At 58.0% G+C, this 282,186-nt stretch overlaps 1 gene segment (V, D, J or C); it reads right to left on the bottom strand.

Moving 5' to 3' along the window:
• Nucleotides 1-38,951: 38,951 nt before the first annotated feature.
• Nucleotides 38,952-39,372, bottom strand: LOC308352132 (T cell receptor gamma variable 4-like). The segment is given in 2 exons: nucleotides 39,330-39,372; nucleotides 38,952-39,238 (listed from the first exon to the last, which is right to left on the bottom strand).
• Nucleotides 39,373-282,186: the final 242,814 nt, after the last annotated feature.

Here is a 282,186-nt window from a genome sequence, read left to right as displayed (position 1 = left end):
ATATGGACCACATCTTCCTTATCCATTCATCCGTTGAAGGGCATCTTGGTTCTTTCCACAGTTTGGCGACCGTGGCCATTGATGCTATAAACATTGGGGTACAGATGGCCCTTCTTTTCACTACATCTGTATCTTTGTGGTAAATACCCAATAGTGCAATTGCAGGGTTGTAGGGAATCTCTATTTTTAATTTCTTGAGGAATCTCCACACTGTTCTCCAAAGTGGCTGCACCAACTTGCATTCCCACCAACAGTGTAAGAGGGTTCCCCTTTCTCCACATCCTCTCCAACATACGTTGTTTCCTGTCTTGCTAATTTTGGCCATTCTAACTAACTGTAAGGTGGTATCTCAATGTGGTTTTAATTTGAATCTCCCTGATGGCTAGTGATGATGAACATTTTTCCATGTGTCTGATAGCCATTTGTATGTCTTCATTGGAGAAGTGTCTGTTCATATCTTCTGCCCATTTTTTGACATGATTATCTGTTTTGTGTGTGTTGAGTTTGAGGAGTTCTTTATAGATCCTGCATATCAACCTTTTGTCTGTACTGTCATTTGCAAATATCTTCTCCCATTCTGTGGGTTGCCTCTTTGCTTTGTTGACTGTTTCCTTTGCTGTGCAGAAGCTTTTGATCTTGATGAAGTCCCAAAAGTTCATTTTCACTTTTGTTTCCTTTGCCTTTGGAGACATATCTTGAAAGAAGTTGTTGTGGCTGATATCGAAGAGATTACTGCCTATGTTCTCCTCTAGGATTCTGATGGATTCCTGTCTCACGTTGAGGTCTTTTATCCATTTTGAGTTTATCTTTGTGTACGGTGTAAGAGAATGGTCGAGCTTCATTCTTCTACATATAGCTGTCCAATTTTCCCAACACCATTTATTGAAGAGACTGTCTTTTTTCCACTGGATAATTTTTCCACTGGATAATCCTGCTTTGTCGAAGATTATTTGACCGTAGAGTTGAGGGTCCATATCTGGGCTCTCTACTCTGTTCCACTGGTCTATGTGTCTGTTTTTATGCCAGTACCATGCTGTCTTGGTGATCACAGCTTTGTAGTAAAGCTTGAAATCAGGTAACGTGATGCCGCCAGTTTTATTTTTGTTTTTCAACATTTCCTTAGCAATTCGGGGTCTCACTTTTTATTATTTTTTTAAGTTATGTTCATTCTTGCTGATTTGTGGGAGTTCTTTATACATTTTAGATAAAAGTCTTTTATCAGATGCACAATTTTTTCTCTCAGGCAAGAGTCTTTTCATGTTCTTCATGGATACTTTTGAAACGCTTTTTGAGTTTTGATGACGTCCAGTTTGTCAAAATGTATTCTTTGGTGGATAATGTGTTTGCGGTCATATCGAAGAATTCTTTGCCTTGATCCTGTATCACAAAGATTCTCTCTATGTTTTCTTCTAGGAGATTTTATAGTGTTATCTCTACCACTGAGTTTACAGTCCAAGGTGAATAATTTTCATATATGGAGTAGGTAAGGAAATTAGCTCATTCTTCTGCCTTCAGTTATCTAGTTGTAGCTGAGCCATTTGTTGAAAAGACTATTTCATCTTGCACTGAATTAACTCAGCACAGTTATCACAGTTGACCATAAACACAAGAGATTGTTTCTGGGCTCTCAGTTCTCTTCCAGTGACCTCTATGTTTCTTTGCGCCAACAGAACACTGGCTAAATTTTGTAACTTAATCTTTCTGTAGCTTTGAAATCAGGTGCTATGAGGCCTTGCTTGAAAGGCCCGCCCTTCAGCCCCCAGGACCTCATGTGTCAGTGACCAAGCTTTCCACACCCTCTGTGTGTGCGGCATCAGCAGTCTTATCATCCAAATTAAACTTTGGGTACACCCCTCCCCCTACTGCATCAGTTCTCCAACTTTGTTCTTTTTCAAAATTATTTTGTCTATTCTAGGTGTTCAGGTTTTCATGTTAATTTTACTGCAAGCTTGTTAAATTATGCTTGAAAGGTTGCTGCATTGAATCTTTAGTGAATTTGATAAGAGTTGCCATCATGACAATATTGAATCTTCTAATCCAAAGGCTGAACTATCTCTGCATTTATTTATATATTCTTTAATTTTTCTCTGTGCTGTTTTGTAATTTTCAACTTAGAAGATTTCCTCTTCTTTTGTTTTGTTTTGTTTTTAAAGTTGGCTTTTTTTTGTTTTTGTTTTGTTTTGTTGATAGAGAAAGAGAGCACAGGCAAGGGGAGTGGAAGGCAGAGGGAGAAGGAGAAGAAGGCTCCCTGCTGAGGGGGGAGCCCAATGTGGGACTGGATCCTGGGACCCTGGGATCATGACCTGAGCAGACCAATGTAGACGCTAAACCAATTGAGCCATCCAGGAACCCCATTCTTCTTTTGTTAAATTAATTCCTAAATGTTTTATTCTTTTTGGTTCTGTTATAAATGGAATTGTTTCCTAAATTTTATTTTCAAGTTGTTCATGCTAGTATGTAAAAATACTACTCCTATTTTGTACTTCAAGTGTTTGCCTTGTGATGATACTGACCATGTTTATGAGTTCTTTTTTTGGTTTTGTGTACATGTAGATTCTATGGAATTATCTACATACAGGATGATGTCATCTGTGGGTGATGTCATCCTTTTCAATCTGCTAAAGATCTTTATATCTTTTCTGGTTGCACTGTCTAGAACATTTAATACCATGTTAAATAAAATTGTCAAGAGCAGATATCCCTGTCCTGTTTCTTGTCTTATGGAAAAAGCATTCAGTCTTTCAACACTAAGTATGATGTCAGCTATGGATATTCACAGATGCCCTTTATCAGTTTGAAGATGTTCCCTTTATTGAGATTATTTCCTCTGTCAATGGAAATATTTTCTTGAAGTCCTCTAGTGAATATTTCACTTCAGCTTAAATTTTTTTCTATTCCAGATTTTATTTTTTTAAATTGTGTTTTGTGATTTTGGTATCTTTCATTAGAATATCTATTTGCTGGGGTTTTGTTATATTTTCCTTTAGTATTTTAAACATGGTTTTCTATTTTTTTTTTTTTTTAAAGATTTTATTTATTTATTTGACAGACAGAGATCACAAGTAGGCAGAGAGGCAGGCAGAGAGAGAGGAGGAAGCAGGCTCCCTGCTGAGCAGAGAGCCCGATGCGGGGCTCGATCCCAGGACCCTGAGATCATGACCTGAGCCGAAGGCAGAGGCTTTAACCCACTGAGCCACCCAGGCGCCGGTTTTCTATATTTTTTAACACATTTGTTACAGCCACTTCAAAGTATATGTCTGCTAAAGAGAGTAACTGCACACCTCAAAGAAACAGTTTGTATTGAGTTGTAGGGATCCCCCCCTCCCGAACAATTGTCACACTTTTGTGATTCTTTGACAGTCTTTTTATTGTTTATTGAAAAATATTTTGTTGAAAATATATTGTGGCAACTTGAGATTGTGACTTTTCTACAAAAGGTTACTTTCATTGCTGTTTGTATGCTGAGAAAGTTGCTTGGACTTAATCCGTGATATTCTATCTCCTGTGGTATATGGCTGCTCATGACTCTCCTGTTCTCTTTTTTAGTTATTTTATTTTTCAGCCTAGCTTCCTGGGAATCACCCTGCATCTACATAGCTTTATGGTTGCCAAGATTACTTAGGGGTGTGTCCCACCATCTTAAGTCTTCGCTTCTGGCAAATGGTTTTGTTGTAGGTCTTGGGTAGCACATTCATATTTTATGCAATTAGCATATAGATTGTATGTGCTAAAGTGTAAATCTTCTCAGCTTATACTTTTTCTGAGTCTTTTCATGGATCCTCCACATATCCCAGTCACTTCAAGCTCAACCATCAGTGTGTGGCTGACTTGGGCTTCTTTGAGTCTCTCTAAGCATGCACACAGCTTCAGCCAAGCACATGCTTGCTGCAGGAATGACCACAATCATAGACCAGCAGAGCCCCTAGCCTTTCTGTTTGCACAGCACACAGCTTGTCTGCTCCCTTTCACATCACGTCTCAACCCAGATTAACTCAGGTTTTACATTGTGTACCTCTCCTGCCAGTTCTCATGGCCTGTCCTATCTTAGAAGAACCTTTTTGCCTATGATGTTGGGTGTTGGGAGGGGGAAGAATGGGAGCCACTGTAGGCAAGTACACTACTATTGTTCTGTGAATTCTGCAGCTTTTTAAGCATAAATAATTCTCAGTTTTTGTATGTATTTGGGCATTTCCAACCACTAAAATGGTTAGTTTTGTTGATTTAGTCCAGTTTTATAGTTGGTGTCTTTTAGAAGATTTGTTGACCATAGCCAGAGAGCCTTGCTAATATTCACTTTTAAATTATGCAAAGTATACATATTTCTATGTTTTATTTAAATGTTTGGCTTTATTGAGGACTCCTAAATAATCCAAAGACATGTCAGCTCCTTGTGGCTCAATGCCATTAGCTTGACAGGTGGAAAATAAGGCCAGAAATATGAAGATGTGGTATGATCATCTTCCTCAGACTCATTTCCAATTGAGAATATATTTAATCTCCCCCAGTCTCTCTACAGCAGTTTAATTAGCTGGAAAGTGAAGCCTCCCAACAGTGAGGGCTTTATCTATCTACGTTACCACAGACTTCATCTGAACTGTGCGTCATTTGTGAGGTTAAGATATGGGATGTAATCTTTTCTTAAGACTCTCTGCTGTTTATTCTCCCGCACCAGATAGGCTCTTGCCTTTAATGCTGGCAGATACTCTCAGGAGAAGAAAATGTCCTCTTTGAGGTGTATCACCTGACAAGAGGAAAGCAACTGTGAAGCAGGCTGCTGCTTTTGTGTGTGAGCAGACTCTATCCCTCACCTGCTACTTTGGTTGTCCCATGGCTACCCTTTTTATGTTCTTTGACTGTGAGAGTAACGCATGCTTTTTGTAAAAATGTGCATAGAACAATAATCAGAGAACCTGTCCTTCAAACTCTGTGACCAATCACTGTTAACAGTTTAATTTGTCTCGTCCTCATTTTGTTTCTATATGTTCACATAATTGTGGCCATATGGACAATATTTAAAAATTATAATGTAAAGGTAATAAAGTCAGTTTGCTGTAGAAATTCTAGAATATTCAGAAATGATTGAAATCATCTGCCAATTTTCTTCTTTTCTTTCTGATTTGCAAACATGTATTAGGTTTTTATTTTAATAAATATGGTCCCATGGGATATACAGTTTTTTTTTTGTTATGTATTTGCTTTTGCTTGATAGCATAAGTATTTACCAAGTTGTTGTATAAATATAATTTTAAATATATCTTTAATATATTTAAATATATTTTAAATAAATATAATTTTAAGTGGATGGAAAATATTAGATGGAAATATAATAAATATTCAAATTTTCTTCCACTCTCAGACATATAGATTTTTTCTGATTTTAGAGGAAAAAAATGTACCTAATGGAAAACAAGTATTTCCTCAGACATATTTCCTGAAGAGATAATCACAGAATTTAATGACAGGGTCAAATGTACATTTGTGCATTTCAGATCAGCTCCAACTGTGCTGTGCTGAGAATGGACTAAATACAGAAGTGACACCAGGAGGGGTGTGGGAAGCTGAGGCTTAACCAGGGGTTTCTTAAGGTGGAGAAAAGGACAAGGAGGGTCTGAAGTTTCTGGCCTTGGTGCCAAAATCCCAAGAACTCAGTGATATGGTCACAGTTAGAATATCCTGTGTCAGGAGAGGAGCCACATGTACACTGGGCCCGCAGATGATGCCTAAACTGGATGTGAATGTATAATTTACCTTGAGATAGGCCTCTCTCCCACACATACTGGGCTAAACCAGTAGCATGGGGCCCATGCTCATATAAGCTAAGGCTCACCCAGAAGTTGGCTCTCAGTACAGAACAAGAGACGTGAACTCTATGATAAAAACGTGCTGTGAAGTCAGACTGTGAAAACCTAGGGTGGTGATCTCAGCAATAGAGTTTTGTTTCCCCAAGGACTGGACAGATTGGGTACAGGACTGGATATCTTATCTCTGTAGTACTTGGGTGGAGTGACGGCAGTGACCCACGCCCTTTCTGCTCACATCACAAGTAGCCGTCCTCTGTTCTACCTCTAGCACACTTATCTAATGCGCATGTCTATAACTGAGGCTTGCTCAGCCTGACTCTACAGTCACTTCTCCCTGTAGATAGACTGAGATGACTCAGTCTATGATACTCAATGACACCACTGAACTCAGAGCTTCCATATGTCTGTGTTCTTGTGAGGAAAGAAGGACCTGCTGTTGTGATGTCAATAGTTGACCTGAGCTTGTAGCTTCAGGTATGCTTGGGCACGGGTCTGGTGTCACCCTGCCTACACTGACAAAATGAGACCATCAGAGTGGACTAAGTGTGCAGTGTCTCAGCAGTCCTGGGCATATGATCCTAACTCACATAGCAGCTATTGGAATGAACTTTGGTATAAAGTATGGGGACCTCTCACCCACAGCCTGAGAGTGTGTTTGACAGCAGGAGCATGCATGTGCAGATGGATATGTTCTTTAAACTTCCTGTGGCCTTTTGAAAGTGAACAAAGCTGGCTGTGGTTTAACTGTCTCTATTTTATCGTTCAATACATGAGCCACTGCTTACACAGCCCCACCCAGCAGAGGCCGGTTTTATTTCAAGCATTTCCCACAAATCAACCACAGTTGACAGAGCACGTCAACAAAAAAGCCTGTGAGAAAATAAAATGCCATCACCACACCACTGTCCTCCTGCCACCAACACAATCTCCTGCACCATCACCCTCCCCCTCTCTGTACCTCCCAGTCCAGGCAGCCCAGGTCCATTTGGGGAAAGAAGGGGCTAAGGAGTTGGAAACCACAGCAACACAGCTTATTGAGCCCCAACAGTGACATCAGCACACACAGTTTTCCATCATTTTCTAGTTTTCCCCTCTTTGCCTCCATGTTTCCCCACATGCAGAAATAGTTCCAGATCTCTAAGTAGAGACCCAGGCATTTGTCCAAAGAAGTCTGAACAGATTTTTGAGAAATCAAGAAGTAGATCAAAATTAAATTTCCTCTTCCTTTATTTGCTATGTCTTTGTTGTTTCCAAAGGGAACATCTACTTGGTTTCCAAAAGCACCTATTTCACAGGAGCTGAGATTGATTGTAAATAAACCAAAAATCCTTCCTATTTTTAATGAGATATTGTTTGTATTCTAATATATAAAATGTATATCTTTAAATGCAATCATTAGCAAAAGTAGAAAAATAAACAATCACTACTTTTTTCACCAACTTCCCACACACCAAACACTTTGTTTTATACCCATGCTGTAAGAAATACACATACATGTAAATAAGTGTCCAACTCGTAGTGTGTACACATGTATATTTCTATTAGTTCTAAAGTAGAGTTGCCAAGAGTAGATGCTAGTACCGTTGAGGACTGGCATGCACCCAACAAAATTACCTCATCTCATCCACACAACTCCAGAATATTAATCACTGTAACTCCATTTTACAGATGAGAAATTATGTCACAGAGAGTTCAGGCAGCTATAGAATCACGATTTAAGCTCAGGCACATGGGGTTTAGAGTCCAAGCACTTAACCCCTCCAACACCCTATCTTTCCTGTGTTAGTGCAGCTCTCATGGGATTCTTGTAATATCAGGAAACACGATGCCTCTGAAACATTGAGCTAGGTCGGAGCACAGCCACCACTCATAGGACATGTTATACTGTCACCACCAGAGCATCTTAACCAAATGAGTCTGAATCTCTTGACCTTTGAAGGAGAAATAACCTGGGCACCTTCACTGGCTGTGGCTTCCCTGGGGCCAATGCCTCAAAGGAGACATCATAAGGACTATCTCAGGGCAAGAATTAGAAAGGTAGAATTGACCATTCCTACAACCAATGCTGAGTTGGAAGCCTCAGTTGTCACGCTGTCCCTTACATTGGACTCTCAATTAGATTGCACCAAATGAAAGTACACAGAGACCAAAGTAGACTTTTGATTGCTTTTACTTTTCCCATTATGAAAAATACTACAAACTTCAGGTAACAAGTATGGTGGCTTCCAGGTATGTAAAATAAAAGACTTACAGGCAATCATGTGGTTAAAGGGCCCCTGGAGGACATGACAAGAAGATGCATGTTAGCTGTACTCAGAGGCATGGGGACAGGGTGGCTGAGGAACTAGTGGACATTAAGGAGAGAGAGCAGTGTTGAAGTCCCTGTGGATGCCCCCTGGTCCAAACTCTGAGTCACGGTGGAATTTGTTCTTGATGCAGACTGAAAGATTCTGTATGCTCAGTGGTTTGTAAACCAGTAATACAACAATGACACAGTAGAAAAAGACACAGGTGAACTAAAATACCCAGTCTCCAAAAGGAGTCCCACTGGATCCTCAGCAGACACTTTTAAGGACAATAGCCAATGGGAAGCATTGTGTTAGGAACTCTTCTCATTGGCATAGATTGCTGGTTTCCCAAGTAGATAGATGACCGTGATGGTGGAGTAGACCAGGCTCTTCAGGAAGAGGAGGAGGTACGTGCAGTAGGCAGATGTGTTCATGAGCTGCAGCTGCTCTAAAAGGAACATTTTATTAATTACATGTGTTGTTTAGTATACATTTCTGATGACTTAGATTGAAGTGACACTCTCACACAGCACAACTGGATAATAAACAACTATATCACCATTACCACCACCACCATCACCACCACCAAGACAACTCAGAACTCACTTTTCAGGTCAAGTCCATCAAACACCTGTGAAATTCACCTGGGATTTCCAAGTACTAAAAAGTTAAAAAAAAAAAAAAAAACAAGCTTTTTTGTATATAATGAATGAATCCATTGGGAAAAAGGCATTGGCAATAAATAGCTTTTAGTATTTCTTTGTCCCACCATGTCTCTAAATAAGAATAAGTACAAATTAAATGTCACTAATTTTGAGAACTTTTTTTTTAAGATTTTATTTATTTATTTGACAGAGATCACAAGTAGGCAGAGAGAGGCAGGCAGAGAGAGAGGGGGGCAAGCAGGTTCCCTGCTAAGCAGAGAGCCCATGTGGGGCTCGATCCCAGGACCCTGAGATCATGACCTGAGCCAAAAGCAAAGGCTTAACCCACTGAGCCACCCAGGCACCCCTAATTTTGAGAACTTTTAATGCAAAGCTTAAACCATATTTAATTTTTCAATAACCTATGAGATTATTATTTTCATTCCCATTTTACAATAAACTCAGGACCAGGAGAGAAACCATTTGCCTGATTTCATGTAACTAGTGAGTACTAGAATCCAGGTTTCAATCCCAGCAACACCATATTCAAGAGCACTTTCTCAACTGCACTTTAATTCTGCACCTCCATAGTGCAATAAATAACCAAGACATCAAAATCATTAAGCAAAACTATAAAGTTGGATGATGGTGATGATAAAGATCAGAGCCCAGAAGTTCCTTGATATTGAACAAGGAGAGTGGATCAGAAGAGCTAGAACCAAAGCTCTTCATCACTATCTTTGTTCCTATGTGGGGAGAAAGAGCCAGGAGCTAGTACTTAACGATGTAGCATCTAAGTGAGATACCTATGCTAGACATTTCACATATGTCACATTATATCTTCTATGACTGAGTTAGGTGTTATTTGTGTCATTTTTGGTGGGTTCAGAAATTGTAAATAGTTTACCCATATTCATGCAACTTATAATTAAAAGAGTGGAGTTTAAGTCCAATCTGTGGCACTTGAAACCCTAAACTCACATCCTGTCTTCATGTGTTCACATGTCTCAGGACCTTGGTTTTGGGATTTCAGGAAGAATAAAAACTAAGGTAGTATATGAACTCTAGATTTGGATGGTCTGGGATGAAGCCATAGATCTCACTGTGTGGTGTGGAGACTTAAATGATTTCAGTTCAGTGACCTCATGTGTAAAGTGGGAATAAAATCATTCATAGTGAGTATTAAGAGAACTAAACAAAATGCACTCACAGTTCAGCACAACTGCTTCTTTTGTACAAGAAGCTCTCTGTCAGTTCTTGTTATTAACTACCAGCAAGAACAAAATTTTTTTAAAAATCTAGAAGCAACTTGATAACGTGTTTTCCTCAGTCAATAGAAACAAAAGCTACAAAAATGAATGAAGTTCATTGCTGAAGGAATTCAGAACACATCCAAACCAACATTTGTAAAGGACACTCCTGAAAAATGATGGATTGACTTTAAATATCATTCAGGGTATTTTGCAAGATCCTGCCATTCTGAGTTTTCTCCCTGAAACCAGGGAAGTTCAACAGTTATGCTGATCAGATGGAAAAATGTTGTAGCATAACATAAAGGCAAACATAGATTAAAAACTCACCATTTTCATCATTCAGAGAAGCTTTTGTGGAGTTAATAGCAGCAAGCTCTAAAAGAAATGAGAACAAGTATTCCATTGTTTATATCTTTCTTTGACATTGTCTCTGTTGTGGCTATATGGGTAGATGGATGGTAGATGATAAATAGATAGATGATAGATAGATAGATAGATAGATAGATGATAGATGTTAGTTGTAGAAATAAAAAAAAAAAAATAGGGTTGCCGGGATCCTCTGCAGCCCAACATAGACAAGAGGCCAGGGAAGCAGATCCACCTCCTCTGATCATTCTTGGCAAGATCCCATCAAAGCAGTACCATAAGCCTGGCAACAGCCAAGCAGCCCAGACAAGGGCCAACAGCACTCCACAGAGTCCTGCTCCAGGGAGAGGGGAAGACAACCACAAACCACTCTGTGGCCCCAACAGTGGGCTGGAGACAGGCAGCTGGTCTAACTGCTGGCCCCACACATCAACAAAAGCTTCTCAGAGGACAACATAGGGAAAGTGCCCTGCAGTTTGGTGCTACTTCGTTTCTGGCAACACCTCAACCGATTCAAGCCCAAGGCAGCCCCAGACCAACTCACTAACACTACAGGCACTGGACTCTGCCTACAACAGGCAGAGAGTCATTGCAGGCTGGACTGAATGCAAACACTTCCCAGCCACAACAGGAGGGTGCACACGACACACAGAAGAGACACCCCCGAAGCACCATTTTCTGGTGAAAAGGAGACATTGCATTGCCAGGCACTACAGGACCTCTTCTTCCTAAAGTCACTCCTTCAGTGTGGGAGACATAGCTGACTTTCCTAACACATAGAAACATACACAGCACGAGGCAAAGTGGGGAGACAGAGGAATATGTCCCAAATGAAAGAGTAGAGCAAAATCATAACAATAGACCTAAAAAAAAAAAAAAACGGAAATAAGTAACATGTCTGATCGTGAGTTTAAAGCAGTTCTTATGAAGATACATGCCATGAGACCCTCCACAAAGAGATAGGAGACCTAAAAAAGAACCAGTTAGGGATAATGGAGACTCATTAAATGAAAATAAAAGTCCACTGAAATACATAGCAAATAAGTGGAAGTAGAAGAGATCAGCAACCTGGAGGACAGAGTAATCAAAGCTGAGCAGATGAGAGAAGAAAAGTATACAAATGAGAATAGATCCAAGGAACTCAGTGACACTGTCAAGCTAACAGTTGTATGATACAGATCCCAGAAGGAGAAGAGTGAGAAAAGGGGACCAAAGATTTATTTGAAGACATAATAGCTGAGAATGTCCTGAATCTGGAGAGGGAAAGAGAAATCCAGATCCAGAAGGTGCAAAGAGCCCCCAACAAAACCAACCCAAAGAGGTCTGTACCAAGACACAAAGTAAATAAGATGGCCAAAAGTAGTGATAAAGAGAGAATTTTAAAAGAAGCAAGAGATGAAAGCAGTTCCATACAAGGGAACCCCCTTAGGCTATTGTGGGTTTTTCAGCAGAAACTTTACAGAAGCAGGTGGCAAGATACATTCAAAGTGCTAAAAGGAAAATACCTATATCCAACAATACACTATCCAGAAAGGCTTTCATTCAGAATAGAAGGAGAGATAGAGTTTCCCAGAAAACATAAGTTAAATGCAAAACCAGCCACATCCCCATCACACATAATGCCATCAGCCTATGAGTTCCATCCACAATCCAGCCACCTTCCTGCCTCAGTCAGTAGGCATGGCCTGCCACCTGCTCGATGCCAAGTGAACATACCTTCACCTCAGATTGACAAGGGCCCAAAGTGACACTCTTCCACCTAAATTCCAGCCCCGTGCTCAAGTTTGGGCACAAAAGTGGGCATAATTATAACAGCAGAATGAAGAAACCCAAATAATGACATTAATTCTGTGTAATATATAGTAGATAAAAAGAGATTGCTAGGCTGAAAATATCTCCAACAGGCATATCAAAGAATAATACATACAGCATGATTCCGGTTAGTAAAAGAAACCGGGAAAAATAAGACTAGAAAAATAAAACAAGATGAAATCAGAGAGGGGACGAACCTTAGGAGACTCTTAATCATAGGAAACAAACTGAGGGTTGCTGGAGAGGAGGGGAGTGAGAGGATCAGGTAGCTGGGTGACGGGCAATAAGGAGAGCACTGGATGGAACGAGCATCGGGTGTTATATACAACTAATGAATCACTGAACTCTACCTCTAAAACCAATAATATACTATATGATAATTAATTGAATTTAAATTAAAAAAATGAACCCCCCACACAAAAAATTAGGACTGTCTGTATAATCTCACTCTGGTTAGTTTTAGGAAAGGCTATAAATAAATACAACAAATATAGGGATAAATTCACCCATGTTATGTTTTCAACAGCAAACATTTTCACTGAAATAATTTCATCTCCTCTTCATCACAGTTTGGGTGAAAGCAAAAGTAAACGTTTAACTCTACTTTGATCATTGGACTAACTAAGAATATGTGAAATAACAAAAATTCAACTGAGTAAATTTTAAAAATCTAATTGGCTGTATTTATCAAACTATGCACAAATTGAGCATCATCCTATCAGCAAGTAGAGGGAAACTCCATAAACCTACAGGAGAGGCTTTTTAAAATAGTAGTGAAAAAGAAATTATCAGCAAGGAATCCATTTCTTTAGGCAAGGCCATCCTCCTCAGGGGAAGAGATGGGGCCAATGCTTAAACATCCTCGTGCTGACCGAGAAATTCCCATGTCAACTGGTTAAAGGCTGCAATTCTAGGTGTTGAAACTGCAGCTGGGTAGGTATGAAGACTTTAATGACTTGTGGCATTAAGCTAAGTGAGTGTATTTTGAGCCTGTGGTTTTCTTTTTTAACAACCCTGCCTTCTGATCGACTCTCAGCTTAACTGAGAGGTGGGTACTAGGCTGAATGTATTAACACCACTCTCAGCCACTTCTCTGAAGTTCTCACAGTATTTGTTGTTCTCCTGGGTGATATTCACAGGTCTTGACATTTTGGCTTAATCCTTGTGATAGTCACAGGTTACCACTTCGGCTTTACCATTTTTAAGTTAGTCATTCTCTTCATTCTTCGTGATGTTCCAGTCTTAGAAAGATCATTTGCTTGGAGATTATTGGCTTTGAATTTGCATGTCAAGCTCTGAGAGAACATAAAGCACCAGGCAGATTATTTTGATGTCTGTAAACAGGATAATTCCCCATGTTTGAAGAGCTGTTTGATGCCATTGGCCCCAAGGTTCAAAGCAATTAAAATCAAATAAGCGAGAAAACTCCTGCTGAAGGAATTGTTAAGCCAAATGGCTGGCAACATGAACTGATGTTATTGGTCTTTAACTTCCCCAATAATGTTCACCCGAGTATAGAATGTAGTGTTGCCTATAGCACAGATCTAGCCTTGCTCAGCTAAGTCATAATCAAGGGCTATCTTGCTTTTAAGAACTGCTTTGTCCAGAGTCTACGGACTTTTTCTGGGTACCCATTGCTTCAGGAGGGAATCTGCAACAACTTTTAAAATGGAGGAGAAGATCTTAATCATACCTCATTTCCAATTATCCCTATCCATGGAAGTAGGTACCAGCCAAAGGAATGAATCATGATGGCTTCTTGGTAGTCACACTAACTCAGGCTATATCTTTAACAGAGTCAACCAATGAGATGTCTTATTTACCTTGAGAAAAATTAGAACCAGGGTTAGGTTTTCTGCTAGCCCAAAATAAAAATTTGCTCTAAATTCCAGAGTTTAACCCCCTTAGGAATGACCTGGGAGATACAGGCTATTGCCAGAGTAAAAGAAAAGAGGGAGAAAGGATTTCATATTTAGTTAAAATATGAAATCTTGAGCCCTTGTTTAGGTGAAAGCAATCTATTTAGATATCAGCTACTTCTCTTTCTCTCAATTTGATTCAGAAACTCCAGGGTCTAGGCAGAACCAGGTATCAGATGGAGACTTCTGTAGCTGTGTGATGTGCACCTGAGGCTTAATACCTTTTGTTTGACAGTAGGAGCACTAGGTAAGATCCCTCTTCTACTGGGACTCGAGGGGTGTCTTCCTCTGACAATGTATGTAAAATACCTAACCACCAGGCTCCAACCTGTGACTGAGAGAACACTTTTAATTGTTTTCTAAGAAGGTTTCTGTAACCTGGTGATGACAGGCTTGAACATCAAGCATTATATTAGCTGGTCAGACTAGCAGGTGACACAAAGGATCAGCACAAGGTTGTACAGAGACAATTCCAGAAAGTTTGCAAGGTTTTCCTAAAGATTCCTAAGACTTTCCCTGTGAAATAAGGGCCTTGATCACTGGAGATCACAGAAGGTGTGCCCCAAGGGGGAAACCCAATTTTAACCATGTCTTTGCCACAATGAGAGCATCAGCCCCTTGGAAAGGAAAGGCTTAAACCCATCCAGAAAATACACAAACAATGACAAGGGCATATTAGCAACACATACTGACAGTGGAATGAAGTCCAACTGCAGGTGTTCATTATCTTTAGCTGATTGCATTTCTGCCCTGCTCAAATCCCTGCAAGAATCTTCCCTACACAGAATTCAGTCCCAAACTTTCTTTTTTTTTTTTTTAAGATTTTATTTATTTATTTGACAGACAGAGATCACAAGTAAGTAGAGAGAAAGGAAGGGAAGCAGGCTCCCTGCTGAGCAGAGAGCCCGATGCTGGGCTTGAACCCAGGACGCTGGGATCATGACCTGAGCCAAAGGCAGAGGCTTTAACCCACTGAGCCACCCAGGCACCCAAACTGCAGGTGTTCAAAAGAGTCCAGAGGGAGGAGGCATGAACCCAAGAGTAAACTCTTGCTCCCAAGAGTAAACAGTTGTTCTGGGATTACAGACCTGATAAATTAGACATTGATGGTAAACTGTTTCATACTTTTGAGGTCTCCAGTTGGTTGTTACCACACCATTTCCCCAAGATTCAAAAAGAAGCTTTTAAGATTTTGCAATTTTGGACTCCCCTCCGTGGCTCAGTCAGTTAAGCAACTGCATTCAGCTAAGGTCCTGATCCCGAGGTGCTGGGATTGAGCCCTGCATCAGGCTCTCTGCTCAGCAGCAGCTCTCCCTCTCTGTCTCCCCCACTTGTTTTCTCTCTTTCTGTCAAATAAATAAAACTTTTAAAAATAAAGATTTTGTAATTTTGCTCTATATCTGTAATCTGGGACTATAGATCTTAGGTGGAAATAAACAGATGTGTCAGAAAAAAATAATAAATAAAAATTTAAAAAAGAAAAATAAACAGGTATATCAGAAAATGGTGAGCTACTCTCTGTAGAATTTAAGGAACCCATTAGCTAAGCCTTTTGTTTCTCAGAGCCAAACGAACACCTAACACTGTCTAGAATGGAGGATTTTCTGTTTTACAGGGTAGCTCCTTGTATGAAGTTTTCGTGAGGTTGATGGGTAACCTACTGCTGATCCAACCCATTTCCTGACCAACTTGTGCTATCAGGGGAGTGTTCTTGAGGTAGCAAATGCTCTTACAGCCTCTAAATGCTTGACTCATGCCCACCAATTTTTGTGGCTTTTTCCTCCTTCCTCTGGTAGCAGTAGCCTTTATCTACACTCAAGACTAACAATTATGTGCACGCTAGTGTATGGACAGTAAGAGATGTTACTGCGTTCTGGCCACAGGAAGACTCTGCACCACCAACAATTCTGGAAACTTGCTGAGGTTCCCACCTGGGGAACTTGGTCTGAAAGGCTAGGGGCTTGGCTGTGGACTGATTCTTTTGCCAGTTAAGTTGGATTCTGGGCAAATATACCAGCTCAATAGGGCTCCAGAGAAACATGCCAGCTTAACTTAACACTGGCATAGCACTCTGCCAGCCCAAACTGACCTGGCCTGTAAAGCAAAACCAATTAGATTAGAAGTTTGAACACCAAGAGAATGGAGATTACAACCAAAAAAATTTCACCCACTGCCCTTGGAACAAGTGAGGAAGATGCTGTAATCAACAGGCTCACAGTTACCACCTCTGTGTTTTGCTTTGTCTCTAAATGCCCCTGGGAGTCCACTTCGGATTCCATCACTGCCATCAAATCTGTTAAAGAGCAAATATTGGGGGCCCATGGGTGGCTCAGTAGGTTAAGTCTCTGCCTTCAGCTCAGGTCATGATCCCCGGGTCCTGAGATGCAGCCCCGCATTGGGCTTTCTGCTCAGCAGGGACCCTGTTCCCCCTTCCCTCTGTCTGCCTCTGCATATTTGTGATCTCTCTCTCTGTGTCAAATAAATAAATAAAATCTTTTTTTAAAAAAAGAACAAAAATTAACTACATAAATGTTAAAGATCTAATGGTGTTATTATTCAGTCAGTCAATGAATCACACAGCATCCCATCTAGGAAGGAGATGAGAACTCAGAGAGGGAGAAGAAAAAAGAAAATTCTTAACAAAGAATTCATTGCTTTAGGTAAGGTCAGCCTCCTGAGAGGAAGGGAAGGGGTCATCAGGAAAATTCTTGGTACTGACCAGGAAATTCCCATGTTGACTGGGTAAATGTTACTATTCTGGGGGGCTGAAATTGCACTTGGGTTAGGTATTAAGTCCTGGTTTAGTGACTTGCAACCTTAAACTAAGTGTTGTCATTTTGGGTATGTGAGGTTTTTTTTGTTTTTATTTTTGTTTTTGTTTTGTCAATGTTCCAAGAAGACAAAGTTTTCCTTCAGAAATTTCAGCTTGTATATAGAAAACTCTTCACAGTTGTTGTATGTGCTTGTTCCCCACTGCTTAAAAGGTGTTTGTGAATCACAGAGAAAAGCACAAACTGATTTCTTCTTTATGGGCCCTCTGTGGCCTTGTTCTGTACTGTTAATGCCAGCACTTGACTGAGTCTAGTGAATTACTGGGTCACAGTGGGGCCAGAGCACATTCTTCTGTCTGCTGACACTGTATGAATATGACCAGTGTCTACACCAATGGAGCTCCTTTGGGACACCATGCTCGAATCATGCCTAAGTCATAGGTAGCCAGAGTGATTAGGAAAAGTACATTTGCATTACTGCAGTGATCCTTCTTGGGAGAGTAGTTCATCCTGCAACACTTCCAGGCCTGGCATTCACTAGGACTGCAATAATGTTTGCTGAGCAGGTTTACCAATGGTAAGAAATACATTCATTGTGTAGAAGGTAAGAACTTTTAAACACGTAAGCCTCATCAAATCTTTATTGCAGGCTGTCAGCTTCTGCTATGTCCTCAGCTTGCCTTCTGTTCCCTCACCAATACTAAAACCTCAGTAGCCAAATTACTGTCTCTGGTTGAGCTGTGATTTGGCTCCATCAAATGAACATTTTGTCCCCTATAACTCATTGTTTATGGGTTACACTTTGAGTAGAGCAAGACTGAAGTGAGAAGGACTGTGATGCTGAGAAGTACATTCTTGAAAGATTCTTGTTATGCTCTTATTTCTTGATCAAGTAAAATCATCAAAAGCGGACACTGAACATTTCTTTTGTGTGAAGTTGCTAGGTGCTCTCATGTGTATTGTTTCATTTGATCCATGAAATGACTATAAAAAAAATCACCATGACATTAATATTTATGATGATCAAACTGACATGAGAAAAGCTAAGTGAATTTGTCTTTCTTTTTTTCTCTGTATGTTCCATAGGCCATGCTATTTTTTTTAAGATTTATTATTTATTTTGAGAGAGAGAGAGAGAAAGAGAGAGAACGAGCACAGGGGAAAGAGGCAGATCGAAGAAAACTCAAACAGACTCCATGCTGAGCATGGAGCCCGATACCACACCTTGATCTCAAGAGCCTGGTATCATGACCTTAAGCTGAATAAGGAGCCACCCAGGTGCCCCAAAGCCCATACTATTTGAATTCTATTGGGAAATAGCATGACATTTATTAACATAAATGGAACAATATTAGAGAAAAATTGCTATTTGCTTGTTTTCATTAATACTGACAGAAAATGGAGGGTCATTCCTTTGAAACAAAGAGTTCTGGGAGGTTATATTCATGTTCATATGCACATACCTTTGTATATAGAAGGAAAAAGAATCCCTTGATCAATTTTTCTTCTATCACTCTCATGGTTGACGATGCATTTGTGTTCTTCATCCCTTGATGTCAGCCAGCTGAATTTCATGTATGTGTCATTAGTCTTCACGGTGTCTCCCTGCTGGGATTTCAGAATTGTTTTGTCATCCTTTTCTTCCCAATCTATCTTGATAACATTAGGGGAAAAATCCTCAAGAAAGCAAAGATATGTTCCAGCCCTACGGACTTTTATTTCAGTAATTGAAGGAGGAAAAATTGCGGGGTGGGAGAAATATCTTCATCAGGACTTTTATATGTTGAAGAAAGTGGAATAACAATTAAAACATAATTATTGGGCACCTGAGTGGCTCAGTCAGCTAAGTGTCTGTCTTTGGATCCAGTCATGACCCCAGGGTCTTGGGATAGAGCTCTCCATCAGGCTTTCTGCTCAAGGGGGAGCCTGCCTCCCCCTCTCTCTCTGTCCCCTGCTCTGGCTACTGGTGCTTTCTCTCTCTTTGTCAAATAAATAAATTAGTAACACATTAAAAAATAATTAGAGAAACACAAACATGGTGTGGTTACACCCAGAAATAATTAAAGGAAGGAAAGTTGCTATAGGATTACTCCTTACTGTGACTTTTCATCCACAGAGGGTTATGGCATGGTTATTTTCTTAGTTTCCATGGGAAAAGAGATTCTAGAGGTGTGTAACTTGCCCAAAGTTACAGCTGTGAAGAGACTAGATCAAAATATGGAATATTTTAAAACAAAACACAGTCACTTCTTTGAATGGGAATCCATCAAGTTGATATTATAGTTATAAATATGGATCCCATGCCCATTTCTTTCTTTTTTTTTTTAAGACAAGTCTTTTATTTGGTAGAGTATTTAATTTTAAATTAGTGAAGTGTATCCACCTTTTTAAAAAAAGATTATTTATTTATTTATTTGACAGAGAGAGATCACAAGTAGGCAGAGAGAGAGGAGGAATCAGGCTCCCTGCCAAGCAGAGAGCCCAATGTGGGGCTCAATCCCAGGACCCCGGGATCATGACCTGAGCCAAAGGCAGAGGCTTTAACCCACTGGGCCACCCAGGCACCCCCCCATGCCCATTTCTAATATGGTAATTCTTCTCCTTGGTTTTTGATTTTATAGAACAACTCCTCACATCTGAACCACTTCAGGATTTTGAGTAGGGCAATGTTTAATATTGCACCTCCAAATTATTTACAATGCCTGAAATTTAGAAACAAAATGACTATATTTCCAAAACTTGTATTTAAAAAATTTATTGATTATTTTCAGAAATGTTCTTAGAGTAACCTAATCAAGTAATGCAGGTCTCAGAATTTTGTTCTTCCTTAGGAACTGTTCACTAAAAGTATGATCTATATTGGAATTTCATTTGAAGTTACCTTGGCTAAGAAGACACCATATTTTGACTCTTAGCGACTCTCTCCAAATATGAATCTGTCCTACAAGACTGCTGAACCTGTTGTAGTACTCCTCAGTTTTATTTCATTTTACCTGCTGAATAAAGTTATATCTAATGGTGTCATGTTAACAGTCATGATCAGAGTTTCTTGCAGATATAATGCCAAATTATAATGAAACATCATGGTTCTCAAGGGCATGTCCCTTGAAGCCTGGATTATTTCTTGGTTATACATGTATTATTAATTAATTATTCAAATTACAAACAGTAGAACTCTTTCCAATTTGAGTTCCAACTGGAACTCAAATGCTTTAGTAATTTTCTCTTTCCACTAGTTTGGAATTAGAATAATAATTTCATGGACCATTTCCTAAGACAAGAAGAGTTGGATTTCTCCTTTGAGAGGAAAGGAAAAAGAATTCTTCAGAATTTTTGCCTGTGCATAAAAGCTCCTTATTTTTATACTAAATGAGTAAGCAAACAATGAGGTTTTTTATTCATACTGTAAGTAGATATTAGGTCATAATGCACTTGTTTTAATCTTGTACATCTTCTTTATAGTACAAATAGTATTTTACTGATTATAATAGTAAGACATTGTATATTTCCTCAACCATATACTTTGCTTTTAATTTTAAAAGCTCATTATATAAAGCAAAATTTATTTTTCAAAGTACACGGTATTTACATCACTTTTGCCTCAAGTCAATATAGTAAAGAATCTAGTTTTCAGCTTAAAAAATTTGGTTTTTGATAGGAATACTTCTGATTCACTATAATAAAGCACTTGAAAATCAAATAATGAACTTGGAATAATCTGGATGATAAGACACTATGCTTACCTCCTGTCACTTTGCCTTAGTTAGATTCCTGAAGTTTCATTCTTGTCAGGATAGAAGGTATCTTGAACTTCCATAATTTTTTCAATGTGATAGCTAACTGAGCATTAAATAGTATTCTTGACTATATGTAGTCTGTGCTTATATTTTATGGAATTATGTTACATGTTTTTTCATTCAGTATTCCTTTTTTAAAAAATACCCTATTTATTTATTTTAGAGAGAGAGTAGGGGGATAGCGACAGAACAAGAAGGAGAGTAAGAATCCAGTGCAGACTCTATGCTCAGCCTGGAGCCCAACATTGAGCTCAGGGCTCAATCCCACTACCATGAGTTCATGACCAGATGCTTAATTGAAGAGCCACCCAGGTGCTCCTCAACATTCTTAACTAAACTTAAGAGTGTTTTTTTAATGGCCATAATCATTTTCATTCATTTATAAAATAGAAACTGGTTTATTTTTTTATTTTTATTTATTTTTTAAATTTCTTTTCAGTGTTCCAGAATTCATTGTTTATACACCACACCCAGTGCTCCATGCAGTATGTTTCCTCTATAATACCTACCACCAGGCTCACCCAACCTCCCATCCATCCCCCCCTCCAAAACCCTCAGTTTGTTTCTCAGAATCCACAGGCTCTCATGGTTCGTCTTCCCCTCCAGTTTCCCCCAACTCACTTCTCCTCTCCATCTCCCCATGTCCTCTGTGTTATTCCTTATGCTTCACAAATAAGTGAAACCATATGATAATTGACTCACTCTGCTTGATTTATTTCGCTAACGTAATCTCTTCCAGTCCTGTCCATGTTGATGCAAAAGTGGGTATCCTTTCTGATGGAGGCATGATATTCCATAGTATATAGAGATAGTATCTTCTTTATCCATCCATCCACTAAAGGGCATCTTGGTTCTTTTCACAGTTTGGCGACTGTGGTCATTGCTGCTGCTATGAACATTGGGGTACAGATGGCCCTTCTTTTCACTACATCTATATCTTTGGGGTAAATACCCAATAGTGCAATTGCAGGATCATAGAGTAACTCTATATTTAATTTCTTACGGAATCTCCACACTATTTTCCAAAGTGGTTGCACCAACTTGCATTCCCACCAACAGTGTAAGAGAAGAAACCGGTTTATAAAATAAATATTATTATAACATATTTATATTATAAGTATAATATAAATATTAAAATATATATTTATAAATATATAAGAATATAATATATTCATATTATAATATTCATAATCAGAAAAAATTTCAGGTAAACTGCCTGAGTTGTATATATTTGATGGATATAAAGCAGTATGAATTCTATATAAATTAACCAAGTACAATGACATTTTCAATTAAGTATGGTATTTTGTATCTGCATATTAATATTGATTCAAAATTCCTCTATTTTTATTCTCCTCATTTTTGTTACAAAAAAACTGAGGGTTTTGAAGGGGAAGGGGTGGGGAGTTAGGTGAACTGGTGATGGGTATTAATTTGGGCATGTATTGCATGGAGCACTGGATGTGGTGCATAAACAATGAATCTTGGAACACTGAAAAAATAAAATTAAATTTAAAAAATACTTAAAGCTATTTCTTATATAAATATGAATTTCGAAGTTATGACATTTTAGCTATATTGAAAAGTAGTAACTGTATCTCTAAATGAAATCCTAACTATTTTCTAAATAAAATTTAAAATTTTAATTTTTTTTCTACTAAATACCAGTATGAAGCCCAAAATTTTGGTGTTAGACATGGTATCATAAGATAAAGGACTAAGATTTAAGTAGATAAAACAACTTAAAAATACCAAAAAAATTAATTTATTATTTTGATTTCATTTTTGTGTCAAGTTAGGGAAAAGTCCATTAAACAAATACCTCTAAATTCAGGGTTTTTGTGTATTATTTTACAGTAAGGTAATTTTGCACTAGAGTGGTTAGAAGTAGAGCCAAGTCTTCAGGAGAATTTCTGAAAGTATGATTGGCTACAAACCACTCTCCATACTGGATACAATTATCCCTTTAGGTTTGAAATGGGGCAACATTTATGCAGCACTTGTTATGTGTTAGACAATGTGCCAAGTACCTGATTTACAGTCTCTCATCTGATTTTCATATGCCTCCCACTCATACATCCTATTATCCCATCTTTTGGATTAGGAAACTGAGGCCAGAGAATAATCACCCATGTTCACATAAGCAATAAGTGGTGGAGCCAGATCTCGAGGTCAGCCTGAGTCCAAAGTCCTTTCCAAAGTCCTGAGTGCCAACTTCCTTTCACCATCAAAAAAGGCAATGTGTCAACTCACACAAATTATCTGTCACAATCAACTTTGTTCTTGGGCCATATGTTTTCAAGACAATTACACATGTAGGTCATGAACACTTCATGCAAGTACACTAAGACACAAGGTCAGATGCTGTTTGCACAATGTTGTCTATGCTGACCTTTACTGGAGAAATTAGTATAGAAATCTTTCCTAAGATAACCACATCTAGACATGCTATGAAAATGAGAAATCATAATTATCATTACCATTATTATTAGCAATTTGTGATGACTGTGTTCTCCAACATGACACTTTAATCTCATGAGACCAAACCTTCCTTTACTAATGGGAATGCAGTATTTGGGGATAACAATTGGACCTATGTAAATTGAGCACCAAGATTTATTCCTATGTTTGCATCTCTCTTTACTCAACTAGGTCTGGAATTCTCCAAACCATGGTCACTGAAAATGTGTCTTTTACACACAATTACTAGGGAATCACTTGTCTTATCTTATCCAATGCCTTTCCAGTGATCAGAAAATCAAAGTTAGTAAAGTTAGTAAAGTAAAGTAAAGAAGTTAGTAAAGCCTAGTAATAAGGGGTCACTTCATGGAAGAGATTCACCTGTGCTGTCCAAAGCAAATGGCATGTTCTCCCACCAACAGCACAATCTATGAGCATTCCAAGCCCTCATCAGAAAATTCTACCTCAAACTGATTTTCTTCCAGTTCATGTCCAAAGTTTGACTTCAAACTCCTACAGTGGGCCTTCATGATGGAATATTTAAATCAGTGGCTGGTTGCCTTGACCTTCAAGCTCCTATTGTCACATTATATTCCTAGACTGTCACCTGCCTGACCAAGTCTGCTCAAGGTCACTATCTGTGAATAACATTAAATGTCATGGGGCCTATAGTAATGATGCAGTGGTAACATGAAGTGCATTTGTTAAAGACTATTTCTTCCATTTTATAAAATGTATATGGAAGGCAACGAGTACTCCTTCACTTCACATTGATCCTAAATGATTCAGGCATTGAAGTCCTTTTCACATTTTATGGTGGGAAAAACACAACATATTTCAAAATTTGGTGTGCTTCATTTTCTCAGTTAATAAAAAATTTGTACTCTAATACATTTTTTTCTTACCTTCAAACATAAAATTGTACCCTATGCTTCATGCTAGATAACCACAGGTCTTTCTTATTCTGTTTTCATTTCCTTAGTTCTTTGGTTCTATTTTTATTGCATTGTCTAACTCTATTTCATATTTTATCTTAGCGCTTTTCAAATAGATTTTGAAAATAGGGAGTATAAATAAATGATATTATGCTGAGGAAATAAGTGAAACAGAGAGATCAATTATCATATGGTGTCACTTACTTGTGGAGCATAAGGAATAACATGGAGGACATTGGGAGAAGGAGAGGAGAAGGGAATTGGGGGAAATTGGAGGGGGAGATGAACCATGAGAGAATGTAGACTCTGAGAAACAAACTGAGGGTTTGGGAAGGGAGGTGGTGGGGAGTTGGGTGAGCCTGGTGGTGGGTATTAAGGAGGGCACATATTGCATGGAGCACTGGGTCTGATGCATAAACAATGAATCTTGGAACACTGAAAAAATAAAATAAAGTTCAAAAAAAAAAACCCACAATAGCTTGGTCTACCTACTTTTAAAACTTCTAATAAAAAGTTAAATATATATAAATAAACTTTTTCAGGACATGAAAAATAAATAAATAAATACATAAATAAATAAGAAATAGTTTGTGCACTAGAGCTTTTTCTTTTCCAGCCCCAGAGCTTTATATTTAGGTAAGGTCTACATCCAAGGTGACATGAAAAATGGGAGAAGATATTTGCAAATCCTGCTCTGTGATAGAGATGCAAAAACATTTAGAATTCAAACAAACTGAAATGCCAGAGCATAAGAGGAAGCTTTCACTCCAAAATTAAGCCTCATAAAACAGAGGTTACCTTATGTTTTAGTTTGGGCAACCTCTCATTTTAAAAGATGATCTTCCGGTACTCTTCTTTGATTAAACAATGCACTTGGATATCAACCTGAAATAGACTCAATTAAAGCCAGTTTAGAGCTAGTATCAGTAAAAAATAAATACATAAATAAATAAGTTTAATATGGATTTGGTAAATACTACATGGCATTGAAGTCTCTATACTCTATACTTACATTGTACATACACATAATAACAAAATAAATGAAAAAAAAAACTTTTATTTTTAAAGTGGATAAATGTGTCTTCCAATAAAATATCCAAAGACATCATCATTAAGGTATCTCCAGAAACTCAGGCCCTAAGATGACTTTCGAAATTTGCTCCAATACATACATTTTAGATAGAGTTGAAGAATCTGAACAAAATTTTTAATGAAATGTGGGGTTAAAAAAAAGAGGTATTTCTCATGCTATATGTAATAATATAATTTGTAATTTGTAGATATAATCTAACAAAGATATAAATTATTAAAAGTGAATATGTGAGGGATGCCTGGGTGGCTCAGTCTTTTAAGTATCTGTCTTTGGCTCAGGTCATGATCCCAGGGTCCCAGGATGGAGCTCACCACACTGAGCTCCACGCTCAGTTGGGAGTCTGCTTCTCTGTTTCTGTCTGTCTCTCATCCCAACTCTTGTGTGCTCACTCTCTCTCTCTCCCTCTCTCTCTCTCTTGCATGCATGCTTTCTCAAATAAACAATAAATAAAAAGTTTTATTTAAAAAGTGAATTTTTGACTTTTTATTTATATTAGTATAATCTTATATATTCAATTATAAAACCTCTCCCTTGTTTACATCCAGATGTTTCCACTGAAAAGGGAGAGACCAGCTTAGGTTGAGGCTAACAATATGTGAGGTATTGCTTACTACATTCTACTCATTTTTAGAAACATCCAAAATGAGTCTTAGAAATTGAAAGTATTCTACAAATACTGACCAATTGTTCTAAAGTGACCTGTAGACTAGATCAAAACTAATACATTTTTCTATACTCCTGATTTTAAAAACTCCACTGGGTGATAATTGGAATTTGTAGAACTGACTTTTTTAATGATTGACCATGTACCAACCCATGCAGTAGATATTTTCATATTTAATTTCATTTAGTTCCACAGCATCCACTTGAGATGGTTGTTACATTGACAGAGTGAATGGGTGGAAATATAGCAAATGCTAACAGAATAAGTGTCATAATTCTTTAATTTTTATTTTTTTTCCAAATTTTTCCCTAATAGGCATATACACATTATTTTTATACTGCTAAGAAAGCAATCGTTGGTGAATGAAAATTTACTTGCTGAAGGACGAGTATACAGAAAGCGAAAGATCCAGAATCATAGTCCACATCTTTCTCTGCACCTCAGTCTCCAAAAAATAAAATTTTCAAGACCTCATGAATTACATCTATTTAATTAGGTTGCTAGAATTTATATTGCAGTCATTTGGGGAAAAAAATGGGACTAGAAGTTTGCTTTCAGTTTATCAATTCATGTTTGCCTATGATCACAACCAGAAAAGTACAACAATATTTCTTTTACTTTTCCAAAATTTCAACAGCCTTTTGAAAATTCTTTGAAAACATTTATTTGACTAGATTTTTTAGGGTAGAAACATCCCTGTAGATGTTCTCCCTCATCCAGCAAAATTTTATCTCTAAGTCTAGTGAAGAATGAAAAATTTACTGAACAGAGTTTAGAAAAAACAAACCCAGCTTAAGACATTCTTGGATATGTTTGTGCAGTTGAGTATGTTGATACCTGATACAAATAGCCTTCAGACAAAAAGTTTATCAATTTTTTGTTAATTATTTTCTTTTAGTTATTTTTGGAATCATATAAATAAAATACACAAATTTCTATACAATTTTTCAACACAGAAATATCTAAGGGACCTAACAGCTCCACTCTGTAGAGAATCCCAGATACTCTAGCTGGTTAGCTCCTTGTTACTGTCTTCCATGCTAGCTCAGGCAGCAACTACCCCCAGGACTAGGACAGAGTCAATTACCTCTCCAAGGATCCCACTGCTATTTATGACCAAACCGGGACCAATCCTAGAATTCTGAGCCAGCACCAGCGCATAGCCTGCCCCTACTCTACCCACACCCCAGCATCACTGCCTCCCCTCCCCAACTACAGGGAAGAATTAAAAAATATTTTACCTGTAACCCTGAGAATTGTGCCAGGACCAAGCACTTTGCTGCTCTTCCAGCTATCCCAGGTACACTGCCTGAAAATCTTTTATAGAAATTTCCCTGTGCACCTCTTTTAAAATGTGTTTGTATTTTTCAATATTTATATGTAAATAGACACTGCTAATATTAAACAAAGATGAATCTCAAGCAAAATCACTTTAGATATGAACATAGTCAAGAATGGATGACCCCCCCACCCCCCACCCCCCGCCTGGACAGATTGTGTCTGTCTTTCCCAACTTCCCAAAGAAGTTGAGCAAAAGAGAGACAAACAACTACTGGACCATGAGTGGGGAATTTGAGAGATACATGATACCATAAGACAAAACAATATTAGAATAATTGGGATTCCAGAAGAAGAAGAAAGGGAAAGGGGGGCAGAAGGTATATTGGAGCAAAATATTGTAGAGAATTTCCCTAATGTGGCAAAGGGAACAAACATAAAAATCCAGGAGGTGCAGAGTAACCCCCTTAAAATCAATAAGAATAGGTCCACACCTCATCATCTAATAGCAAAACTTACAAGTCTTAGTAACAAACAGAAAATCCTGAAAGCAGACCAGGACAAGAGGTCTGTAATATACAATGGTAAAAATATTAGATTGGCAGCAGACTTATCCAAAGAGACCTGGCAGGCCAGAAAGAACTGGCATGATATATTCAGAACACTAAATGAGAATAATATGCAACCAAGAATACTATATCCAGCTAGGCTATCAATGAAAATAGAAGGAGAGATAAAAAGCTTCCAGGACAAACAAAAACTAAAAGAATTTGTAAACACCAAAACAGCTCTACAGGAAATACTGAAAGGGGTCCTCTAAGCAAGGAGAGAGCCTAAAAGTAGTAGACCAGATAGGAACAGAGACAACATGCAGTAACCTTACAGGCAATACAATGGCACTAAATTCATAACTCTCAATAGTTACCCTGAATGCAAATGGGCTAAATGTCCCCAATCAAAAGACATCAGAATGGATTTAAAAAAATCAACATGCTGTCTACAAGAAACTCATTTTAGACCCAAAGACACCTCCAGATTTAAAGTGAGGGGGTGAAAAACAATTTACCATGCTAATGGACATCAAAAGAAATTGGGAGTGGCACTCCTTATATCAGATAAATTAGACTTTATAAGATATTAGACATATAGACTTTATTATTAGATATAATTCTTAGATATTATTAGATAATATTAGATATTAGATATATAGACTTTATTAGATAAATTAGACTTTAAGGCAAAGACTATAATTAGAGATGAGGAAGGACACTATATCATACTCAAAGGGTCTGTCCAACAAAAAGATCTAACAATTTTAAATATCCAAGCCACTAATATGGGAGCAGCCAACTATATAAAAAAATCAAAGAAACACATCAACAATAATACAATAATAGTAGGGGACTTGAACACCCCCCTCACTGAAATGGACAGATAATCCAGGCAAAAGATCAACAAGGAAATAAAGGCTTTAAATGACACACTGGACCAGATGGACGTCACAGATATATTCAGAACATTCCAGCCCAAAGCAATAGAATACATATCCTTCTCTAGTGCACAAGGAACATTCTCCAGAATAGATCACATCCTGGGTCACAAATCAGGTCTCAATTGGTAACAAAAGATTGGCATCATTCTCTGCATATTTTCAGACCACAATGCTCTGAAGCTAGACCTCAATCACAAGAGGAAAGTTGGAAAGAACCCAAATACATGGAGACCAAACAGCATCCTTCTAAAGAATGAATGGGTCAACCAGGAAATTAAAGAAGAATTGAAAAAATTCATGGAAACAAATGATAATGAAAACAAAACTGTTCAAAATCTGTGGGACGCAGCAAAGGCGGTCCTGAGAGGAAAGTATATAACAATATAAGCCTTTCTCAAGAAACAAGAGAAGTCTCAGGTACACAATTTAACCCTACACCTAAAGGAGTAGTATTAAACAGCAAAGAAAGCCTAAACCCAGCAGGAGAAGAGAAATAATAAAGATCAGAGCAGAAATCAATGACATAGAAACAAACAAACAAACAAACAAAAATAGAACAAATCAACGAAACTATGAGCTGGTTCTTTGAACAAATTAATAAGATTGATAGACCCCTGGCCAGACTGATCAAAAAGAAAAGAGAAAGGAGACAAATAAATAAAATTGTGAATGAAAAAGGAGAGATCACAACCAACATCAAAAAAATACAAAAAATGATAAGAACATATTATGAGCAAATATACGCCAGCAAATTTGACAATCTGGAAGAAATGGATGCATTCCTAGAGACATATAATCTACCATAACTGAACCAGGAAGAAATAGAAAACCTGAACAGACCCATAACCAGTAAGGAGATTGAAACAGTGATCAAAACTCTCCCAACAAACAAGAGCCCAGGGCCAGACAGCTTCCCAGGGGAATTCTACCAAGCATTTAAAGAAGAATTAATTCCTATTCTCCTGAAACTGTTCCAAAAATTAGGAATGGAAGGAAAACTTCCAAACTCATTTTATGAGGCCAGCATTATCTTGATCCCAAAACCAGACAAAGACCTCATCAAAAAAGAGAATTACAGATGCAAAAATTCTCACCAAAATAGTAGCCAGTAGGATCCAGCAGTACATTGAAAGGATTATTCACCATGAACAAGTGGGGTTTATTCCAGGGCTGCAAGGTTGGTTCAATATCCACAAATCAATCAATGTGATACAATACATTAATAAAAGAAAGAATAATAACAATATGATCTTCCCAATAAATGCCAAAACAAAGTACAGCATCCTTTCCTGATCAAAACTCTTCAAAGTGTAGGAGTAGAGGGTAGTTACCTCAATATCATCAAAGCCATCTATGAAAAACCCACAGTGAATATCATTCTCAATGGAGAAAAACTGAGCTTTTCTGTTAAGGTCAGGAACACGGCAGGGATGTCCATTATCACCACTACTATTCAACATAGTACTAGAAGTCCTAGCCTCAGCAATCAGACAATAAAAAGAAATTGAAGGCATTTGAATTGGCAAAGAAGAAGTCAAACTCCCAGTCTTTGAAGATGATATGATACTTTATGTGGAAAACCCAAAAGACTCCATTCCAAAACTGCTAGAACTTATACAGGAATTCAGTAAAGTGTCAGGATATAAAATCAATCCACAGAAATCAGTTGCATTTCTATACGCCAACAAGAAGACAGAAGAAAGAGAAATTAAGGAGTCAATGCCATTTACAATTGCACCCAAAACCATAAGATGCCTAGGAATAAACCGAACCAAAGAGGCAAAGAACCTATACTCATAAAACTATAAAGTACTCATGAAAGAAATTAGGAAGACACAAAGAAATGGAAAAATGTTCCATGCCCATGGATTGGAAGGAGAAATATTGTGAAAATGTCTATGCTACCTAAAGCAATCTACATGTTTAATGCAACCTCTATCAAAATCCCATCAATTGTTTTCAAAGAAATGGAACAAATAATCCTAAAATTTATATGGAACCAAAAAAGACTTTGAATAGCCAGAGGAATGTTGAAAAAGAAAGCCAAAGTTGGTGGCATCACAATTCCAGACTTCAAGCTCTGTTACAAAGCTGTCATCACCAAGACAGTATGGTACTGGCACAAAAACAGACACATAGATCAGCGGAACAGAAAAGAGAGCCCAGAAATAGACTTTCAATTCCATGGTCAACTAATCTTTGACAAAGCAGGAAAGAATGTCCAATTGAAAAAAGACAGTCTCTTCAACAAATGGTGTTGGGAAAATTGGACAACCATGTGCAGAAAAATAAAACTGGACATTTTCCTTCTACCAGACACAAAAATAGACTCAAAATGGATGAAGGACCTCAATGTGAGAAAGGAATCCATCAAAATCCTTGAGGAGAACACAGGCAGTAACCTCTTCGACCTCAGCCACAGCAACTTCTTCCTAGAAACATCGCCAAAAGCAAGGGAAGCAAGGACAAAAGTGAAATATTGGGACTTCATCAAGATCAAAAGCTTTCGCCCAGCAAAGGAAACTGTCAATAAAACCAAAAGACAACTGACAGAATGGGAGAAGATGTTTGCAAATGACATATCAGATAAAGGGCTAGTATCCAAAATCTATAAAGGATTGATCAAACTCAACACCCAAAGAACAAATAATCCAATCAAGAAATGGGCAGAGGACATGAACAGACAAATCTGTAAAGGAGACATCCAGATGGCCAACAGATACATGAAGAAGTACTCACCATCACTTGGCATCAGGGAAATACAAATCAAAACCACAATGAGATACCACCTCACACCAGTCAGAATGGCTAAAATTAACAAGTCAGGGAATGACAGATGCTGGTGAGGATGCAGAGAGAGGGGAAGCCTCCTACACTGTTGGTGGGAATGCAAGCTGGTGCAACCACTCTGGAAAACAGCATGGAGGTTCCTCAAAAAGCTGAAAAATAGAGCTACCCTATGACCCAGCAATTGTACTACTGGGTAATTACCGTAAAGATACAAATGTAGTAATCTGAAGGGGCAAGTGCATTCAAATGTTTATAGCAGCAATGTTCACAATAGCCAAACTATGGCAAGAGTCTAGATGTCCATGAATGGATGAATGGATAAAGAAGATGTGGCATATATATATGCAATGGAATACTATGCATCCATCAACAGAAATGAAATCTTGCCATTGACAATGACGTGGATGGAACTAGAGGGTATTATGCTGAGTCAAGTAAGTCAATCAGAGAAAGACAATTATCATATGATCTCCCTGATATGAAGAATTTGAGAGGCAACGTGGGGGATTTGGGGGATAGGGAAGGAAAAAATGAAACAAGATGGGATTGGGAGGGAGACAACCATAAGAGACTCTTACTCTCACAAAACAAACTGAGGGTTGCTGGTGGGAGGTGGGTAGGGAGAGGAGGGTGGTTGGGTTATGGACACTGGGGAGGGTATGTGCTATAGTGAGTGCTGTGAAGTGTATAAACCTGGAGATTCACAGACCTGTACCCCTGGGGCTAATAATACATTATATGTTAATTAAAAAATTTAAATATTTAAAAAAAATCCCCTGGGGAAGGAGGAAATGTGGTCCATATATACAATGAAATATTACTCAGCCATCAGAAAGGCTAAATACCCAACTTTTGTATCAACATGCACAGGACCAGAGGAGATTATGCTGAGTGAAATAAGTCAAGCAGAGAAAGTCAATTATCATTCAGTTTCACTTACTTGTGAAGCATAAGAAATAAAGGAGGACATTAGGAGAAGGGAAGGAAAACTGAAAGGGGGTAAATCGGAGAGGGAAATGAAACATGAGAGACTATTGACTCTGATAAACAAACAGAGTTTTGGAGGGGTGGGGGTGGGAGGATTGATGAGCCTGGTGGTGGGTATTAAGGAGGGTATATATTGCATGAAGCACTAGGTATGGTACATACACAATGAATCTTGGAACACTGAAAAAATAAAATAAAATTTAAAAAAAGAACGTCTCTCTTTTTTTTTTTTTTTCTTGAGAGTTAGGATTGTTTTACTACTGTACCTTGGCTTATTTTATTAAAGAATATGAAAAACACAGAACTGGATTAATCATAATACTGGTTCATAAAGTCCTATAAACATTTGTCAACAGAGATATCTTTATTTTATTCAACTTAGATGAAGATGACTTAACTTCACAAATACCTGAGATCCCTGATATACCAGAACAATAAAAACAGAAAAAATAATCTGCATGCTCCTCTCTGCTGGGTTAATTAACTAGAAAAGCACAAAATTTACTGACCATCTCTCAACACCTGTCCAGTTTCCTGTTTTGTACCTGAAGGAACAGAGCACATCCTGTTCTGTTAGAGTGGTCCTGTGGAAAGTGGAATGAAAGGAATTAGATAAAATTTCCCAGCTCTGAAACTTTTTAATTTTATTTTTGGGGGTAAATATAACTCACGTATATGAATTTCTGCTTGACTTCATTTTTTGCATCTCCACATGGACAACTACCTCTCTTTACTGTGCCTTGGCCATTACGAGGTGGACCCTCAGGGACTGCACAGATGGTTTTCCTTATTCTCTGGTTGCTGTTTGGGAGTACCAATGGAAGCATCAGCAAGAGACTGGGATGTGGGGGAGAGTGAGCTTAGGGTTTCCACCCTGAAGAGGGCCTGCATCCCTGTAGGTGTTAACTTAAAGTGCCAGCTCCCACGATACCCAGAGGTTCCTGCTCAAGAAACAAGAAGTACATGTAGGAGAAGGCATTCGCTTTTATACCAGTCAACCCACGGGAGATATTTATTTCTTTTTTTCCCAGGACCCTGGATCTCCAAGCTTGGAAATCTAGTGCCCGAGAAGAAATATTTTTTTCAGTTTACGTGGTGATGGTTCTTTGAGCTTCAGTTTCCGTTCGCCAAATTTCCATTAGAAACCAGAACAAAGATTCCCATGAGTGTGATCCACAGGGGTTTGGTTCGTGGGGTAAAGAGCAATGAGGAGAAAAGTGGAGCATTGATCCTGAGGAAGAAACAGAAGATTTCACAGATTCCACCCTTTGTGTCCCTCAGCATCTATGTTTGTTCTTTGCCTAGGGAAGAAATCTGTGTCCCTACAGGAGGGGGCACACTAAGTCCTTCTTCTGTGTCTCCAGATGAAAATATGAGGCTGATTTTCTAGCAACTTTCCGTGAGAGGTAGCAGATCACGTTTTCAGGTAATCAAAGTGCCAAACAACTTAGTCGAACAGAACTATGATACTGTGCAACTCTGTTTGAGATTATCTCATTCCCGTATCCGCATGTGGACACAAGAGATGTAAAGAAACCAAGGAAATCATATTATAGTGTAAATAGGAAGACTAAGTATTTATGGCCCTCTCTGTAGTACTTGGTATCTGTCCTTCACTGGGGAAAAGACACACTCAACCCAAGAAACTACTCTGAGCTCTCCAAGCATGAAACTTGTCTCTAACTTGGCAGATAGAGTCAGCAAGAATCAGCAGGGAAATCAAGGTTTTGTTCAGTAAATAAAACAAAGGCTGATGGAGAAGAGGGGAGAAAAAATGGTCAAGACAAACTATTACACAAATTTATAACAATCAGATTTCACAGGGTGTATCTACATGCTCAATAATATGCATGCTTTTTAATCTGAAGTAACATGTGAATTCTTTCAAACAATAAATTTTAAGATAAAAATCAAAAGCCATAAAGATTTTCTAAGAGACAATAAGGGTATGGAAGTGACATAGTAAAAACTCTCCTGTTCCCAATGTTTAGAAGTGACCTCTACAAGTTGTGCCTTTTCCTCTACCCAAGACCATGTTCCTGAACCCATTCTGGGGGTGGAACGTGAAGAACACACAACGTAAAACAGCATAGATTTTCAAGTGTGCCCAGAAATTTTCAGAATTGTGATTTTTAGAAGATGACTCTGATGTAACAGACATGATTTTTTCCACAGTACTAGTGTGTGTGATCAGTTGGGAATGGATAATAGAACTATGGAAACTAAAACATGATTTTATGAGATGTTCTTAGGCACTATTCAACATTAATTTCATAATATAATGTTGCTTCTATTTGTCAAAATCATTGTGTCTCACCCACCCCAGAAATGAAATAAATGAGTTGAGACCACATCATTAGGATACTTCAACAATCCACCTATGCAAAATCTCCAACCCATGAGTTAATATGAGCCCCCTCTCATAGTCAGGATGTCAGTCTCACTTCAACAGACATCAATGGAGTCAGAACTGTACTGGGTTCTGTTCATTCTAACAAGATGTTTTCAGTGTTGTTAGAATCACCCACTTAAATAACCATTTAATTAGCAATCATTTACTTAGGACAAGAGGGCTGGTTGGTGGCTGGCTGATTTGGCTTTACTGTGTGTGGCCAAAGTGTCCTTGGTGAAGCTCACCTTATCCACAAGGAGAAGGACTCCAAATATTACTTGTTCTCTCCACAGTAGGGTTGTTTTCTCCATGCACGAGACCACTGTCCTCTCGGTCTGTAACTCAGGACAGTGTCTTCATATTTAGCTAATTTCTCTATTAAATCAGATCTCAGAGTCACCCCTCTGTGGAATCAGGCACTGAGAGGAAAGGGTTCATTTGTATTAGGAAATGAGAAAGACAAATGAAGGAACATCCTCAAAACTGAGCAAAGGTAAGTTTCTGCCCTTCATCCTCCCCTCCTTCCTACACATGCTGGAGATTTTAGTCTTGACCCCGGTTTCAGTAGAAAGTAGGGGTGTTGGGCTTTTTCACAGTCAAGCATGTGTTAAATATAAACTCTCATACTACAAAAACAAAAATTCAGGGAGACAGAGGAGGAGTTAATGATCCTGAGGAATCAATTTCCTATAGATGATTTGGACTTTCCTTTCAATAATCATGTTTATGAATACTATAAAGTTGTACAAAAAATTTGAATTTTCATTTGAAAATGCATTTAATTCAGCTTAGACCTCTTCAGAGAGCTTTTTCTTCTTCCCAACATATGGCAGCAAGTGTTTTCCTATTTGGGGCTGGAGGATCAGTAATATAGCTTTGCTTTGCTTTGCTTTGCTTTGCTTTGCTTTTCCTTTCTTTTCTTTCTTTCTTGTCAAGAAGTTGACCAACTTTATAAGAAGTTAGTAAACATAGGGATATCTTATTGGGATTTTTTTCTTCATTACAGAAATCGGTTCCATGATTGTGGCAGTTGAATCAACTCATTTACAGAGGAGAGAACAGAGGTCCAGGGAACCTGGTCACAAAATCCCAGATGGAGTAGCATTCAAGAAAGGGAGGGCTGAGGGCCCCGGTCTCATCTAGGTTTGGTGCATCAACCTGCCTGAGGATCATGTCCCCCAACAGGCATTGAATGCCAGGCATATCAGTACACAGGGTGCTGAGAAGTTAGCCCTATATTTGTTGTATTTCTGCTCATTGACTCTCCACTGAAAAGTAACTAGCAGTGGGTGGGGCTCAACTTAGAAATTAGAATCAGGAGGTGACTTCCAATCTTCCCCAGCTTTTAATCATTTTATGGTAAATCTCTCTCTGGAATGATTTACACAATATTTTATTCCTACATTCTTCATTGGTTATGGCCAGAATCTTCAATCACCAGTGTCACAGCTTTACTCAGTAGAAATTAATATAAGTCACAATTGGAGACACATTTTCTAACTGTTCCACTTTTAAAAAAGTTAAACAAATAAAATTCTAAGATTATTTTTATTTACTGTGGATATCCAAAGTAGAGTTTCAATGGTAATTAATATAGAAATTACGTAGGAGATATTTCATCTTATTTTATAGTCTCCATAATATGAGTTGTATGTCACATAAGGAGCCTATCTCAGCTTGAATTAGTGCTTGCTAGCCGCATATGATGAAAGGCTCATGGCTACTGCGTTGGACAGCACAGATTCTCCTCCAAATGCTTCAGAAATGCTGTCCTGAACAATCTTTAGAAAAGTTCCTCCAAGGTAAATAGCTTTTGCACTGCAAAGGAAGTAGTCAACAAAACCAAAAGACAACCAATAGATTAAAAAAAATATTTGTAAATGGTATATCAGATAAAGCGCTAGTATCCAAAGTCTATGAAGAACTTATCAAACTCAACACCCAAACAACAAATAATCCATTCAAGAAATGGGCAGAAGACATGAACAGATATTTCTCCAAAAAAGACATCCAAATGACCAACAGACACATGAGAAAAGGCTCAACATCACTTGGCATCAGGGAAATATAAATCAAAATCATAGTGTGATACCACTTCACACAGTCAGAATGGCTAAAATCTACATGTCAGGAAATGACAGATGTTGGTGAGGATGGGGAGAAAGGGGAATCCTCCCTCATTGTTGGTGGGAATGCAAGCTGGTGCAAGCACTCTGGAAAACAGTATGGAGGTTTCTCAAGAAGTTGCAAATAGAGCTACCTTACAATCAAGCCTTCACGCTTCTGGATATTTATCCCAAAGATACAAATGTAATGACCAAAGGGCACCTGCACCCCAATATGAGATAATATGAGCAGCAGTGCCCACAGTAGCCAAAGTATGGAAAGAGTCCAGATGTCCATGGATAGATAAATGGATAAAGAAGATGTGGGGAAATAATATATGAATATTATACATGGCAAAAGATATGATATATATGATATATTTATATTACATATAAATATATGTAATGGAATATTACAAAGTCATCAAAAACAAAATCTTTCCATTTGAAATGACATGGGTGGAACTAGAGGATATTATGTATGCTAAGTGAAATAAATCAATCAGAGAAAGACAATTATTATATGATCTCACTGATATGTGAAATTTAGAAACAAAACTGAGGATCATAGAGGAAGAGAGAAAAAAAATAAAACAAGATGAAACCAGAGAGGGAGACAAATCATAAGAGACTCTTAATCAGAAAACAAATTGAGGATTGCTGGAGAGGAGGGAAGTAGAGAGATGAGGTAACTGAGTGATGGACATTAAGGAGGGCATGTGATGTAATGGGCATTATGTATTATATAAGACTGATGAATCACAGTCCTATACATCTGTAATCAATAATATGTTATATGTTATTGAATTGAATTTAAATAAAAAATGTCTTTAAAAAACTATGTCCATACAAAAATGTGCACATGAATGTTTACAGCAGCTTTATTAAAAATCAGCAGAAGCTGGCAGCAGTCAAGATGTCCTTCAGTAGGTGACAGATAAAGAAACTGTGGCACATCCATACCATTAAATACTATTCAGCAATAAGAAGTCAGCTATCAATCCATGAAAGGACACGGAGGAATCTTAAATTCATATCGCTAATTGAAAGAAGCCAGTCTAAAATGGATGCAGCCTGTATGATTCCATCTATATGAGGATTTACTGGAACTCTACGTACTTCCTGTGTAATTTTTTGGTAAACCTAGGAATTTTCTTGGAAAAGTTGTCCATAAAACAAACAAAAATAGTAGCATTGTAGAGATTTGACCACAAGTGATAAATTTTTGACTATTACTCAAATTTATTATCAGTTACTATGGGTGATTTACATATTTTTGAAAGTCCAAGTTAAAGAGTTACTATGGACTATGTTGTAATGGTAAGTAGGTTAAAAAAATTAAAAGAACAAGAATTGTAAGAATGAATTTTAAAGAAAGAAAGAAAGGAAGGAAGGAAGGAAGGAAGGAAGGAAGAAGAAAGAAAGAAAAGAAGAAGAAAGAAAGAAAGAAAGAAAAAGTTATATCTATGAAATATAGAGATTTGGGGGCAATACCAGGAGCTTAATATATTGTTTTCCCCTGGTGTTGGGGTTCTACAGTTTTATGGGGACCCTGTGGTGGTTGTCCTCTTGTTCTTTTGGCTTCTCTTCTGGGGGACGGGCCAACCGCATTGTTTTTCAGTCAATTTTGTTTGGATGAGTGAGCCTGTGGTGGGTATTAAGGAGGGCATGTATTGCATGAAGCACTGTGTGTGGTGCATAAACAATGAATCTTGGAACACTGAAAAAATAAAATAAAATTTTAAAAAGTCAATGTATTTTCCAAAGATAATAGTAATAAATATTAAATATCTTTGTTCTCAGGAAAAAAAAAAGAAAAAGAAAAAGAAAGAAAGTCTGTCCAGACTGGACAGCTTCCTGGGTATGCATCCGTCTGCACACCAGAGGCTCTTTAGCCTCCAGGGTTATATGCAGTGGGCCCATGCAGCGGACATCCTCCGGAATCCAGGGTGCTGAGGGCTGACCTCTGGGCAACCCAGGGACCCAGAGGCAGTGGAAGGTGCCAGGCATGGAGCGCCCTGGGAGACAGAGATCTTTTTGCTCAGGGACCTGGTCAGAGCACAGGGCTGTCGTATTCCCAGGCAGCGCAGTAGTACACACGCCATCACTCTTCTCTACTCCTCTCTAGCCTCAGCACCGCCAGAGTACAGCTGTAGCTATCCCTGCCCTTCTTGGCATCAACTTTGCCCACTTTCAGGACAAAATCCTGTTGCACATAGGACCTGGATATGTCTAGGTAGAGAAGCCTCTTGGACGCCGTGCCCTCCTGGTGGTGGTACCAGTGGATGTAGCTGACCGAGGTGTCCACTTGGCAAAGCAGGGAAGGTGAACTGCCCGAGTGTGCCACCAACAAAGCAGGCTGATCCTGCTTGAGCCCTGTTCTGCCACCTGCTAGGGGGAAAGGGGGACAGCTGTGAAAGTGATGGCCAGGAACCTCAGGGTGCCCCCTGTACTCTGAGCCGGGGAACAAGTCAGGACTTACCGGGAAACAGGAGAGCACACGGGATGGCAAGGGTACCCAGCATGGTTCTGCTTCCCACCTGGTGGAAAGAAACCCCAGGTGACCTCCTAGCTGCACCTGTTGGGAGGAGATCGCCTGGGTGGGTGGCAGAGGGCAGATTAGGATCTGAGCCTCTGCTTCCCTGAGGCACCTGCAGGTACTGGTGAGAGGCTGCAGGGAGGGAAAGGCCAGAGGGCGGGGACAGGTCTGACCAAAAGGCGGGGCAGTGAGGGACCATCAATAGTCAGGATGGTGAGAAACACTGAGGAATGTTAATGCAACAAGAGCACCGGGGATAACAGCAATCCTTGATTGGACATTGACTGCACCTGACACCACACTAATTGGTTTCTGCTCATTGTTTGATCACTACCTGAAAATCGCCCTTGGGATGAATGCGACCACCCTCAATTTAGAAATAGGGGAAGTTTGGTTGGTATTTTAAGTAACCATTCCAAGGCAGCACGCCTAAGGAGAAATAGGTGATGGGGATGTGAGCCAGGTCTGCCTGGAGACAGAGATCATGCTTCCGATGGCCACTCAGTACTGACAGAACAATGGGTGTGCAGGCTGCTCAAGAGGCAGGGACAAGCCCAGACCAGATCCCTGCTAATAAGACAACAGGCCCCCTGAGCTAGCATTAGAGAATTTCTCCCAGAGGTTCTCATCAGATGATGTAAATGCCCTAATGTGACATGATAGCTGTGTAATCTTGGGCAGGCTAGTTCTCCTCCTTTTCTTCTTATGTCAAAGGAACATTGACTTCCAACTGAAATGAAGGTTCCTTTCCAGTAAAGTCAAGTACACTGGGGTCTCCTGGGTCTAGTTACGGTAATTAGCTATGCTAATGATAGCCTGTTGGCCTGGAGGGGGAAGGCAGTGGGGATGGCCAGGAAGGGGACTTGGCTGGGGAGGTCTGAGTCCTTCCCACCCACTAGGAGACCCAGCACCTGACGTCCTCCTCTCGGTAAACACTGAAAGGCGCACATGCTGAGCTCTAACCAAGATTCAAGGGTCAAGTGTCCCAAAATGCAGGCTTTGAGGTTGTGCTGAGCTGGCGAGGTGTTGACTAGAATATTCTGCTAAAAGATTATTCCAGGGCCATCATTCAAACCCTCAGCATGTATCTAGGGCAGCTGTGCTGAAATGTCACGTGGAAAAGAGAGTCTTGCAGGCCCAGAAATCCTTGCTGGGGCAGAAGACTCATGGTTTTAAAATTAAGAAAAGACAAAATTGTCATCACTCTAAAGCACAAAGAGTATTCTTAAAACAAAAAGATAATAAGAGAAATCTATTTCAGAACCAACAGCAGGTTCAGACTGACTCCCGACATGCTGGCTCGGGAATGTCCAGTCATGGGGCCCAGCCTGGGAGCCCGGCTCTCTGTGCAGTCAACCATATTATCCGATCAATGGTGTGCTGAGGGGAGATGTCCTTCTCAGTTCAGAGCTGCCAAATGGGACACTTTGGGGAGACTGAATGTTACCTCCTAAATCTGGGAGGATTGCACTGACAAGGACAGAATGACATCTCCAGTCCAAGCCCTGCCACCTGGAGGATGTGTGTCCTTGGAAAAATCCCTATAAGTGGGAATAATTATGCTTACTGGGCAGACATCATCAACCATGGGCCTGGCATTGGGCCAAGTTGGTTGCTTTGTAAGTAAATACTATCAGTCAGTCTGAAGAGCGATGTGATTCTTATAACCATTTGTTCCTTATAATAACATGTCAAAGTAGTTATAACAACCACATTTGACAGAAGCTAATTGGAATCTTAAAATATTTCATCTGTGCATAGTCATGTAAGTAATGGAGCCTTGATTCAAATGGAAGACTAACAAACTCCAAAACCTGTCATACATAGAATTAAGCAGATATACAAAGAGAGTTACTTTTAAGCTCTAAAGAGTAAGGGGTCATGAGGAAAATTTCAGCAAGCTTGCAGAACTCAAGAATATTTCTCACATGCCAAGAGAGCAGAGAGCAGAAGCTGTTCTTGAAGAGCAGTCACTCAGATAACAGTGCTGGACCTCAGAACATAGCAGAGATTTTTCTAGACCTGGTGAAATAATAGTTGCTTGCCTTTTAGAAAGACTAACTTTTTTAAGATCATACCAGTAAACATTGATCCATTAAATAATGCCAAATATAATCTATCGAATGTGAAACGTTGTACATTTTGACGTACATAGCATAAAGCAGGTGTTCTTTGTCGTATTCCGCAGATGAGACAGAGGCTTAGGGAGGCTGAATAACTTATTTGAGATTGTCTGGCTGAGACAGAGCACACCAAGGATGTTAAGTCAGCCAGGGTCTCGAACCCTGCATCCTACATAACCTGCTTGGATGTTTTTGATTCAGGAACCAGTTCCTCTCCTCTCTGAGTTCTTGCTTTGAATTCGAATTGTGATCTTATTAGATTTCCCATTGGTTTCCAATAACGTGCTTCAAGCTTAAAAATGTTATTTTACTGGTGGAATTTTGATCGGAATGGCATTGAAAGTATAGATTGCTCTAGGCAGTATAGACATTTTGACAATGTTTATTCTTCCGATCCAAGAGCATGGAACGGTCTTCCATCTTTTTGTGTCTTCTTCAATTTCTTTCATGAGTGTTCTGTAGTTCCTCGAGTACAGATCCTTTACCTCTTTGGTTAGGTTTATTCCCAGGTATCTTATGGCTCTTGGTGCTATAGTAAATGGAATCGATTCTCTAATTTCCCTGTCTGTATTTTCATTGTTAGTGTATAAGAAAGCCACTGATTTCTGTACATTGACTTTGTATCCTGCCACATTACTGAATTGCTGTATGAGTTCTAGAAGTTTGGGGGTGGAGTCTTTCGGGTTTTCCATATAAAGAATCATGTCATCTGCGAAGAGAAAGAGTTTGACTTCTTCCTTGCCAATTTGGATACATTTTATTTCTCTTTGTTGTCTGATTGCTGTTGCTAGGACTTCTAATACTATGTTGATCATGAGTGGTGAGAGTGGGCATCCTTGTCGTGTTCCTGATCTCAACGGGAAGGCTGCAAGCTTTTTCCCATTGAGGATGATATTTGCTGTGGGTCTTTCATAGATAGATTTGATGAAGTTCAGGAATGTTCCCTCTATCCCTACACTTTGCAGCGTTTTAATCAGGAACGGATGCTGGATTTTGTCAAATGCTTTTTCTGCATCAATTGAGAGGACCATGTGGTTCTTCTCTCTTCTCTTATTGATTTGTTCTATCACATTGATTGATTTGCGAATGTTGAACCATCCTTGTAACCCAGGGATGAATCCCACCTGGTCATGGTGGATAATCTTTTTAATGTGCTCTTGGATCCTGTTTGCTAGGATCTTGTTGAGAATCTTAGCATCCATATTCATCAGTGATATTGGTCTGAAATTCTCCTTTTTGTAGGGCCTTTGCCTGGTTTGGGGATCAGGGTAATGCTGGCTTCATAAAAAGAGTCTGGAAGTTTTCCTTCTGCTTCAATTTTTTGAAACAGCTTCAGGAGAATAGGTGTTATTTCTTCTTTGAAAGTTTAATAGAATTCCCCAGGGAATCCGTCAGGTCGTGGGCTCTTGTTTTTGGGGAGGCTTTTGAAAAAAAAAAAAAAAAGTTATTTTACTTATTCTTTGCACTGACTTCTCACTCCCCCTGCTGTCCATTGCAGGTATGACATACACTTTATATTTCTCTGTATTGGAGCCCAGTTGAGTGAAAAGTCTATTACAGCTTAGTGATGGAAGAGCCCAGAAATACTAAGCAGGGAACCTGTTATTCCAACTGTCTACTCAGTGTGCTTGGTAGTTTTAGGTCAGTAGCTCCTTCTTGAAGGCCCCCATTTCCCAGCCTCAAATGAGAGTATAGACTGATATGTTTGGTGTCTTATGTATCCCTGTGAACACTAGATATTTTCTTGTGCCTATGCATATTTATGTCTATATAAATGGCACAGCATTCCTGTCAATCCATGTCTGTCCATCTGTCTGTCCCCCAGTTCACTGATCCTCAGTGCTGCTCCTGGTGCCACTGGCTGCCGCCACTGCATTAATTCATATACCAACGGTGACAGACACTTTTGCTGCTGCCCAAACTGGCTGTCACCAGCAAGGCTGTCCCTGATAGCTCAGGGGCTCTGCACGCTGGGAGTAAGCATTTCCCCAGGAATCTGATCCCAGGGTGGCTGGTCTCCGGGAAATACACAGACCCGTTCTCCATAAACACTGCCCGTGCTGTGTTATCTGACAGTGAAGTTTTTACCGACCTGCTGGCTCCCACAGAGCATCCCATTGTTTGACGAGGTTATGGGCTCCTGTCTGATGATGAGGAAGCTGAGGGTCTCTGTTCATACCTGGTGTCCATGAAGTGTCTCCCGCAGAGATGAGCTTCTCCATGTGCTTTAGGGGCAGCAAAGGGGAGGCTGGCTCGCAGAGGCTACAGCACACAGAAGAGCCAGGCTGCCTGCGCTGTGGCCGGCCCCCACGTCCTCCCTGTGAGCCCTGGAGTCAGTGGTCCTCCCGCTGTTTCTCAGCTCCTCATCTGCACACAGGAAAATCAGCAGCTACCTCATAGTTTCATGAAAATTAAATAATGTACTACATGCAGAACGGTAAAGAGCAGGTCTGGCTAATAAAGATTGTTAGTTATTATTATATTTACTATTAACTGTAATTTATATTATATATAAATACAAAGATACAATGACAAAAATGTACCTCTTTTTTTTCTCAGTTTTATCCTGCTCCTGAATCTGAAGCAGATAAAATATGTGAAAATCATTTGTGCTTTCATCCGTCATGCAAAGTCTCAGCCCACCCTCAGTCTCCTTCCCTCCCTCCACTCTCAGATCACACAGTAGACCTCAAAGAAACGAATGTAACTGAGAAAGGGTCTTGCTGTGGGGCCCATGGTGAGACCCAGAGTGTAAAATAAATGTAACCGAGGACCACAGACCCTGTACGTGTGATCTGCATCTCAGAAGACAGAGCAGGGGAAGGGTCTTGACGCTCTCCTACTCCCTGTCATCCCCTCACCTGACCACCCTCCAGCACCCCCTGTGTGAGGAGGGAACGCTGTCCTCCAGGCTGCCCATGACAGAGACCAGAGCCTCCCTGGGGAGCTGCCCTTTCTCAGGGCCCCCATCCCATCGCTCCCCTGCCATTTCCATCCTCCGTGTTCCTGCCTCCTGTGTCTCCGGCTTTGTACCACGTCCCGTGTCCCCCACCTTCCGCTCAGCTCTCCCTGCTGCAGTTCCTGCACCAGCTCCTGTCTCCCTGCCTCAGTCAGCCTCTCCCCGCCCCACCAGAGCGCCGTGGGACATAGAACACTGCATTGTTCCACGGGATCCTCAATCCACTCTAGGAGGTGGAAGTCTCATCAGCCTATTTCAGTGATGAGCAGATTGTGGCACAGGGAAGGGAATAATTTGTGCAAGGCCATACAAGAGTAAGAGGTAGAGCCAGGATTTGAACTCCGGCTCAGTGCTAGAGTCCATGCTCACAGCTAATTCATGTGCAGCTTTTCAGTATTTATGGAAACACTGCATTGACCACATCTCCTGTTCAAAAACCTTCAGTTACAGAAAGGATGAAGGAAGTCATGGTCTTCAGCCTGACAGCAAGCACCACTTCCACCAACCTAACCCAGTTGTCCTACCTCCCAGTCCTGTCTCCTTTGTCTCTTAGCTTTTCTGAAAATGTTGCATATCAAAACTCTGAAGCCATTGCTCTGCCGGCTTTTGTCTCCTTCACACTGTTCCTCTGCAATCCTAGTCTCCACTCCCAGGAGAGATGGCTTCTCCCACCCAACCCCACCCCCTGGCTACTGGGAGGGTGTTCTCTGCATTTCCTTAGGAACTCTCCCCCAGCCCTGTCATGTGTGCCGGCTGCACTGCCCTCAGCACTGACCTGGCCTGTTTCTACCACTGGTCTAGAAACCTGAGTTAGAGACTGCGCTATGTTATTATCAGCCCTGAGCCTAGTAAGTAATCTCACACACACACACACACACACACACACACACACACACACACGATAATGCAGCAGGTTCCAGGCAGAAAGACTCATGTGAGTGCTCGGAGGCGCAGCAGTGGGACAGTGAATCATGGGAACTCCAAGCTACCTGATCTTCTGGACTCTGTATTGGATCTAAAATTAGGTTAAACCATGAAAGCAGAGTCTGAGGAAATCCAGATATGAATTAGCAGAAAATGTATTGCTCAGCCAGCAGAAACTCAAGTAAGTGTTAAACTCTTGGTTGCCTCAATATGAAGGTTATTTTGTGGAGATTTTTTTCTGTCAGGATTTGTTTTTTTTTGCAAAAAAGGAAACATTTTAGTTTTTAGAAAACTTTCACATTTTAGTTCAGGCTTTTGATAACTTTTATCTTTCTAATCTCATCTAATTTCTCAGAGTAATGTGCTTACTTAATTAGAAGTTCAGAGCAGCAGGATAATAATAATAATAAGAGAAAGGCTTCTGTAGACATTACTCATCAAGCTTCGGTTCTGAACCCATGATTGGCTTCCTGTCTCTGACTTTTACCCCCACCGAGTGGTGGTTGGGCACATTACCATTTCGTTGGATCATGGAATTGAACTGGAACAAACATTGTCACGGAGTTGTGCTGGGTAGCTGCTTTGTTCAAGACCAAATGCAGGTAAGTAGCAGGCAGAGAAGCAGTGTCAAAGCGACTGACTTCACTGTATTATATTTTCACTGTCTGAACATTCAAGTTAGGAAATAATTATCATTAAAAACTATTATTGGAATTAATGCACCTAGAAAGGAAGATTCAACTCCAAAGCACCCCAGGCTCATTCGGCCAGTGGCTATAAGTGAAACAGAACAGGAGTCTGAGCTCCTGCTGCCCTGGGACAGACCCAAAACTGATGGGCATCTGGTGGAGGAGAGAGTGTCTAGGGGCTACTTGCCTTCTGACTTTCTTTCTCCAACATCTAGTATGTGGCAAAGGCACAGAGCAGATGTATAGCTGTGGAAGGAATGGATGAGAAGTAGAAAGAAAGAAAGAAACACCAACATCGGAGGCACCAGAAATTAAAAGGTTAGCACTTCCCTTGTAAGGATGGCTTGAAATTTAATATCATAGAGATTTGGAAAATTAGCACCCTTCTGTTAGATGTACTTTGAAAGGATATAAAGGGGGTCTGTTTGCAGTTTTGCGTGTTGGTCTAACCATGTCCTGCTTCCCTGTGTATTCAATGGAGGGAAGGAGGAAGCACAATTCTCCGTCAGGCAATTGGCTGAAGGTGTTATGTGCGATCAGACAGCTGAAGTGAACCAGGCATGATGCTGAGGAAAGGGTGGTTTGTCACCTTCTAATCATGGAGAAAGTAAAAATGAAGAATAGTTTGATTGCATCATATACTCTGTGCGATTAGCCTAGATGAAGACACGGAAATTGGAATTTGACACCTTCTGAAAGTAACCAACACACATGCTGGTTTGCCTGGGACAGTCTGGCTAACTCCTGGGGCCCCATGTGATCATGATTAGAATTCTTTAACCTCTCTGAAGCATTCTTGCTTAAATGATCAATTATAGACTCACCCTATATATAGTCAGTAGATTTGAAACATAATTTTTCTTGTTTTTAACAAAAACTAGAGTAAGGGGACGCCTGGGTGGCTCAGTTGGTTAAACAGCTGCCTTCGGCTCAGGTCATGATCCCAGCGTCCAGGGATCGAGTCCCACATCGGGCTCCTTGCTCAGCGGGGAGCCTGCTTCTCCCTCAGCCTCTGCCTGCCACTCCGTCTGCCTGTGCTCCGCGCTCTCTCTCTCTCTCTCTCTGACAAATAAATAAAATCTTAAAAAAAATTAAAAAAAAAAAAAAAAAAAACTAGAGTAAGAAAAGTATGGAGACAAAACTGCGGAGGATGTTTCCTAAATTTGATTAAAAAAAAACAACAACAACAGCTTTAGGAAGGTGTAATTTACATACCACAAACTTCATCCTTTGTAACTGTGTGATTGCCTGGTTTTTAGTAAATTTATTCTTTTTAAACCAACATCATGATACAATTTTAGAACAATTTTATCATCCAAAAAAGATTCTTCATTTGTATATAATCCCTGCCCCTACTTCCAGTCCTAGGTAAACCGCTGATTGAATTTATGTTTTGTAAGTATGCCCTTTCTGGAAATTTACTAGAAATTAAATCATACGATGTGTCATTTCTTACATCTGGCTTCTTGTACTTAGCGTAAGGTGTTAGAGGGTCATTCATGTTATAACATAAATAGTTTGTCCCTTTCTGTTGCTGAATACTATTCCCTTGCATGGATGACAGCATTTCAATTCATCAGTGGATAGACATTAGAATTGTTGCCAGTGTTTGTTATGATGACAAATCCTGCTATGACCTTTGACATACAAGTCTCTGTGGAGACTTTTGTTGTTGTTGTTTTTTTTTTAGGTTTCTAGAAGAGGATTCATTGGGTCTTTTGGTGAGTTTCTGTATAACTTTTAAGTAATTATCAAAGTTCTTTGTTCTCCAAAGTTGCTGTGCCATTTTATGTCTCCTCCAGCAGTGTGTGAGACTTGGTTTCCCCAATGGAATATATATTCACACAACATGTATATATGTATATACATATATATGTATATATATATGCGTGTGTGTATATATGTGTATATATATATATATGTTATTCAGCTATTAAAGAGAATGAGATTTTTCCATTTGCAACAGCATGGATGGACTGAGAGGATATAATACTAAGTGAAATATGACAGGCAGAGAAAGACAATTACCATATGATTTCGCTTGGATGCAGAATGTAAGAAAAAAAAAAGAAGGATTGGGCAAAAAGAGACAAAAACCAGACTTTTATATACAGAGATCAAACGTGGTTGCCAGTCAGGAGGTGGATATGGGGATGGGAGAAATTGATAAATCGTATAAAAAACAGTCATTGTAATGAGCACTGAGTAATTCATAGAATTGTCATATTATTATATTGTACACCTGAAACTAATATAACACTGTATGTTAATTATGTTCCAATTTCTTTTTTTTTTTTTTAAAGTTCGATTGTCCCTGTCCTCACTGATACATGGTAAGGTTGTCTGTTTAATGACAAACATTGTAGCAGGTGTACAGTGGTGTCTCCTTGTAGATTTCATTTACCCATAGGGACAGAATGCTGAAAATATTTTCAGGTGCTTATTAGTTATTCATATATTTTCTTTGTAGAAATGTGTACTTTAAGCCTTTTATTAATTTTTTCACTTGTGTTGTTTTTCCTCTTATGGAGTTGCATGAGTTCTTTATCCATTCTAAATAAAAGTCCTTTATATGATTCACAAATATTTCTTTCCCAGGCTGTAGCCTTTCATTTTCCTCATGGAGCCTTTTGAAGCACATGTTTTTGAGTTTTGATGAAGTATAGTTTATCAGATTGTATTCTTTGGTGGATAATGTATCTTGGGTCATACCTAAGAACCATTTGCCTTAATCCTATGTCACAAAGAGTCTCTCTTATGTTTTCTTCTAGGAGATTTTATAGTGTTTGTTCTTCCATTAAGTATATGGTCCACTGTGAACTAATTTTCATGTACGGAATGGTAAGGAACTAAATTTATTCCAGTTGTAACTGGACAATTTGTTCAAAAGAATGTCCTGTCTTGGTACATTTATCAAAAACCAGTTGACCATAAGCAGGAGGGATTATTTTTGAGTTCTCAGTTCTCTTCTAGTGACCCGTATGCTTCTTTGCACCAGCAACACACTGGATTAGGTACGTAACTTAATCCTTCTGTAGCTTTGAAATCAGATGCTATGAGGCCTTGGTTGAAAGGCCTGCCCTGTTGTCCCCAGGATCTCATGTGTCAGTGATAAACATTTCCACATCTTCTGTGTGTAAGGTCTCATCAGTCCCATCATCCAAATCTATTTTTGGGTGCACCTCTCCCCCACCTACTTCTGCGGGGTGACCATATCAGTCCTCCGACTTTGTTCTCTTTCAAAATAATCTTCCTCTTGGGGTACCTGGGTAACTCAATCATTAAGGTTTGGCCTTTGGCTCAGGTCATGCTCCTGGGGTCCTGAGATCAAACCCTGCCCCATGGTAAGCCTGCTTCTCCCTTTTCCACTCCTCATGCTTGTGTTCCCACTCTCACTGTCTTTCTCTGTCAAATAAATAAATAAAAATTTCAAAAAATATTCTTCCTTTATTTTTGGTATTTGGGTTTTCATGTTAATTTTAGGGCAAGCTTTTTCCTTTAGGGCAAGCCTGCAAAACCTGCTGCATTCAATCATTAGTGAGTTTGATGAGAATTACTGTCATGACAATAGTGAATCTTCTAATCCATGAACATGAATCCTCCCTGCATTTATTTAAATATTCTTTATTTTTTCTCTGCATTGTTTTGTAATTTTCAGCATCAAAGTTTTACTTGTCTTTTTTTTAAATTAATTCCTAAGTGTTTTATTCTCTTTGGTTCTATAGTAAATGAAATTATTTCCTTAATATTTTCAAGTTTTCGTATATAGACATACAACTGGATATTTTGTATATTGAAGTTGTACCTTGTGATGATGCTGACCTTGTTTATAAGTTCTAGTTTTGGCTTTGTGTGCATGTAGACCCTATGGAATTATATACATACAGGATTATGTCATCTGTAGATGAAGACATTTTTGCATTTCCTTTTCAGTCTGCTAGAGATCTTTTTTAGTTGCATGTCTGGAACATGTATTACCTTGTTGAGTGGAAATGTCAACAACGGACATCCCTGTCTTGTTCCCAATCTTTGGGGAAAAGCAATCAGTCTTTCAACATTAAGTATGATGTCAGCTGTGGGTTTTCACAGATGCCCTTTATCTGGATGAAGAAGTTTCCTTTTACTGAGATTGTTTCTTCAGTAAACTGGAATATGCTCTTAAAGCTCTCTAGTGAATAGTTCACTTCAGGTTAAAACTTTTCTAATCTAGATTTTATTTATTTTTTTATTTTTTTTAAGATTTTATCTATTTATTTGAGAGATCGAATGAGAGGAGAGAGCATGAGAGGGGAAAGGTCAAAGGGAGAAGCAGACCCCCCCCACTGAGCAGGGAGCCCGATGTGGGACTAGATCCTGAGACTCTAGAATCATGACCTGAGCCAAAGGCAGTTGCTTAACCAACTTAGCCACCCAGGTGGCCCTAGGTTTTATTTTTTTAAATATATGTTTTGTTTTATAATTGTGGTGTCCTTCATTAAAATATTTTTTTGTTGACTTTTTTGGTCTTACTTGCTAAAGTCTTCAATATGGTTTTCTATAGTTTTTTGTTGTTGTTTTTTTTTTTATTTGTTTTGTGGGTTTTTTTTTTTTTTTTTTGAGCACATTTGTAATAGTCGCTTTGTGGTCTTTGCTAAAGAAAACATCTGGACACAATCAAGAACCGTTTCTATTGAGTTGTGGGGGGTTTTCCCCTAATAATACTCGCTCTTTTCTGATCCTTTGCCTGTCTTGTTATTTTTCTCGAAAACTCTTCTGGTGAAAATATATTGTAGTGCAATTGCTGGGTCATAGGATAGCTCTATTTTTAATTTTTTGAGGAATTTCCACACTGTTTTCCAAACTGGCTGCACCAACTTGCATTCCCAAAAAAGACACAGTGATGTAGTGGAAAAAAAGGCCATATGTACCCCCAATGAACATAACAGCAATGACCACAATCGCCAAACACTAGAAAGAGCCAAGATGCCCTTCAACAGACAAATGGATAAAGAGGATATGGCCCATATATAAAATGGAATATTACTCAGCCATCAGACAGGATGAATACCCAACTTTTGTACCAACATGGATAGGACTGGAGGAGATTATGCTGAGCGAAATAAGTCAAGCAGAGACAAATTATCATATGGTTTCACTTACTTGTGGAACATAAGGAATAACATGGAGGACATTAGGAGAAGGAAAGGAAAAGTGCCTTGGTGGAAATTGGAGAGGGAGATGAAGCATAAGAGACAGTGGATTCTGAGAAACAAAATGAGGGTTTTGGAAGGGGGGAGGTGGGCTATGGGTTAACCAGGTGCTGGGTATTAAGGAGGACACCTATTGCATGGAGCACTGGGTGTTGTGCATAAACAATGAATCTTGGAACACTGAAAAAAAAAAAGGAAAAAAAAAGAAAAATAGTCTTTAAAATGGCAGGGTGGAGCAAATTAAAGCAAGTTTTCCAAAAAATAAAAAAGTAAAGTGAAATAAGTGAAACTATATGATGAAATGATATGATATGATATGATAGTTGATCTGACAATGTTGAAGGGCATCTTAGCTCTTTCCACAGTTTGGTGATTGTGGCCATTGCTGCTATGAACATTGGGGTACAGATGGCTCTTTTTTTCACTACATCTGTATCTTTGGGGTAAATACCCAGTAGTGCAATTGCAGGGTCATAGGGAAGCTCTATTTTTCATTTCTTAAGGAAACTCTACACTGTTTTTCAAAGTGACTGAACCAACTTGCATTCACACCAAGAGCATAAGAGTGTTCCCCTTTCTCTGCATCCTGTCCAACACATGTTGTTTACCATCATGTTAATTTTGGCCATTCTTACTGGTGTAAGGTGGTATCTCAATGTGGTTCTGATTCGAATCTCCCTGATGGCTAGTGACAATAAACCTTTTTTCATGTGTCTGTTAGCCATTTGTATGTCTTCTTCGGAAAAGTATCTGTTAATGTCTCCTGCTCATTTAATAGTTCTATTTTGTTTTTATTTTATTTATTTGTTTGTTTGTTTGTTTATTTACCTGGTAGGCAGCAAAGCAAGGTTTGTTGAGCAATAGCAAGGTGATAGTATAAAACTCCTGAGGAGGGAGGGGACCCAAGAGGGTTACCCTTGGGACTATGATGTTTTTAGACATGCACAGGTAAGTGATGAAAAGGAATAAATATAAATGCCAGGAGAAAATGAGATGCCAGTTGCATGGAAGCAGATTAGTGGAATTGAGCAAGCTGAGATGTATCTGAAAAGCTTTCCTCCCAGATACATGTATTTATAGTAATAGAGAGTGGTCCATTTTGATTTATTTTGATATTTTACAAAGCTTCTTAAGGCATTCTACACTGAACAGATAGGTCTATGGAACCTCTATGCTATGGTCAACTAATCTTTGACAAAGAAGGAAGAAATAGACAGTGGAAAAAAGACAGTCTCTTCAATAAATGGTGCTAGCATTATAGTCTAGATGAGATGGTCCATTCACCTAGAATATGTAGCTTGACATATAGGCTGATCAACACATCTGATATCACAAGAATGCAGGAACGTGGATGTGTGAGTCCAACAGGGCAAAATATGAGGTATTTCAAGTCACACTATTTTCAAGTGGAGCAGCAATAAATGGTCAATTATGATATACCCTTGACTCAGCTTGATATTTCCCTGGAAGAAATCTGTTCATTCACTGTGGTACTTTGTTCATGGCCATACATTTGTAAATCCTGGCCTATAACAGTGGTTCTCACAGTGTAATCCCACAACCAGCAGCATTAGCATCACTTGTGAGGCATACAGATTCTTGGCCCCCACCCCAGATCTGCAGACTCTGAAACTGCTGCATGTGACCCAAAATGGGTGAAAGAACACATATCTGTGCATATCTACAGAGGAACAAGGAACTGAGGAAGCAGTCAAGAAGCTTTAGAGAAAGGCAACATCTGTGCAATTTTGAATATCACTCACTAAACAAGAAACTACACTGAAACATAAATCCCTGCCTCACTCCCTCTATTGACATGGTGACCTAAGATAAACAGCCGCTCAGTCAACGGAGATGCTTCTGGTCACCCTCTGTGGTTCACATGGGAGCCAGGCTGCTTCAAATGTGGAAAAAGACGCCCACAGAAAACCTCTTCTCCCAATGAAAAGAAAACAATATAAATGAAGTTGAACCCCCAAAATGCACCTCCACAAGGTCTCTGGTGGTAGGTTCTTTCAAAATCACCTAGCACACTGCTGTAGGGGACACCCAACCAGTGTGTTATCAAAGGTCTAGGGGGCGAGGAGCAATGTCTTCCTTCCCTCACCAGGGCTTTGGAGCAGTGTCCCAAGACTAGCCAGGCTGGGGCAGGCTGCCCTCCAGCCAACTGCATCACTGTGGCAGCCCCAGCCCCAGCCTTTTCTGCTTTGACAGGTGACTCTTCTCCCTCTGTCCATGACTCTTGACTTTTCCCATGACTGCTACTCAATACTGCAAAGTTCACTCTTAGAAGTGCTTCAGGGCCTCTTCTAGCATTCATAATTTTTAAAAGTGTTTTCTCTTTTATTCCTACCACCAAAGACCCTTATGTGAGCCAGCCAACTGCAAATAACAAAACATTTTAAAGGAAAGAACTATCTTGAGCCCCCCGCTTTGCTTTAGAACTCATCTACATGCCATGTTGCCTCGACTTCCGTTGCCTCCAGTGCTAGCTGGAGGTATCTTCAGTCAAGGCCATCTGGCTTCTAGGTGAGCACATTCTATTAGTGAATGGGATTGAAAGCATGGAATTCAAGGGTGCAGGGGCAAGCAAATTGAATAAGGATAAAGATATGATCACCTTAAACCTCTCAGTCTGAAAACTGATATAGCAAGAGAGAGAAGGAATCTGAGCTACTAGCAAATCAAAGGGAGAGGACAATTTAGAAATGAAAACTGGAGTTTGGGGCCCACACAATGGCTGGTGCCAGGTAAGATCACCTGACTCCGAGACCACTATCTCTGGAGGCATCTGTGGAGCCACAGACATCATCTGGCCATGTGCTTATCAACATGCAAGTCTCCCCCTTCAAAGGAGCTGCTAAATCACATGTCAAGGCCCCGTTACCTTACCCAATTCACTATCTCCTACCAAACACTGAACAAAAACAATAGCTAAAAGTTATTGCACCTTATTCATAAATGCCCTTAAATGCGATGACACATTTTGATTTGTCACTGCATTGCTTCTGAGTTTCTATTTCCCGAGCTCTCTGTGATTAGCACATTATTTTTGTTATCAACAGGCTGTGACTGTAATTAGCTTGTGATACACAGTGTTGTTATGGAGGTACTCAGTAATTACAGCACTGCACTCACAACTCTTGCAAACTAAACTTTCTGTGTAACCATTTTGACCCTTGGATTCTTTTTTTAGGGTTAATTTATTTGTCTGAGAGGGATGGAGAGTGCCCATGACTTGGGGGAGGGGCAGAATGAAAGACTCCAAGTAGCCTCCCAGCTGAGCACATCCCATAACCCATGAGCACATCCCACAACCCATGAGATCATGGCCTCAGCTGCAACCAAGAGTCAAATGCTTAACCCACTCAGCCAACCATATGCCCTAACCTGTTCCTTTTTATCTGAAACTAGATGAACCCAAGGGACCATTCCAAGCCCATGTCCCAGAGCATTATCCTTGCATTAAAGTGGAGACTCATGCAGAGTTTTTAACAGAGCCCCACAGAATTTGGTTTCAGAACAATTGGGACGTCAAGAAACTTCAGGTGTTTGAAGAGGCTTGGCAGAAAATGTGTGTAGGCCAAACTATAGGGTTCAGGTGGAAGGTAGCCTCACTCCTGGGGCAAAGAGAAACAAAGTTAGTTTTCTCCTTCCCAGTTTTTTTCCCCCCGATTCCTGTGTGAAATGTAGAACATGGATGCTCTTGGTAGGCATTCCCATAACCTTCCATATTTCTAACTAGGTCTTTGCTCATATTCAAGGGTGCTGGAGCTCTCACTCACATGGCCATCATCTGAGGGCTTTGATGAGTTCTCATTTTGTTTCTGTGCTAAGCGAGCATAATTGGTGCCTGATATCTCCACCAAATGGTGGCCCTCCTGTCCCTGTACAGTTGCTGCTGAAAGTACTGTGGTCAGTGCACTGACAATTAGCTGTACAATCGCCACATACATGCTACCCCACAGAACACCACAAAACAGCAGACACTGACACACTTCCACCACATGCCAATAGCACAAACTACACATACACTCTCTGCACAACACATAGCCTACAGATGCAGCACCAATACATCACAGACACAGCACACATACACCAGATACTTACACACTCCACATAGAGCACACCCATAAAAGACATAAACCATGCACACTCATACATACATACACTCATACATACAACATGTACATATACACTGCGCTCACACTTCATACATAAAACACACAGAATACACATACATCACACACACAGAACCTACACCACACACACACAAACACATATTACCACACTATCACAACACACGCAGTGCTGTTATGCAACACCATGCATGTGCCACACAAACCTCTCACATAACACATGGAGCACATGCTTAGAGCAGACATACAGAGCACACACCAAAATCACTAGACACACACCCCATGCAACATGCATAATGCACATGACACCCCTACTATACACACACCAGCCAAAAACCATACCCAGCACACATACACCACACACACACATTTCATTGACCTCAGATACAACACAGTCACACGCAAAATGCCCAATATATTTAACACATATACGTCACTGACATGGAACATGGATTTTACACACACAGACACATAGAAGGCATACACAGCCCATATCCTGCAGAAAGTCACACACAGATACCACTTTCATACCTCATAGACGACACATTCATAACTCTGATACCACAGAAATGCATCACACATACACATCACACACACAACACATATGTAACACACACACTGTCAAACATACAATGCCTACAGACATGCACACCACAAATACTAAATACACACCACTCATACACACACACACACAGACATCACACATGCACTGCACAATTACACATACACTACACATACAGAAACCCCACATATTCCACACAAATGTCAAACACACATACTGCAAAGAAACTCCTGAAACTGAACATACATTGTCCATCACACTCACACCACACATACAACACAACACATGTAAATAAGACAAAAGCAGGTACCACACATACACCACATTCACATATGCACCATGAAAACACATCAACACCACATGCAATACTCATAGTACACACATGCCAAAAGGACACCAAACATAAACACCATAAACACCACCACCATCACATCACACCTACCACACATGTCAACACTCCAGTGCAAAAACACACCACACATCATACAAACAATACAGAACAAAAGACACCAAACATCCCACATTGAAACCACTTGTATAACATACACACGCAACAGATTCATACCACACATAGGTGACCCATTTACACATGGCCATCACAAACAACACAGATGTGACACATAAAACACACATACCACACACACCTACCCACATCACACAGATCACACATGCCACCCTATACAACACACACACTACGCATATTCCACACATATACATAACCCTAGCCCTAACCCAATACCAGAAATACACTACACACACCTGTACAAAAACATGCCATATGCTCTCCTCATGCACACCACACATGCAACAACAACAAAAAAATCACCACACATACAGGATCTACACACCCCTCATACACTGCCTGCACATCACAACTCTACCACTCACCCACCCCTCACATCACCACATACTTACCACAGAAATTCAACATATTTGTCTCACACATGCACAAGACATACACCAAACACACACACAGTAACCACACAAAAACCACGATATGCATAAATACTTTACACAGAATAATGCACACCACACATGCAACATAAATTACATGCATATGTGACATACACAAAAAGGTCACAGAACAACACATGCCATAGATACACCAGAAAATACCAACACTCATAGCACAGAAAATCATGCCAAATATACACAACCCACACACCATACATAATACACCATGAACACCACACATCTCCCAATAACATACCACACATACACAACATAAAATGGCTCCTCACAGACACCATGCACACACCACAGGTGCACCACACTCAGCACACATATACCACCTAAAACCACACTGCACATACACCATGCACATAGCATACTAATCACCCACACACAACAAATATACCACAAACACACTGAATGTATATCATACATACACACCACATATACCCGCACCCATATACACTACACAAACACCAAACATAAACCCTACAAAACACATCTCCATCACACAAAAACCACACATACAACACACAAAACACACACTGCACATACACCACTCAAGAACTGCACACACACACCACACGTCTACCACACAGCTATACCCACATATTCAACACACCTACATATACCACACATATGCCACACAAGCCAGAACACCTATTAGACTCACATCACACTCAAACAAAACTGTCTACACATGCACACATTCACCATACCACACACTACTCATATAGTATATATAGTATATATACAGACACACAGACACACAGACACACACACACCTGCTTAGTTCTTGGTTGGGTGGTGTCAGCCCGCCTCCCTCCCTCCCTCCCCCAGCTGATTGACATGCTTTCATTATGAAGAGAAGATAGTTCACCCATGCTCGGAACACTTCATGGCCTGGCCTGCCTGGAAAGAGCCCTTGCCTGGAATACTGCACTGCGTCCCAGTTAAAAACACTTGAGATCCCCCCTCCCTTAGCACCCCTGCTACCCTGAGCCACCGCTACCTGGATTCACTGATGGGAAGGACAGGAAAGGGAGCCAAGAGCAAAGCTTTCTCTCTCTTTTGGCAGGAAGAATTCAGGCCTCTTCCTGAAAGAGCTTCCAGGTGTAGCCAGTGGAGGTTACCTTTGCCCAAACCCCCAGGTGTTTCTTATTCCCGATAGGCTTCGCTAACTAGCAAATTGTGCTAGTTACTTCGTTTTCAGCATTATCACCTTTTCATCCCTACTAAAGAATTCTGGCCCTCTGTATCCATTTCCATCCACTGGTTCATCCATCCATACTAGGTTCAGCCTTGAGGCCATTCAGATCCTGTGTCTCAGAGCAATAGTCTCTCTTTTCAGCTGGGAGTCTGACTGGATCCTCAGGACTGCGCATTAGGTTGGGCCACAGGATCCCTTGCCAGTTGGTCTCAGAAATACAGGGACATTGGAAGATATAGGGGATTTTAGTATGGGTAGGATAGGATGCAAAGCATAGGACATTTATGTATAGGCTGACCAGAGGTTTTGAGGGATCACATTTCTGTAGCAAAGGGAAACCAAGTGAAACATCTTGCCAGATGTATTCATTCTCTTTGGAAGGGAGAACTTTGGCCCTCTTTGTAGCCATTCTCCTAAGCGTGGTGTATTTCCAATGAGATCTTAGTTCACATTCATGGGATACATAGCTGCCACTCACACAGCCACCACTCGGTGGTTGGCGGCAAGTTTCCATCCTAACCCTGTCCTAAAGGAGAGCAATCAGTATCTGATAGTGCCAGGAAATTGGTGTTCATTCTTCTTATTGCTTGCTGCTTCACTGGATGGAGTAAGTACTGTAATGGGTGGTCATCTTGTCCTATTCTTTACTTACTGAGATGCCTCTTTTCTGAAGGCCAGATGGCAATAGCTGGTACAGCATTCTCCAGGTCCTGGTGAGTGTAGAAAGAGCACTTCATATTCATTGAATACAATATTCTATGAATATTGACTGAAGGCCCAGTTCCAAACACATGCGCATCAACAAAGAGGACGCACCAGCTTCGCCTGAACTACTGCTATCTCTATTCACTGACATGAAGGGCAGGAGAAATGTACAAGGCTAGAAGCTTTCCCTCTTTTTCTGAGAGAAGACAGGAAGCCGCTTTCTGGCTACCTAACTCTCTGATGTAGCCAGTGGAGGTTTCCCTTTGCCTGAGCCCAGAGGTGTTTCTTATTTGAGAAAGCCAGCTTGTTCAAAGAGTGTGCTAGTAGCTCCATTCTGAACATTATCCTTTTACCAACCGTCATGAAGAACTGTGGCATGTTGTGAAGCTCTTTCTAATTTTTGCTCTTTTTCACAACCAGACTCACCTTTTTAATGATTCTGAGTCAGTGTCTCAGAGCAATTTCACTTATGTTTAAACTAAGTAGTCTGGTAGAGTCCCTGGGAATGTGAGTTGGTTATGGCCACCGGGCCCCTCAATGACTGGTTCTAGAACTCCCCGGGTGGTAAGAGGCCTAGGGCATGAGAAGTTTCCCAGAAAAGAGTGTATATGTGTAGAGTGGGCAGGAGATTTTAGGAGGGTGTTGGCCTCATTTTTGGGGCAATACAAACAAATTAGACCCCATTCCAGTTCAAAGTGTAATGATGTGGTCTTCCTGTGGTGATTCCCTCCACCTTGCTATGTTTCTAACAAGTTCTTGGTTTACATTCTGTGGCAGTGGGTCTCCGATTCACACAGCCAGACCACAGGGATTGCTGGTGAGTTTGCACTCTAGTTCTCTGGTCTGCAAGTGAATTAGTGTCTGATATCTCCCCCAGCATGGAATACCAAACCAAACCAAACCAACCTGGTTGTGTGGTCCCTGAATGCTTGCTGCATAGCCAGTTGTGGCAAAGGTTGTGATCAACAGCCAGCTTCCCGACTACCCTTAACTGACCTGATGCCTGTATTCTGAAAAGCAGGAAGTTCACACATGTGAAGGATGCTCTGGGAACTGCTCAAAACAGAAAGATCCCTTTCGAACAGTACTATCCCAAACCCCAGTTCTTAACACTTGAGCATCAGTTGCAAACCCCCACTGGCTACCACTAAGCCACTGCTGGCTTTATCTACATATGGGAACTGCAGGAGAAAGAGCCAAGCCTGAAAGCATTCTGTCCTCCTGTGACTGAATAATGCATGCCTCTTGCTGAAAGACTTTCCAGGGGTAGCCGATGGGGGTTTACTTCAGCCAAAGCACACTGATGTATGTTATTCCTGAGATGGCCAACTTGCTAGGAGATTGGGCTAATAACATCACTTCCAACATCCATAGACGACAGTGTCCTAGCACAGCACACTCTGCTTGAAATGGAGGAGCCCAGCCAAGTTTTTGGGACCATAGTATAGGTAAGGAAAGAGGGTCCATCCAAATTAGGTTTCAGAAAGATGTGGACATCAGCTAGTCTAGGACTTTTGAAGGTACCCAGCAGAGAATGATTGTGTCTATATTGGGCCATAGGATTTGGGAGTGAGATGGCCTCATTTTTGTGATTAAAGATAATGGGTGGAAACATGTGCTTCCCAGATTTAGTCCATTTTCATTGGAAAAGTAGGACGTGGCCCTTCTGGTTGCCATTCCCATCTCTGCTATATTCTGCACTTGGTCTTCATTCACATTCTGGGGTGATGGGGCTGTAATTCATGCAGACAGCATGTAGAAATTGATAGGACATTTCCACTGTGTTCCTAGGCTAAGCAATGGCAAAGAGTATCTGATAACTCCAGAAAAGATGGTCTTCCTGTCCAAAATCACTGATTTCTTGGCTAGATGTAGTAAGCCCAGGAATGGGTAGACAATTTGCCTCCCACCCCTGGCTGCCCAAGATATTTTCATTGTGAAGAGCAGACAGTTTGCACACGCACAGCATGCTCCAGGACCTGGTCAGTGCAGAAAGAGACCTTCAGATACTGCTCCAAAGCCTGGTTCCAAACCCTGAGCAGCCACCTGATGGAAATGAACTACCACTGCCTGAAACCCTGGTTGGAATGGCAGGAAAAACAGCAAAGACCAGAAGCTTTCCCTTTTCTTTCTGAAGGAAGAATGCAGGCTTTTTCTGACAGGGCTCCCAGGTGTGGTCCATGGAGGTTTCCCTTTGCACAAGCCTGCCACTCTCTCTTAGTCTTGAGACAGCCAGCTTGCTAGGACATTGTGCCAGTCACTTCATTTTCAACATGATCCCATTCTCATCTCTAATGAAGGACTTGGGCTTTCCAAGTAGTTCCTTTCCATCCCTTTGATGGATGTTTTCTCAATCTAGGTTATCCCTGGGGGAGGGAGACATCCAAATCCAATGTCTCAGAGCAACACTCTCTGCCTTCCAACTGGGAGTCTGGCCTAGTCCCTGAGACTGTGGGACTATTTGGGCCAAAAGGCCCCTCTTACCATGGCTTCTGAACTATTTTGACCATGGCAGGGCTAGGCATTTGAAGGTACAAAACAGGGACTACGTGTGTGTAGGTTTAGCCAGAGGATTTGGGGTGAGGTGCTGCCTTCATTTGTAGGATTAGTAAGAAAACAAATTAGACATCTCATTCCCAGGTTTATTTCATTCCCATTTGAAATGTAGAACTTTGACTCTCATTGTAGATATTCTCATTTTCTTGCTATTTTCCTAATGAGGTGTTGTGTCACCATCAGGGGCCATGGTGCTGTCACTCACACAGCTAGTGCCCATTGAGGGGTGGCAAGTTCCAAGTCTGGTCCTGTGTTAAGCAAGAGCAGTCAGTAACTGATATTCCCAAAAAGAACTATGCCACTCCTGTTGCTGAGCAATTGTCTCTTTCCCATTAGGGAATTGCAATGTTGGGTAGCCAGCTTTCCTCCATCGCCTGATAGATTGAGATGCCTTCATTTTGAAGAACAGACCATTCCCACCTGGGCCGCATGCCACCTGGAGCTGGTCAGTGCAGAAATAACTTTCCCAAGGAATACTGCACAGAAACAGTTCCAAATACTTGGTCATCTGCTGAGAGAACCAACTGGCTACCCCTGAATCACTGCTACCTTGAACCACTGATGGAAAAGCAGGAATAACCGCCACCAGCAGAAACATGCCTTCCCTTTATGAGAAAGAATGCAGGCCTTTGCCTAAAGTTTTCCTGGGGGAACAAGTTTCCCTTCACCCAGTGCCATGGGTGATTCTTATTCCCAAAACAGCCAACTTGTTAGGAGTTTGTGCTAGTCACTTCATGCTCATCATGATCCCATTTTCATCCCTAATGAGGAACTTTGGCTCTCTGTGTATCTATTTCCATTATTTCACTCTTTTTTTTTTTTCAAACTAGGTTCTCCCTGGGGGGGTGGCCTAGAGTCTCAGAGCTCTATCTTGTGCTTGTGAAACTGAACTGTGTGGACAAATGCTTGTCACTATGGAATAATGCTCCAAGTATCATTTCCAAACATTTGAGCATCAGTTGGGAGTTGCAGTCTGGTACCTCTGAATCACTGTGCCTCTAGGCACTGATGGAAATGCAGGAAAAGCTCTAATATCAGAAGTTTTCCTCTCTTTGTGCATGAAGAATGAAGGCATCTTGGGGCACCTGAGTGACTCAGGTGGTTAAGCACCTCACTCTTGATTTTGGCTCAGGTCATGATTTCAGGGTTATGAAATCAAGCCCCACATAGGTTCTGTGCTGTGCCTGGACCTTGCTTGAGATTCTCTCTCTCCCTCTACCTCTCCTCCACCCTGAGTGCTCTCTCTCTCTCTCTCTTAAAAAAAAAAAAAAATAGGAATGAAGGTGTCTTGTTTACTCAGTTCCCAGGTGTGTTCCCCCACTCCTGTGTCCAACATGGATGTATTCCAGGTTGCAAGTACAATCCAGGCATAGTATTCAACCCCACTGTTCTCAGCTGAGGCCAAAATCACACCTAAGGCTGATCCTATTATGCAGACAATGAATCTCTCTCCCTCACTTTTTACCTCCCCATTCCCTTCCTTGTCCCTCTCTATTTCTTCAGATCTCTATCTCTCTGTATGTCTATCTCTCACTCTATCTCACTTTCTGTCACAAGTGGACACACACAGAGGTCCACACTGTCTCAGGAGCATGCTTACACAACTCAGAATATGGGCACTGAAACTCCGGCAAGGAATGTGGGTCAAAACATTTGGAAGAATGTGGTGGGTGTCCACAGATTATTTCCTTGGGGTTTTGGTCTGCCCCTAAATATTTTCCATGTATCCTGTGAGATGAGAGATTGTGGATTTGGTCATTTGAGGCCCCATGTCCAACACAAATCATTTCCAAGTTGCAAGGAACCAAAGAATTCTGGTCTTGGCCACTTCTACCCAAATAGATCTCTACCTATACATGCATATGCACAAATATATCTGTACCTCCATGTCTCTGTGCATCCACCTCCTTAGGTGTATCATGTGTATCTCCCTGTAGATAAAGCTTGTGCTAGAAACCCTCCATATCTCTCTTGCTATAGCATTTTTCCAGTTTTCTCTATGGACAGAGCTGCCTGTTTCCACTCTATATGAGTGGAACGTTCTGTCTCCCTTCCTGAACATAGTGGGTTAGAGTGTCTGACAGGTGCCTGGACAAGGGGGCCTCGGGACAAATGGGGCTTTCATTTTATCTAGGGAAGCCACATTGAAGAATGATTCCCTTGCAGAGGTGGGAGGACTGCTGTCTGATCTGAGAGTGTTTGGGAGGTCTCTGGACTGTCGGGGCTGGCACTTCAGCACACATTACGTGGAGGGAAGAACAGGGCTGCAGCCACATTCAGGTCCAAGGCCAGCCATGCCAGAGGAGTCTCAAGTCCAGACATGATCCCTGGAGCCTGTCCTGTCAACTGGCCTGTGCCAAACATATCGGTGAGCTTTTAGGGCCCTGGCATGTGTGCAGCCTGAAGCCACCACCCTAGCCTGCCAGAGAAGGTGTCCACATAGAAACTTGTGGAAGTCTGCCAGTTACTGGGTGTTTCTTGTGGCCTTGGAGGCCAAGATCCCAGGGGCTTTGATCTGAGAGGACATCCTCATCCAAATGTGCCAGCCCTGGGATCCCTCAAAGTCTTCCTTTCACTCTCGGGTCACCTTCGCCTGAGAGTCAGGGACCAAGAACAGGATCCACGTGTCTGCAAGACATCATCTTGGGGCTTGAAGACTGTTCTAAGTCTTGGTGAGAGTCAACCTCAGGCACTGCCTGGCAACCAGCTGCACTGAAGGGACAGCGAAGTCCGTAAAAGCACACAGAGCCGTGCCAATGGCCATTTTCCCTGATCGGCTCCAATCAGGACTTGGCACTTGAGCCATGATAGGGATTTATGCTTTCCTGAAAGTCTCTGTGTTTCGGTCGCTGCCCTCAGAAAAGGTCCAGGGCACCTTCTGTGGAGGATCCCTGCTCACACGTCTCCTCATGATCCAAACCATCATTCAGGCAAGCCCAGCCAGAAATGGAGATCGGAGCGCCATCAACTACCTGGCCAGGGATGATCCCCTGGGGCTTCTAGGAGATGCATTCCCTCTGTTTGTGAAGATGTTTCCTTTACCTAAAGCCACTGAATTCTTCTGGACCAAAAGTCATGTGCTCATGAGCACACCCTCCGACACACAGGCACACTCACACCTACCATGATGAAATGCTAGTGGACTGCCTTCAACTCCTGGGAGAATGGGTCCCTTCACCAAACATTTCTACTGGACTCTGTTGTCTCCCCATAGAACACCAGGTGGGTTTTCAGAGCCCTGTGAGTCAAAAAGATATGGAGGGGGGAGATTTGAGTCTCTGTATCTTTTTTTTTTTAATTTTTTAATTTATTTTCAGCGTAACAGTATTCATTGTTTTTGTACCACACCCAGTACTCCATGCAATCTGTGCCCTCCCTAACACCCACCACCTGGTTCCCCCAACCTCCCACCCCCCACCCCTTCAAAATCCTCAGGTTGTTTTTCAGAGTCCATAGTCTCTCATGGTTCACCTCCCCTTCCAATTTCCCTCAACTCCCTTCTCCTCTCCATCTACCCTTGCCCTCCATGTTATTTGTTATGCTCCACAAATAAGTGAAACCTTTTGATAATTGACTCTCTCTGCTTGACTTATTTCACTCAGCATAATCTCTTCCAGTCCTGTCCATGTTGCTACAAAAGTTGGATATTCATCCTTACTGATGGAGGCATAATACCCTATAGTGTATATGGACCACATCTTCCTTATCCATTTTTCTGTTGAAGGGCATCTTGGTTCTTTCCACAGTTTGGCGACCGTGGCCATTGCTGCTATAAACATTGGGGTACAGATGGCCCTTCTTTTCACTACATCTATATCTTTGGGGTAAATACCCAGTAGTGCAATTGCAGGGTCATAGGGAAGCTCTATTTTTCATTTCTTAAGGAATCTCCACGCTGCTTTCTAAAGTGGCTGGACCAACTTGCATTCCCACCAACAGTGTAAGAGGGATTCCCTTTCTCTACATCCTCTCCAACACACGTTGTTTACTGTCTTGTTAATTTTGGCCATTCTAACTGGTGTAAAGTGGTATCTCAATGTGGTTTTGAATGGCCACAGTCACCAAAGTGTGGAAAGAGTGCCCTTCAATGGATGAATGGATAAGGAAGATGTGGTCCATATATACTATGGAGTATTATGCCTCCATCAGAAAGGATGAATACCCAACTTTTGTATCAACATGTACAGGACTGGAAGAGATTATGCTGAGTGAAATAAGTTAAGTGGAGAGAGTCAATTATCATATGGTTTCACTTATTTGTGGAGCATAAGGAATAACATGGAGGACATGGGGAGCTGGCGAGGAGAAGGGAGCTGGGGGAAATTGGAGGGGGAGACGAACCATGAGAGACTGTGGACTATGAGAAACAATCTGAGGGTTTTGGAGGGGGGGTGGGAAGTTGGGTGAGCCTTGTGTTGGGGTATTATGGAGGGCACGTATTGTATGGAGTACTGGGTGTGGTGCATAAACAGTGAACTCTGGAACACTGAAAAGAAATTTTAAAAATATAGACTAAAAAAAATCTGATAGGGTAAATAAATAAATAAAAATAAAACTCTAAAATCAGAGACTGAAAAAAATATATATAGAACCAACCAGTTATGCGGCAGTTCTCGCCTCAGTGACTCATTAGCTCAGTTAAAATATATATATATATATATATATATACATATTTATAGTTGCTCTTTCTTCCATTATTTTTATGCTCACAGGTGTACGCCTTTTTAAATTTGCTTATGAAATTCACTTTATTTTTTTCATTTGGATTCTGGAGTTAACAGAGGTAATTGCCTCAATACCACATCTTTAACCAACTGTCACTGCCTCATCTTTTTTGTTGGGGAGCCCTGATATCAAATTCTGTGGGTACTTTTCTTTTTGTCTTCAACTGGTCGGATTAACCAGGAAAGACTCTTCCAGACTTCTCTCTGTTGGATATAAGCCTGGCTACCAGCATAATGAGAGATGAATATTTTCTTTGAGATCACTGTTCCCTTAGATTTATTCAAGCTTGATTTTTTAGGCCAGTGAATACATGGTATAACATTTTAAAGTTTTGACTCATTATTAACACATAGAAGTCACACCTAGGTGACAAAATAAGATTGAATATCTAACACTTAAAAAGTATGAATTTGTAGCTTAGAACCACTAACTTCTGATTCAGTGTACATGTGCAAAAGAGAAGCTACAGAACAAAATGACCCTCAGGTCACTACCCTTTTTTTTTTTAAATGACTCTTACTATACTATTGTGTGGTATCTCGCTAGTTCACAGTTATGTTTAGAACATATACTGTTGAAATTACTTTTGCATTATCTGGTTTTCTGATTGAAAATAAAAGGAAATTTTAAAAACGTTATAGTGTATTTATTGATACAATTAACAGAAGTTAATTGATATGACACCTTTGTCTCTTTTTTTTTTAGCAAATTAAGCTGGAATCTTCATATTTTCTCACTTACTGCTTTCTTCCCAGTTTTCAACCCCAGGACACTTCATTATTCACAATGCAGACAGACCAGCACATGATCTGTAACTTGTTAAGTTGACAGAGTGTTTTGAGGGCATTGTTTCTTACTGCTGAACAGTCTAAGGTCAATCATTCTAGATTATCAAGAGCTTGAATATCCAGAATGTGGTTTCTGCAGCCCTTTCTTTCTAGAAAAGAGGAAGGAAATTTTCTGAAAAATCTCACTGTGACTTTGATTTTAGTTGCTTCTATTTATAAAGGTACAGTGATCCCAGCAAAATGTAGAAGTCTCCTCGTTCTAGGCTTCAGTTGAACCTGGTAAATCCATTAATGGCATGGAGGTTTCTGCCTGAGTGTAACTTACTCCACAGGATTGGAAATGAAATTGCCTCAAGAATTCATGCTTCAGGATAGATCCTGGCTTCTCAGGCTTGAAGCTACCTTATTTTTCATCTCCTCCCTCCACTGTGTGAACTGTAGAAGTCATGCATACTAGAGACATGATTCCCCCCGTTGCTGTCAAAGGACATGAAGACAAAGCTTAGCTAGGGAGTGATTAGAAGCTGACAGAATCACTCTAGGTGTCAGAGGAGATTCCGACAAGACTGTTGTGGCATTTGTCATGGGATACTGAAAAATGTGCAGGGAGGCTATGCTCCTCATTTTGTTCTAAAGGGAGAATTCCATTTCTGTGTCTCAGAGTTAAGCCATTGTGACATCCCACTGCCACCAATAAATTTAGAGTATATTTCTCCTTTGGATGTGTGGTGATCATCACCCCAGCAAACAATAGAAAATGAACACCAGTGCTCCCAAATGGGGATGGCATGCTATCAATCCATTTGCAAGATCTGTTCAGGGAGGCATCTTGTAGAAAAAAATATGGTAGAAATAGGACATAATTCTGACAGGACTATTTTAGATTACTCCATGAGATGTGGTTCACAATTTACCTTTGCATTTCTTCTATTTTTACAAAATATTTACAATTTTACATTATCTTAGAAGGAATCAAAGAGTGACTTCTCTTTCTACATTGGAGTAGTTGATTTTATGTACAATCATGCTATCGTGTTTATCCTTACCGATCACTGAGTTATGTTTGTCCCCCTAGAATTAAAGTTGTAAAACTTCATAGGTATATGGTACTATCTCACATGATATGATAGTATAGGGGAAACACTGTGACTTGTGTAGATATAATCAATCCTATGTTCTCTTCATATTGTGCTTCTGTTGCATTGTCTGATTTCAGCAAGCAAATGCAATTCAGCTCCTATGCAAATTCACTGACTTATTCTTGCCTTACATGAAACTTCAAAATTTCTCTGGACTTCCAAGAAACCCAGACTTTGATCCAAAAAAAATTTTTTTTTCACTTTAGGTCATCTCTGTATTTTTTATGTACAATGATATATTTATTTGACTCCTATTTTGAAACTTCCTAGCTCTTTATCTTTATCTGGCTTCAGACATTCTCCTTTCGCACTCAGCCCACAGGGGGACACCCTTCTGTGTATTAATTTCTTGGTGCTTTATCAAATTGCCCTTCCTATCCTTGTACTGTAGGTCATTTGATACCATCCTCTCATAGCAAATCACCTTGACTTCCAAATTGTAAGGTCACATCCTAAGAGCTTATGGTATCTCTTTGCTGCTCTGAAACTGTGTTCCATTACAAAAGTAATTCATTCTGAGCAATACAAGTGAAATCTTTTCCCATAAAAACTCCTTAAAGTATATTAGAGTGAATTTTATCTCATTCTACCTTAAAAATTGTGTCAGAACACCCTTTAAAGGTTATAAAAGCCCATAAAAGTATCAAATCTTGGGTGCCTGGGGGGCTCAGTGGGTTAAAGCCTCTGCCTTCAGCTCAGGTCAGGTCATGATTCCAGGGTCCTGCTCAGGAGGGAGCCTGCTTCCTCCTCTCTCTCTGCCTGCCTCTCTGCCTACTTATGATCTCTGTCTGCCAAATAAATAAATAAAATCTTTTTTAAAAGTATCAAATCTCTGCACACTTATCTTCCAAAGTGTCCTTCCTTTTTAAATTATGACCTTTAAAGGGAAGAGCGGTGTGGAATCGAGGCATGAGTCACAGTGGAGGGTTTGGTGGGGGAATAAGAGAAATATATTTTTGTGTTTATCCAACACTAAGTTATTCAGTGCTCATTTCCTGTAATCTCAGTTGAACGACCCCACTTCTTCTATATGGAACTTGCCATGCACACCAACCTCCCTGGACAGGTATGAGAGAGAGTGAGCTAGAGGAGGCTCTTCATTGCTTCTGGTGAGAGAGTCTGACAGAAGTGAACCAGTTTCTCCAATCCCAGTGGAGATTTCTTCCTTCTCTGAGAAAACACTTTTCAACTTTCTTACACTTTGAATGTCCTGATGGGAAAGAACTTAGTGTGCCTTCTAGTGGCCATCCATTTGGTGAAGTAATGCTGCTAAATAAACATGCTTACCTTAGTTAAAATTGAGAAAAAGAGGAAACATTGTCAGTAGCTGTGGTGACTGCATTGACCATGGTGGTTTTAGTGGCCCACTGTAACTTAATAGTGCTAATTTTAAAACTAACAAACTCCACAGCTAAGAGTCCAGAGGCTTGATTCAGTGTATAATTGGAGGATGTCTATGAGTTAAGGTCACAGTGGGATGGAAAGATGTCACACTTGTCCACACAATTAGAAACATCTAATTGTACCAGGGAGAACATTGCCCTTTAGATCTTTATGTAATTAGCTTATTATAGAAAAATAAATGGATTGCTAAGAATTTGTTGGAGGCAGGAGTGAAATGGAGCAAGAAACTGAACAGGAAAGTTATCTGCGATTGTGGTGGCTACATGCCAGGTAGTTGTGTGTGCCTCCCAGCCAGAGCAGTGGCAGCAATGGTGTCATAATGACCTACTCATGCAGATAAATTCATTTTGATCTGAATATTGGGATGACCCCTCAATTTTGGGTGCAGTGCATGTCAACAGAACTGGGAGGTCCCAGAACCACGTGCCTCTGAGCTCTTCCTACCTCCTTTCAGCTGGCAAAGGTGGGGAGCTCCTGGGATCCCCTCTCTCTCTCTCTGTCAGATAGCAGAGAGTAACACTCCAGGGTCCCCTCAAGTTCCAAGTAGGTACAATGAGTAACCAAAATGGTAAGTCTTTGCCTACTTAAAGGGAAACAATAGGACTTGGTGATGTTAAAGGGAAGCTTAATACGAAACCATTTCTAGACTTTTCAGTGAAAAGCTCATGCTGCCAGATGTGGGTTTTTTTCTCCACACATGTTTAATGAAGCTAGTTGACTATAGGGTGATGAAGAAAGTCTTAATTGCCCAATATTCTGTGATGTTATCTGTTCACGTGTTGAATCTTTTTCCTCTAACATTCAAAACAATCAAAAGCTGAATCTGTGCATTGAGCACTGGGTGTGGTACATAAACAATGAATTCTGGAACACTGAAAACAAATTTTAAAAATAAAAAAAAAAAAAAAAAAAAAAAGCTGAAGAGCCGAAAGCAGAGGAGCCCCCTGTTGTTGCCACATCTGCTGTCGGGCTGGACTCTGGACTGGATACTGAGGCTGAGGAGCCAGTGGAATGGACAGTGGTAGGGCCTCCCCGTCCCACCCTCCACCTGCATCCGCTGCCACAGCCCTGCACATCTCATGATCCCATTTCTCCCTTCTTCTCCATGCTTCACTTGGGTCAAATCACCTCCTTGCCTGCCACGGCTCCTCAGGTTCAAATAACCTTTGGGCTTTTGACAGCGAAACTTCATTCTCTTTTAAGTTTTTAAGAGGAAGATATCCAGAGACCTGATCTTACAACCTAGACAGAAATGTCATGTGCTGCTCGATCCCAGGAACATGGGATCATGACCTGAGCCAATGTCAGACACTTAACAGACTGAGCCACCAAGGAGCCCCCATCTGTGTGTTTTAAATTTACATACTTGGATCAAGTAAATTCTCCCCCATGCCCATATTCTCCCTTGTACTTAAGAAAATACCATCATATAGAATGTATTTTTGTTCTCTAGTGTAGATTTATAGCTTCTTTCTTTTGGTCATAAGAATCTAATAATATAATCTAAGATAATATTAAGGTTATTTTTTCTAAAGAAAGGTCTCCTTTGCTTGATGTGTGATATTTAGTTAAAGACATAAAAAGTTCTCATTGTGTTCCAAGCATTAATTAATAGGTTGGCTATGGCTGTCATCAATCAGGATTGGGTTGATGTGACCTTTTGAGGTCATCCTTTTGCTGCTGAAATGTCACCACACAGTTATTATTTCAAGTCTTGATAATTCACTTCATATGAGGTGAAGTTTGTGGTGGTTTTGTTAGAGAGAGAGAGAGAGAGAAGAGGCAAATGTAATTTGAAAACAAGAATTTTAACAAAGAAACCTGGAGCTTTCAAGCAAAAATAGCTAGTACATTTTTGTTTGTTGTTTCAGTATTTTCCTACAATACTAAATTGCACCTGTATATCTATAGGATGCATTTTAAAAGCCAACACTTATTTCTTGTCCAGATGTTTCTATGTTATATAAGTAATGAATACATTCTTTAGGAAAATAAATGATTACTTTTTGTCTTGGATACATATCAGAGAACTAGGTTAAGAATCAGAAAAGATTTTTATCCACATTAATTCCATTTTCATGTAGAGAGTCACATTCTAATTTTTTCTAAATTTCTGTCAGCTGCTGTATTATGCCCTAATCATGTAAACTGGAATTGTGTAAACTGGAACAATACATCTTTTTTGCCTATTCTTTTTATTTTATGTTTTTTTCATTTTTTAATTTCTTTTCAGTGTTCCAGAATTCATTGTTTATGCACTACAACCAGCACTCCATGCAATGCTTCCCTATTAGTTTTTTTTTTTAATACACTGCAATTCATTTAAGGGTTACTATCACTTCTAAAACATAAAAAGGAAAAAGATCAAGATAGAGATATTTTTAGAATTGATGGAGAATCCTGGAAGATGAAACACTGGTGTACTATTTTGGGGACTACTTTTGTTTTGGATGATTTTTTTTTTTTTAATATCACCAGACTTAAGCTGACTTGTCAAGACCAATTTAAACCACTGAATATATATGTATATATGCCAGACCACAATCAATGAATTTCATGTGGCCAGGAAGATTTCTGTCTGCTTCAATAGAAGGCATGTGCTTCTTTCTTCATTCATGCAGTTGACAAGTATAATTTGTGTCCTGTCTAGATGTCAGGCTTTGTTCTGATCCAAGGGAGACAGTGATGCAGGTAGTAGACATGACTCTTGCCATCCTCGTTCACAGAGACCGGTGGTGGGAAAGACCGAGACTGCACAGCAGTTGGTGTTTCCTTGGGGAATGTCACTTGCATGGGACCGAGAATTTGAGTTTTCTCCTAGGAATGCATCCGTTTCTTCTAGGTTGCTTAACTTATTGTCATATAACTATTGATAATAAATTCTAATAATTGTTTCTATTTCCTTAGTCTTGGTCATGATCCCTTCCCTTTCATTCATAATTTTATTAATTTTGGCCCTCTCTCTTTTCTTCTGGATTAGTCTAGCCAGTGGTTTATCAACTTTATTGATTCTTTCAAAGAACCAGCTTCTAGTTTCATTGATGTGTCCTATTGTAGCTCTAGTTTCTAACTCATTGATCTCTGCTCTAATCTTGATTATTTCCCTTCTTGTGTGTAGGGTTGGCTTAATTTGTTGTTGATTCTCCAGTTCTTTAAGGTGTAAAGAGAGTTGGTATATTCTGGGTTTTTCAATTTTTTTGAGGGAGGCTTGGATAGCTATGTATTTCCCCCTTAGGACCACCTTTGCTGTATCCCATAGGTTTTGGATGAATGTGTCTTCATTCTCATCTGTTTCCATGAATAGTTTAAGTTCTTTGATTTCCTGGTTAATCCAAACATTCTCAAGCAAGGTGGTCTTTAGCTTCCAGGTGTTTGAATTCTTTCTGAACTTTTTGTTGTGGTTGAGTTCCAGTTTCAAAGCATTGTGATCTGAGAATATGCAGGGAATAATCTCAATCTTTTGGTGTCAGTTGAGTCCTGATTTGTGACCCACTATCTGGTCTATTCTGGAGAAAGTTCCATGTGCACTCGAGAAGAATGAGTATTCTGTTGTTTTAGGGTGGAATGTTCTGTATATATCTATGAGGTCCATCTGGTCCAATGTGTCATTCAATGTTCTTGTTTCTTTATTGATTTTCTGCTGGATAATCTGCCTATTACTGATAGCAGCATGTTAAGATCCCCTACTATTAAAGTATTCATATCTATATTACTCTTTATTTTGATTAACAGTTGTCTTATGTAGTTGGTTCTCCCATGCTGGGGACATAAATATTTACAATTGTTAGATCTTCTTGGTGGATAGACCCTTTAAGAATGATATAGTGTCCTTCTGTATCCCTGACTACAGTTTTTCATTTAAAATCTAATTTATCCAATATGAGAATCACTACCCCGGCCTTCTTTCGAGGCCCATTGGCATGAAAGATGCTTCTCCATCCCTTCACTTTCAGTCTGGATGTATCTTTAGGTTCCAAAGGGGTCTTTTGTAGACAGCATATGGATGGGTCCTGTTGTTTTATCCAATCTGTAACCCTGTGCCATTTTGGGGGAGCATTTAGGCTATTCACATTGAGAGTGATTATTGAAAGATACGTTTTTATTGACATAATGTTGCCTATGAGGTCTTTGTTTCTATAGATTGTCTCTGTAAATTTCTGTTCTATGCCACTCTTGGGTCCTTTCTTCTTTTATTGAGCTCCCCTTAATATTTCTTGTGGTGCTGGCTTGGTGGTCACATACTCTTTCAAACCTTGCCTGTCCTAGCTCTTTCCCTCTCCATCCATTTGGAAAGTCAGCCTTGCTGGATAAACTATTTTTGGCTGCATGTTCTTCTCATTTAGTGCCCTGAATACACCTTGCCAGCCTTTCTGGCTTGCCAGGTTTCTGTGGACAGGTCTGATGTTATTCTGTCAGACCTTCCTCTCTATGTAAGGAATCTCTTCCCCTTAGCTGCCCTTGGGAACTCTTGTCTAAAATTATGGTTTGCGGGGGGGGGGGGGGGCAAGATGGTGGAGAAGTAGGAGGTGCTGTTTCAACTGGTCCCTTAAAGTGAGCTGATTATCTACCAGAAAACTCTGGTCATCCATGAAATCAGCCTGAGATTAGGACTATACACTTCTGGATCTCTACGGAGGCAGAAGATGCCAGTGGACAGGTAAAGTGGAGTGGAAACCTTGGACTGATATCTGAAGACAACCAAAAGGGGAGGGAGCCACCAGAAATGACCCATTGAAAAGCCATACCCCAAATGAGACTGCCCTGTGATTGGGGACCAGCATTAACTTGGAGTCTGGTTAAAAGCATTCCAGAAGAGCAAAAGATCTTAAGAGGAAATTGGTGGAATCGGGCGGTTAGTGACTTGAGCTTAAGCGTGCAGACCCAGGAAGGCCAGGGCTGGCGCTGTGCCAGAGAGAGTGCAGCAAAGCCTCCAGGGCATGGTCCCTAAGCCGCTAGGCACATGAGAATGTCTGGGTGGATGCCAGCTGGCACTCTCTGGAACCTTTTGCAGTCTGCACTTGCACTGCATGACCAGGGTCTGAATCGAGGCCCACACTCTCCCCAAGAGAGGTCCTTGTGGGCGCTAGCCAGTGCTCTCTAGGACCAGCAAGAGAATACTCCCAGCCCCTGCCACAGGAAAATCTCAGTTGCTCTCTCTGGTTGGGATCTCTCCGATGGTCTGGACCTGCCCAGACAGCCATGGAGGAGGCAGCCACTGGAAGCGACTCTCTGGACTAATATTGATCGCGGTTTTAGTAACACCAGGGTACAAGTGGGAGCTCCTGCGACCCCTGAGACAGTGGCTGGGGATGTGCTCTGCCAGTGGGAGGTGATAGAGGCGAATCTGTGTGCTCTGTACCACCCAGAGGGGAATAGCATGAGGCTTCTCTCTGAGAGGGAGGTCTGTGTGCAGTTTGCTTTCCTCTAAACCTCTGAAGAACCAAAGAACTGCCAAAAGCCACCAGGAGGAGGAAAAAAACCCTCCAGAGAACAAAAGCCTGAAAAACCCGGTTTCCTCAGACCCCAGCCCCTTGATAGGGGGTAAGAAGAGTCAACTCTAGCAAGACTGCCTAAAAAAACATGTGGTAGGCTCCTCCCCAAGGAAGCCAGCCAAAACAAAACAAGAGGACAACTGTCCTCTGTAAAGGTCAGGGTCCCTGTAAAACCCCAACATCAGAGTAAAAGAAGATATTAAGCTCCTGGTATTGCCCTAAAGCCTGTATACTTCATAGATACAACTTTTATTTTTAACTCGTTCCCACTATTTTCATTCTTTTTAATTTTTTTATAATTTTTTAACCTATTCACCATCACAGTGATAGGTTCAGTACAACAAATTCCATTATAATCTTTTACCTTGAACTTTTTTGATACATATACCTGTGTTTTCCTTTTGCTTTTCTAGTTTTTTAATATTCATATAGATATAAGCTTCAAGGTAGTCCTCTCTCCCCAATCAATACTACCCCTATATATAAACAAGTTTTAATCCCACTTTATCTCAGGAAAGTTGAGTCCTTTAACAGATATCAAGAGACTCCCAGGAAGAATCCAAATAACCTTCCTCACCCACACTGAGAATTTATAACCACCCTCCCATCTTTTTCTTCTGCCAGTGTTTCTGTATAATTGCATTTGTTCTGGTAGAATATAAATCTTATACTTTGGGTTCATTTTGGCTGTGTTCTTTCTTTTTCTTGTCACTTACTTTTGTCAGTATTTTGTCTGTCTGTTTTTATTTGTATACTTTATAAATATTACTTTTGGGTCCCATTCAGGCTGGGTCTGCTCTTTTTTTTTTCTTTCTTTCTCTCTCTCTCTCTCTCTCTCTTTTTCTTTTTTCTTTCTTTTTGGTGGGAACTCCCAATTGCTCAGAAGTGTTCCAGGGTGTACCTTGCCTGGACCACGGTTGATACATTCAGCTACAAATCCCCTCAGCCATCTGTCCCCAAAATGAGTAGGAGGAAGAAAGCCCAACAGAGGAAAACTTCAGAGACTGTGCCCTCTCCTTCAGAGCTATTGGATATGGACATAAATGGTATGTCAGAAAGGGAATTCAGGCTAACAATCATCCAGGCAATAGCTAGGTTAGAGAAAACCATTAATGACAATGTGGAATTGATTAGGGAAAAGTGAAAGCCATCAGGGAAGCTGTTAACAGTGCTATGAATGAGTTCTAATCTAATCTAAATTCTCTAACAGCTAAGATAACTGAGGCAGAAGATAGAATTAGTGATCTAATTCAGCAATGTGGCAGGATACAAAATCAATGTACAGAAATCAGTTGCTTTCTTATACACTAATAATGAAAATACAGAAAGGGAAATTAGAGAATCGATTCCATTTACTATATCACCAAGAACCATAAGATACCTGGGAATAAATCTGACCAAATAGGTAAAGGATCTGTACTCGAGGAACTACGGAACACTCGTAAAAGAAATTGAAGAAGACACAAAAAGATGGAAAAACATTCCATGTTCATGGATCAGAAGAATAAACATTGTTAAAATGTCTATACGCCTAGAGCAATCTATACTTTCAATGCCATTCTGATCAAAATTCCACTGGCATTTTTCAAAGAGTGAGAGCAAACAATCCTAAAATTTGTATGGAATCATAAAATACCCCAAATTGCTAAGGAAATGTTGAAAAAGAAAAAAACTGGGGGCATCACGTTACCTGATTTCAAGCTTTACTACAAAGCTGTGATCACCAAGACAGTATGGTACTGGCACAAAAACAGACACATTGACGAGTGGAACAGAGTAGAAAGCCCAGATATGGACCCTCAACTCTGTGGTCAAATAATCTTCAACAAAGCAGGAAAAAATATGCAGTGGAAAAAACTCTCCAATAAATTGTGCTGGGAAAATTGGACAGCTATGTGCAGAAAAATGAAACTCGACCATTCTCTTACACCAGACACAGAGATAAACTCAAAATGGATAAAAGACCTCAATGTGAGGCAAGAATCCATCAGAATCTTAGAGGAGAACATAGACAGTAACCTCTTCGACATCAGCCACAGCAACTTCTTTCAAGATATGTTTCCAAAGCCAAAGGAAACAAAAGTGAAAATGAATTTTTGTGACTTCATCAGATCAAAAGCTTCTGCACAGCAAAGGAAACAGTCAACAAAACAAAAAGGCAACCCACAGAAGGGGAGAAGATATTCACAAATGACGGTACAGACAAAGGGATGATATCCAGGATCTATAAAGAACTCCTCAAACTCAACACACACAGATAATCATGTCAAAAAATGGGCAGAAGATATGAACAGACACTTCTCCAATGAAGACATACAAATGTCTAACAGACACATGAAAAAATGTTCATCACTAGCCATCAGGGAGATTCAAATCAAAACCACATTGAGATACCACCTTACACCAGTTAGAATGGCCAAAATTAACAAGACAGGAAACAACTTGTGTTGGAAAGGATGTGGAGAAAGGGGAACCCTCTTACACTGTTGGTGGGGTTGCAAGTTGGTGCAGCCACTTTGGAGAACAGTGTGGAGATTCCTCAAGAAATTAGAAATAGAGCTTCCCTATGACCCTGCAATTGCACCACTGGGTGTTTACCCCAAAGATACAGATGTAGTGAAAACAAGGGCCATCTGTACCCATGTTCATAGCAGCAATGGCCACAGTCACCAAACTGTGTAAAGAACCAAGATGCCCTTCAACGGACAAATGGATAAGGAAGATGTGGTCCATATATACTATGGAGTATTATGCCTCCATCAGAAAGGATGAATACCCAACTTTTGTATCAACATGGACGGGACTGGAAGAGATTATGCTGAATGAAATAAGTCAAGCAGAGAGAGTCAATTATCATATGGTTTTGCTTATTTGTGGAGCATAAGGAATAACACGGAGGACATGGGGAGATGGAGAGGAGAGAAGGGAGTTGGGGGAAATTGGATGGGGAGATGAACCATGAGAGACTGTGGACTCTGTGAAAAAATCTGAGGGTTTTGTGGGGGGTGGGAGGTTGAGTGAACTTGGTGGTGGGTATTATGGAGGGCACATATTGCATGGAGCACTGGGTGTGGTGCATAAAGAATGAATTCTGGAACACTGAAAAGAAATTTTAAAAATATATATATATTTTTTAAAGAGCAAGTCGTAAAGTGCCAGGGACTATTTCAAGAGCCTCAGAGACATCAATACACTTAATCCTATCAAAACAATTCTATGTGATAAGTGCTATTGTTACCACCCTGTTTTACTGATAAAGATTGGAAGCACAGAGAAATAGCTTGCCCACAGAGAACTAACACAGCCAGTGAATGAAAGCTCTGTATTTGAGTAAGATCCCATGGATTTAATATCTAAGTTTTAAGGCAATCCCCCAGCACACCCTTATGAGGCTTTGAAACTGGTCATTGTGGCCAAAGGAAGAGCCAATAGAAAATTCTCCTAGACAGAAGTGCTATGAGAGACAGTGGACAGAGGGTGTTCACAGAGTGCAATGTCCCTGGTGTTGCAGGGAGGGTAAAGAGGCCACCTTTACCACCACCTACGCCTATCAGTGATTCAAAACACAGCCAGCTTGGAGGCCATGACTGGCAACGGCTGGGCAAAAGAGAAACAGAGGACAATGGTGGGAGGAGGAATGTGGCTATGAAACTACAGGAATGGACACAAAGTGAGCTAAGAGGCTGGAAATGTTGAAATGCTCAAACCCTGCAGTAATTCACTGCAATAAAATTTCCCGCCAATAACAACAACAACAAATATATATTTGTGTGTGTGTGTGTGTGTGTATCCCTAAATCTAGCACAGGACTTTAGTCAACTCTCCAGCCTGAGCACATTCTCTCCCCCCCCCCCTTTTTTCTTCTTTCTTTTTCTAACCAACGTATCAATTCCTTTTTTAGAATTTTTTTTTTTAATTTTCATCTTTACAGTCATATTCCATCCCTTCATCGTATTTCGCCTTATTTTTGTATATATATATAAGTTTTTCTTTCTATGAAATTTTAGGAGGTAGTTTCTTCTAAGAGACCAAAATACACCTAAAATCAAGTGGGTGGCTCTGTTCTCTTCACCAGTCTAACATATATATACACATATACCCTGTTTCTTCTCCCCCAGGTCTGGGGTCTCCTCGGATTTGGTTAGTGTACACTTTCCTGGGGTCTTTGCCACCCTTTTAGGATTTATTCTCTTATTCATATATTCTTATCTGGATAAAATGACAAGTCGGAAAAACTCACCACAAAAAAAAAAAAAAAAAAAAGAACAAGAGGCAGTACCAAAGGCTGGGGACCTGATCAATACGGACGTTGGGAATATGTCAGATCTATAGCTCAGAATGAGGATTCTCAAGGAGCTAGCTGGGCCTGGAAAAGGCATGGAGGATATTAGAGAGACCCTGTCTGGAGAAATAAAAATCCTTTCTGGAGAAATAAAAGAACTAAAATCTAACCAAGCTGAAATCGAAAAAGCTATTAATGAGGTGCAATCAGGAATGGAAGCTCTTACTGCGAGGATAAATGAGGCAGAAGAGAGAATTAGTGATACAGAAGACCAAATGACGGGGAATAAAGAAGCTGAGCAAAAGAGAGACAAACATCTACTGGACCATGAGGGGAGAATTCGGGAGATAAGTGATACCACAAAACAAATAAATATTAGAATAATTGGGATTTCAGAAGAAGAAGAAAGAGAGAGAGTGGCAGAAGGTATATGGGAGCAAATTATTGTAGAGAATTTCCCTAATATGGCAAAGGGAGAAAGCATCAAAATCCAGGAGGTGCAGAGAACCCCCCTCAAAATCAATAAGAATAAGTCCACTCCCCATCATCTAATAGTAAAACTTACTGGTCTTAGGGACAAAGAGAAATTCCTGAAAGCAGCTCAGGACAAGAAGTCTGTAACATACAATGGTAGAAATATTAGATCGACAGCAGACTTATCCACAGAGACCTGGCAAGCCCAAAAAAACAGGCATGGTATATTCAGAGCACTAACTGAGAAAAACATGAAGCCAAGAATACTATAACCAGCTAGGTTATCATTGAAAATAGAAGGGAAGATGAAAAGCTTCCAGGACAAAAATTAAAAGAGTTTGTAAACACCAAACCAGCCCTACAGGAAATATTGACAGGGGTCTTCTAATCAAAGAGAGAGCCTAAAAGTAGTAGTCCAGAAAGGAACAGAGACAATATACAGTAACAGTCACATTATAGGCAATACAACGACACTAAATTCATATCTCTCAATAGTTACCCTGAATATAAATGGGCTAGATGCCCCCAATTAAAAGACACAGGGTATCAGAATGGATTAAAAAAAAAAAAAACCCATCAATATGTTGTCATTTTAGACCCAAAGTCACCTCCAGATTTAAAGTGAGGGGGTGGAAAATCATTTACCATGCTAATGGACATCAAAAGAAAGTTGGGGTGGCAATCCTTATATCAGATAAATTAGATTTTAAGCCAAAGACTGTAATAAGAGATGAGGAAGCACCCTGTGTCATATTCAAAGGGTCTGTCCAACAAGAAGATCTGATAATTTTAAATATCTATGACTCTAACATGGGAACAGCCAACTATATAAACCAATTAATAACAAAATCAAAGAAACACATCGACAATAATACAATAATAGTAGGGGAATTTAACACCACCCTCACTGAAATGGACATATCATCCAAGCAAAAGATCAACAAGGAAATAAAGGCCCCTCTCCTACCCTATCACATTTTAGGCTGCCGATCATTGCCGTGTGAATGGACCGAAATACCATGGCGTGCCATGCCAAGCCATGCCGTGCCATGCCGTGCCATTGTCTGTCATGAAGGTTGCATTTTAACCCATGGAAAATACTAGAAAAGTTTTGCACGGGGAAATTACCCACTTTTGTAACTTGAAGTAGTTAGTAGAGGACACTGACAAGAAACAGTAAAGATTGAAATCCATCATTGTCTAAGCGACATTCCAACATGTGTGTCCTTACAGCCAACTTCCCTAGGAAACATCCCCGGTTGGGCTTTAATTCAATCAGGTATTGGTTTCAGCCAGCTCCCAGTGGAGGTCCCATGGCCAGAAGTAGCTAGACTTCTAATGTGGCGGGGATCACATTAGATCAATCAGGAGGAAACCTCACATGGGAGTCTTAAGATTCGCAGCCATCCTGATGACTTGGGTGGCTGTCCCATGCACAAGGCAGACAATTTTATGTAGAACAAGAATAGAGAGAGGGCATCAAGTTTCTGGTCTTATTACCTTTCCAGCCAGGGTACTAACTTCCAGCCAAAAGGTAAAGATTCTCCTCCCCATAGAGTAGCCACGAGCTAGAGGTTTGCAGCCTGAACAATCGATATGAAAGTGTTCCAATAAGACCATACTCCATGAAAAGCCCCTGAAATGAGACTAAAAGAAGAGGAGAGAAAGTACTCACCAATTTTGCACGGAAGCTCAGAGTCCAGATGGAAAGACTCAAAACCCCCACATTCATGCACCAAATGATGAAGTTTTAGAATATAAGTGAGGTTCAGTGAGGTCCAGAGCCGATGAACAAGAAAGAATTCTTGAGACATCTTTGGTGTAAAGTAGTGGTTTATTAAAGCACAGGGACAGGACCCATGGGCAGAAAGAACTGCTGCCCCAGGGTTGGGAGGGGTGGCAGATTAGGTAAAATGGGGTTGGGGGAGGTAAGGAAAAAGGGAGGTTTCAAAAGAACTTTCATATGCTAAAGAGGACCTACAAGATACTGGAGTTCTGGAGGCCTTGTCATTGTCAAGGTTTTTCCCTCTAGCAAGGTATTAACACTAAAATAGGTGGAAGATTCCTAAAGAATGTCCCATCTGTCCCACCAAGGAGTGGGGGTGGGGGAAGGTTGCATGGTGTCCGCTTCTGCTTTGTCCTCAGCCAGCCTTCTGTTCCCTCATCACAGCTATAATGTTACATTAGGGCATTTCCATTTTCTGATGAGAACCCTGGGAGAAATGCTCCAGTGCTAGCTAGCTCAGGTGGTCTGCTGCCTTTTCAGCAGAGATCGGCTGCACCCATTGCTCTGTCAGTACTGAGTGGCCATCTGAGGCTTGAGATTTGTCTCCAGACAGACCTGGCTCACATCCCCACCTAATTCCCTGTAGCAGCCTTGGAGGAGTTACTTAAAATACCACCCAGGCCTTCCCCAGTTCTAATCAGGAGGTATTCAGACCATGTGGTGGTTTTCAGAAACAAAGAGCAGAAACCAATTAGTGAGGTTCTAAAGTGCAGCCAGTGTCCAATCAAGGATTGTTGTTATTGCTGGTGCTCTTCTGTTTCACCAACATTCCTGTGTTTTTCAGATCCCTGCCTATTGATGGTCCCTCACCTTGTGGTCAGACCTGTCCCAGGCCTCTGGCCCCTCCCTCCCTCCCTGCAGGCTCTCTCTCACCAGCAGCTTCAGGTGCCTCAGGGAAGCAGAGGCTCAGATCTTGACCTTCCCTCTGCCACCACCCAGGCAGTCTCCTCCCAGCAGGTGCAGACTTGGCTTCTCTCCATCAACTGGGAAGCAAAACCATGCTGGGTCCTCTTACAGTCCTGTGTGCCATTCTGCTTTCCAGGAAGTCCTGACTCCCTCCCCGGGGTGGAGTGGGAGGGGGGCACCCTGAGACTCCCAGCTGCCCCTGTCTCACCATTGTCCATCTCTCCCTCTGGTAGGCGGCGGAGCAGGGCTCAAGCTGGAGCAGCTGGCTGTGGGGCTGTATTCATGCCCCGCATCAGCAAGTCGGCTGGCTACCCTGTGATGCAAAGCTGACACCAGTGTCACCTACATCCACTGCACCCCAGTGGCTCCTCAGACTGAATATAATCTGGACGCATGTGGAGGTGGCAGTCCTGAAAGCCAACAAAGTTGAGCCCATGGAGGACAGGTAGAGCAACAACTGTACCCTGTCAGGGCTGAAGCTGGAGAAGAGAGATGAGGGCGTGTACTGCTGCACTGCCTGGGACTCTCACAGTCTTGTGCTCTGACTAGGTCCCTGAGCAAAAAGGTATCTGTCTCCCAGGTCTCTCCATGCCTGGCACCTTCCACTGCCTCTGGGTCCCTGGGGTTGCCCTGGGGTCAGCTCTCAGCACCCTGACTCTCCCTAATACCTTCTCTGTGGGTCCACTGAGCAGCACCCTGGAGGCTAAGGAGCCCCTGGCACATAGGCTCTTGCAGACCCAGGGAGCTCTCTACTGCAGCGTTTCTGAAACATTTGGAGCAGAAACAGTGCTGTTCAATGCAGCAGCCACTAGCCACTAGCCAAGTGGCTCCTGAGCATTTGAAATGTAGCTAGTCCAGTACTCCAAGTTGAGATGGACTGCTTGCGTAAGATACAAATCACATTCTGGAGACTATAAATAAAAACCTTCTTAATAATTTCTATATTGATTACATGTTGAAATACTATTTTGGCTATCTTTCAGTAAATAAAAATAGTTCTATAATTTTACTTGTTTCTGTAATTTTTTTAATGCCACAATTAGAGACTGTGTCTCAAATTGTGGCTTACATTTATTTTTACTGAGCAGAGCTGTGACAGACTGGCAATTGAAGAACCCAGCCATCTCCAAGGAAGAATGTGGGAATAAAATATTTTGCATATCATTTCAAGGATGAAGAGCTCTGGAGATTTACCACAAAATGGTTGAAACGGAGACTGGAAGTCACCTCCTGATTCCAGTTTTTAAGTTGCTGTCCCACTCACTGCTTGTTACTTTGCAATGGAGACTCAGTGGGCAGAAGCGCAGGAAACAGGAGGGCTAACTTCTCGGCACCCTCATGCACTGCCTGACTGGTACTCTACTCCTGTGGGGGGACATGATCCTCAGGCAGGTTGATACACCAGCCCTGGATGAGACCGGGTGCCCTTAGCCTTCAACTTCTCCGTGAATGCTACTCCACCTGGGGTTTGGGTGCCATATTCCCTGGACCTCTGTTCTCTCCTCTGTGGGAGGAGGTGGCTTAACTGCTACAATTACGTGACTGATTCTTGTATGAAAGCAACATTATACCAATAAGATACCACTATGTTTATGTCAACTTCCTGACAAAGAAAAGAGAAAAAAAAAATCTGTACTACTGATCTTCCAGCCCCAAACAGGAAAAACCTGCTGCCATATGTGAGGAAGAAGAAAAAGCGCTCTGAGGAGGTCTAAGGTGAATCAAACACGTTATTCAATGGAAAATTCAAATTTTGTGTACAACTTAATCACAGTAGTAAACATGATTACTGAAAGGAAAGTCTACATGATCTGAAGGAAATTGGTCCCTCAGATTCAGTAACTCCTTGTCTATCTCTCTGTGCTTCTGCTTTAGTGGTGAGAGATTTATATTTAAGATCGGCCTGCCTGTGAAAGAGCCAAACCAACACCCCCACCCTCTGCTGCAGGCTAGAGAAAGGCTAAGACCTCCAGCATGTGCAAGAAGGGGTGGGGGAGGAGGGGGAGAAAGTATTTCATTCTATTGCCTCATTTACCCTAACTGTTTGAGTATCTAGATTAGATTGCCTCTCACTGATAGCATTTTTAAGTTCTGTCAAGTCCACTCTCACGTCTGTCCTTAACGACTCTATGTTGCCATTAACTTTTCTCTAGCCTGACTATTCATGACTGCTTCCCTGAAGTCTATCTCTGACCTCGTCCTTAGATCCATATCCAGTAGAGCTGCTGGAGAGGCCATTGTCTCTGGGTCTTGTCTCTGTTGGGAATTCCTCCTCCTTGTCATTCAGCTCAATTGTGGTTGAGGGATGAACAGCCAAAAATATCAATCACTATCCAGGCAAGTTGCACCCTGGGAAGGTTGGGACAGGTCGTAAGTCACCACATTAAAGGAAAAAAAAAAAAAAAACAGCCAAAATGAGCTCCAAGAGAAAGATTTATAAAGTGCTAAAACAAAAACAAAGCCAAAAGATAGGGAAAAAACTTAAAAAAATAAAAAAGCGGGGAGTGATGGGAAGGTTGTTATAATCCCTTGATGTAGGCAAGGAAGGGTATTTCAGTTCTTCCTGGGTGTATTTTGGTATCTTTGTTAGAGAACACAACTTCCCAGAGATACAGGAAAATTAAAACTGGTATATATATATATATACACACACACATATATATATATATATATATATACACACATACACACACACACACATACACACACACACATATATATAGTTATATATATACATATATGTGTATATATATATATACCGCATAGGGAAAACAAGGACTACATTGAAGCTTATATCAATATCTATATATCTATATATAGATATAGATATATATAGAGAGAGACTGGCAATTGAATATATCTATATATCTATATATCTATATCTATATAAAAGAAAGAAAAAACTATACGTATGAAAAAGTTCAAGTTTAAAAGTTAAATATGATGTATTAAACATCTAGATGAAATGAAAAGTAGGTTAAAAAAAAAACAAGAATCATGAGAAAGAATTTAAAAGAGAGAGAGAGAGTTTTATCTAAGAAATATACAGCCTGTGAGGCAATACCAGGAGCTTAATACACTGTTTTCCCCTGGTGTACAGGTTTTACAGTTCTATGGGGTCCCTGTAGTTATTGTCTTCTTGCCTTTCAACTTGTCTTCTGGGGGAGGGGCCTGCCACATTGTTTTTCAGTCAGTTCTCTTGGGGCCCAGTTGTCCTGTCCCCATCAAGGGGCTGGGCTCCTTGAAAACAGGTTTTCTGGGCTTTTGTTCTCTGGAGGCTTTTGTTCTCTGGTGCCTTTTTGTACCTTCTCAGAGGGTCAGAGCAAAGTGAACTGCTCCCGACCTCTGCCTCAGAAAGAAGCCACAGTATTCTCCCCTCTGAGTGGTCCAGAACACACACTCCCTCTCTGCAAGCCCTGTTGAATACTGCTGCCTCCCACAGGAGGGCCGTGCCCCCGGCAGCCTTCTCAGCAGTCGACATAGGTCTCCGCTTGTCTCTGCACCCCTATGCCACCAAAACCATGGGCAAAACCGGTCTGGATGAGCCCAGCCCAGGTGGCTGCTGTTCCTGGGACTGTGGGCTCGAGTCCAAGCTGGGTCTTCTCAGCCGCTGCAGCAGCAGTGGTGGCTGTGGCTGGGGTAGCTGAGGTGGAGGCGGCAGCCCTCAGCCCCAGAGATTGCTGACTCAAGTCCATGCTGGGTCCTCCCTGGCGTGGGCGGGTGGCAGTTGCGGCAGGTCCCTGGACCGTCGGCTTATATCCACACCTGCAGTCACTGGGTCCCAACAATTGTTCCTTAAGACCCTTCGTTCTGTCTGAGCACTGTTATCTGTCCCTTCCGATCTTGCAGCTACCAGTCTCCAAGCAATCTCTGGTCCCCAAGTACAGGGAACATTTGCCCTGGGGTATTACTTTCCAATGGCTAGCTTCTGGTGGCTCCCTCCCCCTTCTGTTTATCCTCTGATAGCTGTCCCTGCAATCCTAACTCCATCTTTTGTACTTCTCCACTGAGGATCCTCTGCCCACCCCCCCAGATCCAGACATGTATATCCTACATCTCAGGCTGATGTCATGGGTGTTCAGAGTGGCTTGGTAGATTTCTAGCTAAATTCAGGGGACCAGTTGAGATAGAGTCCCCCCACTCCTCCACCATCTTGATGGAACCAGGCTATATTAAGCACTTTAAGTATTTCTCATTATATAATGTCTCAGTCACAGAGGAAAGAGGAAAGGGAGTCTCTGGCTATCAATGTACCCTTGCAGATGTCACTTACCCGGCCCCAGATGTCTAGTTTGTCATAATTTCCTAATGACACGTATTCCTATTTGGAGACTGTATGTGTTGAAATGGGGTGATTATCTCAAAGAGAAATAAGGTGCTCAAAGATATGAAGGTGCTGGCAATGAACAAAATAGAATTCATGCCCGTTTAGCCCTTACTGGCTGCCAGATAATGTGTTAGATGTTGAGTCTATCAAGGAAACCTTGTCACCATCATGAAAATTCTACAAATAAACCTACTTCCTAGAAGAAAGTATTGACACTTAGGAACAGTTATGTTTCCAAACAAATAGGCCATTCTGCTTCAATGCACTGTTGAACCACTTTGAATTCCCTTAGTGTCTGTTAACTTTACGAGAATATACTCTGGTATTTGTGAGCAAATACGGTTGTCCCAGACCTGCCACCCAGCACAGTTAGGACACAATGATTGCTCAATCAAGAAGCTATGGCTAAAGGGTCACAGTGGACACATCTGGAAGGGTTCCTTTCTAGACAGTCTGCTCCAGGGTCTTTCTTACTGGTAGAGCAGAAAAAAAAAAACCTATAAAATCATGTATCTTCTCTTTTTTGTGAACTTGCTTTAGCAGAAAGTGTCATGGAGAGTGCTAAAACCCCTTAGCCAGCCTTAACTCAAAGATCAAAATGTACAACGAGGAGAATGCTTTAGAAATTTGTAGACTGCATAGTTTTATTCTCCCAAATACATCATTTCACCGGGAGCCCTTCCTCTGTTTAGGCTACATCATGACAAATAGCACCCATGAAAAGAGATTTTGTCTGTGCTCGGAACAAGCTGTCTTACTGAGTTAATCACAAGATAGTGAGCTTGACACGCAGATTTACTTGAAAAATAAGGGATATTTCTAAGTTTCCAAATCTCTGTTGAGCAACAGGCAAACCTGACAAATTAGGAACACAGAATTTTACTAGATGTAGACAAGTAGGGGTGTGATGTCAGCAAAATGAACACGCACCCCGAGAAGAAGGGTTAGTTAGCCCTCATGGCTGGGAGGTGGTGTGGCTAGTGGAACAACAGTTGGGCTGTAGAACATCTGTTACATAGCTAGTCTCTTGTAACACCTGTCAGAGGCAGTTAGATGTGGACAATATGCAGCACTGAGACACCCTGTCTCTTCCACTGGGATTCTTTTCATATAGTCTACAGTGCACCATAGACAAAGCCACAGACAAATGGGTACAAAGTATTAGAGAAGCCAGACCATCAGGCCCAAGAACCTCTCTTCAGTTCTGGACTCTCACCCTTTCCATATGGGCAACCTCAGCCCCTGTCCCAGCCTCAGCCCCCACCCTGTGCTCCCTGACAGTTAGCGCAATTCTACAATGAAGAGGATTTTTGCTCCATATTCACAATGACCTGATTGCCACCTGATGATTGTTTCTGTCTGGGATTGTTGAGACCAGCCTGAGTGAATCAGGAACCACTAATCTTCATCCTGAGATTTCCAGGGCATATGGATGGCACAGGCTGCATGACAAGGGGCTTGAAATGAAGGGAGGTCACATGACTGTGGTCACGGATGTGACTATGAAGGCCAGGTGTGGCACCAAATGAAGGAAGTTGAATGAAAGTGCTGCTGGGATACAAGTGCTCCCATGGAGAACTTTTGTCTCTGTGTCTGTGACCTTGCCAGGGTCTGCACATGCCTTGTCTCTAGTGCAGCCTCCATACATACTTGCTGAACTAATCTGTGAATAAAAGAATCTCAGAAAGCATTACTGAGGAAAGACATTTATAGTATTTCCTGTAGTGAAGCCTAAAAAGCATTCTAGAACCCTTGAGATAAATATATCCGCAGGCCCATATGTACATCCACACATACGTATGTACATGTACCTGTATACTTATTACATAGTGGCATATAAAATATGTTATTTTGGTGTGTATAGAAGAAACAAAGTATCTTGTTTGTGAATCTGGGTTCCAGACATAGATCCTGTAGTGAAAATTACTCTTTGCCACTTACTCATGTCAGCCTTTGATAAAATGCCTGGTATGTCAAAGCCTCCAATTTCTCATCTGAAAAATGGGTACAAAAGCAAAAGCACCCATTTAGTAGGCTCTGTGAAGATTAAGTGAGATAATGGAACCAACATGTTTGTAGCAACATCTACCATGTAGAAATGCCTTCAATGTTGTGAGCTATTTAATGTTATGAGAAATAAAGAAAATACAATACCTATTTTTCTGAAAGTGCATAAAATAATAAAAGATAAATTCCTCATTTGTTTTCTTCCCTGTTTGAAATAATGAAGAGAAGACACTTTTTTTCCCCCCAGGAATGTGTCTGAAGTGGCCATTTATCTCCCTTCTTGGCTCCTGGCATCTGAAACCCTCATCTATGTCCAGGGAATTCTGCATCTTATGGGTCTTGGTGAAAGAATGAATTCATTCCTAGTATTGGAAGGGCACATCCCAGATACTTTTTCTCAGTCTTTCTTAAGCTAAAGTCATGTAGGAAGTGTGAGCTGCCCCTTTTAGACACACTCCTCACAACTGCACCCCATCTCACACACAGACACACACATGTGCAAACAAACACACACAGACACAGAAAGAAATGCAAGCATGCATGCACACACATGCACACACACACGTAGACACATACACGCAGACATACACACAATCACAGACACAGGGTCTGGACCGAAGTACCTGGCAGCAATGGTGGTGCAGGGAACCTCATTCCAGAGTGACCCTGGCTGCCTCCTCTTTCTCTCATCCTTCTCATTCCAAGAGGAACCTCCTACATAGGAAGAGTCAGTCCTCTTAGCTGCAGGCCCCTGGCCTTCTGGTCTACTGCACACCACCTCCTCAACATTCAATTGCCCAGTGTGGACCACTTCAGAATGGTATTTACTGGAAAGCATGGAAAATAGGGTAGCTTCCCCAGGAGGAAAATCCAGCCTTCCTAGCTTTTTCCTTTAATTTCTCCTCAGGAGGGACCCAAGATGAAGTTCATGGTATACATGCTATGTGACAGAGCCACATATAAGTTTTCAGTAAAATTGCTTCAAGTTACAATACACACAAGCATTTGGAGAAAACCACATGGAAATCATAAAAGGCAAGCAAAAAAGTTAGCTGAAGAAAGAATGGAGGAAAAGAGGAAAGTGGAAAAATAAATGTAGAAAAAAAAATACTAATACTATGTAACTGATTTTCCAGCTTACTACTTCAAAACGGTCACCAAAGAATTTTCACAACGAAATTTGGGGCAAGTAATCATGGTTGACATTATGGGAATGTTAAGTTTGAGACATAATAGTAGTAATAATATGTAATTTTGAACAAAAATTTGCTCTATTCCAGAACCTGTGCTAGCAGCTACAGTAAGACTGAAATATTTTCAGTTTTTAAATATGAATTAACTTTTGAGAGAGAAACTGTTACTGCATCTATTTTCAGATGAGAATTTCAAGACAGAAAGACATTAAGAAATGTGCACCATTTCAGGAAGCTCCTGAGGGACAGAGATAAACTTTTCATAGCATCGGACACCAAAAACTGCTTCAGTGACTCAGGGAGCTGCTCAGAATGTGAAGTTAAATGAAGCAAGAAGAATACAAACCCTGTGCATATGCACTCATGACTCCTAAGTGTATTTGTAGTCCACAAAATAATATTTACGTTCCTGTATCTGCAAAGAAGAAATCTAGAAATCCAGACACCATAATGGAGAGAGTTGATGCTCGTGGTGAGATGCTCATGGGCATTTTTATCTTGATCTTTATCCTTTTTTTCTAAGTTTCTTCAAGGAAATCTTACCCTCATGTTCTGCTTGGCAGCCCCATAAGTTTCCTTGATTCACATGCTACTCTTCTGTACCTCACTGTCCTGGTCTATAAAGTGGAAACCACAAGCAACCATATCATGTGATTGCTGTGATGATGGAAAATGTGAAGAATGTTTAGGAAAATAGCCTAACGGTAAAAAATGCTCATCAAATATTAGCTCTTCTGGAAGTTAATATTTATTAAACATACAATATTTCAAACTATTATACTGAGAAAGTGTGTTCATAGAATGGCTTCTGGCAAATCGAAATCCTTCCCCTGTCCAGAGAATCAAGAAGATTCCATGCCCACTCATATCTGTGCCAAAAAGTACTCCAGGGACAACCAGCCCTATTTTGAGATGGACATAGCAGCATGAGGCCTGCAAAACACAATGACTTAGGCCCTGCAAGTCTTCACCCATCCCTAAAGGGCCAACAAACCACCTCATCAAACACTTCCTTCCCATTCTCAAATCAGGCCACATCCTCCTGACATTGAGTCAGGAGGCATCCAACCACCAGGTCCCCAATGTCCTCTAGGGACACAACCTGGCAGATAGGATGTCACTACCCCAAGCATTCACTCTCTTTTCCTTCTGGGCTCCTGAGTCACAATACCATACCATTTCAGTCTGGATGGGAGAGCAAAGATAATCTGTAATATTTCTTATGATATCTGATATTCTTGTTTTACTTAGTTGTATTTGGGTTATCAAAGGTGGAGTAGTTCCAGATATCCCTTCCACAGAAGTAAAGAAAAACATTGACATAAATTGCAAGAAACCCAGCTCAAATTCTGAAAAGGAATTCATTTACTGGCATGGGCAGAAACCAACTCAGGCTTTGGAGCATGCAATTTTTCTGAGGTTGAGAAAAATCCCAGCTTGAAATCATATAAGTGGAAAGAAAAGAGTTGAGGCAACAAAGTATTTTCAAATTTTTACTTCAATCCTTACCATAAATGTCACAGAAAAATATCATCCTCCTCTGCAGGATGGTATCCATAGTCTTAAAACAATGGAGACAACTCACACAAGATCTCCTCCTCAGGTCTGTGTCGTCCACAGCCTTCCCTACAGTGGCAACCACAACCAGCCCCGCAGGTGGGCTCCCAGCCTCAACCTCCCCTGGTCTGAAGCACTTCTTGAGCTTTCCAAGAAGACGTCTTGGTTTATACTTGCACGTTACTTTTCCGCTATCCCTTGCACTTCCAAAGCATCCTTGGACACTGGTTCCCAATGAATGAAAGTCTTCTGTGGGGACTGAGAGCACACAAGTACACATGTACCATTGTCTATCATCTCAGCATCCAGAGACTCAGTATGTGAGTAAGGTTCAGGCTGAGACAGAGAATCATGGTGTGCCAATATTAAATTTGTGTGTAAAAGAAACCTGTCTGTAATATGACTATTATTGGTCCATTTTACAACTAAAGACATTAGAGCATAAAGATTTTAGGTTTAATGCTCAGTGGTAGGTCCGTGATTTCTGAACTGGACTAATGGGCCCTGTAAGGCTCAAGGACTGCAATTCCTTAAGTGAACACTAGGGGATCTGGTAAATTAGGATTGGAGCAAGGCCCTTTCCTGTGAGGTGTGGGGAGGCTGGTGCCTGCAGGATGTCATCAGAATAGAGTTCAGAATTCCCTGAGGCTGGGAGATGGGCCGCCATATTGGGCCCCAGTTGATGCTCCCTGTGAAGGAAGAGAGAGAACCTGGACCAAAGAACTAAACTGTGTGTGTGTTTGTGGGTGGGGGGGTGGATGTGTATGTAAGTTCTCTTTCAGTGTTCTCACATCTGGACGTATGTTAGCTTCTGTAACTCACATCAGCTAAATGTCTTTTTCCAGTATCATCAAGCATAGCTGACTCCTGAGGTAAGGGGTTAGTGGCTTTTCCAGGTCACACAGAGTGAGGTGGCAGAGAAGGGGAGGGACCCACATCAGCAGACTCCTCTTGACTATAAACTAAAGCACTTCTTCACTGCAGGACAATATAAGGGACACTACACTGTCCCCCACAGCAGAGACAGACCGATAGGAACATTAACTGACACAAATTATTAGGATGTACGAAGCACAAATGCAGACCCTGACTGAGTAGGTGTTTTCAGAGAATAAGTAAAGTGCCAAGAAATTATCAACTGACTTCTCAATATAAAACAGTGAAGAAAACTCTATTTTCTATTTCTAATAGTTACATCTGCAGTGGGCTTCTTGTGGGAATATGGATATCTCCCTGCAACTTTTCTATATGAACTATTTATCTGAATGCTAAATTCCCCAAATAACATCAACATATTCAACTGCTCTATCCCTATTTCAAGGCCCCAACCTTGAAATCTATTGGAGAGAAAGAGGAATTTGCAGGCCAGTCACACAGGAGGTGGAATGAGATATATGACCCTTCAGTCCTTCTTCTCCCACCTCAGTTGCGCTGATTCTTTGATTGTCATTTTAACCCAAGCTGTTTTTGACATCACAGTTTTTTATTGGGGAAACCATTGTCTTCTTGAGCCTGCACTGTTGTGGGCCAGCATGAGAAGTCCCAGGGAAAACCAAGAGAGAACCGAGAGAGAATGTTGGGGAATTAAGAAAACAAGAGAAAGCTGGGATCAGGAGGTCTCCATGAGCTGATAACCCAGTGGAGCCCCAACATGCATAAGAGACTGTATTTGATAGTTCAGCGACAAGAATGTTTATCAAGGAGCTCAAGGTTGGAGAACCACAAGTCCCACAAGACTGCCCTGCTTCAAAACCAGAGTTTTCCCAAACGTATTTATAGAGGAAGTCAAGGACTGTATTGGCCTGACCCGGAACATTGATGTGAGCCAAATCAAGTAGAGAGTGACATGCAGGGATTGTGGGAGCTAGCCCTTGGCAAGACTCCCTAGACTGCAAAGACCATGTCAGCTTACAATTAGCTCCCCACAGCTCCCCTTTCTCTATTTTTCAACTTGAGCTCCGGGGCTGTGATTTGAAGTTGCGTGAGTTGGCAGAATCCAAGTCCTAGGCAGACTGGAAAAATACAGAACATGAGTGTGAGTACAACAAGAATACTGAGCAAATACCCAGATGAATGCTGCAAGACACTGAAAGGATTAAAGACCCTTAGTTTACATAACAACTTCTCAGTGAGCTGTGCCTCAGAAACTATATCTAAATGAGAATCATGGATATTCTAAATCTCTTGATGCAATTTTGTTATATCCAAACTGGCATTATTATGGGACCAAATCCCTTCCAGATGATTCCTAACCTTGTTCCAGTCCCATTGGGTATCATTCTACAACAGAGGGCTTACACAGATCCACTTGAAGGCTGCATGGCAGCATAATGGAAGCCGTGCCTTTACACTCTGAATTCCATCTCCCAACAGTGTAACCACAGCTTCAAGAGCATTTAACTTTGTTTCTATCTTTCTATCAATTTCTTCCTCAGTTCAAAGGGCCAGAGAACTATCGGGGGCTAAATCATTGACAAAATGCTTTGTCTGAACAATTTGAGTGAGTGCTACTGATGAGGGAGTGGGAGGCTGGCTGAGGACAAAGCAAAAGCTGGCACCTTGCACCCCCTCTCCATCCGCTCCCCTCGGTGATGTGTGTGGCATTCCTCAGGTACCCCTGACTGCCAAAACAAATAGTTAACTTGCTGAGATCACAATCCCACAAGACAGGAGTCTCCCTTGGTTTAACAAAGAAGTTACATTATCAATAGCACAATTTCCAGAGGCAAATGACTCAGTTCCTCAAGCCTTAATGTCACCCTCCCCTCCATAAACAAAACTGAAGGAGGCTGGGGTAGAAGGAAATGTAAGTGAAGTTAAGTTTCTTCTATACCTAAATCTCACTAACAAAGACGCTTGATAGCAGGATTGTGACATCCCACCAGGAATCTCCCAACTATCTTTATGTTAATGGCTTGCCAAAAGACAACATTGATCAAGCCTCTGGTATCCCTGCACCTTGGAGGCCTCCTTTAGCATATGAAAGCTCCATTGAAACCTCCCTTTCCCTCACCTTCCCCCAACCGCAGGGTACATAACCTGCCATCCCTCACAACCCCGGGGCAGCAGCTCTTCCTGCCCACGGGTCCTGTCCCCGTGCTTTAATAAACCACCATTTTGCACCAAAGATGTCTCAAGAATTCTTTCTTGGTCATCGGCTCCGGACCTCAGCCCACCGAACCTCACCCAGGTTCTAGAACTTCATCACTACCACAGAAGCCACAGCACTGGTGATGAGAGTGACCAAGGCCACAGGGCCAGCTATAATCATGCCAATAACCCTCTGGTCCCTAGACAATTGTTTGTCGATCTCCATTAATGTTTGCACCCAGCATCTTCACACCAAGGGCCACTAAGGTTTACAAGGAGCATAACAAAAGATGGTTGCTGAAGGACAACAACTGTATCCCTATTGTATTTAGACAAACAATTAGTAAGGTTACAATGCAAGCATTTCGATGAATACCAGTGTTCCTCAAGAGTGATAACAATATGACCTGTAAGCAATACATAAGGAGGAGCCACACAAGCAACAAGGCTATGTGTAGTAGGGGGCCCATTAAAGGTTGTTGAGACCATACTTTCCCTATAGGCAGCAATTAATCTCCAAAGGTCCCTTTGTACATGACCACCTTTTCCAGTTAAAACATTCAAGACCCATCCCCCAAGAGTTTATCCACTTAGCCACCTCTCTAAGCCTGTAGATTGGTGTGACCAGTCCATCAAGATTTTTTCAGAAATCCCTTGGATAAGATGTTTCAAAGGTGGTGTGAAATAACAGTCTAGCCATGGAAAAAACGAGCCAAAAACATGAAGGCAAGTATCAGAACAGGAAGTCCAGGATGTGGGGAAGCAAAGGGTGCGGTGGAAGCAGTAGAAAAGCCTCTTTTAACAATGGCTCGCAGTTCAGGAACAGGCCGAGAAAGAAGATGCACACCTCATAACATTTTTTTCCCTTATTGATTTTGAACTCATAACTCAGTTGAAGGCATCCAACCTGTGAGCTTGAGCTCAAACAGATAGGAGGTGATGCTGACTGTCCTGTATAATTGAAGACTTCCCATTGAGGGGTGATGTGGGTGTTATTCTCCCCACCTATGAGGCTGGTGTGATTAGTGAAAACCTTAATACTAGGATCCATCAAGGTAACCGGGTGTAACAGAGGGGGATCAGGAAAATAAGTCCAATAGGAATGACCATAAACTGGGCTCACCTGCCAAGAAAGAACAGCCAACATAGCCACAAACAGTTTATCAGCCATCAGATCGCCCCCCATGCCTCCTTACAATATCTATTCCCTCACTGACCAGCCTTTTGATCAGTCCCCATCTGCGTGGAATCTGACGCCAGGTCGCCTGAGCTTGGCAACAGATAACTACTTGTGGGGTCAGATGCAACTTCTTGAACGGGGGAATCAGCTCATTCTCTGGCTACCGGTCCATGATGATAACAAACTCGCCACTCAGGAACCCACCCAAGTGAATCAGCAGACCTAGGAAATACACATACACCCTCAGGCCCAGATCCAGGATCAGGCCCCATCCAATATCCAATTAAAGGGTCTTTCCAGCATACTTCTGGGAGTTTTCCATGAGAAGGATCCCATAGTTGTTTGGCCACAGAACATCCCTGATCATCAAGATTCAGAAAATTTAAAACAAAAAGAGCATGATTCAATATGTCAGCAGGTGTTTGGGGATATAATTCCCCAAATATATCCCAAATATATTCCCCAAATTCCCCAAATATATCTATTTACCAAAAGACGGGACATGAGTGACGTCTATCTGCCAAAGGTGACCCGGTAACAAACAATGAGGGTTAATGCCAAAGGATGGAACAGAGAGAAATTCAAGGCAAGTAGGACAGGACTTCATGGTCTGATGAGCAGCCTCTTGAGTGAGACAATCTTGTTTGTGAAGAGCGGAAGCATTTTGATGATGAGTAGCTTGAGATTGAATGGCCTGATCGATCTGTACAGTTGCAAGGAAAAGTACATGCATAGCCTTATTGGCTATTGAGTCTCCCAGCACCAAGGGACCTGAGAAGAGAATGAGCTCTAATGTGACTGACAAATCAGAGAGCAGAGCGAGTTTGAATAAGTTTTTGCAAAGTTAAAAATTGTTGCAGAAGAGTACTATTGAGCCAAAACGTTCCAGTTTCAATAGTCATGAAAACAGTGAGCATGTATTTCCTCTCTGCATATAAATTGAAGGGATGAGAAGAAACATAGGTAAAGGCCGTTATAACTGCATGTCATTCCACTCGGTGTGCTGATGAGAGAGAAACCTGTTGAGGAATGGGATGGTTAGCAATTACTACTGCAGCGATACCTGAAGCTGATCCAGCCATAAAGATGGTGCACGTGTCAGGAATTGGCTGAGATTGAATAACCTTAGGGAAGACAAACTGCATAGTCAAAGTGGAATGAATCAACCAATCAGAAGGATAATGGGAAGAAATTTGTCCAAGAAAATCAACCAAAGCCTTTGCCATACAGTGAAGGTTTCCCAAAGACACAACTGCTGATCCTGAGAAAGAGGAACAAGAAGCACAACTTTTAGCACAGGCTAAACGTTGAAGGCGACATTGATGACCCCTAACAATTAGAGTAGAGATTAACTCATAGTAAGGTGTAATTGAGAGCTCGGGTGAGGAGAATAAATTAATCCATTCTAAAAACTCCCTGGGGTTGCCGGAGGAGACCAGTTGGGGTATATGCTGTTGGACAAATGAGGAGAGACAAAGTTGAGTGGGGTTAACTCGAGTAACTTGTGCATCTTGTATAGCCTGTTCCACAGTCTTAAAGCCATAGCTCCTTCAGATGACAAGGAACAAAGTGAAGCAGGACCCAGGGAATCTTTCAAGATTTCAAAAAGAGGTTTTAGTTCACCAGCAGTAAGTTTTAGGGTTGGGCAAAGTCAGTTAAGATCTCCTAAAAGTTTTTGGAAATTGTTTAGTTTTTAAATGATCTAAGTGTATCTATAACTTTCGAGGATAAATATGATGCCCTTCAATAAGGTGTCCTAAATAGGAAATGGAGCAGTTAATTGAATTTTTTCTGGTACAATACAGAGCCCAAATTTTTCCAAAAAGCATTGCAAATCATTCAGAATTTTTAAGGTGGCATCAACATCCTGATGAGCTAAAAGAATATCATCCACTGGATGATACAGGCTGTGGGATTCTGCAATCTGATAGGTAAAATCGCCTGAGCAACACATTTTTGACATAAAGTAGGGCTGTTTGCCATCCCTTGAGGGAGAACTTTCCACTGATATTGTACCATGGGGGGTGTGAAAACGAGGAGAAGGAACACTGAAAGCAAATAGTTTCCAATCTGAGGGGTAAAAAAGGATGGTAAAGAAACAATCCTTTAAATCTAGAATAACAAGGTGGAAATGTGAAGGGAGAGCAAGAGGGGAAGGAAGTCCAGGCTGCAAAGGACCCATGATTTCCATGGTTTGATTTACAGCCCTGAAATCCTGCAGCCAACTCCATTTACCAGATTTCTTTTTGTTTTTGTTTTTTAAATATTTTATTTATTTACTTGACAGAGATCACAAGTAGGCTGAGAGGCAGGCAGAGAGAGAGGAGGAAGCAGGCCCCCCGTGGAACAGAGAGCCCAATGTGGGGCTTGATCCCAGGACCCTGGGATCACGACCCGAGCCAAAGGCAGAGGCCCCAACCCACTGAGCCACTCAGGTGCCCCCAGATTTCTTTTTGATAGCAAAAACAGGAGTATTCCATGGACTAGTGGAAGGTTCAACATGGCCTTACTGTAATTGCTCCATTACAAGTGAACGCATAGCATCTAGCTTCTCCTGAGAAAGGGGCCATGGGTCCACCCATACAGGGTTATCTGATTTCAGTATGATAGGATTAGCTGTGCCTTGGCCAAGGGTGTCAAGAGATAAAAGACCCCTAGGAAAAACCCACTCCCTAACAGGAGACATTGGGCCAAGGGGACATGGAGGGAATTATTCCCTGTTGCTCTTTACCTAGCCCCTTGGTGGGAATAAAGCCTTGATTCAACATCTGTGGACTTACAATTTCATTTGGACTGACTAAGAGAGCACCCATTTCGATTAAGACTGGTTTACAGGAAGTCCTGGTAACATATAGGGATGAAAAGAGCCCTGATGGCCTTCCTTATCTTGTCAATGTCATATACTAGAACTCTGCAGAGGAGTTCTGTTCTGTCCTATACCCTGTAACTCTGTAACTGCAGCATGTGTAGGCCAAGATGAAGGCCAGCAATGTTGGACAATAACAGATACATCAGCCTCTGTGTCCAAATGTCCCTGAAAAGTATGAGCTTTGATCATTAGTTCCATTTCAGGGGGTTCTTGCCCTATTTTTTTAATCCAATAGGCAGCATCAGAGGAACCAAAACCATGATCTCCCCAGGGTGTTTTTGCAATACTGTTCCTTGCTTAGTAAGAGGAAGAATAACTAATTGGGCAATCTTCATGTCTGGGGAAATAGTAACAATATGAGCAGCATGAGCCATGATCTTAATTTCATGAGTATAGTTAGAGTCAATGACTCCAGGGAGAATAAAAAATCATTTCATGGTCAGGCTGCTGCATCCTAAAAGCAAGCCAACAGGAAGTGGTCCAAAAATTCCAGTAGGTATGGCTTGGGGACCCATTTCAGGGCTTAATACTGAGGTCCAGTCCTCCATTTTCTTGGTAGCCTGGGCAACTGGGATATTCCGGGGGCTGTAGGGGGAAAAATCTGTGGTGGATACACAGACATTGCCCCCACTGTTTGACAGGGCTGGGACTGGCCCCGAAATCTATTTCCCAGGAGTTCAAATCCCTCTGCAGTACACTTAGATTTACATTCATTTACCCAATGTTTCCATTGCTGACAATGAGGGCAGAGGCCAGGAGGCCTCCCTGTGGGAACAGAGGAGCAGCAGTTGCAGAAACAAAACAATTTCCAGCAAGATGTCCTAGAGCCCCACATCTATAGCAAGTTTAGACAAATACTTGTTTATTCACCACAGAAGGGAAGCTTTTGTTTTGTTTACCAAATTGTTTGTAAAAAAGGTGGGCCGGGCTGGGTGCCTCCGTGGCAGCACAAATGCCACTCTCTGCATATAAGAAAGTCCAACATTAGGACACAACCTGATATAATCTGACAATTTACCTCTCTTTCTATAGGGTCATATAGCAGTCTGGCAAGCAGCATTAGCATTTTTATAGGCCAACTGTTTTACTAAATCATGCTTGCTTTTCCACTACTACAAATGACCAACAGCCTGCAGGAGGTGAGAAACAAAATCCTGATGAGGCTCTTCTGGTCCCTAATTTTACTCAATTCCTCTGTATTCTGGCAGAGTCAGGCAGTTGCCTCTCTGCTTCTGTTGCTAGGCGATTAATTTGGTGATAAGCGGCAGCTGGACAAGTGAGCGGCGTATACTCTCCTACCAACATATCAAAAGTTATAGGTGTATTATGGTGGCGATTCCATTCAGCTTGCTCAGAAGCTGGATCTGAATAATCTGATTTCCACAACATATAGTCTCCTCTGGAGAGGTACGCAAGAGCAATGGATGGCCAATTGCTAGGAGGAATAGCCTCAGTAGCCATTCAAGTTAAAGGAGCTGTAGGGCTGAACTGAGCACAAACAGTCTTTCATTCCTTAAGAGTCTTAAAAGGGAGCAGTTAATGTTCTTGAGTAACTTGATCTTGAGCATGGACATGCTCCATGACTGGGAAGCAGCTAAATCCCATGGTCTCCTCCCCATGTTCCTATGCCTGCAAAAGTGCTCCCTGTGAAAGAGACTGGACTGGAGATCTGGAACAAGCTCCAGCCAACAGTATGGGAGAAGAAGGGGCAAGCAGGCACCCTGGGGGCTGCGGGAGGGTGTAGAGGGAGCCATAGTAATGGCTAATTTAGAAAAGGCAGCAAAAGCCTCATGGGGTCCTCTTCCTCATCATCCTCTGTATCAGAAGGAGGAGGAGAATTTTTTTTCTTTTTTCATACTTTCTTTCCTCATCCTCTAATTTTCATTGGAATTTCTCTGGCAGAGGCTCCTCCTTTAGAGTGGGCTCCAGAGGAGTGGAGGGGTCCGTTTGAGTCTTGACCAGTTTGAGTCTTGACCAGCGCACTGAAAGGCGCTTTTCACTTTTTATGCATCGGATCAAGACAATCACGGACAAAGCTCCACAAAGGGAAGGCATCTACTGGCACATGCAAGGGGCCACAAACAGTGTAATGAGCTCGCAAACAATGGCCAACATTTTCCCAAGTAGCTAAGTTAATTGTGCCTTCCTCTGGAAACCAGGGACAAACTTCCATGTTGCAAAAAACGTTCTAATTGCGAAGTGCGGACCCGACAGCCTGGAGCCTCAAGCATAGACAGAAAGCTCTCTTTCCTTAGAGTTTAACTGTCCCATAATTGATTACTCCAGACTACTAATGTCCCCCACAATAAAACTTACTGCGCACGCCAGGGGAGTTTCCTCACCTCTTCACTTAAAAGACGTCTTCTGGTTCTCCGGTCCCCATTCAAGTGCCACTTGTCTGGGACCCACGCGAGAAGTCCTAGGAAAACCGAGAGAGAACAGTGGGGAATTAAGAAAAACAAGAGATACAAAGCAGGGATCAGGAGGTCTCCATGGGCTGATGACCCAGTGGAGCCCCAACGTGCATAACAGACTTTATTTGATAGTTCAATAACAAGAATGTTTATCAAGGAGCTCAAGGTCGAAGGACCACAAGTCCCACATGACCTCCTTGTTTCAAAACAAGAGCATTTTCCCAAGCATATTGACAGAGGAGTTCAAGGACAGTGTCAGCGTGACCCAGAGCACTTATGTGAGCCAAATCAAGTAGTAAGTGAACTGCAGGGATTGCGGGAAGGTAGCCCTGGGCAAGACTCCCTGGACTGCAAGGACCCTGTCCGCTTGCAATTAGCTCCACACACTGAACAGAGCCCTCCTAGTCACCTGAATTTTTTATGGAATTAAATTGGAGACTAGAACCTGAGTGGAATACACTAAATGGGAGATGAACCTACCCAAAAGGAATGCTTGGAAACAGTAGATTCTGCTTCTTAAGAAATCTTTGCCACATTATTATTTTGCTTCTCAAAATATCTTTGCTTAATGTGTTTTCTCAAGTTACATATGGAAGAGAAGTGTACCTTAGTAACATAGTATCTTTAGAGATTGAGACCTCAGGACACAGAAGGTATGTCAGTTTTCTTTTCTTTTTTTTTTTTTTTTAAAGATTTTATTTATTTATTTGACAGATCACAAGTAGGCAGAGAGGCAGGCAGAGAGAGAAGGGAGGAAGCAGGCTCCCCGCTGAGCAGAGAGTCCGATGCGGGGCTTGATCCCAGGACGCTGGGATCATGACCTGAGCCCAAGGCAGTGGCTTTAACCCACTGAGCCACCCAGGCGTCCCGGTATGTCAGTTTTCAACAGGAACTTTAGAAAAATTTGTGAAAATTTAATGATATAAAATGGAGAGGAGAGTAATTTATGCTGTGTTAAAATAATGGTGTCTTGAATTGTCATTTCCATATTGCATTTTCTCAAATTTTCTTAAGGAACTGCTGTTACTTGCATGAATTCTCATAACACCTGGCTCTGTGTCATTGCGTGAGCCCCTTCTTTCTGCCACTGTTCTTGCTTGTGAAATGACCCTTAATCATAGCAACAATCTCGCGTGAGTGTGGAGAGGATTAAATAGAACACTAACAAGAAAATATTTAGAACATTGCCTGACAAATGACAAGCCTACAATGAACATTAGATGCTATGTTAATTCTGTAGGTTATCATTACATATGACACGTAACCTTATTTTGAAAATGATGATGCTTATGAGAGACTTGCAAAGCCCAGGGCAAGTAGAAGCTGGTTACCAGATACTACTCTGACCCACGTATCCCCAAGCATTGCAGCCTAGTCCCTTCTAGAAGGCACCCACTGCATAAATGAAATTTTGTTCCTCTGAGTCCTAATCTGCCGTAACATCTCAATTAACCTGAAAAGCACAAAAACACTCTGGTGTTTTTGCACATGGCCTATTCAATAATGTCAGTGGGATATTTCAGTGTCTGTTGTTTTGTTGTGCTGCGTTACAGAAGAGTAAGGTCAGATTTGGCATCTGAGTCCTGAATCATCAGTAAATCAGAGACAAATAGATGTAGGGATTGAATCCAGCTGGCTTGTCCTCACGTTTCTGAGCATTGTTTCTGCAGTATGGGATTCCAGAGGGAATGGCTGTGGGTGTGAGAATCATCACATCCCAACTCAGGCAGACACAATCATACCAATACCAGGAAGTTCCTTCCTGCTTGGGAGCCCTCTTACCGCATCTGGCCAGCATTCACAGGGCACAGGAAACCCCAGACCAGCTCATATCTGTGACAGATCATGAAGAACTCTAGGGAACTAACTATCTAAGCCACCACTTCTTCCAAGAAACCTGGACCAGCCCCACACTCCTGCCCCTGGCATGACAAGTCCTGCTAACAGGGACCTCAATTCTTATCTTGTCAGTGGGGAGCCAGCCAGGCCAATGGGATGCCAGTACTGGAAGCAGTTATCTTCTGGTCCTTCTGAGCCTGTGTCCCCCATCACTTTAGTCTACAGGAGAGACTCAAAAATCTTTATTGTTGGGAATTTCTCTTCTTGCAGTTGGCCTTGGGCAATTGAAGTTGGAGCAACCTAAAGTATCATTTTCTGGAGGGAGAGATGAGTGTGCCCACATATCCTGGAAAGTGTCCACTGAGGACATTAACAAAAGAGCCATTCACTGGTACTGACAGAAACCAGATGACAGATAGAATATCTAACATTTGTCTCAGCGAAGTTTACTTACTATTACTGAGGTGGGAAGAACAAACTTCTACTTCAACCTTAAAAATAAATTTCTTAAGGAAACAAGACAAGGCTGTGTACTAATGGTCTTGCTGTAATTGGACCTACAGCATCAGAGTTGCCAAGAGAAGCTGCATAAGAAACATCTTCCGGTCTGGCCCACCCAGATCGTTCTCAAAATGGGCAAGCACAGAGGCTGCATAGCTGAGTGCCCAGCCTGAGCCTCTCCTTCTGCAGTTATTTCCTGAACTTTGCAGGAAAGCATCTTAGATTCTATTCATACAGTGAGCCCATATGATATTGATAATTATGGTACAAATTAGAACAGTTTGAACCAATATCCCATCAAATTAGGCTGTTTGGGAACTCTGAAAAAACACAGTGAATGGCTCAGAGGAAAATCTATTTGTCTGTTAATGCAATGTAGAGAGAGATTTCTTGTACTTGAATGGTTCAAAATGAAAGCAGGAAAAGGGTAAACAGATTACATAAATATCTGTTATTATTACTTCCAATTTTATTCATGGGAATTACAGTTTTTCAGAGGTAGAATGATCTGTCAAATGTAAAAATTCCATACATTTATTACTATCCTGTGGCCATACAGGCTTAATCTACTGATTGTTTAATCCTTAAGTAAACATCAACTATTTGGTGTATAGGAGACACTAAGGTATAAATCCTGTTCCTCAGGTAGAAGCAGCACTTCCCTCCACATTTGGGGATCAATGTGTGTATTACTCCATTGGAACAGACCTCTGAGCACACCAGGTGCTTCCAACACGGTGGATATGTCTCTACCACCTTGTCCTCCAGAGTTCTGTAAAGAAAACTAAAACTCCTGAATAAATATTAGATGGTTAAGAAGAGGGATGCTCCCTGTATTTGTAAAGAAAAGACAGCGAAAGCCCTTACAAATTAATGAAACTAAAAATAATGATTGAGAATAAAATATTGTGAATAGTAGCTGGTTGTGAGTTTTCAACAAATAGTGACACGCACATGTAATGTGTAAAATTATAAAAATTCCTCTCCCACCTCCTTAGTCCACTTTCAAATACTGAGGCAAATACTTTACTTCAGAAAAGTTTGTTACTTTTGGTAACTTGGCTATTTGACAACATAACTGTGATACCTTTGATTTACCCTTGGTTCCTGAGATCATGACAGCACACTCATTCTGTTTCTCCTTCTGAGGATCAGGTGGTGCTATTGAGGACAGAGATGCTGTATAAAGCAAAAGAGAGTCAGAGAACATGCATCTGTGCCAAATACTTTACACAGATTATTTCGTTTAATCCTTGAAAAAGCAGCACAGATTGGGTGCCTGTGTTGCTCGGTCTTTAAGCAGCTGCCTTTGGCTTAGGTCATGACCCCAGGGTCCTGGGATCAAGACCCACAGCAGGCTTCCTACTCAGCAGGGAGTATGTTTCTCTCTCTCCCACTCTCCTTGCTTGTGTTCCCTCTCTCTGTGTCAAACAGATAAAATCTTAAAAAAAAAAAAAAAAGGCAGGACAGAATTGGATTGAATGGGTCATAGCCACCCTGATTTTCAACACAGAACAACCATGGAACACTACAGTGATGAACAGGAGGGAAAGAACAAACCTATCTATGTGGCTTTGAAATGACAAGATACATGTAGCTGTTAAAAACATGTTTTTTTAAGAATTATAAGTAGGGGAGGAGTCAAGATGGCAGAGAAGTAGCAGGCTGAGACAACATCGGGTAGCAGGAGATCAGCTAGATAGCTTATCTAACCATTGCGAACAACTACAAATCCAACAGGAGATTGAAGAGAAGAAGAACAACAATTCTAGAAATAGAAAATTGATCACTTTCTGAAAGGTAGGACCTGCGAAGTGAATCCAAAGCGACGGGAAAATAGACCGCGGGGGGAGAGGCCGGCTCCTGGCAAGCGGCGGAGCAACAGAGCACAAACTCGGGACTTTTTAAAAGTCTGCTCCACAGAGGGACATCGCTCCGGAGGCTAAGCCGGGGTGAAGCCCACATGGGGACAGCGTGGCCTCAGGTCCCACGGGGTCACAGAAGGATCAGGGGTTTGAGTGTCGCAGAGCTCTCAGGTATCAGAGCGGGGAAGCCGGCTACAGAGACAGAGGAGTGAGCTCTCAACTCAGGGTTACCTTGAACCGTAATCTGTGGCACAGGCCACTGCTCTGTGAGTGGGGTCCCCACAAGATCCGGGGAGACACCCCCTGGAAGAGCTCAGGGATCTGCGGGGTTCAGATACTCCAGGTGGAGCTGTGTGCCAGAGACAGAGACGCTTGGTCACAGGCTGGGTGAGCTTGGAGCGTGGCCGGAGGCCAGGGAGACGGGAGTGATTGGGCACTTTTCTCCAAGGGCACACTGAGGAGTGGGACTCCTGAGCTCTCGGCTCCTCCGGGCCAGAGACTGGGAGGCTGCCATCTTCATTCCTGTCCTCCGGAACTCTACGGAAAGCGTTCAGGGAACAAAAGCTCCTGAAAGCGAATCCGAGCCAATTACTTAGCCCGGCCCCTGGCAAGGGCGATGCAATTCTGCCCCGGGCAAAGACACTTGAGAATCACTACAACAGGCCCCTCCCCCAGAAGATCAACAAGAAACCCAGCCAAGACCAAGTTCACCTACCAAGGAGAGCAGCATAATTCCAGAGGAGGAGAAAGCAAAGCACAGAACTCATGGCTTGCTCCCCATGATTCTTTAGTCTTGCAGATAATTAATTTATTTTATTTTATTTTTTTTCTTTTGATAAATTTTTTTAACTTTTACCTTTCCTCTTTTAACGTTTTTTAACTAATTTATCTTAACAATACCTTTCAAAAAAATAATCTTTTCTGAACCTTCATTATTGTAGTCATATTTTATCCTTCATTGTATCTATCTTTATTTTTTGTATACACATAAGGTTTTTTCTTCTAAAAAATTTGGGGTACAACTTCTTCTAATAGATCAAAATAAACCCTCTGGGCTTGTTCTAGTCTCCAGCCCAAGCAAATTCTCTCCACTTTCATTTTCTTTATTATCCCAACCAACTTACTTTATCAACTCCTTTTTTAGAAATATAAGGTTTTTTTTTTTTTTCATCTTTATAGGCATATTCCATCCCTTCATTGGGTTTACCCTTATATGTTTTTCATTATTTAAAATTTTGGGAGGCAGTTTCTTCTAAGAGACCAAAATACTCCCAAAATTAAGTGGGTGACCCTGTTCTAGTCTCCAGTCTAAATATATATATTTTATATTTTTTCTTTATTTGTGTTTTTTTTTAAATATTTTATTTATTTATTTGACAGAAATCACAAGTAGGAAGAGGGGCAGGCAGAGAGAAAGGGGAAAGAAGGCTCCCTGCTGAGCAGAGAGCCCGATGTGGGGCTTGATCCCAGGACGCTGAGATCATGAACTGAGCTGAAGGCAGAGGCTTAACCCACTGAGCCACCAGGCGCCCTGTTTTCTTTTTTTAATTTTTTTTTCTGAACTTCTTTTTATCCCCTCCCCCCCCCCCCCATGATTTGGGGTCTCTTCTGATTTGGTTAAACCACATTTTCCTAGGGTCTCTGCCACCCATTTAGTATTTTATTTGCTCCTGCATATATTCTTATCTGGACAAAATGACAAGGCAGAAAAACTCAACACAAAAAAAAGAATAAGGGGATGCCTGGGTGGCTCAGTTGGTTAAAGCCTCTGCTTTCGGCTCAGGTCATGATCCCAGGGTCCTGGGATCGAGTCCCACATCAGGCTCTCTGCTCAGCAGGGAGCCTGCTTCCTCCTCTCTCTCTCTGCCTGCCAGCCTACTTGTGATCTCTGTCTGTTAAATAAATAAATAAAATCTTTAAATAATAAAAATGAGTGAAAATGGAAAGCTTTTCCTTTTAGACATGTCTAATAGAACACCTACCATTGACAACCTGGAAGACAACCAGACCTATGCATTTCCTTGCTGTCTATGACAAGTTTTGAGCTACAATGGCAGTTGATAATTGATAACAGAGAAGTTAGGGCCAATAATCCTAAATAAAATATTTGTTATCTGACTCTTTACAGTAAAAACTTGGCAGCCCCTCCTGTGTAAAAAAGAGTAAGGGTATGAATTTTTAAGTATAATGAAAACTCAAGATGCAATGAGAAAATATATTGATAAAGCTTACTCAGTGAAAATGAAAACAAAGCTTGTGTGGTAAAAAGCTGCATAAATTAAATCAAAGGATAAATGACAAACCATGAAGGAATAAATGCAACCTCTATAACACATAGTAGTAAACTAGCCCCGAAATAAAAATACTTTTTTTTAAAATGAAGGTAAGCCACTTAAAATATCCTGTAGGAAAATGGCAAAAATATGAAAAGCCAACTCATGAAGACAAATATAAAAATAGCTCTTAATTAAATACACACATGCTCATCTTCACTTTTAATAAGGTAAATATCCATTAGAATCACATTAAGATACCATTTCTCATTCATGAGACTGGCAAGATCTACTACTAGCCAGCCCTTAATAAGGCTCAATGATCAAGACAATTGGGTACTGGAGAATGCATAGATATATAGATAAGAGGGACAGAAACCAGAAATAGGACAGCATTATAAATGGTTAATTAATATCTTTTTTTTAAGATTTTATTTATTTATTTGACAGAGAGGGACAGAGAACAAACAAGAAGGGACAGAAGGAGAAGGAGAAGAAGACTCCTCACTGAGCAGGGAACCCAATGTGTGGCTCGATACATGACCCAAGCAGAAGGCAGATGCTTAACCAACTGAGCGACGCAGGCACCACTCCCAGGTAACTAATTTCTAACACAATGCCAAGGAAATCCAATAAAGAAAGAATACACTTTTGCCCAAACAAGACTGGAACAATTGTTCATCTACATGAAAAACAAAAACAAACAAAACAAAACAAAAACAACAACAAAAAACCATATAACAAACTATATTAAAAATAGATTCTAAGCATAAATGTATAACCTAAAAAATACATCTCCTAGATAAAAATATAGGACCAAATTTTGGTGACTGTGGTTTAGGCAAAGACATATAGGACACAAAAATCAAGGTAAGTTAAAAAAAAAAAAACTTGATAAATTGCCCTTCCTCAAAATGAACATTTCTGCTCTATGCAAGACTAAAAATAGAAGGAAAATGGAAAATTTCAGAAAAATGGAAGCAAAGGATGTAGATTAGAAGAAAATATTTTTAAAAGACATATCAGAAAATTTATCCAAACCCTAATACGCAACACGATGAGTGAACCATAAGGAAAACTATGAATTTTGGGTCATAATGTGTCAATGTAGATTCATTAATGGTAACAAATAACAGCTCAGTGAGGGATGTCAATAGTGGGGGAGGTTGTTCCTGTGTAGGAAAATGGGGTATATGAGAGGTCTTTGTATTTTCCACTCAATTTTGCTGTGAAATTAGACCTGCTCTAAAAAATAGAGTCTATTTTAAAAAATGGAAAAAAAAAAAGACAAATCAGAGAAAAGACTGGCATTCAGAATTTAGGAAGAAATACCAAAACACAAAAAAAGGAAAAGAAAATTAAGAAATGGAAACAAAAAATGGTAGAATTTGCGCAGAAGTCACCTGAAATTTAATTATCTTCTGTTTTTGATAGAATTTTAACATAAAGAAAATACAAAAACAACAACAAAAAATAGGAAAGAGGACCCATATGGGCTTAGAAATGGAGAGAGCTCAAAATGGCAATATGCCCATTTTATAATAATCAGGACAAACTGAAATTTAATGACTTTGAACCCATTGAAGAACTGAGGTTGGAGGTAAGGATAACATCTCCGGTGTTATCAAACACCAGAGATGGGCAGGCACTTGCAGGCATTTGCTCACCTTGGACAGATGTTGTCAAACACATTCAGCTGGTCGCAAGATTAAAGTGGAATGTGTTAATGAAATAATGAGAAAACATCCATCAAAGAAATGAAATACCTGAAAAGCCAAAGTCCTTCATTAGAGATGAGAATGGGATAATTTTTTTTAAAGATTTTATTTATTTATTTGACAGACAGAGATCACAAGTAGGCAGAGAGTCAGGCAGAGAGAGGAGGAAGCAGGCTCCATGCTGAGCAGAGAGCCCGACGCGTGGCTCGATCCCAGGACCCTAGGATCATAACCTGAGCCGAAGGCAGAGGCTTTAACTCACTGAGCCACCCAGGTGCCCCAAGAATGGGATAATTTTTAAAATGAAGTGACCAGCACAATTCCCTAGCAAGCTGGCTGTCTCGAGACCAAGAAAATGTGGCAGGCTCGTGCAGAGGGCTCTCCATGGGTCACAGCTGGGAGCCATTAGAAAAAGCCTGCATCCTTCCTTCAGAATGAGAAGGAAAGCTTCTGGGCTTTGCTGTTTTTCCTGCCCTCCCAACCAGGGGATCCAGGCAGTGTTGGTTCAGTTCTATCAGGTGGTAGCTCAAGCCAAGGCTCAAGGGTTTGGAACCAGGCTTTGGGGCAGTATCTGAAAGGGCTCCCTCTGTGCTGACCAGGTCCTGGAGCACACTGTGCATGTGCAAACAATCTGCTCTTCAGAACAAAAATATCTTGGGGATCCAGGGGTGGGAGGCAAGCTGGCTACCCATACCTGGGCTTCCTCCAGCTGGCCAAGAAGCCAGTGCTCTGGGACAGAAAGGCCATCTTTTCTGTAGTTATCAGATGCTCATCACTCTTGCTTCACATAGGAACACAGTAGAAAGAGTCTATCAATTTCTCATGCTGTCTGCATGAGTTACAGCCCCATATCCCCTGAATGTGAGTGAAGATCAAGTTAGACATACAGCAAGAGAATGGGAATGGCAACCAGAAGGGCCACATCCTACCTTTCCAATGGGAATGGACTAAATCCATTGATTTCAGTGGATTGAATTGAGAAGTAAGTGTCTCAATTCATTGTCTTTTCTCACAGAAATGAGGTCACTTTGCTCACAAATCCTGTGGTCCAATCGATACACAATCATTCTCTGCTGGGCATCTTCAAATATCCCAGACCTCCTGATGTCCACATCCTTCTGAAACCAAATTTTGAGGGGCCCTCTTCCTTACCCACCCTAAAGTCCCAAGCACTCGGCTGGACTCCTCCGTTTCAAGCAGAGGATATTGCTGTAAGACACTGCCATCTATGGATGTTGGAAATGATGTTACTTGCCCAATCTCCTAGCAAGCTGGCCATCTCAGGAATAAGAAACACCAGTGCACTTTGCTAAAGGAAACCCCCATTGACACATCTGGGAACTCTGTCAGTGAGAGGCCTGCGTTGTTCGATCATGGCAAGAGAGCAAATTTGCCTCTTTGGCTCTTGGCTCTTTCTTCTGCAATTCCCATCAGTAGATCAAGGCAGCAGTGGCTCAGTGGTAGCAGATGGGTGCTTGCGACTGATACTCAAGTGTTTGGAACTGGAGTTTGGGCTGTATTGGTGGCAAGGGCTCTTTCTGTATTGAGCTGTTCCCAGAGCATACTTCAAATTTGTGAACCTCCTGCTTTTCAGAATGCAGGTATCTAGGTCAGTTAAGGGTGGTCAGGAAGCTGCCTGCCAATCACCACATTTGCGGCAGCTGGCTAAGCAGCAGTCATTTGGGGACCACACAGCCAGTTTTGTTTTTGTTTTGTTTTGTTTTCCAGGGTGGGGGAGATATCAGACCCTGATTAACTTGCATAGCAGAGGACTAGCATGGGAACTCACTGGTAAACCCTGAGGGGATTTCCTAGTATGGAAAAAGAGCCAAGGGATGGAAATAGATACAGAGGGCCAGCATTCTTCAGTAGAGATGAGAATGTGATTTGGACAAAATTTAAGTGACTAGCACAATTTCCTAGCGAGCTAAGCCTATCAGGAATAAGAAACACCTGTGGACTTGGGCAAAGGGAACCTCCATTGGCTACACCTGGTAGTCTTGTCAGCAAGAGGTCTGAATATTACCAGATAAAAGAGAAAGAAAACTTCTGTCCTTAGCTCTCTTTCCTGTCCTTCCCATCAGTGAATCCAGGTAGCAGTATTTCAGGGATAGCAGGGGCTCTTTGTGGGGGGCGGGGGGGTTGGTGCATAAATCTCAAGTGTCTTTACCTGGGACTCAGTGCTGTAATCCACTCAGAGGTTCTTTCCATATAACTAGTGCCATGAAGTGTTCAGTGCACGTGTGAACCATCTTCTCTTTGTACTGAATCATGTCAATCAGCCAGGGGAGGGAGACAAGCTGTATCAGCAAGCTGACACCAGCCAACCAAGAACTAAGCAGGTGTGTGTGTGCGTGTGTTCGTGAGTGTGTATGCCTGGGTTTGTGATCATTATATGTGCAGTGTGTGGTGTGGTGTGGTGTGTGTGTGTAGAGAGTGTTTTTTGAGTGTGATGTAAGTCTGATAGGTGTTCTGGCTTGTGGTATATGTACATGTGCTGAATATATGGGTGTAGCTGTGTGGCAGAGGTATGGTGCATATGGGCAATTCATGAGTGGTGCATATGTGGTATGTGTTTCATATGTTGTATGTGTGGTTTGCGTGTGAAGGTGATGTGTTTGATATGGTGCGTGTTTGGTGTTTGTGTAGTGTATATGGGTGGGGGCATGTGTGGTGTGTATGTATGATATATGTGCATTGTGTTTGTAGTGTATGTGTTGTGCCTGGGTTATTTGTGTGCTATGTGCATGCCGCATGTATATGCAGTGTGGTTTTGGGTGGTATATGTGTACCAAGTGTGGTGTATCTATGGTGTGTGCATGGTGTATGTGTGTATGTGTGTGTGTAGTGTCTCTTTATGTGGTCTGTGTGTGGCATGTTGGTGTGTTTTTTTGTGGTACAAGTGTTGTGAGTTTTTGGCATATACATACAGGTCACATAAGAACACATGCCACATATATAGGAGAGACTCAACACTTGTACAACAGAAAAGCACACCAAATATACACAACATACACACCATACATACACCGCAATACACCACGCACATCACGCATCTCCCACCAACATTCCACCAACATACCAACATACCCACATATACTCTGTCCAAATCTTGTGAGATCTCCAGCACATCTCACGGGATTTCTAGCTAAATCTCATGAGATCAGATTTGAAATCTTGTGAAAGAGAAGGAGGGGCAAGATGGTAGAGAAGTAGGAGATCCTGTTTCAATCGGTCCCCTAAAGTGACCCTAAATATCTACCAGAACACTCTGAACACCCAGGAAATCAGCCTGAGATGTAAGATTATACCCTTCTGCATCTCTACGGGGGCAGAAGACATCAGTGGAGAGGTAACATGGAGTGGGAATACTCTGACTGATATAGGAGGATAAACAGAAGGGGGAAGGAGCCACCTGAAGGGACCCATTGGAAAGTAATACCCCAATATGAAAGTGTCCTGTGGTTGGGATCCAGCACTAACTTGGAGTCTGGTTAAAAGCACTCAAAAAGAGCAAAAGATCTTCAGGGGCAACAGGTACAATTGGGTGGTCATGGACAGGGACTTTAGCCCATGTTCCCAGGACAGCCACCGCTGGTGACCACCTGTGTCAGAGAGAGGGCTTTCCATTGCTTGCACCACCACTCATCTGGGTGCACTACCGGACCCCACCACACCTGAGAGAGCCTGGAGTGGGTGTTGGGGGCAGTCTCTAGGACTGCAGCTTTCCGAGACCTGCATGACGATGGGGTCTGAGTGTTCTCCCACAGGTGTCTGAGCCTCGTGTGGGAGGTGGCGGGCGGTCTCTAGGACCATAGCATTCTGTGACCAGCTGAGGCTATGAACGCTCCCAGCCCATGCCTGAGAGAACCCAGCGCAATCTCCGGTCTGGATCTCAGTGGTGGAAGCCTTCCATAAACTGCACAACCATGGGGTATGAGGGCCTGTAGCATGGGCCTGGACTACAGACAGTAGTCCTGGCAAAGGCAGCCACCAGAAGCAGGCTCCCTGGACCAATATGGCTGGAGATTTTAGCGGCACGGAAGTGCAGAGAAAAGTGTGGGATTCGGGCGACCACTGAGACAGCTGCCTGTGGAAGGTTACACTGCCTGTGGAAGGTTACACTGTGCAGTGGAGTTTGCAGAGGGGGAGCTTTTGTGTTCTGGACCACCCAGAGGGGAGCAGACCGAGACTTCTCTCTAAAGTGGAGGGAGGTCTGGGCGCAAACAGTTCGCATTCCACTAAACCTCCAAAAAGCCACAAAAACACTTCTCCAATGAAGACATACAAATGGCTACCAGACACATGAAAAAATGTTCATCATCACTAGCCATCAGGGAGATTCAAATCAAAACCACATTGAGATACCACCTTACACCAGTTAGAATGGCCAAAATTAGCAAGACAGGAAACAACGTGTGTTGGAGAGGATGTGGAGAAAGGGGAACCCTCTTACACTGTTGGTGGGAATGCAAACTGGTGCAGCCACTTTGGAGAACAGTGTGGAGATTCCTCAGGAAATTAAAAATAGATCTTCCCTATGACCCTGCAATTGCACTGCTGGGTATTTACCCCAAAGATACAGATGTAGTGAAAAGAAGGGCCATCTGTACCCCAATGTTTATAGCATCAATGGCCACGGTCGCCAAACTGTGGAAAGAACCAAGATGCCCTTCAACGGATGAATGGATAAGGAAGATGTGGTCCATATACACTATGGAGTATTATGCCTCCATCAGAAAGGACGAATACCCAACTTTTGTAGCAACATGGACAGGACTGGAAGAGATTATGCTGAGTGAAATAAGTCAAACAGAGAAAGTCAAGTATCATATGGTTTCACTTATTGGTGGAGCATAACAAATAATATAGAGGACAAGGGTAGATGGAGAGGAGAAGGGAGTTGAGGGAAATTGGAAGGGGAGGTGAACCATGAGAGACTATGGACTCTGAAAAACAACCTGAGGGTTTTGAAGGGGCCGGGTGGGAGGGTGGGGGAACCAGGTGGTGGGTATTAGGGAGGGCACAGATTGCATGGAGCACTGGGTGTGGTGAAAAAACAATGAATACTGTTACGCTGAAAATAAATAAAAAATTGGAAAAAAAAAAAAAAACCCCACCAAAGAACAAAAACTTCCAGAGAACAAAAGCCGGTTTCCAGAGCCCAGCTCCTTGATAACTTGCAGGGCTACTCATCCCAAGCAAGACTGATGGGAGAACAACACAGCAGACCCCTCCCCCAGAAGGCAAGCCAAAAGAACAAGAGGCCAACCACCACAGCGTCCCCATAAAACTGTAAAACCGCAACATCAGGGGAAAACAATATATTAAGCTCCAGTATTGCCCTGAGACCTGTATATTTCATAGGTACAACTTTTATTTTTAATTCATTCCCACTATTCTAATTCTTTTTAATTTTTTTAACCTATTTACCATCACAATGAGAGGTTCAATACAATAAGTTTCATAATAACCTTTAACTTGAACTTTTTCATATATATACCTGTGTTTTTCTTTTTGTTTTCTTTTTTCTTTGTTTTTAATTAATATACATATAGATATAAGCTTCAGGGTAATCCTTTTTCCCTATTCAATACTACCCCTATATATAAACCAATTTTAATTTCCTTTCATCTCAGGAAAGTTGAGTCCTTTAACAAAGATATCAAGATACACCTAGGAAGAACCGAAATAACCTTTCTTGCCCACATCGAGGGCTTATAACCACCCTCCCATATTATTCCTCTGTCAGTGTTTCTGTGTATTTTTGTTGTTGTTGTTCTGGTATTATAGAAATCTTACTTTTGGGGTTCATTTTGGCTGGGTTCTTCTGTTTTTCTAGTCATTTCCTTTTGAAGTTATTTTTGTTTGTCGTTTTTGTTTATAAACCTTATAAATCTTAGTTTGGGGGCTCATTTTGGCTGGGTTTTCTCTCTTTTTTCCTCTTTCTCTCTTTCTTTTTTCTTCCTTTTTGGTGGTGGTTTCCAACTGCTCCAAAATGTTCCAGGGTGCACCTTGCCTGGATCGTGGTTGATATACTCAGCTACACATCCCCTCAGCCATCTCTCACCAAAATGACTATGAAGAGGAACACCCAACAGTGGAAAAATTCAGAAACTGTGCCCTCTCCATAAGAACTATTGGATATGGACATGAACAGTATGTCAGAAAGGGAATTCTGGGTAACAATTATCCAGGCAATGGCTAGGTTGGAGAAACCCATTAGTGATAACATAGAACCTCTACAGGAGGAAGTGAGAGCCGACCTGGCAGAAGTTAAAAATGCTATCATAGAGATCCCCTCTAATCTAAATACTCTAACAGCTAGGGTAACCAAGGCAGAAGATAGAATTAGTGATCTAGAGGACAAACTGATAGAGAAAAAGGATCAGGAGGAAGCCTGGAACAAACAGCTTAGAAACCATGAAAACAGAATTAGAGAAATAAATGATGCCATGGAAGGTTCCAACGGCAGAATTATTGGGATCCTTGAGGGGTGGAGAAAGAGAGAAGACTAGAATATATAGTAGACCAAATTCTGGATGAAAATTTCCCCAATCTGGGGAATGGAACAAGGGTTCGTGTCCTAGAGGCAGAAAGGAAACCCACCAAATCAATGAATCTAGAAAGACCTCCAGACACTTGGTTGTGAAACTCACAAATTGTAATTTTAGACAAGAGTTCCTAAGGGGGGGAAGAGATTCCTTATGTACAGAGGAAGGTCCATCAGAATAATGTCAGACCTGTCCAGAGAAACATGGCAAGCCAGAAAGGGCTGGCAAGACGTAATCAGGTCAGTAAATGAGAAGAACACACAGCCAAGATTATCCAACAAGGCTGACATTCAAAATGGATGGAAAGATAAGGATCTTCCAAGACTGGCAAGGTTAAAAAGAGTATGTGACCACCAAGCCGGCACTACAAGAAATATTAAGGGGGGGTTCTATAAAAGAAGAAAGAACCCAAGTGTTGCATAGAAGAAAAATTTACAGAGATAATCTATAGAAAGAAAGACTTCACAGGCAACATTATGTCAATAAAAACATATCTTTCAATAACCACTCTCAATGTGAATGGTCTAAATGTGTCCATAAAATGGCACAGGGTTGCAGATTGGATAAAATGACAGGACCCATCCATATGCTGTCTACAAGAGACCCATTTGGAACCTAAAGATACAATAAGACTGAAAATGAAGGGATAGAGAACCACCTTTCATGCCGGTGGGCCTCAAAGGAAAGCTGGGATAGTGATTCTCATATCAGATAAATTAGATTTTAAGCTAAAGACTGTAGTCAGAGATACAGAAGGACACTACATCATTCTTTTTTTTTTTGAAGATTTTATTTATTTATTTGACAGAGATCACAAGTAGGTAGAGAGGCAGGCAGAGAGAGAGGAGGAAGCAGGCTCCCTGCTGAGCAGAGAGCCCGATGTGGGGCTCAATCCCAGGACCCTGAGATGATGACCTGAGCCGAAGGCAGAGGCTTCAACCCACTGAGCGAACCCAGGCGCCCCCACTACATCATTCTTAAATAGTCTATCTACCAAGAAGATCTAACAATTGTAAATATTTATTTCCCCAACATGGGAACAGCCAACTACATAAGACAACTGTTAATCAAGATAAAGAGTCATATTGATATGAATACTTTATTAGTAGGGGATTTTAACATGCCTCTCTCAGTAATAGAGAGATCGTCCAGTAGAAAATCAATAAAGAAACAAGAGCATTGAATGATACATTGAACCAGATGGACCTCATAGATATATACAGAACATTCCACCGTAAAACAACAGAACGCATTCTTCTCGAGTGCTCATTCTCCAGAATAGACCACACACTGGGTCACAAATCAGGTCTCAACTGATACCAAAAGATTGAGATTATTCCCCGCATATTCTCAGATCACAGTGCTTTGAAACTGAAACTCAACCACAAGAAAATTTTGGAAGGAATTTGAACACTTGGAAGCTAATGATCAACCTGCTCAACAATGTTAGGATCAACCAGGAAATCAAAGAATAACTTAAACAATTCATGGAAACCAATAAAAATGAAGACACATTCATCCCAAACCAATGGGATACAGCAAAGGCAGCCCTAAGGGGGAAATATATAGCCATCAAGCCTCATTCAAAAAACTGAAAAATCCCGAATACACCAGCTCTCTTTACACCTTAAAGAACTAGAAAATCAACAACAAATTAGGCCAACCCTACACACAAGTGGGGAAATAATCAAGATTAAAGCAGAGATCAATGAGTTAGAAACTAGAGGTACAGTAGAACGCATCAATGAAACTAGAAACTGGTTCATTGAAAGAATCAAGAAGATCAATAAACCACTGGTCAAACTAGTCAAAAAGAAAAGAAAGAGGACCCAGTTTAATAAAATTATGAATGAAAGGGGAGTTACCATGACTAACGCCAATGAAATAGAAACAATCATCAGAAAGTATTATCAACAGGTGTATGCCAATAAATTAAACAACAAAGAAGAAATGGAAACATTCCTGGAAGCCTATAAACTTCCAAGAATGAAACAGGAAGAAATTGACAACCTGAATAGACCAATATCTAGCAACAGGATTGAAGCAGTGATCAAAAACCTCCCAAAAAACAAGAGCCCAGGACCTGATGGATTCCTGGCGAAGTCTACAAAACATTTAAAGAAATAATATCTGTTCTGCTGAAGCTGTTTCAAAAAAGGGAAACAGAAGAAATATTTACAGACTCTTTCTAGGAAGCCAGCATTACCCTGACCCCCAAACCAGGCAAAGATCCCATCAAAAAGGAGAATTTCAGACCAATGTCCCTAATGAATATGGATGCTAAGATTCTCAGCCAGATCCTAGCTAATAGGATGGAACAGTACATTAAAAAGATTATCCACCATGACCAGGTGGGATATATCCTTGGGATGCAAGTGTGGTTCAACATTAGCAAATCAATCAGTGTGATAGAACAAAATAAGAGAAGAGAGAAGAACCACATGATTCATCCAGAAAAAACATTTGGGGCACCTGGGTGGCTCAGTGGGTTAAAGCCTCTGCCTTCGGCTCAGGTCATGATCCCAGGGTCCTGGGATCAAGCCCCGCATCAGGCTCTCTGCTCAGCAGGGAGCCTGCTTCCCTTCCTCTCTCTCTGGCTGCCTCTCTGCCTACCTGTGATCTCTGTCTGTCAAATAAATAAATAAAATCTTTAAAAAAAAAAAAAAAAACATTTGACAAAATACAACACCTATTCCTGATTAAAACTCTTTAAACTATAGGGATAGAGGGAATATTCCTCAACTTCATAAAATCTACCTATGAAAAACCCACAGCGAGTATCATCCTCAATGGGGAAAAGCTGACAACCTTCCCTTTGAGATCAGGACCACGACAAGGATGCCCACTCTCACCACTGTTGTTCAACATAGTACTACCAGTCCTAGCAACAGCAGTCAGAAAATAAAAAAATAAATAAAAGGTATTCAAATTGGCAAAGAATAAGTCAAACTCTCTTCGCAGATGACATGATACTTTATATGGAACACCCAAAACACTCCAGTCCCAAACTACCAGAACTCATATAGCAATTTAGTAATATGGCAGGACACAAAATCAATGTACAGAAATCAGTTGCTTTCCCATAAACTAACAATGAAAATATAGAAAGGGAAATTAGAGAATCGATTCCATTTACTATAGTGTCAAGATCATAAAATAACTGGGAATAAACCTAACCAAAGAGGTAAAGGATCTGTACTCAAGCAACTACAGAACACTCATGAAAGAAATTGAAGAAGACACAAAAATATGGAAGACCATTCCATGCTCATGGATCAGAAAAATAAACATTGTTAAAATGTCTATGTTGCCCAGAGAAATCTGTACTCTCAATGCCATCCTGATGAAAATTCCACCATCTATTTTCAAAGTGCTGGAACAAACAATTTTAAAGTTTGTTTGGAACCAGAAAAGACCCTGAATTGCTAAAGAAATGTTAAAAAGAAAAACAAAACTGGGGACATCACGTTGCCTGATTTTAAGCTTTATACGAAGCTGTGATCACTAAGACAGCATTGTACTGTCACAAAAACAGACACATAGACCAGTGGAATAGAGTAAAGAGCCCAGATATGGCCCGGCAGCTCTATGGTCAAAAAATTGTCAACAAAGTAGGAAAAAAATATCCAGTAGAAAAAATACAGTCTCTTCAATAGAAGGTGCTGGGAAAATTGAACAACTGTGTATAGAATGAAACTTGACCATCCTCTTACATCGTACACAAAGATAAACTCGAAATAGATAAAATACCTCAACGTAAGGCAGGAATCTATTGAAATCCTAGAGGAGAACATAGGCAGTAACCTTTTCGACATTGGCCACAGCAACTTCTTTCAAGACATGTCTCCAAAAGCAAAGGAAACAAAAGTGAAAGTGAACTTTTGGGACTTCATCATGATCAAAAGCTTCTGCACAGCAAAGGAAACAGTCATCAAAACAAAGAGGCAACCCACAGAATGGGAGAAGATATTCACAAATGGCAATACACAAAAAGGGCTGATGTCCAAGATCTATAATGTACTCCTTAAACTGAACACTTAAACAGATAATCACGTCAGCAAATGGGCAGAAGACATGAACAGACACTCCTCCAATGAAGACATACAAATGGCTAACAGACATATGAAAAAGTGCTCATCATCAATAGCCATCAGGGAAATTTGAATCAGAACCACATTGAGATACCACCTTACACCAGTTAAAATGACCAAAATTAACAAGACAGTAAACAACAAGTGTTTGGAGAGAATGTGGAGAAAGGGGAACCCTCTTACACTGTTGGTGGGAATGCAAGTTGTTGCAGCCACTTTGGAGAAGAGTGTGGAGTTTCTTTATGAAATTAAAAATAGAGCTGCCTTCTGACCCTGCAACTGTACTACTGGGTATTTACCCCAAAGATGCAGATGTAGTGAAAAAAGGGCTATCTGTACCCCAATGTTCATAACAGCAATGGCCACAGTTGCCAAACTATGGAAAGAGCCAAGATGCCCTTCAACAGATGAATGTGTGAAGAAGATATGGTCCATACATACAATGGAATATTATGCCTCCATCAGAAATGATGCATACCCAACTTTTATATCAACATGGACGGGACTGGGGGAATTTATGCTGAGTCAAATAAGTCAAGGAGAGAGTCTATTATTATATGGTTTCACTTATTTGTGGAGCATAAGGAATAACATGGATGACATTTGGAAAAGGAAAGGATAAGTGAATTGGGGGAAATTAGAGGGGGAGATGAACCATGAGCGCCCATGGACTCTGGGAAACAAACTGTAGTTTTGGAGGGGAGAGGGGAGTGGAGGTTAGGTGAGCCTGTTGGTGGGTATTATGGAGGGAACATATTGCATGGAGCACTGGGTGTGGTGCATAAACAATGAATCTTGGAACAATGAAAAAATTAAATTAATTAAAAAAAAAAGAAATCTTGTGAGTACAGTGTCAAAATCTTGAGGTAACTCATCCAAATCTTTTGAAATCTCATCCTCATCACACCAGGTCTCATTGCAAATATTGTGAGATCTCACACGCATCTTGTGAGATTTCTACCCAAGTCTCATGAAATGTTAGTCCAAACCTCATGAGAGCTCATCCAAATCTTGTGAAAACTCAGTCCAAATCTCCTGAGAACTGAAGCCAAATCTTGTGATATCTCCAGCACATCTCCTGAGATTTTTAGCCAAATCTCCTAAGATCTGATTCGAAATCTTGTGAGGACAGTGTCCAAATCTTATGAGATCTAATCCAAATCTCACCAGATCTCATTCCAAATCTCATGAGATCTTAGTCCATATCTTGTGAGATCTCAGACCAAATCTTGTGATATCTCATGGACATCTCATGAGATTTCTTCCCAAATCTCATGAGATCTTATTCCAGATCTCCTGAGTACTAATCTAGATCTCATGGGAATTCAGTCCCAATATCATGATATCTCACACATCTCATGAGATTTCCACCTAAATTTCATATTATTCCAAACGTCATGATTTCTCACCCAAGTCTCACTAGATCTCATTCCAAATCTCGTGAGATCTTAATCCAAATCTCATGAGATCTCAGTCCAAATCTTATGATAACTCAGGAACATCTCACAAGATTTCAACACAAATCTTGCCAAATCTCTTGAGAACTCAGTCTGATCTCATTCAAATCCTGCCAAAGCCCTCCAGGAGGGGCAGCACTCTCCTTGAGTGGTCCAAGGGATTTCCTCGCCTTCCCTTATTGTATGGTCAGAACTCATTGCACTCTTTCCAACTTGCTTCTTTCCCCTGACTTTTTTCTTTGAGTTGGGCTTCCTCCCCGTCTGGGCTGCATGGCTTCCCAATCCCCCAACTCAGGACTCTGAACCTCTATTCTGCCTCCAACAGTGCAGATTGTTTCCTTCCTTCCCTACAGCTATGCAGATTGCTTCCTTACTCCTCCAATCCTCTTCCTAATAGTTCAAAGGAGTTGAATGTTGATCTAGTTGTATTTAAAGGACACTGCAAGTTCTGGATCCCCCTACTACTCTGTCATCTTAGAAAATTAACACACCCACAAGCTTCTGATTTATAGAAAGTTATTGTTACTTTAGGAACACTTTAAACACAATGTAGTTTCAGGGAGTTTCCCTACTATGTATGCATGTATACCAAGTATACACATACACACATCTGAGTGAAAATGATGTTAGTTTCAAGTAGGTAAGCACATGTCTTTTCCTAATGCTTCTACACATAACTAAAAAACAAAACAAAACAAAACAAAACTATATATTCATGAAAGGGAGATATTCCTTGATAAGCGGTTTAAACACAGTGTTGTTATGAGGAATTCAACTAATCTTTTTCAGTAGCATTATCCATACAAGATAAAACACGTACATTCTAAGGAAAAGAAGATGTATGCATGGAATATGGATAAAAAAACAGTGTAGTTTTGAGAATGTACTCAAAATGCCATTTTGTTGTGTTAAAACTACAGGTGTGAAAACCCTTCTTAACTTTACAAAACCCTGATGTTTCTTAAAGATGTTTAAGGACATTATCGTTTCAAGGAATGAAGTACAAGGCCAATTTCTAGGGATTGTACATGTAAGTTTATGAACATACATGTGAAAAAGGAAGTTGTTTCTTAACCGATTCTTTAAGCATAGAGTAGTTTCAGGAAGTTAAGCACATTTTTTTTTAAATTTTGCTAAGTGTACTCACATAATGTTCACATGAAAAGAAGATGTTAATTCAAGGACACTTTAAGCAGAGTGTAGTTTCAAGGAAGTAAACACATGGATTTTTCCTAGTTGTTCTACATATTGTATCACTTGTATCACATTATAACACTCATCTTGTGGAAAATCTGATGTGACCGAGGAAACCCAAACGGCACACAGAGAGATGGGAGAACACAGCTTTATTAATGCCAGCGGGCTCAGTGGGATCGTTCACAAAGACTGAGCACCCGACAGGGTTAGGAGTGAGTTTTTATGGTTACAGGCAACGGGGCAGGGTAGCAGGGTGTTTTCGAGGTCTCTCAAGACCTGGACACTTTCCCAGTTCCCCAAGGCCCAAGGGCCCTTTCTTGTGGAAGTATAATCTATGTGGAGGCATCTCAGGAGAGTGCTAAACCACCTCAGGGGCTGTTTCTCTTTCTTTTCTTATTCAAACAGGACCAGGCTTCTGGTCTTTTCTTCTGTCTCAGCAGGGACAGTGACTTGTTATCTTATCTTAGTCCAAGGAATGGCTATTTGGTCTTTTCTTGGCTTAGCCAGAGCAAAGAGGGGCCAGGGATGGAAAGGGGCTGGAGCTGGGAGTCTCCATCTGCCTCACTCTCTTAACGAAGGGAATATGCTACTTGACAAATGGTTTTAAGCACCCTGCAGTTTCAATGAGACACGAAGGTTAGGACTTCCAGGACTATGTCAAATAACATGCAAAAGAATGAAACTGGACTCTTATGCTGGACACAAAAAAGAAACTCCACATGGATGAACGACCTAAATTTGAGACACGGATCCATCAAAATCTTAGAGGAGAACAGAGGCAGAAACTTCTTTGACCTAGGCTGCAGCAATTTCTTGTGAGACACAGCTCCAGGGCAAGGAAACAAAAGGAGAAATGACCTACTGGGACATCATCAGGACACAAAGCTTTGAAACAACAAAGGAAAGAGTCAACCAAACTAAACTATGACATATGGAATGGGAGAAGATATTTGCAAATGACTTACCAGATAAAGAGCTAGTATCCAAAACCAGTCAAGAACTTCTCAAACTCAACACCAGAAAAACAAAAACTCCAGTCATGAAATGGGCAGAAGACATAAACAGAAATTTCTCCAAAAAAGACATACAAGTGGTTAACAGACATCTGAAATAATGCTCCACATCACTTGGCATGAGGGAGCTACAAATTAAAACTGCAATGAGACACCACCTCACACTAAGAACGGTTAAAATGAACAACTCAGGAAACGACAGCTGTTGGCAAGGGCGTGGAGAAAGGGATACTCTCTTATACTGTTGGTGGGAATGCAAACTGGTGCAGCCACTCTGGAAAAAAGCCACTTTACAGAGGTTCCTCAAAAACATAAAAATATAATAAGCCTATGACATACTGATTGCCCTACTAGGTATTTCTTTGAAAGATACCAAAAGTACTGATTTGAAGAGGCACATGTACCTCAGGGCTTAGAGCAGGAATGTCCAAATAGCCAAACTATGGAAAGAACCCAGATGTCCATCAACAGGTTAATGGATAAAGAAACTGATACACACACACACACACGAATACTACTCAGCCATCAAAAAGAATGACATCTCATCATTTCATGCTAAATAAAAGTCAGTCAGAGAAAGACAAATACATACGATTTCACTCAGATTTGTAATTTAAGAAACAGAACAGATGAACATGGGGGAAGGCAATGAAAAGTAAAATAAGATGAAAACAGTGAGGCCCACAATAAGAAAACTGTAGGAAACAAAATAAGGGTTTGCTGGAAGGGAGTTGGGTGGGGGGATGGGATAAGTGGGTGATGGGCATTAAAGAGGTCTTAACTCTAGGAAACAGATCAAAGTTTGCTGGAAGGGAGGCAGTTGGGGGGATGGGGTCATTCTGTGATGGGCATTAAGGAGGGCACTTGATGTAGTGAGCATTCAGTCTTATATGCAACTGATGAATCGCTCAATTCTACTTCTGAAACTAAAATAAACTAAAATTTTAGAGGAGAGAAGAAGCAGTAACTTCTTTGATTTTGGATGTACAGAAACCTTAGTAAGTATGTCTCCTGGGGTAAGGGAAACAGATTAAAAATAAAGTATTTGGGCAAAAAAGGCAACCTTCAGGATAGGAGAAGATATTTGCAAAGGACCCATCTAGTAAATGATAAGATCCAAAATAGATAAAGAACTTATAGCATGAACACTCAAAAAACAAATAATCCAGTTTTAAAAGTGGGCAAAAAAGCATGAATGGAATTCTTTCCAAAGAAGACTTCCAGATGGCCCACATACCCATGAAAAGATGCTCAATATCACTCATCATCAGCGAAATACAAATCCAAAGTACAAGGGGATCTCTCCAATCAGAATGGCTAAAATTAACAACACAGGCAACAACAGGTGTTGGCGAGAATGCAGGGATAGGGGAAAGGGGAATCCATTTACACTGTTGGTGGGAATGCTGGTACAACCACACGGCAAAACAGTGTGGAAATTTCTCAAACACTTAAAAACGGAACTACCCTACAACTCAGCAATTGCAACTCTGGATACTTCTCCAACAGATACAAAAATACATACTCAAAGGGCACATGCATCCCCATGTTTATAGCAAGCTTATCAACAATAGGCAAACAATGGGAAGAGCTCAACTGTCCGTCCATTGAGGACTGGAAAAAGGAGATGTGATATATATGGACTTGTTTATATACTTGAACATAGGCAGCTAGAGTGTTGTGTTAATGAAATAAAGCAGACAGAGAAAGACAAATGACATAGGATTTCACTCATATGTGGAATTGAAGAAAAAAAGAGATGTCTGCATCTTCCTGAAACAAGATGAACCCTGAGAGAAGCATTCCACACATAAGCATGTGTAGCCTATTCCTCTCCTTGCCCTTCCACACTTATGACCCAAAATGCTTCTATCTTTGCGGGGGAGGATGGTAGCTGAGGGGCAGGTTCTCCAAAGAGTTGTTTCTAAGAGTTCAGGGTCTGGCGCATGGTCCCTAGGCTTCCACATGGACAGGTGAAGCCGCTGATGTCCTCTTGAGATGAAGGGCACAGGTCAAGCCTGCCTTCTCTCCAGACTGCTTTCTCAGGGTAGAGTAGGTGGCCCTGCCCCATTCATGCTCTCCTAGGCACAAGAGGCCAGGGCTTCTGTCTTCACAGAGCTTCAGTGGAAGAAGCTTCCTTGCAAACGGCTTATTTTTCTTAGAGTTCAGAGGCTCGCCCTTCCCTTCAACTTCTAGACAGTAAAATAAATAAATAAATAAATAAATAAATTAATTAATTAATTAAAAATCACTTTTCTGCCCTCCGGGGACCATGTACTACCATCTTCAGACCTGTTGCTCAGGACTGAGGGGCAGGCATGGCTCTTTTCATAAGCATGCGCCCACAGACTTGGCACAGGGGATGCCCATGGAAGGAGGGGATAGCTCCGGGCTATTTTTCCAAGAGTGCGATGGAGCACTTGGCTCTGGGGTTCACATGGCCCAGGCCAGAGCGAGTGCTAAGGGTCAGGCTTAGATCCTGCATCGGCTGGGCCTTTCTCAGATGGCATGGCAGTGTAGGGCCATGGGGACTGAAAGAAGAGGTGTAAGCAACAGGATTCCAGTAGGGTCTTGGTGAGAGGCACTTAGCCACTGAGAGGTGTTGAATCATCGTTGGCCCTGTATTCTCCAGCAAGCTGCCCCGGGGTACTAGGTGCCAGAGTTTCTGTCCTTATGCTTGCCTGAGTAGCCCAGGCTTCCCCAGATGTCCAGAATCCACCTTGGCCTCTGGGCGAGGGTTCTGGACATGAAGACAGTAGGGGCCAAGTCCAGAGAATGACAGAGCCCACCCCAGCCTGAGTGCTGGTTGAAGGGCTCTAGCATGAGGGGGAGGCTCAGGCTTCAGCTGTGACTTTCTGGCCGTGGCGGTGGGCGGTCCCTCATCTGGCTGAGTGTCAGGTTTGGGAACCCTGCAGTCCCGCAAACCCGGGTTTGCACAGCCGCATGTTTTCCTCCCCAGCTCCTGAATGCTGAGTGTGCCATGGGGGAGGGCGGAGGAAGCCAGCTGCATTGCGCCTCGGGCAGAACAAGGGCTCTGAAACAGACCAGACCCTCAGGCAGGGCTGGGGTAAGAGTTACACTCTGGGAAATGGTAGGTGACTCCCCCGCGGCGGCAGGGAGCTTGTGGTCAGGAATAAGTGAGGGGGGGGGCATGTCTCAGGGACAAAGGCCTTCCGGGGAATCCAACTTCATGTTTGCATCAGAATCCTGCCAGCAGCTCCGCGGGGTCTGATGCGCAAGGTTTCCTCACTTCTGTACTGAGAGGTAGCCGTGGCAGGCTCAGGCTTACGGTGTGCCCTTGGGGGGAAATTCGGAACCATGCTTCGACGGAACTGTGTGTCCACTTTCCTATGCTCAGAATCCCCTGGGAATTGCGAGCAGCCTGCTTGGCCTCTTGCTGTTCCTCCACGGTTTTGTCTAGCACTAGTCAGGGGACTCTAAGGCAGCACACACCCGGGACTCAGGCTTGAGGGCTTGGTCAGTCAGTTCTGCCTCCAGGGCTGAGCGAGAGGCTGGTGGCAGGGAGCCGAAGTAGCCCATCGAGCAGCAGTGCATGGACCTGGCTCTGAGGCCCGAGTTAAGGGTCAGCTTTCTCAGCCTTTCCCGCAGATACGCAGATGGCGCCATGCTTGTGCTTCCTCACGCAGCATTCGCCAGGTCGCCATCTTTGGGAGGTCGCCATCTTTCTTCAGGAAAGAACAGGTTCAGGAGAGACGCTTTATCGAAGGTCTTCTTTCCTGGAGCCGGGGTCTGACCCTATCCTCAAGCTGCATCTCCTATAAAGGAAGGTGCAGACTCCGTTCCAGCAGCAAACTATTTAGCCCATAGGCCCACCCAGCACAGGCTGCCTTCTCCCAGGGTAGCAAGGGCATGACGTATTAGTTTCGCATTCACACAAACTATGGAAAATACTAGCCTCTTACTAAGACAAGATAAGAGCTGAGAGGAGTACTCCAACCAGCCCTGAACCAGGAAGGGTGAGCATGTGGGGCTTGTCCCTCTCCTTCACCTAACACGACTACGAACGAGAATGATGCCACCTCCATGAGGAAGATGGTAGCTGAGGGGCAGTTTCCCCAAGGAGTTGATATTAGAGTCAGGGTCCGGCAGGTGGCCACCTAGGCATTCACGGGGACAGGTGGAAAAGGCGCTGCTGTCTCCTGGGTCTAGAGGCACAGGACAGGCCTGCATTTTACCCAGACTGCTTTCTCAGAATGGAACAAGCGCCCACGCCCTAGTCATCACCTCGTGTCTCCTCAGCAGACAGGAATCCGTCTCCTCATACAGAGAGTGGATGACACTTATCGTGCCCCCGAACCGCTCTTCTTAGATGGCAGGCTCTCCTGCATCGCGGCAATTTCCCCAAGCAATGCCAAAGGCTCCAACGCTCAGGAGAGCCCCGCGCAGAGAGTGGGTGACACTTGTCATGCTCCCGGCTAGCTCATGCTCAGACGGCAGGCTATCCTGCTTCCCGATATTTATCCCAGAGCAATGCCAACGACTCCTCTGCCCTGCCGAGGCGTCGTGTTTCGCTCTCCCCAGACATGCTCATGGGGACCGCGGAGACAAGAGTGTCCATTTCTGAAGGCTGGTCCCCCAGGCGCGACCGGGCTCCTGACTGGGGCAGAGGGGATGACCCGGCAAGGAGGCATTCACTGCGGGGATGTTTTTGCCAGAGCGCTGCAGAGCCCTCGGGTGCGGCGAACAGCAGCAGCCCACAGACCCGACCCTGATTTCCCAGCGAAGGCAGAGCTTTCGCAGAAGTTTTCGGCACGAAGCGGACCGCGCCGTGCTGCTGCTTCCTCGCTCCGGCTTTGGGCGTTCGCTCTCTCGCGTCAGGGGAGAAGTGTTGCGGGAGAGTCGGTGCTTCTTGGGCTTCGAATCCTGGGGCCCAGGTGCGGCCCGGGGCTCACAGGGCCTCGCCGATGTCGGGAGACGGGGCCTCCTCCCTGAAGCAGCGTGCGTCGCCCGGGGTGGCCCCGCTGCGCAGACTGCCTTCTGCAGGGCTCGCCAGGGAGTGGCCTTTTCCTCTGCCGTTCAGCCCGACTCCGGAAGAGGCCTGCGTCTTCCCGCGAAGAGAGGAGAGGCTCCAGGAGCACTGCGCACCGCCGGGGCCCTGGGACGGGTAGCCTGTGGGGGGACTGTCCCTGCGCCTTCCCCGGCCGCCCCTGCCACCCAGAACGCTGCCCCACCCTGGAGGGAGACGGTGGCCGACTGCCCGCTGCTCCAGGGAGCGGTTTCTGCGCGTTCAGGGGCTGGCGCCTGGGAGCCCCCCCAAGGCTGCCCCAGGGACTGGTGGCCCAGGCCCTGCTGTCCCCCTGGGCCTCGAGGCCCAGGACAGGCCTGCCTTCTGCCCAGACTGCTGGCTCAGACCGGAGCACGTGCGCCAGCCCTAGTGGTCCCCTCGTGTCTCCTTCCCCAGCCAGGCTTCCGGCGCCGGGCCCCGTGAGTGGGTGACACTTGTCCTGCCCCCCGACCCACGCCTGCTCAGACGGCAGGCTCTCCTGCTTGGCCTCACTTGCCCCAGCGCAATGCCAACGGCTCGTCTGCCCTGCCGGGGCGGCGTGCTGCGCTCTCCCCAGACATGCTCCTGGGGACCGAGGGGACAGGCGTGTCCCTTTTCTGAAGGCCGGTCCCCCAGGCGTGACCGGGCTCCTGTCTGGGGCAGGCGGGATGTCCCGGCAAGGAGGCGTTCACTCCGGTGTAGTTTCTGCCAGAGCGCTGCCGAGCGCTCGGCTGCGGCAACCAGCAGCAGCCCACAGACCCGACCCTGATTCCCCAGCGAAGGCAGAGCTTTCGCCGAGGTTTTCGGCACGAAGCGGACCGCGCCTCGCTGCTGCTTCCTCGCGCCGGCTTTGGGCGTTCGCTCTCTCGCGTCAGGGGAGAAGTGTTGCGGGAGAGTCGGTGCTTCTTGGGCCTCGCTTCCCGGAGCCCAGGTGCGGACCCAGGGCTCACAGGGCCTCGCCGATGTCGGGAGATGCGGCCTCCTCCGTGCAGCAGCGTGTGTCGCCCGGGGTGGCTCCTCTGCGCAGACAGCCTTCTCCCGGGCTCGCCGGGGCCTGGCCTCTTCCTCTCGCGTTCAGGCCGACTTGGGAAGAGGCCTGCGTCTTCCCGCGAAGGTAGGAGAGGCTCCAGGAGCACTGCGCACAGCCCGGGCCCTGGGACGGGGAGCCAGTGGGGGGACTGTCCCCGCGCCTTCCCTAGCCGCACCTGCCACCCAGAACGCTGCCCCACCCTGGAGGGAGACCGGGGCCGACGGCCCGCTGCTCCAGGGAGCGGTTTCTGCGCGTTCAGGGGCTGGCGCCTGGGAGCCCCCCCCCAAGGCTGCCCCAGGGACTGGGGCCCGAGGCCCTGCTGTCGCCCTGGGCCTCGAGGCCCAGGACGGGCCTGCCTTCTGCCCAGACAGCTGGCTCAGACCGGAGCACGCGCCCCTGCCCTCGTCGTCCCCCCGTGTCTCCTTAGCCGCCAGGCTTCCGGCGCCCGGCCCCGTGAGTGGGTGACACTTCCCCCCACCCCCCCGAACCTATCGGGCTCAGATGGCAGGCTCTCCTGCTTGGCCTCACTTGCCCCAGCGCAATGCCAACGGCTCGGCTGCCCTGCCGGGGCGGCGTGCTGCGCTCTCCCCAGACATGCTCCTGGGGACCGAGGGGACAGGCGTGTCCCTTTTCTGAAGGCCGGTCCCCCAGGCGCGACGGGGCTCCTGTCTGGGGCCGGCGGGATGTCCCGGCAAGGAGGCGTTCACTCCGGGGTAGTTTCTGCCAGAGCGCTGCAGAGCACTCGGCTGCGGCACCCAGCAGCAGCCCATAGACCCGACCCTGATTCCCCAGCGAAGGCAGAGCTTTCGCCGAGGTTTTCGGCACGAAGCGGACCGCGCCTCGCTGCTGCTTCCTCGCGCCGGCTTTGGGCGTTCGCTCTCTCATGTCATGGGAGAAGTGTTGCGGGAGAGTCGGTGCTTCTGGGGCCTCGCTTCCCGGGGCCCAGGTGCGGCCCCTGGGCTCCAGGGCCTCGCCGATGTCGGGAGACGCGGCCTCTTCCGTGCAGCAGCGTGTGTCGCCCGGGGTGGCCCCTCTGCGCAGACGGCCTTCTCCCGGGCTCGCCGGGGCCTGGCCTCTTCCTCTCGCGTTCAGGCCGACTCGGGAAGAGGCCTGCGGCTTCCCGCGCAGAGAGGAGAGGCTCCAGGAGCACTGCGCACCGCTCGGGCCCTGGGACGGGGAGCCTGTGGGGGGACTGTCCCCGCGCCTTCCCCGGCCGCCCCTGCCCCGCAGAACGCTGCCCCACCCTGGAGGGAGACGGGGGCCGACTGCCCGCTGCTCCAGGGAGCGGTTTCTGCGCGTTCAGGGGCTGGCGCCTGGGAGCCCCCCCCAAGGCTGCCCCAGGGACTGGTGGCCGAGGCCCTGCTGTCGCCCTGGGCCTCGAGGCCCAGGACAGGCCTGCCTTCTGCCCAGACTGCTGGCTCAGACCGGAGCACGCACCCCTGCCCTCGTCGTCCCCCCGTGTCTCCTTAGCAGCCAGAATTCCAGCGCCGGGCCCCGTCAGTGGGTGACAATTGTCCCCCCCCGCCCCCCGACCCACTCGGGCTCAGACGGCAGGCTCTCCTGCTTGGCCTCACTTGCCCCAGCGCAATGCCAACGGCTCGGCTGCCCTGCCGGGGCGGCGTGCTGCGTTCTACCCAGACATGCTCCTGGGAACGAGGGGACAGGCGTGTCCCTTTTCTGAAGGCCGGTCCCCCAGGCGCGACCGGGCTCCTGTCTGGGGCCGGCGGGATGTTCCGGCAAGGAGGCGTTCACTCCGGGGTAGTTTCTGCCAGAGCGCTGCAGAGCACTCGGCTGCGGCACCCAGCAGCAGCCCACAGACCCGACCCTGATTCCCCAGCGAAGGCAGAGCTTTCGCCGAGGTTTTCCGCACGAAGCGGACCGCGCCTCGCTGCTGCTTCCTCGCTCCGGCTTTGGGCGTTCGCTCTCTCGCGTCAGGGGAGAAGTGTTGCGGGAGAGTCGGTCCTTCTGGGGCCTCTCTTCCCGGGGCCCAGGTGCGGACCCTGGGCTCCCAGGGCCTCGCCGATGTCGGGGGACGCGGCCTCCTCCGTGCAGCAGCGTGTGTCGCCCGGGGTGGCCCCTCTGCGCAGACGACCGCCGGGGCCTGGCCTCTTCCTCTCGCGTTCAGGCCGACTCGGAAGAGGCCTGCGTCTTCCCGCGAAGGTAGGAGAGGGTCCAGGAGCACTGTGCACCGCCCGGGCCCTGGGACGGGGAGCTTGTGGGGGGACTGTCCCCGCGCCTTCCCCGGCCGCCCCTGCCACGCAGAACGCTGCCCCACCCTGGAGGGAGACGGGGCCGACAGCCCGAGCTCCAGGGAGCAGTTTCTGCAAGTTCAGGGGCTGGCGCCTGGGAGCCCCCCCAAGGCTGCCCCAGGGACTGGTGGCCCAGGCCCTGCTCTCCCCCTGGGCCTCGAGTCCCAGGACAGGCCTGCCTTCTGCCCAGACTGCTGGCTCAGACCGGAGCACGTGCGCCAGCCCTAGTGGTCCCCTCGTGTCTCCTTCCCCAGCCAGGCTTCCGGCGCCGGGCCCCGTGAGTGGGTGACACTTGTCCCGTCCCCCGACCCACGCCCGCTCAGATGGCAGGCTCTCCTGCTTGGCCTCAATTGCCCCAGCGCAATGCCAACGGCTCGTCTGCCCTCCGGGGCGGCGTGCTGCGCTCTCCCCAGACATGCTCCTGGGGACCGAGGGGACAGGCGTGTCCCTTTTCTGAAGGCCGGTCCCCCAGGCGCGACCGGGCTCCTGTCTGGGGCAGGCGGGATGTCCCGGCAAGGAGGCGTTCACTCCGGGTAGTTTCTGCCAGAGTGCTGCAGAGCACTCGGCTGCGGCACCCAGCAGCAGCCCACAGACCCGACCCTGATTCCCCAGCGAAGGCAGAGCTTTCGCCGAGGTTTTCGGCACGAAGCGGACCGCGCCTCGCTGCTGCTTCCTCGCGCCGGCTTTGGGCGTTCGCTCTCTCGCGTCAGGGGAGAAGTGTTGCGGGAGAGTCGGTGCTTCTGGGGCCTCGCTTCCCGGGGCCCAGGTGCGGACCCTGGGCTCCCAGGGCCTCGCCGATGTCGGGAGACGCGGCCTCCTCCGTGCAGCAGCGTGTGTCGCCCGGGGTGGCCCCTCTGCGCAGACGGCCTTCTCCCGGGCTCGCCGGGGCCTGGCCTCTTCCTCTCGCGTTCAGGCCGACACGGGAAAGGCCTGCGTCTTCCCGCGAAGGTAGGAGAGGCTCCAGGAGCACTGCGCACAGCCGGGCCCTGGGACGGGGAGCCTGTGGGGGGACTGTCCCCGCGCCTTCCCCGGCCGCCCCTGCCACCCAGAACGCTGCCCCACCCTGGAGGGAGACGGGGGCCGACTGCGCGCTGCTCCAGGGAGCGGTTTCTGCGCGTTCAGGGGCTGGCGCCTGGGAGGCCCAAGGCTGCCCCAGGGACTGGTGGCCGAGGCCCTGCTGTCGCCCTGGGCCTCGAGGCCCAGGACAGGCCTGCCTTCTGCCCAGACTGCTGGCTCAGACCGGAGCACGCGCCCCCGCCCTCGTCCTCCCCCTGTGTCGCCTTAGCAGCCAGGCTTCCGGCGCCGGGCCCCGTGAGTGGGTGACACTTGTCCCCACCCCCCGACCCACTCGGGCTCAGACTGCAGGCTCTCCTGCTTGGCCTCACTTGCCCCAGCGCAATGCCAACGGCTCGGCTGCCCTGCCGGGGCGGCGTGCTGCGCTCTCCCCAGACATGGTCCTGGGGACCGAGGGGACAGGCGTGTCCCTTTTCTGAAGGCCGGTCCCCCAGGCGCGACCGGGCTCCTGTCTGGGGCCGGCGGGATGTTCCGGCAAGGAGGCGTTCACTCCGGGGTAGTTTCTGCCAGAGTGCTGCCGAGCACTCGGCTGCGGCACCCAGCAGCAGCCCACGGACCCGACCCTGATTCCCCAGCGAAGGCAGAGCTTTCGCCGAGGTTTTCGGCACGAAGCGGACCGCGCCTCGCTGCTGCTTCCTCGCGCCGGCTTTGGGCGTTCGCTCTCTCGCGTCAGGGGAGAAGTGTTGCGGGAGAGTCGGTGCTTCTGGGGCCTCGCTTCCCGGGGCCCAGGTGCGGACCCTGGGCTCCCAGGGCCTCGCCGATGTCGGGAGACGCGGCCTCCTCCGTGCAGCAGCGTGTGTCGCCCGGGGTGGCCCCTCTGTGCAGACGGCCTTCTCCCGGGCTCGCCGGGGCCTGGCCTCTTCCTCTCGCGTTCAGGCCGACTCGGGAAGAGGCCTGCGGTTTCCCGCGCAGAGAGGAGAGGCTCCAGGAGCACTGCGCACCGCCCGGGCCCTGGGACGGGGAGCCTGTGGGGGGACTGTCCCCGCGCCTTCCCCGGCCGCCTCTGCCACCCAGAACGCTGCCCCACCCTGGAGGGAGACGGGGGCCGACTGCGCGATCCTCCAGGGAGCGGTTTCTGCGCGTTCAGGGGCTGGCGCCTGGGAGCCCCCCCCAAGGCTGCCCCATGGACTGGTGGCCGAGGCCCTGCTGTCGCCCTGGGCCTCGAGGCCCAGGACGGGCCTGCCTTCTGCCCAGACTGCTGGCTCAGACCGGAGCACGCGCCCCTGCCCTCGTCGTCCCCCCGTGTTTCCTTAGCAGCCAGGCTTCCGGCGCCGGGCCCCGTGAGTGGGTGACACTTGTCCCCACCCCCCGACCCACTCGGGCTCAGACGGCAGGCTCTCCTGCTTGGCCTCACTTGCCCCAGCGCAATGCTAACGGCTCGGCTGCCCTGCCGGGTTGGCGTGCTGTGCTCTCCCCAGACATGCTCCTGGGGACCGAGGGGACAGGCGTGTCCCTTTTCTGAAGGCCGGTCCCCCAGGCGCGACCGGGCTCCTGTCTGCGGCCGGCGGGATGTCCCGGCAAGGAGGCGTTCACTCCGGGGTAGTTTCTGCCAGAGCGCTGCAGAGCACTCGGCTGCGGCACCCAGCAGCAGCCCACAGACCCGACCCTGATTCCCCAGCGAAGGCAGAGCTTTCGCCGAGGTTTTCCGCACGAAGCGGACCGCGCCTCGCTGCTGCTTTCTCGCGCCGGCTTTGGGCGTTCGCTCTTTCGCGTCAGGGGAGAAGTGTTGCGGGAGAGTCGGTGCTTCTGGGGCCTCGCTTCCCGGGGCCCAGGTGCGGCCCCTGGGCTCCCAGGGCCTCGCCGATGTCGGGAGACGCGGCCTCTTCCGTGCAGCAGCGTGTGTCGCCCGGGGTGGCCCCACTGCGCAGACGACCGCCGGGGCCTGGCCTCTTCCTCTCGCGTTCAGGCCGACTCGGGAAGAGGCCTGCGTCTTCCCGCGAAGGTAGGAGAGGCTCCAGGAGCACTGCGCACCGCCCGGGCCCTGGGACGGGGAGCCTGTGGGGGGACTGTCCCCGCGCCTTCCCCGGCCGCCCCTGCCACGCAGAACGCTGCCCCACCCTGGAGGGAGACGGGGGCCGACTGCGCGCTGCTCCAGGGAGCGGTTTCTGCGCGTTCAGCGGCTGGCGCCTGGGAGCCCCCCCCAAGGCTGCCCCATGGACTGGTGGCCGAGGCCCTGCTGTCGCCCTGGGCCTCGAGGCCCAGGACAGGCCTGCCTTCTGCCCAGACTGCTGGCTCAGACCGGAGCAGGCGCCCCTGCCCTCGTCGTCCCCCCGTGTCTCCTTAGCAGCCAGAATTCCAGCGCCGGGCCCCGTGAGTGGGTGACACTTGTCCCCCCCCGCCCCCCGACCCACTCGGGCTCAGACGGCAGGCTCTCCTGCTTGGCCTCACTTGCCCCAGCGCAATGCCAACGGCTCGGCTGCCCAGCCAGGGCGGCGTGCTGCGCTCTCCCCAGACATGCTCCTGGGGACCGAGGGGACAGGCGTGTCCCTTTTCTGAAGGCCGGTCCCCCAGGCGCGACCGGCTCCTGTCTGGGGCCAGCGGGATGTCCCGGCAAGGAGGCGTTCACTCCGGGGTAGTTTCTGCCAGAGCGCTGCCGAGCGCTCGGCTGCGGCACCCAGCAGCAGCCCACAGACCCGACCCTGATTCCCCAGCGAAGGCAGAGCTTTCGCCGAGGTTTTCGGCACGAAGCGGACCGCGCCTCGCTGCTGCTTCCTCGCTCCGGCTTTGGGCATTCGCTCTCTCGCGTCCGGGGAGAAGTGTTGCGGGAGAGTCGGTGCTTCTTGGGCCTCGCTTCCCGGGGCCCAGGTGCGGACCCTGGGCTCACAGGGCCTCGCCGATGTCGGGAGATGCGGCCTCCTCCGTGCAGCAGCGTGTGTCGCCCGGGGTGGCCCCTCTGCGCAGACGGCCTTCTCCCGGGCTCGCCGGGGCCTGGCCTCTTCCTCTCGCGTTCAGGCTGACACGGGAAAGGCCTGCGTCTTCCCGCGAAGGTAGGAGAGGCTCCAGGAGCACTGCGCACAGCCCGGGCCCTGGGACGGGGAGCCTGTGGGGGGACTGTCCCCGCGCCTTCCCCGGCCGCCCCTGCCACGCAGAACGCTGCCCCACCCTGGAGGGAGACGGGGCCGACAGCCCGAGCTCCAGGGAGCAGTTTCTGCAAGTTCAGGGGCTGGCGCCTGGGAGCCCCCCCAAGGCTGCCCCAGGGACTGGTGGCCGAGGCCCTGCTGTCGCCCTGGGCCTCGAGGCCCAGGACGGGCCTGCCTTCTGCCCAGACTGCTGGCTCAGACCGGAGCACGCGCGCCAGCCCTCGTGGTCCCCTCGTGTCTCCTTCCCCAGCCAGGCTTCCGGCGCCGGGCCCCGTGAGTGGGTGATACTTGTCCCCACCCCCCGACCCACTCGGGCTCAGACGGCAGGCTCTCCTGCTTGGCCTCACTTGCCCCAGCGCAATGCCAACGGCTCGGCTGCCCTCCCGGGGCGGCGTGCTGCGCTCTCCCCAGACATGCTCCTGGGGACCGAGGGGACAGGCGTGTCCCTTTTCTGAAGGCCGGTCCCCCAGGCGCGACCGGGCTCCTGTCTGGGGCAGGCGGGATGTCCCGGCAAGGAGGCGTTCACTCCGGGGTAGTTTCTGCCAGAGCACTGCTGAGCACTCGGCTGCGGCACCCAGCAGCAGCTCACAGACCCGACCCTGATTCCCCAGCGAAGGCAGAGCTTTCGCCTAGGTTTTTCGCACGAAGCGGACCGCGCCTCGCTGCTGCTTCCTCGATCCGGGTTTGGGCGTTCGCTCTCTCGCGACAGGGGAGAAGTGTTGCGGGAGAGTCGGTGCTTCTGGGGCCTCGCTTCCCGGGGCCCAGGTGCGGACCCTGGGCTCCCAGGGCCTCGCCGATGTCGGGAGACGTGGCCTCCTCCGTGCAGCAGCGTGTGTCGCCCGGGGTGGCCCCTCTGCGCAGACGGCCTTCTCCCGGGCTCGCCGGGGCCTGGCCTCTTCCTCTCGCGTTCAGGCCGACTAGGGAAGAGGCCTGCGGCTTCCCGCGCAGCGAGGAGAGGCTCCAGGAGCACTGCGCACCGCCCGGGCCCTGGGACGGGGAGTCTGTGGGGGGACTGTCCCCGCGCCTTCCCCGGCCGCCCCTGCCACCCAGAACGCTGCCCCACCCTGGAGGGAGACGGGGGCCGACGGCCGGCTGCTCCAGGGAGCAGTTTCTGCGCGTTCAGGGGCTGGCGCCTGGGAGCCCCCCCAAGGCTGCCCCAGGGACTGGTGGCCGAGGCCCTGCTGTCGCCCTGGGCCTCGAGGCCCAGGACAGGCCTGCCTTCTGCCCAGACTGCTGGCTCAGACCGGAGCACGCGCCCCTGCCCTCGTCGTCCCCCCGTGTCTCCCGTGTCTCCTTAGCAGCCAGGCTTCCGGCGCCGGGCCCCGTGAGTGGGTGACACTTGTCCCCACCCCCCGACCCACTCGGGCTCAGACGGCAGGCTCTCCTGCTTGGCCTCACTTGCCCCAGCGCAATGCCAACGGCTCGGCTGCCCTGCCGGGGCGGCGTGCTGCGCTCTCCCCCGACAGGCTCCTGGGGACTGAGGGGACAGGCGTGTCCCTTTTCTGAAGGCTGATACCCTAGGCGCGGCCGGGCTCCAGTCTGGGGCAGGCGGGATGTCCCGGCAAGGAGGCGTTCACTCCGGGGTAGTTTCTGCCAGAGCGCTGCAGAGCGCTCGGCTGCGGCAACCAGCAGCAGACCACAGGCCCGACCCTGATTCCCCAGCGAAGGCAGAGCTTTCGCCTAGGTTTTCCGCACGAAGCGGACCGCGCCTCGCTGCTGCTTCCTCGCTCCGGCTTTGGGCGTTCGCTCTCTCGCGTCAGGGGAGAAGTGTTGCGGGAGAGTCGGTGCTTCTCGGGCCTCGCTTCCCGGGGCCCCGGTGCGGACCCTGGGCTCCCAGGGCCTCGCCGATGTCGGGAGACGCGGCCTCCTCCTTGCAGCAGCGTGTGTCGCCCGGGGTGGCCCCACTGCGCAGACGGCCTTCTCCCGGGCTCGCCGGGGCCTGGCCTCTTCCTCTCGCGTTCAGGCCGACTCGGGAAGAGGCCCGCGTCTTCCCGCGCAGAGAGGAGAGGCTCCAGGAGCACTGCGCACCGCCCGGGCCCTGGGACGGGGAGCCTGTGGGGGGACTGTCCCCGCGCCTTCCCCGGCCGCCCCTGCCACCCAGAAAGCTGCCCCACCCTGGAGGGAGACGGGGGCCGACGGCCCGCTGCTCCAGGGAGCGGTTTCTGCGCGTTCAGGGGCTGGCGCCTGGGAGCCCCCCCAAGGCTGCCCCAGGGACTGCTGGCCGAGGCCCTGCTGTCGCCCTGGGCCTCGAAGCCCAGGACAGGCCGGCCTTCTGCCCAGACTGCTGGCTCAGACCGGGGCCCGCGCCCCTGCCCACGTCGTCCTCCCGTGTCTCCTTAGCAGGCAGGCTTCCGGCGCCGCGCCCCGTGAGTGGGTGACACTTGTCCCCACCCCCCGACCCACTCGGGCTCAGACGGCAGGCTCTCCTGCTTGGCCTCACTTGCCCCAGCGCAATGCCAACGGCTCGGCTGCCCTGCCGGGGCGGCGTGCTGCGCTCTCCCCGGACAGGCTCCTGGGGACCGAGGGGACAGGCGTGTCCCTTTTCTGAAGGCTGATACCCTAGGCGCGGCCGGGCTCCAGTCTGGGGCAGGCGGGATGTCCCGGCAAGGAGGCGTTCACTCCGGGGTAGTTTCTGCCAGAGCGCTGCAGAGCGCTCGGCTGCGGCAACCAGCAGCAGACCACAGGCCCGACCCTGATTCCCCAGCGAAGGAAGAGCTTTCCCCGAGGTATTCCGCACGAAGCGGACCGCGCCTCGCTGCTGCTTCCTCGCTCCGGCTTTGGGCGTTCGCTCTCTCGCGTCAGGGGAGAAGTGCTGCGGGAGAGTCGGTGCTTCTGGGGCCTCGCTTCCCGGGGCCCAGGTGCGGACCCTGGGCTCCCAGGGCCTCGCCGATGTCGGGAGACGCGGCCTCCTCCGTGCAGCAGCGTGTGTCGCCCGGGGTGGCCCCTCTGCGCAGACGGCCTTCTCCCGGGCTCGCCGGGGCCTGGCCTCTTCCTCTCGCGTTCAGGCCGACTCGGGAAGAGGCCCGCGTCTTCCCGCGCAGAGAGGAGAGGCTCCAGGAGCACTGCGCACCGCCCGGGCCCTGGGACGGGGAGCCTCTATGGGGAATGTCCCCGCGCCTTCCCCGGCCGCCCCTGCCACCCAGAAAGCTGCCCCACCCTGGAGGGAGACGGGGGCCGACGGCCGGCTGCTCCAGGGAGCGGTTTCTGCGCGTTCAGGGGCTGGCGCCTGGGAGCCCCCCCAAGGCTGCCCCAGGGACTGGTGGCCGAGGCCCTGCTGTCGCCCTGGGCCTCGAGGCCCAGGACAGGCCTGCCTTCTGCCCAGACTGCTGGCTCAGACCGGAGCACGCGCCCCTGCCCTCGTCGTCCCCCCGTGTCTCCTTAGCAGCCAGGCTTCCGGCGCCGGGCCCCGTGAGTGGGTGACACTTGTCCCCACCCCCCGACCCACTCGGGCTCAGACGGCAGGCTCTCCTGCTTGGCCTCACTTGCCCCAGCGCAATGCCAACGGCTCGGCTGCCCTGCCGGGGCGGCGTGCTGCGCTCTCCCCAGACATGCTCCTGGGGACCGAGGGGACAGGCGTGTCCCTTTTCTGAAGGCCGGTCCCCCAGGCGCGACCGGGCTCCTGTCTGGGGCAGGCGGGATGTCCCGGCAAGGAGGCGTTCACTCCGGTGTAGTTTCTGCCAGAGCGCTGCAGAGCACTCGGCTGCGGCACCCAGCAGCAGCCCACAGACCCGACCCTGATTCCCCAGCGAAGGCATAGCTTTCGCCTAGGTTTTCCGCACGAAGCGGACCGCGCCTCGCTGCTGCTTCCTCGCTCCGGCTTTGGGCGTTCGCTCTCTCGCGTCAGGGGAGATGTGTGGCGGGAGAGTCGGTGCTTCTGGGGCCTCGCTTCCCGGGGCCCAGGTGCGGACCCTGGGCTCCGAGGGCCTCGCCGATGCCGGGAGACGCGGCCTCCTCCGTGCAGCAGCGTGTGTCGCCCGGGGTGGCCCCTCTGCGCAGACGGCCTTCTCCCGGGCTCGCCGGGGCCTGGCCTCTTCCTCTCGCGTTCAGGCCGACTCGGGAAGAGGCCCGCGGCTTCCCGCGCAGCGAGGAGAGGCTCCAGGAGCACTGCGCACCGCCCGGGCCCTGGGACGGGGAGCCTGTGGGGGGACTGTCCCCGCGCCTTCCCCGGCCGCCCCTGCCACCCAGAACGCTGCCCCACCCTGGAGGGAGACGGGGGCCGACGGCCGGCTGCTCCAGGGAGCGGTTTCTGCGCGTTCAGGGGCTGGCGCCTGGGAGCCCCCCCAAGGCTGCCCCAGGGACTGCTGGCCGAGGCCCTGCTGTCGCCCTGGGCCTCGAGGCCCAGGACAGGCCTGCCTTCTGCCCAGACTGCTGGCTCAGACCGGAGCACGCGCCCCTGCCCTCGTCGTCCCCCCGTGTCTCCTTAGCAGCCAGGCTTCCGGCGCCGGGCCCCGTGAGTGGGTGACACTTGTCCCCACCCCCCGACCCACTCGGGCTCAGACGGCAGGCTCTCCTGCTTGGCCTCACTTGCCCCAGCGCAATGCCAACGGCTCGGCTGCCCTGCCGGGGCGGCGTGCTGCGCTCTTCCCAGACATGCTCCTGGGGACCGAGGGGACAGGCGTGTCCCTTTTCTGAAGGCCGGTCCCCCAGGCGCGACCGGGCTCCTGTCTGGGGCAGGCGGGATGTCCCGGCAAGGAGGCGTTCACTCCGGGGTAGTTTCTGCCAGAGCGCTGCAGAGCACTCGGCTGCGGCACCCAGCAGCAGCCCACAGACCCGACCCTGATTCCCCAGCGAAGGCAGAGCTTTCGCCTAGGTTTTCCGCACGAAGCGGACCGCGCCTCGCTGCTGCTTCCTCGCTCCGGCTTTGGGCGTTCGCTCTCTCGCGTCAGGGGAGATGTGTGGCGGGAGAGTCGGTGCTTCTGGGGCCTCGCTTCCCGGGGCCCAGGTGCGGACCCTGGGCTCCCAGGGCCTCGCCGATGTCGGGAGACGCGGCCTCCTCCTTGCAGCAGCGTGTGTCGCCCGGGGTGGCCCCTCTGCGCAGACGGCCTTCTCCCGGGCTCGCCGGGGCCTGGCCTCTTCCTCTCGCGTTCAGGCCGACTCGGGAAGAGGCCTGCGGCTTCCCGCGCAGCGAGGAGAGGCTCCAGGAGCACTGCGCACCGCCCGGGCCGTGGGACGGGGAGCCTGTGGGGGGACTGTCCCCGCGCCGTCCCCGGCCACGAATGCCACCCAGAACGCTGCCCCACCCTGGAGGGAGACGGGGGCCGACGGCCGGCTGCTCCAGGGAGCGGTTTCTGCGCGTTCAGGGGCTGGCGCCTGGGAGCCCCCCCAAGGCTGCCCCAGGGACTGGTGGCCGAGGCCCTGCTGTCGCCCTGGGCCTCGAGGCCCAGGACGGGCCTGCCTTCTGCCCAGACTGCTGGCTCAGACCGGAGCACGCGCCCCTGCCCTCGTCGTCCCCCCGTGTCTCCTTAGCAGCCAGGCTTCCGGCGCCGGGCCCCGTGAGTGGGTGACACTTGTCCCCACCCCCCGACCCACTCGGGCTCAGACGGCAGGCTCTCCTGCTTGGCCTCACTTGCCCCAGCGCAATGCCAACGGCTCGGCTGCCCTCCCGGGGCGGCGTGCTGCGCTCTCCCCAGACATGCTCCTGGGGACCGAGGGGACAGGCGTGTCCCTTTTCTGAAGGCCGGTCCCCCAGGCGCGACCGGGCTCCTGTCTGGGGCAGGCGGGATGTCCCGGCAAGGAGGCGTTCACTCCGGGGTAGTTTCTGCCAGAGCACTGCTGAGCACTCGGCTGCGGCACCCAGCAGCAGCTCACAGACACGACCCTGATTCCCCAGCGAAGGCAGAGCTTTCGCCTAGGTTTTTCGCACGAAGCGGACCGCGCCTCGCTGCTGCTTCCTCGATCCGGGTTTGGGCGTTCGGTCTCTCGCGACAGGGGAGAAGTGTTGCGGGAGAGTCGGTGCTTCTGGGGCCTCGCTTCCCGGGGCCCAGGTGCGGACCCTGGGCTCCCAGGGCCTCGCCGATGTCGGGAGACGTGGCCTCCTCCGTGCAGCAGCGTGTGTCGCCCGGGGTGGCCCCTCTGCGCAGACGGCCTTCTCCCGGGCTCGCCGGGGCCTGGCCTCTTCCTCTCGCGTTCAGGCCGACTCGGGAAGAGGCCTGCGGCTTCCCGCGCAGCGAGGAGAGGCTCCAGGAGCACTGCGCACCGCCCGGGCCCTGGGACGGGGAGTCTGTGGGGAGACTGTCCCCGCGCCTTCCCCGGCCGCCCCTGCCACCCAGAACGCTGCCCCACCCTGGAGGGAGACGTGGGCCGACGGCCGGCTGCTCCAGGGAGCAGTTTCTGCGCGTTCAGGGGCTGGCGCCTGGGAGCCCCCCCAAGGCTGCCCCAGGGACTGGTGGCCGAGGCCCTGCTGTCGCCCTGGGCCTCGAGGCCCAGGACAGGCCTGCCTTCTGCCCAGACTGCTGGCTCAGACCGGAGCACGCGCCCCTGCCCTCGTCGTCCCCCCGTGTCTCCTTAGCAGCCAGGCTTCCGGCGCCGGGCCCCGTGAGTGGGTGACACTTGTCCCCACCCCCCGACCCACTCGGGCTCAGACGGCAGGCTCTCCTGCTTGGCCTCACTTGCCCCAGCGCAATGCCAACGGCTCGGCTGCCCTGCCGGGGCGGCGTGCTGCGCTCTCCCCAGACATGCTCCTGGGGACCGAGGGGACAGGCGTGTCCCTTTTCTGAAGGCCGGTCACCCAGGCGCGACCGGGCTCCTGTCTGGGGCAGGCGGGATGTCCCGGCAAGGAGGCGTTCACTCCGGGGTAGTTTCTGCCAGAGCGCTGCAGAGCACTCGGCTGCGGCACCCAGCAGCAGCCCACAGACCCGACCCTGATTCCCCAGCGAAGGCAGAGCTTTCGCCTAGGTTTTCCGCACGAAGCGGACCGCGCCTCGCTGCTGCTTCCTGGCTCCGGCTTTGGGCGTTCGCTCTCTCGCGTCAGGGGAGAAGTGTTGCGGGAGAGTCGGTGCTTCTGGGGCCTCGCTTCCCGGGGCCCAGGTGCGGACCCTGGGCTCCCAGGGCCTCGCCGATATCGGGAGACGCGGCCTCCTCCGTGCAGCAGCGTGTGTCGCCCGGGGTGGCCCCTCTGAGCAGACGGCCTTCTCCCGGGCTCGCCGGGGCCTGGCCTCTTCCTCTCGCGTTCAGGCCGACTCGGGAAGAGGCCCGCGTCTTCCCGTGCAGAGAGGAGAGGCTCCAGGAGCACTGCGCACCGCTCGGGCCCTGGGACGGGGAGCCTGTGGGGGGACTGTCCCCGCGCCTTCCCCGGCCGCCCCTGCCACCCAGAAAGCTGCCCCACCCTGGAGGGAGACGGGGGCCGACGGCCCGCTGCTCCAAGGAGCGGTTTCTGCGCGTTCAGGGGCTGGCGCCTGGGAGCCCCCCCAAGGCTGCCCCAGGGACTTGTGGCCGAGGCCCTGCTGTCGCCCTGGGCCTCGAGGCCCAGGACAGGCCTGCCTTCTTCCCAGACTGCTGGCTCAGACCGGGGCCCGCGCCCCTGCCCACGTCGTCCTCCCGTGTCTCCTTAGCAGCCAGGCTTCCGGCGCCGGGCCCCGTGAGTGGGTGACACTTGTCCCCACCCCCCGACCCACTCGGGCTCAGACGGCAGGCTCTCCTGCTTGGCTTCACTTGCCCCAGCGCCATGCCAACGGCTCGGCTGCCCTGCCGGGGCAAGGTGCTGCGCTCTACCCAGACAGGCTCCTGGGGACCAAGGGGACAGGCGTGTCCCTTTTCTGCAGGCTGGTCCCCCAGGCGCGACCGGGCTCCAGTCTGGGGGAGGCGGGATGTCCCGGCAAGGAGGCGTTCACTCCGGGATAGTTTCTGCCAGAGCGCTGCAGAGCGCTCGGCTGCGGCAACCAGCAGCAGCCCACAGGCCCGACCCTGATTCCCCAGCGAAGGCAGAGCTTTCGCCGAGGTTTTCGGCACGAAGCGGACCGCGCCTCGCTGCTGCTTCCTCGCTCCGGCTTTGGGCGTTCGCTCTCTCGCGTCAGGGGAGAAGTGTTGCGGGAGAGTCGGTGCTTCTGGGGCCTCGCTTCCCGGGGCCCCGGTGCGGACCCTGGGCTCCCAGGGCCTCGCCGATGTCGGGAGACGCGGCCTCCTCCTTGCAGCAGCGTGTGTCGCCCGGGGTGGCCCCACTGCGCAGACGGCCTTCTCCCGGGCTCGCCGGGGCCTGGCCTCTTCCTCTCGTGTTCAGGCCGACACGGGAAAGGCCTGCGTCTTCCCGCGAAGGTAGGAGAGGCTCCAGGAGCACTGCGCACAGCCGGGCCCTGGGACGGGGAGCCTGTGGGGGGACTGTCCCCGCGCCTTCCCCGGCCGCCCCTGCCACCCAGAACGCTGCCCCACCCTGGAGGGAGACGGGGGCCGACTGCGCGCTGCTCCAGGGAGCGGTTTCTGCGCGTTCAGGGGCTGGCGCCTGGGAGGCCCAAGGCTGCCCCAGGGACTGGTGGCCGAGGCCCTGCTGTCGCCCTGGGCCTCGAGGCCCAGGACAGGCCTGCCTTCTGCCCAGACTGCTGGCTCAGACCGGAGCACGCGCCCCCGCCCTCGTCCTCCCCCTGTGTCGCCTTAGCAGCCAGGCTTCCGGCGCCGGGCCCCGTGAGTGGGTGACACTTGTCCCCACCCCCCGACCCACTCGGGCTCAGACTGCAGGCTCTCCTGCTTGGCCTCACTTGCCCCAGCGCAATGCCAACGGCTCGGCTGCCCTGCCGGGGCGGCGTGCTGCGCTCTCCCCAGACATGGTCCTGGGGACCGAGGGGACAGGCGTGTCCCTTTTCTGAAGGCCGGTCCCCCAGGCGCGACCGGGCTCCTGTCTGGGGCCGGCGGGATGTTCCGGCAAGGAGGCGTTCACTCCGGGGTAGTTTCTGCCAGAGTGCTGCCGAGCACTCGGCTGCGGCACCCAGCAGCAGCCCACGGACCCGACCCTGATTCCCCAGCGAAGGCAGAGCTTTCGCCGAGGTTTTCGGCACGAAGCGGACCGCGCCTCGCTGCTGCTTCCTCGCGCCGGCTTTGGGCGTTCGCTCTCTCGCGTCAGGGGAGAAGTGTTGCGGGAGAGTCGGTGCTTCTGGGGCCTCGCTTCCCGGGGCCCAGGTGCGGACCCTGGGCTCCCAGGGCCTCGCCGATGTCGGGAGACGCGGCCTCCTCCGTGCAGCAGCGTGTGTCGCCCGGGGTGGCCCCTCTGTGCAGACGGCCTTCTCCCGGGCTCGCCGGGGCCTGGCCTCTTCCTCTCGCGTTCAGGCCGACTCGGGAAGAGGCCTGCGGTTTCCCGCGCAGAGAGGAGAGGCTCCAGGAGCACTGCGCACCGCCCGGGCCCTGGGACGGGGAGCCTGTGGGGGGACTGTCCCCGCGCCTTCCCCGGCCGCCTCTGCCACCCAGAACGCTGCCCCACCCTGGAGGGAGACGGGGGCCGACTGCGCGATCCTCCAGGGAGCGGTTTCTGCGCGTTCAGGGGCTGGCGCCTGGGAGCCCCCCCCAAGGCTGCCCCATGGACTGGTGGCCGAGGCCCTGCTGTCGCCCTGGGCCTCGAGGCCCAGGACGGGCCTGCCTTCTGCCCAGACTGCTGGCTCAGACCGGAGCACGCGCCCCTGCCCTCGTCGTCCCCCCGTGTTTCCTTAGCAGCCAGGCTTCCGGCGCCGGGCCCCGTGAGTGGGTGACACTTGTCCCCACCCCCCGACCCACTCGGGCTCAGACGGCAGGCTCTCCTGCTTGGCCTCACTTGCCCCAGCGCAATGCTAACGGCTCGGCTGCCCTGCCGGGTTGGCGTGCTGTGCTCTCCCCAGACATGCTCCTGGGGACCGAGGGGACAGGCGTGTCCCTTTTCTGAAGGCCGGTCCCCCAGGCGCGACCGGGCTCCTGTCTGCGGCCGGCGGGATGTCCCGGCAAGGAGGCGTTCACTCCGGGGTAGTTTCTGCCAGAGCGCTGCAGAGCACTCGGCTGCGGCACCCAGCAGCAGCCCACAGACCCGACCCTGATTCCCCAGCGAAGGCAGAGCTTTCGCCGAGGTTTTCCGCACGAAGCGGACCGCGCCTCGCTGCTGCTTTCTCGCGCCGGCTTTGGGCGTTCGCTCTTTCGCGTCAGGGGAGAAGTGTTGCGGGAGAGTCGGTGCTTCTGGGGCCTCGCTTCCCGGGGCCCAGGTGCGGCCCCTGGGCTCCCAGGGCCTCGCCGATGTCGGGAGACGCGGCCTCTTCCGTGCAGCAGCGTGTGTCGCCCGGGGTGGCCCCACTGCGCAGACGACCGCCGGGGCCTGGCCTCTTCCTCTCGCGTTCAGGCCGACTCGGGAAGAGGCCTGCGTCTTCCCGCGAAGGTAGGAGAGGCTCCAGGAGCACTGCGCACCGCCCGGGCCCTGGGACGGGGAGCCTGTGGGGGGACTGTCCCCGCGCCTTCCCCGGCCGCCCCTGCCACGCAGAACGCTGCCCCACCCTGGAGGGAGACGGGGGCCGACTGCGCGCTGCTCCAGGGAGCGGTTTCTGCGCGTTCAGCGGCTGGCGCCTGGGAGCCCCCCCCAAGGCTGCCCCATGGACTGGTGGCCGAGGCCCTGCTGTCGCCCTGGGCCTCGAGGCCCAGGACAGGCCTGCCTTCTGCCCAGACTGCTGGCTCAGACCGGAGCAGGCGCCCCTGCCCTCGTCGTCCCCCCGTGTCTCCTTAGCAGCCAGAATTCCAGCGCCGGGCCCCGTGAGTGGGTGACACTTGTCCCCCCCCGCCCCCCGACCCACTCGGGCTCAGACGGCAGGCTCTCCTGCTTGGCCTCACTTGCCCCAGCGCAATGCCAACGGCTCGGCTGCCCAGCCAGGGCGGCGTGCTGCGCTCTCCCCAGACATGCTCCTGGGGACCGAGGGGACAGGCGTGTCCCTTTTCTGAAGGCCGGTCCCCCAGGCGCGACCGGCTCCTGTCTGGGGCCAGCGGGATGTCCCGGCAAGGAGGCGTTCACTCCGGGGTAGTTTCTGCCAGAGCGCTGCCGAGCGCTCGGCTGCGGCACCCAGCAGCAGCCCACAGACCCGACCCTGATTCCCCAGCGAAGGCAGAGCTTTCGCCGAGGTTTTCGGCACGAAGCGGACCGCGCCTCGCTGCTGCTTCCTCGCTCCGGCTTTGGGCATTCGCTCTCTCGCGTCCGGGGAGAAGTGTTGCGGGAGAGTCGGTGCTTCTTGGGCCTCGCTTCCCGGGGCCCAGGTGCGGACCCTGGGCTCACAGGGCCTCGCCGATGTCGGGAGATGCGGCCTCCTCCGTGCAGCAGCGTGTGTCGCCCGGGGTGGCCCCTCTGCGCAGACGGCCTTCTCCCGGGCTCGCCGGGGCCTGGCCTCTTCCTCTCGCGTTCAGGCTGACACGGGAAAGGCCTGCGTCTTCCCGCGAAGGTAGGAGAGGCTCCAGGAGCACTGCGCACAGCCCGGGCCCTGGGACGGGGAGCCTGTGGGGGGACTGTCCCCGCGCCTTCCCCGGCCGCCCCTGCCACGCAGAACGCTGCCCCACCCTGGAGGGAGACGGGGCCGACAGCCCGAGCTCCAGGGAGCAGTTTCTGCAAGTTCAGGGGCTGGCGCCTGGGAGCCCCCCCAAGGCTGCCCCAGGGACTGGTGGCCGAGGCCCTGCTGTCGCCCTGGGCCTCGAGGCCCAGGACGGGCCTGCCTTCTGCCCAGACTGCTGGCTCAGACCGGAGCACGCGCGCCAGCCCTCGTGGTCCCCTCGTGTCTCCTTCCCCAGCCAGGCTTCCGGCGCCGGGCCCCGTGAGTGGGTGATACTTGTCCCCACCCCCCGACCCACTCGGGCTCAGACGGCAGGCTCTCCTGCTTGGCCTCACTTGCCCCAGCGCAATGCCAACGGCTCGGCTGCCCTCCCGGGGCGGCGTGCTGCGCTCTCCCCAGACATGCTCCTGGGGACCGAGGGGACAGGCGTGTCCCTTTTCTGAAGGCCGGTCCCCCAGGCGCGACCGGGCTCCTGTCTGGGGCAGGCGGGATGTCCCGGCAAGGAGGCGTTCACTCCGGGGTAGTTTCTGCCAGAGCACTGCTGAGCACTCGGCTGCGGCACCCAGCAGCAGCTCACAGACCCGACCCTGATTCCCCAGCGAAGGCAGAGCTTTCGCCTAGGTTTTTCGCACGAAGCGGACCGCGCCTCGCTGCTGCTTCCTCGATCCGGGTTTGGGCGTTCGCTCTCTCGCGACAGGGGAGAAGTGTTGCGGGAGAGTCGGTGCTTCTGGGGCCTCGCTTCCCGGGGCCCAGGTGCGGACCCTGGGCTCCCAGGGCCTCGCCGATGTCGGGAGACGTGGCCTCCTCCGTGCAGCAGCGTGTGTCGCCCGGGGTGGCCCCTCTGCGCAGACGGCCTTCTCCCGGGCTCGCCGGGGCCTGGCCTCTTCCTCTCGCGTTCAGGCCGACTAGGGAAGAGGCCTGCGGCTTCCCGCGCAGCGAGGAGAGGCTCCAGGAGCACTGCGCACCGCCCGGGCCCTGGGACGGGGAGTCTGTGGGGGGACTGTCCCCGCGCCTTCCCCGGCCGCCCCTGCCACCCAGAACGCTGCCCCACCCTGGAGGGAGACGGGGGCCGACGGCCGGCTGCTCCAGGGAGCAGTTTCTGCGCGTTCAGGGGCTGGCGCCTGGGAGCCCCCCCAAGGCTGCCCCAGGGACTGGTGGCCGAGGCCCTGCTGTCGCCCTGGGCCTCGAGGCCCAGGACAGGCCTGCCTTCTGCCCAGACTGCTGGCTCAGACCGGAGCACGCGCCCCTGCCCTCGTCGTCCCCCCGTGTCTCCCGTGTCTCCTTAGCAGCCAGGCTTCCGGCGCCGGGCCCCGTGAGTGGGTGACACTTGTCCCCACCCCCCGACCCACTCGGGCTCAGACGGCAGGCTCTCCTGCTTGGCCTCACTTGCCCCAGCGCAATGCCAACGGCTCGGCTGCCCTGCCGGGGCGGCGTGCTGCGCTCTCCCCCGACAGGCTCCTGGGGACTGAGGGGACAGGCGTGTCCCTTTTCTGAAGGCTGATACCCTAGGCGCGGCCGGGCTCCAGTCTGGGGCAGGCGGGATGTCCCGGCAAGGAGGCGTTCACTCCGGGGTAGTTTCTGCCAGAGCGCTGCAGAGCGCTCGGCTGCGGCAACCAGCAGCAGACCACAGGCCCGACCCTGATTCCCCAGCGAAGGCAGAGCTTTCGCCTAGGTTTTCCGCACGAAGCGGACCGCGCCTCGCTGCTGCTTCCTCGCTCCGGCTTTGGGCGTTCGCTCTCTCGCGTCAGGGGAGAAGTGTTGCGGGAGAGTCGGTGCTTCTCGGGCCTCGCTTCCCGGGGCCCCGGTGCGGACCCTGGGCTCCCAGGGCCTCGCCGATGTCGGGAGACGCGGCCTCCTCCTTGCAGCAGCGTGTGTCGCCCGGGGTGGCCCCACTGCGCAGACGGCCTTCTCCCGGGCTCGCCGGGGCCTGGCCTCTTCCTCTCGCGTTCAGGCCGACTCGGGAAGAGGCCCGCGTCTTCCCGCGCAGAGAGGAGAGGCTCCAGGAGCACTGCGCACCGCCCGGGCCCTGGGACGGGGAGCCTGTGGGGGGACTGTCCCCGCGCCTTCCCCGGCCGCCCCTGCCACCCAGAAAGCTGCCCCACCCTGGAGGGAGACGGGGGCCGACGGCCCGCTGCTCCAGGGAGCGGTTTCTGCGCGTTCAGGGGCTGGCGCCTGGGAGCCCCCCCAAGGCTGCCCCAGGGACTGCTGGCCGAGGCCCTGCTGTCGCCCTGGGCCTCGAAGCCCAGGACAGGCCGGCCTTCTGCCCAGACTGCTGGCTCAGACCGGGGCCCGCGCCCCTGCCCACGTCGTCCTCCCGTGTCTCCTTAGCAGGCAGGCTTCCGGCGCCGCGCCCCGTGAGTGGGTGACACTTGTCCCCACCCCCCGACCCACTCGGGCTCAGACGGCAGGCTCTCCTGCTTGGCCTCACTTGCCCCAGCGCAATGCCAACGGCTCGGCTGCCCTGCCGGGGCGGCGTGCTGCGCTCTCCCCGGACAGGCTCCTGGGGACCGAGGGGACAGGCGTGTCCCTTTTCTGAAGGCTGATACCCTAGGCGCGGCCGGGCTCCAGTCTGGGGCAGGCGGGATGTCCCGGCAAGGAGGCGTTCACTCCGGGGTAGTTTCTGCCAGAGCGCTGCAGAGCGCTCGGCTGCGGCAACCAGCAGCAGACCACAGGCCCGACCCTGATTCCCCAGCGAAGGAAGAGCTTTCCCCGAGGTATTCCGCACGAAGCGGACCGCGCCTCGCTGCTGCTTCCTCGCTCCGGCTTTGGGCGTTCGCTCTCTCGCGTCAGGGGAGAAGTGCTGCGGGAGAGTCGGTGCTTCTGGGGCCTCGCTTCCCGGGGCCCAGGTGCGGACCCTGGGCTCCCAGGGCCTCGCCGATGTCGGGAGACGCGGCCTCCTCCGTGCAGCAGCGTGTGTCGCCCGGGGTGGCCCCTCTGCGCAGACGGCCTTCTCCCGGGCTCGCCGGGGCCTGGCCTCTTCCTCTCGCGTTCAGGCCGACTCGGGAAGAGGCCCGCGTCTTCCCGCGCAGAGAGGAGAGGCTCCAGGAGCACTGCGCACCGCCCGGGCCCTGGGACGGGGAGCCTCTATGGGGAATGTCCCCGCGCCTTCCCCGGCCGCCCCTGCCACCCAGAAAGCTGCCCCACCCTGGAGGGAGACGGGGGCCGACGGCCGGCTGCTCCAGGGAGCGGTTTCTGCGCGTTCAGGGGCTGGCGCCTGGGAGCCCCCCCAAGGCTGCCCCAGGGACTGGTGGCCGAGGCCCTGCTGTCGCCCTGGGCCTCGAGGCCCAGGACAGGCCTGCCTTCTGCCCAGACTGCTGGCTCAGACCGGAGCACGCGCCCCTGCCCTCGTCGTCCCCCCGTGTCTCCTTAGCAGCCAGGCTTCCGGCGCCGGGCCCCGTGAGTGGGTGACACTTGTCCCCACCCCCCGACCCACTCGGGCTCAGACGGCAGGCTCTCCTGCTTGGCCTCACTTGCCCCAGCGCAATGCCAACGGCTCGGCTGCCCTGCCGGGGCGGCGTGCTGCGCTCTCCCCAGACATGCTCCTGGGGACCGAGGGGACAGGCGTGTCCCTTTTCTGAAGGCCGGTCCCCCAGGCGCGACCGGGCTCCTGTCTGGGGCAGGCGGGATGTCCCGGCAAGGAGGCGTTCACTCCGGTGTAGTTTCTGCCAGAGCGCTGCAGAGCACTCGGCTGCGGCACCCAGCAGCAGCCCACAGACCCGACCCTGATTCCCCAGCGAAGGCATAGCTTTCGCCTAGGTTTTCCGCACGAAGCGGACCGCGCCTCGCTGCTGCTTCCTCGCTCCGGCTTTGGGCGTTCGCTCTCTCGCGTCAGGGGAGATGTGTGGCGGGAGAGTCGGTGCTTCTGGGGCCTCGCTTCCCGGGGCCCAGGTGCGGACCCTGGGCTCCGAGGGCCTCGCCGATGCCGGGAGACGCGGCCTCCTCCGTGCAGCAGCGTGTGTCGCCCGGGGTGGCCCCTCTGCGCAGACGGCCTTCTCCCGGGCTCGCCGGGGCCTGGCCTCTTCCTCTCGCGTTCAGGCCGACTCGGGAAGAGGCCCGCGGCTTCCCGCGCAGCGAGGAGAGGCTCCAGGAGCACTGCGCACCGCCCGGGCCCTGGGACGGGGAGCCTGTGGGGGGACTGTCCCCGCGCCTTCCCCGGCCGCCCCTGCCACCCAGAACGCTGCCCCACCCTGGAGGGAGACGGGGGCCGACGGCCGGCTGCTCCAGGGAGCGGTTTCTGCGCGTTCAGGGGCTGGCGCCTGGGAGCCCCCCCAAGGCTGCCCCAGGGACTGCTGGCCGAGGCCCTGCTGTCGCCCTGGGCCTCGAGGCCCAGGACAGGCCTGCCTTCTGCCCAGACTGCTGGCTCAGACCGGAGCACGCGCCCCTGCCCTCGTCGTCCCCCCGTGTCTCCTTAGCAGCCAGGCTTCCGGCGCCGGGCCCCGTGAGTGGGTGACACTTGTCCCCACCCCCCGACCCACTCGGGCTCAGACGGCAGGCTCTCCTGCTTGGCCTCACTTGCCCCAGCGCAATGCCAACGGCTCGGCTGCCCTGCCGGGGCGGCGTGCTGCGCTCTTCCCAGACATGCTCCTGGGGACCGAGGGGACAGGCGTGTCCCTTTTCTGAAGGCCGGTCCCCCAGGCGCGACCGGGCTCCTGTCTGGGGCAGGCGGGATGTCCCGGCAAGGAGGCGTTCACTCCGGGGTAGTTTCTGCCAGAGCGCTGCAGAGCACTCGGCTGCGGCACCCAGCAGCAGCCCACAGACCCGACCCTGATTCCCCAGCGAAGGCAGAGCTTTCGCCTAGGTTTTCCGCACGAAGCGGACCGCGCCTCGCTGCTGCTTCCTCGCTCCGGCTTTGGGCGTTCGCTCTCTCGCGTCAGGGGAGATGTGTGGCGGGAGAGTCGGTGCTTCTGGGGCCTCGCTTCCCGGGGCCCAGGTGCGGACCCTGGGCTCCCAGGGCCTCGCCGATGTCGGGAGACGCGGCCTCCTCCTTGCAGCAGCGTGTGTCGCCCGGGGTGGCCCCTCTGCGCAGACGGCCTTCTCCCGGGCTCGCCGGGGCCTGGCCTCTTCCTCTCGCGTTCAGGCCGACTCGGGAAGAGGCCTGCGGCTTCCCGCGCAGCGAGGAGAGGCTCCAGGAGCACTGCGCACCGCCCGGGCCGTGGGACGGGGAGCCTGTGGGGGGACTGTCCCCGCGCCGTCCCCGGCCACGAATGCCACCCAGAACGCTGCCCCACCCTGGAGGGAGACGGGGGCCGACGGCCGGCTGCTCCAGGGAGCGGTTTCTGCGCGTTCAGGGGCTGGCGCCTGGGAGCCCCCCCAAGGCTGCCCCAGGGACTGGTGGCCGAGGCCCTGCTGTCGCCCTGGGCCTCGAGGCCCAGGACGGGCCTGCCTTCTGCCCAGACTGCTGGCTCAGACCGGAGCACGCGCCCCTGCCCTCGTCGTCCCCCCGTGTCTCCTTAGCAGCCAGGCTTCCGGCGCCGGGCCCCGTGAGTGGGTGACACTTGTCCCCACCCCCCGACCCACTCGGGCTCAGACGGCAGGCTCTCCTGCTTGGCCTCACTTGCCCCAGCGCAATGCCAACGGCTCGGCTGCCCTCCCGGGGCGGCGTGCTGCGCTCTCCCCAGACATGCTCCTGGGGACCGAGGGGACAGGCGTGTCCCTTTTCTGAAGGCCGGTCCCCCAGGCGCGACCGGGCTCCTGTCTGGGGCAGGCGGGATGTCCCGGCAAGGAGGCGTTCACTCCGGGGTAGTTTCTGCCAGAGCACTGCTGAGCACTCGGCTGCGGCACCCAGCAGCAGCTCACAGACACGACCCTGATTCCCCAGCGAAGGCAGAGCTTTCGCCTAGGTTTTTCGCACGAAGCGGACCGCGCCTCGCTGCTGCTTCCTCGATCCGGGTTTGGGCGTTCGGTCTCTCGCGACAGGGGAGAAGTGTTGCGGGAGAGTCGGTGCTTCTGGGGCCTCGCTTCCCGGGGCCCAGGTGCGGACCCTGGGCTCCCAGGGCCTCGCCGATGTCGGGAGACGTGGCCTCCTCCGTGCAGCAGCGTGTGTCGCCCGGGGTGGCCCCTCTGCGCAGACGGCCTTCTCCCGGGCTCGCCGGGGCCTGGCCTCTTCCTCTCGCGTTCAGGCCGACTCGGGAAGAGGCCTGCGGCTTCCCGCGCAGCGAGGAGAGGCTCCAGGAGCACTGCGCACCGCCCGGGCCCTGGGACGGGGAGTCTGTGGGGAGACTGTCCCCGCGCCTTCCCCGGCCGCCCCTGCCACCCAGAACGCTGCCCCACCCTGGAGGGAGACGTGGGCCGACGGCCGGCTGCTCCAGGGAGCAGTTTCTGCGCGTTCAGGGGCTGGCGCCTGGGAGCCCCCCCAAGGCTGCCCCAGGGACTGGTGGCCGAGGCCCTGCTGTCGCCCTGGGCCTCGAGGCCCAGGACAGGCCTGCCTTCTGCCCAGACTGCTGGCTCAGACCGGAGCACGCGCCCCTGCCCTCGTCGTCCCCCCGTGTCTCCTTAGCAGCCAGGCTTCCGGCGCCGGGCCCCGTGAGTGGGTGACACTTGTCCCCACCCCCCGACCCACTCGGGCTCAGACGGCAGGCTCTCCTGCTTGGCCTCACTTGCCCCAGCGCAATGCCAACGGCTCGGCTGCCCTGCCGGGGCGGCGTGCTGCGCTCTCCCCAGACATGCTCCTGGGGACCGAGGGGACAGGCGTGTCCCTTTTCTGAAGGCCGGTCACCCAGGCGCGACCGGGCTCCTGTCTGGGGCAGGCGGGATGTCCCGGCAAGGAGGCGTTCACTCCGGGGTAGTTTCTGCCAGAGCGCTGCAGAGCACTCGGCTGCGGCACCCAGCAGCAGCCCACAGACCCGACCCTGATTCCCCAGCGAAGGCAGAGCTTTCGCCTAGGTTTTCCGCACGAAGCGGACCGCGCCTCGCTGCTGCTTCCTGGCTCCGGCTTTGGGCGTTCGCTCTCTCGCGTCAGGGGAGAAGTGTTGCGGGAGAGTCGGTGCTTCTGGGGCCTCGCTTCCCGGGGCCCAGGTGCGGACCCTGGGCTCCCAGGGCCTCGCCGATATCGGGAGACGCGGCCTCCTCCGTGCAGCAGCGTGTGTCGCCCGGGGTGGCCCCTCTGAGCAGACGGCCTTCTCCCGGGCTCGCCGGGGCCTGGCCTCTTCCTCTCGCGTTCAGGCCGACTCGGGAAGAGGCCCGCGTCTTCCCGTGCAGAGAGGAGAGGCTCCAGGAGCACTGCGCACCGCTCGGGCCCTGGGACGGGGAGCCTGTGGGGGGACTGTCCCCGCGCCTTCCCCGGCCGCCCCTGCCACCCAGAAAGCTGCCCCACCCTGGAGGGAGACGGGGGCCGACGGCCCGCTGCTCCAAGGAGCGGTTTCTGCGCGTTCAGGGGCTGGCGCCTGGGAGCCCCCCCAAGGCTGCCCCAGGGACTTGTGGCCGAGGCCCTGCTGTCGCCCTGGGCCTCGAGGCCCAGGACAGGCCTGCCTTCTTCCCAGACTGCTGGCTCAGACCGGGGCCCGCGCCCCTGCCCACGTCGTCCTCCCGTGTCTCCTTAGCAGCCAGGCTTCCGGCGCCGGGCCCCGTGAGTGGGTGACACTTGTCCCCACCCCCCGACCCACTCGGGCTCAGACGGCAGGCTCTCCTGCTTGGCTTCACTTGCCCCAGCGCCATGCCAACGGCTCGGCTGCCCTGCCGGGGCAAGGTGCTGCGCTCTACCCAGACAGGCTCCTGGGGACCAAGGGGACAGGCGTGTCCCTTTTCTGCAGGCTGGTCCCCCAGGCGCGACCGGGCTCCAGTCTGGGGGAGGCGGGATGTCCCGGCAAGGAGGCGTTCACTCCGGGATAGTTTCTGCCAGAGCGCTGCAGAGCGCTCGGCTGCGGCAACCAGCAGCAGCCCACAGGCCCGACCCTGATTCCCCAGCGAAGGCAGAGCTTTCGCCGAGGTTTTCGGCACGAAGCGGACCGCGCCTCGCTGCTGCTTCCTCGCTCCGGCTTTGGGCGTTCGCTCTCTCGCGTCAGGGGAGAAGTGTTGCGGGAGAGTCGGTGCTTCTGGGGCCTCGCTTCCCGGGGCCCCGGTGCGGACCCTGGGCTCCCAGGGCCTCGCCGATGTCGGGAGACGCGGCCTCCTCCTTGCAGCAGCGTGTGTCGCCCGGGGTGGCCCCACTGCGCAGACGGCCTTCTCCCGGGCTCGCCGGGGCCTGGCCTCTTCCTCTCGTGTTCAGGCCGACTCGGGAAGAGGCCCGCGTCTTCCCGCGCAGAGAGGAGAGGCTCCAGGAGCACTGCGCACCGCCCGGGCCCTGGGACGGGGAGCCTGTGGGGGGACTGTCCCCGCGCCTTCCCCGGCCGCCCCTGCCACCCAGAAAGCTGCCCCACCCTGGAGGGAGACGGGGGCCGACGGCCCGCTGCTCCAGGGAGCGGTTTCTGCGCGTTCAGGGGCTGGCGCCTGGGAGCCCCCCCAAGGCTGCCCCAGGGACTGCTGGCCGAGGCCCTGCTGTCGCCCTGGGCCTCGAAGCCCAGGACAGGCCGGCCTTCTGCCCAGACTGCTGGCTCAGACCGGGGCCCGCGCCCCTGCCCACGTCGTCCTCCCGTGTCTCCTTAGCAGGCAGGCTTCCGGCGCCGCGCCCCGTGAGTGGGTGACACTTGTCCCCACCCCCCGACCCACTCGGGCTCAGACGGCAGGCTCTCCTGCTTGGCCTCACTTGCCCCAGCGCAATGCCAACGGCTCGGCTGCCCTGCCGGGGCGGCGTGCTGCGCTCTCCCCAGACAGGCTCCTGGGGACCGAGGGGACAGGCGTGTCCCTTTTCTGAAGGCTGATACCCTAGGCGCGGCCGGGCTCCAGTCTGGGGCAGGCGGGATGTCCCGGCAAGGAGGCGTTCACTCCGGGGTAGTTTCTGCCAGAGCGCTGCAGAGCGCTCGGCTGCGGCAACCAGCAGCAGACCACAGGCCCGACCCTGATTCCCCAGCGAAGGAAGAGCTTTCCCCGAGGTATTCCGCACGAAGCGGACCGCGCCTCGCTGCTGCTTCCTCGCTCCGGCTTTGGGCGTTCGCTCTCTCGCGTCAGGGGAGAAGTGCTGCGGGAGAGTCGGTGCTTCTGGGGCCTCGCTTCCCGGGGCCCAGGTGCGGACCCTGGGCTCCCAGGGCCTCGCCGATGTCGGGAGACGCGGCCTCCTCCGTGCAGCAGCGTGTGTCGCCCGGGGTGGCCCCTCTGCGCAGACGGCCTTCTCCCGGGCTCGCCGGGGCCTGGCCTCTTCCTCTCGCGTTCAGGCCGACTCGGGAAGAGGCCCGCGTCTTCCCGCGCAGAGAGGAGAGGCTCCAGGAGCACTGCGCACCGCCCGGGCCCTGGGACGGGGAGCCTCTATGGGGTATGTCCCCGCGCCTTCCCCGGCCGCCCCTGCCACCCAGAAAGCTGCCCCACCCTGGAGGGAGACGTGGGCCGACGGCCGGCTGCTCCAGGGAGCGGTTTCTGCGCGTTCAGGGGCTGGCGCCTGGGAGCCCCCCCAAGGCTGCCCCAGGGACTGGTGGCCGAGGCCCTGCTGTCGCCCTGGGCCTCGAGGCCCAGGACAGGCCTGCCTTCTGCCCAGACTGCTGGCTCAGACCGGAGCACGCGCCCCTGCCCTCGTCGTCCCCCCGTGTCTCCTTAGCAGCCAGGCTTCCGGCGCCGGGCCCCGTGAGTGGGTGACACTTGTCCCCACCCCCCGACCCACTCGGGCTCAGACGGCAGGCTCTCCTGCTTGGCCTCACTTGCCCCAGCGCAATGCCAACGGCTCGGCTGCCCTGCCGGGGCGGCGTGCTGCGCTCTCCCCAGACATGCTCCTGGGGACCGAGGGGACAGGCGTGTCCCTTTTCTGAAGGCCGGTCCCCCAGGCGCGACCGGGCTCCTGTCTGGGGCAGGCGGGATGTCCCGGCAAGGAGGCGTTCACTCCGGTGTAGTTTCTGCCAGAGCGCTGCAGAGCACTCGGCTGCGGCACCCAGCAGCAGCCCACAGACCCGACCCTGATTCCCCAGCGAAGGCATAGCTTTCGCCTAGGTTTTCCGCACGAAGCGGACCGCGCCTCGCTGCTGCTTCCTCGCTCCGGCTTTGGGCGTTCGCTCTCTCGCGTCAGGGGAGATGTGTGGCGGGAGAGTCGGTGCTTCTGGGGCCTCGCTTCCCGGGGCCCAGGTGCGGACCCTGGGCTCCGAGGGCCTCGCCGATGTCGGGAGACGCGGCCTCCTCCGTGCAGCAGCGTGTGTCGCCCGGGGTGGCCCCTCTGCGCAGACGGCCTTCTCCCGGGCTCGCCGGGGCCTGGCCTCTTCCTCTCGCGTTCAGGCCGACTCGGGAAGAGGCCCGCGGCTTCCCGCGCAGCGAGGAGAGGCTCCAGGAGCACTGCGCACCGCCCGGGCCCTGGGACGGGGAGCCTGTGGGGGGACTGTCCCCGCGCCTTCCCCGGCCGCCCCTGCCACCCAGAACGCTGCCCCACCCTGGAGGGAGACGGGGGCCGACGGCCGGCTGCTCCAGGGAGCGGTTTCTGCGCGTTCAGGGGCTGGCGCCTGGGAGCCCCCCCAAGGCTGCCCCAGGGACTGCTGGCCGAGGCCCTGCTGTCGCCCTGGGCCTCGAGGCCCAGGACAGGCCTGCCTTCTGCCCAGACTGCTGGCTCAGACCGGAGCACGCGCCCCTGCCCTCGTCGTCCCCCCGTGTCTCCTTAGCAGCCAGGCTTCCGGCGCCGGGCCCCGTGAGTGGGTGACACTTGTCCCCACCCCCCGACCCACTCGGGCTCAGACGGCAGGCTCTCCTGCTTGGCCTCACTTGCCCCAGCGCAATGCCAACGGCTCGGCTGCCCTGCCGGGGCGGCGTGCTGCGCTCTCCCCAGACATGCTCCTGGGGACCGAGGGGACAGGCGTGTCCCTTTTCTGAAGGCCGGTCCCCCAGGCGCGACCGGGCTCCTGTCTGGGGCAGGCGGGATGTCCCGGCAAGGAGGCGTTCACTCCGGTGTAGTTTCTGCCAGAGCGCTGCAGAGCACTCGGCTGCGGCACCCAGCAGCAGCCCACAGACCCGACCCTGATTCCCCAGCGAAGGCATAGCTTTCGCCTAGGTTTTCCGCACGAAGCGGACCGCGCCTCGCTGCTGCTTCCTCGCTCCGGCTTTGGGCGTTCGCTCTCTCGCGTCAGGGGAGATGTGTGGCGGGAGAGTCGGTGCTTCTGGGGCCTCGCTTCCCGGGGCCCAGGTGCGGACCCTGGGCTCCGAGGGCCTCGCCGATGTCGGGAGACGCGGCCTCCTCCGTGCAGCAGCGTGTGTCGCCCGGGGTGGCCCCTCTGCGCAGACGGCCTTCTCCCGGGCTCGCCGGGGCCTGGCCTCTTCCTCTCGCGTTCAGGCCGACTCGGGAAGAGGCCCGCGGCTTCCCGCGCAGCGAGGAGAGGCTCCAGGAGCACTGCGCACCGCCCGGGCCCTGGGACGGGGAGCCTGTGGGGGGACTGTCCCCGCGCCTTCCCCGGCCGCCCCTGCCACCCAGAACGCTGCCCCACCCTGGAGGGAGACGGGGGCCGACGGCCGGCTGCTCCAGGGAGCGGTTTCTGCGCGTTCAGGGGCTGGCGCCTGGGAGCCCCCCCAAGGCTGCCCCAGGGACTGCTGGCCGAGGCCCTGCTGTCGCCCTGGGCCTCGAGGCCCAGGACAGGCCTGCCTTCTGCCCAGACTGCTGGCTCAGACCGGAGCACGCGCCCCTGCCCTCGTCGTCCCCCCGTGTCTCCTTAGCAGCCAGGCTTCCGGCGCCGGGCCCCGTGAGTGGGTGACACTTGTCCCCACCCCCCGACCCACTCGGGCTCAGACGGCAGGCTCTCCTGCTTGGCCTCACTTGCCCCAGCGCAATGCCAACGGCTCGGCTGCCCTGCCGGGGCGGCGTGCTGCGCTCTCCCCAGACATGCTCCTGGGGACCGAGGGGACAGGCGTGTCCCTTTTCTGAAGGCCGGTCCCCCAGGCGCGACCGGGCTCCTGTCTGGGGCAGGCGGGATGTCCCGGCAAGGAGGCGTTCACTCCGGGGTAGTTTCTGCCAGAGCGCTGCAGAGCACTCGGCTGCGGCACCCAGCAGCAGCCCACAGACCCGACCCTGATTCCCCAGCGAAGGCAGAGCTTTCGCCTAGGTTTTTCGCACGAAGCGGACCGCGCCTCGCTGCTGCTTCCTCGATCCGGGTTTGGGCGTTCGCTCTCTCGCGACAGGGGAGAAGTGTTGCGGGAGAGTCGGTGCTTCTGGGGCCTCGCTTCCCGGGGCCCAGGTGCGGACCCTGGGCTCCCAGGGCCTCGCCGATGTCGGGAGACGTGGCCTCCTCCGTGCAGCAGCGTGTGTCGCCCGGGGTGGCCCCTCTGCGCAGACGGCCTTCTCCCGGGCTCGCCGGGGCCTGGCCTCTTCCTCTCGCGTTCAGGCCGACTCGGGAAGAGGCCTGCGGCTTCCCGCGCAGCGAGGAGAGGCTCCAGGAGCACTGCGCACCGCCCGGGCCCTGGGACAGGGAGTCTGTGGGGGGACTGTCCCCGCGCCTTCCCCGGCAGCCCTGCCACCCAGAACGCTGCCCCACCCTGGAGGGAGACGGGGGCCGACGGCCGGCTGCTCCAGGGAGCAGTTTCTGCGCGTTCAGGGGCTGGCGCCTGGGAGCCCCCCCAAGGCTGCCCCAGGGACTGGTGGCCGAGGCCCTGCTGTCGCCCTGGGCCTCGAGGCCCAGGACAGGCCTGCCTTCTGCCCAGACTGCTGGCTCAGACCGGAGCACGCGCCCCTGCCCTCGTCGTCCCCCCGTGTCTCCTTAGCAGCCAGGCTTCCGGCGCCGGGCCCCATGAGTGGGTGACACTTGTCCCCACCCCCCGACCCACTCGGGCTCAGACGGCAGGCTCTCCTGCTTGGCCTCACTTGCCCCAGCGCAATGCCAACGGCTCGGCTGCCCTGCCGGGGCGGCGTGCTGCGCTCTCCCCAGACATGCTCCTGGGGACCGAGGGGACAGGCGTGTCCCTTTTCTGAAGGCCGGTCACCCAGGCGCGACCGGGCTCCTGTCTGGGGCAGGCGGGATGTCCCGGCAAGGAGGCGTTCACTCCGGGGTAGTTTCTGCCAGAGCGCTGCAGAGCACTCGGCTGCGGCACCCAGCAGCAGCCCACAGACCCGACCCTGATTCCCCAGCGAAGGCAGAGCTTTCGCCTAGGTTTTCCGCACGAAGCGGACCGCGCCTCGCTGCTGCTTCCTGGCTCCGGCTTTGGGCGTTCGCTCTCTCGCGTCAGGGGAGAAGTGTTGCGGGAGAGTCGGTGCTTCTGGGGCCTCGCTTCCCGGGGCCCAGGTGCGGACCCTGGGCTCCCAGGGCCTCGCCGATGTCGGGAGACGCGGCCTCCTCCTTGCAGCAGCGTGTGTCGCCCGGGGTGGCCCCTCTGCGCAGACGGCCTTCTCCCGGGCTCGCCGGGGCCTGGCCTCTTCCTCTCGCGTTCAGGCCGACTCGGGAAGAGGCCCGCGTCTTCCCGTGCAGAGAGGAGAGGCTCCAGGAGCACTGCGCACCGCTCGGGCCCTGGGACGGGGAGCCTGTGGGGGGACTGTCCCCGCGCCTTCCCCGGCCGCCCCTGCCACCCAGAAAGCTGCCCCACCCTGGAGGGAGACGGGGGCCGACGGCCCGCTGCTCCAAGGAGCGGTTTCTGCGCGTTCAGGGGCTGGCGCCTGGGAGCCCCCCCAAGGCTGCCCCAGGGACTTGTGGCCGAGGCCCTGCTGTCGCCCTGGGCCTCGAGGCCCAGGACAGGCCTGCCTTCTTCCCAGACTGCTGGCTCAGACCGGGGCCCGCGCCCCTGCCCACGTCGTCCTCCCGTGTCTCCTTAGCAGCCAGGCTTCCGGCGCCGGGCCCCGTGAGTGGGTGACACTTGTCCCCACCCCCCGACCCACTCGGGCTCAGACGGCAGGCTCTCCTGCTTGGCCTCACTTGCCCCAGCGCAATGCCAACGGCTCGGCTGCCCTGCCGGGGCGGCGTGCTGCGCTCTCCCCAGACACGCTCCTGGGGACCGAGGGGACAGGCGTGTCCCTTTTCTGAAGGCTGATCCCCTAGGCGCGGCCGGGCTCCAGTCTGGGGCAGGCGGGATGTCCCGGCAAGGAGGCGTTCACTCCGGGATAGTTTCTGCCAGAGCGCTGCAGAGCGCTCGGCTGCGGCAACCAGCAGCAGCCCACAGGCCCGACCCTGATTCCCCAGCGAAGGCAGAGCTTTCGCCGAGGTTTTCGGCACGAAGCGGACCGCGCCTCGCTGCTGCTTCCTCGCTCCGGCTTTGGGCGTTCGCTCTCTCGCGTCAGGGGAGAAGTGTTGCGGGAGAGTCGGTGCTTCTGGGGCCTCGCTTCCCGGGGCCCCGGTGCGGACCCTGGGCTCCCAGGGCCTCGCCGATGTCGGGAGACGCGGCCTCCTCCTTGCAGCAGCGTGTGTCGCCCGGGGTGGCCCCACTGCGCAGACGGCCTTCTCCCGGGCTCGCCGGGGCCTGGCCTCTTCCTCTCGCGTTCAGGCCGACTCGGGAAGAGGCCCGCGTCTTCCCGCGCAGAGAGGAGAGGCTCCAGGAGCACTGCGCACCGCCCGGGCCCTGGGACGGGGAGCCTGTGGGGGGACTGTCCCCGCGCCTTCCCCGGCCGCCCCTGCCACCCAGAAAGCTGCCCCACCCTGGAGGGAGACGGGGGCCGACGGCCCGCTGCTCCAGGGAGCGGTTTCTGCGCGTTCAGGGGCTGGCGCCTGGGAGCCCCCCCAAGGCTGCCCCAGGGACTGCTGGCCGAGGCCCTGCTGTCGCCCTGGGCCTCGAAGCCCAGGACAGGCCGGCCTTCTGCCCAGACTGCTGGCTCAGACCGGGGCCCGCGCCCCTGCCCACGTCGTCCTCCCGTGTCTCCTTAGCAGGCAGGCTTCCGGCGCCGCGCCCCGTGAGTGGGTGACACTTGTCCCCACCCCCCGACCCACTCGGGCTCAGACGGCAGGCTCTCCTGCTTGGCCTCACTTGCCCCAGCGCAATGCCAACGGCTCGGCTGCCCTGCCGGGGCGGCGTGCTGCGCTCTCCCCAGACATGCTCCTGGGGACCGAGGGGACAGGCGTGTCCCTTTTCTGAAGGCCGGTCACCCAGGCGCGACCGGGCTCCTGTCTGGGGCAGGCGGGATGTCCCGGCAAGGAGGCGTTCACTCCGGGGTAGTTTCTGCCAGAGCGCTGCAGAGCACTCGGCTGCGGCACCCAGCAGCAGCCCACAGACCGGACCCTGATTCCCCAGCGAAGGCAGAGCTTTCGCCTAGGTTTTCCGCACGAAGCGGACCGCGCCTCGCTGCTGCTTCCTCGCTCCGGCTTTGGGCGTTCGCTCTCTCGCGTCAGGGGAGAAGTGTTGCGGGAGAGTCGGTGCTTCTGGGGCCTCGCTTCCCGGGGCCCAGGTGCGGACCCTGGGCTCCCAGGGCCTCGCCGATATCGGGAGACGCGGCCTCCTCCGTGCAGCAGCGTGTGTCGCCCGGGGTGGCCCCTCTGAGCAGACGGCCTTCTCCCGGGCTCGCCGGGGCCTGGCCTCTTCCTCTCGCGTTCAGGCCGACTCGGGAAGAGGCCCGCGTCTTCCCGTGCAGAGAGGAGAGGCTCCAGGAGCACTGCGCACCGCTCGGGCCCTGGGACGGGGAGCCTGTGGGGGGACTGTCCCCGCGCCTTCCCCGGCCGCCCCTGCCACCCAGAAAGCTGCCCCACCCTGGAGGGAGACGGGGGCCGACGGCCCGCTGCTCCAAGGAGCGGTTTCTGCGCGTTCAGGGGCTGGCGCCTGGGAGCCCCCCCAAGGCTGCCCCAGGGACTTGTGGCCGAGGCCCTGCTGTCGCCCTGGGCCTCGAGGCCCAGGACAGGCCTGCCTTCTTCCCAGACTGCTGGCTCAGACCGGGGCCCGCGCCCCTGCCCACGTCGTCCTCCCGTGTCTCCTTAGCAGCCAGGCTTCCGGCGCCGGGCCCCGTGAGTGGGTGACACTTGTCCCCACCCCCCGACCCACTCGGGCTCAGACGGCAGGCTCTCCTGCTTGGCCTCACTTGCCCCAGCGCAATGCCAACGGCTCGGCTGCCCTGCCGGGGCGGCGTGCTGCGCTCTCCCCAGACACGCTCCTGGGGACCGAGGGGACAGGCGTGTCCCTTTTCTGAAGGCTGATCCCCTAGGCGCGGCCGGGCTCCAGTCTGGGGCAGGCGGGATGTCCCGGCAAGGAGGCGTTCACTCCGGGATAGTTTCTGCCAGAGCGCTGCAGAGCGCTCGGCTGCGGCAACCAGCAGCAGCCCACAGGCCCGACCCTGATTCCCCAGCGAAGGCAGAGCTTTCGCCGAGGTTTTCGGCACGAAGCGGACCGCGCCTCGCTGCTGCTTCCTCGCTCCGGCTTTGGGCGTTCGCTCTCTCGCGTCAGGGGAGAAGTGTTGCGGGAGAGTCGGTGCTTCTGGGGCCTCGCTTCCCGGGGCCCCGGTGCGGACCCTGGGCTCCCAGGGCCTCGCCGATGTCGGGAGACGCGGCCTCCTCCTTGCAGCAGCGTGTGTCGCCCGGGGTGGCCCCACTGCGCAGACGGCCTTCTCCCGGGCTCGCCGGGGCCTGGCCTCTTCCTCTCGCGTTCAGGCCGACTCGGGAAGAGGCCCGCGTCTTCCCGCGCAGAGAGGAGAGGCTCCAGGAGCACTGCGCACCGCCCGGGCCCTGGGACGGGGAGCCTGTGGGGGGACTGTCCCCGCGCCTTCCCCGGCCGCCCCTGCCACCCAGAAAGCTGCCCCACCCTGGAGGGAGACGGGGGCCGACGGCCCGCTGCTCCAGGGAGCGGTTTCTGCGCGTTCAGGGGCTGGCGCCTGGGAGCCCCCCCAAGGCTGCCCCAGGGACTGCTGGCCGAGGCCCTGCTGTCGCCCTGGGCCTCGAAGCCCAGGACAGGCCGGCCTTCTGCCCAGACTGCTGGCTCAGACCGGGGCCCGCGCCCCTGCCCACGTCGTCCTCCCGTGTCTCCTTAGCAGGCAGGCTTCCGGCGCCGCGCCCCGTGAGTGGGTGACACTTGTCCCCACCCCCCGACCCACTCGGGCTCAGACGGCAGGCTCTCCTGCTTGGCCTCACTTGCCCCAGCGCAATGCCAACGGCTCGGCTGCCCTGCCGGGGCGGCGTGCTGCGCTCTCCCCGGACAGGCTCCTGGGGACCGAGGGGACAGGCGTGTCCCTTTTCTGAAGGCTGATACCCTAGGCGCGGCCGGGCTCCAGTCTGGGGCAGGCGGGATGTCCCGGCAAGGAGGCGTTCACTCCGGGGTAGTTTCTGCCAGAGCGCTGCAGAGCGCTCGGCTGCGGCAACCAGCAGCAGACCACAGGCCCGACCCTGATTCCCCAGCGAAGGAAGAGCTTTCCCCGAGGTATTCCGCACGAAGCGGACCGCGCCTCGCTGCTGCTTCCTCGCTCCGGCTTTGGGCGTTCGCTCTCTCGCGTCAGGGGAGAAGTGCTGCGGGAGAGTCGGTGCTTCTGGGGCCTCGCTTCCCGGGGCCCAGGTGCGGACCCTGGGCTCCCAGGGCCTCGCCGATGTCGGGAGACGCGGCCTCCTCCGTGCAGCAGCGTGTGTCGCCCGGGGTGGCCCCTCTGCGCAGACGGCCTTCTCCCGGGCTCGCCGGGGCCTGGCCTCTTCCTCTCGCGTTCAGGCCGACTCGGGAAGAGGCCCGCGTCTTCCCGCGCAGAGAGGAGAGGCTCCAGGAGCACTGCGCACCGCCCGGGCCCTGGGACGGGGAGCCTCTATGGGGAATGTCCCCGCGCCTTCCCCGGCCGCCCCTGCCACCCAGAACGCTGCCCCACCCTGGAGGGAGACGGGGGCCGACGGCCGGCTGCTCCAGGGAGCGGTTTCTGCGCGTTCAGGGGCTGGCGCCTGGGAGCCCCCCCAAGGCTGCCCCAGGGACTGGTGGCCGAGGCCCTGCTGTCGCCCTGGGCCTCGAGGCCCAGGACAGGCCTGCCTTCTGCCCAGACTGCTGGCTCAGACCGGAGCACGCGCCCCTGCCCTCGTCGTCCCCCCGTGTCTCCTTAGCAGCCAGGCTTCCGGCGCCGGGCCCCGTGAGTGGGTGACACTTGTCCCCACCCCCCGACCCACTCGGGCTCAGACGGCAGGCTCTCCTGCTTGGCCTCACTTGCCCCAGCGCAATGCCAACGGCTCGGCTGCCCTGCCGGGGCGGCGTGCTGCGCTCTCCCCAGACATGCTCCTGGGGACCGAGGGGACAGGCGTGTCCCTTTTCTGAAGGCCGGTCCCCCAGGCGCGACCGGGCTCCTGTCTGGGGCAGGCGGGATGTCCCGGCAAGGAGGCGTTCACTCCGGGGTAGTTTCTGCCAGAGCGCTGCAGAGCACTCGGCTGCGGCACCCAGCAGCAGCCCACAGACCCGACCCTGATTCCCCAGCGAAGGCAGAGCTTTCGCCTAGGTTTTCCGCACGAAGCGGACCGCGCCTCGCTGCTGCTTCCTCGCTCCGGCTTTGGGCGTTCGCTCTCTCGCGTCAGGGGAGATGTGTGGCGGGAGAGTCGGTGCTTCTGGGGCCTCGCTTCCCGGGGCCCAGGTGCGGACCCTGGGCTCCGAGGGCCTCGCCGATGTCGGGAGACGCGGCCTCCTCCGTGCAGCAGCGTGTGTCGCCCGGGGTGGCCCCTCTGCGCAGACGGCCTTCTCCCGGGCTCGCCGGGGCCTGGCCTCTTCCTCTCGCGTTCAGGCCGACTCGGGAAGAGGCCCGCGGCTTCCCGCGCAGCGAGGAGAGGCTCCAGGAGCACTGCGCACCGCCCGGGCCCTGGGACGGGGAGCCTGTGGGGGGACTGTCCCCGCGCCTTCCCCGGCCGCCCCTGCCACCCAGAACGCTGCCCCACCCTGGAGGGAGACGGGGGCCGACGGCCGGCTGCTCCAGGGAGCGGTTTCTGCGCGTTCAGGGGCTGGCGCCTGGGAGCCCCCCCAAGGCTGCCCCAGGGACTGCTGGCCGAGGCCCTGCTGTCGCCCTGGGCCTCGAGGCCCAGGACAGGCCTGCCTTCTGCCCAGACTGCTGGCTCAGACCGGAGCACGCGCCCCTGCCCTCGTCGTCCCCCCGTGTCTCCTTAGCAGCCAGGCTTCCGGCGCCGGGCCCCGTGAGTGGGTGACACTTGTCCCCACCCCCCGACCCACTCGGGCTCAGACGGCAGGCTCTCCTGCTTGGCCTCACTTGCCCCAGCGCAATGCCAACGGCTCGGCTGCCCTGCCGGGGCGGCGTGCTGCGCTCTCCCCAGACATGCTCCTGGGGACCGAGGGGACAGGCGTGTCCCTTTTCTGAAGGCCGGTCCCCCAGGCGCGACCGGGCTCCTGTCTGGGGCAGGCGGGATGTCCCGGCAAGGAGGCGTTCACTCCGGGGTAGTTTCTGCCAGAGCGCTGCAGAGCACTCGGCTGCGGCACCCAGCAGCAGCCCACAGACCCGACCCTGATTCCCCAGCGAAGGCAGAGCTTTCGCCTAGGTTTTCCGCACGAAGCGGACCGCGCCTCGCTGCTGCTTCCTCGCTCCGGCTTTGGGCGTTCGCTCTCTCGCGTCAGGGGAGATGTGTGGCGGGAGAGTCGGTGCTTCTGGGGCCTCGCTTCCCGGGGCCCAGGTGCGGACCCTGGGCTCCCAGGGCCTCGCCGATGTCGGGAGACGCGGCCTCCTCCTTGCAGCAGCGTGTGTCGCCCGGGGTGGCCCCTCTGCGCAGACGGCCTTCTCCCGGGCTCGCCGGGGCCTGGCCTCTTCCTCTCGCGTTCAGGCCGACTCGGGAAGAGGCCTGCGGCTTCCCGCGCAGCGAGGAGAGGCTCCAGGAGCACTGCGCACCGCCCGGGCCGTGGGACGGGGAGCCTGTGTGGGGACTGTCCCCGCGCCGTCCCCGGCCACGCCTGCCACCCAGAACGCTGCCCCACCCTGGAGGGAGACGGGGGCCGACGGCCGGCTGCTCCAGGGAGCGGTTTCTGCGCGTTCAGGGGCTGGCGCCTGGGAGCCCCCCCAAGGCTGCCCCAGGGACTGGTGGCCGAGGCCCTGCTGTCACCCTGGGCCTCGAGGCCCAGGACGGGCCTGCCTTCTGCCCAGACTGCTGGCTCAGACCGGAGCACGCGCCCCTGCCCTCGTCGTCCCCCCGTGTCTCCTTAGCAGCCAGGCTTCCGGCGCCGGGCCCCGTGAGTGGGTGACACTTGTCCCCACCCCCCGACCCACTCGGGCTCAGACGGCAGGCTCTCCTGCTTGGCCTCACTTGCCCCAGCGCAATGCCAACGGCTCGGCTGCCCTGCCGGGGCGGCGTGCTGCGCTCTCCCCAGACATGCTCCTGGGGACCGAGGGGACAGGCGTGTCCCTTTTCTGAAGGCCGGTCCCCCAGGCGCGACCGGGCTCCTGTCTGGGGCAGGCGGGATGTCCCGGCAAGGAGGCGTTCACTCCGGGGTAGTTTCTGCCAGAGCACTGCTGAGCACTCGGCTGCGGCACCCAGCAGCAGCTCACAGACACGACCCTGATTCCCCAGCGAAGGCAGAGCTTTCGCCTAGGTTTTTCGCACAAAGCGGACCGCGCCTCGCTGCTGCTTCCTCGATCCGGGTTTGGGCGTTCGCTCTCTCGCGACAGGGGAGAAGTGTTGCGGGAGAGTCGGTGCTTCTGGGGCCTCGCTTCCCGGGGCCCAGGTGCGGACCCTGGGCTCCCAGGGCCTCGCCGATGTCGGGAGACGTGGCCTCCTCCGTGCAGCAGCGTGTGTCGCCCGGGGTGGCCCCTCTGCGCAGACGGCCTTCTCCCGGGCTCGCCGGGGCCTGGCCTCTTCCTCTCGCGTTCAGGCCGACTCGGGAAGAGGCCCGCGGCTTCCCGCGCAGAGAGGAGAGGCTCCAGGAGCACTGCGCACCGCCCGGGCCCTGGGACGGGGAGCCTGTGGGGGGACTGTCCCCGCGCCTTCCCCGGCCGCCCCTGCCACCCAGAAAGCTGCCCCACCCTGGAGGGAGACGGGGGCCGACGGCCCGCTGCTCCAGGGAGCGGTTTCTGCGCGTTCAGGGGCTGGCGCCTGGGAGCCCCCCCAAGGCTGCCCCAGGGACTGCTGGCCGAGGCCCTGCTGTCGCCCTGGGCCTCGAAGCCCAGGACAGGCCGGCCTTCTGCCCAGACTGCTGGCTCAGACCGGGGCCCGCGCCCCTGCCCACGTCGTCCTCCCGTTTCTCCTTAGCAGGCAGGCTTCCGGCGCCGCGCCCCGTGAGTGGGTGACACTTGTCCCCACCCCCCGACCCACTCGGGCTCAGACGGCAGGCTCTCCTGCTTGGCCTCACTTGCCCCAGCGCAATGCCAACGGCTCGGCTGCCCTGCCGGGGCGGCGTGCTGCGCTCTCCCCGGACAGGCTCCTGGGGACCGAGGGGACAGGCGTGTCCCTTTTCTGAAGGCTGATACCCTAGGCGCGGCCGGGCTCCAGTCTGGGGCAGGCGGGATGTCCCGGCAAGGAGGCGTTCACTCCGGGGTAGTTTCTGCCAGAGCGCTGCAGAGCGCTCGGCTGCGGCAACCAGCAGCAGACCACAGGCCCGACCCTGATTCCCCAGCGAAGGAAGAGCTTTCCCCGAGGTATTCCGCACGAAGCGGACCGCGCCTCGCTGCTGCTTCCTCGCTCCGGCTTTGGGCGTTCGCTCTCTCGCGTCAGGGGAGAAGTGCTGCGGGAGAGTCGGTGCTTCTGGGGCCTCGCTTCCCGGGGCCCAGGTGCGGACCCTGGGCTCCCAGGGCCTCGCCGATGTCGGGAGACGCGGCCTCCTCCGTGCAGCAGCGTGTGTCGCCCGGGGTGGCCCCTCTGCGCAGACGGCCTTCTCCCGGGCTCGCCGGGGCCTGGCCTCTTCCTCTCGCGTTCAGGCCGACTCGGGAAGAGGCCCGCGTCTTCCCGCGCAGAGAGGAGAGGCTCCAGGAGCACTGCGCACCGCCCGGGCCCTGGGACGGGGAGCCTCTATGGGGAATGTCCCCGCGCCTTCCCCGGCCGCCCCTGCCACCCAGAACGCTGCCCCACCCTGGAGGGAGACGGGGGCCGACGGCCGGCTGCTCCAGGGAGCGGTTTCTGCGCGTTCAGGGGCTGGCGCCTGGGAGCCCCCCCAAGGCTGCCCCAGGGACTGGTGGCCGAGGCCCTGCTGTCGCCCTGGGCCTCGAGGCCCAGGACAGGCCTGCCTTCTGCCCAGACTGCTGGCTCAGACCGGAGCACGCGCCCCTGCCCTCGTCGTCCCCCCGTGTCTCCTTAGCAGCCAGGCTTCCGGCGCCGGGCCCCGTGAGTGGGTGACACTTGTCCCCACCCCCCGACCCACTCGGGCTCAGACGGCAGGCTCTCCTGCTTGGCCTCACTTGCCCCAGCGCAATGCCAACGGCTCGGCTGCCCTGCCGGGGCGGCGTGCTGCGCTCTCCCCAGACATGCTCCTGGGGACCGAGGGGACAGGCGTGTCCCTTTTCTGAAGGCCGGTCCCCCAGGCGCGACCGGGCTCCTGTCTGGGGCAGGCGGGATGTCCCGGCAAGGAGGCGTTCACTCCGGGGTAGTTTCTGCCAGAGCGCTGCAGAGCACTCGGCTGCGGCACCCAGCAGCAGCCCACAGACCCGACCCTGATTCCCCAGCGAAGGCATAGCTTTCGCCTAGGTTTTCCGCACGAAGCGGACCGCGCCTCGCTGCTGCTTCCTCGCTCCGGCTTTGGGCGTTCGCTCTCTCGCGTCAGGGGAGATGTGTGGCGGGAGAGTCGGTGCTTCTGGGGCCTCGCTTCCCGGGGCCCAGGTGCGGACCCTGGGCTCCCAGGGCCTCGCCGATGTCGGGAGACGCGGCCTCCTCCGTGCAGCAGCGTGTGTCGCCCGGGGTGGCCCCTCTGCGCAGACGGCCTTCTCCCGGGCTCGCCGGGGCCTGGCCTCTTCCTCTCGCGTTCAGGCCGACTCGGGAAGAGGCCCGCGGCTTCCCGCGCAGCGAGGAGAGGCTCCAGGAGCACTGCGCACCGCCCGGGCCCTGGGACGGGGAGCCTGTGGGGGGACTGTCCCCGCGCCTTCCCCGGCCGCCCCTGCCACCCAGAACGCTGCCCCACCCTGGAGGGAGATGGGGGCCGACGGCCGGCTGCTCCAGGGAGCGGTTTCTGCGCGTTCAGGGGCTGGCGCCTGGGAGCCCCCCCAAGGCTGCCCCAGGGACTGCTGGCCGAGGCCCTGCTGTCGCCCTGGGCCTCGAGGCCCAGGACAGGCCTGCCTTCTGCCCAGACTGCTGGCTCAGACCGGAGCACGCGCCCCTGCCCTCGTCGTCCCCCCGTGTCTCCTTAGCAGCCAGGCTTCCGGCGCCGGGCCCCGTGAGTGGGTGACACTTGTCCCCACCCCCCGACCCACTCGGGCTCAGACGGCAGGCTCTCCTGCTTGGCCTCACTTGCCCCAGCGCAATGCCAACGGCTCGGCTGCCCTGCCGGGGCGGCGTGCTGCGCTCTCCCCAGACATGCTCCTGGGGACCGAGGGGACAGGCGTGTCCCTTTTCTGAAGGCCGGTCCCCCAGGCGCGACCGGGCTCCTGTCTGGGGCAGGCGGGATGTCCCGGCAAGGAGGCGTTCACTCCGGGGTAGTTTCTGCCAGAGCGCTGCAGAGCACTCGGCTGCGGCACCCAGCAGCAGCCCACAGACCCGACCCTGATTCCCCAGCGAAGGCAGAGCTTTCGCCTAGGTTTTCCGCACGAAGCGGACCGCGCCTCGCTGCTGCTTCCTCGCTCCGGCTTTGGGCGTTCGCTCTCTCGCGTCAGGGGAGATGTGTGGCGGGAGAGTCGGTGCTTCTGGGGCCTCGCTTCCCGGGGCCCAGGTGCGGACCCTGGGCTCCCAGGGCCTCGCCGATGTCGGGAGACGCGGCCTCCTCCTTGCAGCAGCGTGTGTCGCCCGGGGTGGCCCCTCTGCGCAGACGGCCTTCTCCCGGGCTCGCCGGGGCCTGGCCTCTTCCTCTCGCGTTCAGGCCGACTCGGGAAGAGGCCTGCGGCTTCCCGCGCAGCGAGGAGAGGCTCCAGGAGCACTGCGCACCGCCCGGGCCGTGGGACGGGGAGCCTGTGGGGGGACTGTCCCCGCGCCGTCCCCGGCCACGCCTGCCACCCAGAACGCTGCCCCACCCTGGAGGGAGACGGGGGCCGACGGCCCGCTGCTCCAGGGAGCGGTTTCTGCGCGTTCAGGGGCTGGCGCCTGGGAGCCCCCCCAAGGCTGCCCCAGGGACTGCTGGCCGAGGCCCTGCTGTCGCCCTGGGCCTCGAAGCCCAGGACAGGCCGGCCTTCTGCCCAGACTGCTGGCTCAGACCGGGGCCCGCGCCCCTGCCCACGTCGTCCTCCCGTTTCTCCTTAGCAGGCAGGCTTCCGGCGCCGCGCCCCGTGAGTGGGTGACACTTGTCCCCACCCCACGACCCACTCGGGCTCAGACGGCAGGCTCTCCTGCTTGGCCTCACTTGCCCCAGCGCAATGCCAACGGCTCGGCTGCCCTGCCGGGGCGGCGTGCTGCGCTCTCCCCGGACAGGCTCCTGGGGACCGAGGGGACAGGCGTGTCCCTTTTCTGAAGGCTGATACCCTAGGCGCGGCCGGGCTCCAGTCTGGGGCAGGCGGGATGTCCCGGCAAGGAGGCGTTCACTCCGGGGTAGTTTCTGCCAGAGCGCTGCAGAGCGCTCGGCTGCGGCAACCAGCAGCAGACCACAGGCCCGACCCTGATTCCCCAGCGAAGGAAGAGCTTTCCCCGAGGTATTCCGCACGAAGCGGACCGCGCCTCGCTGCTGCTTCCTCGCTCCGGCTTTGGGCGTTCGCTCTCTCGCGTCAGGGGAGAAGTGCTGCGGGAGAGTCGGTGCTTCTGGGGCCTCGCTTCCCGGGGCCCAGGTGCGGACCCTGGGCTCCCAGGGCCTCGCCGATGTCGGGAGACGCGGCCTCCTCCGTGCAGCAGCGTGTGTCGCCCGGGGTGGCCCCTCTGCGCAGACGGCCTTCTCCCGGGCTCGCCGGGGCCTGGCCTCTTCCTCTCGCGTTCAGGCCGACTCGGGAAGAGGCCCGCGTCTTCCCGCGCAGAGAGGAGAGGCTCCAGGAGCACTGCGCACCGCCCGGGCCCTGGGACGGGGAGTCTGTGGGGGGACTGTCCCCGCGCCTTCCCCGGCCGCCCCTGCCACCCAGAACGCTGCCCCACCCTGGAGGGAGACGGGGGCCGACGGCCGGCTGCTCCAGGGAGCAGTTTCTGCGCGTTCAGGGGCTGGCGCCTGGGAGCCCCCCCAAGGCTGCCCCAGGGACTGCTGGCCGAGGCCCTGCTGTCGCCCTGGGCCTCGAGGCCCAGGACAGGCCTGCCTTCTGCCCAGACTGCTGGCTCAGACCGGAGCACGCGCCCCTGCCCTCGTCGTCCCCCCGTGTCTCCTTAGCAGCCAGGCTTCCGGCGCCGGGCCCCGTGAGTGGGTGACACTTGTCCCCACCCCCCGACCCACTCGGGCTCAGACGGCAGGCTCTCCTGCTTGGCCTCACTTGCCCCAGCGCAATGCCAACGGCTCGGCTGCCCTGCCGGGGCGGCGTGCTGCGCTCTCCCCCGACAGGCTCCTGGGGACCGAGGGGACAGGCGTGTCCCTTTTCTGAAGGCTGATACCCTAGGCGCGGCCGGGCTCCAGTCTGGGGCAGGCGGGATGTCCCGGCAAGGAGGCGTTCACTCCGGGGTAGTTTCTGCCAGAGCGCTGCAGAGCGCTCGGCTGCGGCAACCAGCAGCAGACCACAGGCCCGACCCTGATTCCCCAGCGAAGGCAGAGCTTTCGCCTAGGTTTTCGGCACGAAGCGGACCGCGCCTCGCTGCTGCTTCCTCGCTCCGGCTTTGGGCGTTCGCTCTCTCGCGTCAGGGGAGAAGTGTTGCGGGAGAGTCGGTGCTTCTGGGGCCTCGCTTCCCGGGGCCCCGGTGCGGACCCTGGGCTCCCAGGGCCTCGCCGATGTCGGGAGACGCGGCCTCCTCCTTGCAGCAGCGTGTGTCGCCCGGGGTGGCCCCACTGCGCAGACGGCCTTCTCCCGGGCTCGCCGGGGCCTGGCCTCTTCCTCTCGCGTTCAGGCCGACTCGGGAAGAGGCCCGCGTCTTCCCGCGCAGAGAGGAGAGGCTCCAGGAGCACTGCGCACCGCCCGGGCCCTGGGACGGGGAGCCTGTGGGGGGACTGTCCCCGCGCCTTCCCCGGCCGCCCCTGCCACCCAGAAAGCTGCCCCACCCTGGAGGGAGACGGGGGCCGACGGCCCGCTGCTCCAGGGAGCGGTTTCTGCGCGTTCAGGGGCTGGCGCCTGGGAGCCCCCCCAAGGCTGCCCCAGGGACTGCTGGCCGAGGCCCTGCTGTCGCCCTGGGCCTCGAAGCCCAGGACAGGCCGGCCTTCTGCCCAGACTGCTGGCTCAGACCGGGGCCCGCGCCCCTGCCCACGTCGTCCTCCCGTGTCTCCTTAGCAGGCAGGCTTCCGGCGCCGCGCCCCGTGAGTGGGTGACACTTGTCCCCACCCCCCGACCCACTCGGGCTCAGACGGCAGGCTCTCCTGCTTGGCCTCACTTGCCCCAGCGCAATGCCAACGGCTCGGCTGCCCTGCCGGGGCGGCGTGCTGCGCTCTCCCCGGACAGGCTCCTGGGGACCGAGGGGACAGGCGTGTCCCTTTTCTGAAGGCTGATACCCTAGGCGCGGCCGGGCTCCAGTCTGGGGCAGGCGGGATGTCCCGGCAAGGAGGCGTTCACTCCGGGGTAGTTTCTGCCAGAGCGCTGCAGAGCGCTCGGCTGCGGCAACCAGCAGCAGACCACAGGCCCGACCCTGATTCCCCAGCGAAGGAAGAGCTTTCCCCGAGGTATTCCGCACGAAGCGGACCGCGCCTCGCTGCTGCTTCCTCGCTCCGGCTTTGGGCGTTCGCTCTCTCGCGTCAGGGGAGAAGTGCTGCGGGAGAGTCGGTGCTTCTGGGGCCTCGCTTCCCGGGGCCCAGGTGTGGACCCTGGGCTCCCAGGGCCTCGCCGATGTCGGGAGACGCGGCCTCCTCCGTGCAGCAGCGTGTGTCGCCCGGGGTGGCCCCTCTGCGCAGACGGCCTTCTCCCGGGCTCGCCGGGGCCTGGCCTCTTCCTCTCGCGTTCAGGCCGACTCGGGAAGAGGCCCGCGTCTTCCCGCGCAGAGAGGAGAGGCTCCAGGAGCACTGCGCACCGCCCGGGCCCTGGGACGGGGAGCCTCTATGGGGAATGTCCCCGCGCCTTCCCCGGCCGCCCCTGCCACCCAGAAAGCTGCCCCACCCTGGAGGGAGACGGGGGCCGACGGCCGGCTGCTCCAGGGAGCGGTTTCTGCGCGTTCAGGGGCTGGCGCCTGGGAGCCCCCCCAAGGCTGCCCCAGGGACTGGTGGCCGAGGCCCTGCTGTCGCCCTGGGCCTCGAGGCCCAGGACAGGCCTGCTTTCTGCCCAGACTGCTGGCTCAGACCGGAGCACGCGCCCCTGCCCTCGTCGTCCCCCCGTGTCTCCTTAGCAGCCAGGCTTCCGGCGCCGGGCCCCGTGAGTGGGTGACACTTGTCCCCACCCCCCGACCCACTCGGGCTCAGACGGCAGGCTCTCCTGCTTGGCCTCACTTGCCCCAGCGCAATGCCAACGGCTCGGCTGCCCTGCCGGGGCGGCGTGCTGCGCTCTCCCCAGACATGCTCCTGGGGACCGAGGGGACAGGCGTGTCCCTTTTCTGAAGGCCGGTCCCCCAGGCGCGACCGGGCTCCTGTCTGGGGCAGGCGGGATGTCCCGGCAAGGAGGCGTTCACTCCGGTGTAGTTTCTGCCAGAGCGCTGCAGAGCACTCGGCTGCGGCACCCAGCAGCAGCCCACAGACCCGACCCTGATTCCCCAGCGAAGGCATAGCTTTCGCCTAGGTTTTCCGCACGAAGCGGACCGCGCCTCGCTGCTGCTTCCTCGCTCCGGCTTTGGGCGTTCGCTCTCTCGCGTCAGGGGAGATGTGTGGCGGGAGAGTCGGTGCTTCTGGGGCCTCGCTTCCCGGGGCCCAGGTGCGGACCCTGGGCTCCCAGGGCCTCGCCGATGTCGGGAGACGCGGCCTCCTCCGTGCAGCAGCGTGTGTCGCCCGGGGTGGCCCCTCTGCGCAGACGGCCTTCTCCCGGGCTCGCCGGGGCCTGGCCTCTTCCTCTCGCGTTCAGGCCGACTCGGGAAGAGGCCCGCGGCTTCCCGCGCAGCGAGGAGAGGCTCCAGGAGCACTGCGCACCGCCCGGGCCCTGGGACGGGGAGCCTGTGGGGGGACTGTCCCCGCGCCTTCCCCGGCCGCCCCTGCCACCCAGAACGCTGCCCCACCCTGGAGGGAGACGGGGGCCGACGGCCGGCTGCTCCAGGGAGCGGTTTCTGCGCGTTCAGGGGCTGGCGCCTGGGAGCCCCCCCAAGGCTGCCCCAGGGACTGCTGGCCGAGGCCCTGCTGTCGCCCTGGGCCTCGAGGCCCAGGACAGGCCTGCCTTCTGCCCAGACTGCTGGCTCAGACCGGAGCACGCGCCCCTGCCCTCGTCGTCCCCCCGTGTCTCCTTAGCAGCCAGGCTTCCGGCGCCGGGCCCCGTGAGTGGGTGACACTTGTCCCCACCCCCCGACCCACTCGGGCTCAGACGGCAGGCTCTCCTGCTTGGCCTCACTTGCCCCAGCGCAATGCCAACGGCTCGGCTGCCCTGCCGGGGCGGCGTGCTGCGCTCTTCCCAGACATGCTCCTGGGGACCGAGGGGACAGGCGTGTCCCTTTTCTGAAGGCCGGTCCCCCAGGCGCGACCGGGCTCCTGTCTGGGGCAGGCGGGATGTCCCGGCAAGGAGGCGTTCACTCCGGGGTAGTTTCTGCCAGAGCGCTGCAGAGCACTCGGCTGCGGCACCCAGCAGCAGCCCACAGACCCGACCCTGATTCCCCAGCGAAGGCAGAGCTTTCGCCTAGGTTTTCCGCACGAAGCGGACCGCGCCTCGCTGCTGCTTCCTCGCTCCGGCTTTGGGCGTTCGCTCTCTCGCGTCAGGGGAGATGTGTGGCGGGAGAGTCGGTGCTTCTGGGGCCTCGCTTCCCGGGGCCCAGGTGCGGACCCTGGGCTCCCAGGGCCTCGCCGATGTCGGGAGACGCGGCCTCCTCCTTGCAGCAGCGTGTGTCGCCCGGGGTGGCCCCTCTGCGCAGACGGCCTTCTCCCGGGCTCGCCGGGGCCTGGCCTCTTCCTCTCGCGTTCAGGCCGACTCGGGAAGAGGCCTGCGGCTTCCCGCGCAGCGAGGAGAGGCTCCAGGAGCACTGCGCACCGCCCGGGCCGTGGGACGGGGAGCCTGTGGGGGGACTGTCCCCGCGCCGTCCCCGGCCACGCCTGCCACCCAGAACGCTGCCCCACCCTGGAGGGAGACGGGGGCCGACGGCCGGCTGCTCCAGGGAGCGGTTTCTGCGCGTTCAGGGGCTGGCGCCTGGGAGCCCCCCCAAGGCTGCCCCAGGGACTGGTGGCCGAGGCCCTGCTGTCGCCCTGGGCCTCGAGGCCCAGGACGGGCCTGCCTTCTGCCCAGACTGCTGGCTCAGACCGGAGCACGCGCCCCTGCCCTCGTCGTCCCCCCGTGTCTCCTTAGCAGCCAGGCTTCCGGCGCCGGGCCCCGTGAGTGGGTGACACTTGTCCCCACCCCCCGACCCACTCGGGCTCAGACGGCAGGCTCTCCTGCTTGGCCTCACTTGCCCCAGCGCAATGCCAACGGCTCGGCTGCCCTCCCGGGGCGGCGTGCTGCGCTCTCCCCAGACATGCTCCTGGGGACCGAGGGGACAGGCGTGTCCCTTTTCTGAAGGCCGGTCCCCCAGGCGCGACCGGGCTCCTGTCTGGGGCAGGCGGGATGTCCCGGCAAGGAGGCGTTCACTCCGGGGTAGTTTCTGCCAGAGCACTGCTGAGCACTCGGCTGCGGCACCCAGCAGCAGCTCACAGACACGACCCTGATTCCCCAGCGAAGGCAGAGCTTTCGCCTAGGTTTTTCGCACGAAGCGGACCGCGCCTCGCTGCTGCTTCCTCGATCCGGGTTTGGGCGTTCGCTCTCTCGCGACAGGGGAGAAGTGTTGCGGGAGAGTCGGTGCTTCTGGGGCCTCGCTTCCCGGGGCCCAGGTGCGGACCCTGGGCTCCCAGGGCCTCGCCGATGTCGGGAGACGTGGCCTCCTCCGTGCAGCAGCGTGTGTCGCCCGGGGTGGCCCCTCTGCGCAGACGGCCTTCTCCCGGGCTCGCCGGGGCCTGGCCTCTTCCTCTCGCGTTCAGGCCGACTCGGGAAGAGGCCTGCGGCTTCCCGCGCAGCGAGGAGAGGCTCCAGGAGCACTGCGCACCGCCCGGGCCCTGGGACGGGGAGTCTGTGGGGGGACTGTCCCCGCGCCTTCCCCGGCCGCCCCTGCCACCCAGAACGCTGCCCCACCCTGGAGGGAGACGGGGGCCGACGGCCGGCTGCTCCAGGGAGCAGTTTCTGCGCGTTCAGGGGCTGGCGCCTGGGAGCCCCCCCAAGGCTGCCCCAGGGACTGGTGGCCGAGGCCCTGCTGTCGCCCTGGGCCTCGAGGCCCAGGACAGGCCTGTCTTCTGCCCAGACTGCTGGCTCAGACCGGAGCACGCGCCCCTGCCCTCGTCGTCCCCCCGTGTCTCCTTAGCAGCCAGGCTTCCGGCGCCGGGCCCCGTGAGTGGGTGACACTTGTCCCCACCCCCCGACCCACTCGGGCTCAGACGGCAGGCTCTCCTGCTTGGCCTCACTTGCCCCAGCGCAATGCCAACGGCTCGGCTGCCCTGCCGGGGCGGCGTGCTGCGCTCTCCCCAGACATGCTCCTGGGGACCGAGGGGACAGGCGTGTCCCTTTTCTGAAGGCCGGTCCCCCAGGCGCGACCGGGCTCCTGTCTGGGGCAGGCGGGATGTCCCGGCAAGGAGGCGTTCACTCCGGGGTAGTTTCTGCCAGAGCGCTGCAGAGCACTCGGCTGCGGCACCCAGCAGCAGCCCACAGACCCGACCCTGATTCCCCAGCGAAGGCAGAGCTTTCGCCTAGGTTTTCCGCACGAAGCGGACCGCGCCTCGCTGCTGCTTCCTGGCTCCGGCTTTGGGCGTTCGCTCTCTCGCGTCAGGGGAGAAGTGCTGCGGGAGAGTCGGTGCTTCTGGGGCCTCGCTTCCCGGGGCCCAGGTGCGGACCCTGGGCTCCCAGGGCCTCGCCGATATCGGGAGACGCGGCCTCCTCCGTGCAGCAGCGTGTGTCGCCCGGGGTGGCCCCTCTGAGCAGACGGCCTTCTCCCGGGCTCGCCGGGGCCTGGCCTCTTCCTCTCGCGTTCAGGCCGACTCGGGAAGAGGCCCGCGTCTTCCCGTGCAGAGAGGAGAGGCTCCAGGAGCACTGCGCACCGCTCGGGCCCTGGGACGGGGAGCCTGTGGGGGGACTGTCCCCGCGCCTTCCCCGGCCGCCCCTGCCACCCAGAAAGCTGCCCCACCCTGGAGGGAGACGGGGGCCGACGGCCCGCTGCTCCAAGGAGCGGTTTCTGCGCGTTCAGGGGCTGGCACCTGGGAGCCCCCCCAAGGCTGCCCCAGGGACTTGTGGCCGAGGCCCTGCTGTCGCCCTGGGCCTCGAGGCCCAGGACAGGCCTGCCTTCTTCCCAGACTGCTGGCTCAGACCGGGGCCCGCGCCCCTGCCCACGTCGTCCTCCCGTGTCTCCTTAGCAGCCAGGCTTCCGGCGCCGGGCCCCGTGAGTGGGTGACACTTGTCCCCACCCCCCGACCCACTCGGGCTCAGACGGCAGGCTCTCCTGCTTGGCCTCACTTGCCCCAGCGCAATGCCAACGGCTCGGCTGCCCTGCCGGGGCGGCGTGCTGCGCTCTCCCCAGACAGGCTCCTGGGGACCGAGGGGACAGGCGTGTCCCTTTTCTGAAGGCTGATCCCCTAGGCGCGGCCGGGCTCCAGTCTGGGGCAGGCGGGATGTCCCGGCAAGGAGGCGTTCACTCCGGGATAGTTTCTGCCAGAGCGCTGCAGAGCGCTCGGCTGCGGCAACCAGCAGCAGCCCACAGGCCCGACCCTGATTCCCCAGCGAAGGCAGAGCTTTCGCCGAGGTTTTCGGCACGAAACGGACCGCGCCTCGCTGCTGCTTCCTCGCTCCGGCTTTGGGCGTTCGCTCTCTCGCGTCAGGGGAGAAGTGTTGCGGGAGAGTCGGTGCTTCTGGGGCCTCGCTTCCCGGGGCCCCGGTGCGGACCCTGGGCTCCCAGGGCCTCGCCGATGTCGGGAGACGCGGCCTCCTCCTTGCAGCAGCGTGTGTCGCCCGGGGTGGCCCCACTGCGCAGACGGCCTTCTCCCGGGCTCGCCGGGGCCTGGCCTCTTCCTCTCGTGTTCAGGCCGACTCGGGAAGAGGCCCGCGTCTTCCCGCGCAGAGAGGAGAGGCTCCAGGAGCACTGCGCACCGCCCGGGCCCTGGGACGGGGAGCCTGTGGGGGGACTGTCCCCGCGCCTTCCCCGGCCGCCCCTGCCACCCAAAAAGCTGCCCCACCCTGGAGGGAGACGGGGGCCGACGGCCCGCTGCTCCAGGGAGCGGTTTCTGCGCGTTCAGGGGCTGGCGCCTGGGAGCCCCCCCAAGGCTGCCCCAGGGACTGCTGGCCGAGGCCCTGCTGTCGCCCTGGGCCTCGAAGCCCAGGACAGGCCGGCCTTCTGCCCAGACTGCTGGCTCAGACCGGGGCCCGCGCCCCTGCCCACGTCGTCCTCCCGTGTCTCCTTAGCAGGCAGGCTTCCGGCGCCGCGCCCCGTGAGTGGGTGACACTTGTCCCCACCCCCCGACCCACTCGGGCTCAGACGGCAGGCTCTCCTGCTTGGCCTCACTTGCCCCAGCGCAATGCCAACGGCTCGGCTGCCCTGCCGGGGCGGCGTGCTGCGCTCTCCCCGGACAGGCTCCTGGGGACCGAGGGGACAGGCGTGTCCCTTTTCTGAAAGCTGATACCCTAGGCGCGGCCGGGCTCCAGTCTGGGGCAGGCGGGATGTCCCGGCAAGGAGGCGTTCACTCCGGGGTAGTTTCTGCCAGAGCGCTGCAGAGCGCTCGGCTGCGGCAACCAGCAGCAGACCACAGGCCCGACCCTGATTCCCCAGCGAAGGAAGAGCTTTCCCCGAGGTATTCCGCACGAAGCGGACCGCGCCTCGCTGCTGCTTCCTCGCTCCGGCTTTGGGCGTTCGCTCTCTCGCGTCAGGGGAGAAGTGCTGCGGGAGAGTCGGTGCTTCTGGGGCCTCGCTTCCCGGGGCCCAAGTGCGGACCCTGGGCTCCCAGGGCCTCGCCGATGTCGGGAGACGCGGCCTCCTCCGTGCAGCAGCGTGTGTCGCCCGGGGTGGCCCCTCTGCGCAGACGGCCTTCTCCCGGGCTCGCCGGGGCCTGGCCTCTTCCTCTCGCGTTCAGGCCGACTCGGGAAGAGGCCCGCGTCTTCCCGCGCAGAGAGGAGAGGCTCCAGGAGCACTGCGCACCGCCCGGGCCCTGGGACGGGGAGCCTCTATGGGGAATGTCCCTGCGCCTTCCCCGGCCGCCCCTGCCACCCAGAAAGCTGCCCCACCCTGGAGGGAGACGGGGGCCGACGGCCGGCTGCTCCAGGGAGCGGTTTCTGCGCGTTCAGGGGCTGGCGCCTGGGAGCCCCCCCAAGGCTGCCCCAGGGACTGGTGGCCGAGGCCCTGCTGTCGCCCTGGGCCTCGAGGCCCAGGACAGGCCTGCCTTCTGCCCAGACTGCTGGCTCAGACCGGAGCACGCGCCCCTGCCCTCGTCGTCCCCCCGTGTCTCCTTAGCAGCCAGGCTTCCGGCGCCGGGCCCCGTGAGTGGGTGACACTTGTCCCCACCCCCCGACCCACTCGGGCTCAGACGGCAGGCTCTCCTGCTTGGCCTCACTTGCACCAGCGCAATGCCAACGGCTCGGCTGCCCTGCTGGGGCGGCGTGCTGCGCTCTCCCCAGACATGCTCCTGGGGACCGAGGGGACAGGCGTGTCCCTTTTCTGAAGGCCGGTCCCCCAGGCGCGACCGGGCTCCTGTCTGGGGCAGGCGGGATGTCCCGGCAAGGAGGCGTTCACTCCGGTGTAGTTTCTGCCAGAGCGCTGCAGAGCACTCGGCTGCGGCACCCAGCAGCAGCCCACAGACCCGACCCTGATTCCCCAGCGAAGGCATAGCTTTCGCCTAGGTTTTCCGCACGAAGCGGACCGCGCCTCGCTGCTGCTTCCTGGCTCCGGCTTTGGGCGTTCGCTCTCTCGCGTCAGGGGAGATGTGTGGCGGGAGAGTCGGTGCTTCTGGGGCCTCGCTTCCCGGGGCCCAGGTGCGGACCCTGGGCTCCGAGGGCCTCGCCGATGTCGGGCGACGCGGCCTCCTCCGTGCAGCAGCGTGTGTCGCCCGGGGTGGCCCCTCTGCGCAGACGGCCTTCTCCCGGGCTCGCCGGGGCCTGGCCTCTTCCTCTCGCGTTCAGGCCGACTCGGGAAGAGGCCCGCGGCTTCCCGCGCAGCGAGGAGAGGCTCCAGGAGCACTGCGCACCGCCCGGGCCCTGGGACGGGGAGCCTGTGGGGGGACTGTCCCCGCGCCTTCCCCGGCCGCCCCTGCCACCCAGAACGCTGCCCCACCCTGGAGGGAGACGGGGGCCGACGGCCGGCTGCTCCAGGGAGCGGTTTCTGCGCGTTCAGGGGCTGGCGCCTGGGAGCCCCCCCAAGGCTGCCCCAGGGACTGCTGGCCGAGGCCCTGCTGTCGCCCTGGGCCTCGAGGCCCAGGACAGGCCTGCCTTCTGCCCAGACTGCTGGCTCAGACCGGAGCACGCGCCCCTGCCCTCGTCGTCCCCCCGTGTCTCCTTAGCAGCCAGGCTTCCGGCGCCGGGCCCCGTGAGTGGGTGACACTTGTCCCCACCCCCCGACCCACTCGGGCTCAGACGGCAGGCTCTCCTGCTTGGCCTCACTTGCCCCAGCGCAATGCCAACGGCTCGGCTGCCCTGCCGGGGCGGCGTGCTGCGCTCTCCCCAGACATGCTCCTGGGGACCGAGGGGACAGGCGTGTTCCTTTTCTGAAGGCCGGTCCCCCAGGCGCGACCGGGCTCCTGTCTGGGGCAGGCGGGATGTCCCGGCAAGGAGGCGTTCACTCCGGGGTAGTTTCTGCCAGAGCGCTGCAGAGCACTCGGCTGCGGCACCCAGCAGCAGCCCACAGACCCGACCCTGATTCCCCAGCGAAGGCATAGCTTTCGCCTAGGTTTTCCGCACGAAGCGGACCGCGCCTCGCTGCTGCTTCCTCGCTCCGGCTTTGGGCGTTCGCTCTCTCGCGTCAGGGGAGATGTGTGGCGGGAGAGTCGGTGCTTCTGGGGCCTCGCTTCCCGGGGCCCAGGTGCGGATCCTGGGCTCCCAGGGCCTCGCCGATGTCGGGAGACGCGGCCTCCTCCTTGCAGCAGCGTGTGTCGCCCGGGGTGGCCCCTCTGCGCAGACGGCCTTCTCCCGGGCTCGCCGGGACCTGGCCTCTTCCTCTCGCGTTCAGGCCGACTCGGGAAGAGGCCTGCGGCTTCCCGCGCAGCGAGGAGAGGCTCCAGGAGCACTGCGCACCGCCCGGGCCGTGGGACGGGGAGCCTGTGGGGGGACTGTCCCCGCGCCGTCCCCGGCCACGCCTGCCACCCAGAACGCTGCCCCACCCTGGAGGGAGACGGGGGCCGACGGCCGGCTGCTCCAGGGAGCGGTTTCTGCGCGTTCAGGGGCTGGCGCCTGGGAGCCCCCCCAAGGCTGCCCCAGGGACTGGTGGCCGAGGCCCTGCTGTCGCCCTGGGCCTCGAGGCCCAGGACGGGCCTGCCTTCTGCCCAGACTGCTGGCTCAGACCGGAGCACGCGCCCCTGCCCTCGTCGTCCCCCCGTGTCTCCTTAGCAGCCAGGCTTCCGGCGCCGGGCCCCGTGAGTGGGTGACACTTGTCCCCACCCCCCGACCCACTCGGGCTCAGACGGCAGGCTCTCCTGCTTGGCCTCACTTGCCCCAGCGCAATGCCAACGGCTCGGCTGCCCTCCCGGGGCGGCGTGCTGCGCTCTCCCCAGACATGCTCCTGGGGACCGAGGGGACAGGCGTGTCCCTTTTCTGAAGGCCGGTCCCCCAGGCGCGACCGGGCTCCTGTCTGGGGCAGGCGGGATGTCCCGGCAAGGAGGCGTTCACTCCGGGGTAGTTTCTGCCAGAGCACTGCTGAGCACTCGGCTGCGGCACCCAGCAGCAGCTCACAGACACGACCCTGATTCCCCAGCGAAGGCAGAGCTTTCGCCTAGGTTTTTCGCACGAAGCGGACCGCGCCTCGCTGCTGCTTCCTCGATCCGGGTTTGGGCGTTCGCTCTCTCGCGACAGGGGAGAAGTGTTGCGGGAGAGTCGGTGCTTCTGGGGCCTCGCTTCCCGGGGCCCAGGTGCGGACCCTGGGCTCCCAGGGCCTCGCCGATGTCGGGAGACGTGGCCTCCTCCGTGCAGCAGCGTGTGTCGCCCGGGGTGGCCCCTCTGCGCAGACGGCCTTCTCCCGGGCTCGCCGGGGCCTGGCCTCTTCCTCTCGCGTTCAGGCCGACTCGGGAAGAGGCCTGCGGCTTCCCGCGCAGCGAGGAGAGGCTCCAGGAGCACTGCGCACCGCCCGGGCCCTGGGACGGGGAGTCTGTGGGGGGACTGTCCCCGCGCCTTCCCCGGCCGCCCCTGCCACCCAGAACGCTGCCCCACCCTGGAGGGAGACGGGGGCCGACGGCCGGCTGCTCCAGGGAGCAGTTTCTGCGCGTTCAGGGGCTGGCGCCTGGGAGCCCCCCCAAGGCTGCCCCAGGGACTGCTGGCCGAGGCCCTGCTGTCGCCCTGGGCCTCGAGGCCCAGGACAGGCCTGCCTTCTGCCCAGACTGCTGGCTCAGACCGGAGCACGCGCCCCTGCCCTCGTCGTCCCCCCGTGTCTCCTTAGCAGCCAGGCTTCCGGCGCCGGGCCCCGTGAGTGGGTGACACTTGTCCCCACCCCCCGACCCACTCGGGCTCAGACGGCAGGCTCTCCTGCTTGGCCTCACTTGCCCCAGCGCAATGCCAACGGCTCGGCTGCCCTGCCGGGGCGGCGTGCTGCGCTCTCCCCAGACATGCTCCTGGGGACCGAGGGGACAGGCGTGTCCCTTTTCTGAAGGCCGGTCACCCAGGCGCGACCGGGCTCCTGTCTGGGGCAGGCGGGATGTCCCGGCAAGGAGGCGTTCACTCCGGGGTAGTTTCTGCCAGAGCGCTGCAGAGCACTCGGCTGCGGCACCCAGCAGCAGCCCACAGACCCGACCCTGATTCCCCAGCGAAGGCAGAGCTTTCGCCTAGGTTTTCCGCACGAAGCGGACCGCGCCTCGCTGCTGCTTCCTGGCTCCGGCTTTGGGCGTTCGCTCTCTCGCGTCAGGGGAGAAGTGTTGCGGGAGAGTCGGTGCTTCTGGGGCCTCGCTTCCCGGGGCCCAGGTGCGGACCCTGGGCTCCCAGGGCCTCGCCGATATCGGGAGACGCGGCCTCCTCCGTGCAGCAGCGTGTGTCGCCCGGGGTGGCCCCTCTGAGCAGACGGCCTTCTCCCGGGCTCGCCGGGGCCTGGCCTCTTCCTCTCGCGTTCAGGCCGACTCGGGAAGAGGCCCGCGTCTTCCCGTGCAGAGAGGAGAGACTCCAGGAGCACTGCGCACCGCTCGGGCCCTGGGACGGGGAGCCTGTGGGGGGACTGTCCCCGCGCCTTCCCCGGCCGCCCCTGCCACCCAGAAAGCTGCCCCACCCTGGAGGGAGACGGGGGCCGACGGCCCGCTGCTCCAAGGAGCGGTTTCTGCGCGTTCAGGGGCTGGCGCCTGGGAGCCCCCCCAAGGCTGCCCCAGGGACTTGTGGCCGAGGCCCTGCTGTCGCCCTGGGCCTCGAGGCCCAGGACAGGCCTGCCTTCTTCCCAGACTGCTGGCTCAGACCGGGGCCCGCGCCCCTGCCCACGTCGTCCTCCCGTGTCTCCTTAGCAGCCAGGCTTCCGGCGCCGGGCCCCGTGAGTGGGTGACACTTGTCCCCACCCCCCGACCCACTCGGGCTCAGACGGCAGGCTCTCCTGCTTGGCCTCACTTGCCCCAGCGCAATGCCAACGGCTCGGCTGCCCTGCCGGGGCGGCGTGCTGCGCTCTCCCCAGACAGGCTCCTGGGGACCGAGGGGACAGGCGTGTCCCTTTTCTGAAGGCTGATCCCCTAGGCGCGGCCGGGCTCCAGTCTGGGGCAGGCGGGATGTCCCGGCAAGGAGGCGTTCACTCCGGGATAGTTTCTGCCAGAGCGCTGCAGAGCGCTCGGCTGCGGCAACCAGCAGCAGCCCACAGGCCCGACCCTGATTCCCCAGCGAAGGCAGAGCTTTCGCCGAGGTTTTCGGCACGAAGCGGACCGCGCCTCGCTGCTGCTTCCTCGCTCCGGCTTTGGGCGTTCGCTCTCTCGCGTCAGGGGAGAAGTGTTGCGGGAGAGTCGGTGCTTCTGGGGCCTCGCTTCCCGGGGCCCCGGTGCGGACCCTGGGCTCCCAGGGCCTCGCCGATGTCGGGAGACGCGGCCTCCTCCTTGCAGCAGCGTGTGTCGCCCGGGGTGGCCCCACTGCGCAGACGGCCTTCTCCCGGGCTCGCCGGGGCCTGGCCTCTTCCTCTCGCGTTCAGGCCGACTCGGGAAGAGGCCCGCGTCTTCCCGCGCAGAGAGGAGAGGCTCCAGGAGCACTGCGCACCGCCCGGGCCCTGGGACGGGGAGCCTGTGGGGGGACTGTCCCCGCGCCTTCCCCGGCCGCCCCTGCCACCCAGAAAGCTGCCCCACCCTGGAGGGAGACGGGGGCCGACGGCCCGCTGCTCCAGGGAGCGGTTTCTGCGCGTTCAGGGGCTGGCGCCTGGGAGCCCCCCCAAGGCTGCCCCAGGGACTGCTGGCCGAGGCCCTGCTGTCGCCCTGGGCCTCGAAGCCCAGGACAGGCCGGCCTTCTGCCCAGACTGCTGGCTCAGACCGGGGCCCGCGCCCCTGCCCACGTCGTCCTCCCGTGTCTCCTTAGCAGGCAGGCTTCCGGCGCCGCGCCCCGTGAGTGGGTGACACTTGTCCCCACCCCCCGACCCACTCGGGCTCAGACGGCAGGCTCTCCTGCTTGGCCTCACTTGCCCCAGCGCAATGCCAACGGCTCGGCTGCCCTGCCGGGGCGGCGTGCTGCGCTCTCCCCGGACAGGCTCCTGGGGACCGAGGGGACAGGCGTGTCCCTTTTCTGAAGGCTGATACCCTAGGCGCGGCCGGGCTCCAGTCTGGGGCAGGCGGGATGTCCCGGCAAGGAGGCGTTCACTCCGGGGTAGTTTCTGCCAGAGCGCTGCAGAGCGCTCGGCTGCGGCAACCAGCAGCAGACCACAGGCCCGACCCTGATTCCCCAGCGAAGGAAGAGCTTTCCCCGAGGTATTCCGCACGAAGCGGACCGCGCCTCGCTGCTGCTTCCTCGCTCCGGCTTTGGGCGTTCGCTCTCTCGCGTCAGGGGAGAAGTGCTGCGGGAGAGTCGGTGCTTCTGGGGCCTCGCTTCCCGGGGCCCAGGTGCGGACCCTGGGCTCCCAGGGCCTCGCCGATGTCGGGAGACGCGGCCTCCTCCGTGCAGCAGCGTGTGTCGCCCGGGGTGGCCCCTCTGCGCAGACGGCCTTCTCCCGGGCTCGCCGGGGCCTGGCCTCTTCCTCTCGCGTTCAGGCCGACTCGGGAAGAGGCCCGCGTCTTCCCGCGCAGAGAGGAGAGGCTCCAGGAGCACTGCGCACCGCCCGGGCCCTGGGACGGGGAGCCTCTATGGGGAATGTCCCCGCGCCTTCCCCGGCCGCCCCTGCCACCCAGAAAGCTGCCCCACCCTGGAGGGAGACGGGGGCCGACGGCCGGCTGCTCCAGGGAGCGGTTTCTGCGCGTTCAGGGGCTGGCGCCTGGGAGCCCCCCCAAGGCTGCCCCAGGGACTGGTGGCCGAGGCCCTGCTGTCGCCCTGGGCCTCGAGGCCCAGGACAGGCCTGCCTTCTGCCCAGACTGCTGGCTCAGACCGGAGCACGCGCCCCTGCCCTCGTCGTCCCCCCGTGTCTCCTTAGCAGCCAGGCTTCCGGCGCCGGGCCCCGTGAGTGGGTGACACTTGTCCCCACCCCCCGACCCACTCGGGCTCAGACGGCAGGCTCTCCTGCTTGGCCTCACTTGCCCCAGCGCAATGCCAACGGCTCGGCTGCCCTGCCGGGGCGGCGTGCTGCGCTCTCCCCAGACATGCTCCTGGGGACCGAGGGGACAGGCGTGTCCCTTTTCTGAAGGCCGGTCCCCCAGGCGCGACCGGGCTCCTGTCTGGGGCAGGCGGGATGTCCCGGCAAGGAGGCGTTCACTCCGGGGTAGTTTCTGCCAGAGCGCTGCAGAGCACTCGGCTGCGGCACCCAGCAGCAGCCCACAGACCCGACCCTGATTCCCCAGCGAAGGCAGAGCTTTCGCCTAGGTTTTCCGCACGAAGCGGACCGCGCCTCGCTGCTGCTTCCTCGCTCCGGCTTTGGGCATTCGCTCTCTCGCGTCAGGGGAGATGTGTGGCGGGAGAGTCGGTGCTTCTGGGGCCTCGCTTCCCGGGGCCCAGGTGCGGACCCTGGGCTCCCAGGGCCTCGCCGATGTCGGGAGACGCGGCCTCCTCCTTGCAGCAGCGTGTGTCGCCCGGGGTGGCCCCTCTGCGCAGACGGCCTTCTCCCGGGCTCGCCGGGGCCTGGCCTCTTCCTCTCGCGTTCAGGCCGACTCGGGAAGAGGCCCGCGTCTTCCCGCGCAGAGAGGAGAGGCTCCAGGAGCACTGCGCACCGCCCGGGCCCTGGGACGGGGAGCCTCTATGGGGAATGTCCCCGCGCCTTCCCCGGCCGCCCCTGCCACCCAGAAAGCTGCCCCACCCTGGAGGGAGACGGGGGCCGACGGCCGGCTGCTCCAGGGAGCGGTTTCTGCGCGTTCAGGGGCTGGCGCCTGGGAGCCCCCCCAAGGCTGCCCCAGGGACTGGTGGCCGAGGCCCTGCTGTCGCCCTGGGCCTCGAGGCCCAGGACAGGCCTGCCTTCTGCCCAGACTGCTGGCTCAGACCGGAGCACGCGCCCCTGCCCTCGTCGTCCCCCCGTGTCTCCTTAGCAGCCAGGCTTCCGGCGCCGGGCCCCGTGAGTGGGTGACACTTGTCCCCACCCCCCGACCCACTCGGGCTCAGAGGGCAGGCTCTCCTGCTTGGCCTCACTTGCCCCAGCGCAATGCCAACGGCTCGGCTGCCCTGCCGGGGCGGCGTGCTGCGCTCTCCCCAGACATGCTCCTGGGGACCGAGGGGACAGGCGTGTCCCTTTTCTGAAGGCCGGTCCCCCAGGCGCGACCGGGCTCCTGTCTGGGGCAGGCGGGATGTCCCGGCAAGGAGGCGTTCACTCCGGTGTAGTTTCTGCCAGAGCGCTGCAGAGCACTCGGCTGCGGCACCCAGCAGCAGCCCACAGACCCCACCCTGATTCCCCAGCGAAGGCAAAGCTTTCGCCTAGGTTTTCCGCACGAAGCGGACCGCGCCTCGCTGCTGCTTCCTCGCTCCGGCTTTGGGCGTTCGCTCTCTCGCGTCAGGGGAGATGTGTGGCGGGAGAGTCGGTGCTTCTGGGGCCTCGCTTCCCGGGGCCCAGGTGCGGACCCTGGGCTCCGAGGGCCTCGCCGATGTCGGGAGACGCGGCCTCCTCCGTGCAGCAGCGTGTGTCGCCCGGGGTGGCCCCTCTGCGCAGACGGCCTTCTCCCGGGCTCGCCGGGGCCTGGCCTCTTCCTCTCGCGTTCAGGCCGACTCGGGAAGAGGCCCGCGGCTTCCCGCGCAGCGAGGAGAGGCTCCAGGAGCACTGCGCACCGCCCGGGCCCTGGGACGGGGAGCCTGTGGGGGGACTGTCCCCGCGCCTTCCCCGGCCGCCCCTGCCACCCAGAACGCTGCCCCACCCTGGAGGGAGACGGGGGCCGACGGCCGGCTGCTCCAGGGAGCGGTTTCTGCGCGTTCAGGGGCTGGCGCCTGGGAGCCCCCCCAAGGCTGCCCCAGGGACTGCTGGCCGAGGCCCTGCTGTCGCCCTGGGCCTCGAGGCCCAGGACAGGCCTGCCTTCTGCCCAGACTGCTGGCTCAGACCGGAGCACGCGCCCCTGCCCTCGTCGTCCCCCCGTGTCTCCTTAGCAGCCAGGCTTCCGGCGCCGGGCCCCGTGAGTGGGTGACACTTGTCCCCACCCCCCGACCCACTCGGGCTCAGACGGCAGGCTCTCCTGCTTGGCCTCACTTGCCCCAGCGCAATGCCAACGGCTCGGCTGCCCTGCCGGGGCGGCGTGCTGCGCTCTCCCCAGACATGCTCCTGGGGACCGAGGGGACAGGCGTGTCCCTTTTCTGAAGGCCGGTCCCCCAGGCGCGACCGGGCTCCTGTCTGGGGCAGGCGGGATGTCCCGGCAAGGAGGCGTTCACTCCGGGGTAGTTTCTGCCAGAGCGCTGCAGAGCACTCGGCTGCGGCACCCAGCAGCAGCCCACAGACCCGACCCTGATTCCCCAGCGAAGGCAGAGCTTTCGCCTAGGTTTTCCGCACGAAGCGGACCGCGCCTCGCTGCTGCTTCCTCGCTCCGGCTTTGGGCGTTCGCTCTCTCGCGTCAGGGGAGATGTGTGGCGGGAGAGTCGGTGCTCCTGGGGCCTCGCTTCCCGGGGCCCAGGTGCGGACCCTGGGCTCCCAGGGCCTCGCCGATGTCGGGAGACGCGGCCTCCTCCTTGCAGCAGCGTGTGTCGCCCGGGGTGGCCCCTCTGCGCAGACGGCCTTCTCCCGGGCTCGCCGGGGCCTGGCCTCTTCCTCTCGCGTTCAGGCCGACTCGGGAATAGACCTGCGGCTTCCCGCGCTGAGAGGAGAGGCTCCAGGAGCACTGCGCACCGCCCGGGCCCTGGGACGGGGAGCCTGTGGGGGGACTGTCCCCGCGCCTTCCCCGGCCGCCCCTGCCACCCAGAACGCTGCCCCACCCTGGAGGGAGACGGGGGCCGACGGCCGGCTGCTCCAGGGAGCAGTTTCTGCGCGTTCAGGGGCTGGCGCCTGGGAGCCCCCCCAAGGCTGCCCCAGGGACTGGTGGCCGAGGCCCTGCTGTCGCCCTGGGCCTCGAGGCCCAGGACAGGCCTGCCTTCTGCCCAGACTGCTGGCTCAGACCGGAGCACGCGCCCCTGCCCTCGTCGTCCCCCCGTGTCTCCTTAGCAGCCAGGCTTCCGGCGCCGGGCCCCGTGAGTGGGTGACACTTGTCCCCACCCCCCGACCCACTCGGGCTCAGACGGCAGGCTCTCCTGCTTGGCCTCACTTGCCCCAGCGCAATGCCAACGGCTCGGCTGCCCTGCCGGGGCGGCGTGCTGCGCTCTCCCCAGACATGCTCCTGGGGACCGAGGGGACAGGCGTGTCCCTTTTCTGAAGGCCGGTCACCCAGGCGCGACCGGGCTCCTGTCTGGGGCAGGCGGGATGTCCCGGCAAGGAGGCGTTCACTCCGGGGTAGTTTCTGCCAGAGCGCTGCAGAGCACTCGGCTGCGGCACCCAGCAGCAGCCCACAGACCCGACCCTGATTCCCCAGCGAAGGCAGAGCTTTCGCCTAGGTTTTCCGCACGAAGCGGACCGCGCCTCGCTGCTGCTTCCTGGCTCCGGCTTTGGGCGTTCGCTCTCTCGCGTCAGGGGAGAAGTGTTGCGGGAGAGTCGGTGCTTCTGGGGCCTCGCTTCCCGGGGCCCAGGTGCGGACCCTGGGCTCCCAGGGCCTCGCCGATATCGGGAGACGCGGCCTCCTCCGTGCAGCAGCGTGTGTCGCCCGGGGTGGCCCCTCTGAGCAGACGGCCTTCTCCCGGGCTCGCCGGGGCCTGGCCTCTTCCTCTCGCGTTCAGGCCGACTCGGGAAGAGGCCCGCGTCTTCCCGTGCAGAGAGGAGAGACTCCAGGAGCACTGCGCACCGCTCGGGCCCTGGGACGGGGAGCCTGTGGGGGGACTGTCCCCGCGCCTTCCCCGGCCGCCCCTGCCACCCAGAAAGCTGCCCCACCCTGGAGGGAGACGGGGGCCGACGGCCCGCTGCTCCAAGGAGCGGTTTCTGCGCGTTCAGGGGCTGGCGCCTGGGAGCCCCCCCAAGGCTGCCCCAGGGACTTGTGGCCGAGGCCCTGCTGTCGCCCTGGGCCTCGAGGCCCAGGACAGGCCTGCCTTCTTCCCAGACTGCTGGCTCAGACCGGGGCCCGCGCCCCTGCCCACGTCGTCCTCCCGTGTCTCCTTAGCAGCCAGGCTTCCGGCGCCGGGCCCCGTGAGTGGGTGACACTTGTCCCCACCCCCCGACCCACTCGGGCTCAGACGGCAGGCTCTCCTGCTTGGCCTCACTTGCCCCAGCGCAATGCCAACGGCTCGGCTGCCCTGCCGGGGCGGCGTGCTGCGCTCTCCCCAGACAGGCTCCTGGGGACCGAGGGGACAGGCGTGTCCCTTTTCTGAAGGCTGATCCCCTAGGCGCGGCCGGGCTCCAGTCTGGGGCAGGCGGGATGTCCCGGCAAGGAGGCGTTCACTCCGGGATAGTTTCTGCCAGAGCGCTGCAGAGCGCTCGGCTGCGGCAACCAGCAGCAGCCCACAGGCCCGACCCTGATTCCCCAGCGAAGGCAGAGCTTTCGCCGAGGTTTTCGGCACGAAGCGGACCGCGCCTCGCTGCTGCTTCCTCGCTCCGGCTTTGGGCGTTCGCTCTCTCGCGTCAGGGGAGAAGTGTTGCGGGAGAGTCGGTGCTTCTGGGGCCTCGCTTCCCGGGGCCCCGGTGCGGACCCTGGGCTCCCAGGGCCTCGCCGATGTCGGGAGACGCGGCCTCCTCCTTGCAGCAGCGTGTGTCGCCCGGGGTGGCCCCACTGCGCAGACGGCCTTCTCCCGGGCTCGCCGGGGCCTGGCCTCTTCCTCTCGCGTTCAGGCCGACTCGGGAAGAGGCCCGCGTCTTCCCGCGCAGAGAGGAGAGGCTCCAGGAGCACTGCGCACCGCCCGGGCCCTGGGACGGGGAGCCTGTGGGGGGACTGTCCCCGCGCCTTCCCCGGCCGCCCCTGCCACCCAGAAAGCTGCCCCACCCTGGAGGGAGACGGGGGCCGACGGCCCGCTGCTCCAGGGAGCGGTTTCTGCGCGTTCAGGGGCTGGCGCCTGGGAGCCCCCCCAAGGCTGCCCCAGGGACTGGTGGCCGAGGCCCTGCTGTCGCCCTGGGCCTCGAAGCCCAGGACAGGCCGGCCTTCTGCCCAGACTGCTGGCTCAGACCGGGGCCCGCGCCCCTGCCCACGTCGTCCTCCCGTGTCTCCTTAGCAGGCAGGCTTCCGGCGCCGCGCCCCGTGAGTGGGTGACACTTGTCCCCACCCCCCGACCCACTCGGGCTCAGACGGCAGGCTCTCCTGCTTGGCCTCACTTGCCCCAGCGCAATGCCAACGGCTCGGCTGCCCTGCCGGGGCGGCGTGCTGCGCTCTCCCCGGACAGGCTCCTGGGGACCGAGGGGACAGGCGTGTCCCTTTTCTGAAGGCTGATACCCTAGGCGCGGCCGGGCTCCAGTCTGGGGCAGGCGGGATGTCCCGGCAAGGAGGCGTTCACTCCGGGGTAGTTTCTGCCAGAGCGCTGCAGAGCGCTCGGCTGCGGCAACCAGCAGCAGACCACAGGCCCGACCCTGATTCCCCAGCGAAGGAAGAGCTTTCCCCGAGGTATTCCGCACGAAGCGGACCGCGCCTCGCTGCTGCTTCCTCGCTCCGGCTTTGGGCGTTCGCTCTCTCGCGTCAGGGGAGAAGTGCTGCGGGAGAGTCGGTGCTTCTGGGGCCTCGCTTCCCGGGGCCCAGGTGCGGACCCTGGGCTCCCAGGGCCTCGCCGATGTCGGGAGACGCGGCCTCCTCCGTGCAGCAGCGTGTGTCGCCCGGGGTGGCCCCTCTGCGCAGACGGCCTTCTCCCGGGCTCGCCGGGGCCTGGCCTCTTCCTCTCGCGTTCAGGCCGACTCGGGAAGAGGCCCGCGTCTTCCCGCGCAGAGAGGAGAGGCTCCAGGAGCACTGCGCACCGCCCGGGCCCTGGGACGGGGAGCCTCTATGGGGAATGTCCCCGCGCCTTCCCCGGCCGCCCCTGCCACCCAGAAAGCTGCCCCACCCTGGAGGGAGACGGGGGCCGACGGCCGGCTGCTCCAGGGAGCGGTTTCTGCGCGTTCAGGGGCTGGCGCCTGGGAGCCCCCCCAAGGCTGCCCCAGGGACTGGTGGCCGAGGCCCTGCTGTCGCCCTGGGCCTCGAGGCCCAGGACAGGCCTGCCTTCTGCCCAGACTGCTGGCTCAGACCGGAGCACGCGCCCCTGCCCTCGTCGTCCCCCCGTGTCTCCTTAGCAGCCAGGCTTCCGGCGCCGGGCCCCGTGAGTGGGTGACACTTGTCCCCACCCCCCGACCCACTCGGGCTCAGACGGCAGGCTCTCCTGCTTGGCCTCACTTGCCCCAGCGCAATGCCAACGGCTCGGCTGCCCTGCCGGGGCGGCGTGCTGCGCTCTCCCCAGACATGCTCCTGGGGACCGAGGGGACAGGCGTGTCCCTTTTCTGAAGGCCGGTCCCCCAGGCGCGACCGGGCTCCTGTCTGGGGCAGGCGGGATGTCCCGGCAAGGAGGCGTTCACTCCGGGGTAGTTTCTGCCAGAGCGCTGCAGAGCACTCGGCTGCGGCACCCAGCAGCAGCCCACAGACCCGACCCTGATTCCCCAGCGAAGGCAGAGCTTTCGCCTAGGTTTTCCGCACGAAGCGGACCGCGCCTCGCTGCTGCTTCCTCGCTCCGGCTTTGGGCATTCGCTCTCTCGCGTCAGGGGAGATGTGTGGCGGGAGAGTCGGTGCTTCTGGGGCCTCGCTTCCCGGGGCCCAGGTGCGGACCCTGGGCTCCCAGGGCCTCGCCGATGTCGGGAGACGCGGCCTCCTCCTTGCAGCAGCGTGTGTCGCCCGGGGTGGCCCCTCTGCGCAGACGGCCTTCTCCCGGGCTCGCCGGGGCCTGGCCTCTTCCTCTCGCGTTCAGGCCGACTCGGGAAGAGGCCCGCGTCTTCCCGCGCAGAGAGGAGAGGCTCCAGGAGCACTGCGCACCGCCCGGGCCCTGGGACGGGGAGCCTCTATGGGGAATGTCCCCGCGCCTTCCCCGGCCGCCCCTGCCACCCAGAAAGCTGCCCCACCCTGGAGGGAGACGGGGGCCGACGGCCGGCTGCTCCAGGGAGCGGTTTCTGCGCGTTCAGGGGCTGGCGCCTGGGAGCCCCCCCAAGGCTGCCCCAGGGACTGGTGGCCGAGGCCCTGCTGTCGCCCTGGGCCTCGAGGCCCAGGACAGGCCTGCCTTCTGCCCAGACTGCTGGCTCAGACCGGAGCACGCGCCCCTGCCCTCGTCGTCCCCCCGTGTCTCCTTAGCAGCCAGGCTTCCGGCGCCGGGCCCCGTGAGTGGGTGACACTTGTCCCCACCCCCCGACCCACTCGGGCTCAGAGGGCAGGCTCTCCTGCTTGGCCTCACTTGCCCCAGCGCAATGCCAACGGCTCGGCTGCCCTGCCGGGGCGGCGTGCTGCGCTCTCCCCAGACATGCTCCTGGGGACCGAGGGGACAGGCGTGTCCCTTTTCTGAAGGCCGGTCCCCCAGGCGCGACCGGGCTCCTGTCTGGGGCAGGCGGGATGTCCCGGCAAGGAGGCGTTCACTCCGGTGTAGTTTCTGCCAGAGCGCTGCAGAGCACTCGGCTGCGGCACCCAGCAGCAGCCCACAGACCCGACCCTGATTCCCCAGCGAAGGCAAAGCTTTCGCCTAGGTTTTCCGCACGAAGCGGACCGCGCCTCGCTGCTGCTTCCTCGCTCCGGCTTTGGGCGTTCGCTCTCTCGCGTCAGGGGAGATGTGTGGCGGGAGAGTCGGTGCTTCTGGGGCCTCGCTTCCCGGGGCCCAGGTGCGGACCCTGGGCTCCGAGGGCCTCGCCGATGTCGGGAGACGCGGCCTCCTCCGTGCAGCAGCGTGTGTCGCCCGGGGTGGCCCCTCTGCGCAGACGGCCTTCTCCCGGGCTCGCCGGGGCCTGGCCTCTTCCTCTCGCGTTCAGGCCGACTCGGGAAGAGGCCCGCGGCTTCCCGCGCAGCGAGGAGAGGCTCCAGGAGCACTGCGCACCGCCCGGGCCCTGGGACGGGGAGCCTGTGGGGGGACTGTCCCCGCGCCTTCCCCGGCCGCCCCTGCCACCCAGAACGCTGCCCCACCCTGGAGGGAGACGGGGGCCGACGGCCGGCTGCTCCAGGGAGCGGTTTCTGCGCGTTCAGGGGCTGGCGCCTGGGAGCCCCCCCAAGGCTGCCCCAGGGACTGCTGGCCGAGGCCCTGCTGTCGCCCTGGGCCTCGAGGCCCAGGACAGGCCTGCCTTCTGCCCAGACTGCTGGCTCAGACCGGAGCACGCGCCCCTGCCCTCGTCGTCCCCCCGTGTCTCCTTAGCAGCCAGGCTTCCGGCGCCGGGCCCCGTGAGTGGGTGACACTTGTCCCCACCCCCCGACCCACTCGGGCTCAGACGGCAGGCTCTCCTGCTTGGCCTCACTTGCCCCAGCGCAATGCCAACGGCTCGGCTGCCCTGCCGGGGCGGCGTGCTGCGCTCTCCCCAGACATGCTCCTGGGGACCGAGGGGACAGGCGTGTCCCTTTTCTGAAGGCCGGTCCCCCAGGCGCGACCGGGCTCCTGTCTGGGGCAGGCGGGATGTCCCGGCAAGGAGGCGTTCACTCCGGGGTAGTTTCTGCCAGAGCGCTGCAGAGCACTCGGCTGCGGCACCCAGCAGCAGCCCACAGACCCGACCCTGATTCCCCAGCGAAGGCAGAGCTTTCGCCTAGGTTTTCCGCACGAAGCGGACCGCGCCTCGCTGCTGCTTCCTCGCTCCGGCTTTGGGCGTTCGCTCTCTCGCGTCAGGGGAGATGTGTGGCGGGAGAGTCGGTGCTTCTGGGGCCTCGCTTCCCGGGGCCCAGGTGCGGACCCTGGGCTCCCAGGGCCTCGCCGATGTCGGGAGACGCGGCCTCCTCCTTGCAGCAGCGTGTGTCGCCCGGGGTGGCCCCTCTGCGCAGACGGCCTTCTCCCGGGCTCGCCGGGGCCTGGCCTCTTCCTCTCGCGTTCAGGCCGACTCGGGAAGAGGCCTGCGGCTTCCCGCGCAGCGAGGAGAGGCTCCAGGAGCACTGCGCACCGCCCGGGCCGTGGGACGGGGAGCCTGTGGGGGGACTGTCCCCGCGCCGTCCCCGGCCACGCCTGCCACCCAGAACGCTGCCCCACCCTGGAGGGAGACGGGGGCCGACGGCCGGCTGCTCCAGGGAGCGGTTTCTGCGCGTTCAGGGGCTGGCGCCTGGGAGCCCCCCCAAGGCTGCCCCAGGGACTGGTGGCCGAGGCCCTGCTGTCGCCCTGGGCCTCGAGGCCCAGGACGGGCCTGCCTTCTGCCCAGACTGCTGGCTCAGACCGGAGCACGCGCCCCTGCCCTCGTCGTCCCCCCGTGTCTCCTTAGCAGCCAGGCTTCCGGCGCCGGGCCCCGTGAGTGGGTGACACTTGTCCCCACCCCCCGACCCACTCGGGCTCAGACGGCAGGCTCTCCTGCTTGGCCTCACTTGCCCCAGCGCAATGCCAACGGCTCGGCTGCCCTCCCGGGGCGGCGTGCTGCGCTCTCCCCAGACATGCTCCTGGGGACCGAGGGGACAGGCGTGTCCCTTTTCTGAAGGCCGGTCCCCCAGGCGCGACCGGGCTCCTGTCTGGGGCAGGCGGGATGTCCCGGCAAGGAGGCGTTCACTCCGGGGTAGTTTCTGCCAGAGCACTGCTGAGCACTCGGCTGCGGCACCCAGCAGCAGCTCACAGACACGACCCTGATTCCCCAGCGAAGGCAGAGCTTTCGCCTAGGTTTTTCGCACGAAGCGGACCGCGCCTCGCTGCTGCTTCCTCGATCCGGGTTTGGGCGTTCGCTCTCTCGCGACAGGGGAGAAGTGTTGCGGGAGAGTCGGTGCTTCTGGGGCCTCGCTTCCCGGGGCCCAGGTGCGGACCCTGGGCTCCCAGGGCCTCGCCGATGTCGGGAGACGTGGCCTCCTCCGTGCAGCAGCGTGTGTCGCCCGGGGTGGCCCCTCTGCGCAGACGGCCTTCTCCCGGGCTCGCCGGGGCCTGGCCTCTTCCTCTCGCGTTCAGGCCGACTCGGGAAGAGGCCCGCGTCTTCCCGCGCAGAGAGGAGAGGCTCCAGGAGCACTGCGCACCGCCCGGGCCCTGGGACGGGGAGCCTGTGGGGGGACTGTCCCCGCGCCTTCCCCGGCCGCCCCTGCCACCCAGAAAGCTGCCCCACCCTGGAGGGAGACGGGGGCCGACGGCCCGCTGCTCCAGGGAGCGGTTTCTGCGCGTTCAGGGGCTGGCGCCTGGGAGCCCCCCCAAGGCTGCCCCAGGGACTGCTGGCCGAGGCCCTGCTGTCGCCCTGGGCCTCGAAGCCCAGGACAGGCCGGCCTTCTGCCCAGACTGCTGGCTCAGACCGGGGCCCGCGCCCCTGCCCACGTCGTCCTCCCGTGTCTCCTTAGCAGGCAGGCTTCCGGCGCTGCGCCCCGTGAGTGGGTGACACTTGTCCCCACCCCCCGACCCACTCGGGCTCAGACGGCAGGCTCTCCTGCTTGGCCTCACTTGCCCCAGCGCAATGCCAACGGCTCGGCTGCCCTGCCGGGGCGGCGTGCTGCGCTCTCCCCGGACAGGCTCCTGGGGACCGAGGGGACAGGCGTGTCCCTTTTCTGAAGGCTGATACCCTAGGCGCGGCCGGGCTCCAGTCTGGGGCAGGCGGGATGTCCCGGCAAGGAGGCGTTCACTCCGGGGTAGTTTCTGCCAGAGCGCTGCAGAGCGCTCGGCTGCGGCAACCAGCAGCAGACCACAGGCCCGACCCTGATTCCCCAGCGAAGGAAGAGCTTTCCCCGAGGTATTCCGCACGAAGCGGACCGCGTCTCGCTGCTGCTTCCTCGCTCCGGCTTTGGGCGTTCGCTCTCTCGCGTCAGGGGAGAAGTGCTGCGGGAGAGTCGGTGCTTCTGGGGCCTCGCTTCCCGGGGCCCAGGTGCGGACCCTGGGCTCCCAGGGCCTCGCCGATGTCGGGAGACGCGGCCTCCTCCGTGCAGCAGCGTGTGTCGCCCGGGGTGGCCCCTCTGCGCAGACGGCCTTCTCCCGGGCTCGCCGGGGCCTGGCCTCTTCCTCTCGCGTTCAGGCCGACTCGGGAAGAGGCCCGCGTCTTCCCGCGCAGAGAGGAGAGGCTCCAGGAGCACTGCGCACCGCCCGGGCCCTGGGACGGGGAGCCTCTATGGGGAATGTCCCCGCGCCTTCCCCGGCCGCCCCTGCCACCCAGAAAGCTGCCCCACCCTGGAGGGAGACGGGGGCCGACGGCCGGCTGCTCCAGGGAGCGGTTTCTGCGCGTTCAGGGGCTGGCGCCTGGGAGCCCCCCCAAGGCTGCCCCAGGGACTGGTGGCCGAGGCCCTGCTGTCGCCCTGGGCCTCGAGGCCCAGGACAGGCCTGCCTTCTGCCCAGACTGCTGGCTCAGACCGGAGCACGCGCCCCTGCCCTCGTCGTCCCCCCGTGTCTCCTTAGCAGCCAGGCTTCCGGCGCCGGGCCCCGTGAGTGGGTGACACTTGTCCCCACCCCCCGACCCACTCGGGCTCAGACGGCAGGCTCTCCTGCTTGGCCTCACTTGCCCCAGCGCAATGCCAACGGCTCGGCTGCCCTGCCGGGGCGGCGTGCTGCGCTCTCCCCAGACATGCTCCTGGGGACCGAGGGGACAGGCGTGTCCCTTTTCTGAAGGCCGGTCCCCCAGGCGCGACCGGGCTCCTGTCTGGGGCAGGCGGGATGTCCCGGCAAGGAGGCGTTCACTCCGGGGTAGTTTCTGCCAGAGCGCTGTAGAGCACTCGGCTGCGGCACCCAGCAGCAGCCCACAGACCCGACCCTGATTCCCCAGCGAAGGCATAGCTTTCGCCTAGGTTTTCCGCACGAAGCGGACCGCGCCTCGCTGCTGCTTCCTCGCTCCGGCTTTGGGCGTTCGCTCTCTCGCGTCAGGGGAGATGTGTGGCGGGAGAGTCGGTGCTTCTGGGGCCTCGCTTCCCGGGGCCCAGGTGCGGACCCTGGGCTCCGAGGGCCTCGCCGATGTCGGGAGACGCGGCCTCCTCCGTGCAGCAGCGTGTGTCGCCCGGGGTGGCCCCTCTGCGCAGACGGCCTTCTCCCGGGCTCGCCGGGGCCTGGCCTCTTCCTCTCGCGTTCAGGCCGACTCGGGAAGAGGCCCGCGGCTTCCCGCGCAGCGAGGAGAGGCTCCAGGAGCACTGCGCACCGCCCGGGCCCTGGGACGGGGAGCCTGTGGGGGGACTGTCCCCGCGCCTTCCCCGGCCGCCCCTGCCACCCATAACGCTGCCCCACCCTGGAGGGAGACGGGGGCCGACGGCCGGCTGCTCCAGGGAGCGGTTTCTGCGCGTTCAGGGGCTGGCGCCTGGGAGCCCCCCCAAGGCTGCCCCAGGGACTGGTGGCCGAGGCCCTGCTGTCGCCCTGGGCCTCGAGGCCCAGGACAGGCCTGCCTTCTGCCCAGACTGCTGGCTCAGACCGGAGCACGCGCCCCTGCCCTCGTCGTCCCCCCGTGTCTCCTTAGCAGCCAGGCTTCCGGCGCCGGGCCCCGTGAGTGGGTGACACTTGTCCCCACCCCCCGACCCACTCGGGCTCAGACGGCAGGCTCTCCTGCTTGGCCTCACTTGCCCCAGCGCAATGCCAACGGCTCGGCTGCCCTGCCGGGGCGGCGTGCTGCGCTCTCCCCAGACATGCTCCTGGGGACCGAGGGGACAGGCGTGTCCCTTTTCTGAAGGCCGGTCCCCCAGGCGCGACCGGGCTCCTGTCTGGGGCAGGCGGGATGTCCCGGCAAGGAGGCGTTCACTCCGGTGTAGTTTCTGCCAGAGCGCTGCAGAGCACTCGGCTGCGGCACCCAGCAGCAGCCCACAGACCCGACCCTGATTCCCCAGCGAAGGCAGAGCTTTCGCCTAGGTTTTCCGCACGAAGCGGACCGTGCCTCGCTGCTGCTTCCTCGCTCCGGCTTTGGGCGTTCGCTCTCTCGCGTCAGGGGAGATGTGTGGCGGGAGAGTCGGTGCTTCTGGGGCCTCGCTTCCCGGGGCCCAGGTGCGGACCCTGGGCTCCCAGGGCCTCGCCGATGTCGGGAGACGCGGCCTCCTCCTTGCAGCAGCGTGTGTCGCCCGGGGTGGCCCCTCTGCGCAGACGGCCTTCTCCCGGGCTCGCCGGGTCCTGGCCTCTTCCTCTCGCGTTCAGGCCGACTCGGGAAGAGGCCTGCGGCTTCCCGCGCAGCGAGGAGAGGCTCCAGGAGCACTGCGCACCGCCCGGGCCGTGGGACGGGGAGCCTGTGGGGGGACTGTCCCCGCGCCGTCCCCGGCCACGCCTGCCACCCAGAACGCTGCCCCACCCTGGAGGGAGACGGGGGCCGACGGCCGGCTGCTCCAGGGAGCGGTTTCTGCGCGTTCAGGGGCTGGCGCCTGGGAGCCCCCCCAAGGCTGCCCCAGGGACTGGTGGCCGAGGCCCTGCTGTCACCCTGGGCCTCGAGGCCCAGGACGGGCCTGCCTTCTGCCCAGACTGCTGGCTCAGACCGGAGCACGCGCCCCTGCCCTCGTCGTCCCCCCGTGTCTCCTTAGCAGCCAGGCTTCCGGCGCCGGGCCCCGTGAGTGGGTGACACTTGTCCCCACCCCCCGACCCACTCGGGCTCAGACGGCAGGCTCTCCTGCTTGGCCTCACTTGCCCCAGCGCAATGCCAACGGCTCGGCTGCCCTCCCGGGGCGGCGTGCTGCGCTCTCCCCAGACATGCTCCTGGGGACCGAGGGGACAGGCGTGTCCCTTTTCTGAAGGCCGGTCCCCCAGGCGCGACCGGGCTCCTGTCTGGGGCAGGCGGGATGTCCCGGCAAGGAGGCGTTCACTCCGGGGTAGTTTCTGCCAGAGCACTGCTGAGCACTCGGCTGCGGCACCCAGCAGCAGCTCACAGACACGACCCTGATTCCCCAGCGAAGGCAGAGCTTTCGCCTAGGTTTTTCGCACGAAGCGGACCGCGCCTCGCTGCTGCTTCCTCGATCCGGGTTTGGGCGTTCGCTCTCTCGCGACAGGGGAGAAGTGTTGCGGGAGAGTCGGTGCTTCTGGGGCCTCGCTTCCCGGGGCCCAGGTGCGGACCCTGGGCTCCCAGGGCCTCGCCGATGTCGGGAGACGTGGCCTCCTCCGTGCAGCAGCGTGTGTCGCCCGGGGTGGCCCCTCTGCGCAGACGGCCTTCTCCCGGGCTCGCCGGGGCCTGGCCTCTTCCTCTCGCGTTCAGGCCGACTCGGGAAGAGGCCTGCGGCTTCCCGCGCAGCGAGGAGAGGCTCCAGGAGCACTGCGCACCGCCCGGGCCCTGGGACGGGGAGCCTGTGGGGGGACTGTCCCCGCGCCTTCCCCGGCCGCCCCTGCCACCCAGAAAGCTGCCCCACCCTGGAGGGAGACGGGGGCTGACGGCCCGCTGCTCCAGGGAGCGGTTTCTGCGCGTTCAGGGGCTGGCGCCTGGGAGCCCCCCCAAGGCTGCCCCAGGGACTGCTGGCCGAGGCCCTGCTGTCGCCCTGGGCCTCGAAGCCCAGGACAGGCCGGCCTTCTGCCCAGACTGCTGGCTCAGACCGGGGCCCGCGCCCCTGCCCACGTCGTCCTCCCGTTTCTCCTTAGCAGGCAGGCTTCCGGCGCCGCGCCCCGTGAGTGGGTGACACTTGTCCCCACCCCCCGACCCACTCGGGCTCAGACGGCAGGCTCTCCTGCTTGGCCTCACTTGCCCCAGCGCAATGCCAACGGCTCGGCTGCCCTGCCGGGGCGGCGTGCTGCGCTCTCCCCGGACAGGCTCCTGGGGACCGAGGGGACAGGCGTGTCCCGTTTCTGAAGGCTGATACCCTAGGCGCGGCCGGGCTCCAGTCTGGGGCAGGCGGGATGTCCCGGCAAGGAGGCGTTCACTCCGGGGTAGTTTCTGCCAGAGCGCTGCAGAGCGCTCGGCTGCGGCAACCAGCAGCAGACCACAGGCCCGACCCTGATTCCCCAGCGAAGGAAGAGCTTTCCCCGAGGTATTCCGCACGAAGCGGACCGCGCCTCGCTGCTGCTTCCTCGCTCCGGCTTTGGGCGTTCGCTCTCTCGCGTCAGGGGAGAAGTGCTGCGGGAGAGTCGGTGCTTCTGGGGCCTCGCTTCCCGGGGCCCAGGTGCGGACCCTGGGCTCCCAGGGCCTCGCCGATGTCGGGAGACGCGGCCTCCTCCGTGCAGCAGCGTGTGTCGCCCGGGGTGGCCCCTCTGCGCAGACGGCCTTCTCCCGGGCTCGCCGGGGCCTGGCCTCTTCCTCTCGCGTTCAGGCCGACTCGGGAAGAGGCCCGCGTCTTCCCGCGCAGAGAGGAGAGGCTCCAGGAGCACTGCGCACCGCCCGGGCCCTGGGACGGGGAGCCTCTATGGGGAATGTCCCCGCGCCTTCCCCGGCCGCCCCTGCCACCCAGAAAGCTGCCCCACCCTGGAGGGAGACGGGGGCCGACGGCCGGCTGCTCCAGGGAGCGGTTTCTGCGCGTTCAGGGGCTGGCGCCTGGGAGCCCCCCCAAGGCTGCCCCAGGGACTGGTGGCCGAGGCCCTGCTGTCGCCCTGGGCCTCGAGGCCCAGGACAGGCCTGCCTTCTGCCCAGACTGCTGGCTCAGACCGGAGCACGCGCCCCTGCCCTCGTCGTCCCCCCGTGTCTCCTTAGCAGCCAGGCTTCCGGCGCCGGGCCCCGTGAGTGGGTGACACTTGTCCCCACCCCCCGACCCACTCGGGCTCAGACGGCAGGCTCTCCTGCTTGGCCTCACTTGCCCCAGCGCAATGCCAACGGCTCGGCTGCCCTGCCGGGGCGGCGTGCTGCGCTCTCCCCAGACATGCTCCTGGGGACCGAGGGGACAGGCGTGTCCCTTTTCTGAAGGCCGGTCCCCCAGGCGCGACCGGGCTCCTGTCTGGGGCAGGCGGGATGTCCCGGCAAGGAGGCGTTCACTCCGGGGTAGTTTCTGCCAGAGCGCTGCAGAGCACTCGGCTGCGGCACCCAGCAGCAGCCCACAGACCCGACCCTGATTCCCCAGCGAAGGCATAGCTTTCGCCTAGGTTTTCCGCACGAAGCGGACCGCGCCTCGCTGCTGCTTCCTCGCTCCGGCTTTGGGCGTTCGCTCTCTCGCGTCAGGGGAGATGTGTGGCGGGAGAGTCGGTGCTTCTGGGGCCTCGCTTCCCGGGGCCCAGGTGCGGACCCAGGGCTCCCAGGGCCTCGCCGATGTCGGGAGACGCGGCCTCCTCCTTGCAGCAGCGTGTGTCGCCCGGGGTGGCCCCTCTGCGCAGACGGCCTTCTCCCGGGCTCGCCGGGGCCTGGCCTCTTCCTCTCGCGTTCAGGCCGACTCGGGAAGAGGCCTGCGGCTTCCCGCGCAGCGAGGAGAGGCTCCAGGAGCACTGCGCACCGCCCGGGCCCTGGGACGGGGAGCCTGTGGGGGGACTGTCCCCGCGCCGTCCCCGGCCACGCCTGCCACCCATAACGCTGCCCCACCCTGGAGGGAGACGGGGGCCGACGGCCGGCTGCTCCAGGGAGCGGTTTCTGCGCGTTCAGGGGCTGGCGCCTGGGAGCCCCCCCAAGGCTGCCCCAGGGACTGCTGGCCGAGGCCCTGCTGTCGCCCTGGGCCGCGAGGCCCAGGACAGGCCTGCCTTCTGCCCAGACTGCTGGCTCAGACCGGAGCACGCGCCCCTGCCCTCGTCGTCCCCCCGTGTCTCCTTAGCAGCCAGGCTTCCGGCGCCGGGCCCCGTGAGTGGGTGACACTTGTCCCCACCCCCCGACCCACTCGGGCTCAGACGGCAGGCTCTCCTGCTTGGCTTCACTTGCCCCAGCGCCATGCCAACGGCTCAGCTGCCCTGCCGGGGCAGCGTGCTGCGCTCTACCCAGACAGGCTCCTGGGGACCAAGGGGACAGGCATGTCCCTTTTCTGCAGGCTGGTCCCCCAGGCGCGACCGGGCTCCAGTCTGGGGGAGGCGGGATGTCCCGGCAAGGAGGCGTTCACTCCGGGGTAGTTTCTGCCAGAGCGCTGCAGAGCGCTCGGCTGCGGCAACCAGCAGCAGACCACAGGCCCGACCCTGATTCCCCAGTGAAGGCAGAGCTTTCCCCGAGGTTTTCGGCACGAAGCGGACCGCGCCTCGCTGCTGTTTCCTCGCTCTGACTTTGGGCGTTCGCTCTCTCGCGTCAGGGGAGAAGTGCTGCGGGAGAGTCGGTGCTTCTGGGGCCTCGCTTCCCGGGGCCCAGGTGCGGACCCTGGGCTCCCAGGGCCTCGCCATGTCGGGAGACGCGGCCTCCCCCGTGCAGCAGCGTGTGTCGCCCGGGGTGGCCCCTCTGCGCAGACGGCCTTCTCCTGGGCTGCCGGGGCCTGGGCTCTTCCTCTCGCGTTCAGGCCGACTCGGGAAGAGGCCCGCGTCTTCCCGCGCAGAGAGGAGAGGCTCCAGGAGCACTGCGCACCGCCCGGGCCCTGGGACGGGGAGCCTGTGGGGGGACTGTCCCCGTGTCTTCCCCGGCCGCCCCTGCCACCCAGAAAGCTGCCCCACCCTGGAGGGAGACGGGGGCCGACGGCCCGCTGCTCCAAGGAGCGGTTTCTGCGCGTTCAGGGGCTGGCACCTGGGAGCCCCCCCAAGGCTGCCCCAGGGACTGCTGGCCGAGGCCCTGCTGTCGCCCTGGGCCTCGAGGCCCAGGACAGGCCTGCCTTCTTCCCAGACTGCTGGCTCATACCGGGGCCCGCGCCCCTGCCCACGTCGTCCTCCCGTGTCTCCTTAGCAGCCAGGCTTCCGGCGCCGGGCCCCGTGAGTGGGTGACACTTGTCCCCACCCCCCGACCCACTCGGGCTCAGACGGCAGGCTCTCCTGCTTGGCCTCACTTGCCCCAGCGCAATGCCAACGGCTCGGCTGCCCTGCCGGGGCGGCGTGCTGCGCTCTCCCCAGACATGCTCCTGGGGACCGAGGGGACAGGCGTGTCCCTTTTCTGAAGGCCGGTCCCCCAGGCGCGACCGGGCTCCTGTCTGGGGCAGTCGGGATGTCCCGGCAAGGAGGCGTTCACTCCGGGGTAGTTTCTGCCAGAGCGCTGCAGAGCACTCGGCTGCGGCACCCAGCAGCAGCCCACAGACCCGACCCTGATTCCCCAGCGAAGGCATAGCTTTCGCCTAGGTTTTCCGCACGAAGCGGACCGCGCCTCGCTGCTGCTTCCTCGCTCCGGCTTTGGGCGTTCGCTCTCTCGCGTCAGGGGAGATGTGTGGCGGGAGAGTCGGTGCTTCTGGGGCCTCGCTTCCCGGGGCCCAGGTGCGGACCCTGGGCTCCCAGGGCCTCGCCGATGTCGGGAGACGCGGCCTCCTCCTTGCAGCAGCGTGTGTCGCCCGGGGTGGCCCCTCTGCGCAGACGGCCTTCTCCCGGGCTCGCCGGGGCCTGGCCTCTTCCTCTCGCGTTCAGGCCGACTCGGGAAGAGGCCTGCGGCTTCCCGCGCAGCGAGGAGAGGCTCCAGGAGCACTGCGCACCGCCCGGGCCGTGGGACGGGGAGCCTGTGGGGGGACTGTCCCCGCGCCGTCCCCGGCCACGCCTGCCACCCAGAACGCTGCCCCACCCTGGAGGGAGACGGGGGCCGACGGCCGGCTGCTCCAGGGAGCGGTTTCTGCGCGTTCAGGGGCTGGCGCCTGGGAGCCCCCCCAAGGCTGCCCCAGGGACTGGTGGCCGAGGCCCTGCTGTCGCCCTGGGCCTCGAGGCCCAGGACGGGCCTGCCTTCTGCCCAGACTGCTGGCTCAGACCGGAGCACGCGCCCCTGCCCTCGTCGTCCCCCCGTGTCTCCTTAGCAGCCAGGCTTCCGGCGCCGGGCCCCGTGAGTGGGTGACACTTGTCCCCACCCCCCGACCCACTCGGGCTCAGACGGCAGGCTCTCCTGCTTGGCCTCACTTGCCCCAGCGCAATGCCAACGGCTCGGCTGCCCTGCCGGGGCGGCGTGCTGCGCTCTCCCCAGACATGCTCCTGGGGACCGAGGGGACAGGCGTGTCCCTTTTCTGAAGGCCGGTCCCCCAGGCGCGACCGGGCTCCTGTCTGGGGCAGGCGGGATGTCCCGGCAAGGAGGCGTTCACTCCGGGGTAGTTTCTGCCAGAGCGCTGCAGAGCACTCGGCTGCGGCACCCAGCAGCAGCCCACAGACCCGACCCTGATTCCCCAGCGAAGGCATAGCTTTCGCCTAGGTTTTCCGCACGAAGCGGACCGCGCCTCGCTGCTGCTTCCTCGCTCCGGCTTTGGGCGTTCGCTCTCTCGCGTCAGGGGAGATGTGTGGCGGGAGAGTCGGTGCTTCTGGGGCCTCGCTTCCCGGGGCCCAGGTGCGGACCCAGGGCTCCCAGGGCCTCGCCGATGTCGGGAGACGCGGCCTCCTCCTTGCAGCAGCGTGTGTCGCCCGGGGTGGCCCCTCTGCGCAGACGGCCTTCTCCCGGGCTCGCCGGGGCCTGGCCTCTTCCTCTCGCGTTCAGGCCGACTCGGGAAGAGGCCTGCGGCTTCCCGCGCAGCGAGGAGAGGCTCCAGGAGCACTGCGCACCGCCCGGGCCCTGGGACGGGGAGCCTGTGGGGGGACTGTCCCCGCGCCGTCCCCGGCCACGCCTGCCACCCATAACGCTGCCCCACCCTGGAGGGAGACGGGGGCCGACGGCCGGCTGCTCCAGGGAGCGGTTTCTGCGCGTTCAGGGGCTGGCGCCTGGGAGCCCCCCCAAGGCTGCCCCAGGGACTGCTGGCCGAGGCCCTGCTGTCGCCCTGGGCCGCGAGGCCCAGGACAGGCCTGCCTTCTGCCCAGACTGCTGGCTCAGACCGGAGCACGCGCCCCTGCCCTCGTCGTCCCCCCGTGTCTCCTTAGCAGCCAGGCTTCCGGCGCCGGGCCCCGTGAGTGGGTGACACTTGTCCCCACCCCCCGACCCACTCGGGCTCAGACGGCAGGCTCTCCTGCTTGGCTTCACTTGCCCCAGCGCCATGCCAACGGCTCAGCTGCCCTGCCGGGGCAGCGTGCTGCGCTCTACCCAGACAGGCTCCTGGGGACCAAGGGGACAGGCATGTCCCTTTTCTGCAGGCTGGTCCCCCAGGCGCGACCGGGCTCCAGTCTGGGGGAGGCGGGATGTCCCGGCAAGGAGGCGTTCACTCCGGGGTAGTTTCTGCCAGAGCGCTGCAGAGCGCTCGGCTGCGGCAACCAGCAGCAGACCACAGGCCCGACCCTGATTCCCCAGTGAAGGCAGAGCTTTCCCCGAGGTTTTCGGCACGAAGCGGACCGCGCCTCGCTGCTGTTTCCTCGCTCTGACTTTGGGCGTTCGCTCTCTCGCGTCAGGGGAGAAGTGCTGCGGGAGAGTCGGTGCTTCTGGGGCCTCGCTTCCCGGGGCCCAGGTGCGGACCCTGGGCTCCCAGGGCCTCGCCATGTCGGGAGACGCGGCCTCCCCCGTGCAGCAGCGTGTGTCGCCCGGGGTGGCCCCTCTGCGCAGACGGCCTTCTCCTGGGCTGCCGGGGCCTGGGCTCTTCCTCTCGCGTTCAGGCCGACTCGGGAAGAGGCCCGCGTCTTCCCGCGCAGAGAGGAGAGGCTCCAGGAGCACTGCGCACCGCCCGGGCCCTGGGACGGGGAGCCTGTGGGGGGACTGTCCCCGTGTCTTCCCCGGCCGCCCCTGCCACCCAGAAAGCTGCCCCACCCTGGAGGGAGACGGGGGCCGACGGCCCGCTGCTCCAAGGAGCGGTTTCTGCGCGTTCAGGGGCTGGCACCTGGGAGCCCCCCCAAGGCTGCCCCAGGGACTGCTGGCCGAGGCCCTGCTGTCGCCCTGGGCCTCGAGGCCCAGGACAGGCCTGCCTTCTTCCCAGACTGCTGGCTCATACCGGGGCCCGCGCCCCTGCCCACGTCGTCCTCCCGTGTCTCCTTAGCAGCCAGGCTTCCGGCGCCGGGCCCCGTGAGTGGGTGACACTTGTCCCCACCCCCCGACCCACTCGGGCTCAGACGGCAGGCTCTCCTGCTTGGCCTCACTTGCCCCAGCGCAATGCCAACGGCTCGGCTGCCCTGCCGGGGCGGCGTGCTGCGCTCTCCCCAGACATGCTCCTGGGGACCGAGGGGACAGGCGTGTCCCTTTTCTGAAGGCCGGTCCCCCAGGCGCGACCGGGCTCCTGTCTGGGGCAGTCGGGATGTCCCGGCAAGGAGGCGTTCACTCCGGGGTAGTTTCTGCCAGAGCGCTGCAGAGCACTCGGCTGCGGCACCCAGCAGCAGCCCACAGACCCGACCCTGATTCCCCAGCGAAGGCATAGCTTTCGCCTAGGTTTTCCGCACGAAGCGGACCGCGCCTCGCTGCTGCTTCCTCGCTCCGGCTTTGGGCGTTCGCTCTCTCGCGTCAGGGGAGATGTGTGGCGGGAGAGTCGGTGCTTCTGGGGCCTCGCTTCCCGGGGCCCAGGTGCGGACCCTGGGCTCCCAGGGCCTCGCCGATGTCGGGAGACGCGGCCTCCTCCTTGCAGCAGCGTGTGTCGCCCGGGGTGGCCCCTCTGCGCAGACGGCCTTCTCCCGGGCTCGCCGGGGCCTGGCCTCTTCCTCTCGCGTTCAGGCCGACTCGGGAAGAGGCCTGCGGCTTCCCGCGCAGCGAGGAGAGGCTCCAGGAGCACTGCGCACCGCCCGGGCCGTGGGACGGGGAGCCTGTGGGGGGACTGTCCCCGCGCCGTCCCCGGCCACGCCTGCCACCCAGAACGCTGCCCCACCCTGGAGGGAGACGGGGGCCGACGGCCGGCTGCTCCAGGGAGCGGTTTCTGCGCGTTCAGGGGCTGGCGCCTGGGAGCCCCCCCAAGGCTGCCCCAGGGACTGGTGGCCGAGGCCCTGCTGTCGCCCTGGGCCTCGAGGCCCAGGACGGGCCTGCCTTCTGCCCAGACTGCTGGCTCAGACCGGAGCACGCGCCCCTGCCCTCGTCGTCCCCCCGTGTCTCCTTAGCAGCCAGGCTTCCGGCGCCGGGCCCCGTGAGTGGGTGACACTTGTCCCCACCCTCCGACCCACTCGGGCTCAGACGGCAGGCTCTCCTGCTTGGCCTCACTTGCCCCAGCGCAATGCCAACGGCTCGGCTGCCCTGCCGGGACGGCGTGCTGCGCTCTCCCCAGACATGCTCCTGGGGACCGAGGGGACAGGCGTGTCCCTTTTCTGAAGGCCGGTCCCCCAGGCGCGACCGGGCTCCTGTCTGGGGCAGGCGGGATGTCCCGGCAAGGAGGCGTTCACTCCGGGGTAGTTTCTGCCAGAGCGCTGCAGAGCACTCGGCTGCGGCACCCAGCAGCAGCCCACAGACCCGACCCTGATTCCCCAGCGAAGGCAGAGCTTTCGCCTAGGTTTTCTGCACGAAGCGGACCGCGCCTCGCTGCTGCTTCCTCGCTCCGGCTTTGGGCGTTCGCTCTCTCGCGTCAGGGGAGATGTGTGGCGGGAGAGTCGGTGCTTCTGGGGCCTCGCTTCCCGGGGCCCAGGTGCGGACCCTGGGCTCCCAGGGCCTCGCCGATGTCGGGAGACGCGGCCTCCTCCTTGCAGCAGCGTGTGTCGCCCGGGGTGGCCCCTCTGCGCAGACGGCCTTCTCCCGGGCTCGCCGGGGCCTGGCCTCTTCCTCTCGCGTTCAGGCCGACTCGGGAAGAGGCCTGCGGCTTCCCGCGCAGCGAGGAGAGGCTCCAGGAGCACTGCGCACCGCCCGGGCCGTGGGACGGGGAGCCTGTGGGGGGACTGTCCCCGCGCCGTCCCCGGCCACGCCTGCCACCCAGAACGCTGCCCCACCCTGGAGGGAGACGGGGGCCGACGGCCGGCTGCTCCAGGGAGCGGTTTCTGCGCGTTCAGGGGCTGGCGCCTGGGAGCCCCCCCAAGGCTGCCCCAGGGACTGCTGGCCGAGGCCCTGCTGTCGCCCTGGGCCGCGAGGCCCAGGACAGGCCTGCCTTCTGCCCAGACTGCTGGCTCAGACCGGAGCACGCGCCCCTGCCCTCGTCGTCCCCCCGTGTCTCCTTAGCAGCCAGGCTTCCGGCGCCGGGCCCCGTGAGTGGGTGACACTTGTCCCCACCCCCCGACCCACTCGGGCTCAGACGGCAGGCTCTACTGCTTGGCTTCACTTGCCCCAGCGCAATGCCAACGGCTCGGCTGCCCTGCCGGGGCGGCGTGCTGCGCTCTCCCCAGACATGCTCCTGGGGACCGAGGGGACAGGCGTGTCCCTTTTCTGAAGGCCGGTCCCCCAGGCGCGACCGGGCTCCTGTCTGGGGCAGGCGGGATGTCCCGGCAAGGAGGCGTTCACTCCGGGGTAGTTTCTGCCAGAGCGCTGCAGAGCACTCGGCTGCGGCACCCAGCAGCAGCCCACAGACCCGACCCTGATTCCCCAGCGAAGGCAGAGCTTTCGCCTAGGTTTTCCGCACGAAGCGGACCGCGCCTCGCTGCTGCTTCCTCGCTCCGGCTTTGGGCGTTCGCTCTCTCGCGTCAGGGGAGATGTGTGGCGGGAGAGTCGGTGCTTCTGGGGCCTCGCTTCCCGGGGCCCAGGTGCGGACCCTGGGCTCCCAGGGCCTCGCCGATGTCGGGAGACGCGGCCTCCTCCTTGCAGCAGCGTGTGTCGCCCGGGGTGGCCCCTCTGCGCAGACGGCCTTCTCCCGGGCTCGCCGGGGCCTGGCCTCTTCCTCTCGCGTTCAGGCCGACTCGGGAAGAGGCCTGCGGCTTCCCGCGCAGCGAGGAGAGGCTCCAGGAGCACTGCGCACCGCCCGGGCCGTGGGACGGGGAGCCTGTGGGGGGACTGTCCCCGCGCCGTCCCCGGCCACGCCTGCCACCCAGAACGCTGCCCCACCCTGGAGGGAGACGGGGGCCGACGGCCGGCTGCTCCAGGGAGCGGTTTCTGCGCGTTCAGGGGCTGGCGCCTGGGAGCCCCCCCAAGGCTGCCCCAGGGACTGGTGGCCGAGGCCCTGCTGTCGCCCTGGGCCTCGAGGCCCAGGACGGGCCTGCCTTCTGCCCAGACTGCTGGCTCAGACCGGAGCACGCGCCCCTGCCCTCGTCGTCCCCCCGTGTCTCCTTAGCAGCCAGGCTTCCGGCGCCGGGCCCCGTGAGTGGGTGACACTTGTCCCCACCCCCCGACCCACTCGGGCTCAGACGGCAGGCTCTCCTGCTTGGCCTCACTTGCCCCAGCGCAATGCCAACGGCTCGGCTGCCCTGCCGGGGCGGCGTGCTGCGCTCTCCCCAGACATGCTCCTGGGGACCGAGGGGACAGGCGTGTCCCTTTTCTGAAGGCCGGTCCCCCAGGCGCGACCGGGCTCCTGTCTGGGGCAGGCGGGATGTCCCGGCAAGGAGGCGTTCACTCCGGGGTAGTTTCTGCCAGAGCACTGCTGAGCACTCGGCTGCGGCACCCAGCAGCAGCTCACAGACACGACCCTGATTCCCCAGCGAAGGCAGAGCTTTCGCCTAGGTTTTTCGCACGAAGCGGACCGCGCCTCGCTGCTGCTTCCTCGATCCGGGTTTGGGCGTTCGCTCTCTCGCGACAGGGGAGAAGTGTTGCGGGAGAGTCGGTGCTTCTGGGGCCTCGCTTCCCGGGGCCCAGGTGCGGACCCTGGGCTCCCAGGGCCTCGCCGATGTCGGGAGACGTGGCCTCCTCCGTGCAGCAGCGTGTGTCGCCCGGGGTGGCCCCTCTGCGCAGACGGCCTTCTCCCGGGCTCGCCGGGGCCTGGCCTCTTCCTCTCGCGTTCAGGCCGACTCGGGAAGAGGCCTGCGGCTTCCCGCGCAGCGAGGAGAGGCTCCAGGAGCACTGCGCACCGCCCGGGCCCTGGGACGGGGAGCCTGTGGGGGGACTGTCCCCGCGCCTTCCCCGGCCGCCCCTGCCACCCAGAAAGCTGCCCCACCCTGGAGGGAGACGGGGGCCGACGGCCCGCTGCTCCAGGGAGCGGTTTCTGCGCGTTCAGGGGCTGGCGCCTGGGAGCCCCCCCAAGGCTGCCCCAGGGACTGCTGGCCGAGGCCCTGCTGTCGCCCTGGTCCTCGAAGCCCAGGACAGGCCGGCCTTCTGCCCAGACTGCTGGCTCAGACCGGGGCCCGCGCCCCTGCCCACGTCGTCCTCCCGTGTCTCCTTAGCAGGCAGGCTTCCGGCGCCGCGCCCCGTGAGTGGGTGACACTTGTCCCCACCCCCCGACCCACTCGGGCTCAGACGGCAGGCTCTCCTGCTTGGCCTCACTTGCCCCAGCGCAATGCCAACGGCTCGGCTGCCCTGCCGGGGCGGCGTGCTGCGCTCTCCCCGGACAGGCTCCTGGGGACCGAGGGGACAGGCGTGTCCCTTTTCTGAAGGCTGATACCCTAGGCGCGGCCGGGCTCCAGTCTGGGGCAGGCGGGATGTCCCGGCAAGGAGGCGTTCACTCCGGGGTAGTTTCTGCCAGAGCGCTGCAGAGCGCTCGGCTGCGGCAACCAGCAGCAGACCACAGGCCCGACCCTGATTCCCCAGCGAAGGAAGAGCTTTCCCCGAGGTATTCCGCACGAAGCGGACCGCGTCTCGCTGCTGCTTCCTCGCTCCGGCTTTGGGCGTTCGCTCTCTCGCGTCAGGGGAGAAGTGCTGCGGGAGAGTCGGTGCTTCTGGGGCCTCGCTTCCCGGGGCCCAGGTGCGGACCCTGGGCTCCCAGGGCCTCGCCGATGTCGGGAGACGCGGCCTCCTCCGTGCAGCAGCGTGTGTCGCCCGGGGTGGCCCCTCTGCGCAGACGGCCTTCTCCCGGGCTCGCCGGGGCCTGGCCTCTTCCTCTCGCGTTCAGGCCGACTCGGGAAGAGGCCCGCGTCTTCCCGCGCAGAGAGGAGAGGCTCCAGGAGCACTGCGCACCGCCCGGGCCCTGGGACGGGGAGCCTCTATGGGGAATGTCCCCGCGCCTTCCCCGGCCGCCCCTGCCACCCAGAAAGCTGCCCCACCCTGGAGGGAGACGGGGGCCGACGGCCGGCTGCTCCAGGGAGCGGTTTCTGCGCGTTCAGGGGCTGGCGCCTGGGAGCCCCCCCAAGGCTGCCCCAGGGACTGGTGGCCGAGGCCCTGCTGTCGCCCTGGGCCTCGAGGCCCAGGACAGGCCTGCCTTCTGCCCAGACTGCTGGCTCAGACCGGAGCACGCGCCCCTGCCCTCGTCGTCCCCCCGTGTCTCCTTAGCAGCCAGGCTTCCGGCGCCGGGCCCCGTGAGTGGGTGACACTTGTCCCCACCCCCCGACCCACTCGGGCTCAGACGGCAGGCTCTCCTGCTTGGCCTCACTTGCCCCAGCGCAATGCCAACGGCTCGGCTGCCCTGCCGGGGCGGCGTGCTGCGCTCTCCCCAGACATGCTCCTGGGGACCGAGGGGACAGGCGTGTCCCTTTTCTGAAGGCCGGTCCCCCAGGCGCGACCGGGCTCCTGTCTGGGGCAGGCGGGATGTCCCGGCAAGGAGGCGTTCACTCCGGGGTAGTTTCTGCCAGAGCGCTGCAGAGCACTCGGCTGCGGCACCCAGCAGCAGCCCACAGACCCGACCCTGATTCCCCAGCGAAGGCAGAGCTTTCGCCTAGGTTTTCCGCACGAAGCGGACCGCGCCTCGCTGCTGCTTCCTCGCTCCGGCTTTGGGCGTTCGCTCTCTCGCGTCAGGGGAGATGTGTGGTGGGAGAGTCGGTGCTTCTGGGGCCTCGCTTCCCGGGGCCCAGGTGCGGACCCAGGGCTCCCAGGGCCTCGCCGATGTCGGGAGACGCGGCCTCCTCCTTGCAGCAGCGTGTGTCGCCCGGGGTGGCCCCTCTGCGCAGACGGCCTTCTCCCGGGCTCGCCGGGGCCTGGCCTCTTCCTCTCGCGTTCAGGCCGACTCGGGAAGAGGCCTGCGGCTTCCCGCGCAGCGAGGAGAGGCTCCAGGAGCACTGCGCACCGCCCGGGCCCTGGGACGGGGAGCCTGTGGGGGGACTGTCCCCGCGCCGTCCCCGGCCACGCCTGCCACCCATAACGCTGCCCCACCCTGGAGGGAGACGGGGGCCGACGGCCGGCTGCTCCAGGGAGCGGTTTCTGCGCGTTCAGGGGCTGGCGCCTGGGAGCCCCCCCAAGGCTGCCCCAGGGACTGCTGGCCGAGGCCCTGCTGTCGCCCTGGGCCGCGAGGCCCAGGACAGGCCTGCCTTCTGCCCAGACTGCTGGCTCAGACCGGAGCACGCGCCCCTGCCCTCGTCGTCCCCCCGTGTCTCCTTAGCAGCCAGGCTTCCGGCGCCGGGCCCCGTGAGTGGGTGACACTTGTCCCCACCCCCCGACCCACTCGGGCTCAGACGGCAGGCTCTCCTGCTTGGCTTCACTTGCCCCAGCGCCATGCCAACGGCTCGGCTGCCCTGCCGGGGCAGCGTGCTGCGCTCTACCCAGACAGGCTCCTGGGGACCAAGGGGACAGGCGTGTCCCTTTTCTGCAGGCTGGTCCCCCAGGCGCGACCGGGCTCCAGTCTGGGGGAGGCGGGATGTCCCGGCAAGGAGGCGTTCACTCCGGGGTAGTTTCTGCCAGAGCGCTGCAGAGCGCTCGGCTGCGGCAACCAGCAGCAGACCACAGGCCCGACCCTGATTCCCCAGTGAAGGCAGAGCTTTCCCCGAGGTTTTCGGCACGAAGCGGACCGCGCCTCGCTGCTGTTTCCTCGCTCTGACTTTGGGCGTTCGCTCTCTCGCGTCAGGGGAGAAGTGCTGCGGGAGAGTCGGTGCTTCTGGGGCCTCGCTTCCCGGGGCCCAGGTGCGGACCCTGGGCTCCCAGGGCCTCGCCATGTCGGGAGACGCGGCCTCCCCCGTGCAGCAGCGTGTGTCGCCCGGGGTGGCCCCTCTGCGCAGACGGCCTTCTCCCGGGCTGCCGGGGCCTGGGCTCTTCCTCTCGCGTTCAGGCCGACTCGGGAAGAGGCCCGCGTCTTCCCGCGCAGAGAGGAGAGGCTCCAGGAGCACTGCGCACCGCCCGGGCCCTGGGACGGGGAGCCTGTGGGGGGACTGTCCCCGTGTCTTCCCCGGCCGCCCCTGCCACCCAGAAAGCTGCCCCACCCTGGAGGGAGACGGGGGCCGACGGCCCGCTGCTCCAAGGAGCGGTTTCTGCGCGTTCAGGGGCTGGCACCTGGGAGCCCCCCCAAGGCTGCCCCAGGGACTGCTGGCCGAGGCCCTGCTGTCGCCCTGGGCCTCGAGGCCCAGGACAGGCCTGCCTTCTTCCCAGACTGCTGGCTCATACCGGGGCCCGCGCCCCTGCCCACGTCGTCCTCCCGTGTCTCCTTAGCAGCCAGGCTTCCGGCGCCGGGCCCCGTGAGTGGGTGACACTTGTCCCCACCCCCCGACCCACTCGGGCTCAGACGGCAGGCTCTCCTGCTTGGCCTCACTGGCCCCAGCGCAATGCCAACGGCTCGGCTGCCCTGCCGGGGCGGCGTGCTGCGCTCTCCCCAGACATGCTCCTGGGGACCGAGGGGACAGGCGTGTCCCTTTTCTGAAGGCCGGTCCCCCAGGCGCGACCGGGCTCCTGTCTGGGGCAGGCGGGATGTCCCGGCAAGGAGGCGTTCACTCCGGGGTAGTTTCTGCCAGAGCGCTGCAGAGCACTCGGCTGCGGCACCCAGCAGCAGCCCACAGACCCGACCCTGATTCCCCAGCGAAGGCATAGCTTTCGCCTAGGTTTTCCGCACGAAGCGGACCGCGCCTCGCTGCTGCTTCCTCGCTCCGGCTTTGGGCGTTCGCTCTCTCGCGTCAGGGGAGATGTGTGGCGGGAGAGTCGGTGCTTCTGGGGCCTCGCTTCCCGGGGCCCAGGTGCGGACCCTGGGCTCCCAGGGCCTCGCCGATGTCGGGAGACGCGGCCTCCTCCTTGCAGCAGCGTGTGTCGCCCGGGGTGGCCCCTCTGCGCAGACGGCCTTCTCCCGGGCTCGCCGGGGCCTGGCCTCTTCCTCTCGCGATCAGGCCGACTCGGGAAGAGGCCTGCGGCTTCCCGCGCAGCGAGGAGAGGCTCCAGGAGCACTGCGCACTGCCCGGGCCGTGGGACGGGGAGCCTGTGGGGGGACTGTCCCCGCGCCGTCCCCGGCCACGCCTGCCACCCAGAACACTGCCCCACCCTGGAGGGAGACGGGGGCCGACGGCCGGCTGCTCCAGGGAGCGGTTTCTGCGCGTTCAGGGGCTGGCGCCTGGGAGCCCCCCCAAGGCTGCCCCAGGGACTGGTGGCCGAGGCCCTGCTGTCGCCCTGGGCCTCGAGGCCCAGGACGGGCCTGCCTTCTGCCCAGACTGCTGGCTCAGACCGTGGCACGCGCCCCTGCCCTCATCATCCCCCCTTGTCTCCTTGGCAGCCAGGCTTCCGGCGCCGGGCCCCGTGAGTGGGTGACACTTGTCCCCACCCCCCGACCCACTCGGGCTCAGACGGCAGGCTCTCCTGCTTGGCCTCACTTGCCCCAGCGCAATGCCAACGGCTCGGCTGCCCTGCCGGGGCGGCGTGCTGCGCTCTCCCCAGACATGCTCCTGGGGACCGAGGGGACAGGCGTGTCCCTTTTCTGAAGGCCGGTCCCCCAGGCGCGACCGGGCTCCTGTCTGGGGCAGGCGGGATGTCCCGGCAAGGAGGCGTTCACTCCGGGGTAGTTTCTGCCAGAGCGCTGCTGAGCACTCGGCTGCGGCACCCAGCAGCAGCTCACAGACACGACCCTGATTCCCCAGCGAAGGCAGAGCTTTCGCCTAGGTTTTTCGCACGAAGCGGACCGCGCCTCGCTGCTGCTTCCTCGCTCCGGGTTTGGGCGTTCGCTCTCTCGCGACAGGGGAGAAGTGTTGCGGGAGAGTCGGTGCTTCTGGGGCCTCGCTTCCCGGGGCCCAGGTGCGGACCCTGGGCTCCCAGGGCCTCGCCGATGTCGGAAGACGTGGCCTCCTCCGTGCAGCAGCGTGTGTCGCCCGGGGTGGCCCCTCTGCGGAGACGGCCTTCTCCCGGGCTCGCCGGGGCCTGGCCTCTTCCTCTCGCGTTCAGGCCGACTCGGGAAGAGGCCTGCGGCTTCCCGCGCAGCGAGGAGAGGCTCCAGGAGCACTGCGCACCGCCCGGGCCCTGGGACGGGGAGCCTGTGGGGGGACTGTCCCCGCGCCTTCCCCGGCCGCCCCTGCCACCCAGAACGCTGCCCCACCCTGGAGGGAGACGGGGGCCGACGGCCCGCTGCTCCAAGGAGCGGTTTCTGCGCGTTCAGGGGCTGGCGCCTGGGAGCCCCCCCAAGGCTGCCCCAGGGACTTGTGGCCGAGGCCCTGCTGTCGCCCTGGGCCTCGAGGCCCAGGACAGGCCTGCCTTCTTCCCAGACTGCTGGCTCAGACCGGGGCCCGCGCCCCTGCCCACGTCGTCCTCCCGTGTCTCCTTAGCAGCCAGGCTTCCGGCGCCGGGCCCCGTGAGTGGGTGACACTTGTCCCCACCCCCCGACCCACTCGGGCTCAGACGGCAGGCTCTCCTGCTTGGCCTCACTTGCCCCAGCGCAATGCCAACGGCTCGGCTGCCCTGCCGGGGCGGCGTGCTGCGCTCTCCCCAGACAGGCTCCTGGGGACCGAGGGGACAGGCGTGTCCCTTTTCTGAAGGCTGATCCCCTAGGCGCGGCCGGGCTCCAGTCTGGGGCAGGCGGGATGTCCCGGCAAGGAGGCGTTCACTCCGGGATAGTTTCTGCCAGAGCGCTGCAGAGCGCTCGGCTGCGGCAACCAGCAGCAGTCCACAGGCCCGACCCTGATTCCCCAGCGAAGGCAGAGCTTTCGCTGAGGTTTTCGGCACGAAGCGGACCGCGCCTCGCTGCTGCTTCCTCGCTCCGGCTTTGGGCGTTCGCTCTCTCGCGTCAGGGGAGAAGTGTTGCGGGAGAGTCGGTGCTTCTGGGGCCTCGCTTCCCGGGGCCCCGGTGCGGACCCTGGGCTCCCAGGGCCTCGCCGATGTCGGGAGACGCGGCCTCCTCCTTGCAGCAGCGTGTGTCGCCCGGGGTGGCCCCACTGCGCAGACGGCCTTCTCCCGGGCTCGCCTGGGCCTGGCCTCTTCCTCTCGCGTTCAGGCCGACTCGGGAAGAGGCCCGCGTCTTCCCGCGCAGAGAGGAGAGGCTCCAGGAGCACTGCGCACCGCCCGGGCCCTTGGACGGGGAGCCTGTGGGGGGACTGTCCCCGCGCCTTCCCCGGCCGCCCCTGCCACCCAGAAAGCTGCCCCACCCTGGAGGGAGACGGGGGCCGACGGCCCGCTGCTCCAGGGAGTGGTTTCTGAGCGTTCAGGGGCTGGCGCCTGGGAGCCCCCCCAAGGCTGCCCCAGGGACTGGTGGCCGAGGCCCTGCTGTCGCCCTGGGCCTCGAAGCCCAGGACAGGCCGGCCTTCTGCCCAGACTGCTGGCTCAGACCGGGGCCCGCGCCCCTGCCCACGTCGTCCTCCAGTGTCTCCTTAGCAGGCAGGCTTCAGGCGCCGCGCCCCGTGAGTGGGTGACACTTGTCCCCACCCCCCGACCCACTCGGGCTCAGACGGCAGGCTCTCCTGCTTGGCCTCACTTGCCCCAGCGCAATGCCAACGGCTCGGCTGCCCTGCCGGGGCGGCGTGCTGCGCTCTCCCCGGACAGGCTCCTGGGGACCGAGGGGACAGGCGTGTCCCTTTTCTGAAGGCTGATCCCCTAGGCGTGCCGGGCTCCAGTCTGGGGCAGGCGGGATGTCCCGGCAAGGAGGCGTTCACTCCGGGGTAGTTTCTGCCAGAGCGCTGCAGAGCGCTCGGCTGCGGCAACCAGCAGCAGACCACAGGCCCGACCCTGATTCCCCAGCGAAGGAAGAGCTTTCCCGGAGGTTTTCCGCACGAAGCGGACCGCGCCTCGCTGCTGCTTCCTCGCTCCGGCTTTGGGCGTTCGCTCTCTCGCGTCAGGGGAGAAGTGTTGCGGGAGAGTCGGTGCTTCTGGGGCCTCGCTTCCCGGGGCCCAGGTGCGGACCCTGGGCTCCCAGGGCCTCGCCGATATCGGGAGACGCGGCCTCCTCCGTGCAGCAGCGTGTGTCGCCCGGGGTGGCCCCTCTGAGCAGACGGCCTTCTCCCGGGCTCGCCGGGGCCTGGCCTCTTCCTCTCGCGTTCAGGCCGACTCGGGAAGAGGCCCGCGTCTTCCCGTGCAGAGAGGAGAGGCTCCAGGAGCACTGCGCACCGCCCGGGCCCTGGGACGGGGATCCTGTGAGGGGACTGTCCCCGCGCCTTCCCCGGCCGCCCCTGCCACCCAGAAAGCTGCCCCACCCTGGAGGGACACGGGGGCCGACGGCCCGCTGCTCAAAGGAGCGGTTTCTGCGCGTTCAGGGGCTGGCGCCTGGGAGCCCCCGCAAGGCTCCCCCAGGGACTGGTGGCCGAGGCCCTGCTGTCGCCCTGGGCCTCGAGGCCCAGGACAGACCTGCCTTCTGCCCAGACTGCTGGCTCAGACCGGAGCACGCGCCCCTGCCCTCGTCGTCCCCCCGTGTCTCCTTAGCAGCCAGGCTTCCGGCGCCGGGCCCCGTGAGTGGGTGACACTTGTCCCCACCCCCCGACCCACTCGGGCTCAGACGGCAGGCTCTCCTGCTTGGCCTCACTTGCCCCAGCGCAATGCCAACGGCTCGGCTGCCCTGCCGGGGCGGCGTGCTGCGCTCTCCCCAGACATGCTCCTGGGGACCGAGGGGACAGGCGTGTCCCTTTTCTGAAGGCCGGTCCCCCAGGCGCGACCGGGCTCCTGTCTGGGGCAGGCGGGATGTCCCGGCAAGGAGGCGTTCACTCCGGGGTAGTTTCTGCCAGAGCGCTGCAGAGCACTCGGCTGCGGCAACCAGCAGCAGCCCACAGACCCGACCCTGATTCCCCAGCGAAGGCATAGCTTTCGCCTAGGTTTTCCGCACGAAGCGGACCGCGCCTCGCTGCTGCTTCCTCGCTCCGGCTTTGGGCGTTCGCTCTCTCGCGTCAGGGGAGATGTGTGGCGGGAGAGTCGGTGCTTCTGGGGCCTCGCTTCCCGGGGCCCCGGTGCGGACCCTGGGCTCCCAGGGCCTCGCCGATGTCGGGAGACGCGGCCTCCTCCTTGCAGCAGCGTGTGTCGCCCGGGGTGGCCCCTCTGCGCAGACGGCCTTCTCCCGGGCTCGCCGGGACCTGGCCTCTTCCTCTCGCGTTCAGGCCGACTCGGGAAGAGGCCTGCGGCTTCCCGCGCAGCGAGGAGAGGCTCCAGGAGCACTGCGCACCGCCCGGGCCGTGGGACGGGGAGCCTGTGGGGGGACTGTCCCCGCGCCGTCCCCGGCCACGCCTGCCACCCAGAACGCTGCCCCACCCTGGAGGGAGACGGGGGCCGACGGCCGGCTGCTCCAGGGAGCGGTTTCTGCGCGTTCAGGGGCTGGCGCCTGGGAGCCCCCCCAAGGCTGCCCCAGGGACTGGTGGCCGAGGCCCTGCTGTCGCCCTGGGCCTCGAGGCCCAGGACGGGCCTGCCTTCTGCCCAGACTGCTGGCTCAGACCGGAGCACGCGCCCCTGCCCTCGTCGTCCCCCCGTGTCTCCTTAGCAGCCAGGCTTCCGGCGCCGGGCCCCGTGAGTGGGTGACACTTGTCCCCACCCCCCGACCCACTCGGGCTCAGACGGCAGGCTCTCCTGCTTGGCCTCACTTGCCCCAGCGCAATGCCAACGGCTCGGCTGCCCTCCCGGGGCGGCGTGCTGCGCTCTCCCCAGACATGCTCCTGGGGACCGAGGGGACAGGCGTGTCCCTTTTCTGAAGGCCGGTCCCCCAGGCGCGACCGGGCTCCTGTCTGGGGCAGGCGGGATGTCCCGGCAAGGAGGCGTTCACTCCGGGGTAGTTTCTGCCAGAGCGCTGCTGAGCACTCGGCTGCGGCACCCAGCAGCAGCTCACAGACACGACCCTGATTCCCCAGCGAAGGCAGAGCTTTCGCCTAGGTTTTCCGCACGAAGCGGACCGCGCCTCGCTGCTGCTTCCTCGCTCCGGCTTTGGGCGTTCGCTCTCTCGCGACAGGGGAGAAGTGTTGCGGGAGAGTCGGTGCTTCTGGGGCCTCGCTTCCCGGGGCCCAGGTGCGGACCCTGGGCTCCCAGGGCCTCGCCGATGTCGGGAGACGCGGCCTCCTCCTTGCAGCAGCGTGTGTCGCCCGGGGTGGCCCCTCTGCGCAGACGGCCTTCTCCCGGGCTCGCCGGGGCCTGGCCTCTTCCTCTCGCGTTCAGGCCGACTCGGGAAGAGGCCTGCGGCGTCCCGCGCAGAGAGGAGAGGCTCCAGGAGCACTGCGCACCGCCCGGGCCCTGGGACGGGGAGCCTGTGGGGGGACTGTCCCCGCGCCGTCCCCGGCCGCGCCTGCCACCCAGAACGCTGCCCCACCCTGGAGGGAGACGGGGGCCGACGGCCCGCTGCTCCAGGGAGCGGTTTCTGCGCGTTCAGGCGTTGGCGCCTGGGAGCCCCCCCAAGGCTGCCCCAGGGACTGCTGGCCGAGGCCCTGCTGTCGCCCTGGGCCTCGAGGCCCAGGACGGGCCTGCCTTCTGCCCAGACTGCTGGCTCAGACCGGAGCACGCGCCCCTGCCCTCGTCGTCCCCCCGTGTCTCCTTAGCAGCCAGGCTTCCGGCGCCGGGCCCCGTGAGTGGGTGACACTTGTCCCCACCCCCCGACCCACTCGGGCTCAGACGGCAGGCTCTCCTGCTTGGCCTCACTTGCCCCAGCGCAATGCCAACGGCTCGGCTGCCCTGCCGGGGCGGCGTGCTGCGCTCTCCCCAGACATGCTCCTGGGGACCGAGGGGACAGGCGTGTCCCTTTTCTGAAGGCCGGTCCCCCAGGCGCGACCGGGCTCCTGTCTGGGGCAGGCGGGATGTCCCGGCAAGGAGGCGTTCACTCCGGGGTAGTTTCTGCCAGAGCGCTGCTGAGCACTCGGCTGCGGCACCCAGCAGCAGCTCACAGACACGACCCTGATTCCCCAGCGAAGGCAGAGCTTTCGCCTAGGTTTTCCGCACGAAGCGGACCGCGCCTCGCTGCTGCTTCCTCGCTCCGGCTTTGGGCGTTCGCTCTCTCGCGACAGGGGAGAAGTGTTGCGGGAGAGTCGGTGCTTCTGGGGCCTCGCTTCCCGGGGCCCAGGTGCGGACCCTGGGCTCCCAGGGCCTCGCCGATGTCGGGAGACGCGGCCTCCTCCTTGCAGCAGCGTGTGTCGCCCGGGGTGGCCCCTCTGCGCAGACGGCCTTCTCCCGGGCTCGCCGGGGCCTGGCCTCTTCCTCTCGCGTTCAGGCCGACTCGGGAAGAGGCCTGCGGCGTCCCGCGCAGAGAGGAGAGGCTCCAGGAGCACTGCGCACCGCCCGGGCCCTGGGACGGGGAGCCTGTGGGGGGACTGTCCCCGGGCCGTCCCCGGCCGCGCCTGCCACCCAGAACGCTGCCCCACCCTGGAGGGAGACGGGGGCCGACGGCCCGCTGCTCCAGGGAGCGGTTTCTGCGCGTTCAGGCGTTGGCGCCTGGGAGCCCCCCCAAGGCTGCCCCAGGGACTGCTGGCTGAGGCCCTGCTGTCGCCCTGGGCCTCGAGGCCCAGGACGGGCCTGCCTTCTGCCCAGACTGCTGGCTCAGACCGGAGCACGCGCACCTGCCCTCGTCGTCCCCCCGTGTCTCCTTAGCAGCCAGGCTTCCGGCGCCGGGCCCCGTGAGTGGGTGACACTTGTCCCCACCCCCCGACCCACTCGGGCTCAGACGGCAGGCTCTCCTGCTTGGCCTCACTTGCCCCAGCGCAATGCCAACGGCTCGGCTGCCCTGCCGGGGCGGCGTGCTGCGCTCTCCCCAGACATGCTCCTGGGGACCGAGGGGACAGGCGTGTCCCTTTTCTGAAGGCCGGTCCCCCAGGCGCGACCGGGCTCCTGTCTGGGGCAGGCGGGATGTCCCGGCAAGGAGGCGTTCACTCCGGGGTAGTTTCTGCCAGAGCGCTGCTGAGCACTCGGCTGCGGCACCCAGCAGCAGCTCACAGACACGACCCTGATTCCCCAGCGAAGGCAGAGCTTTCGCCTAGGTTTTCCGCACGAAGCGGACCGCGCCTCGCTGCTGCTTCCTCGCTCCGGCTTTGGGCGTTCGCTCTCTCGCGACAGGGGAGAAGTGTTGCGGGAGAGTCGGTGCTTCTGGGGCCTCGCTTCCCGGGGCCCAGGTGCGGACCCTGGGCTCCCAGGGCCTCGCCGATGTCGGGAGACGCGGCCTCCTCCTTGCAGCAGCGTGTGTCGCCCGGGGTGGCCCCTCTGCGCAGACGGCCTTCTCCCGGGCTCGCCGGGGCCTGGCCTCTTCCTCTCGCGTTCAGGCCGACTCGGGAAGAGGCCTGCGGCGTCCCGCGCAGAGAGGAGAGGCTCCAGGAGCACTGCGCACCGCCCGGGCCCTAGGACGGGGAGCCTGTGGGGGGACTGTCCCCGCGCCGTCCCCGGCCGCGCCTGCCACCCAGAACGCTGCCCCACCCTGGAGGGAGACGGGGGCCGACGGCCCGCTGCTCCAGGGAGCGGTTTCTGCGCGTTCAGGCGTTGGCGCCTGGGAGCCCCCCCAAGGCTGCCCCAGGGACTGCTGGCCGAGGCCCTGCTGTCGCCCTGGGCCTCGAGGCCCAGGACGGGCCTGCCTTCTGCCCAGACTGCTGGCTCAGACCGGAGCACGCGCCCCTGCCCTCGTCGTCCCCCCGTGTCTCCTTAGCAGCCAGGCTTCCGGCGCCGGGCCCCGTGAGTGGGTGACACTTGTCCCCACCCCCCGACCCACTCGGGCTCAGACGGCAGGCTCTCCTGCTTGGCCTCACTGGCCCCAGCGCAATGCCAACGGCTCGGCTGCCCTGCCGGGGCGGCGTGCTGCGCTCTCCCCAGACATGCTCCTGGGGACCGAGGGGACAGGCGTGTCCCTTTTCTGAAGGCCGGTCCCCCAGGCGCGACCGGGCTCCTGTCTGGGGCAGGCGGGATGTCCCGGCAAGGAGGCGTTCACTCCGGGGTAGTTTCTGCCAGAGCGCTGCAGAGCACTCGGCTGCGGCACCCAGCAGCAGCCCACAGACCCGACCCTGATTCCCCAGTGAAGGCAGAGCTTTCGCCAAGGTTTTCCGCACGAAGCGGACCGCGCCTCGCTGCTGCTTCCTGGCTCCGGCTTTGGGCGTTCGCTCTCTCGCGTCAGGGGAGAAGTGTTGCGGGAGAGTCGGTGCTTCTGGGGCCTCGCTTCCCGGGGCCCAGGTGCGGACCCTGGGCTCCCAGGGCCTCGCCGATGTCAGGAGACGTGGCCTCCTCCGTGCAGCAGCGTGTGTCGCCCGGGGTGGCCCCTCTGCGCAGACGGCCTTCTCCCGGGCTCGCCGGGGCCTGGCCTCTTCCTCTCGCGTTCAGGCCGACTCGGGAAGAGGCCTGCGGCTTCCCGCGCAGCGAGGAGAGGCTCCAGGAGCACTGCGCACCGCCCGGGCCCTGGGACGGGGAGCCTGTGGGGGGACTGTCCCCGCGCCTTCCCCGGCCGCCCCTGCCACCCAGAACGCTGCCCCACCCTGGAGGGAGACGGGGGCCGACGGCCGGCTGCTCCAGGGAGCGGTTTCTGCGCGTTCAGGGGCTGGCGCCTGGGAGCCCCCCCAAGGCTGCCCCAGGGACTGCTGGCCGAGGCCCTGCTGTCGCCCTGGGCCTCGAGGCCCAGGACAGGCCTGCCTTCTGCCCAGACTGCTGGCTCAGACCGGAGCACGCGCCCCTGCCCTCGTCGTCCCCCCGTGTCTCCTTAGCAGCCAGGCTTCCGGCGCCGGGCCCCGTGAGTGGGTGACACTTGTCCCCACCCCCCGACCCACTCGGGCTCAGACGGCAGGCTCTCCTGCTTGGCTTCACTTGCCCCAGCGCCATGCCAACGGCTCGGCTGCCCTGCCGGGGCAAGGTGCTGCGCTCTACCCAGACAGGCTCCTGGGGACCAAGGGGACAGGCGTGTCCCTTTTCTGCAGGCTGGTCCCCCAGGCGCGACCGGGCTCCAGTCTGGGGGAGGCGGGATGTCCCGGCAAGGAGGCGTTCACTCCGGGGTAGTTTCTGCCAGAGCGCTGCTGAGCACTCGGCTGCGGCACCCAGCAGCAGCTCACAGACACGACCCTGATTCCCCAGCGAAGGCAGAGCTTTCGCCTAGGTTTTCCGCACGAAGCGGACCGCGCCTCGCTGCTGCTTCCTCGCTCCGGCTTTGGGCGTTCGCTCTCTCGCGACAGGGGAGAAGTGTTGCGGGAGAGTCGGTGCTTCTGGGGCCTCGCTTCCCGGGGCCCAGGTGCGGACCCTGGGCTCCCAGGGCCTCGCCGATGTCGGGAGACGCGGCCTCCTCCTTGCAGCAGCGTGTGTCGCCCGGGGTGGCCCCTCTGCGCAGACGGCCTTCTCCCGGGCTCGCCGGGGCCTGGCCTCTTCCTCTCGCGTTCAGGCCGACTCGGGAAGAGGCCTGCGGCGTCCCGCGCAGAGAGGAGAGGCTCCAGGAGCACTGCGCACCGCCCGGGCCCTGGGACGGGGAGCCTGTGGGGGGACTGTCCCCGCGCCGTCCCCGGCCGCGCCTGCCACCCAGAACGCTGCCCCACCCTGGAGGGAGACGGGGGCCGACGGCCCGCTGCTCCAGGGAGCGGTTTCTGCGCTTTCAGGCGTTGGCGCCTGGGAGCCCCCCCAAGGCTGCCCCAGGGACTGCTGGCCGAGGCCCTGCTGTCGCCCTGGGCCTCGAGGCCCAGGACGGGCCTGCCTTCTGCCCAGACTGCTGGCTCAGACCGGAGCACGCGCCCCTGCCCTCGTCGTCCCCCCGTGTCTCCTTAGCAGCCAGGCTTCCGGCGCCGGGCCCCGTGAGTGGGTGACACTTGTCCCCACCCCGCGACCCACTCGGGCTCAGACGGCAGGCTCTCCTGCTTGGCCTCACTGGCCCCAGCGCAATGCCAACGGCTCGGCTGCCCTGCCGGGGCGGCGTGCTGCGCTCTCCCCAGACATGCTCCTGGGGACCGAGGGGACAGGCGTGTCCCTTTTCTGAAGGCCGGTCCCCCAGGCGCGACCGGGCTCCTGTCTGGGGCAGGCGGGATGTCCCGGCAAGGAGGCGTTCACTCCGGGGTAGTTTCTGCCAGAGCGCTGCAGAGCACTCGGCTGCGGCACCCAGCAGCAGCCCACAGACCCGACCCTGATTCCCCAGCGAAGGCAGAGCTTTCGCCTAGGTTTTCCGCACGAAGCGGACCGCGCCTCGCTGCTGCTTCCTGGCTCCGGCTTTGGGCGTTCGCTCTCTCGCGTCAGGGGAGAAGTGTTGCGGGAGAGTCGGTGCTTCTGGGGCCTCGCTTCCCGGGGCCCAGGTGCGGACCCTGGGCTCCCAGGGCCTCGCCGATGTCGGGAGACGCGGCCTCCTCCTTGCAGCAGCGTGTGTCGCCCGGGGTGGCCCCTCTGCGCAGACGGCCTTCTCCCGGGCTCGCCGGTGCCTGGCCTCTTCCTCTCGCGTTCAGGCCGACTCGGGAAGAGGCCTGCGGCGTCCCGCGCAGAGAGGAGAGGCTCCAGGAGCACTGCGCACCGCCCGGGCCCTGGGACGGGGAGCCTGTGGGGGGACTGTCCCCGCGCCGTCCCCGGCCGCGCCTGCCACCCAGAACGCTGCCCCACCCTGGAGGGAGACGGGGGCCGACGGCCCGCTGCTCCAGGGAGCGGTTTCTGCGCGTTCAGGCGTTGGCGCCTGGGAGCCCCCCCAAGGCTGCCCCAGGGACTGCTGGCCGAGGCCCTGCTGTCGCCCTGGGCCTCGAGGCCCAGGACGGGCCTGCCTTCTGCCCAGACTGCTGGCTCAGACCGGAGCACGCGCCCCTGCCCTCGTCGTCCCCCCGTGTCTCCTTAGCAGCCAGGCTTCCGGCGCCGGGCCCCGTGAGTGGGTGACACTTGTCCCCACCCCCCGACCCACTCGGGCTCAGACGGCAGGCTCTCCTGCTTGGCCTCACTTGCCCCAGCGCAATGCCAACGGCTCGGCTGCCCTGCCGGGGCGGCGTGCTGCGCTCTCCCCAGACATGCTCCTGGGGACCGAGGGGACAGGCGTGTCCCTTTTCTGAAGGCCGGTCCCCCAGGCGCGACCGGGCTCCTGTCTGGGGCAGGCGGGATGTCCCGGCAAGGAGGCGTTCACTCCGGGGTAGTTTCTGCCAGAGCGCTGCTGAGCACTCGGCTGCGGCACCCAGCAGCAGCTCACAGACACGACCCTGATTCCCCAGCGAAGGCAGAGCTTTCGCCTAGGTTTTCCGCACGAAGCGGACCGCGCCTCGCTGCTGCTTCCTCGCTCCGGCTTTGGGCGTTCGCTCTCTCGCGACAGGGGAGAAGTGTTGCGGGAGAGTCGGTGCTTCTGGGGCCTCGCTTCCCGGGGCCCAGGTGCGGACCCTGGGCTCCCAGGGCCTCGCCGATGTCGGGAGACGCGGCCTCCTCCTTGCAGCAGCGTGTGTCGCCCGGGGTGGCCCCTCTGCGCAGACGGCCTTCTCCCGGGCTCGCCGGGGCCTGGCCTCTTCCTCTCGCGTTCAGGCCGACTCGGGAAGAGGCCTGCGGCGTCCCGCGCAGAGAGGAGAGGCTCCAGGAGCACTGCGCACCGCCCGGGCCCTGGGACGGGGAGCCTGTGGGGGGACTGTCCCCGCGCGTCCCCGGCCGCGCCTGCCACCCAGAACGCTGCCCCACCCTGGAGGGAGACGGGGGCCGACGGCCCGCTGCTCCAGGGAGCGGTTTCTGCGCGTTCAGGCGTTGGCGCCTGGGAGCCCCCCCAAGGCTGCCCCAGGGACTGCTGGCCGAGGCCCTGCTGTCGCCCTGGGCCTCGAGGCCCAGGACGGGCCTGCCTTCTGCCCAGACTGCTGGCTCAGACCGGAGCACGCGCCCCTGCCCTCGTCGTCCCCCCGTGTCTCCTTAGCAGCCAGGCTTCCGGCGCCGGGCCCCGTGAGTGGGTGACACTTGTCCCCACCCCCCGACCCACTCGGGCTCAGACGGCAGGCTCTCCTGCTTGGCCTCACTGGCCCCAGCGCAATGCCAACGGCTCGGCTGCCCTGCCGGGGCGGCGTGCTGCGCTCTCCCCAGACATGCTCCTGGGGACCGAGGGGACAGGCGTGTCCCTTTTCTGAAGGCCGGTCCCCCAGGCGCGACCGGGCTCCTGTCTGGGGCAGGCGGGATGTCCCGGCAAGGAGGCGTTCACTCCGGGGTAGTTTCTGCCAGAGCGCTGCAGAGCACTCGGCTGCGGCACCCAGCAGCAGCCCACAGACCCGACCCTGATTCCCCAGCGAAGGCAGAGCTTTCGCCTAGGTTTTCCGCACGAAGCGGACCGCGCCTCGCTGCTGCTTCCTGGCTCCGGCTTTGGGCGTTCGCTCTCTCGCGTCAGGGGAGAAGTGTTGCGGGAGAGTCGGTGCTTCTGGGGCCTCGCTTCCCGGGGCCCAGGTGCGGACCCTGGGCTCCCAGGGCCTCGCCGATGTCGGGAGACGCGGCCTCCTCCTTGCAGCAGCGTGTGTCGCCCGGGGTGGCCCCTCTGCGCAGACGGCCTTCTCCCGGGCTCGCCGGGGCCTGGCCTCTTCCTCTCGCGTTCAGGCCGACTCGGGAAGAGGCCTGCGGCGTCCCGCGCAGAGAGGAGAGGCTCCAGGAGCACTGCGCACCGCCCGGGCCCTGGGACGGGGAGCCTGTGGGGGGACTGTCCCCGGGCCGTCCCCGGCCGCGCCTGCCACCCAGAACGCTGCCCCACCCTGGAGGGAGACGGGGGCCGACGGCCCGCTGCTCCAGGGAGCGGTTTCTGCGCGTTCAGGCGTTGGCGCCTGGGAGCCCCCCCAAGGCTGCCCCAGGGACTGCTGGCTGAGGCCCTGCTGTCGCCCTGGGCCTCGAGGCCCAGGACGGGCCTGCCTTCTGCCCAGACTGCTGGCTCAGACCGGAGCACGCGCACCTGCCCTCGTCGTCCCCCCGTGTCTCCTTAGCAGCCAGGCTTCCGGCGCCGGGCCCCGTGAGTGGGTGACACTTGTCCCCACCCCCCGACCCACTCGGGCTCAGACGGCAGGCTCTCCTGCTTGGCCTCACTTGCCCCAGCGCAATGCCAACGGCTCGGCTGCCCTGCCGGGGCGGCGTGCTGCGCTCTCCCCAGACATGCTCCTGGGGACCGAGGGGACAGGCGTGTCCCTTTTCTGAAGGCCGGTCCCCCAGGCGCGACCGGGCTCCTGTCTGGGGCAGGCGGGATGTCCCGGCAAGGAGGCGTTCACTCCGGGGTAGTTTCTGCCAGAGCGCTGCTGAGCACTCGGCTGCGGCACCCAGCAGCAGCTCACAGACACGACCCTGATTCCCCAGCGAAGGCAGAGCTTTCGCCTAGGTTTTCCGCACGAAGCGGACCGCGCCTCGCTGCTGCTTCCTCGCTCCGGCTTTGGGCGTTCGCTCTCTCGCGACAGGGGAGAAGTGTTGCGGGAGAGTCGGTGCTTCTGGGGCCTCGCTTCCCGGGGCCCAGGTGCGGACCCTGGGCTCCCAGGGCCTCGCCGATGTCGGGAGACGCGGCCTCCTCCTTGCAGCAGCGTGTGTCGCCCGGGGTGGCCCCTCTGCGCAGACGGCCTTCTCCCGGGCTCGCCGGGGCCTGGCCTCTTCCTCTCGCGTTCAGGCCGACTCGGGAAGAGGCCTGCGGCGTCCCGCGCAGAGAGGAGAGGCTCCAGGAGCACTGCGCACCGCCCGGGCCCTAGGACGGGGAGCCTGTGGGGGGACTGTCCCCGCGCCGTCCCCGGCCGCGCCTGCCACCCAGAACGCTGCCCCACCCTGGAGGGAGACGGGGGCCGACGGCCCGCTGCTCCAGGGAGCGGTTTCTGCGCGTTCAGGCGTTGGCGCCTGGGAGCCCCCCCAAGGCTGCCCCAGGGACTGCTGGCCGAGGCCCTGCTGTCGCCCTGGGCCTCGAGGCCCAGGACGGGCCTGCCTTCTGCCCAGACTGCTGGCTCAGACCGGAGCACGCGCCCCTGCCCTCGTCGTCCCCCCGTGTCTCCTTAGCAGCCAGGCTTCCGGCGCCGGGCCCCGTGAGTGGGTGACACTTGTCCCCACCCCCCGACCCACTCGGGCTCAGACGGCAGGCTCTCCTGCTTGGCCTCACTGGCCCCAGCGCAATGCCAACGGCTCGGCTGCCCTGCCGGGGCGGCGTGCTGCGCTCTCCCCAGACATGCTCCTGGGGACCGAGGGGACAGGCGTGTCCCTTTTCTGAAGGCCGGTCCCCCAGGCGCGACCGGGCTCCTGTCTGGGGCAGGCGGGATGTCCCGGCAAGGAGGCGTTCACTCCGGGGTAGTTTCTGCCAGAGCGCTGCAGAGCACTCGGCTGCGGCACCCAGCAGCAGCCCACAGACCCGACCCTGATTCCCCAGTGAAGGCAGAGCTTTCGCCAAGGTTTTCCGCACGAAGCGGACCGCGCCTCGCTGCTGCTTCCTGGCTCCGGCTTTGGGCGTTCGCTCTCTCGCGTCAGGGGAGAAGTGTTGCGGGAGAGTCGGTGCTTCTGGGGCCTCGCTTCCCGGGGCCCAGGTGCGGACCCTGGGCTCCCAGGGCCTCGCCGATGTCAGGAGACGTGGCCTCCTCCGTGCAGCAGCGTGTGTCGCCCGGGGTGGCCCCTCTGCGCAGACGGCCTTCTCCCGGGCTCGCCGGGGCCTGGCCTCTTCCTCTCGCGTTCAGGCCGACTCGGGAAGAGGCCTGCGGCTTCCCGCGCAGCGAGGAGAGGCTCCAGGAGCACTGCGCACCGCCCGGGCCCTGGGACGGGGAGCCTGTGGGGGGACTGTCCCCGCGCCTTCCCCGGCCGCCCCTGCCACCCAGAACGCTGCCCCACCCTGGAGGGAGACGGGGGCCGACGGCCGGCTGCTCCAGGGAGCGGTTTCTGCGCGTTCAGGGGCTGGCGCCTGGGAGCCCCCCCAAGGCTGCCCCAGGGACTGCTGGCCGAGGCCCTGCTGTCGCCCTGGGCCTCGAGGCCCAGGACAGGCCTGCCTTCTGCCCAGACTGCTGGCTCAGACCGGAGCACGCGCCCCTGCCCTCGTCGTCCCCCCGTGTCTCCTTAGCAGCCAGGCTTCCGGCGCCGGGCCCCGTGAGTGGGTGACACTTGTCCCCACCCCCCGACCCACTCGGGCTCAGACGGCAGGCTCTCCTGCTTGGCTTCACTTGCCCCAGCGCCATGCCAACGGCTCGGCTGCCCTGCCGGGGCAAGGTGCTGCGCTCTACCCAGACAGGCTCCTGGGGACCAAGGGGACAGGCGTGTCCCTTTTCTGCAGGCTGGTCCCCCAGGCGCGACCGGGCTCCAGTCTGGGGGAGGCGGGATGTCCCGGCAAGGAGGCGTTCACTCCGGGGTAGTTTCTGCCAGAGCGCTGCTGAGCACTCGGCTGCGGCACCCAGCAGCAGCTCACAGACACGACCCTGATTCCCCAGCGAAGGCAGAGCTTTCGCCTAGGTTTTCCGCACGAAGCGGACCGCGCCTCGCTGCTGCTTCCTCGCTCCGGCTTTGGGCGTTCGCTCTCTCGCGACAGGGGAGAAGTGTTGCGGGAGAGTCGGTGCTTCTGGGGCCTCGCTTCCCGGGGCCCAGGTGCGGACCCTGGGCTCCCAGGGCCTCGCCGATGTCGGGAGACGCGGCCTCCTCCTTGCAGCAGCGTGTGTCGCCCGGGGTGGCCCCTCTGCGCAGACGGCCTTCTCCCGGGCTCGCCGGGGCCTGGCCTCTTCCTCTCGCGTTCAGGCCGACTCGGGAAGAGGCCTGCGGCGTCCCGCGCAGAGAGGAGAGGCTCCAGGAGCACTGCGCACCGCCCGGGCCCTGGGACGGGGAGCCTGTGGGGGGACTGTCCCCGCGCCGTCCCCGGCCGCGCCTGCCACCCAGAACGCTGCCCCACCCTGGAGGGAGACGGGGGCCGACGGCCCGCTGCTCCAGGGAGCGGTTTCTGCGCTTTCAGGCGTTGGCGCCTGGGAGCCCCCCCAAGGCTGCCCCAGGGACTGCTGGCCGAGGCCCTGCTGTCGCCCTGGGCCTCGAGGCCCAGGACGGGCCTGCCTTCTGCCCAGACTGCTGGCTCAGACCGGAGCACGCGCCCCTGCCCTCGTCGTCCCCCCGTGTCTCCTTAGCAGCCAGGCTTCCGGCGCCGGGCCCCGTGAGTGGGTGACACTTGTCCCCACCCCGCGACCCACTCGGGCTCAGACGGCAGGCTCTCCTGCTTGGCCTCACTGGCCCCAGCGCAATGCCAACGGCTCGGCTGCCCTGCCGGGGCGGCGTGCTGCGCTCTCCCCAGACATGCTCCTGGGGACCGAGGGGACAGGCGTGTCCCTTTTCTGAAGGCCGGTCCCCCAGGCGCGACCGGGCTCCTGTCTGGGGCAGGCGGGATGTCCCGGCAAGGAGGCGTTCACTCCGGGGTAGTTTCTGCCAGAGCGCTGCAGAGCACTCGGCTGCGGCACCCAGCAGCAGCCCACAGACCCGACCCTGATTCCCCAGCGAAGGCAGAGCTTTCGCCTAGGTTTTCCGCACGAAGCGGACCGCGCCTCGCTGCTGCTTCCTGGCTCCGGCTTTGGGCGTTCGCTCTCTCGCGTCAGGGGAGAAGTGTTGCGGGAGAGTCGGTGCTTCTGGGGCCTCGCTTCCCGGGGCCCAGGTGCGGACCCTGGGCTCCCAGGGCCTCGCCGATGTCGGGAGACGCGGCCTCCTCCTTGCAGCAGCGTGTGTCGCCCGGGGTGGCCCCTCTGCGCAGACGGCCTTCTCCCGGGCTCGCCGGTGCCTGGCCTCTTCCTCTCGCGTTCAGGCCGACTCGGGAAGAGGCCTGCGGCGTCCCGCGCAGAGAGGAGAGGCTCCAGGAGCACTGCGCACCGCCCGGGCCCTGGGACGGGGAGCCTGTGGGGGGACTGTCCCCGCGCCGTCCCCGGCCGCGCCTGCCACCCAGAACGCTGCCCCACCCTGGAGGGAGACGGGGGCCGACGGCCCGCTGCTCCAGGGAGCGGTTTCTGCGCGTTCAGGCGTTGGCGCCTGGGAGCCCCCCCAAGGCTGCCCCAGGGACTGCTGGCCGAGGCCCTGCTGTCGCCCTGGGCCTCGAGGCCCAGGACGGGCCTGCCTTCTGCCCAGACTGCTGGCTCAGACCGGAGCACGCGCCCCTGCCCTCGTCGTCCCCCCGTGTCTCCTTAGCAGCCAGGCTTCCGGCGCCGGGCCCCGTGAGTGGGTGACACTTGTCCCCACCCCCCGACCCACTCGGGCTCAGACGGCAGGCTCTCCTGCTTGGCCTCACTTGCCCCAGCGCAATGCCAACGGCTCGGCTGCCCTGCCGGGGCGGCGTGCTGCGCTCTCCCCAGACATGCTCCTGGGGACCGAGGGGACAGGCGTGTCCCTTTTCTGAAGGCCGGTCCCCCAGGCGCGACCGGGCTCCTGTCTGGGGCAGGCGGGATGTCCCGGCAAGGAGGCGTTCACTCCGGGGTAGTTTCTGCCAGAGCGCTGCTGAGCACTCGGCTGCGGCACCCAGCAGCAGCTCACAGACACGACCCTGATTCCCCAGCGAAGGCAGAGCTTTCGCCTAGGTTTTCCGCACGAAGCGGACCGCGCCTCGCTGCTGCTTCCTCGCTCCGGCTTTGGGCGTTCGCTCTCTCGCGACAGGGGAGAAGTGTTGCGGGAGAGTCGGTGCTTCTGGGGCCTCGCTTCCCGGGGCCCAGGTGCGGACCCTGGGCTCCCAGGGCCTCGCCGATGTCGGGAGACGCGGCCTCCTCCTTGCAGCAGCGTGTGTCGCCCGGGGTGGCCCCTCTGCGCAGACGGCCTTCTCCCGGGCTCGCCGGGGCCTGGCCTCTTCCTCTCGCGTTCAGGCCGACTCGGGAAGAGGCCTGCGGCGTCCCGCGCAGAGAGGAGAGGCTCCAGGAGCACTGCGCACCGCCCGGGCCCTGGGACGGGGAGCCTGTGGGGGGACTGTCCCCGCGCGTCCCCGGCCGCGCCTGCCACCCAGAACGCTGCCCCACCCTGGAGGGAGACGGGGGCCGACGGCCCGCTGCTCCAGGGAGCGGTTTCTGCGCGTTCAGGCGTTGGCGCCTGGGAGCCCCCCCAAGGCTGCCCCAGGGACTGCTGGCCGAGGCCCTGCTGTCGCCCTGGGCCTCGAGGCCCAGGACGGGCCTGCCTTCTGCCCAGACTGCTGGCTCAGACCGGAGCACGCGCCCCTGCCCTCGTCGTCCCCCCGTGTCTCCTTAGCAGCCAGGCTTCCGGCGCCGGGCCCCGTGAGTGGGTGACACTTGTCCCCACCCCCCGACCCACTCGGGCTCAGACGGCAGGCTCTCCTGCTTGGCCTCACTGGCCCCAGCGCAATGCCAACGGCTCGGCTGCCCTGCCGGGGCGGCGTGCTGCGCTCTCCCCAGACATGCTCCTGGGGACCGAGGGGACAGGCGTGTCCCTTTTCTGAAGGCCGGTCCCCCAGGCGCGACCGGGCTCCTGTCTGGGGCAGGCGGGATGTCCCGGCAAGGAGGCGTTCACTCCGGGGTAGTTTCTGCCAGAGCGCTGCAGAGCACTCGGCTGCGGCACCCAGCAGCAGCCCACAGACCCGACCCTGATTCCCCAGCGAAGGCAGAGCTTTCGCCTAGGTTTTCCGCACGAAGCGGACCGCGCCTCGCTGCTGCTTCCTGGCTCCGGCTTTGGGCGTTCGCTCTCTCGCGTCAGGGGAGAAGTGTTGCGGGAGAGTCGGTGCTTCTGGGGCCTCGCTTCCCGGGGCCCAGGTGCGGACCCTGGGCTCCCAGGGCCTCGCCGATGTCGGGAGACGCGGCCTCCTCCTTGCAGCAGCGTGTGTCGCCCGGGGTGGCCCCTCTGCGCAGACGGCCTTCTCCCGGGCTCGCCGGTGCCTGGCCTCTTCCTCTCGCGTTCAGGCCGACTCGGGAAGAGGCCTGCGGCGTCCCGCGCAGAGAGGAGAGGCTCCAGGAGCACTGCGCACCGCCCGGGCCCTGGGACGGGGAGCCTGTGGGGGGACTGTCCCCGCGCCGTCCCCGGCCGCGCCTGCCACCCAGAACGCTGCCCCACCCTGGAGGGAGACGGGGGCCGACGGCCCGCTGCTCCAGGGAGCGGTTTCTGCGCGTTCAGGCGTTGGCGCCTGGGAGCCCCCCCAAGGCTGCCCCAGGGACTGCTGGCCGAGGCCCTGCTGTCGCCCTGGGCCTCGAGGCCCAGGACGGGCCTGCCTTCTGCCCAGACTGCTGGCTCAGACCGGAGCACGCGCCCCTGCCCTCGTCGTCCCCCCGTGTCTCCTTAGCAGGCAGGCTTCCGGCGCCGCGCCCCGTGAGTGGGTGACACTTGTCCCCACCCCCCGACCCACTCGGGCTCAGACGGCAGGCTCTCCTGCTTGGCCTCACTTGCCCCAGCGCAATGCCAACGGCTCGGCTGCCCTGCCGGGGCGGCGTGCTGCGCTCTCCCCGGACAGGCTCCTGGGGACCGAGGGGACAGGCGTGTCCCTTTTCTGAAGGCTGATACCCTAGGCGCGGCCGGGCTCCAGTGTGGGGCAGGCGGGATGTCCCGGCAAGGAGGCGTTCACTCCGGGGTAGTTTCTGCCAGAGCGCTGCAGAGCGCTCGGCTGCGGCAACCAGCAGCAGACCACAGGCCCGACCCTGATTCCCCAGCGAAGGCAGAGCTTTCCCCGAGGTTTTCCGCACGAAGCGGACCGCGCCTCGCTGCTGCTTCCTCGCTCCGGCTTTGGGCGTTCGCTCTCTCGCGTCAGGGGAGAAGTGCTGCGGGAGAGTAGGTGCTTCTGGGGCCTCGCTTCCCGGGGCCCAGGTGCGGACCCTGGGCTCCCAGGGCCTCGCCGATGTCGGGAGACGCGGCCTCCTCCGTGCAGCAGCGTGTGTCGCCCGGGGTGGCCCCTCTGCGCAGACGGCCTTCTCCCGGGCTCGCCGGGGCCTGGCCTCTTCCTCTCGCGTTCAGGCCGACTCGGGAAGAGGCCTGCGGCGTCCCGCGCAGAGAGGAGAGGCTCCAGGAGCACTGCGCACCGCCCGGGCCCTGGGACGGGGAGCCTGTGGGGGGACTGTCCCCGCGCCGTCCCCGGCCGCGCCTGCCACCCAGAACGCTGCCCCACCCTGGAGGGAGACGGGGGCCGACGGCCCGCTGCTCCAGGGAGCGGTTTCTGCGCGTTCAGGCGTTGGCGCCTGGGAGCCCCCCCAAGGCTGCCCCAGGGACTGCTGGCCGAGGCCCTGCTGTCGCCCTGGGCCTCGAGGCCCAGGACGGGCCTGCCTTCTGCCCAGACTGCTGGCTCAGACCGGAGCACGCGCCCCTGCCCTCGTCGTCCCCCCGTGTCTCCTTAGCAGCCAGGCTTCCGGCGCCGGGCCCCGTGAGTGGGTGACACTTGTCCCCACCCCCCGACCCACTCGGGCTCAGACGGCAGGCTCTCCTGCTTGGCCTCACTTGCCCCAGCGCAATGCCAACGGCTCGGCTGCCCTGCCGGGGCGGCGTGCTGCGCTCTCCCCAGACATGCTCCTGGGGACCGAGGGGACAGGCGTGTCCCTTTTCTGAAGGCCGGTCCCCCAGGCGCGACCGGGCTCCTGTCTGGGGCAGGCGGGATGTCCCGGCAAGGAGGCGTTCACTCCGGGGTAGTTTCTGCCAGAGCGCTGCTGAGCACTCGGCTGCGGCACCCAGCAGCAGCTCACAGACACGACCCTGATTCCCCAGCGAAGGCAGAGCTTTCGCCTAGGTTTTCCGCACGAAGCGGACCGCGCCTCGCTGCTGCTTCCTCGCTCCGGCTTTGGGCGTTCGCTCTCTCGCGACAGGGGAGAAGTGTTGCGGGAGAGTCGGTGCTTCTGGGGCCTCGCTTCCCGGGGCCCAGGTGCGGACCCTGGGCTCCCAGGGCCTCGCCGATGTCGGGAGACGCGGCCTCCTCCTTGCAGCAGCGTGTGTCGCCCGGGGTGGCCCCTCTGCGCAGACGGCCTTCTCCCGGGCTCGCCGGGGCCTGGCCTCTTCCTCTCGCGTTCAGGCCGACTCGGGAAGAGGCCTGCGGCGTCCCGCGCAGAGAGGAGAGGCTCCAGGAGCACTGCGCACCGCCCGGGCCCTAGGACGGGGAGCCTGTGGGGGGACTGTCCCCGCGCCGTCCCCGGCCGCGCCTGCCACCCAGAACGCTGCCCCACCCTGGAGGGAGACGGGGGCCGACGGCCCGCTGCTCCAGGGAGCGGTTTCTGCGCGTTCAGGCGTTGGCGCCTGGGAGCCCCCCCAAGGCTGCCCCAGGGACTGCTGGCCGAGGCCCTGCTGTCGCCCTGGGCCTCGAGGCCCAGGACGGGCCTGCCTTCTGCCCAGACTGCTGGCTCAGACCGGAGCACGCGCCCCTGCCCTCGTCGTCCCCCCGTGTCTCCTTAGCAGCCAGGCTTCCGGCGCCGGGCCCCGTGAGTGGGTGACACTTGTCCCCACCCCCCGACCCACTCGGGCTCAGACGGCAGGCTCTCCTGCTTGGCCTCACTGGCCCCAGCGCAATGCCAACGGCTCGGCTGCCCTGCCGGGGCGGCGTGCTGCGCTCTCCCCAGACATGCTCCTGGGGACCGAGGGGACAGGCGTGTCCCTTTTCTGAAGGCCGGTCCCCCAGGCGCGACCGGGCTCCTGTCTGGGGCAGGCGGGATGTCCCGGCAAGGAGGCGTTCACTCCGGGGTAGTTTCTGCCAGAGCGCTGCAGAGCACTCGGCTGCGGCACCCAGCAGCAGCCCACAGACCCGACCCTGATTCCCCAGTGAAGGCAGAGCTTTCGCCAAGGTTTTCCGCACGAAGCGGACCGCGCCTCGCTGCTGCTTCCTGGCTCCGGCTTTGGGCGTTCGCTCTCTCGCGTCAGGGGAGAAGTGTTGCGGGAGAGTCGGTGCTTCTGGGGCCTCGCTTCCCGGGGCCCAGGTGCGGACCCTGGGCTCCCAGGGCCTCGCCGATGTCAGGAGACGTGGCCTCCTCCGTGCAGCAGCGTGTGTCGCCCGGGGTGGCCCCTCTGCGCAGACGGCCTTCTCCCGGGCTCGCCGGGGCCTGGCCTCTTCCTCTCGCGTTCAGGCCGACTCGGGAAGAGGCCTGCGGCTTCCCGCGCAGCGAGGAGAGGCTCCAGGAGCACTGCGCACCGCCCGGGCCCTGGGACGGGGAGCCTGTGGGGGGACTGTCCCCGCGCCTTCCCCGGCCGCCCCTGCCACCCAGAACGCTGCCCCACCCTGGAGGGAGACGGGGGCCGACGGCCGGCTGCTCCAGGGAGCGGTTTCTGCGCGTTCAGGGGCTGGCGCCTGGGAGCCCCCCCAAGGCTGCCCCAGGGACTGCTGGCCGAGGCCCTGCTGTCGCCCTGGGCCTCGAGGCCCAGGACAGGCCTGCCTTCTGCCCAGACTGCTGGCTCAGACCGGAGCACGCGCCCCTGCCCTCGTCGTCCCCCCGTGTCTCCTTAGCAGCCAGGCTTCCGGCGCCGGGCCCCGTGAGTGGGTGACACTTGTCCCCACCCCCCGACCCACTCGGGCTCAGACGGCAGGCTCTCCTGCTTGGCTTCACTTGCCCCAGCGCCATGCCAACGGCTCGGCTGCCCTGCCGGGGCAAGGTGCTGCGCTCTACCCAGACAGGCTCCTGGGGACCAAGGGGACAGGCGTGTCCCTTTTCTGCAGGCTGGTCCCCCAGGCGCGACCGGGCTCCAGTCTGGGGGAGGCGGGATGTCCCGGCAAGGAGGCGTTCACTCCGGGGTAGTTTCTGCCAGAGCGCTGCTGAGCACTCGGCTGCGGCACCCAGCAGCAGCTCACAGACACGACCCTGATTCCCCAGCGAAGGCAGAGCTTTCGCCTAGGTTTTCCGCACGAAGCGGACCGCGCCTCGCTGCTGCTTCCTCGCTCCGGCTTTGGGCGTTCGCTCTCTCGCGACAGGGGAGAAGTGTTGCGGGAGAGTCGGTGCTTCTGGGGCCTCGCTTCCCGGGGCCCAGGTGCGGACCCTGGGCTCCCAGGGCCTCGCCGATGTCGGGAGACGCGGCCTCCTCCTTGCAGCAGCGTGTGTCGCCCGGGGTGGCCCCTCTGCGCAGACGGCCTTCTCCCGGGCTCGCCGGGGCCTGGCCTCTTCCTCTCGCGTTCAGGCCGACTCGGGAAGAGGCCTGCGGCGTCCCGCGCAGAGAGGAGAGGCTCCAGGAGCACTGCGCACCGCCCGGGCCCTGGGACGGGGAGCCTGTGGGGGGACTGTCCCCGCGCCGTCCCCGGCCGCGCCTGCCACCCAGAACGCTGCCCCACCCTGGAGGGAGACGGGGGCCGACGGCCCGCTGCTCCAGGGAGCGGTTTCTGCGCTTTCAGGCGTTGGCGCCTGGGAGCCCCCCCAAGGCTGCCCCAGGGACTGCTGGCCGAGGCCCTGCTGTCGCCCTGGGCCTCGAGGCCCAGGACGGGCCTGCCTTCTGCCCAGACTGCTGGCTCAGACCGGAGCACGCGCCCCTGCCCTCGTCGTCCCCCCGTGTCTCCTTAGCAGCCAGGCTTCCGGCGCCGGGCCCCGTGAGTGGGTGACACTTGTCCCCACCCCGCGACCCACTCGGGCTCAGACGGCAGGCTCTCCTGCTTGGCCTCACTGGCCCCAGCGCAATGCCAACGGCTCGGCTGCCCTGCCGGGGCGGCGTGCTGCGCTCTCCCCAGACATGCTCCTGGGGACCGAGGGGACAGGCGTGTCCCTTTTCTGAAGGCCGGTCCCCCAGGCGCGACCGGGCTCCTGTCTGGGGCAGGCGGGATGTCCCGGCAAGGAGGCGTTCACTCCGGGGTAGTTTCTGCCAGAGCGCTGCAGAGCACTCGGCTGCGGCACCCAGCAGCAGCCCACAGACCCGACCCTGATTCCCCAGCGAAGGCAGAGCTTTCGCCTAGGTTTTCCGCACGAAGCGGACCGCGCCTCGCTGCTGCTTCCTGGCTCCGGCTTTGGGCGTTCGCTCTCTCGCGTCAGGGGAGAAGTGTTGCGGGAGAGTCGGTGCTTCTGGGGCCTCGCTTCCCGGGGCCCAGGTGCGGACCCTGGGCTCCCAGGGCCTCGCCGATGTCGGGAGACGCGGCCTCCTCCTTGCAGCAGCGTGTGTCGCCCGGGGTGGCCCCTCTGCGCAGACGGCCTTCTCCCGGGCTCGCCGGTGCCTGGCCTCTTCCTCTCGCGTTCAGGCCGACTCGGGAAGAGGCCTGCGGCGTCCCGCGCAGAGAGGAGAGGCTCCAGGAGCACTGCGCACCGCCCGGGCCCTGGGACGGGGAGCCTGTGGGGGGACTGTCCCCGCGCCGTCCCCGGCCGCGCCTGCCACCCAGAACGCTGCCCCACCCTGGAGGGAGACGGGGGCCGACGGCCCGCTGCTCCAGGGAGCGGTTTCTGCGCGTTCAGGCGTTGGCGCCTGGGAGCCCCCCCAAGGCTGCCCCAGGGACTGCTGGCCGAGGCCCTGCTGTCGCCCTGGGCCTCGAGGCCCAGGACGGGCCTGCCTTCTGCCCAGACTGCTGGCTCAGACCGGAGCACGCGCCCCTGCCCTCGTCGTCCCCCCGTGTCTCCTTAGCAGCCAGGCTTCCGGCGCCGGGCCCCGTGAGTGGGTGACACTTGTCCCCACCCCCCGACCCACTCGGGCTCAGACGGCAGGCTCTCCTGCTTGGCCTCACTTGCCCCAGCGCAATGCCAACGGCTCGGCTGCCCTGCCGGGGCGGCGTGCTGCGCTCTCCCCAGACATGCTCCTGGGGACCGAGGGGACAGGCGTGTCCCTTTTCTGAAGGCCGGTCCCCCAGGCGCGACCGGGCTCCTGTCTGGGGCAGGCGGGATGTCCCGGCAAGGAGGCGTTCACTCCGGGGTAGTTTCTGCCAGAGCGCTGCTGAGCACTCGGCTGCGGCACCCAGCAGCAGCTCACAGACACGACCCTGATTCCCCAGCGAAGGCAGAGCTTTCGCCTAGGTTTTCCGCACGAAGCGGACCGCGCCTCGCTGCTGCTTCCTCGCTCCGGCTTTGGGCGTTCGCTCTCTCGCGACAGGGGAGAAGTGTTGCGGGAGAGTCGGTGCTTCTGGGGCCTCGCTTCCCGGGGCCCAGGTGCGGACCCTGGGCTCCCAGGGCCTCGCCGATGTCGGGAGACGCGGCCTCCTCCTTGCAGCAGCGTGTGTCGCCCGGGGTGGCCCCTCTGCGCAGACGGCCTTCTCCCGGGCTCGCCGGGGCCTGGCCTCTTCCTCTCGCGTTCAGGCCGACTCGGGAAGAGGCCTGCGGCGTCCCGCGCAGAGAGGAGAGGCTCCAGGAGCACTGCGCACCGCCCGGGCCCTGGGACGGGGAGCCTGTGGGGGGACTGTCCCCGCGCGTCCCCGGCCGCGCCTGCCACCCAGAACGCTGCCCCACCCTGGAGGGAGACGGGGGCCGACGGCCCGCTGCTCCAGGGAGCGGTTTCTGCGCGTTCAGGCGTTGGCGCCTGGGAGCCCCCCCAAGGCTGCCCCAGGGACTGCTGGCCGAGGCCCTGCTGTCGCCCTGGGCCTCGAGGCCCAGGACGGGCCTGCCTTCTGCCCAGACTGCTGGCTCAGACCGGAGCACGCGCCCCTGCCCTCGTCGTCCCCCCGTGTCTCCTTAGCAGCCAGGCTTCCGGCGCCGGGCCCCGTGAGTGGGTGACACTTGTCCCCACCCCCCGACCCACTCGGGCTCAGACGGCAGGCTCTCCTGCTTGGCCTCACTGGCCCCAGCGCAATGCCAACGGCTCGGCTGCCCTGCCGGGGCGGCGTGCTGCGCTCTCCCCAGACATGCTCCTGGGGACCGAGGGGACAGGCGTGTCCCTTTTCTGAAGGCCGGTCCCCCAGGCGCGACCGGGCTCCTGTCTGGGGCAGGCGGGATGTCCCGGCAAGGAGGCGTTCACTCCGGGGTAGTTTCTGCCAGAGCGCTGCAGAGCACTCGGCTGCGGCACCCAGCAGCAGCCCACAGACCCGACCCTGATTCCCCAGCGAAGGCAGAGCTTTCGCCTAGGTTTTCCGCACGAAGCGGACCGCGCCTCGCTGCTGCTTCCTGGCTCCGGCTTTGGGCGTTCGCTCTCTCGCGTCAGGGGAGAAGTGTTGCGGGAGAGTCGGTGCTTCTGGGGCCTCGCTTCCCGGGGCCCAGGTGCGGACCCTGGGCTCCCAGGGCCTCGCCGATGTCGGGAGACGCGGCCTCCTCCTTGCAGCAGCGTGTGTCGCCCGGGGTGGCCCCTCTGCGCAGACGGCCTTCTCCCGGGCTCGCCGGTGCCTGGCCTCTTCCTCTCGCGTTCAGGCCGACTCGGGAAGAGGCCTGCGGCGTCCCGCGCAGAGAGGAGAGGCTCCAGGAGCACTGCGCACCGCCCGGGCCCTGGGACGGGGAGCCTGTGGGGGGACTGTCCCCGCGCCGTCCCCGGCCGCGCCTGCCACCCAGAACGCTGCCCCACCCTGGAGGGAGACGGGGGCCGACGGCCCGCTGCTCCAGGGAGCGGTTTCTGCGCGTTCAGGCGTTGGCGCCTGGGAGCCCCCCCAAGGCTGCCCCAGGGACTGCTGGCCGAGGCCCTGCTGTCGCCCTGGGCCTCGAGGCCCAGGACGGGCCTGCCTTCTGCCCAGACTGCTGGCTCAGACCGGAGCACGCGCCCCTGCCCTCGTCGTCCCCCCGTGTCTCCTTAGCAGGCAGGCTTCCGGCGCCGCGCCCCGTGAGTGGGTGACACTTGTCCCCACCCCCCGACCCACTCGGGCTCAGACGGCAGGCTCTCCTGCTTGGCCTCACTTGCCCCAGCGCAATGCCAACGGCTCGGCTGCCCTGCCGGGGCGGCGTGCTGCGCTCTCCCCGGACAGGCTCCTGGGGACCGAGGGGACAGGCGTGTCCCTTTTCTGAAGGCTGATACCCTAGGCGCGGCCGGGCTCCAGTGTGGGGCAGGCGGGATGTCCCGGCAAGGAGGCGTTCACTCCGGGGTAGTTTCTGCCAGAGCGCTGCAGAGCGCTCGGCTGCGGCAACCAGCAGCAGACCACAGGCCCGACCCTGATTCCCCAGCGAAGGCAGAGCTTTCCCCGAGGTTTTCCGCACGAAGCGGACCGCGCCTCGCTGCTGCTTCCTCGCTCCGGCTTTGGGCGTTCGCTCTCTCGCGTCAGGGGAGAAGTGCTGCGGGAGAGTAGGTGCTTCTGGGGCCTCGCTTCCCGGGGCCCAGGTGCGGACCCTGGGCTCCCAGGGCCTCGCCGATGTCGGGAGACGCGGCCTCCTCCGTGCAGCAGCGTGTGTCGCCCGGGGTGGCCCCTCTGCGCAGACGGCCTTCTCCCGGGCTCGCCGGGGCCTGGCCTCTTCCTCTCGCGTTCAGGCCGACTCGGGAAGAGGCCTGCGGCGTCCCGCGCAGAGAGGAGAGGCTCCAGGAGCACTGCGCACCGCCCGGGCCCTGGGACGGGGAGCCTGTGGGGGGACTGTCCCCGCGCCGTCCCCGGCCGCGCCTGCCACCCAGAACGCTGCCCCACCCTGGAGGGAGACGGGGGCCGACGGCCCGCTGCTCCAGGGAGCGGTTTCTGCGCGTTCAGGCGTTGGCGCCTGGGAGCCCCCCCAAGGCTGCCCCAGGGACTGCTGGCCGAGGCCCTGCTGTCGCCCTGGGCCTCGAGGCCCAGGACGGGCCTGCCTTCTGCCCAGACTGCTGGCTCAGACCGGAGCACGCGCCCCTGCCCTCGTCGTCCCCCCGTGTCTCCTTAGCAGCCAGGCTTCCGGCGCCGGGCCCCGTGAGTGGGTGACACTTGTCCCCACCCCCCGACCCACTCGGGCTCAGACGGCAGGCTCTCCTGCTTGGCCTCACTTGCCCCAGCGCAATGCCAACGGCTCGGCTGCCCTGCCGGGGCGGCGTGCTGCGCTCTCCCCAGACATGCTCCTGGGGACCGAGGGGACAGGCGTGTCCCTTTTCTGAAGGCCGGTCCCCCAGGCGCGACCGGGCTCCTGTCTGGGGCAGGCGGGATGTCCCGGCAAGGAGGCGTTCACTCCGGGGTAGTTTCTGCCAGAGCGCTGCTGAGCACTCGGCTGCGGCACCCAGCAGCAGCTCACAGACACGACCCTGATTCCCCAGCGAAGGCAGAGCTTTCGCCTAGGTTTTCCGCACGAAGCGGACCGCGCCTCGCTGCTGCTTCCTCGCTCCGGCTTTGGGCGTTCGCTCTCTCGCGACAGGGGAGAAGTGTTGCGGGAGAGTCGGTGCTTCTGGGGCCTCGCTTCCCGGGGCCCAGGTGCGGACCCTGGGCTCCCAGGGCCTCGCCGATGTCGGGAGACGCGGCCTCCTCCTTGCAGCAGCGTGTGTCGCCCGGGGTGGCCCCTCTGCGCAGACGGCCTTCTCCCGGGCTCGCCGGGGCCTGGCCTCTTCCTCTCGCGTTCAGGCCGACTCGGGAAGAGGCCTGCGGCGTCCCGCGCAGAGAGGAGAGGCTCCAGGAGCACTGCGCACCGCCCGGGCCCTGGGACGGGGAGCCTGTGGGGGGACTGTCCCCGCGCCTTCCCCGGCCGCCCCTGCCACCCAGAACGCTGCCCCACCCTGGAGGGAGACGGGGGCCGACGGCCGGCTGCTCCAGGGAGCGGTTTCTGCGCGTTCAGGGGCTGGCGCCTGGGAGCCCACCCAAGGCTGCCCCAGGGACTGCTGGCCGAGGCCCTGCTGTCGCCCTGGGCCTCGAGGCCCAGGACAGGCCTGCCTTCTGCCCAGACTGCTGGCTCAGACCGGAGCACGCGCCCCTGCCCTCGTCGTCCCCCCGTGTCTCCTTAGCAGCCAGGCTTCCGGCGCCGGGCCCCGTGAGTGGGTGACACTTGTCCCCACCCCCCGACCCACTCGGGCTCAGACGGCAGGCTCTCCTGCTTGGCCTCACTTGCCCCAGCGCAATGCCAACGGCTCGGCTGCCCTGCCGGGGCGGCGTGCTGCGCTCTCCCCAGACATGCTCCTGGGGACCGAGGGGACAGGCGTGTCCCTTTTCTGAAGGCCGGTCCCCCAGGCGCGACCGGGCTCCTGTCTGGGGCAGGCGGGATGTCCCGGCAAGGAGGCGTTCACTCCGTGGTAGTTTCTGCCAGAGCGCTGCTGAGCACTCGGCTGCGGCACCCAGCAGCAGCTCACAGACACGACCCTGATTCCCCAGCGAAGGCAGAGCTTTCGCCTAGGTTTTCCGCACGAAGCGTACCGCGCCTCGCTGCTGCTTCCTCGCTCCGGCTTTGGGCGTTCGCTCTCTCGCGACAGGGGAGAAGTGTTGCGGGAGAGTCGGTGCTTCTGGGGCCTCGCTTCCCGGGGCCCAGGTGCGGACCCTGGGCTCCCAGGGCCTCGCCGATGTCGGGAGACGCGGCCTCCTCCTTGCAGCAGCGTGTGTCGCCCGGGGTGGCCCCTCTGCGCAGATGGCCTTCTCCCGGGCTCGCCGGGTCCTGGCCTCTTCCTCTTGCGTTCAGGCCGACTCGGGAATAGACCTGCGGCTTCCCGCGCAGAGAGGAGAGGCTCCAGGAGCACTGCGCACCGCCCGGGCCCTGGGACGGGGAGCCTGTGGGGGGACTGTCCCCGCGCCTTCCCCGGCCACGCCTGCCACCCAGAACGCTGCCCCACCCTGGAGGGAGACGGGGGCCGACGGCCCGCTGCTCCAGGGAGTGGTTTCTGCGCTTTCAGGTGCTGGCGCCTGGGAGCCCCCCCAAGGCTGCCCCAGGGACTGCTGGCCGAGGCCCTGCTGTCGCCCTGGGCCTCGAGGCCCAGGACGGGCCTGCCTTCTGCCCAGACTGCTGGCTCAGACCGTGGCACGCGCCCCTGCCCTCATCATCCCCCCGTGTCTCCTTGGCAGCCAGGCTTCCGGCGCCGGGCCCCGTGAGTGGGTGACACTTGTCCCCACCCCCCGACCCACTCGGGCTCAGACGGCAGGCTCTCCTGCTTGGCCTCACTTGCCCCAGCGCAATGCCAACGGCTCGGCTGCCCTGCCGGGGCGGCGTGCTGCGCTCTCCCCAGACATGCTCCTGGGGACCGAGGGGACAGGCGTGTCCCTTTTCTGAAGGCCGGTCCCCCAGGCGCGACCGGGCTCCTGTCTGGGGCAGGCGGGATGTCCCGGCAAGGAGGCGTTCACTCCGGGGTAGTTTCTGCCAGAGCGCTGCTGAGCACTCGGCTGCGGCACCCAGCAGCAGCTCACAGACACGACCCTGATTCCCCAGCGAAGGCAGAGCTTTCGCCTAGGTTTTTCGCACGAAGCGGACCGCGCCTCGCTGCTGCTTCCTCGCTCCGGGTTTGGGCGTTCGCTCTCTCGCGACAGGGGAGAAGTGTTGCGGGAGAGTCGGTGCTTCTGGGGCCTCGCTTCCCGGGGCCCAGGTGCGGACCCTGGGCTCCCAGGGCCTCGCCGATGTCGGAAGACGCGGCCTCCTCCGTGCAGCAGCGTGTGTCGCCCGGGGTGGCCCCTCTGCGGAGACGGCCTTCTCCCGGGCTCGCCGGGGCCTGGCCTCTTCCTCTCGCGTTCAGGCCGACTCGGGAAGAGGCCTGCGGCTTCCCGCGCAGCGAGGAGAGGCTCCAGGAGCACTGCGCACCGCCCGGGCCCTGGGACGGGGAGCCTGTGGGGGGACTGTCCCCGCGCCTTCCCCGGCCGCCCCTGCCACCCAGAACGCTGCCCCACCCTGGAGGGAGACGGGGGCCGACGGCCCGCTGCTCCAAGGAGCGGTTTCTGCGCGTTCAGGGGCTGGCGCCTGGGAGCCCCCCCAAGGCTGCCCCAGGGACTTGTGGCCGAGGCCCTGCTGTCGCCCTGGGCCTCGAGGCCCAGGACAGGCCTGCCTTCTTCCCAGACTGCTGGCTCAGACCGGGGCCCGCGCCCCTGCCCACGTCGTCCTCCCGTGTCTCCTTAGCAGCCAGGCTTCCGGCGCCGGGCCCCGTGAGTGGGTGACACTTGTCCCCACCCCCCGACCCACTCGGGCTCAGACGGCAGGCTCTCCTGCTTGGCCTCACTTGCCCCAGCGCAATGCCAACGGCTCGGCTGCCCTGCCGGGGCGGCGTGCTGCGCTCTCCCCAGACAGGCTCCTGGGGACCGAGGGGACAGGCGTGTCCCTTTTCTGAAGGCTGATCCCCTAGGCGCGGCCGGGCTCCAGTCTGGGGCAGGCGGGATGTCCCGGCAAGGAGGCGTTCACTCCGGGATAGTTTCTGCCAGAGCGCTGCAGAGCGCTCGGCTGCGGCAACCAGCAGCAGCCCACAGGCCCGACCCTGATTCCCCAGCGAAGGCAGAGCTTTCGCTGAGGTTTTCGGCACGAAGCGGACCGCGCCTCGCTGCTGCTTCCTCGCTCCGGCTTTGGGCGTTCGCTCTCTCGCGTCAGGGGAGAAGTGTTGCGGGAGAGTCGGTGCTTCTGGGGCCTCGCTTCCCGGGGCCCAGGTGCGGACCCTGGGCTCCCAGGGCCTCGCCGATGTCGGGAGACGCGGCCTCCTCCTTGCAGCAGCGTGTGTCGCCCGGGGTGGCCCCTCTGCGCAGACGGCCTTCTCCCGGGCTCGCCGGTGCCTGGCCTCTTCCTCTCGCGTTCAGGCCGACTCGGGAAGAGGCCTGCGGCGTCCCGCGCAGAGAGGAGAGGCTCCAGGAGCACTGCGCACCGCCCGGGCCCTGGGACGGGGAGCCTGTGGGGGGACTGTCCCCGCGCCGTCCCCGGCCGCGCCTGCCACCCAGAACGCTGCCCCACCCTGGAGGGAGACGGGGGCCGACGGCCCGCTGCTCCAGGGAGCGGTTTCTGCGCGTTCAGGCGTTGGCGCCTGGGAGCCCCCCCAAGGCTGCCCCAGGGACTGCTGGCCGAGGCCCTGCTGTCGCCCTGGGCCTCGAGGCCCAGGACGGGCCTGCCTTCTGCCCAGACTGCTGGCTCAGACCGGAGCACGCGCCCCTGCCCTCGTCGTCCCCCCGTGTCTCCTTAGCAGCCAGGCTTCCGGCGCCGCGCCCCGTGAGTGGGTGACACTTGTCCCCACCCCCCGACCCACTCGGGCTCAGACGGCAGGCTCTCCTGCTTGGCCTCACTTGCCCCAGCGCAATGCCAACGGCTCGGCTGCCCTGCCGGGGCGGCGTGCTGCGCTCTCCCCAGACATGCTCCTGGGGACCGAGGGGACAGGCGTGTCCCTTTTCTGAAGGCCGGTCCCCCAGGCGCGACCGGGCTCCTGTCTGGGGCAGGCGGGATGTCCCGGCAAGGAGGCGTTCACTCCGGGGTAGTTTCTGCCAGAGCGCTGCTGAGCACTCGGCTGCGGCACCCAGCAGCAGCTCACAGACACGACCCTGATTCCCCAGCGAAGGCAGAGCTTTCGCCTAGGTTTTCCGCACGAAGCGGACCGCGCCTCGCTGCTGCTTCCTCGCTCCGGCTTTGGGCGTTCGCTCTCTCGCGACAGGGGAGAAGTGTTGCGGGAGAGTCGGTGCTTCTGGGGCCTCGCTTCCCGGGGCCCAGGTGCGGACCCTGGGCTCCCAGGGCCTCGCCGATGTCGGGAGACGCGGCCTCCTCCTTGCAGCAGCGTGTGTCGCCCGGGGTGGCCCCTCTGCGCAGACGGCCTTCTCCCGGGCTCGCCGGGGCCTGGCCTCTTCCTCTCGCGTTCAGGCCGACTCGGGAAGAGGCCTGCGGCGTCCCGCGCAGAGAGGAGAGGCTCCAGGAGCACTGCGCACCGCCCGGGCCCTGGGACGGGGAGCCTGTGGGGGGACTGTCCCCGCGCGTCCCCGGCCGCGCCTGCCACCCAGAACGCTGCCCCACCCTGGAGGGAGACGGGGGCCGACGGCCCGCTGCTCCAGGGAGCGGTTTCTGCGCGTTCAGGCGTTGGCGCCTGGGAGCCCCCCCAAGGCTGCCCCAGGGACTGCTGGCCGAGGCCCTGCTGTCGCCCTGGGCCTCGAGGCCCAGGACGGGCCTGCCTTCTGCCCAGACTGCTGGCTCAGACCGGAGCACGCGCCCCTGCCCTCGTCGTCCCCCCGTGTCTCCTTAGCAGCCAGGCTTCCGGCGCCGGGCCCCGTGAGTGGGTGACACTTGTCCCCACCCCCCGACCCACTCGGGCTCAGACGGCAGGCTCTCCTGCTTGGCCTCACTGGCCCCAGCGCAATGCCAACGGCTCGGCTGCCCTGCCGGGGCGGCGTGCTGCGCTCTCCCCAGACATGCTCCTGGGGACCGAGGGGACAGGCGTGTCCCTTTTCTGAAGGCCGGTCCCCCAGGCGCGACCGGGCTCCTGTCTGGGGCAGGCGGGATGTCCCGGCAAGGAGGCGTTCACTCCGGGGTAGTTTCTGCCAGAGCGCTGCAGAGCACTCGGCTGCGGCACCCAGCAGCAGCCCACAGACCCGACCCTGATTCCCCAGCGAAGGCAGAGCTTTCGCCTAGGTTTTCCGCACGAAGCGGACCGCGCCTCGCTGCTGCTTCCTGGCTCCGGCTTTGGGCGTTCGCTCTCTCGCGTCAGGGGAGAAGTGTTGCGGGAGAGTCGGTGCTTCTGGGGCCTCGCTTCCCGGGGCCCAGGTGCGGACCCTGGGCTCCCAGGGCCTCGCCGATGTCGGGAGACGCGGCCTCCTCCTTGCAGCAGCGTGTGTCGCCCGGGGTGGCCCCTCTGCGCAGACGGCCTTCTCCCGGGCTCGCCGGTGCCTGGCCTCTTCCTCTCGCGTTCAGGCCGACTCGGGAAGAGGCCTGCGGCGTCCCGCGCAGAGAGGAGAGGCTCCAGGAGCACTGCGCACCGCCCGGGCCCTGGGACGGGGAGCCTGTGGGGGGACTGTCCCCGCGCCGTCCCCGGCCGCGCCTGCCACCCAGAACGCTGCCCCACCCTGGAGGGAGACGGGGGCCGACGGCCCGCTGCTCCAGGGAGCGGTTTCTGCGCGTTCAGGCGTTGGCGCCTGGGAGCCCCCCCAAGGCTGCCCCAGGGACTGCTGGCCGAGGCCCTGCTGTCGCCCTGGGCCTCGAGGCCCAGGACGGGCCTGCCTTCTGCCCAGACTGCTGGCTCAGACCGGAGCACGCGCCCCTGCCCTCGTCGTCCCCCCGTGTCTCCTTAGCAGGCAGGCTTCCGGCGCCGCGCCCCGTGAGTGGGTGACACTTGTCCCCACCCCCCGACCCACTCGGGCTCAGACGGCAGGCTCTCCTGCTTGGCCTCACTTGCCCCAGCGCAATGCCAACGGCTCGGCTGCCCTGCCGGGGCGGCGTGCTGCGCTCTCCCCGGACAGGCTCCTGGGGACCGAGGGGACAGGCGTGTCCCTTTTCTGAAGGCTGATACCCTAGGCGCGGCCGGGCTCCAGTGTGGGGCAGGCGGGATGTCCCGGCAAGGAGGCGTTCACTCCGGGGTAGTTTCTGCCAGAGCGCTGCAGAGCGCTCGGCTGCGGCAACCAGCAGCAGACCACAGGCCCGACCCTGATTCCCCAGCGAAGGCAGAGCTTTCCCCGAGGTTTTCCGCACGAAGCGGACCGCGCCTCGCTGCTGCTTCCTCGCTCCGGCTTTGGGCGTTCGCTCTCTCGCGTCAGGGGAGAAGTGCTGCGGGAGAGTAGGTGCTTCTGGGGCCTCGCTTCCCGGGGCCCAGGTGCGGACCCTGGGCTCCCAGGGCCTCGCCGATGTCGGGAGACGCGGCCTCCTCCGTGCAGCAGCGTGTGTCGCCCGGGGTGGCCCCTCTGCGCAGACGGCCTTCTCCCGGGCTCGCCGGGGCCTGGCCTCTTCCTCTCGCGTTCAGGCCGACTCGGGAAGAGGCCTGCGGCGTCCCGCGCAGAGAGGAGAGGCTCCAGGAGCACTGCGCACCGCCCGGGCCCTGGGACGGGGAGCCTGTGGGGGGACTGTCCCCGCGCCGTCCCCGGCCGCGCCTGCCACCCAGAACGCTGCCCCACCCTGGAGGGAGACGGGGGCCGACGGCCCGCTGCTCCAGGGAGCGGTTTCTGCGCGTTCAGGCGTTGGCGCCTGGGAGCCCCCCCAAGGCTGCCCCAGGGACTGCTGGCCGAGGCCCTGCTGTCGCCCTGGGCCTCGAGGCCCAGGACGGGCCTGCCTTCTGCCCAGACTGCTGGCTCAGACCGGAGCACGCGCCCCTGCCCTCGTCGTCCCCCCGTGTCTCCTTAGCAGCCAGGCTTCCGGCGCCGGGCCCCGTGAGTGGGTGACACTTGTCCCCACCCCCCGACCCACTCGGGCTCAGACGGCAGGCTCTCCTGCTTGGCCTCACTTGCCCCAGCGCAATGCCAACGGCTCGGCTGCCCTGCCGGGGCGGCGTGCTGCGCTCTCCCCAGACATGCTCCTGGGGACCGAGGGGACAGGCGTGTCCCTTTTCTGAAGGCCGGTCCCCCAGGCGCGACCGGGCTCCTGTCTGGGGCAGGCGGGATGTCCCGGCAAGGAGGCGTTCACTCCGGGGTAGTTTCTGCCAGAGCGCTGCTGAGCACTCGGCTGCGGCACCCAGCAGCAGCTCACAGACACGACCCTGATTCCCCAGCGAAGGCAGAGCTTTCGCCTAGGTTTTCCGCACGAAGCGGACCGCGCCTCGCTGCTGCTTCCTCGCTCCGGCTTTGGGCGTTCGCTCTCTCGCGACAGGGGAGAAGTGTTGCGGGAGAGTCGGTGCTTCTGGGGCCTCGCTTCCCGGGGCCCAGGTGCGGACCCTGGGCTCCCAGGGCCTCGCCGATGTCGGGAGACGCGGCCTCCTCCTTGCAGCAGCGTGTGTCGCCCGGGGTGGCCCCTCTGCGCAGACGGCCTTCTCCCGGGCTCGCCGGGGCCTGGCCTCTTCCTCTCGCGTTCAGGCCGACTCGGGAAGAGGCCTGCGGCGTCCCGCGCAGAGAGGAGAGGCTCCAGGAGCACTGCGCACCGCCCGGGCCCTAGGACGGGGAGCCTGTGGGGGGACTGTCCCCGCGCCGTCCCCGGCCGCGCCTGCCACCCAGAACGCTGCCCCACCCTGGAGGGAGACGGGGGCCGACGGCCCGCTGCTCCAGGGAGCGGTTTCTGCGCGTTCAGGCGTTGGCGCCTGGGAGCCCCCCCAAGGCTGCCCCAGGGACTGCTGGCCGAGGCCCTGCTGTCGCCCTGGGCCTCGAGGCCCAGGACGGGCCTGCCTTCTGCCCAGACTGCTGGCTCAGACCGGAGCACGCGCCCCTGCCCTCGTCGTCCCCCCGTGTCTCCTTAGCAGCCAGGCTTCCGGCGCCGGGCCCCGTGAGTGGGTGACACTTGTCCCCACCCCCCGACCCACTCGGGCTCAGACGGCAGGCTCTCCTGCTTGGCCTCACTGGCCCCAGCGCAATGCCAACGGCTCGGCTGCCCTGCCGGGGCGGCGTGCTGCGCTCTCCCCAGACATGCTCCTGGGGACCGAGGGGACAGGCGTGTCCCTTTTCTGAAGGCCGGTCCCCCAGGCGCGACCGGGCTCCTGTCTGGGGCAGGCGGGATGTCCCGGCAAGGAGGCGTTCACTCCGGGGTAGTTTCTGCCAGAGCGCTGCAGAGCACTCGGCTGCGGCACCCAGCAGCAGCCCACAGACCCGACCCTGATTCCCCAGTGAAGGCAGAGCTTTCGCCAAGGTTTTCCGCACGAAGCGGACCGCGCCTCGCTGCTGCTTCCTGGCTCCGGCTTTGGGCGTTCGCTCTCTCGCGTCAGGGGAGAAGTGTTGCGGGAGAGTCGGTGCTTCTGGGGCCTCGCTTCCCGGGGCCCAGGTGCGGACCCTGGGCTCCCAGGGCCTCGCCGATGTCAGGAGACGTGGCCTCCTCCGTGCAGCAGCGTGTGTCGCCCGGGGTGGCCCCTCTGCGCAGACGGCCTTCTCCCGGGCTCGCCGGGGCCTGGCCTCTTCCTCTCGCGTTCAGGCCGACTCGGGAAGAGGCCTGCGGCTTCCCGCGCAGCGAGGAGAGGCTCCAGGAGCACTGCGCACCGCCCGGGCCCTGGGACGGGGAGCCTGTGGGGGGACTGTCCCCGCGCCTTCCCCGGCCGCCCCTGCCACCCAGAACGCTGCCCCACCCTGGAGGGAGACGGGGGCCGACGGCCGGCTGCTCCAGGGAGCGGTTTCTGCGCGTTCAGGGGCTGGCGCCTGGGAGCCCCCCCAAGGCTGCCCCAGGGACTGCTGGCCGAGGCCCTGCTGTCGCCCTGGGCCTCGAGGCCCAGGACAGGCCTGCCTTCTGCCCAGACTGCTGGCTCAGACCGGAGCACGCGCCCCTGCCCTCGTCGTCCCCCCGTGTCTCCTTAGCAGCCAGGCTTCCGGCGCCGGGCCCCGTGAGTGGGTGACACTTGTCCCCACCCCCCGACCCACTCGGGCTCAGACGGCAGGCTCTCCTGCTTGGCTTCACTTGCCCCAGCGCCATGCCAACGGCTCGGCTGCCCTGCCGGGGCAAGGTGCTGCGCTCTACCCAGACAGGCTCCTGGGGACCAAGGGGACAGGCGTGTCCCTTTTCTGCAGGCTGGTCCCCCAGGCGCGACCGGGCTCCAGTCTGGGGGAGGCGGGATGTCCCGGCAAGGAGGCGTTCACTCCGGGGTAGTTTCTGCCAGAGCGCTGCTGAGCACTCGGCTGCGGCACCCAGCAGCAGCTCACAGACACGACCCTGATTCCCCAGCGAAGGCAGAGCTTTCGCCTAGGTTTTCCGCACGAAGCGGACCGCGCCTCGCTGCTGCTTCCTCGCTCCGGCTTTGGGCGTTCGCTCTCTCGCGACAGGGGAGAAGTGTTGCGGGAGAGTCGGTGCTTCTGGGGCCTCGCTTCCCGGGGCCCAGGTGCGGACCCTGGGCTCCCAGGGCCTCGCCGATGTCGGGAGACGCGGCCTCCTCCTTGCAGCAGCGTGTGTCGCCCGGGGTGGCCCCTCTGCGCAGACGGCCTTCTCCCGGGCTCGCCGGGGCCTGGCCTCTTCCTCTCGCGTTCAGGCCGACTCGGGAAGAGGCCTGCGGCGTCCCGCGCAGAGAGGAGAGGCTCCAGGAGCACTGCGCACCGCCCGGGCCCTGGGACGGGGAGCCTGTGGGGGGACTGTCCCCGCGCCGTCCCCGGCCGCGCCTGCCACCCAGAACGCTGCCCCACCCTGGAGGGAGACGGGGGCCGACGGCCCGCTGCTCCAGGGAGCGGTTTCTGCGCTTTCAGGCGTTGGCGCCTGGGAGCCCCCCCAAGGCTGCCCCAGGGACTGCTGGCCGAGGCCCTGCTGTCGCCCTGGGCCTCGAGGCCCAGGACGGGCCTGCCTTCTGCCCAGACTGCTGGCTCAGACCGGAGCACGCGCCCCTGCCCTCGTCGTCCCCCCGTGTCTCCTTAGCAGCCAGGCTTCCGGCGCCGGGCCCCGTGAGTGGGTGACACTTGTCCCCACCCCGCGACCCACTCGGGCTCAGACGGCAGGCTCTCCTGCTTGGCCTCACTGGCCCCAGCGCAATGCCAACGGCTCGGCTGCCCTGCCGGGGCGGCGTGCTGCGCTCTCCCCAGACATGCTCCTGGGGACCGAGGGGACAGGCGTGTCCCTTTTCTGAAGGCCGGTCCCCCAGGCGCGACCGGGCTCCTGTCTGGGGCAGGCGGGATGTCCCGGCAAGGAGGCGTTCACTCCGGGGTAGTTTCTGCCAGAGCGCTGCAGAGCACTCGGCTGCGGCACCCAGCAGCAGCCCACAGACCCGACCCTGATTCCCCAGCGAAGGCAGAGCTTTCGCCTAGGTTTTCCGCACGAAGCGGACCGCGCCTCGCTGCTGCTTCCTGGCTCCGGCTTTGGGCGTTCGCTCTCTCGCGTCAGGGGAGAAGTGTTGCGGGAGAGTCGGTGCTTCTGGGGCCTCGCTTCCCGGGGCCCAGGTGCGGACCCTGGGCTCCCAGGGCCTCGCCGATGTCGGGAGACGCGGCCTCCTCCTTGCAGCAGCGTGTGTCGCCCGGGGTGGCCCCTCTGCGCAGACGGCCTTCTCCCGGGCTCGCCGGTGCCTGGCCTCTTCCTCTCGCGTTCAGGCCGACTCGGGAAGAGGCCTGCGGCGTCCCGCGCAGAGAGGAGAGGCTCCAGGAGCACTGCGCACCGCCCGGGCCCTGGGACGGGGAGCCTGTGGGGGGACTGTCCCCGCGCCGTCCCCGGCCGCGCCTGCCACCCAGAACGCTGCCCCACCCTGGAGGGAGACGGGGGCCGACGGCCCGCTGCTCCAGGGAGCGGTTTCTGCGCGTTCAGGCGTTGGCGCCTGGGAGCCCCCCCAAGGCTGCCCCAGGGACTGCTGGCCGAGGCCCTGCTGTCGCCCTGGGCCTCGAGGCCCAGGACGGGCCTGCCTTCTGCCCAGACTGCTGGCTCAGACCGGAGCACGCGCCCCTGCCCTCGTCGTCCCCCCGTGTCTCCTTAGCAGCCAGGCTTCCGGCGCCGGGCCCCGTGAGTGGGTGACACTTGTCCCCACCCCCCGACCCACTCGGGCTCAGACGGCAGGCTCTCCTGCTTGGCCTCACTTGCCCCAGCGCAATGCCAACGGCTCGGCTGCCCTGCCGGGGCGGCGTGCTGCGCTCTCCCCAGACATGCTCCTGGGGACCGAGGGGACAGGCGTGTCCCTTTTCTGAAGGCCGGTCCCCCAGGCGCGACCGGGCTCCTGTCTGGGGCAGGCGGGATGTCCCGGCAAGGAGGCGTTCACTCCGGGGTAGTTTCTGCCAGAGCGCTGCTGAGCACTCGGCTGCGGCACCCAGCAGCAGCTCACAGACACGACCCTGATTCCCCAGCGAAGGCAGAGCTTTCGCCTAGGTTTTCCGCACGAAGCGGACCGCGCCTCGCTGCTGCTTCCTCGCTCCGGCTTTGGGCGTTCGCTCTCTCGCGACAGGGGAGAAGTGTTGCGGGAGAGTCGGTGCTTCTGGGGCCTCGCTTCCCGGGGCCCAGGTGCGGACCCTGGGCTCCCAGGGCCTCGCCGATGTCGGGAGACGCGGCCTCCTCCTTGCAGCAGCGTGTGTCGCCCGGGGTGGCCCCTCTGCGCAGACGGCCTTCTCCCGGGCTCGCCGGGGCCTGGCCTCTTCCTCTCGCGTTCAGGCCGACTCGGGAAGAGGCCTGCGGCGTCCCGCGCAGAGAGGAGAGGCTCCAGGAGCACTGCGCACCGCCCGGGCCCTGGGACGGGGAGCCTGTGGGGGGACTGTCCCCGCGCGTCCCCGGCCGCGCCTGCCACCCAGAACGCTGCCCCACCCTGGAGGGAGACGGGGGCCGACGGCCCGCTGCTCCAGGGAGCGGTTTCTGCGCGTTCAGGCGTTGGCGCCTGGGAGCCCCCCCAAGGCTGCCCCAGGGACTGCTGGCCGAGGCCCTGCTGTCGCCCTGGGCCTCGAGGCCCAGGACGGGCCTGCCTTCTGCCCAGACTGCTGGCTCAGACCGGAGCACGCGCCCCTGCCCTCGTCGTCCCCCCGTGTCTCCTTAGCAGCCAGGCTTCCGGCGCCGGGCCCCGTGAGTGGGTGACACTTGTCCCCACCCCCCGACCCACTCGGGCTCAGACGGCAGGCTCTCCTGCTTGGCCTCACTGGCCCCAGCGCAATGCCAACGGCTCGGCTGCCCTGCCGGGGCGGCGTGCTGCGCTCTCCCCAGACATGCTCCTGGGGACCGAGGGGACAGGCGTGTCCCTTTTCTGAAGGCCGGTCCCCCAGGCGCGACCGGGCTCCTGTCTGGGGCAGGCGGGATGTCCCGGCAAGGAGGCGTTCACTCCGGGGTAGTTTCTGCCAGAGCGCTGCAGAGCACTCGGCTGCGGCACCCAGCAGCAGCCCACAGACCCGACCCTGATTCCCCAGCGAAGGCAGAGCTTTCGCCTAGGTTTTCCGCACGAAGCGGACCGCGCCTCGCTGCTGCTTCCTGGCTCCGGCTTTGGGCGTTCGCTCTCTCGCGTCAGGGGAGAAGTGTTGCGGGAGAGTCGGTGCTTCTGGGGCCTCGCTTCCCGGGGCCCAGGTGCGGACCCTGGGCTCCCAGGGCCTCGCCGATGTCGGGAGACGCGGCCTCCTCCTTGCAGCAGCGTGTGTCGCCCGGGGTGGCCCCTCTGCGCAGACGGCCTTCTCCCGGGCTCGCCGGTGCCTGGCCTCTTCCTCTCGCGTTCAGGCCGACTCGGGAAGAGGCCTGCGGCGTCCCGCGCAGAGAGGAGAGGCTCCAGGAGCACTGCGCACCGCCCGGGCCCTGGGACGGGGAGCCTGTGGGGGGACTGTCCCCGCGCCGTCCCCGGCCGCGCCTGCCACCCAGAACGCTGCCCCACCCTGGAGGGAGACGGGGGCCGACGGCCCGCTGCTCCAGGGAGCGGTTTCTGCGCGTTCAGGCGTTGGCGCCTGGGAGCCCCCCCAAGGCTGCCCCAGGGACTGCTGGCCGAGGCCCTGCTGTCGCCCTGGGCCTCGAGGCCCAGGACGGGCCTGCCTTCTGCCCAGACTGCTGGCTCAGACCGGAGCACGCGCCCCTGCCCTCGTCGTCCCCCCGTGTCTCCTTAGCAGGCAGGCTTCCGGCGCCGCGCCCCGTGAGTGGGTGACACTTGTCCCCACCCCCCGACCCACTCGGGCTCAGACGGCAGGCTCTCCTGCTTGGCCTCACTTGCCCCAGCGCAATGCCAACGGCTCGGCTGCCCTGCCGGGGCGGCGTGCTGCGCTCTCCCCGGACAGGCTCCTGGGGACCGAGGGGACAGGCGTGTCCCTTTTCTGAAGGCTGATACCCTAGGCGCGGCCGGGCTCCAGTGTGGGGCAGGCGGGATGTCCCGGCAAGGAGGCGTTCACTCCGGGGTAGTTTCTGCCAGAGCGCTGCAGAGCGCTCGGCTGCGGCAACCAGCAGCAGACCACAGGCCCGACCCTGATTCCCCAGCGAAGGCAGAGCTTTCCCCGAGGTTTTCCGCACGAAGCGGACCGCGCCTCGCTGCTGCTTCCTCGCTCCGGCTTTGGGCGTTCGCTCTCTCGCGTCAGGGGAGAAGTGCTGCGGGAGAGTAGGTGCTTCTGGGGCCTCGCTTCCCGGGGCCCAGGTGCGGACCCTGGGCTCCCAGGGCCTCGCCGATGTCGGGAGACGCGGCCTCCTCCGTGCAGCAGCGTGTGTCGCCCGGGGTGGCCCCTCTGCGCAGACGGCCTTCTCCCGGGCTCGCCGGGGCCTGGCCTCTTCCTCTCGCGTTCAGGCCGACTCGGGAAGAGGCCTGCGGCGTCCCGCGCAGAGAGGAGAGGCTCCAGGAGCACTGCGCACCGCCCGGGCCCTGGGACGGGGAGCCTGTGGGGGGACTGTCCCCGCGCCGTCCCCGGCCGCGCCTGCCACCCAGAACGCTGCCCCACCCTGGAGGGAGACGGGGGCCGACGGCCCGCTGCTCCAGGGAGCGGTTTCTGCGCGTTCAGGCGTTGGCGCCTGGGAGCCCCCCCAAGGCTGCCCCAGGGACTGCTGGCCGAGGCCCTGCTGTCGCCCTGGGCCTCGAGGCCCAGGACGGGCCTGCCTTCTGCCCAGACTGCTGGCTCAGACCGGAGCACGCGCCCCTGCCCTCGTCGTCCCCCCGTGTCTCCTTAGCAGCCAGGCTTCCGGCGCCGGGCCCCGTGAGTGGGTGACACTTGTCCCCACCCCCCGACCCACTCGGGCTCAGACGGCAGGCTCTCCTGCTTGGCCTCACTTGCCCCAGCGCAATGCCAACGGCTCGGCTGCCCTGCCGGGGCGGCGTGCTGCGCTCTCCCCAGACATGCTCCTGGGGACCGAGGGGACAGGCGTGTCCCTTTTCTGAAGGCCGGTCCCCCAGGCGCGACCGGGCTCCTGTCTGGGGCAGGCGGGATGTCCCGGCAAGGAGGCGTTCACTCCGGGGTAGTTTCTGCCAGAGCGCTGCTGAGCACTCGGCTGCGGCACCCAGCAGCAGCTCACAGACACGACCCTGATTCCCCAGCGAAGGCAGAGCTTTCGCCTAGGTTTTCCGCACGAAGCGGACCGCGCCTCGCTGCTGCTTCCTCGCTCCGGCTTTGGGCGTTCGCTCTCTCGCGACAGGGGAGAAGTGTTGCGGGAGAGTCGGTGCTTCTGGGGCCTCGCTTCCCGGGGCCCAGGTGCGGACCCTGGGCTCCCAGGGCCTCGCCGATGTCGGGAGACGCGGCCTCCTCCTTGCAGCAGCGTGTGTCGCCCGGGGTGGCCCCTCTGCGCAGACGGCCTTCTCCCGGGCTCGCCGGGGCCTGGCCTCTTCCTCTCGCGTTCAGGCCGACTCGGGAAGAGGCCTGCGGCGTCCCGCGCAGAGAGGAGAGGCTCCAGGAGCACTGCGCACCGCCCGGGCCCTGGGACGGGGAGCCTGTGGGGGGACTGTCCCCGCGCCTTCCCCGGCCGCCCCTGCCACCCAGAACGCTGCCCCACCCTGGAGGGAGACGGGGGCCGACGGCCGGCTGCTCCAGGGAGCGGTTTCTGCGCGTTCAGGGGCTGGCGCCTGGGAGCCCACCCAAGGCTGCCCCAGGGACTGCTGGCCGAGGCCCTGCTGTCGCCCTGGGCCTCGAGGCCCAGGACAGGCCTGCCTTCTGCCCAGACTGCTGGCTCAGACCGGAGCACGCGCCCCTGCCCTCGTCGTCCCCCCGTGTCTCCTTAGCAGCCAGGCTTCCGGCGCCGGGCCCCGTGAGTGGGTGACACTTGTCCCCACCCCCCGACCCACTCGGGCTCAGACGGCAGGCTCTCCTGCTTGGCCTCACTTGCCCCAGCGCAATGCCAACGGCTCGGCTGCCCTGCCGGGGCGGCGTGCTGCGCTCTCCCCAGACATGCTCCTGGGGACCGAGGGGACAGGCGTGTCCCTTTTCTGAAGGCCGGTCCCCCAGGCGCGACCGGGCTCCTGTCTGGGGCAGGCGGGATGTCCCGGCAAGGAGGCGTTCACTCCGTGGTAGTTTCTGCCAGAGCGCTGCTGAGCACTCGGCTGCGGCACCCAGCAGCAGCTCACAGACACGACCCTGATTCCCCAGCGAAGGCAGAGCTTTCGCCTAGGTTTTCCGCACGAAGCGTACCGCGCCTCGCTGCTGCTTCCTCGCTCCGGCTTTGGGCGTTCGCTCTCTCGCGACAGGGGAGAAGTGTTGCGGGAGAGTCGGTGCTTCTGGGGCCTCGCTTCCCGGGGCCCAGGTGCGGACCCTGGGCTCCCAGGGCCTCGCCGATGTCGGGAGACGCGGCCTCCTCCTTGCAGCAGCGTGTGTCGCCCGGGGTGGCCCCTCTGCGCAGATGGCCTTCTCCCGGGCTCGCCGGGTCCTGGCCTCTTCCTCTTGCGTTCAGGCCGACTCGGGAATAGACCTGCGGCTTCCCGCGCAGAGAGGAGAGGCTCCAGGAGCACTGCGCACCGCCCGGGCCCTGGGACGGGGAGCCTGTGGGGGGACTGTCCCCGCGCCTTCCCCGGCCGCCCCTGCCACCCAGAACGCTGCCCCACCCTGGAGGGAGACGGGGGCCGACGGCCCGCTGCTCCAGGGAGTGGTTTCTGCGCTTTCAGGTGCTGGCGCCTGGGAGCCCCCCCAAGGCTGCCCCAGGGACTGCTGGCCGAGGCCCTGCTGTCGCCCTGGGCCTCGAGGCCCAGGACGGGCCTGCCTTCTGCCCAGACTGCTGGCTCAGACCGTGGCACGCGCCCCTGCCCTCATCATCCCCCCGTGTCTCCTTGGCAGCCAGGCTTCCGGCGCCGGGCCCCGTGAGTGGGTGACACTTGTCCCCACCCCCCGACCCACTCGGGCTCAGACGGCAGGCTCTCCTGCTTGGCCTCACTTGCCCCAGCGCAATGCCAACGGCTCGGCTGCCCTGCCGGGGCGGCGTGCTGCGCTCTCCCCAGACATGCTCCTGGGGACCGAGGGGACAGGCGTGTCCCTTTTCTGAAGGCCGGTCCCCCAGGCGCGACCGGGCTCCTGTCTGGGGCAGGCGGGATGTCCCGGCAAGGAGGCGTTCACTCCGGGGTAGTTTCTGCCAGAGCGCTGCTGAGCACTCGGCTGCGGCACCCAGCAGCAGCTCACAGACACGACCCTGATTCCCCAGCGAAGGCAGAGCTTTCGCCTAGGTTTTTCGCACGAAGCGGACCGCGCCTCGCTGCTGCTTCCTCGCTCCGGGTTTGGGCGTTCGCTCTCTCGCGACAGGGGAGAAGTGTTGCGGGAGAGTCGGTGCTTCTGGGGCCTCGCTTCCCGGGGCCCAGGTGCGGACCCTGGGCTCCCAGGGCCTCGCCGATGTCGGAAGACGCGGCCTCCTCCGTGCAGCAGCGTGTGTCGCCCGGGGTGGCCCCTCTGCGGAGACGGCCTTCTCCCGGGCTCGCCGGGGCCTGGCCTCTTCCTCTCGCGTTCAGGCCGACTCGGGAAGAGGCCTGCGGCTTCCCGCGCAGCGAGGAGAGGCTCCAGGAGCACTGCGCACCGCCCGGGCCCTGGGACGGGGAGCCTGTGGGGGGACTGTCCCCGCGCCTTCCCCGGCCGCCCCTGCCACCCAGAACGCTGCCCCACCCTGGAGGGAGACGGGGGCCGACGGCCCGCTGCTCCAAGGAGCGGTTTCTGCGCGTTCAGGGGCTGGCGCCTGGGAGCCCCCCCAAGGCTGCCCCAGGGACTTGTGGCCGAGGCCCTGCTGTCGCCCTGGGCCTCGAGGCCCAGGACAGGCCTGCCTTCTTCCCAGACTGCTGGCTCAGACCGGGGCCCGCGCCCCTGCCCACGTCGTCCTCCCGTGTCTCCTTAGCAGCCAGGCTTCCGGCGCCGGGCCCCGTGAGTGGGTGACACTTGTCCCCACCCCCCGACCCACTCGGGCTCAGACGGCAGGCTCTCCTGCTTGGCCTCACTTGCCCCAGCGCAATGCCAACGGCTCGGCTGCCCTGCCGGGGCGGCGTGCTGCGCTCTCCCCAGACAGGCTCCTGGGGACCGAGGGGACAGGCGTGTCCCTTTTCTGAAGGCTGATCCCCTAGGCGCGGCCGGGCTCCAGTCTGGGGCAGGCGGGATGTCCCGGCAAGGAGGCGTTCACTCCGGGATAGTTTCTGCCAGAGCGCTGCAGAGCGCTCGGCTGCGGCAACCAGCAGCAGCCCACAGGCCCGACCCTGATTCCCCAGCGAAGGCAGAGCTTTCGCTGAGGTTTTCGGCACGAAGCGGACCGCGCCTCGCTGCTGCTTCCTCGCTCCGGCTTTGGGCGTTCGCTCTCTCGCGTCAGGGGAGAAGTGTTGCGGGAGAGTCGGTGCTTCTGGGGCCTCGCTTCCCGGGGCCCCGGTGCGGACCCTGGGCTCCCAGGGCCTCGCCGATGTCGGGAGACGCGGCCTCCTCCGTGCAGCAGCGTGTGTCGCCCGGGGTGGCCCCACTGCGCATACGGCCTTCTCCCGGGCTCGCCGGGGCCTGGCCTCTTCCTCTCGCGTTCAGGCCGACTCGGGAAGAGGCCCGCGTCTTCCCGCGCAGAGAGGAGAGGCTCCAGGAGCACTGCGCACCGCCCGGGCCCTGGGACGGGGAGCCTGTGGGGGGACTGTCCCCGCGCCTTCCCCGGCCGCCCCTGCCACCCAGAAAGCTGCCCCACCCTGGAGGGAGACGGGGGCCGACGGCCCGCTGCTCCAGGGAGCGGTTTCTGCGCGTTCAGGGGCTGGCGCCTGGGAGCCCCCCCAAGGCTGCCCCAGGGACTGGTGGCCGAGGCCCTGCTGTCGCCCTGGGCCTCGAAGCCCAGGACAGGCCGGCCTTCTGCCCAGACTGCTGGCTCAGACCGGGGCCCGCGCCCCTGCCCACGTCGTCCTCCCGTGTCTCCTTAGCAGGCAGGCTTCCGGCGCCGCGCCCCGTGAGTGGGTGACACTTGTCCCCACCCCCCGACCCACTCGGGCTCAGACGGCAGGCTCTCCTGCTTGGCCTCACTTGCCCCAGCGCAATGCCAACGGCTCGGCTGCCCTGCCGGGGCGGCGTGCTGCGCTCTCCCCGGACAGGCTCCTGGGGACCGAGGGGACAGGCGTGTCCCTTTTCTGAAGGCTGATCCCCTAGGCGTGCCGGGCTCCAGTCTGGGGCAGGCGGGATGTCCCGGCAAGGAGGCGTTCACTCCGGGGTAGTTTCTGCCAGAGCGCTGCAGAGCGCTCGGCTGCGGCAACCAGCAGCAGACCACAGGCCCGACCCTGATTCCCCAGCGAAGGAAGAGCTTTCCCGGAGGTTTTCCGCACGAAGCGGACCGCGCCTCGCTGCTGCTTCCTCGCTCCGGCTTTGGGCGTTCGCTCTCTCGCGTCAGGGGAGAAGTGTTGCGGGAGAGTCGGTGCTTCTGGGGCCTCGCTTCCCGGGGCCCAGGTGCGGACCCTGGGCTCCCAGGGCCTCGCCGATATCGGGAGACGCGGCCTCCTCCGTGCAGCAGCGTGTGTCGCCCGGGGTGGCCCCTCTGAGCAGACGGCCTTCTCCCGGGCTCGCCGGGGCCTGGCCTCTTCCTCTCGCGTTCAGGCCGACTCGGGAAGAGGCCCGCGTCTTCCCGTGCAGAGAGGAGAGGCTCCAGGAGCACTGCGCACCGCCCGGGCCCTGGGACGGGGATCCTGTGAGGGGACTGTCCCCGCGCCTTCCCCGGCCGCCCCTGCCACCCAGAAAGCTGCCCCACCCTGGAGGGACACGGGGGCCGACGGCCCGCTGCTCAAAGGAGCGGTTTCTGCGCGTTCAGGGGCTGGCGCCTGGGAGCCCCCGCAAGGCTCCCCCAGGGACTGGTGGCCGAGGCCCTGCTGTCGCCCTGGGCCTCGAGGCCCAGGACAGACCTGCCTTCTGCCCAGACTGCTGGCTCAGACCGGAGCACGCGCCCCTGCCCTCGTCGTCCCCCCGTGTCTCCTTAGCAGCCAGGCTTCCGGCGCCGGGCCCCGTGAGTGGGTGACACTTGTCCCCACCCCCCGACCCACTCGGGCTCAGACGGCAGGCTCTCCTGCTTGGCCTCACTTGCCCCAGCGCAATGCCAACGGCTCGGCTGCCCTGCCGGGGCGGCGTGCTGCGCTCTCCCCAGACATGCTCCTGGGGACCGAGGGGACAGGCGTGTCCCTTTTCTGAAGGCCGGTCCCCCAGGCGCGACCGGGCTCCTGTCTGGGGCAGGCGGGATGTCCCGGCAAGGAGGCGTTCACTCCGGGGTAGTTTCTGCCAGAGCGCTGCAGAGCACTCGGCTGCGGCACCCAGCAGCAGCCCACAGACCCGACCCTGATTCCCCAGCGAAGGCATAGCTTTCGCCTAGGTTTTCCGCACGAAGCGGACCGCGCCTCGCTGCTGCTTCCTCGCTCCGGCTTTGGGCGTTCGCTCTCTCGCGTCAGGGGAGATGTGTGGCGGGAGAGTCGGTGCTTCTGGGGCCTCGCTTCCCGGGGCCCCGGTGCGGACCCTGGGCTCCCAGGGCCTCGCCGATGTCGGGAGACGCGGCCTCCTCCTTGCAGCAGCGTGTGTCGCCCGGGGTGGCCCCTCTGCGCAGACGGCCTTCTCCCGGGCTCGCCGGGACCTGGCCTCTTCCTCTCGCGTTCAGGCCGACTCGGGAAGAGGCCTGCGGCTTCCCGCGCAGCGAGGAGAGGCTCCAGGAGCACTGTGCACCGCCCGGGCCGTGGGACGGGGAGCCTGTGGGGGGACTGTCCCCGCGCCGTCCCCGGCCACGCCTGCCACCCAGAACGCTGCCCCACCCTGGAGGGAGACGGGGGCCGACGGCCGGCTGCTCCAGGGAGCGGTTTCTGCGCGTTCAGGGGCTGGCGCCTGGGAGCCCCCCCAAGGCTGCCCCAGGGACTGGTGGCCGAGGCCCTGCTGTCGCCCTGGGCCTCGAGGCCCAGGACGGGCCTGCCTTCTGCCCAGACTGCTGGCTCAGACCGGAGCACGCGCCCCTGCCCTCGTCGTCCCCCCGTGTCTCCTTAGCAGCCAGGCTTCCGGCGCCGGGCCCCGTGAGTGGGTGACACTTGTCCCCACCCCCCGACCCACTCGGGCTCAGACGGCAGGCTCTCCTGCTTGGCCTCACTTGCCCCAGCGCAATGCCAACGGCTCGGCTGCCCTGCCGGGGCGGCGTGCTGCGCTCTCCCCAGACATGCTCCTGGGGACCGAGGGGACAGGCGTGTCCCTTTTCTGAAGGCCGGTCCCCCAGGCGCGACCGGGCTCCTGTCTGGGGCAGGCGGGATGTCCCGGCAAGGAGGCGTTCACTCCGGGGTAGTTTCTGCCAGAGCGCTGCTGAGCACTCGGCTGCGGCACCCAGCAGCAGCTCACAGACACGACCCTGATTCCCCAGCGAAGGCAGAGCTTTCGCCTAGGTTTTCCGCACGAAGCGGACCGCGCCTCGCTGCTGCTTCCTCGCTCCGGCTTTGGGCGTTCGCTCTCTCGCGACAGGGGAGAAGTGTTGCGGGAGAGTCGGTGCTTCTGGGGCCTCGCTTCCCGGGGCCCAGGTGCGGACCCTGGGCTCCCAGGGCCTCGCCGATGTCGGGAGACGCGGCCTCCTCCTTGCAGCAGCGTGTGTCGCCCGGGGTGGCCCCTCTGCGCAGACGGCCTTCTCCCGGGCTCGCCGGGGCCTGGCCTCTTCCTCTCGCGTTCAGGCCGACTCGGGAAGAGGCCTGCGGCGTCCCGCGCAGAGAGGAGAGGCTCCAGGAGCACTGCGCACCGCCCGGGCCCTGGGACGGGGAGCCTGTGGGGGGACTGTCCCCGCGCCGTCCCCGGCCGCGCCTGCCACCCAGAACGCTGCCCCACCCTGGAGGGAGACGGGGGCCGACGGCCCGCTGCTCCAGGGAGCGGTTTCTGCGCGTTCAGGCGTTGGCGCCTGGGAGCCCCCCCAAGGCTGCCCCAGGGACTGCTGGCCGAGGCCCTGCTGTCGCCCTGGGCCTCGAGGCCCAGGACGGGCCTGCCTTCTGCCCAGACTGCTGGCTCAGACCGGAGCACGCGCCCCTGCCCTCGTCGTCCCCCCGTGTCTCCTTAGCAGCCAGGCTTCCGGCGCCGGGCCCCGTGAGTGGGTGACACTTGTCCCCACCCCCCGACCCACTCGGGCTCAGACGGCAGGCTCTCCTGCTTGGCCTCACTTGCCCCAGCGCAATGCCAACGGCTCGGCTGCCCTGCCGGGGCGGCGTGCTGCGCTCTCCCCAGACATGCTCCTGGGGACCGAGGGGACAGGCGTGTCCCTTTTCTGAAGGCCGGTCACCCAGGCGCGACCGGGCTCCTGTCTGGGGCAGGCGGGATGTCCCGGCAAGGAGGCGTTCACTCCGGGGTAGTTTCTGCCAGAGCGCTGCAGAGCACTCGGCTGCGGCACCCAGCAGCAGCCCACAGACCCGACCCTGATTCCCCAGCGAAGGCAGAGCTTTCGCCTAGGTTTTCCGCACGAAGCGGACCGCGCCTCGCTGCTGCTTCCTGGCTCCGGCTTTGGGCGTTCGCTCTCTCGCGTCAGGGGAGAAGTGTTGCGGGAGAGTCGGTGCTTCTGGGGCCTCGCTTCCCGGGGCCCAGGTGCGGACCCTGGGCTCCCAGGGCCTCGCCGATATCGGGAGACGCGGCCTCCTCCGTGCAGCAGCGTGTGTCGCCCGGGGTGGCCCCTCTGAGCAGACGGCCTTCTCGCGGGCTCGCCGGGGCCTGGCCTCTTCCTCTCGCGTTCAGGCCGACACGGGAAGAGGCCCGCGTCTTCCCGTGCAGAGAGGAGAGGCTCCAGGAGCACTGCGCACCGCTCGGGCCCTGGGACGGGGAGCCTGTGGGGGGACTGTCCCCGCGCCTTCCCCGGCCGCCCCTGCCACCCAGAAAGCTGCCCCACCCTGGAGGGAGACGGGGGCCGACGGCCCGCTGCTCCAAGGAGCGGTTTCTGCGCGTTCAGGGGCTGGCGCCTGGGAGCCCCCCCCAAGGCTGCCCCAGGGACTGCTGGCCGAGGCCCTGCTGTCGCCCTGGGCCTCGAGGCCCAGGACAGGCCTGCCTTCTTCCCAGACTGCTGGCTCAGACCGGGGCCCGCGCCCCTGCCCACGTCGTCCTCCCGTGTCTCCTTAGCAGCCAGGCTTCCGGCGCCGGGCCCCGTGAGTGGGTGACACTTGTCCCCACCCCCCGACCCACTCGGGCTCAGACGGCAGGCTCTCCTGCTTGGCTTCACTTGCCCCAGCGCCATGCCAACGGCTCGGCTGCCCTGCCGGGGCAAGGTGCTGCGCTCTACCCAGACAGGCTCCTGGGGACCAAGGGGACAGGCGTGTCCCTTTTCTGCAGGCTGGTCCCCCAGGCGCGACCGGGCTCCAGTCTGGGGGAGGCGGGATGTCCCGGCAAGGAGGCGTTCACTCCGGGGTAGTTTCTGCCAGAGCGCTGCTGAGCACTCGGCTGCGGCACCCAGCAGCAGCTCACAGACACGACCCTGATTCCCCAGCGAAGGCAGAGCTTTCGCCTAGGTTTTCCGCACGAAGCGGACCGCGCCTCGCTGCTGCTTCCTCGCTCCGGCTTTGGGCGTTCGCTCTCTCGCGACAGGGGAGAAGTGTTGCGGGAGAGTCGGTGCTTCTGGGGCCTCGCTTCCCGGGGCCCAGGTGCGGACCCTGGGCTCCCAGGGCCTCGCCGATGTCGGGAGACGCGGCCTCCTCCTTGCAGCAGCGTGTGTCGCCCGGGGTGGCCCCTCTGCGCAGACGGCCTTCTCCCGGGCTCGCCGGGGCCTGGCCTCTTCCTCTCGCGTTCAGGCCGACTCGGGAAGAGGCCTGCGGCGTCCCGCGCAGAGAGGAGAGGCTCCAGGAGCACTGCGCACCGCCCGGGCCCTGGGACGGGGAGCCTGTGGGGGGACTGTCCCCGCGCCGTCCCCGGCCGCGCCTGCCACCCAGAACGCTGCCCCACCCTGGAGGGAGACGGGGGCCGACGGCCCGCTGCTCCAGGGAGCGGTTTCTGCGCGTTCAGGCGTTGGCGCCTGGGAGCCCCCCCAAGGCTGCCCCAGGGACTGCTGGCCGAGGCCCTGCTGTCGCCCTGGGCCTCGAGGCCCAGGACGGGCCTGCCTTCTGCCCAGACTGCTGGCTCAGACCGGAGCACGCGCCCCTGCCCTCGTCGTCCCCCCGTGTCTCCTTAGCAGCCAGGCTTCCGGCGCCGGGCCCCGTGAGTGGGTGACACTTGTCCCCACCCCCCGACCCACTCGGGCTCAGACGGCAGGCTCTCCTGCTTGGCCTCACTTGCCCCAGCGCAATGCCAACGGCTCGGCTGCCCTGCCGGGGCGGCGTGCTGCGCTCTCCCCAGACATGCTCCTGGGGACCGAGGGGACAGGCGTGTCCCTTTTCTGAAGGCCGGTCCCCCAGGCGCGACCGGGCTCCTGTCTGGGGCAGGCGGGATGTCCCGGCAAGGAGGCGTTCACTCCGGGGTAGTTTCTGCCAGAGCGCTGCTGAGCACTCGGCTGCGGCACCCAGCAGCAGCTCACAGACACGACCCTGATTCCCCAGCGAAGGCAGAGCTTTCGCCTAGGTTTTCCGCACGAAGCGGACCGCGCCTCGCTGCTGCTTCCTGGCTCCGGCTTTGGGCGTTCGCTCTCTCGCGACAGGGGAGAAGTGTTGCGGGAGAGTCGGTGCTTCTGGGGCCTCGCTTCCCGGGGCCCAGGTGCGGACCCTGGGCTCCCAGGGCCTCGCCGATGTCGGGAGACGCGGCCTCCTCCTTGCAGCAGCGTGTGTCGCCCGGGGTGGCCCCTCTGCGCAGACGGCCTTCTCCCGGGCTCGCCGGGGCCTGGCCTCTTCCTCTCGCGTTCAGGCCGACTCGGGAAGAGGCCTGCGGCGTCCCGCGCAGAGAGGAGAGGCTCCAGGAGCACTGCGCACCGCCCGGGCCCTGGGACGGGGAGCCTGTGGGGGGACTGTCCCCGCGCGTCCCCGGCCGCGCCTGCCACCCAGAACGCTGCCCCACCCTGGAGGGAGACGGGGGCCGACGGCCCGCTGCTCCAGGGAGCGGTTTCTGCGCGTTCAGGCGTTGGCGCCTGGGAGCCCCCCCAAGGCTGCCCCAGGGACTGCTGGCCGAGGCCCTGCTGTCGCCCTGGGCCTCGAGGCCCAGGACGGGCCTGCCTTCTGCCCAGACTGCTGGCTCAGACCGGAGCACGCGCCCCTGCCCTCGTCGTCCCCCCGTGTCTCCTTAGCAGCCAGGCTTCCGGCGCCGGGCCCCGTGAGTGGGTGACACTTGTCCCCACCCCCCGACCCACTCGGGCTCAGACGGCAGGCTCTCCTGCTTGGCCTCACTGGCCCCAGCGCAATGCCAACGGCTCGGCTGCCCTGCCGGGGCGGCGTGCTGCGCTCTCCCCAGACATGCTCCTGGGGACCGAGGGGACAGGCGTGTCCCTTTTCTGAAGGCCGGTCCCCCAGGCACGACCGGGCTCCTGTCTGGGGCAGGCGGGATGTCCCGGCAAGGAGGCGTTCACTCCGGGGTAGTTTCTGCCAGAGCGCTGCAGAGCACTCGGCTGCGGCACCCAGCAGCAGCCCACAGACCCGACCCTGATTCCCCAGCGAAGGCAGAGCTTTCGCCTAGGTTTTCCGCACGAAGCGGACCGCGCCTCGCTGCTGCTTCCTGGCTCCGGCTTTGGGCGTTCGCTCTCTCGCGTCAGGGGAGAAGTGTTGCGGGAGAGTCGGTGCTTCTGGGGCCTCGCTTCCCGGGGCCCAGGTGCGGACCCTGGGCTCCCAGGGCCTCGCCGATGTCGGGAGATGCGGCCTCCTCCTTGCAGCAGCGTGTGTCGCCCGGGGTGGCCCCTCTGCGCAGACGGCCTTCTCCCGGGCTCGCCGGGGCCTGGCCTCTTCCTCTCGCGTTCAGGCCGACTCGGGAAGAGGCCCGCGGCTTCCCGCGCAGCGAGGAGAGGCTCCAGGAGCACTGCGCACCGCCCGGGCCCTGGGACGGGGAGCCTGTGGGGGAACTGTCCCCGCGCCTTCCCCGGCCGCCCCTGCCACCCAGAACGCTGCCCCACCCTGGAGGGAGACGGGGGCCGACGGCCGGCTGCTCCAGGGAGCGGTTTCTGCGCGTTCAGGGGCTGGCGCCTGGGAGCCCCCCCAAGGCTGCCCCAGGGACTGCTGGCCGAGGCCCTGCTGTCGCCCTGGGCCTCGAGGCCCAGGAGAGGCCTGCCTTCTGCCCAGACTGCTGGCTCAGACCGGTGCACGCGCCCCTGCCCTCGTCGTCCCCCCGTGTCTCCTTAGCAGCCAGGCTTCCGGCGCCGGGCCCCGTGAGTGGGTGACACTTGTCCCCACCCCCCGACCCACTCGGGCTCAGACGGCAGGCTCTCCTGCTTGGCCTCACTTGCCCCAGCGCAATGCCAACGGCTCGGCTGCCCTGCCGGGGCGGCGTGCTGCGCTCTCCCCAGACAGGCTCCTGGGGACCGAGGGGACAGGCGTGTCCCTTTTCTGAAGGCCGGTCCCCCAGGCGCGACCGGGCTCCTGTCTGGGGCAGGCGGGATGTCCCGGCAAGGAGGCGTTCACTCCGGGGTAGTTTCTGCCAGAGCACTGCTGAGCACTCGGCTGCGGCACCCAGCAGCAGCTCACAGACACGACCCTGATTCCCCAGCGAAGGCAGAGCTTTCGCCTAGGTTTTTCACACGAAGCGGACCGCGCCTCGCTGCTGCTTCCTCGATCCGGGTTTGGGCGTTCGCTCTCTCGCGACAGGGGAGAAGTGTTGCGGGAGAGTCGGTGCTTCTGGGGCCTCGCTTCCCGGGGCCCAGGTGCGGACCCTGGGCTCCCAGGGCCTCGCCGATGTCGGAAGACGTGGCCTCCTCCGTGCAGCAGCGTGTGTCGCCCGGGGTGGCCCCTCTGCGCAGACGGCCTTCTCCCGGGCTCGCCGGGGCCTGGCCTCTTCCTCTCGCGTTCAGGCCGACTCGGGAAGAGGCCTGCGGCTTCCCGCGCAGCGAGGAGAGGCTCCAGGAGCACTGCGCACCGCCCGGGCCCTGGGACGGGGAGCCTGTGGGGGGACTGTCCCCGCGCCTTCCCCGGCCGCCCCTGCCACCCAGAACGCTGCCCCACCCTGGAGGGAGACGGGGGCCGACGGCCCGCTGCTCCAGGGAGCGGTTTCTGCGCGTTCAGGGGCTGGCGCCTGGGAGCCCCCCCAAGGCTGCCCCAGGGACTGCTGGCCGAGGCCCTGCTGTCGCCCTGGGCCTCGAAGCCCAGGAGAGGCCGGCCTTCTGCCCAGACTGCTGGCTCAGACCGGGGCCCGCGCCCCTGCCCACGTCGTCCTCCCGTGTCTCCTTAGCAGGCAGGCTTCCGGCGCCGCGCCCCGTGAGTGGGTGACACTTGTCCCCACCCCCCGACCCACTCGGGCTCAGACGGCAGGCTCTCCTGCTTGGCCTCACTTGCCCCAGCGCAATGCCAACGGCTCGGCTGCCCTGCCGGGGCGGCGTGCTGCGCTCTCCCCGGACAGGCTCCTGGGGACCGAGGGGACAGGCGTGTCCCTTTTCTGAAGGCTGATACCCTAGGCGCGGCCGGGCTCCAGTCTGGGGCAGGCGGGATGTCCCGGCAAGGAGGCGTTCACTCCGGGGTAGTTTCTGCCAGAGCGCTGCAGAGCGCTCGGCTGTGGCAACCAGCAGCAGACCACAGGCCCGACCCTGATTCCCCAGCGAAGGAAGAGATTTCCCCGAGGTTTTCCGCACGAAGCGGACCGCGCCTCGCTGCTGCTTCCTCGCTCCGGCTTTGGGCGTTCGCTCTCTCGCGTCAGGGGAGAAGTGCTGCGGGAGAGTAGGTGCTTCTGGGGCCTCGCTTCCCGGGGCCCAGGTGCGGACCCTGGGCTCCCAGGGCCTCGCCGATGTCGGGAGACGCGGCCTCCTCCGTGCAGCAGCGTGTGTCGCCCGGGGTGGCCCCTCTGCGCAGACGGCCTTCTCCCGGGCTCGCCGGGGCCTGGCCTCTTCCTCTCGCGTTCAGGCCGACTCGGGAAGAGGCCTGCGGCGTCCCGCGCAGAGAGGAGAGGCTCCAGGAGCACTGCGCACCGCCCGGGCCCTGGGACGGGGAGCCTGTGGGGGGACTGTCCCCGCGCCGTCCCCGGCCGCGCCTGCCACCCAGAACGCTGCCCCACCCTGGAGGGAGACGGGGGCCGACGGCCCGCTGCTCCAGGGAGCGGTTTCTGCGCGTTCAGGCGTTGGCGCCTGGGAGCCCCCCCAAGGCTGCCCCAGGGACTGCTGGCCGAGGCCCTGCTGTCGCCCTGGGCCTCGAGGCCCAGGACGGGCCTGCCTTCTGCCCAGACTGCTGGCTCAGACCGGAGCACGCGCCCCTGCCCTCGTCGTCCCCCCGTGTCTCCTTAGCAGCCAGGCTTCCGGCGCCGGGCCCCGTGAGTGGGTGACACTTGTCCCCACCCCCCGACCCACTCGGGCTCAGACGGCAGGCTCTCCTGCTTGGCCTCACTTGCCCCAGCGCAATGCCAACGGCTCGGCTGCCCTGCCGGGGCGGCGTGCTGCGCTCTCCCCAGACATGCTCCTGGGGACCGAGGGGACAGGCGTGTCCCTTTTCTGAAGGCCGGTCCCCCAGGCGCGACCGGGCTCCTGTCTGGGGCAGGCGGGATGTCCCGGCAAGGAGGCGTTCACTCCGGGGTAGTTTCTGCCAGAGCGCTGCTGAGCACTCGGCTGCGGCACCCAGCAGCAGCTCACAGACACGACCCTGATTCCCCAGCGAAGGCAGAGCTTTCGCCTAGGTTTTCCGCACGAAGCGGACCGCGCCTCGCTGCTGCTTCCTCGCTCCGGCTTTGGGCGTTCGCTCTCTCGCGACAGGGGAGAAGTGTTGCGGGAGAGTCGGTGCTTCTGGGGCCTCGCTTCCCGGGGCCCAGGTGCGGACCCTGGGCTCCCAGGGCCTCGCCGATGTCGGGAGACGCGGCCTCCTCCTTGCAGCAGCGTGTGTCGCCCGGGGTGGCCCCTCTGCGCAGACGGCCTTCTCCCGGGCTCGCCGGGGCCTGGCCTCTTCCTCTCGCGTTCAGGCCGACTCGGGAAGAGGCCTGCGGCGTCCCGCGCAGAGAGGAGAGGCTCCAGGAGCACTGCGCACCGCCCGGGCCCTGGGACGGGGAGCCTGTGGGGGGACTGTCCCCGCGCCGTCCCCGGCCGCGCCTGCCACCCAGAACGCTGCCCCACCCTGGAGGGAGACGGGGGCCGACGGCCCGCTGCTCCAGGGAGCGGTTTCTGCGCGTTCAGGCGTTGGCGCCTGGGAGCCCCCCCAAGGCTGCCCCAGGGACTGCTGGCCGAGGCCCTGCTGTCGCCCTGGGCCTCGAGGCCCAGGACGGGCCTGCCTTCTGCCCAGACTGCTGGCTCAGACCGGAGCACGCGCCCCTGCCCTCGTCGTCCCCCCGTGTCTCCTTAGCAGCCAGGCTTCCGGCGCCGGGCCCCGTGAGTGGGTGACACTTGTCCCCACCCCCCGACCCACTCGGGCTCAGACGGCAGGCTCTCCTGCTTGGCCTCACTGGCCCCAGCGCAATGCCAACGGCTCGGCTGCCCTGCCGGGGCGGCGTGCTGCGCTCTCCCCAGACATGCTCCTGGGGACCGAGGGGACAGGCGTGTCCCTTTTCTGAAGGCCGGTCCCCCAGGCGCGACCGGGCTCCTGTCTGGGGCAGGCGGGATGTCCCGGCAAGGAGGCGTTCACTCCGGGGTAGTTTCTGCCAGAGCGCTGCAGAGCACTCGGCTGCGGCACCCAGCAGCAGCCCACAGACCCGACCCTGATTCCCCAGCGAAGGCAGAGCTTTCGCCTAGGTTTTCCGCACGAAGCGGACCGCGCCTCGCTGCTGCTTCCTGGCTCCGGCTTTGGGCGTTCGCTCTCTCGCGTCAGGGGAGAAGTGTTGCGGGAGAGTCGGTGCTTCTGGGGCCTCGCTTCCCGGGGCCCAGGTGCGGACCCTGGGCTCCCAGGGCCTCGCCGATGTCGGGAGATGCGGCCTCCTCCTTGCAGCAGCGTGTGTCGCCCGGGGTGGCCCCTCTGCGCAGACGGCCTTCTCCCGGGCTCGCCGGGGCCTGGCCTCTTCCTCTCGCGTTCAGGCCGACTCGGGAAGAGGCCCGCGGCTTCCCGCGCAGCGAGGAGAGGCTCCAGGAGCACTGCGCACCGCCCGGGCCCTGGGAAGGGGAGCCTGTGGGGGGACTGTCCCCGCGCCTTCCCCGGCCGCCCCTGCCACCCAGAACGCTGCCCCACCCTGGAGGGAGACGGGGGCCGACGGCCGGCTGCTCCAGGGAGCGGTTTCTGCGCGTTCAGGGGCTGGCGCCTGGGAGCCCCCCCAAGGCTGCCCCAGGGACTGCTGGCCGAGGCCCTGCTGTCGCCCTGGGCCTCGAGGCCCAGGACAGGCCTGCCTTCTGCCCAGACTGCTGGCTCAGACCGGAGCACGCGCCCCTGCCCTCGTCGTCCCCCCGTGTCTCCTTAGCAGCCAGGCTTCCGGCGCCGGGCCCCGTGAGTGGGTGACACTTGTCCCCACCCCCCGACCCACTCGGGCTCAGACGGCAGGCTCTCCTGCTTGGCCTCACTTGCCCCAGCGCAATGCCAACGGCTCGGCTGCCCTGCCGGGGCGGCGTGCTGCGCTCTCCCCAGACATGCTCCTGGGGACCGAGGGGACAGGCGTGTCCCTTTTCTGAAGGCCGGTCACCCAGGCGCGACCGGGCTCCTGTCTGGGGCAGGCGGGATGTCCCGGCAAGGAGGCGTTCACTCCGGGGTAGTTTCTGCCAGAGCGCTGCTGAGCACTCGGCTGCGGCACCCAGCAGCAGCTCACAGACACGACCCTGATTCCCCAGCGAAGGCAGAGCTTTCGCCTAGGTTTTCCGCACGAAGCGGACCGTGCCTCGCTGCTGCTTCCTCGCTCCGGGTTTGGGCGTTCGCTCTCTCGCGACAGGGGAGAAGTGTTGCGGGAGAGTCGGTGCTTCTGGGGCCTCGCTTCCCGGGGCCCAGGTGCGGACCCTGGGCTCCCAGGGCCTCGCCGATGTCGGGAGACGTGGCCTCCTCCGTGCAGCAGCGTGTGTCGCCCGGGGTGGCCCCTCTGCGCAGACGGCCTTCTCCCGGGCTCGCCGGGGCCTGGCCTCTTCCTCTCGCGTTCAGGCCGACTCGGGAAGAGGCCTGCGGCTTCCCGCGCAGCGAGGAGAGGCTCCAGGAGCACTGCGCACCGCCCGGGCCCTGGGACGGGGAGCCTGTGGGGGAACTGTCCCCGCGCCTTCCCCGGCTGCCCCTGCCACCCAGAACGCTGCCCCACCCTGGAGGGAGACGGGGGCCGACGGCCGGCTGCTCCAGGGAGCGGTTTCTGCGCGTTCAGGGGCTGGCGCCTGGGAGCCCCCCCAAGGCTGCCCCAGGGACTGCTGGCCGAGGCCCTGCTGTCGCCCTGGGCCTCGAGGCCCAGGAGAGGCCTGCCTTCTGCCCAGACTGCTGGCTCAGACCGGTGCTCGCGCCCCTGCCCTCGTCGTCCCCCCGTGTCTCCTTAGCAGCCAGGCTTCCGGCGCCGGGCCCCGTGAGTGGGTGACACTTGTCCCCACCCCCCGACCCACTCGGGCTCAGACGGCAGGCTCTCCTGCTTGGCCTCACTTGCCCCAGCGCAATGCCAACGGCTCGGCTGCCCTGCCGGGGCGGCGTGCTGCGCTCTCCCCAGACAGGCTCCTGGGGACCGAGGGGACAGGCGTGTCCCTTTTCTGAAGGCCGGTCCCCCAGGCGCGACCGGGCTCCTGTCTGGGGCAGGCGGGATGTCCCGGCAAGGAGGCGTTCACTCCGGGGTAGTTTCTGCCAGAGCACTGCTGAGCACTCGGCTGCGGCACCCAGCAGCAGCTCACAGACACGACCCTGATTCCCCAGCGAAGGCAGAGCTTTCGCCTAGGTTTTTCACACGAAGCGGACCGCGCCTCGCTGCTGCTTCCTCGATCCGGGTTTGGGCGTTCGCTCTCTCGCGACAGGGGAGAAGTGTTGCGGGAGAGTCGGTGCTTCTGGGGCCTCGCTTCCCGGGGCCCAGGTGCGGACCCTGGGCTCCCAGGGCCTCGCCGATGTCGGAAGACGTGGCCTCCTCCGTGCAGCAGCGTGTGTCGCCCGGGGTGGCCCCTCTGCGCAGACGGCCTTCTCCCGGGCTCGCCGGGGCCTGGCCTCTTCCTCTCGCGTTCAGGCCGACTCGGGAAGAGGCCTGCGGCTTCCCGCGCAGCGAGGAGAGGCTCCAGGAGCACTGCGCACCGCCCGGGCCCTGGGACGGGGAGCCTGTGGGGGGACTGTCCCCGCGCCTTCCCCGGCCGCCCCTGCCACCCAGAACGCTGCCCCACCCTGGAGGGAGACGGGGGCCGACGGCCCGCTGCTCCAGGGAGCGGTTTCTGCGCGTTCAGGGGCTGGCGCCTGGGAGCCCCCCCAAGGCTGCCCCAGGGACTGCTGGCCGAGGCCCTGCTGTCGCCCTGGGCCTCGAAGCCCAGGACAGGCCGGCCTTCTGCCCAGACTGCTGGCTCAGACCGGGGCCCGCGCCCCTGCCCACGTCGTCCTCCCGTGTCTCCTTAGCAGGCAGGCTTCCGGCGCCGCGCCCCGTGAGTGGGTGACACTTGTCCCCACCCCCCGACCCACTCGGGCTCAGACGGCAGGCTCTCCTGCTTGGCCTCACTTGCCCCAGCGCAATGCCAACGGCTCGGCTGCCCTGCCGGGGCGGCGTGCTGCGCTCTCCCCGGACAGGCTCCTGGGGACCGAGGGGACAGGCGTGTCCCTTTTCTGAAGGCTGATACCCTAGGCGCGGCCGGGCTCCAGTCTGGGGCAGGCGGGATGTCCCGGCAAGGAGGCGTTCACTCCGGGGTAGTTTCTGCCAGAGCGCTGCAGAGCGCTCGGCTGCGGCAACCAGCAGCAGACCACAGGCCCGACCCTGATTCCCCAGCGAAGGAAGAGCTTTCCCCGAGGTTTTCCGCACGAAGCGGACCGCGCCTCGCTGCTGCTTCCTCGCTCCGGCTTTGGGCGTTCGCTCTCTCGCGTCAGGGGAGAAGTGCTGCGGGAGAGTAGGTGCTTCTGGGGCCTCGCTTCCCGGGGCCCAGGTGCGGACCCTGGGCTCCCAGGGCCTCGCCGATGTCGGGAGACGCGGCCTCCTCCGTGCAGCAGCGTGTGTCGCCCGGGGTGGCCCCTCTGCGCAGACGGCCTTCTCCCGGGCTCGCCGGGGCCTGGCCTCTTCCTCTCGCGTTCAGGCCGACTCGGGAAGAGGCCCGCGTCTTCCCGCGCAGAGAGGAGAGGCTCCAGGAGCACTGCGCACCGCCCGGGCCCTGGGACGGGGAGCCTGTGGGGGGACTGTCCCCGCGCCTTCCCCGGCCGCCCCTGCCACCCAGAACGCTGCCCCACCCTGGAGGGAGACGGGGGCCGACGGCCCGCTGCTCCAGGGAGCAGTTTCTGCGCGTTCAGGCGTTGGCGCCTGGGAGCCCCCCCAAGGCTGCCCCAGGGACTGCTGGCCGAGGCCCTGCTGTCGCCCTGGGCCTCGAGGCCCAGGACGGGCCTGCCTTCTGCCCAGACTGCTGGCTCAGACCGGAGCACGCGCCCCTGCCCTCGTCGTCCCCCCGTGTCTCCTTAGCAGCCAGGCTTCCGGCGCCGGGCCCCGTGAGTGGGTGACACTTGTCCCCACACCCGACCCACTCGGGCTCAGACGGCAGGCTCTCCTGCTTGGCCTCACTGGCCCCAGCGCAATGCCAACGGCTCGGCTGCCCTGCCGGGGCGGCGTGCTGCGCTCTCCCCAGACATGCTCCTGGGGACCGAGGGGACAGGCGTGTCCCTTTTCTGAAGGCCGGTCCCCCAGGCGCGACCGGGCTCCTGTCTGGGGCAGGCGGGATGTCCCGGCAAGGAGGCGTTCACTCCGGGATAGTTTCTGCCAGAGCGCTGCAGAGCGCTCGGCTGCGAAAACCAGCAGCAGCCCACAGGCCCGACCCTGATTCCCCAGCGAAGGCAGAGCTTTCGCCGAGGTTTTCGGCACGAAGCGGACCGCGCCTCGCTGCTGCTTCCTCGCTCCGGCTTTGGGCGTTCGCTCTCTCGCGTCAGGGGAGAAGTGTTGCGGGAGAGTCGGTGCTTCTGGGGCCTCGCTTCCCGGGGCCCCGGTGCGGACCCTGGGCTCCCAGGGCCTCGCCGATGTCGGGAGACGCGGCCTCCTCCTTGCAGCAGCGTGTGTCGCCCGGGGTGGCCCCACTGCGCAGACGGCCTTCTCCCGGGCTCGCCGGGGCCTGGCCTCTTCCTCTCGCGTTCAGGCCGACTCGGGAAGAGGCCCGCGTCTTCCCGCGCAGAGAGGAGAGGCTCCAGGAGCACTGCGCACCGCCCGGGCCCTGGGACGGGGAGCCTGTGGGGGGACTGTCCCCGCGCCTTCCCCGGCCGCCCCTGCCACCCAGAAAGCTGCCCCACCCTGGAGGGAGACGGGGGCCGACGGCCCGCTGCTCCAGGGAGCGGTTTCTGCGCGTTCAGGGGCTGGCGCCTGGGAGCCCCCCCAAGGCTGCCCCAGGGACTGGTGGCCGAGGCCCTGCTGTCGCCCTGGGCCTCGAAGCCCAGGACAGGCCGGCCTTCTGCCCAGACTGCTGGCTCAGACCGGGGCCCGCGCCCCTGCCCACGTCGTCCTCCCGTGTCTCCTTAGCAGGCAGGCTTCCGGCGCCGCGCCCCGTGAGTGGGTGACACTTGTCCCCACCCCCCGACCCACTCGGGCTCAGACGGCAGGCTCTCCTGCTTGGCCTCACTTGCCCCAGCGCAATGCCAACGGCTCGGCTGCCCTGCCGGGACGGCGTGCTGCGCTCTCCCCGGACAGGCTCCTGGGGACTGAGGGGACAGGCGTGTCCCTTTTCTGAAGGCTGATACCCTAGGCGCGGCCGGGCTCCAGTCTGGGGCAGGCGGGATGTCCCGGCAAGGAGGCGTTCACTCCGGGGTAGTTTCTGCCAGAGCGCTGCAGAGCGCTCGGCTGCGGCAACCAGCAGCAGACCACAGGCCCGACCCTGATTCCCCAGCGAAGGAAGAGCTTTCCCCGAGGTTTTCCGCACGAAGCGGACCGCGCCTCGCTGCTGCTTCCTCGCTCCGGCTTTGGGCGTTCGCTCTCTCGCGTCAGGGGAGAAGTGCTGCGGGAGAGTCGGTGCTTCTGGGGCCTCGCTTCCCGGGGCCCAGGTGCGGACCCTGGGCTCCCAGGGCCTCGCCGATGTCGGGAGACGCGGCCTCCTCCGTGCAGCAGCGTGTGTCGCCCGGGGTGGCCCCTCTGCGCAGACGGCCTTCTCCCGGGCTCGCCGGGGCCTGGCCTCTTCCTCTCGCGTTCAGGCCGACTCGGGAAGAGGCCCGCGTCTTCCCGCGCAGAGAGGAGAGGCTCCAGGAGCACTGCGCACCGCCCGGGCCCTGGGACGGGGAGCCTCTATGGGGAATGTCCCCGCGCCTTCCCTGGCCGCCCCTGCCACCCAGAAAGCTGCCCCACCCTGGAGGGAGACGGGGGCCGACGGCCCGCTGCTCCAAGGAGCGGTTTCTGCGCGTTCAGGGGCTGGCGCCTGGGAGCCCCCCCAAGGCTGCCCCAGGGACTGGTGGCCGAGGCCTTGCTGTCGCCCTGGGCCTCGAGGCCCAGGACGGGCCTGCCTTCTGCCCAGACTGCTGGCTCAGACCGGAGCACGCGCCCCTGCCCTCGTCGTCCCCCCGTGTCTCCTTAGCAGCCAGGCTTCCGGCGCCGGGCCCCGTGAGTGGGTGACACTTGTCCCCACCCCCCGACCCACTCGGGCTCAGACGGCAGGCTCTCCTGCTTGGCTTCACTTGCCCCAGCGCCATGCCAACGGCTCGGCTGCCCTGCCGGGGCGGCGTGCTGCGCTCTCCCCAGAAAGGCTCCTGGGGACCGAGGGGACAGGCGTGTCCCTTTTCTGAAGGCTGATCCTCTAGGCAGGACCGGGCTCCAGTCTGGGGCAGGCGGGATGTCCGGCAAGGAGGCGTTCACTCCGGGGTAGTTTCTGCCAGACTGCTGCAGAGCGCTGGGCTGCGGCAACCAGCAGCAGCCCACAGACCCGACCCTGATTCCCCAGCGAAGGCAGAGCTTTCGCCGAGGTTTTCGGCACGAAGCGGACCGCGCCTCGCTGCTGCTTCCTGGCTCCGGCTTTGGGCGTTCGCTCGCTCGCGTCAGGGGAGAAGTGTTGCGGGAGAGTCGGTGCTTCTGGGGCCTCGCTTCCCGGGGCCCAGGTGCGGACCCTGGGCTCCCAGGGCCTCGCCGATATCGGGAGACGCGGCCTCCTCCGTGCAGCAGCGTGTGTCGCCCGGGGTGGCCCCTCTGAGCAGACGGCCTTCTCCCGGGCTCGCCGGGGCCTGGCCTCTTCCTCTCGCGTTCAGGCCGACTCGGGAAGAGGCCCGCGTCTTCCCGTGCAGAGAGGAGAGGCTCCAGGAGCACTGCGCACCGCCCGGGCCCTGGGACGGGGAGCCTGTGGGGGGACTGTCCCCGCGCCGTCCCCGGCCACGCCTGCCACCCAGAACGCTGCCCCACCCTGGAGGGAGACGGGGGCCGACGGCCGGCTGCTCCAGGGAGCGGTTTCTGCGCGTTCAGGGGCTGGCGCCTGGGAGCCCCCCCAAGGCTGCCCCAGGGACTGGTGGCCGAGGCCCTGCTGTCGCCCTGGGCCTCGAGGCCCAGGACGGGCCTGCCTTCTGCCCAGACTGCTGGCTCAGACCGGAGCACGCGCCCCTGCCCTCGTCGTCCCCCCGTGTCTCCTTAGCAGCCAGGCTTCCGGCGCCGGGCCCCGTGAGTGGGTGACACTTGTCCCCACCCCCCGACCCACTCGGGCTCAGACGGCAGGCTCTCCTGCTTGGCCTCACTTGCCCCAGCGCAATGCCAACGGCTCGGCTGCCCTCCCGGGGCGGCGTGCTGCGCTCTCCCCAGACATGCTCCTGGGGACCGAGGGGACAGGCGTGTCCCTTTTCTGAAGGCCGGTCCCCCAGGCGCGACCGGGCTCCTGTCTGGGGCAGGCGGGATGTCCCGGCAAGGAGGCGTTCACTCCGGGGTAGTTTCTGCCAGAGCGCTGCTGAGCACTCGGCTGCGGCACCCAGCAGCAGCTCACAGACACGACCCTGATTCCCCAGCGAAGGCAGAGCTTTCGCCTAGGTTTTCCGCACGAAGCGGACCGCGCCTCGCTGCTGCTTCCTCGCTCCGGCTTTGGGCGTTCGCTCTCTCGCGACAGTGGAGAAGTGTTGCGGGAGAGTCGGTGCTTCTGGGGCCTCGCTTCCCGGGGCCCAGGTGCGGACCCTGGGCTCCCAGGGCCTCGCCGATGTCGGGAGACGCGGCCTCCTCCTTGCAGCAGCGTGTGTCGCCCGGGGTGGCCCCTCTGCGCAGACGGCCTTCTCCCGGGCTCGCCGGGGCCTGGCCTCTTCCTCTCGCGTTCAGGCCGACTCGGGAAGAGGCCTGCGGCGTCCCGCGCAGAGAGGAGAGGCTCCAGGAGCACTGCGCACCGCCCGGGCCCTGGGACGGGGAGCCTGTGGGGGGACTGTCCCCGCGCCTTCCCCGGCCGCCCCTGCCACCCAGAACGCTGCCCCACCCTGGAGGGAGACGGGGGCCGACGGCCCGCTGCTCCAGGGAGCGGTTTCTGCGCGTTCAGGCGTTGGCGCCTGGGAGCCCCCCCAAGGCTGCCCCAGGGACTGCTGGCCGAGGCCCTGCTGTCGCCCTGGGCCTCGAGGCCCAGGACGGGCCTGCCTTCTGCCCAGACTGCTGGCTCAGACCGGAGCACGCGCCCCTGCCCTCGTCGTCCCCCCGTGTCTCCTTAGCAGCCAGGCTTCCGGCGCCGGGCCCCGTGAGTGGGTGACACTTGTCCCCACCCCCCGACCCACTCGGGCTCAGACGGCAGGCTCTCCTGCTTGGCCTCACTTGCCCCAGCGCAATGCCAACGGCTCGGCTGCCCTCCCGGGGCGGCGTGCTGCGCTCTCCCCAGACATGCTCCTGGGGACCGAGGGGACAGGCGTGTCCCTTTTCTGAAGGCCGGTCCCCCAGGCGCGACCGGGCTCCTGTCTGGGGCAGGCGGGATGTCCCGGCAAGGAGGCGTTCACTCCGGGGTAGTTTCTGCCAGAGCGCTGCTGAGCACTCGGCTGCGGCACCCAGCAGCAGCTCACAGACACGACCCTGATTCCCCAGCGAAGGCAGAGCTTTCGCCTAGGTTTTCCGCACGAAGCGGACCGCGCCTCGCTGCTGCTTCCTCGCTCCGGCTTTGGGCGTTCGCTCTCTCGCGACAGGGGAGAAGTGTTGCGGGAGAGTCGGTGCTTCTGGGGCCTCGCTTCCCGGGGCCCAGGTGCGGACCCTGGGCTCCCAGGGCCTCGCCGATGTCGGGAGACGCGGCCTCCTCCTTGCAGCAGCGTGTGTCGCCCGGGGTGGCCCCTCTGTGCAGACGGCCTTCTCCCGGGCTCGCCGGGGCCTGGCCTCTTCCTCTCGCGTTCAGGCCGACTCGGGAAGAGGCCTGCGGCGTCCCGCGCAGAGAGGAGAGGCTCCAGGAGCACTGCGCACCGCCCGGGCCCTGGGACGGGGAGCCTGTGGGGGGACTGTCCCCGCGCCGTCCCCGGCCGCGCCTGCCACCCAGAACGCTGCCCCACCCTGGAGGGAGACGGGGGCCGACGGCCCGCTGCTCCAGGGAGCGGTTTCTGCGCGTTCAGGCGTTGGCGCCTGGGAGCCCCCCCAAGGCTGCCCCAGGGACTGGTGGCCGAGGCCCTGCTGTCGCCCTGGGCCTCGAGGCCCAGGACGGGCCTGCCTTCTGCCCAGACTGCTGGCTCAGACCGGAGCACGCGCCCCTGCCCTCGTCGTCCCCCCGTGTCTCCTTAGCAGCCAGGCTTCCGGCGCCGGGCCCCGTGAGTGGGTGACACTTGTCCCCACCCCCCGACCCACTCGGGCTCAGACGGCAGGCTCTCCTGCTTGGCCTCAC

The sequence above is a fragment of the Martes martes genome (genome assembly GCF_963455335.1).
Source record: "Martes martes genome assembly, chromosome: 11".
NCBI lineage: Eukaryota > Metazoa > Chordata > Mammalia > Carnivora > Mustelidae > Martes > Martes martes.
This window is presented reverse-complemented; position numbering and strand designations above follow the sequence as displayed.